The following is a 287267-nucleotide window of genomic DNA, read 5'->3' as shown; positions in this document are numbered from 1 at the left end:
TTTCTTGGCTTTGCAAATTTTCTGAGATTAAAATGAATCCAGAAAGAAATTTTTAAAAATAGAAGTACCTTTACATGTGGCAAAGGACAAATTCCTGGAAACTAACCCCACTTGGGCGACCAAGCTGCCCACAGAAACCGGTGCTCTTCCTAGAGGAGGAGCATGAGAAGTTCCACTCCCTGTAAAGGCGCTTTGCCAAAATCCCTCAGTAGGACCTTCTAGAGCTTCCAAACAATGCTCTCGTGTTCTGCAACACCTAGATATACTCCTCGAGAGATGGACTGGGTATTCATCTTGTATGAAATGAGATTCCTATCAGAGAGCCTAAGAGGACGACAGCAGACACACACCAAGCCGTCTCAGCATACCAGCTGCCCTCTCATCCCTAGGCGCATCTCCATCCTCCTCTGTGGAAGCTCTGGACTGACGGTGCTTCCTGGTGGGGACGTCCTGTGTGCCCCAGGATGTCTGCTGGCACCCCTGGTCTCACCCACCAATGCCAGTAGGGGCAAAGGCTGCCCTAGCTGAGGATCCCTGCCCAAAAGCCATCAACTCAGCCACTGGATAGATGAAAATCCACATTCATTTCACCTTTGAGAATGTTTTTTCCCAAGTGCACAACCCAGTTTGATATTCTGCTTACCTTAGTGAAAACCTGGGGCCGGCATTTGCAAACACAATTTGGGGTTTTTGTTTGTTTGCTTGTTCTAACATTTACCTATAATAGGTTCCAAGTAGCACACATGCATATATTCTCATTCTTTCTCTCTCTCTCTCTCTCTCTCTCTCTCTCTCTCTCTCTCTCTCTCTCTCTCTCTCCCTCCCTCCCTCCCTCCCTCCCTCCCTCCCTCTCTTGTGCTGGGATTAAACCCAGAGGCATTTTCCTTCAAACTACACCCCCAGACCTATTATTTTTACCTCTGAGCCACACCCCTAGCCCTAATTTTTATTTTTTATTTTGAAATGGGGTCTCAATAAATCACAGAGGGCCTCACTAAGTGGCTGGGGACTCAAATCCTCCTGTCAGCCTCCCAAGTACTGGGATTACAAACTAGGTTGATAAGAATCTCACTACTTTCTGAGACTGTCCTTGAACCTGTGATCCTACTGTCTCAGCCTCCCAAGTGCCAGGATTATAAGCATGCATCACCAAGCCCGGCACAGCTTCTCATTTAATCCACAAGCTGAGCCTAGGAGGTAACCGCTATCCACCAGCCCCATGGACATATGAGTAGACCAGGCCACAGGGTGGGAGGCAATGCCAGGTCAACAGACTGTGTGATCCTGAAACCATGCCTTCAGCTTCTAAGTGTCCGGCCTTCCGTGATGGGTACCTGAATCAAGTTGTGTCTGGCTTGCTCTCACTAAGTAGAGTTCTTCTCCAGGGCCCAGAATTCTACTTCATATTCTTTCTAGCTTACTTTTCCAGAGGCTGATCAACATGTCCCAGTTTATGTGGGATCTTACCAGTGTTAGCACGGAGAGTAACTGGACCCAGGAATCCCCTTCATGCTGGGGTAATCGGGAAGGTAGCTCCTTCTACTTACCCAAGATGCTTCTGGTCTTGCATCACCATAACAATCACCCAGACAGCCTCAGAGCCAGAGCCAGAGTGGGGCGGTGCCCATGAGGTAGAGACAAACATGACCACCCTGAGGACATTCCTTAAGACAGAATCATTTGGGATCAAAGACTGATCTCATGGAGCCAAGCCCAGCTCTGGTTCCATGTGAGAAGATGGCATGGTGCTCAGCTGGAGAAGCCTGTCCCGGGGCACATCATGGGCAGCTTCTGGCTGCCAGAAGTTCTATGCAGTGGGCAACAGGGTTCAGGTTCACTTTCCTTCAATCGTGGTACCAGCCATGGTGGCTCTCATGCTGGCTCCTCCCCTGGGGCGTGGCCTGGGTGCTTCCTGCAGCTTCACCCAATCCCTGCTCCCTGCATGCTGTTGACGTATCCACCCCACATACCTGTGCGTTGAGTGGATCTGCCCCTGAAGTTTCCAAATCTCGTAGTCAATGCTCTTATTCCTGCAAGGTAGTCTAGCAACTTGGGTTAGCTCCAGAAGAGAAGAGACTAAGATAACAGCCTTCAAGTGGGCCTGCTCTAGCTTTGCCAGAAAACACCAAGAATTGCACACCTTTCTGACCTTGCACAAGCAGATCCTTACCAAGTTCCTGGAGACGTATCTGGCCCTGAGAGGCACTAATGATCCTGAAATCAGAGTCGCAAAACCCCAAAGCTACCAAAAAGAGCACCAAATGCTGTGTTTGTGTGTAGAAAACAAAGCAATGGCAGATGCATGCACCTCTTCACTGAAGGTAAACATAGCCACTTACCCACCTTGCCCCCAAACCATCTTCTAACCCTTTCATACAGTAGAACAAATGCTAGCTAGCTATTGTCACTTACTTACAAAGACAAATATGTTAGCAAAGAATCGCTCCTCGTTTGTAGCAAAGGTGTAGAAATTCTTACAAGAGCCAAATAGCATTTTTGTTTTTTACTTTGGGGGCCAGCCACAGGATGCTCATCTACATGTAGCTAGCTCAACTTGGCCATTGCAACATGAAATTGGCCATGCATAATCTGTAGATGAATGAGGATCGCCTGTCACAAGTCTCATCCTAGACTTTCTTTTCCCCTGCAATTTAAAGGCCACTCTTGGCTCCTAGGCAGTACAGAAGCAGACACCAAGCTGGGATTGGGCCTTGGGCCATTGTTTGTTGAACCTTGGTTTAAAGAAGAAATATCTTCAGCTGGCAGAGTTAGGAAGGAACTTGGATACCAACACAAGGATCAATAAGCAGAGTTTGGATCCCAGGACGAAAACAACAAATGCACCTGTTCCCATCACCCAACAGGCTTGCATCAAGACGCTTTTGCATGACCAGTGTGAAACTCAGAAAACACACAGGGCCATCATCTCTTGGCCTGTCCCTGAGGGGTGTCCACACAGATGGTTTTCCTCCTAACAAACAAGGTGTTCCCTATGAGTAGGAGCAGATCTGGCATCAGGAGCAAAACACACCTGCAAGCACCTTTCTGCACGAATGCTGGGCCAGATGCTATAAGAATCTCAGATCTGACCCCTCTTATGGGGAACAGTTATAGCTTATGGCAGATAAGGCTTTGGTCTACAATACATAGCAGCAAAAAAAAAAAAACACAAATGCAGAACCACTGCCAGAAAGTCAAATTCTATAGGGACTCTGAACGTCGTAGGACATACAACTGAGCTTGCTGCCCAAGCTCTACTTCCCACTTAGAGGAGTGGTCGGCCACGGTTTGGCTATGGAATAGCCCCCAGGAAAACTCATGTGTTTGTTGTCAATGCAGCAGTGTTCCAAGGTGAAATATTTGAATCCTTGGGCTCTAACCTCATCAGTGTTTGTAAACCCACTTAATGGATTAACAACTCAAAAGGATTTAGTGGATGGTAACTGCAGGCAAGTGGGGCTTGGCTAGAGGAAGTGGGACACTGGGGGCATGCTCTTGGGGACTATATGTGGATGACATCTGTCTCCTCCTCCTCCTCTTCTTCTTCTTCCTCCTCCTCCTCCTCCTCCTCCTCCTCCTCCTCCTCCTCCTTCTTCTTCTTCTTCTTCTTCTTCTTCTTCTTCTTCTTCTTCCTCTTCTTCTTCCTCTTCTTCTTCTTCCTCTTCTTCCTCTTCTTCCTCTTCTTCCTCTTCTTCCTCTCCCCTCCCCCTCCCCCTCCCCTCCCCTTCCCCCTCACCCCCCCTCTCTCCCCCCCTCTTGCTCCAGGCTGACATAAGCAAAACAGCTTTCCTCTGCTGCACCCTTCTTCCATGATGTTTCAGCTTTAGGGCCAGCCAGCTATAGACTGAGCCTCTGAACCATGAACCAAAATTAACTTTTCCTCTGTAAGTTGCTCTTATCAGATATTCTGGTCACAGGAATACAAAGCTGAATGATGCACAGTAAAAATCTTCTAAGATTTCCAAGAAGGAAGGAGGGAAATGTAGTATTCAGAACTACTATAACAGTCAAGACTGCCTTTGAAAGGGGGGCGGGATTCGTACAATAGTGAATCCCTGGATACAATCATGTTGCTTTTTGTCAAGAATCAAAACAATCAGAAAATGGAAGTTCATGTTTTCCTTCTGTGTCTGTGGTGCCGTGTGAGCTGCTTCCAACACTAATTATTATTAGAATACTCTAATAATGCTAATGCACTGTGAGAGTGATGCATGTTAATAAACTCTGACAGGCGTCTGGCCTTGCCAAGACCCATGAGACGCATTTGCCTGGCTCTATCTTGCTCAGTCCTCGTAAGCCCACGAGACGCACACTTTGTTGGCCCTTTTTATAGATAAGAGCTTCTAGCCTAGAAATCAACTAACTTGCTACAAACCCCACAGTGAGAGGCTAAGCCAGAATTCAAACATGGCTCCTCCCCATGGCAGCAGACCCCTAGGACTCGTGCTCACTCATCAGAGACAGGATTAGATTTAGGATGCTGTTGGCGCTCAGTACCTTTCCTTTTCCTTTAACTCTGCGCTAGTACTCTCAGTTAGCCAGGCTGTTCCATCAGCAACTGTCCAGCTGCCAATCTTCTATCCACTCGTGTGGCAACATTAACTCAACCCCACCTTTTGGTGCCTGGAAAATGGAAAGATGATCACCCATCCTCAAGGATGTCCCACCTAGAAGAGAAAAAGACAGGAGAGGCAATCCTCCCACGGCACATTGGGGTGGGTGTTGGTGTATAAAGTGGCCCAGGTATAAAGGAAGGAAAGCTATCCCAGCCAGGAGAAGCATCAAGGAAGGCAACGTAGAAGTGGTCAAAGTACAAGTAATGTTTTTCTAGAAAGAGAAGGTGAGAAGGAATCCCAGCAGAGGGGCCATAATGGCCACCTCCGAGCTGCCCCAAGTGCAGCCAGGACGTGAGATGTCTGGTGGAGTATCACCAGAGATGACATAGTGAAGAAAAATGGGGAACTCTATTTTGCTTTTGTAGGAGTAAATGGGACTTGCACTGAGTTTAGGAGGAGCCACTGGGGGATCTGAAAGAGGGCAGGGGCTTGGGTAGATGCATTGTGGGTAGAAATGCATCTGCTGATAGGATAGAGAGAATAGGCTGTGCTGTGCTATAACTAGAGACATGGAGACCAGAAGAAAGCAGGAATCTTGGTGGGAAGTGACCAAGAACTGAATTTATCTAATCACTCAGGATGAAGAAGAGAAATACACACATTCAGAAACAGATGCTGGAAAATTAACTGCCAGAAAAAATACATATACCCTGGGTGGAAAATGTATTTACCCTGTTTGACAAATAAAAGATTGACCTACAGAGCTAAAGACAATCAGTCCATTGGCTGGACAGGGTCTCTAAATGGCCTGGTGTGGGAGTCTGTCTTTATAGACCCAGAGCCTTTGGAGGATGTCAGAGCTGAACGGTTACAGAGGAGATAATGGGATACATGGGCTGGCCACCATGTTGGATCACTAGCAAGGGAGAGGTGTAGAAAACAAAGGGTGGGGGGGCCACAGGAGGTGAGGCCAGGCGGTCCCCAGAGCCAGGAGGAAAGAGTGACAAGGTGCTGGGTTCCAGGCAGCTCCCCACCGCAGCTCCCAGAAGCCCCCTGACTTCACTGCTCAGCAATCTCAGCTCCCTGTGCTGACTGGAGTGTGCTTGGCTCTCACATCCCCAAAGTCTTAATTAGAACAAGTCCTTTAAATCAGTCAAGAAAGGGAAACACCCCAGTAGAAAAATGGACAAAAGACAGAAACAAGTAATTCACAAAAGGATACACCTTGCCAATTAACACGTGGAAAAAAATGTCCATCCTCACTTGTAATCCAGAAAATGAAATTTTGGCAAAGATTTGGAAACTCGTAATAACTGGGAAATTGTCATTTGTCTGTTGCAGAAATGCAATTTAGTGTCCTTTCTAAAGAGCAATTTGGCAACACATAACAGAGTCTTAAGACTTTTCACATCTTTGACCCATCATATTCACTTCTGAGAATTTATCCTAAGGAAATAAAGCAGTTCTAAATTGATACTATTTATGGGCTAAAACCAAGCTAAAAAGAAAATCAATATTTAAATACTCGAAAAAGAATATTCTTTGCAAGAGTTATGGAAGCTTAAATTCAGAAGCAAAATAAGTAGCCAGCAATAAAAAATGGATTAATTATAAGATAGGTAGACTACTAAAACAATATTTAAGAAAAACATTAAATGACCTAGACACTGATGCTAATTTTGAACAAAAACTATATACATAAGATCTTACATATCCTTATATAATAATATATGTTTTATGTGTTCTTTTTTACATATATAAAAATACACAAACTATTACCCTATTTTTATAAAATAAAATAAATTTTAGCCGGGCATGGTGTCACATGCTTGTAATCCCAGCATTCGGGAGGCTGAGACAGGAGGATCATGGTTTGTGGACAGCCTCAGCTACTTAGTGAGGCCCTTTGCAATTTAGTGAGATCCTATTTCAAAATGAAGAATAAAAATAGGGCTGGGGGTATAGCTCAGAGGTAGAATGTCCCTGGGTTCCATACCCAGTACCACAAGAAAAAAAATAATAGATAAATAAATTTTATATATATTATATTATACGTGCACAAACCCTATTTAGACCATACACATACTCTGTTTGTATATGTATACATATAAAATCACCATAATATATATATATATATTATATATACATAGAATAGACATGTTTTAGCACACCATACATACCATATATACACAAACTATACATATTACTATATATAATTATACATTTTGATAAATATGCCATAGGTACCACATATATATTAAATATATATATTACTATACGTGTGTATCAATATAGCAATAGTGAGCATCAGAGAGTACTGAATGAACATTTCTTTTCTACATTCTCTATTCTAAAATGAACACAGTACTTTCATGAGAGTTGTTTTCAGAGGAGTTCCCATCAAGAGATGCCAGGGCTCAGTCGGACGCAAAGGCAGGTGAGGACCTCGCCCTGCCTGAGGCTGGCTCTACCTCCCCCACGTCGCACTTCCTCTTTCCACCTGCACCCCTGGGCCTCAGCCCCTCCCTCCCCTGCCCAGCCCCTTTTGGCCTCTTTACCTCTCGACAATTCTAGGACAACACCTGATTTCTCCTTCTCTCCAGCCCAGCATCCTTCCTCTGAGCCACCACCAATCCTGCAGCTGGAGCACCCTCCCTCAGTGAGCCCCATAGGATGTGTAGCCCTCATTCTCAACTGAAAATCTGCTCATGAACTCTGTGCTAACGAGCAAAGCACACCGGCCTCAACACGCCTGAGGAGGCCTCCAGCTCCGGCTCTGTGCACCTACCTGTGACCCCAACCCAGATGTGGTTAAAGGTAGACACTCCAAGCTGTTACAGTTCAACCCGGCTGTCTTCTCACCTTCCCTGGGCCTCAGTTTCTCCTTCTGTACCCGCCTCATGCAAAGCCTGTGAACTGTGCCTGCAGCTGGTAAGCATGCAATGAGAATGTGCAACACTGTGGATGTGTAAGCCCCTTGTGCGTTGATTAATGCTGGTAAAGGACAAGGACCAACTGGAATGAGTCCCAGGTCTCTGATTCTGTCATTAGCTGGAGAGCAGAGCTGTTTACCAAAACACAAAACTCCCTGGGAGAACCGGGCTTGATGAGTCCAGTTTCAGATTCGCTGAGGCATCTGGTGGACAGACCCGGAGCTCAGAAAGGATATGCAGCTGCAGGCTGTAGGGTCAGCAGCTAGCCAGTGATTAGAGCGGAGACGGGCAGATGCTCCGAGGGGAACGGGGCAGAGTGGAGAGCATACTGGAGCACAGCACCATTAAGAGAATTCAGTGAAAGAAGAGAAACCCAGGAAGGAATTAAGAGGAAATGGTCTGCGAGACGAAAAGGCAAGAGGGGATTGTTCCAGAAGCAAGACAAAGGAGCTTGTCAAGAAGGGAAGATTGGAGGCTGAAGAGCCAGCTCTTGGGGACGCCAGCCCAGCGTGGACTGACGCGTCTGCTGTAACTGGGTGCTGCCAGGAACTGGAATTCACTCGACTCGGCGGCACAGGCCTCACTGAGCTGGAGACTAGCACACAGCTCTCACGGCTGTGCCTGCCTCCGCGTTGGGGTCTTCTGTCGTTGTTTGGGGGAGGCTTTCTTGCTTAAGTCCCACCTCTCTATAAGACCTATCTGAACTGTCTCAAACAGGTCTCCCCGGTTCCCTCTGTCACTGGCGCCCATGACCCTCATTCCATTCTTTGCCCCTTCTTTGAATAAGCACCAGAACTTTCTAACACGCCCACAAGGTCCTGGCTGTGTCTGAGCGCTGTGCCAGCTAAAGGAGGTGAATCTTCCTTTTCATTTCATCCACTGACAATGCCGAGCACTTAGAACCGGGCCTCTACCTAGTGGATGTACAATAAATATTAGTTGAAAAACTTTACAATCTGACTAAGGACACAATCAGGACACAACTCAGAGTTGAATGGGAAGGCAGCCCATTACCCAAGACTTTTCCCACTTGGAAAACTTTGCCGTCAGCTTCGGAACTGGTCCTGCTTTCCCTTGGCAGACTCCCATCTAGACACATGTCATACTCCATCTCCATCGGAGCGTACCTGCTGCCACCTCGCTCCTACCCAGGATGCCCTGGGCTTTGAGGTGTGGGCCTGTACAAAGCTTTCATGGGGATGAACCGGAGACCCTTCTCAAAGAGCTCCCCAGCCCCATATTATCCCTGGAGTGTAGGGGTGGGACTGAGAGAGGCCACAGAGCTGTCCTCCCTTTCACCTACAGGCCACCCTACTTTCTCTTGAGATAGATAGCAGTTCTCCAATCATTTCTTTTAATGAAACACAAAAAAAGGGAGTGTTTTAATCCAGCAGGGTGGCCATGTGCTTTTTATAAAGCTGAGGGCAGTGGCCAGAGGAAAGAAGGGAAGACATCAGACAGCCTGCGACTGCCCCGCGCACTGGCGGAAACGGTTCTCACTAATGTTCATTAAAAGTTCACCACCACCCGATAAAAGTCTTGAGGAAGGGCATGCACGTTGCTAAGTTGGCTCTAAAGGGAACAACTTAAAGTAAAGTGAATCTGGGTGACTCGTGAGCTCAAGTCTGGAGCCCCAGACCCCAGAAAGAGATGATTGCAAGGGAGCTTGGGAGGGGCGCCGCTCACCAAAGCAGTCGCTGGCGACTGGACCAGCCACAGTCCTGCCATGGCTATAATCAGAACACACTGCCTCTGGGCACCACTTCACGTGTGGAAAAGGCCTTTCTCGGTGTCTTGTAAATTGTAATCCCCTTGGAGATCTTTAAAGCCTAATTCACACCAGGCGTGGTGGCGCATGCTTGTAATCCCTGCGCTTGGGAGGCTGAGACAGGAGGAAGGCACGGGTTTGAAGCCAGCCTCAGCTACTGAGTGAGGCTCTCAGCAACTTAGTGAGACCCTGTTTCCAAATAAAAGTGTAAAATAGGGCTGGGAATGTAGCCCAGAGGTAGAAAAAACCCTGGGTTCCACCCCCAGTACCACCAAAAAAAAATTTTTTTGAAGCCTAATTCATCTTCTTCTACCACTATTGTCTTAGCCACCCATTTATTCACTCAGCGACTCTCAGACAAGGCCAGCCCTGCTCTCCTACTAGCACAAAAAAGCCCAAAAGTGTGTGTGTGTGTGTGTGTGTGTGTGTGTGTGTGTGTGTGTTACTGAGGATTGCACCAAAGGGCATTCTATCTCCACACTTCACCTCCAACACGTTTTATTTGTTTTTGTTTTAAACAGGGTCTAAGTCGCAAAGGGCCCCACTAAGTTGCCCAGGCTGACCTCAAACCTGCAATCCTCCCGTCTCAGCCTTCCAACTACTGGGATTACAAGCATGCAACCCCACGTGACTCAGAAATAACAATTATTAACATCTTGGTAAAGATTCTTGCCATTTTTTATATACAAATGCATAAATCCAATGGTAGGCAGAAAAATTTAATAGCATGCATCCTGTAGTAGAGCCTGTTTATCCATTTTTTATCTCATTAAATATTCATCAGCAAGAGCAGCATTTTTGGTTTCTGTTTTTGTTTGTTTTCCTTGTGATACTGGGGATGAAGCCCAGGGCCTCACGCCTGCTGGGCAAATGCACTACCACTGAGCTACACCCCCTACCTGCAGGAGCATTTTTTATGGCTGCCTGCCTCAAATTATTTCCCAGTGTTTTTGTTCATCAGTCAGTTAGGAATTGTTTCTTTTCAAACTATGACAGTGTGAGAGAGCCTTTGTTGGCCTCTACAGAAGCCCAGGAAGACGCCAGACGTGGTGGCGCACGCTTATAATCCCCGCGCTTGGAAGGCGGAGACAGGAGGTGGAGCAGGTTCGAATACAACCTCGCTCGTTTAAGAGATTCTGTTTCCAAATAAAATATAAAATAGGTCTGGGAGTGTAGCCTAGCGGTAGAAGGGTTCCATCCGCAGTACCACCAAAAAAACAGAAAGAAGTCAGGAAGAGAAGAAGTGAAAAATGAAAACTCACAGACTTATAAGGAAAGGCTGGGATTCCCCATCTTGGCTCAAAATTAAAAAAAAAGAGAGAGAAAGAAAAGATTGATTCTTGTCTACAGCTGTACAGGATGTCATGGGGCTATGACAAAGTGTCTTCTTAAGGGCAGTTGGGGAGGGCTTGGACCTTCCCTGAATTTAGGCTAATGGATGGACATTCAAGACAAAAAACATGAACATTTTTAGAAGGTAGAGTATTTTTATTTCTCTTCTACCTCATCCTCATTCTGACATCCCAGACAATTCTGAGCCACCCAACTTTGCTAATTCTGTCCCCTCAAATGAAAAGGTCCACCACGCCCATACATAAGATGCCTAAGTTCTCCTGATTTTTCATACTGCCTGCAACAAGAAGAGGTATCGCTGACCCTTTTGCAGGGGCATCCAATAACCATTCAAAATAACTTGTATAACTTCCACTCTGAAGAAACAGATCAATCCAAATAGAACCACATGAGAAAAAAGTTTGTAGTGTGCACTAAAAATAAAGTATTGAGAAAACCAACGAACCCGAGAGAGTGAATACGGAATTGTGAAGAATGGGCAAGCTCAGAGGTTTCCAGCCAACATAAATACTCTTCTCAAAGCTTCAAGTGCTAGTGAAAGGAACCAATCGCAGAAATGTCTCCAGGCCTACAGAGATGCTTTCAAAGCTATCTCGCCCAACACGACCAAGATGTATGGTCCACTCCCATTGGTACAGCAGCTTGGAAGAACGTTAAGGTAACCTTTGAAAGGGTTCGCCAGAGGAGCCGATACGGCCTCACCGGGCTTATCAGGCCCCCGGCTCTGAATCACAGGTACGCAGCGGTATGGTGTCGAGATGTGGTTAGTGTGCCGATGAGCCGCTGCCAAGATGTTCTAATAGCCAGGAGGCTGAGCAGCACTTTATGCAGACTGGAAACACCTTGAAATGAGCTAGAAGGGAGCTAGCCCAAACGCCTATCGATGGAGAATGAATACGTGTGGTCAGCGAACTTGCAGCCATAATCTAATTATCGAAACACATAACTTAGAGGAAAGAAGATTTATTTTCTTATATTTTTTAGCTCAGTTCATGTAAGCCTGGATGACGCCAGTGATGTAGTGGGGTGACCCCAAACGAAGTCACCTAGGAACTCTATTTTAACCCTCAAGGCCACACTCCCAGGGACCCACCTCCAACCACACCCTACCCACCTACCAGCTCCTACCCAGGTAAATCCATTACAACGGCCCCACCAGGATTACAACCCTCTTCTGGGGTGACAACCCTCAAGGCTCAATGACATCAGTCCTCAGCACCAATTTATGAGCTATTCAAGGGGCATTGTCTTTCCAACCATAACACGTGTTGACTTCTGACAACACTCTTCACTCATACACCGGAAGGAAATTCTGAAACATAATACAATATGACTGAGCCTTGAAAACACGCGAGGCGAGACAGGCCAGTGTGCAAGGGCAAAGCAGCGTGTGATTCCCTTGACGCTAAGAGGCACCCGAGCATCCAGACTCACGCAGACGGGGAGAGACAGAGGGCTGACGGGCTGTGATACGCACAGGCTCAGTTTGGAAGGTGAAAACGTTCCGGAAGTGGATGGTGACAGACGGACGTGAACATACTCAATGCCACTAAACCCTAGAGGGGAAAATGTTTACAATGGAACCTTTTATGTTATCTGTCTTTTACCGCAATATAAGAGAAATTCACCCAACCAAAAACAAACAAACAAACAAACAAAAAATCTACTGGGGAAGAGGCATTGCTGGCCAAACCTTCAGAGAACAAACAAACTCAGCACTCCAGTAGAAAGCACGGACACACCTACGAGAAGCTTGGGTGCTCAAAAGACCCCTGAGCTCATCCAGGAGGCCTCCAAATCACAAGCATGTGAAGGTAAAAAGGCACAAGAGCCAAGGACAAATCACTCTTCTTGAAAGTATTATATACTTTTAAAATACTTTGTATAGTCTGACTTTATCTCAGAGAAAATTTCCTAAGCCTCGTGTTCCCTCAGGAGTCCTAATGGGTCGAAGCGGCTCCTGGCTGAGACCTGGCAACCGCACACCTGTCACCTGGCCACGCGGGGCTCTGACCACACTATGGCAGCAAGTCAAATTTCTAAGCCAGGCGTGGTGGCGCACACTTGTCATCCCAGCATTTGGGGGGCTAAGACAGGAGGATCGTGGTTCACAGACAGCCTCGGCTACTTAGTGAGGCCCTTTGTAACTCAGTGAGACCCCTTTCAAAATAAATTTAAAAAAAATAGTGCTGGGGTTGTAGCTCTGAGGTACAATGCCCCTGGGTTCCATCCCGAGTACTGCAAAAGAAAAAAAAAAATTTCTTGATACTTTGAGGAGATCCTTTCATATCACATACATTTATTCTGTGGCCTAATAAGCAGAACCTTAAAATAGCATTTTAGTTTTTCTTCAAGACTCAAGGTCACAATTATACTACAGAAACAGAAATAAATGGTCCGGGTCATCTGATCAACTCTGGGCCCTTCCTTCTCCAGCCCCTAACTCTGCGGGTATACCTGTGTTTTTTAATTTAATTGGATGAAAGAAAGAGTCTGGAATTTCCACCCTTGACAATGAATTGCCTTCATACGACTCACCCGCTTTTTCTAAAGCTGAAGTAGCAGTGCTGAAGGGAATGCAGAGCATTAAATCCTTATATTAGAAAATGTTAAAAGCCTCAGACTGGCGATCTAAGCTTTTCCTTTACAAAATCAGAAATAAGAAAAGTAAAATAAATCTAAGATAAGCAGAAGAAAATAATAAATATAAGGAATTAAAACTCGTAAAGTTGAAAAGATGAAAATAAGAAGGAAAAAAAATCAATGAAGCAAAAAGACAGGTTTTAAAAGACCAATAAAATTGATTATCTTTAAGCCAAACTGACTAGAAGAAAGAAAAGACTCAAATATCATGAATGAATGGGAGGGACTCGTCAGAGAGAGCACTGGCAGGCATTAAAAAGATGATGAATGAATGCCAAGAACAATTCTACTCACATAAATTCAGCAACGTGAACTAAAACACTTCTTAAAAATCAACTGTCAAAACTCAGCCAAGATAAAAGAGCCTGAATAGTCCTATAACATAAAATAGCTTGAATTTATTGTTTAAAACTTTTCATAAAAGGACTCCCAAGACCACATGGTTTTATTGGTGACCCACACCAAATATTTTTTTAAATATGACACCATTTCTACATAATTTTTCCAGAAAATATAAGAGAAGGAAATTCATTTCAACACGTTTTATGAGACCAGCATTATCCTGGCAACTAATTCAGCCAAAGTACAAGAAAATTCTAAATTAGTATTTCTCATGAGCAGAAATGTAAAAGTCCTCAACAGAAGAGTATTAGGTCAAATATAGCAACATGTAAGCCGGGCGTGGTGGCGCACGCTTGTAATCCCCACGCTTGGGAGGCTGAGACAGGAGGATCACACAGGTTCAAAGCCAGCCTCAGCTACTTAGTGAGGCTCTCAGCAACTTACTGAGACCCTGTTTCCAAATAAAATATAAAATAGGTCTGGGAGTATAGCCCGTAGGTAGAAAGCCTCTGGGTTCCACTCCCAGTACCACACACACACACACACACACACACAAAAAAAAAAAAAAAATATATATATATATATATATATATATATATATATATATATATAAATGTAAATGCACAAGTGCACCACAACCATGTGAACTTTATGCTGATGGTGAGAAGCTGATGAACACTGAAAGCCAATCAATACGATCACCACAGTAAGAACGTAAAGGAGAAAGACCACAGACAACATGAATTGATGCCCAAAAAGTAAATTTTAGAAAATTCAACCTCCATCCATGATTAAGAAATGAACTCTGGCCAGACATGGTGGTGCATGCCTGGAATCCCAGTACCTGGGAGGCTGAGACAGAAGGGTCGCGGGTTTGAGGCCAGCCTCTCCAGTGTAGTGAGATTTTCAACAATGTAGACAGAATTTGTTTCTAAACAAAAAATAAAAAAGGGCTAGCGGTGTCGCTTGGAATTAGAATGTTTCCCGAGTTCAGTCCCTATTACCACCAAAAAATAAGGAAGAAAGGAAGGAAGGAAGGAAGGAAGGAAGGAAGGAAGGAAGGATAAAAGAAAGAAAACTAAAAATAGAATTTTCTCAGCCTACTACAAGGCGCCTACAATATCTCCATGCGACCTCACTGATGATGAAAGCCTGAGAATCTCCCATTAGATCGTAAAGAAGGTAAGATGTCCGCTCTCATCTCTCCTCTTCAAAGTCATACTAGAAGCACTGGCTAATCAATAAAATAAGACAATGAAATTAAAGTATTGTGGACTGAATGTACGCTCCCCAAATTCAAATGTCAAAGCTTTAACCCCTAATCGTATCTCTATCCATTTCCTTAGATGGGGCCTCTAAGGAAATAAAGTTAAATGAGGTTGTAAGAGGGGGCCTGACCCACTAGGACCAGTGTCCTTAAGGAGACTCGAGAGAGGCGGCCACGGTGAGCCCAGAGCCGCGCCCTCGCCGGCGCAGCCCCGACCGCATCTCGACCCTGAACTTCCCAGTCCCGAGAACAAGAACTTCAATTTCTGTTGTTTCAACCGCCCCGCCTGTGGCACTGTGTAATTGTAGCACACAAATATTAATGCAAAGGGTTTGCAGATTGGAATGAAAAATCAAACTATACCTATTCACAGGCAACATGGTTGCCTATATTAAAAAAAAAGCCCAAGGATTACATTCACACACAAACACAAATCAGTTGTATTTCCATTTACTAGTGACAGACAATCGGAAAACAAAATTTAAAAATAAACATTTAAGCCCGGCGTGGTGGCGCACGCTTGTAATCCCAGCATTCGGGAGGCTGAGACCGGAGGATCACGGTTCGCGGACAGCCTCAGCTACTTAGTGAGGCCCTGTGCAACTCGGTGAGACCCGGTTTCAAAATAAAGAATAAAAAATAGGGCTGGGGGTGTAGCTCGGAGGTCGAATGCCCCTGGGTTCCATCCCCAGACCCGCAAAAATAAATAAATAAATAAATAAATAAATAAATATAAAAATAAACATTTAGAATAGCACTCGCCAAAATGAAATACCTAATGTAGCTAACAAAATTGTATAGAACCCGTAAATGATCTGTGTAGAATATGATAAATACCAAATGCTGATAAAAGCAACCAAAATAAAAAAGATGTTCATGGCCGGGCGTGGTGGTGCACGCTTGTAATCCCGGCGCTTGGGAGGCAGAGACAGGAGGATCGCGCAGGTTCGAAGCCAGCCCCCCGCGCTGGCTTAGGAGACCCTGTTTCCAAAAAATGTAAAAATAGGTCTGGGAGTGTAGCCCCGAGGTAGAAGGGCTTCCAGGAACCCCGGTACCACCAAAAAAAAAAAAAAAAAAAAAAAGACGTTCATGAAATGGAAAAGTCCATTATCCACTTGTCATCCTCCAAAAGACAGTACTGTAGTGAGAGTGCACGTCCTGGCCCCGGGGCTTCGGGGGCGGGCGCGGCTCAGAGGACGGCGCATGGCAGGGGCGTGCTTGTGTAACGGGGTTTGCACTGAGCACCAATTGCAGGAGTTACATGAACCTTCCCATTGTGATTAAACTTCATACAACTAGACACACACACAGAAAGATATGTGCACAATTCTATTGTGTGCTAACATTTTTTTTTTGTACTGGAGATTAAACCTAGGAAACTTCTATCTCTGAGCTACATCCCCCAAACTTATTTTATTTTGAAACTGGGTCTCACTAGGTTGATGAGAGTCTCACTGTTTGCTGAGGCTGTCCTCGAACCTGTGATCCTCCTGTCTCAGCCTCCCATGTACTGGAGTTGCAAGCGTGCGCCACCACACCCAGATCTACTGTGTGCTAATTTTAAAAGTTTTTTTTTAATTGGTGCACTGTATTCATACATCATAGTGATACAAAAGACTTTTGTAGACATACATGCACACATTGCCCAGTCAGCGCCTACCTGATCCCCACCCCATTCCCTCCCCATCCCTCCTTCCCATGCTTGGATTGGTGGTTGACATCTAGTATTATAGCAATTTATCCAAAATTAAAAATGATAATCTCACATAATAGTTTCATTTGTCTGATACCAAGCTTTTGATAACTTAAAGATAACATTTTAATATTTCTTTTTGCTTTCTTTCTTACCAGAGAATATTTTTTCCTTTTTTTTTTAGGTGAAACTATCATATATTTATATATTTATTTTTCAGAAAAAAATCTATCCTAATATGTAATATGGACTCTAGATACCCAAAATGATCTCAAAAAAGAACAAAGCTAGAAGATATATATTTTCTAATTTCAAACCATACAAAGCTATAATAATTGAAATAGTGTAGTACTGTTCTAAAGGCAGATATATAAACCATTGGAGTTAAATAAAAGCCTAGAGATACATTCTTCCATATATTGTCAAGTTATTTTTGACAAGGTTTCCACGAACATTTGGTGAAGGAAATAATAATCTTTTAACTAAATATTGTTGAAAAATAATAACTACATGAAAAAGAATAAAATTGGACCCTTACCTAATCCCATATACAGATATTAACTCAAAATAGGTAAAAGACCTAAATATAAATCTTAAGACTATAAACTTTTAGAAGAAAATCTGGGTCATAAAACCTCACAACATTGAAATTGGCAGTGATTTCTTGGATATGATTTCTATGGCACAGGCAACAGAAGAGTAAACAAACTCCCTAAAAATTAATAAAAAAATATTGTATATCCAAAGACAATGTAAACAGAGTTAACAGTTACTAATAGAATGGGATAAAATATTTCCAAATGCTATATCTGAAGGTATATTAATATTCCAACTAGACATCCTAAAAATTAACAACAATAAAGGCAAACAATACAATTTAGAGATAGGTAAAAGACTAACATAAATAATGAATCTCCACAGATAACCAATCTTAGATGTCTGTTGGATGGAAAATCTTGTTTCTCTGGTTCTGGTGTGTGTTACCTATTTCTTCTTTGTAGTTAATCTCTTTGAGTATTTTCTCTAGTGCTGGTTTTGAAGACATAAATTCCTTCAGTTTCTGTTTGTCATGGAAGCTTCTTATTTCTCCATCAAATTTGATAGAAAGTTTTGCTGGGTAGGAAATTTTTGGCTGGAAGTTGTTTTCTTTCAGAGTTTGGAATATGTTACTCCAAGCCCTTCTGGCTCTCATGACTTGGTTTGGGAAGTCTGGAGTGATTCTAATCGGTTTGCCTCTGAATGTCACTTGGCCCTTTGTTTTTGTTGCCTTTAAGATTCTCTGCTTGGCTTCCACATTGGTCATTTTGACAATTATGTGGCGTGGGGATCCTCTTCTCCGATCCTGTCTGAAGGGAGTTCTATAAGTTTCCTGGACCTGTGTATCGACCTCTTGCTCTATGTTTGGAAAATTTTCTGCTATTACTTCCTTGAAGAGATTGTTGATCCCTTTGGTTTCACTTTCTTTTCCCTCCTCTATTCCAATTATTTTTAGGTTAGCTCTCTTAAAATGGGCCCATATTTCTTCAATGTCAGATTCCTGCTGTCGGATATTTTTTTCTAGATTAGAAACTATGCATTCATTTTTGGAACGATCATCTTCTAAGAGCGAGATTCTGTTCTCCATGTGGTCTAATCGGTTGTTTGTGCTTTGAATTGAGGCCTTTACTTCATTAATTGCATCCTTTATCTCTTTTTGGCTCTCTCTGAGTTCTTTTCGAAGCACCTCTATTATTTCTACAGTTATTTTCCTGATTTGATCTTCTAGAAATCTCTGATTTTCTGTTTTATCAGTTTCTGATGTTGTGGGGTTGTGGGCATTCATTGCTCCAGTGTTATTCCTCTTTCCCATGATTTCGGAAGTTTGTGCCTTCTCTGGGTTCTTCCCTTGGGTCTCTATGACTTCACTTAAGGTGCTCTGGATCTCGAGTCAGTAGTATCTCAGACCCCACTACTCCTTTACTGGGTTGTATCACAGAGTCTCCGACCCAGGGAGTGGATAGAGGCTGCTTTAGACTGTGGGGGGTGCCAGGTTGGGCGTTCTCCTATGGTGTGATATCTCTGCCACCGCCCCTCCCCCACTGGGTCAAGTCCCAGGGAGTACAGTACTGGGATTTCTCCTCTGTGGCCCGCAATTTGACTCACTGTTCTTGAGTACGCAGATGTAGCTGTACTGGACTCGGTGAATTCGCTGCTGCTGCCGCCGGTGGCAATATGGCGCCGCTGCTACGCCCTCGGCCGTGAGGCTGGTGTATTTCTTGTTGGTTTTGAGTTCCACTCTGAATCCCTGCAGCGTGTGCTGAGCTCAGCCACTGGGAGCTTTAGATGCTCCCTGCGCCGAGAAATCCCGCCTGGCTGTTCCACAGCAGCTCACCTCGGCTTGCTGTAGCCGTCCGGTGAACTCGCTGCTGCCGTGTCCTCGGGCGTGAGGCTGGTGTATCTCCTCTGTGGCTCTGAGCTCTGTTCTCAGTCCGCTTTCTCTCTGGAGCCTGGTGATTTTTTTGTTTCTCTGGTGATGGTGTTTTCTGGCTATGAAAGGCGCTGATTTTGTGGTAATGGAGATTGGTTGTTAGCGGGGCTCTTAAGCCCCGCTTTTCTCAGTCGCCATCTTCCCAGAACAAAAAACAGTTTTTAAAGGCATAACAAGGGCTTCTTTCTACAAAATGTATAAGAGCCTCAGCAGCTGAGACTGTCTCAGGCTTGGCTACGCAGCTCCAGTTCTCCCTTCCCTCTCTCATCTTCTGTGCCTTTCAATATTTACTAGAATTTTAAATACTTCCTTATGCTGCCATTCATAACAATCCAGGCCAATGCCACCATGGCCTTGGCTTGGTTCAGTATTCCAGCAGACACACACCAAGACCTCACTGTGTGTAGAGACATTTAATCCCAGGTCTCACTCTCAGAACTTGGAAGATACAGATCACAAATGCACCTTAGGATGAAACCATGCTATTAAATCCGTGCCTATGAAGCCGGGCGTGGCGGCGCACGCTTGTAATCCCAGCATTCTGGAGGCTGAGACAGGAGGACCACGGTTCGCAGACATTCTCAACTACTTAATGAGGCTCTTTGCAACTCAGTGAGAGCCTGCTTCAAAATAAAGAATAAAAAACAGGGCTGGGGACTTAGCATGGAGGTCAAATGCCCCTGGGTTTTAGCCCTAGTACCGCAAAAAAAAAAAAAAAAAAAGTGTCTATGTTAATTATATCTACAACTCAAAGAGTCAGGGAGCTAACAGATACCTGGGTGATACTCAGAGTCCCACTTTATCTGCGTTCTAGTTATGGGATGGCCTTGCGCCCCGGGGAGAGCCTCACAGGTGCCTACAGTGGAGTGACAGATAGCTGTTAAGCTCACGCTAAAACTTCCATTTACGGCCTGATCTTCTTTTCCTCCTTCTTTAAAACTTCGATCGAGGCGTAGCCCAGGAGGCCGTTTTTCCTCATTTCACTGTCTGTTGGCCGTCCTCTTCATGAATACTTCACACAAGTGTGCATTGTATATTCAAGGGCCATTAAGTTGCTAATAGCCAGCTATTTCCAAAGTCGCCTGCTGCAGATGATGATCTATTATGCGGCATCTGATGCCAGGAACGTAGCTGGAAAGAGGAGGCTCTGCTCTTGCTTCACTCTTGTTAATAAAAGAACCCAGCATAGCCAAATTGAAGAGCTCAAGTTTTGTGCAAAGTGTTTTATGTTGAACTTGCTGTACAATTAAGCGTCGCCAGGCGAACTGCCTTATGATGCACCCGGGAAAAGAGACGAGACCAACATATTTTTTTTCCAGTTAGCCGTACCGAATATTCTGCTCCTTCCCCTGCAAATTTCTTGTGAAACACTCACGCGAGATAAGGCACTCTCCTTACCCCAGATAGAAACGTCTTAGCTCATTAAGTCCTTTCTTCCAGAATACTAATTCTGTGCTTGACTGGTGCTTTATTACAGATAAGAGAATAATTCAAAATTAAAAGACGTGAAACGGAGCTCCTTTAAGCTATCACTCAGGCTGTTTGAGGGGAAAAATACTCTTATCAAATGGGCTTTTTTAATGATAAAATGGACACAAACATTTGCTCAAAGTTCTGAGAGCCCGATTTTACCCCATTTTCTGAACAGCGCTGAGCGTGTAATGGAAGAGCTTTTCAGACCCTCGTAGCTGCCTGTTGCAGAGCTGGTTGCTGCTCCCGCCTCTGAATGGCTAAAATCTAGCTCCCCTCCAGGCTCGCCTCGGGACTCGGCGGCGCCCCCTGCTGTCCAGAAAGCACACTGCCAGCCTGAGCTCACCTGATACCAGTTAAGTGCGCTCCAGGCAGGTGAGACCCCAATTTTGCCCGTGTGCTTACAACTAGTACTGTTGCAGGGGACTTATTCTTTTTGCTTTGGTAATTGATTTGAAGGACAAATTTGATATGAATATTGGTCCTTAGAGACTTTCAAGGCGCTCCTATGAGGGGAACCGCACGGACGAAACAAATGTCACCAAGGCTGGAGAAGCCGTCCTGAGGACACTTTCCTCCCATGAACCCCTTGTTTACTCCTCGGGGCCTTCACCCCATCAAGCTTGTCCCTAAAGCGTCTGACATCAAATTCCACTTATACTGCAGGCATAACAGTCGGGAGCAGTCCACTTGCAGAGAACTGGGCATTTTAAAGCAGCAATTGAAATGTGGAACAAAGGCTTCTTCCTACAGGGACAGTTGTAGGATCTTCCCGCAAGTGGAGCAGCCCCTACACCCCTAGCACAGATGAACTTCCCTGATTGGAGCAAGCCCTCTGCGTCCCCCAAGGCCAGCCCCGGTTATGGGGCAGACCTCCGGGGGCCGTCCTTTGGCCTGCAGCAGAAATGCAGGCTGCACAGCAGATTTCTTTTGTCCTCCAATATTATGCAAATAAGCAAATCAAATTAAGTACCTGAGAATTTTTTTTAATTAAGGGTTTTGATTAGACACGAATCTGTTGTAGGCAGAAGAAGAAATTTTATTCCAAAACCCCAGACACCCTGCCTTTTCTTCAGGTCTTCAATCAGGGCACATCTCCCAGAACTGCAGGGGGCTCCTCGTTAGATTTTCAGGTAGGTGGGCACCTGGGACACGAGGGTAGGAATTGAGTCTGAGCATAACAGGAGGGAGAGAAAATTCCTACCACTTCTTAAAAATCAAACGCAGCTGCTCAGCAACCCTGACTTTTTTTGTATGCAACAGAAAAGAAAAATAACAAGCCACGGTCCACATTTATCCCAAAGAGATGACCTCCATCTTGTACACCAGAAACCGAATGTTGTAAAACCTTATAACACCAAAGAAGACCAGAACAGGGAAGAATGTTCTAGTGGGAGGGTGTGGCCCCTTTATCAGGGGATGTTTTTACCATCTAGCCCACTTCAAGGGGTTCAGCTCCTACAAGAGAAGACATGCAGAGGCCGCAGGCTCCAGGGGGAATCGCAGGCTCCTTAAAGACTTCAGCACAGAAGCCAAAACGATGCTTCTCAAATAACAAGCACTAAGCTTCCGTCTCACATGCACCGCGCACAGTGCCAAGCACCCTGCCTGCATCATCCCATTTGGTTTTCTGTAGGGTCAGGAGGCCAATCGTAAGCCCACTCCCACTCCCCAGATAGAGAAACTGAGGCCCAGGGTATAGTATCTTGAACAGGATCAGAAAGTAAGAAAGCTGGGTTCCAGCTGGGCATGTTGGTGCACACCTGTAATGCCAGTACTTGTGAGGCTGAAACAGGAGGATTGCAGTTTTGAGGCCAGTCTCAGCAACTCAGCTAGATTCTCAGCATCTTAGTGAGATCCTGTTTCAAAATAAAACAGGACTACGGGTGTAGTTCAGAGGTAGAATGCCCCTGGGTTCAATCCCAGTACCACGAAAAAAGGAGAAGGAGGAAGAGGAGGAGGAGGAGGAGGAGGAGGAGGAGGAGGAGGTTCAAACCCAGGGCTAGAACACTGCCTGGCTGCCTGGCACATAGTAGGCATGCCAAAAAATAGTTGGTGAGTGACCAAGTTGGTGAACAGATGAATGAGAAGTGGGCAGAAGAGCCAAATTTGACCCCTCGCCTTAGCAAGAACGATCAGGTGATACAAGTGGCTGATCGCAAGGTGAGGCGTGGAACACTTCAGGAGAGGGAAGCCTGGGCCCCGGCCTGAGCTCGCTGAACTGAGCTGCCCACGTGACCCAACACGGCCAGTGCTGCCCAGGCCCCTCGGCTGTAACTGGAGCTTTGCTTTAAGCGCTCGTACATGGAGCACAGGCTACTGGAATTGGGCTCAGCAAGTTCTGTGGAGCCGCGTTTAGAGCTGGGTGGGGCTAAATGGGTGTCCCTCTAAGCATCTCCAGAAAGTGCCACAGCAGAGCCAAGGAGACCAGGGGAGCAGCGTCAGGCAGAGGCTCGGCTGAGGAGGCCCCGTGGATCCCGGGGGCCGGGGGCGGCTCATCATCTCGCCCCCCTCCTCCCAGTCACAGTGGATTGGGGATGCAGAAATACAGTGTTCTTCTCATCCCACTCAGAAGGAACGTTAGTTGACATTTTTTTCCTTGCCTGATTGTAAGATACAGACTTAAATGTAAAAGCAATACAAGCGGATGACAGATAAACCAAAAGGTGTTCAACCTTTATGACAACTAATTTAAAGTAAGTTAAAATACTTAGAAACCATCTGTATCTACCAAAATCTTCAAAGATCCTAAGCTACCACATTCAAGAGTTGATTAGGAAGAAAATCCTTCTATACCACAAGTGAAAACAAAAAATATAGCACAACCTTTTTGTGTGTGTGGTACTGGGAATAGAACCCAGGGGCTTTTCTACCCCCGGGCTATACTCCCAGACCTATTTTATATTTTATTTGGAAACAGGGCCTCACCAAGTAGCTGAAGCTGGCTTGAAACCTGTGCGATCCTCCTGTCTCAGCCTCCTAAGTGCTGGGATGACAAGTGTGCGCCACCACACCCGGCTGGCACAACCTCTTAAGATAGCGATTTGGTAGCATATGACAGAGCCCATTAAAAGATCAATGCCTCTGAACAAACAAAAAAATGCACAACTAGCAAATAGTAGATCTCAGGATGTTCACTGCCGCATGGTCTATGAAAGTAAAAAGCAGAAACAAAATATTCAACAGAGTATGGACAAATAAGTATGATAGAATTGTGTTGTGATTAAGGATGAAAATATATAGCTTAATCAATATATTTATTTATTTATTTACTCTCACGAAGGGACATCTACAATATTTATCAGACAAACAAAACATACACCACGTAGCCTAAGAGAGTAACCTAGGGAGAGAGTCTGTAAATTACCATGAACAGAAGCCAATCGTCCTCTCTGGATGTTGTCCGATAATTTTAGCAATCATGTATCGATTTCATAATCATCAAATCATGAAGTTATTTTATTTTGTTTTTAAAAAGCTGCAGGGAATGAAAGTAGCCATTGGCTGTCTAGAATATGAATGTGGCACCGCTCTTAAATTGTCAAAAGAATTTTTTTTAATTAACAAAGAAAATTTTGTCACTCTGGAAAAAAATAAAAACAGCAAACAGAAAAAAATGAGATAAACTATATATCAAAATAAAATAGCAAAAAAAAAACATAATTCAAGGAGACATAAAAATAAGCCAAGCTGAAATTATGAAATAAGATAGAGGACTAGCATCTCAGATCACCCCAAGCCTACCTGTATATTAAAAGATAGTATTGGGTGACAGTACACAAGGCCAGGTGCACTGCAAGCAACGCAGAGCTATAGATAACAGTTCTGAAAAGGCAGATACAAATCTAAGAACTTAGGGGATTCAGAAAACGAAAACATTAATTTAGATCCCTAGCTATCACTCTACACCCAAATAAATTCCACAGGAGTTAAAGATATAAGAAATAAATCCTTAAGTTATGAAAAGAAAACATGGGTAAATATTTTTTATAATCTTGGAGTGAAGAATGTCTTTTTAATCATAATGCCATGACAGGAACCAGAAAGGAAAAGAAAGATGGCTTTTTCTATAAAACATTAAGAAATTACTTGGGGGGGGGGACTGTATAGAGAAACATCCTTTCAAAAAAGATAAAATACAAAAATAGAAAAAATATATTTGTAAAATGCCTGATAATGGTTTTATCCTCAAAATATGAAAAGCTCATACAAATTAAAAAAAACAGTAAGAATGGGTATGAGTAGAAAATTAACCATAAAAAGTACAAGTAGCCAGTAAACACATGAAAAAACAAAATGGAAAAAATGCAAATGTGAATGAAGGGTGACATACTGACGGGCCTGAGAACGCTGGCAACAAGAAACAACCGAAGTCTGCTTAATATTAGACTTCAGATAAGTGTGCTGGGTCCCATCCCAGCTTCTCCTGTTGTCAGATACACTGCAAATTAAAAGAATCACATTCTTAATTTAGCACCCTTGCTTGACTGCACTAGACAAAGTACAGTTTCCTCTATACAGTAGGGATCCAGACAGAATTTACACCAGAGGGTCATGCATGAATGTATCAGTACTCTATGGCTGCTGTAACGAGTTACCACAAATGTGGTGGCATTTATAACAACACAAATGATTACTTTCCAGTTCTAGGTCAGAGATCCAAAATCAGCCTTCCTGAGCTCAGATCCAGGCATCAGTGGGGCACCTGCCCTGGAGGCTCCAGGGAAGAATCTCACTCTTTTTTCTGCCCAGCTCTTGGAGGAATCTACATCTCTTGGTTTCCCTCTCTCTCCAAAGCCAACAGCACACATCTTTCAGTCTCTCCATCTTCTTCCATCCTCCAAGGACCCTAGCCATTCTATTGGACCAGTCGGATGACCCCGAATAATCTTCCTTTCTCAACATCCTTAACTTGACCACATCTGCAGAGTCCCTTTGGCTAGGTGGGGTAACACAGCCACAGTGTGGGGGCATCAAGGTGTGGGCATCTTTGGGACAACACTATTCTGCCTGCCACAGGGAGGGAGCTGTATATTTGGTACACAAACAGCCCAGAACTCCAAGCATGGCAACACAGCTTGTGGAAGAGAATAAACTAGAGGAGTTTATAAACAGACACAGCCTCTGGGCCAGCCCCATCTAGAGACTCGGCCTGTAGGAGTCGGATGTGGGTCCCCAGCTCTACACACATGTACATTCCTTTCAGCCCTATTTTTATAGCAAAAAATAATGTAAATCCATCCTAGGATGTCCACATTGTGGAAAACAGAACACGCATCTAAAATCATTATGCAGATGTCTTAATTATGTACATAGAGGTTGTGTCATGATATGTTTACTTGTCAAAAGATACCATTGGCATCCCATTGAATCGTATGTGTGAGCGTGTGCCCATGTTACTGAGAATTAAACCCAGTAGCATTACACCTCAGAGCCGTATTCCCAGCCCTATTTTATTTCTTGATTTAAAACAGGGTTTCCCTAGGTTGCTGAAGGACTTGCCAAGCCGCTCCTTCTGACTCAACCTCCCAAGTTCTGAGATTTTAGAGGCATGCGTCACTATACCAGTCACAGACTCTTTTTTTCTTTTTTTTTTCTTTTTTTTTTTTTTTTGGCAGTACTGGGGGTGGAATTCAGGAGGATTCTACCTTCAACCTATACCCTCAGCCCCTATTTTTTATTCTTTATTTTGAAACAGGGTCTCACTGACTTGCAAAGGGCCTCACTAAGTAGTAGCTGAGGCTGTCCGCAAACCCTGATTATGGGACTACAAGCACATGCCACCATGGCCGGCTTTATTCCTTATTTCGAAAAAAGGTCTCACTAAGTTGCAGAGGGCCTCACTAAGTACCTGAGGCTGGCTGTGAATCTGCGATCCTCCTGTCTCAGCCTTCCAGGTACTGGGATTACAAGTGTGCGCTACCACGCCTGGCTCAGATTCCATTTTTGACAGTCACAGGTATGCAGTATTGCATGTGTACACGTGTGCGCATATGCATGTGCAAGGGTGTGTGTGTATGTGTGCCGGCAGGCGAGCCCGCACACAATGTGTCAGCAGTGTGTGTGGCTGGGCAGTAGGATTGCAGACCTTCCTGACTCACGCGAGCGCTCTAAATCCCCTACAGAGTGACATGTTTCCTGGCTCGGGAGAAGACAGGATTTTCTCTTCCCGAGCAGCACCACCATCGTCCCCGCTGGAGGAACCCGAGGAGCTGAGAACCAGGGGGCCCAGGGTCTCTGAACCTTCACATCTGTGCAACTCTCGCTACACATATCCATATTTACCCTCCCAAACCTCACAGGGTAACTGGTTAGGGCAAGAGGAGAAAGAAGATAATATAAATGCTAAAAAAAAGTCTGCACATCCCAGAAATTGCTCCTTTAGGCGTCTAATAGCTTCCTGTGAGCAGAGCCTCGGCCCCCTTACCTGGCCCAGGGCCTGTGTGTCACGGGGGATCAGGCAGCCCAGCTCTTTCTACCTCACACCCCAGGCTCCTACCTGAGATTCCTCAGGTGTGGCCACACCCCTTAGTCTCTCCAGCTCTGGCTAGACCTCCTTCATCTGCCAGCCCTCAGCTTAAACGTGGCTTCCCTGACCCATCTGACTAACCCTAAGCTGTCCCAGGTCCTTGCACATCTGCATTCTAAACCAGCAACTGAGGTCGGTAATAAGAGGTTAACTCTGTAGAGAAAGTTATAAAATAGTATAAAATAGACACCTGGGTATTTTCCCATGCCTGGAGCAAGGGAACTGGGTGTTTATACATCTGCTCGGGTGTGCAGGGTAGCGCGTTCATGCACAGCCTCTTCTGGTCTCCTTACTTGCTACAGCCTGTAGGGCGTCCCCTAGGCAGGGGAGGAGGCAGGAAACGAAGGGCCCTCAGATACTGAGGCACTGAAAATTGGTACTTCAAAGGGTCCAAGGGATCCGGCTGCACCACTGTTAAAAAAGCAGTTACCAAATTCATAACGAGGGGGCACCTGTATGTGTATCTGTTCAGGGTCATTCGGCCCTATCATACTGCACACTTGAGGACAGGACCTTTCCTTGACCTCCTCGCAGCGGGTCTCCAGCGCCTACTCAGTGCTGCGGCTGAAAGGTGAGTTGTTCAACCAATACCTGTGCAACGCATGAGCACGAGTCAGTGAATGGATGGATGGATGGATAGATGGATGCCCCAGGGAAGCATTTATCTATGTTATGCATAATACCAACCAAAAAACACACCAGAATTTCACACCATTATAATTCAAGTTTCCAGAAATTATTACACAACTTGACTTCAACTTGAATTCCTGTCTCAGATTACCTGACATGAATTATCACCTATGACCCACTGAGATCTCCCATTAGGAGACCTTCTCATTAACAGGGTAGTTTGGTCCAAATAATATGGCGAGTTCAGGTTCTAGAATTTTAAACAGATGAAATTGATTGAGTAGGGCATTTATGGGATATTCCCACATGGCAGAGGATGATGAGCCACACACCGAATCCAATCCACAGGCTAAGATTGGGGGGGGGGGTATCTTCTCAGATGGTTGAAAAAATAAAGAGGATTTCATCTCACATAAAAATTGCATTAAATTCAAACTTCAGTGTCCATAAATAGTTTGATTGGAATACAGACATTATCATGTGCACATAAATTGTGCACAGCGCTTTTCAACTATAATGGTAGAACTGAGTAGCTGGGAGAGAAGAATGGGCCCTGAAGAAACCTAAATTATAGGCTCTGGTCCTGCGCCAGGCAGCCAGGAACCCAGCAGAGCTGATGATGGACTTGTAGGCCTCCATCCCCCCAAGCGGGGAAACAGCCTCCTGTCCCTCCCCCGCCCCACCCCAGCCAGCTCCTTGACACAATCTCTTTCTGGTGGCCACACGAGTGTCCCAGCTCAAGACGCTTCCTGCTCATCTGACGTCATCCTTGCAGCCCGACCGTGCTGCCCGGGAAGACATAACCTTCTTTCTGACCAATGCATCTCATTAGATTTTCATGGTTCAATGCACCTTCTTCTGCCAATAAAACACCACCAAACATCCATGCCCACACACAGAGCTCTTATGAGATACATTTCCCATGAATATTGCTTAATCTAATAATTTCCCCTGTTTTAATACCATCAATTTCCCTCCTGATCAGTGCTACCCATCAGGAAGTATCTTCAGGTAATTAACATTTTTACATTTTTAATTATGAAATCTTTCCTGAGCTGGCAGGGTGTCACAGTTTAGAAGCGCCAAGCATCCATGGTGCTGGGACCTAAGGCTCCCAGAGACCTGAAAAATTAGTGCAGGCGGGTGTGAATCTGGGCCAGGGGCTGGGCCACCCTCATCTGCAGCAGACAGGGACATCAGCACACAGGGCCGGGGCTCCGTACAAGTCATGCTTGGTGGCCAACTCTGCTTTAAAACTTTAACTTCAAAAGCAAAATTGACTTTGCGAGGGGTACCAGCAGCGAGTCTTTGGAGGAGGTGGGTGTAGTGAGGATTGAACCCAGGGGCATTCTATATCCGAGCTGCACCCCCAGCCCTTTTTTTTTTTTTAAACAGGGTCTTGCTAGATTGCTAAAAGTCTCACTGTGCTGCTGAAGCTGTCTTAGAACCTGCAATCCTCCTGTCTCAGGCTCCCACGTGGTGGATTACAGGCATGCACCACCACACCTGGCCAGCAGTGAGTCTTTAAGGGGACTGAGCCAGCTGGCTCCAGATGCTCCCAAGCAGGACAGAGGACGGCACAGACGTCCTTCCCATGGCTGCTTTATCAGCCAGACGCCCATCTCACCTCTGTAATCATTAATGTTTTCCTCATCCAGGCCCACTTTTTTCTTCCCGCACATCCTCCTCCCCTCACAGACTGTTGAAAGCATCTACTCAATAATTTGTAATATCAAAAAGACTTTGGGTAATCCCAGCATTTGAGAGGCTGAGACTGGAGGATCGTGGTTTGCGGACAGCCTCAGCTACTTAATGAGGCCCTCTACAACTTGGTTGAGGCCCTGTTTCAAAATAAAGAATAAAAAATAGGGCTGGGGGTGTATCTCGGAGGTAGAATGCCCCTGGGTTCCATCCTCATATCTGCAAAAAAAATAAAAAATTAAAAGACTGGGGCCAGATGTAATGGCACATGCCTGCAATTGCAGTACTTGGGAGGCTGAGATAGGAGGATCACAAGTTCAAGGCCAGCCTCAGCAACTTAGTGAGACCCTGCTTCAAAGTAAAAAAAAAAAAAAAAACACACACACACAGACACACACACATAAAGAGTTGTGGGTAAGCCAGGTATGGTGGCACATGCTTGTAATCCCAGTACCTGGGAGGCTAAGACTGAAGGATCGCAGGTTCTCAACCAGCCTTAGCTATTTAGTGAGGCCCCTTGCAACTCAGTGAGACCCTGTTTCAAAATAAAGAATAAAATAGGGATGAGGGTGTAGCTCAGAGGTAGAATGCCCCTGAGTTCCACCCCCAGTACTGCAAAATAAATAAATAAAATACAAATATAAATAAAGGATAAAAATAGGGCTGGGGGTGTAGTTCGGAGGTAGAATGCTCCTAGATTCAATCCCCAACCACAAAAAAAAAAAAAAAAATGGATAAAAGTAGGCATGCAACATGGACTGGTCCCACGCTGTAGCCGTCTTCCAGTGGTTGGGGATGCTCTTCTTCGGCCTGGCCTCATCCAAGTCCACCTGGCCTTGGACTGCAGAGGCTTGCATCACGCTGTGGGCTGAGTGGTCTCCACACTGCCATGAATCGCAGGTGCAGGGGATGTTAAGCGAGCGCTCCGAGTTTTGCCAAAACCACCTCCTATGGAGGGTGGCCAGGATCACAGGGCGCCTTCTCTCCCACAAGAGCCATGCCACATGCCCCACACATGGACCCCGCTCTCCTTCCCTCTCACTTTTCCCACACTTGTCCAGTTACTACATGATTCAACAGGTGACCCACTGACATCTCCTCTTAGAAGACCTCCTTTCTGTCTCTGCCCAAGCCAGTTCCTTCCTTCTTCTCCACCTTCACTCCTAGTACTATACTGATCCCCCAGCGTCCACATGTGCAGCCATAAAGATCAGTGCATAAAAATCCCCACCCAGAGAGGTGGACAGTGAGCCCAGAAGTTCAAGTCTATTCAGGAGGAAAGCTGTCTCTAACATCGAGCGTCCATGAATAGGGGCCCCTTCCTGCTAATACCACGTGTCTTTAGACTGAGCTGCTAGTTATGCCTGGGCTATATAGGCTGACCGGCCAGTATACCCACTGGATCATCTGATGAGAAGAAAAAAGAAAAAGAAAATTAAGTTGTCTTTGCCTGGTCTAACGCGTCTCACCGGCTCAAGAGTCCAACTGGCTGCCCTGTGTGGGCATGTGAGCCCTGGATGAGAATTACACTACAAGGCCATGTGTGTAACCCACGACACAAAAACGACCTGCTTCATGAAAAGAAAGCAAAGCCAGGTTTGGTGGCGCATGCTTGAAATCTGAAGCTGAAGAAATTGAAGGCTGAGACAGAGGATGGCAAGTTCGAGGCCAGCCTCAGCAACCTAGTGAGACCCTTAGCAACTTAGTGAGACCATGTTCCAAAATTTTAAAAATAAGGGACTAGGAGTATAGCTTGGAGGCAGAATGACCCTGAATTCAATCCCTGGTACAGGAAGGAAGAAAGGAAGAAAAGGAGAAAAGCAAAGTGCTGGGTATCCAATCAGCTGCCCACAAACACACTGCGTGAGGAAAGCTCTGTAAATTGAAGCATCTTAAACACTTTTCAAACATTTGTTCCTAAGCTCATCATTCTTATGTCAATGGTTGAGTTTCTGAGTTTGGGTATCAAGAAAAACAACCAGTGAAGACATTTAAGAAGCTCCAGGAAACTGTCCGGCTGGACTAGGACAGAGAAACCCCCCTGTGCCATTCCTAGGTGGAGAGGTGACCTCCGGGGCAGCACGGCGTTGCTGCTGTGGGCAAAGTTCCCCTGAGAGAAAAGAAAACCATGGAGAACTCTCTCCCCCCGGACAGAAACTGTAAGTTTGTTTTTAACTTAAATTTCTACACTAATGGATGTGTTGAGCTACACAGATCATCTCCACTTTGTTTAATCTTGCAGTTTCCAGAAAACGTAGCAACCCCAGCTGCTCATTAAAGATCTGGGTAGCCAACAGCTCTCCGCCAGTTTGTGTCTCCAGGGTGTAAACCACTGGCCTTCTCCCTTTTCACCAGGGAAACTACCTTTTCTTCTGAGAAGAATCAGGTTAGAAATCACTGCCCTTTCACCAAGATATTAGAATTGAGAATGCACTCGAGCCCAAGGCTTTCCTTTAACTAATAGGTCACGGTGGCTACTTTGCACAATGCCCACCTACACGCTGGAAAACAAACCCAAATCAAGCCCAACAGCCATCAACTTGATTCTGCTGACTATACAGCCCTTTTACACGAGGGCTAAATTTCAGGCCGTGAAAAATATAAACGGTTAAGGTAAACAAAGCTACGTGAACAATACCTCCCGCCCTAAGAAGTAGCATTTAATCTGCTGTTTTAAAAGATGATACTTGCAGATATGGCTAAGCCGAGTATTCAATTCTGCCCAACTACTGGTGTGAAATTTTAATCAAAAAACTAGAGAGCTCATTCAGAAAAGAAATTAGTGAAAAAACTTTGTTCGTCTCTCATCACTGAAAACTGATTTAGTTATGCAAATTACTGCTATGAATATTAAACCACTGATGAAAGGTTCTTAATGAAGGGATCTTTTGTTTTGGAAATGCAAGGGTATATGCTTTAATTTCTTGCTAATTTACTGTTCTTTGATAATGGTCACATTTTCCCCAAAGTGGCTTTGCTGATGGGTTTAATACTGTGAATAGAACTACAGACCAACAATACTGGCTTTGACAGGCCTTCCCCTGTGTAACTACACATCGTGATTTGCAGCCCCTTATGCACAATTCTATTAGGGTGAATTTTGTCTACAGGGCTTTCCCTGAAATGAATTCTCATTTTAATGTTAGCCTCCTGCAGTTTTTAATTTTTAATCTGTAATATGAAATTGCAAATTTTACAAACATCATTTGAAAAAGCCGGTAGGACAGAACCGAATGCCAAAGTTTACATATTGCCTAATTAGACCGTTATGAGAGGCAGCTTATCAATGTCACGCCAAAGATCATCAAAAAATCCAATTACTAATTTGAAAAACACATATATTTATAGGTTCATTTTGTTTCATTTGCATCCGGTTAGCTCAATAATTGTTTTAAAACTGTATTAAGGCTAATAATTTGGGTGTAGTGGTAATGTACCTAAACCACCAAAGTGGTGCCCTGCCCGGCTGACCGTGGCCAGTGTGGTGATTGGCCGGGCGAGGCCACCGGAACAGACCCTGCCGCAGGGAGCGCCTGTCCTCGGCGCTCTGGAGAGAAGTCTTTGGAAAGCAAAGGCCTCCCGGCTCCGTGGCAAGGAGGCCAGATTCCAGTGCGTCGAGTGCAGATAATTAAGAATGAGTGGGAAGAAAAAACCAGGAGAAAGGAGGCGCAGAAGGCCTTGGAGACAGGCGGGCAGGGGCACCTCTGGCCAGGGGAGAGCTGGTCCAGAAGAGCAAAGCCACTTCCTTCAAAGTTTGCCACTATGGAAAATGTTAACACCTACCAGAGCAAAGTGGGCAGTGATGGGAAACCAGGGCCTGCGGGTCCGACCTCAGTGTTTGGCAACTGGGGAACTGGGGCTGGCCCGCCTCCCCCAGCCCAGCCCTGCCTGAGCCTAGAACAGCCCTAGGGAATGTATGCCACCTCTAAGAGGACGGGCCGCCTCCGGGAAAAGTCTTTAGAAGACCTAAACACATAAAAGATTATCACACCTAAGAAACTAGCAACAATTCCTTACTATGTGAGAGTTCATCAAAGTTCAACCTTCTAATGGTCTGTAAGTGTCTGGAATGACTTTGTTTTACAATTTGAGCCAAGATGCAAAAAAATGTTTCACACCATAATTGCCTGATGTAAGTTTCTTGTAATTTCTAAGTCTCTCTCCCTCTCTTTATATATAATATTTTAATTTTTTTTTTTGGTGGTACTGGGGGTGGAACCCAGAGGCTTTCTACTTCCAGGCTATATACTCCCAAACCCATTTTATATTTTTTATTTGGAAACAGGGTCTCACTAAGTTGCTGAGAGCCTCACTCAGTAGCTGAGGCTGGCTTCGAACCTGTGCGATCCTCCTGCCTCAGCCTCCCAAGTGCGGGGATTAAACGTGCGCCACCACGCCCGGCTTATATATAATATTTTAAATATATAAAATTATATATTACATAAATTATATTATATATAAATTATATAGTATATATAAAATTATATTATATAGATTATACTATATAACTATATAATCTGTTTGTATATAAACATAAATTATGTTATATTATATATAAATTATATAGTATATATACATATATAAAATTATTTTTATTTTATTTTATTTTATTTTATTTTATTTTATTTTATTTTTTGTGGTGCTGGGATTCCTGGAAACCCTTCTACCTCCAGGCTACACTCCCAGACTTATTTTTATATTTGTTTATTTGGAAACAGGGTCTCTTAAGCCAGCGCGTCTGGCTTCGAACCTGCAGGATCCTCCTGTCTCCACCTACCAAGTACAGGAATTACAAGCGTGCGCCACCACGCCCGGCTAAAATTATATACTTTAAATATATAAAAATATAATCTACATTTTTCTATTTCTCTCTCTAGTTGCATCTTCAACTTACTTTAATTAAAGAAGCAGGTCATTTACCCTGTAGAATCCCCCCAGTCTGGCCCGCTGGGGTCCTCAGCTCGCCCCTCTGTCCCCACACTTCTGGAGTAGGACACTTCACACATAAAGTATGTGTCCCCATCAGGAGTAATATAAAATAGAACTTCTTTGGTTTCTTGTTTCCAAATGAATACTCAATATACACGCCACAAATAATTCAAAAGAGCCCAAGCCGGATGTATCCTCCCAGATGTGTCACTGTCAGTACATGCTATGTTTTTTTCTTTGTATTTTTTTTTACAAAGCAGAATCCTCTTGCACATTATTATCTTAGAATTGTGAGTTTTGAGGGGTTTTTGTTTTGTTTTGCTTAGTAAAAGGCCATCTGTGCGCTTGTTAAAGGAGTGAACTCTTTTGAAGCTGTCATCAGAGTCTTTCTAATGCTTCCTCGTATTGGGGCAATGTTCCAAAGTAAGCTAGATATGGGTAGAATTTCTCTGCCAGATTCAAGATTTTGTGTACATTTTGAACAGTGATCTCCTAATTTGTTTACCCCACATCCCCGTTTTTTAGTTAATAAAGTGAACTACTCCTTTCGAGTATCAATGATACTCTCATTCAAGTTATAAGAAAATCATGATCTGCCGGGCGTGGTGGCGCACGCCTGTAATCCCCGCGCTTAGGAGGCTGAGGCAGGAGGATCGCACGGGTTCAAAGCCAGCCTCAGCTATTTACTGAGGCTCTCAACTTAGTGAGACCCTGTTTCCAAATAAAATATAAAATAGGTCTGGGAGCATAACCCAGAGGTAGAAAGGCTCAGGGATCCCCACCCAGTACCACACACACACACACACACACACACAAAAATCATGGTCTGAGCCTGGAGCATCGTGGTTCGCAGCCAGCCTCAGCTACTTAGTGAGGCCCTCCACAACTCAGCCTCAAACTAAAGAATAAAAAATAGGGCTGGGGGTATAGCTTGGAGGTAGAATGCCCTTGGGTTCCATGTTCCCAGTACTGCAAAAGGAAAAAATTCCTAACACCACCTTAACTGTGGCCAAGCAAGGCTTTGGAGAAGCCTGAGGGGCTGTGGGTGGTGGCAGAGCCCTGCATGGGAATTCCCACAGTCCAGGTCACACCGTGAGATGCTCTTCAGCTAAGATTTTGTTCTTTTCCACTGAACTCTCTGCCATAATTTCCTCCTAAAGCAGGCCCCCGTGTTCAGTCTGAGAGCCCAGAAACTTGGAAGGTGACAGATTATGATGTGGGCGGGGGTCCAAGCAGACACTGAGGGGGCCCTGGTGTAAGGGGAGGTGAGAGAGAAAGCGTTTCCGGGTGCCTTCAGTTTGCTCTGGCCTCGTTTACCTCTCACAGCTCCCCTGAGTTGAGGCTTTGCCCTTCCCCAGATGAGGAATCGAGGTTGAGAGAGGCTGAGAAATGAGAATGGCCACAGGGCACATCACAGAGCCAGGGCCCCAACCTGATCTGCCTCCTCCAAAGCTGCACTCCCTCCACTGTATGTCCAACTTGAGTTTTAAGAAGTCTGAAAGCCCAGTGTGGCGACCCACGCTTGTAATCCCAGTGCTCGGGAGGCTGAGGCAGGAGATTCCAGGTTTGTGGCCAGCCTCAGCTACTTACTGAGGTCCTCTACAACTTAGTAAGACCCTGTTTCAAAACAAAAAATAAAACATAGGGCTGGGGATGTAGCTCAGAGGTACAATGCCCCTGAGTTCCATCCCCAGTATAGAAAGAAAGAAAGATAGAGAGAAAGAAAGAGAGAAAGAAAGAAAGGAAGGAAGAAGAAAAGAAATCCAAGAGCCAGGTGTGATGATGCATGCTTTGTAATCCCAGTACTTGGGAGGCTGAGGCAGGAGGAGGCCAGCCTCAACTATTTATTGAGGCCTTCTACAATTCAGTGAGACCCTGTTTCAAAATAAAGAATAAAAAATCAAGCTGGGAGTGTAGCTCAGAGGTACAATGCCCCTGGGTTCAGTCCTCAGTACCGAAAGAAAGAAAGAAAGAAAGAAAGAAAGAAAGAAAGAAAGAAAGAAAGAAAGAAAGCTGGATCCTCTCTAAAGGAGCTGGCTACTTCAAAACAGCTGGTCTGAGATGCCCTCAGTTTCCCCTGAGAGAGCAAGACCAGCCTGAGAGGTGGGAGTGAAGGACCACACACCCTCCCTTCTTTGGGGGACTTTGTAGGTAATCAATCAATTAGTTCAGGTGGAAGTTCAAATGCCAGGACACAAATAACAGCTGTCTTTGCTAAGATATCACACAGTTCCCTGAATCTCTAGTAGCCCCCACGGGTCTCGACTGTGTCCACTTTAGAGAGGAGAAGCTGGGTCCCTTGTGAGGAGAGAAGCCGCCAAAGTGAGCGGCAGAGCTTGGCTGAGCCCAACGCACCCTGAGCGCCTGGTTCTGCAAAGCAGCCCCAAGCCAGGTTCGTTGAGAGGCGATGTCATCCTCAGATCAACTGCCCATGCTGGCCCCCCTGGGGGCCCTTCTGGGTCCCCCTCATCCAACCCACTCCACCTGTAAAACCAGGCTCGTTCGCACACCGAGCCCATGTGGTGGGCACTGTCGTGACTCTGGGAGGGAGAGTGGAGTTTGTCTAAGGTCCTGGGATGAGGCCGGAGAGCAGGGCAGCTCCCACCCTGCCCAGTGCTGCTCCCCCAGGGCCCGCACAGTGCTGGGGAAGTTGGCCCCGGTGAACTGTCTGTTTCCTCTGAGAGCAGACAGCCCCATCAATACCAGTACGTGCTGTTTGCTTTATTCGTGATATTTAGGTTTGCTTGTCAAGTAGGTATGTTTATGCACTTTTAAGTCAGCATCCTATTTTATATAGAATAGACAAAAAGCCTGTGATATCTTTTGAGGCCTTTAATAAATTATTATCAAATAAACTGTAAACTCATTCTGTCTTTTTTTTTTTTTTAGCCTTTTTTTCCCCTTTTGTTTTCAATGTAACCTTGGAGGCTGGAGGATTGGTGGGAGCCTGTGCCCCCAGCAGGGAGGCCTGGGGAGTCTTCCTGGAGAGGCAGCAGGTGTGGCTGCCCTTCCATTCCCTTCCCTCCCACATCTCCCTCTCCTCTCCTTTTCTGGCTCATGCTCATTCTTTCTCCCTAATAAACCTTTGGGGTGTGTCTAGCAAGCCAGCCTAGCTGCAGGTAAAGGAGATGGCGGAGAAAGGTTACAGGTTACAGCCAAAACGTGCCAGGCCAAAACACTGCACCAAGAACCAAGAACCAGGCATTAAGGGCTTTCTTTCTTTCTTTCTTTCTTCCTTTCTTTCTTCAGTACTGGGGATGGAACCCAAGGTCATTCTATCTCCTCGCTACATGCTCAGCTGTCCTTTATTTTATTTTTTTATTCTTCATTTTGAAACAGGGTCTCACTGAGTTGCAAAGGGCCTTACTAAGTAGCTGAGGCTGTCCATGAACCGAGATCCTCCTGTCTCAGCCTCCCAAATGCTGGGATTACAAGCGTGCGCCACCACACCTGGCCTCATTTACTTATTTATTTATTTTGAGAGGGAAGTATATTTAAAATTTACAGGGAGCAAAGGTGATGTGCAAACAGTTCTGTCCTAAAAGGCTTAACCTCACAGTTCCATCATAAGTCCTGTCTTGGAAGAAAGACATGGTTTCAAGGGGAGAAAGGAGACACCAGCAGGGACTAGAGAGGCGGCCTCTGGAGTTGTCCTGACCTGCAGCCCAGGGCTGAGGCCTGGTACGCAGGGAGGGACCAGACAGAGGGTGAGCCTGGAAGACTGAGGATGGGGAATTGTCAAGACTTGGCAGCCAGCCGACAGGGTGGCTGGAGCCCCTCCTGGCGGGAGCCCTTCTGCCCTGGGGGGTCTTGCAGAATCACAGAAGGGGCAGCTCCCTGGTGGGGGCTGGTGCTGCAAATGGGCACAAACATGAGGAAGCAACTAACCTGGGCTCTATTGTGGATGGAAACCCAGAGGCCCGCCAAGCGGGAGGCTGCCAGGGACTTGGGGACCACTGGACAACTGGCTCTGCCCTGCACCCTGGGCCCCCAGGAGCCTCGGTGGTGAGACAGGGCTAAGGGAGGAAAGGCGGGGCTGCAGCGGACAGCTGCCTACTCACGAATGAAGAAGGTTGGAAGGCACAGCTAGATGTCAAGATGGAGGCTGAGGTCCCGGAGGACAACAACTGCCCACGGCCCTGTGGCCCCCCGCCCCCCGCATTCCTGAAGCTGGCTGGGAGCAATTCCAGAACACGCCACAGGAGATCCGTGCGGGATCCATGTTCCTGCTCGTTTGACAAGATCAATCGGTGGAGCCACCATGCGCCCATGGCGCTCAGCACTGACAGGGCCAGAGCGACACCACACAGCCAGGTCAGGGCAACCCCTAGAAATCAGCAGCTACAGAAAAGTAAGGATGAGGAGAGAGACGGGGCGTGTGATCTTCAGGAAGGAGCTACGCTGCACGGCTCTGGAAAAGTGGGCCTGGGGGACCAGCTCGGCCTACGGGGCCTGGTCTCCTGCTTTGAAAACCTGCAGAGCCGACAGGCGGCCACCTCTCACAGGGGAGCCTGGGCGCCATCCCGGCAGGCTGCTCCGTGTGGTCCGCCATGCCTCTCCGGGACCCAGAGACTGACCTTCATGAAGCTGGCCAAGTATTCACAGTGATTTACTTTTTGCCACTGAAACTAATGACTTTTATTTTTAATAATGACAGTTTCCTGAGCTCTGGAAAGCCCAAGCCCGTGATTTAGCTGCTATTAAAAAAAAAAAAAAAAAAAAAAAAAAAAAAAAAAGCTTGAGTACACAGCTTTCCATCAGCTGCCTGAGAGCAATCTATAAAATCACTTTCTGTGTTTACAAGAACAATCGCTGTGGTAGATGAGTCAAGACGATGGAGAGACGGCACGGAGACAGCCACTTAACTTGAGTGACCTCCCACCTGGCGAAAAACCTGCCGGCCACTGTTAGAGGTTTCCTGCCCCAGAGTGGACTCCAGCTCCTGTGTTCCACCATACTCCCTGGCTAGCAGAAGGGCCACCACTCACCTAATAGCCAGCTGCCTCACCCCACCTCGTTAGCACACCCAGTACCCCAGCAATTAGGAGCAAGTCGGATGTGGCCACCTTCCCAGACAAGAGGGAGACTGTGCAGCTTCTGAAATGGAAGGCCCCTTCCTAACATGTGCAGACCCTGCAGGGCCTTTGGCTCACGGGAGGATGGCTGGGGACCTCTGCTTCTGAACTTTAAGTTTCAGAGCCTGGGATAAGCCAAAAAGGTGTATGCAACAAGCCGGGGACCGTGGGGCAGGTGGCTTCCAGACTCGCTCCTGTGGTCACTTACTCTTTGTGGCTCTAGGAAAATAGAAAGGAGGTGGGCAGCCAGGCATGGTGGCACACGCTTGTAATCCCCGCACTTGGGAGGCGGAAACAGGAGGATCATGCAGGTTTGAAGCCAGCCTCGCTGGCTTAAAAGACCCTGTTTCCAAATAAAAATATAAAAATGGGTCTGGGAGTGTACCCGGAGGTAGAAGGGTTTCCAGGAACCTCAGTACCACCAAAAAAAGAAAGAAAGAAAGAAAGAAAGAAAGAAAGAAAGAAAGAAAGAAAGAAAGAAAGAAAGAGGAGGTGGGCAATTAGCAAGACGAGAAGCCAAGGGAAAGCAAGAAAGAGGATGACACCGCCTAGACACCCTAGTCTCCGCCGCCCCTTCCTTCTTCAGAAATGGGCCCCTGGGCCCAGCCCACGTGGAAGGATTCGCTTTACCACGCATGAGTCTTGCCTCTCCTCCTTCCTGCCCCTCCCCCTGCCTCCTCTCTCCTCCTCCCTCGCCTTCCCTTTCTCTCTCCCTTTCTTTTCTCCTCCCAAGCTGCGTGCCCCCAACATGGCAGTGCTTTCTCCCTATGTGCCTGAGGCACTGGCAAGGGGCCTCTCTCCTGTGTGGCCTGCACAGCTGAGCAGACCGCTGGCCTTCCTCTCCTGTCCTCTCACACCTGTGGGACAGACTGCGGGAGCAGTGGGGCTACCCACAAGAGGCAGGCCCTGCGGTGAAATCACAACAAACCCAACATCCACGCGCCCAGAGTGGGAGAAGACCACTGTAGTCCATTTGGGGAGAAGAGTCAAAACAAATGGAAATGAATGACGGAGTCATGAAGACTCTGAGGCCCAAGAAAATGGAATGTGGAAAAATGCTGTGAAGCCTGCAAATTTAAGAGCAGATGACAGAATTCTCTTAAGGATGGAGGAGCATTTGTGAACAGGTAAGATGAGTCGAGGACATGCCTACAGGCTCAAATTAGAAGCTGCACAAGAAAAAAAATCGATAACCTGGACTTCATTAACATTAACAGCATCTGCTCTGAGAAAGACACTATCAAAATGAGAAGATGCGCTTCAGACAGAGAAAAAAATATTCGCAAAATACATATCTAAACCAGGCTCTGTGGTACACTCCTATAACCCCAGGATTGGGAGGCTGAGACACGAGGATCGCAAGGTTGAAGCCAGCCTCAGAAACGCTGTGCGACTTTCAGCAGCTTTGCAAGTCCCTGCTTCAAAGAATAAAAAGGGTTGGAGGTGTAGCTTGGAGGTAAAATGCCCCTGGATTCAATCACCAGGAATACACACACACACACACACACACACACACACACACACACACACCTGATAAAAGACCAGCATCCAAATTATATTAAAAAACTCTTAATACTCAAGATCTAAAACAGTAAATAATCAATTAAAATAGACAAAAGGCTTAACCATACACCTCACCCCAAAAAACTTACAGTTTGGGAATAAGCTTATGACCAGATGGTGACGATCGTGTGCCATTATGGAACTGAAAATTAAACTAACAATGAGATGATTTGCACACCTATCAGATAGACAGCTAAGATCCCAAACACTGACCACACCAAACACAGGTGAGGGTGTGAGAGCCACAAGACCTTCTCTCATGGATGAAAAAGATGCAGAATGCACAGCTTCTTTACAGTTTGCAGTTCCTTAAAAACTAAATAAACACTAACCATACAACACAGCAAAGAAATATTTGACATGTCTTCAAATGATATAAAAAGCTACATTCAAGCTGGGCGTGGTGGCGCACGCTTGCAATCCCAGCATTCGGGAGGCTGAGACCGGAGGATCGTGGTTCACGGACAGCCTCAGCTACTTAGTGAGGCTCTCTGCATCTCAGCGAGACTCGGTTTCAAAATAAAAAATAAAAAAATAGGGCAAGGGGTGTAGCTCAGAGGTCTAATGCCCCTGGGTTCTATCCCCAGACCCGAAAATAAATAAATAAATAAATAAATAAATATAAAGAGTAAAGAGTAAAAAATTGGACAGGGAGTGTAGCTCAGAGGTCAAATGCCTCTGGGTTCCATCCCCAGACCCACAATAAATAAAAAATAAATAAATAAATAAATAAATAGCTACATTCACACAAAACCTGCACATGAAAGTTCATGGCTCCTCTATTTGTCATGGCCAAAAAGTGGAAGCAACTGAGATGTCTTTCACTAGGTAAATAGATAAACAAATTGTGTTACATCCATACAGTGGAATATTAGTCAGTGATCAGAAAAAAAAAAGAGTCATCAAGAAGCCATAAAAGGACCTGGAAGCCCCTTAGATGTCTATTGTCAAGTGAAGAACCAGTTTGAAAAAGTTACATGCCGCAAGCTGCATCCATATGACAGCCTGGAACAAGCAAAATCATGAAGTCTGTAAATGACGAGCAGTTGTCAGGGCTGAGTGGGGAGGGGAGGCTGGACAGGCAGAGCCCAGGGGTCCTTAGGGCAAGGAACCTGCCCTGCATCATAGTGACGGTGGGTACGGCTGGCACACACTTGTCAAAGCCCACAGACTCTTCCACACAGAGAATGGAATCTAAGGGCAAATAGTGGACTTCAGTTCATACCAATATGTCAATATTGGCTCATCCATTGTAACCAGTGTACCACACCACGTGCAAGATGTTAATAATAGGAAAAACTGAGGAGAGGGTGTGTGTGCGTGTGTGTGTGTGTGTGCGTGTATGTGTGTGCGCGCGCGCTATGAGGGATTGAACCCAGGGGTGCTCTAACTCTGAACTACACCCCAGTGCTATTTTCTTTTTTTTAAAAACAGGATCTCATTAGGTTGCTCAGGGTCTTGCTAAGTTACTGAGACTAGCCTCAGTTACTGTGCTAAGTTACTGTGATCCTCCTGTCTCAGCCTCCTAAGTGCTAGGATGGCAGGGGTGCATCACCACATCTGGCTGGAAGAGGGCATTTGAGGATATGTGTGAGCCTGCTGCACTTTCTGCTTAATTTTTTTGAAAACCTCATAAATGCTTATTTTATAGTCTATTAATATATTTTAAAGTTAGACATGAGAACAGGAATGGAATCCAAAATATGGCAATGCAGACTTGAGTTTTTACAGCGATTTTTAGAAGATACAAAACCGCAAATGTGTCCTAATGGGAATGTCCGGCTCTGCTCAGGAATGTCAAACCCACTGGGGAGACGCCCTCATGGAGCCCAAAATCAAAAAGACTGAGGCTTAATAGAAAAAATGACTCAACTCTGAGAATGAGACTTCTGTCATTCAAAGACTGATAAGGAAACTGGAAAGGTCATAAAGGATATTAATGAGGGTGAGAGTGGCAGGGAGGTGTGTGTGTCTGCATGTGTGTGTGTGCATATGTGTGTGCACATGTGTGTGTGTCTGTGTGTGTACTCCAAAAGAAATGCACCTTCAAAAATGCTTCTGGCTCAACACTATTGAGAGAACTCATGAGTAAAGGGAGGCTCCGTGTCTGGGGACTGGAGCCTGAATTCTGTAAGATGCCATTTCACCCCCAAATTACCTATAAATTCAGCGTAGTCCAAATCAAACCCCAGCAGAATCAATTTTATGAAAATTGGCATGCTGATTCTAAAATGTATATGGAAATGCAAAAGATCTAGAATAACTAAGACTCTCTTGATCAAAAATGAGCCCAGGTCTGGGGTGTGGCTCAGGGTAGGGCACTCGCCTAGCGCGCTCAAGGCCCTGGCTTCAATCCCCAGCACTTCCCCACAAAATAACAATAATCCTAAAAGACAAGAATTGCCAGAAATCAAAATCTGTTATAGAGACTTCCAGGAAGATGGCGACTGAGGGAACAGCACCTACCAGTCCTGCTCATACCCGATCTCCATTGCCTTAAAAACAGCATTCTACAAAAGCCAGAAAATATCATAACTAGAAAAAAAAAAAAAGATAAGTACAAGGTGATCAGAGAGTAGAAAAGAAACCCGCCCACCTAGCAGCCACGGGCACCGCAGCAGCGCCATCTTGACTCACTGTACCCAACTACAAAAACGAACAGGAAAACAGCCAAGGACCTGAAGTAGGCAGGTGCAGATCATAGCACTGTAATATACCAGTTCTCCCTGCGCAAATGCCGGCTGCAATTCCAGCAGTGGAGGCCGAGCTCACCACGCCCTCCAGGGATCCGGAGCGGAGCAAATCACCAGAAAAGAAACCTGCCCGCCTTGTGGCAGCCGGCACCAAAACAGCACCATCTTAACTCACTGCACCCGACTCCAGAGAATAGCAGGAAAACAGCCCAGGCCCTGAAGAGAGCAGCTGCAGATCATCCGAATTATAAGTCATCGGTTCCTCCTGTGCAACACCACTACAACTTCCAGCAATGGCGGCCAAGCTCACCACGCCCTCCACACATCCAGACCAGCGTTCAACAACACAGGCCAGTAAAATTTGAGATACTTTTTAAAGAACTGTGTACTGAACTGACCTGATATGGTGGCCGGTGCCATCTCGGGCCGCTGGCCTGAACTGCGACTGCCGGCTCTGGTTCCGCAGCCCCAAGAAATTCCGACAAGGATCCAAGAACTTGAAGTGCAGAAAGCAGCGGCACAGCTCCAACATCTTAAGCGACCATCAGCACGCTTCGAGGACGGAGAAAAAGATCCAAACGTCTATGTGCACACCAAAAGCCACACCCGCAGTGGTGCACCGTGCCCTCCAGAGACCTGGCTCGCAGGACAGCAAGGCAATTGCATTGCGTTACTCAGCGTATGACCGCCCAGAACAGCTGCGGGGATACTGGCAGGCTAAGATCTGGTGGCCTATCCCAGAGGTAGTCCAGTTAGAACCTCCAGAGACATAGGAAAGGCCCATAGTGCTCAAGGTGCGGTACCTGCAAAGAGTCACAGGGGGTCGCTCCAAGACTGCACTGGACACGCTGCAATGGTGCGGGTAGGGAGGTGTAAGCCCAGGGCCGGAAGGAGTAGGCCCAGGGCCGGAGGGAGCAGGCCCAGGGCCGGAAGGTGCAAAGCCCAGGGTCAGAAGGTGCAGAACACAGGCCTGGAAAGCACAGAGCTGAGAGCCTAAAAGCTCAGAAACCAGGGTGGAGAGCACAGAGCCAGGGCTGGAGGGCATTGAGACCAGGGCCCGAAGGCATGGACCACAGGGCCAGAGAGAACAGAGCCTAGGGCTGGAGAGTGCAGAGCCCGGGGCCTGAAAGCGCAGAGCCCCAGATGGGAAAATGCAGAACCTTGAGCTACAGGGAACACATTTACAGTGACACCCGAAGCCCTGACTCCTGAGCACAAAGCTGTCAGAGGTGAGAGAGGGGCACAGACACTCATAAGTGGGTCCAAAAGCTGACAATAGGTTACAGAGTGAATGAGAGACATTGGAATATCCGCCAGAATCTACCACAGTGAACAGGCATACAGACATTATACAGGCCGGGCCCTATAGATGTAAATTAGCAGGACTACTGTTTTTTTTATATTTTAGATTATGTTTTTCTTTCACCTTGTCACTAGTTCTTTTTGTTTATCTTTTGGCTGGTTTTTTGTCTGATTTATAATTGTTAGTTTCTGTTACTTGTTCTGTTACTTTATGTATGGTTATGTGCTCCCTCCCCCATTCCTTTTGCAAGCTTCCTCCCTGTAGCCTATCTACTCTCCTCTCTCAAAATGTTTTTTTCTTACTGTATCTCCCTGTTTTATATTCAAGCTATTTCACATCTCCATACCTAAATACTCTATACTATCTTACCTTCTCTCATTCTCAACCAGATGCTATTTTATTATACTTAATTCCTACTCAACTTAATCATATCCTCTACTTTCCTGACTCCTGTATCCATCACTCCAGCTCCTCCCCTTTGCCCAACCCTCACCACTGAAGAAAGCACTGCTTACCCGTGCATGAACCTGCTGACACCTCTAAACCCCTACTGCTAAGACTGGATCAGACAGATTATCCACACTCACACACAAAAAGTAAGAATATGCCATGACAACATAAAAACCCAATAACTCTGAAAATATGAGCACTAGGAACAGTGAGGAAATAAAGGAAATCACGAATACTGACCTACAAGAAAGGCAAGAAGGAGAATTCCGAATCCTGATCTTCAAGATGACAAAAGACCTCACAGTAAGTGTACAGAAAATGAAAGCGGAAATGGAGACATTAAGAAAGAATAAGGAAGAGGTCTGAAATCAAAGAGTCAATAAATGAAATGAAGACCGCAATAGAAAGAAATTCTGGAACATTAGATGAAATGGAAAACAGAATATCACTGTTAGAAGACAGTTCATTCAAAACCAAAGCACAGTCAGCAGCATACAGAGGACATTATAATAACAGAACCTAAACAACAACTGTGGAACCCATGAAACGTCCCAATTTAAACAACTTCCAACCAAAACTGCTATATCCAGTAAGGTTATTGTTCAAAACTGATGGAGAAACAAAAATGTTTCAAGATAAGCAGAATCTAAAAAAAAAAAAAAAAAAAAACCAATTAGAATCTTTGATGTCATGAAAACTTCCCTTCAGGGCTCAGCCAGGCACAGTCTGCTATCAGTGCTGAACCACAGCTCTTGTTGTCCTTACACTCCAGTGGTATCCCATCTAAGTGGCTCATCACAGATGTCAGCAACGGGCAATGAAAAATGCCAGGAGAAACTTTTCCACCCGCCACTGGACATCAAAAGTGTTGGGACCTGTGTTGGAGAACAGCAAACATTTGGAGAAGAGAGGAAACAGATATAACTTCCTGCAGACAGCACCTGCAGAGTCTGCCTGATTCCAGCTCAAACACACTGTGCCTCCCAGATCCCAGTTGTGGCAAATGAAACACCCCAGCTCACTTTCCATCTGGTCCCAGGCATCTTCCACTGTAGAAAACACATGTCAGCAGGTCGGTGGCCTGCCATGCTCTGTAGCCGGCTTCTCTTCCTCAGTACGGTGTGTGGGGCTCACAGGGGCTGTTCCTCGTGGACACAGGTAGCTGGTTCTGTATGGCATTCCATGGGGGAGAGTTTCTGGTATTTCCTATTACAGACTTGCTGTCTGCTACAGCTGAGCTCTGGAATGTTCCCTAGCAGTCGGCCCATGTGTTCACGGCTTAGCACTACTGTGAGGGGGTGGGACCTTCAGGAGCTGGTGGATTCAGGAGACTCCAGGGATAACAAAACCCACAGGTGCCCAAGTCTCTCACATAAAATGAGGTAGTAATTTTCTGTGGTCTGAGCACATCTCTAGATTACGTACAATACCCAATGCTATGTCAAATGGTACATAAATAGCTGTTATGTCTTTTTTTTTCGTACTGAGGCTGGAACCCAGGGCCATTCGACCTCAGAGCTACACCTTCAGCCCTATTTTTTTATGCTTTATTTTGAAACAAGGTTTCACTAAGTTGCGGAGGGCTTCACTAAGTAGCTGAGGCTGCAGGAACCAGCGATCCTCCTGTCTCAGCCTCTCAAGTACTGGGAATACAAGCGTGTACCACCATGCCCGGCTTCTGTGTCCTTTCTAGGATGGAGTCGGGCAGGTGATAGAGGCCCCGGGGGCACAGCTTTAAGGAGGCGGGATCCTAGGGCCAAGTGGAGAGCTGCAGGAGACTGAGTGCCTCCTCGGATACTGCCTCTCAGCTGACTCCCCTCCTTGCCCTGGTCCCCGAAGTGCCTGTGACGGTGGCGGGAATAACTGGAGTGTCTCAGGGTCAGGGTGGCTGGAGGGACTAGGAGGGACTTGCAGGGCGCTCCAAACAGGACAGGCTTCCATAGGAACTGGCTATGCCCACTGCGCCAAGGCCTTAAGCCTTCTCAGGGTGGCGACTGCTAAGCTGTTCCTGAGCTCGGCCTCTAGATGGCGCCAACACCCCGAGTCCGCGGCGGAGGCTCCACGGGCACGCACCCCGCGAGCGCGCTCCCGCCCGGCGCGCACCCCGGAGCCCACCAAGTCTAAGGCACACGGCCCGACAGAGACCCTAAAACCCTCAACCGCAGATACGTCGTAAAATGGGTCTTAGATTTCCAAAGCAATCGCTTTTTAATGTTGTAGGCTGGAGTTGCCCATTACTAGCACTGGTTGTAAAGTCATCGGCCCCAGTCGTTCAGCTTTGCGACCCTGACCCGCAGGTTTCCAGGGACATTGAGACCATTTGTCCCAATGCTCTGGGACAAGCTGCGCCCCCGCTCAGAGCTCAGAGCCGGCCGTGGCTCACACGGCCACGTCCTATTCTGCAGCGCTGCGGCTCGGGTTTAGTGCCCAGGCGGACTCGGGGTCCCCGGTCACGCTGGGGACAGGGATGGGCAGGTGGGCGCTTGGCTCGGTCCTAGGTCAGCACGCCCCGGGAAAGCTCAACCACTCGGGGCGCACAGGCCAGGTGCACCATGGGCCCCGCCTCCGCTGGTAGGGCAGCATGGTCAGCGGGGGCCGGCGCCGGTGTGCGCCTGCGCGGCCCGGCGAGCCGCTGCACCTGGAAGCTGGGTTTCCAAGCAGTGAGCACGATCGGCCGCCAGATGGCGCTGCGGCCCCAGCAGAGGATTCCTCCGTCCCCTGGGCTAAACTTACACTCTGTCCTCCAGACCCGCGGGGGCAGCCAGCCGGGACCCAAGCCCCAACAGATGGTGGAGTCTGGGCCTGGAGAAGGCGGTGGGTCTCCTCCAAGATATTCCAGAAAGATGGATTTTTGTTTGAAATGTTAGCTGTCCACGCACTTGAAGATTTTAAAAAGAAACTCCTTTGCTTAGGGAAAGATGGGTGTTGCAGGGGAAGGTGGGTTTGCCTCACCGAAGTGGAACTGACCTTGGGGGCGCATGGGGACCGAGTCTACAGGTGGAGGATAGCGCCATGGGAGGCCAGGACGCCGGCTGGCCTGGGAGGAAGGAGGCGGCCTCGGCCTGCACCTGGAGGCTGGCTGTGCCTGCACAGCCTTAGCTGCCTCTCGGCCCCGCCGAAGGGTCTGCTCCTATGACCTCACGGCTCGAACGCATATGTAAAACTTTTTCTCTTGGGAAAACCTAAGCATACAGAAGTAGGAAGAGTAAAACATGGACCCCCGAATGCCCCTTCACTCAGCTTCTGATATCTGTGGCTATCTGATATCTGCACCCCCAGGACAGGTCAGCCGGCAGGGCAGCATTCCCCACTCCTAGCCGGTCTTGGTGAAGCAATCCCGAGACAACACGTCTTTTTCTCCATAAAAGCTCCAGTGCGCATGGCAGCAGATAAGGCTCCGTCATCTAACAAGGCATCACTGCCCTCACGCGCTTCACGCCAGTGTCACCTCCTAAGTAGCCTCGGATATCCAACCTGCACCCGAGTTTCTCCAACTGTTTCATAAAAGTGTTAACTCATTTTTTTCAAATAAGGCCCATAAAGTGCATTTGGTTGTTTTTAAATGTTGTTTGGATTAGGATACAAATTTGTACATAGAAAACACATCTGAACTGCATCATTCTAAGACTGTGTGTGTGTGTGTGTGTGTGTGTGTGTGTGGTACTGGGGTTTCTGAAAACCCTTCTGTTATCTCCGGACTACACTCCCAGACCTATTTTATATTTTTATTTGGAAACAGGGTCTCTTAAGCCAACGCGTCTAGCTTTGAACCTGCATGATCCTCCTGATAGATGGAAATACTTGTGATTAAACACACACACACACACACACACACACACACACACACACACACACACACACGCCGGGCGTGGTGGCGCATGCTTGTAATTCCAGCATTCAGGAGGCGGAGGCAGGAGGATCGTGCAGGTTCGAAGCTAGCCTCGCTGGCTTAAGAGACCTTGTTTCAAAATATAAAATAGGTCTGGGAGTGTAGCCTGGAGGTAGAAGGGCTTCCAGGAGCCCCAGTACCACCAAAATAATTAATAATTAATAATAATAATAATAATATGAATATGAATAAAAAATAGGGCAGGAGATGTAGCTTGGAGTTCGAATGCCCCTGGGTTCCATCCTCAGACCCGCAAACACACACACACACACACACACACACACACACATCACCTGTGGCCCTCTCCCCCCGTCTCCCCACAGTCTGCCTAGGCAGAGGTCTTCCATCACAGAGATCTTCAGTGACCTGTTCTAGACATTCACATAAAAGGAATCAAACAAAATGTATTTTTCTCCCTTGCCTTCTTTTATAAGATTCACCCACAGCACTGCATATACCAATATTTTTTTTGTTCCGTTATTTCACCGTGTGATTATAGCACAGTTTATATTGATATATCCCGTTAGTAAATACTTTGTGGCTGGACATCAGGATAGTCCCAGGCTTCGGCTATAATGAGGAAAGCTATTTATAGCAATCTTGTACAGCCATACACCTCCACTTCTCGTTGGCAGATGCTACATCCTAAGAAAGATATATCTTCGGGTTTTATTGGTTTTGGTTTGGGCACTTAGGATTGAATCCAGGGGCATTCTACCTCCAAGCTAAACCTCAGTCCATTCGTGTGTGTGTGTGTGTGTGTGTGTGTGTGAATCTTGGAACAGAATCTTGCTAAGTTGCTGAGGCAAACCTGTCATCCTCCTGTCTCAGCCTCCCCAGTACACAGCAAGAAAGATATCTCTTTATTAGCATCTGCCTAGAGGTTTCCCAGTGGGTTGCACACGGTACAATTCCACCAGTTAAGCAGGAGACTTCCACTCCCTCTGCACCCTCCGGATACTTGCAGTTCTCCCTCTTAATCGAGCCATTCAGGTGAGTGAGCAACGCCACCTCCTGGTGAGTGTAAGTGGCCTCTTCCTGATGTGCTGTGAATGCGTTCTGTCCATTTCTATTTACCTGGAAATGCTTCCATCTCACCCTTAACGAGATCTGTTCCTTGTGAATGAAAATCTAAGGGGGCAGCTTTCCTGTCCTCAGTGGCTGTTCCCTGAGGTCTCCTTGGGAGGCCTTTCGGTGGACTTGGAGAGCCCAGCCCCTGACTAGGGGCCCCAGCCCCCAGCAGCCATCCCGCCTGCCCCATTCTTTGTACAGCTCTCTCCGTCCAGGACCATGCCCCCCAGCTCCATCTTTCTCAGTACCCCCAAACTCTCACGTCCTTCTCTCAGCACAGTGAGATCTCTCCTCTCCTCCTGGTCTCACTTCCCAGTACCCAAGCCAAATTGGGGCACCTGGAGCTCATGGCAGGTGATTCCCTCTGTCAAGGATGCTGGCCTGGGTACCAACCAAGGTAGAATACCCGAAACAGAACCCATCCAGGGGACAGTATAGCAGCTTAGGGTGCAACTTATGGAGGGGTAGCACTGGGTGCAATTGAGGGGCGTGGAATAAAAGTAGGGGGCAGTGGAGCTCAAAAGACACCGAGTTTTGTTTTTGTGGTACTGGGGATTGAACCCAGGGCACTCTACCTTCGAGCTACATACCCAGCACTATTTTTTTTTAATTTTTATATTAATCAGGATCTCACTAGGTTGATGAGAGTCTCGGTATTTGCTGAGGCTATCCTCAAAATTGTAATCCTCCTATCTCAGCCTCCCAAATACTGAAACTACAAGCTTACTTAGCCATGCCGGCTTTGTTATTGTTTATCTGAAAAGGGGAGGTGAGCCAATAAATTTGGGAATCTATGCACTACACAGGGCTTCTTTGCTTTCTTTCTTTTCTTTTTTTTTTTTTTTTTCAGTACTGGGGATGGAACCCAGGGGCATTCTACCTCTGAGCTACACCCCCAGCCCTATTTTTTATTCCTTACATTAAAACAAGGTCTCACTGAGTAGCAAAAGGCCCCACTAAGTAGTAGTTGAGGCTGTTCTAGAGCCTCCATCCTCCTGCCTCAGCCTCTCAAATGCTGGAATTGCAAGCACACTCCAAGCCGGGCTCACCCTGGCTAAAAGGCTCGGCCACCTCCCAGTGCTGAGCTACTCTGGGGACCAAGTTCCCACCAGCGCGTGAACTTTAGGAGAACACAAGCCATATTTAAGCTGTGGCCAGGAAATATTTTCTCTTCCGTTTTAAAAGAATCGTACACCATGAGAAACTACTGGCGCCCCCGGTTAGAAATCTGCTCGGCGCAAGGAGGAGTAGACTCCACTGGTAAACGTTTGATTGGTGGCGGCGCTGAAGTTCCCTTCCCCCTCCCTGCCCTCCGCCCCACATCTGGGCAGCTGATAAGAAACCTCCCCTTTGGCGCCAGCGGGAGATTCAAACCTCGGCGGCCCCGCCCACGGCCCAGGCCCAGGCCCCGCCCTCCGGAGGCCCCGCCCCGCAGCCTCCAGCCCCGCGGGTCTGCCGAGGAGGGCACTCAATTAGGAGCCTAACACACCTGCCTCCCCTCTTGACTGTACGTGGCGTCTTCTCTCTGCATACAAACCAAACCCGGGGAGGGATCCCCTTTCTGCTTTTACATGGGAGCCATACAAGACAACTTTTTATTTTATATTTATATTCTTTTTTTTTTAGGCTGGAAAACTCTTGCTGATGACTTATTTACTTTTTCTTATTATAATAGATAGGGTCAGAATAAAGGTACTGGTGTTGCTATCCATATTGAAACTGCTTTCTATAAATTTTCGGGTCATTTTATACTTAGGGACCGTCTAGCTAAAGATGCACCATTAAATTATGGTATTCTAAATGACTTTATATGGCTTTATGTGGCTATACTGCTGTCTGGTACACAATTTTTTATTTTAATTTCTTCTTTCAGGGTTTTTTAAAAATTTTAATTGCCTTTATATCTTATAAATAATCATGTGGTTTGAAAGAAATCTGCTGAAGAAGATAAGATCAGAGAAATCTAGCTTCTATTCCCGTTCTCTCTCCTCTCCTTTTTTGGTGGTACTGGGGATGGAACCCAGGGTCCTTCTACCTCCAGGCTACACTCCCAGACCTATTTTATATTTTATTCGCAAACAGGATCTTAAACTAGCTGAGGCTGGCTTCGAACCTGCTCCATTCTCCTGTCTCAGCCTCCCAAGTGCTGGGATTCCTTCTTTAGACACAGAGTCTCACAGAGTTGCAAAGGGCCTCACTAAGTAGCTGAGGCTGTCTGCAAACCTCTTCCCTCTCAGCCTCCCACATGCTGGGATTACAAGCATGTGCCACCATGCCTGACATTTTATTCTTTATTTTGAAACAGGGTCTCACTAAGTTGCAGTAGATCCCCTCTCACCATGGCCCGTCTTTCTCTCCTGATCAGTTTAGATTTCACCCCTCCCAAGGGGGTCAGAAAGCTTGGACACACCAGAAGACTGTATTGCAGAGCAAATGACCAGACCTTGCAAGTCATTAGTTTTTCAACACACCACACACACACACACACACACACACACACACACACACACACAATTCTGTTGTAAGAGGACATATGTAAAGGTTACTTTTCAAATCTGTCAAAAGGGAAATTAGTCCCAAAGAAAATTGCCTTTCTCTATGGAAAAGTGGCCAGCGCTTCAAAGGTAAAATATTATTTGGGACAATGATGAGAAATTGTCCACAGAATTTTTTCATAACCACATGAAATTGAACATTGACTGTGTCTAAAGATCTTACTGAAGGAAAAAAGATTAATATAGAAGCATGAACGAACTAATTGTTAAAGTGTTGATCGTGATTGCTGAATCTCTACTCGAGCGATACGAGCACCTAACCTCACGCGCGTGGCTCTCTCTTTACTTTGTAAAAATGAGATGCTTAAGAGGTCCCCGAGATCTTTTATCCAGGAGCGCTTCAGTAGTGAGATGTCCTCACCCTCTTTAGGGGGACCTATAAATCTCCCTCAGGGGCCCTCTAAGAACTCTAGGATACAAACTTGGGATTTTCCAGCTTCTGGCCACTCAGACTTCTGGCAGTGGAAAGAATGAGCTTTTACGTTAGATCCGTTATATATTTAGTTAACTTCTCACCTGCCATTTATGCCCAGAGCTCACCATATTCTCCTTTGGGTTTTGTCTCGGGCTCCGGTGGCCCTTTGAACAGGGATCCCGCGCGTCAGTGTTTGAGCATCTCTGCGTACAGTAGAGCCCAGAGCTGAAACTCACTGCCATGTGCCAGCCACGCCCTGGGCTCCAGCCCTTCCCACACAGGAGCCCATGCACACTGACATCCTTTCCAAACTCGTCTTACTTAGCTACTTGTCTATATTGTACTCAAGCCACTCACTCAAGCCACCCTCCCTGGGAGGTTTGCTATTGGCTTAGGGTCTTCTCTGAAGAGGCCTTTTAGGTCCCATCACTCCCTTCCCTTCTCACCAATTGTGTCAGTTACAGGTGGAATTTGCTTAAAGAGTCAGATTCTTTTACAATCCTTACACACGTCTTTCCAAGGAATCCAATAGAATTGGGGCTCTCCATTATTCTTTGGTCTGAAAACTGACTTTTTTTTTGTTTTGCAAAGACTTTTATATTTATTAAGATAATCAATAAGAGGATCTTTAACTTACTAATGGATAAAAAGACAACAATACAAAAAGACTATTGACCAAAGGTCTATGGTTTGAACATTTAAGGGAAAGTCCTCAAACTTAATAGGAATTTTAGTATGCAAATTGAAACAATATTGCATCCTGGTCTTACCAGAATAGAAGAGAATTTAAAATGCTAATGAGCCGGGCATGGTGGCGCACGCTTGTAATCCCCGCGCTTGGGAGGCGGAGACAGGAGGATCGCACGGGTTCAAAGCCAGCCTCAGCTACTTAGTGAGGCTCTCAGCAACTTAGTGAGACCCTGTTTCCAAATAAAGTATAAAATAGGTCTGGCAGTGTAGCCCGGAGATAGAAAGCCCCTGGGTTCCATCCCCAGCACCACAATAAAATAAAATAAAATAAAATAAAATGCCAATAAAAATGGTATAAAATAGGCATTCTCAATCACTGAGTGGGTGGATAAATTGTTACAACACTTTTAAAAAGAAAGCACTTTGCTGATTGAAGCAAACTGGGAGGGTCTATACTTAGAACATAGGCTATATTTGGAAAATGAGGTTGTTTCTTAAAATGTGTACCACAACATTATATATAATAAAAAGTTAGGAAATAAAACAAAAACTGCTCAAACAGGAGGAAATGGAATTACCAAACTGATATTCACCAAAAGTGAATGAGTGAAGGGGAAATGCTAAATGCTTAAAATCCTAAATGAAGGGATAAGAAATAGAGAGAAAGAGAGAGACAGACAGACAGAGAGAGAGGATAGTACTTTCAATATAAAATGAAGATTACACAGAAAAAAAAGTATGGTTCTATTTTTTGTGAATCTCTGGTGATATTATCTTCTTTCTTCATTCTTATGATTTTCAAATATTCCATAATGAAAATGTATATTGCTTCCTAAGTTTAAAAAAAAATTCTGAAAACTTCTTTTTTTCAATACCATGTTTTGTTCTGTTTCTCTTTCACGCACACAGCTCTCAGCATCGCATGGTGGCTCCTTGTCCTCCAGGGCCAGGCCTGGGTGGGCTGGGGTGGATTCAGAGGCCCCTAGAGCTGGAGCAGGTCTCCACTGGTCAGGGCACACCCAGGACGGTTCCTGTCCTAGAGAGCTTCTCCCCCCCCACGCACCCCTTGTGTTACTGGGGATGGAACCCAGGCGTGTTTTACCTCTGAGTTATACTCCCAGCTCTACTTTATTTTTTTGAAACAGGGTCTCACTAAGTTGCTGAAGTCCTCACTAAATTCCTGAGGTTAGGCTTGAACCTGTAATCCTCCTTTCTCAGCCTCCCAAGTACTGGGATTATAGACATGCACCACCCTGCCTGGCTTTCTCCTTAGAGATTTTGTTACCAGTTGCAGGAGTGGTCTTCCCAGTCTAACATCCTCTCTCCCCAGAGAAAGAGCAGAGTCAACAGCCCTGAGCCCACAGAGGCCTGGCATCTTCCAGGAAAAAGGAAGCCCAGGGCCCCCAGCACGGGGAGGAGCAGCCAGAAGCCAGGAGGCACAGAGCAGCTCAGGCCTCAGAGGGCCTGTCCAGAATTTGGACCCAGTTCTGTCAGCAATGAGAATTGCACAGGGTGCAAGCCCAGGAGCCGGGGGATCTGGTGGGAATCCACAGAGGCTCACACTGTCAGGGGCCCAAGTTGGGGCTCTAGGAGTCAGCAGGGGGTAGATTGCATCATCTTTAGAGTCCAGACTTAGCAAACAGGGAAGGGCGGGCAGTTTGATGGGAGGTTGTGGTACCAGCCATGCTTGGGGACAGCTGTCCTTATAGAGGTCACCTCCCAGACAGCCAGATACACAGAGCAGGAGGCCGAGCGGGGAGGGAGAGAGGGGCTCAGGGCTGGGGACCCTGTACACCCGAGAGGCCCGGACAGAGGGCATCTCCGAGTGCTGGCTCTGCTGTGCCTACGCTCTTCACAGTGGCCTCTGCCACACGCCCACACCTATTTTATCCCAGGTAGCTTGTGTACTGTATACGCTCCCAATCTACGTTCCCCGCAGGGCTTTTCCCTGGGTCTCTAACTTGAGGATCTCTGTTTCAGAGACTGATCACGCTGGAGGAACCGCCAGCATTATTTTTCCAGAAGTCAGCCTTGTGAAAGGACACACGAGACGCTCCTTAGAGGAGTGAGACCCGGGTTTAATGAAATGTGGGACAAATTTAAAATTGCAAAAGTGGACCACAAAACACGTTAAAGACGCCGTCCCCAGGTCTGAGTCCCAAGCTCCTCTTGCCTTGAATTTCCTGCTGTCTCTTGAACGTTTCTGACCTGCACCCTATGATGTCTGTGGGATTGGTGACACTCTCCCCCGTTAGTGCTGACCAGGCGGCTTCTGAGGATGAAAGAAGCCCTTGGAAACAAGCAGTTATTAGTGACCAAAGTAGCATTTTATTGGATTGTTCATAGATGACTTTGTTGAACAGGGGAGGAAATGGAAGGTAACACCCCAAGGAGGTTTACTGTGTCCCTGCATTTTATTCATCGGCACCAGCCCTCCTGCGTCTGATCAGAGGTGGCTGGAGGTACATGCTTGCTTTCTGTGCCATCACAAGCAGGGCTTCTGCGTTGCTGCCTTAGAGGAGAGGGGCTTAAACATTTTGATTTCATGTTCACTTTGCACTCTTAAAAACTGGTGTGGACGCTGGGTATATGGGACATGCCTGTTATCCCAGTACTTGGAAGGCTGAGACGGGAGGACCACAGGTTTGAAGCCAGCCTCAACAACTTACAAGACCCTGTTTCAAAATAAAAAATATAAAGGGCTGGGGCAGAGTGTGTGTGTGTGTGTGTGTGTGTGTGTGTGTGTGTGTGTGTGTAGGTGGTGGTGGTGGGGATAGCCCCTGAGTTCAATCTCCAGTACAAAAAAAAAAAAAAAGTAGATGTGGGTTGTATCTATATTAAAACTGGGGAATTTAAAAAATACTTGATTATTAATTTATTTTAAACCATGAATCTAGTTAACACAGTAACTTATTTTTTGGAAAAAAAAAAGCCAATATTATCCCCAAGGGGAAAAGCCAGCTTTAAGAGCAGTCTCATTTGACAGTTTTGCCAGTTTCTATAATCCCTGCCTTAACAGAAGAAAGAAGCTAGATCCTCCCAACTCTGCCCCACCCCCAGGACCTGAGCAAAAAGCATAAATAACCTGGAGTGCATCGTAGACCTGGCTGTGATCCCACACACCCAGGAAAGACTTCTGGAGCCAGGCGTGGCACACTCTTGTCATCCCAGCCCTTGGGAGGCTGAGACAGGAGGATCACACAGGTTCACAGCCAGCCTCAGCTACTGCGTGAGGCTCTCAGCAAGTTCGTGAGACCTAGTGTTCAAATAAAGTATAAAATAGGTCTTGGGAGTATAGCCCGGAGGTAGAAAAGACCCTGGGTTCCACCCCCAGAACCACATAAATAAATAAATAAATAAATAAATAAATAAATAAATAAATAAAGACTTCTGGAGACCCAAAGGGGTCCTCACCACCTGTGAACACAGCCCGGGATTCAGAAAGCCAAGTTCGAGGGGAGGAACCACTCAAGACATTCTTCTGCTGCTCCCTTCACCCCGCCTGGGCCACAGGAGACCCCTCCCCCAGGCCCGTGGCCCCCAGGCCGGGCACCCGCGCAGAACTGGGTTAGGATTTCCCAAGTTGGCATGCACAAAATATCTTACTTGGCAAGTTTTTTTTTTTTTTCCCTAAGAGCAAAACAGGGTGAATCTGAATGCGTGGCGATAGAAATGATGACATACTTGGGGGTTTCTCCAAGCCCGGTACTCTGTCGCCTTTGAACATAAGATAGGGGGGGGGGGCTGCAGTGCAGAAATGCCCTTTGCGTTTCCTAAGCAGAGAGCAGGAACCGGAGACCACAGTGCATTGCGGCCTCACCATCATGAGATGATGCCCGAATGCCGGGAAAAGACCCTTAGAAACTACTCAAGATACTCGGTTATGTGTAGTGGGATTTAGGAGACGGCAAGGGAGGTTTTTAATTTTTAAAAATCTTGTCTAGCGCCTAGTACTACGCGGCTTTTTGGTCCTGACCGCGGAGGAACCAGGTGGGGCCCTGTCGGTGGGGAGACCTTGGGTCGCCGCGTTGCCCGTCCCCTTAGAGGCCGGTACCCAGCATTTGCCCTTCCGGGGAAGCGACGGCCGGGAGCGCGCACCCCCTGAGCGGAGCCCCGCGGTCCCGCCCCGGCCCCGCCCACGCCCGCCTCGCCCTTCCCATTGGCTCCACGCCGCCCCGTCCCGTCCAATCGCAGCGCAGAGCGCCACAATTTGAACCGGCGTTTTCATTTGAATCGGCGTGGCGGGCGGCGGGCGCAGAGCGGCCCGGGCACCGGACGCGGCGTGGGCAGGGGCAGAGGGCGGCGGGCGGAGCGGCGGCTCCGAGGGCGACGCGGCGCGGGGGGCGCTGCAGGTGAGCCGGGCCGGCCTGGGACCCGGGACGGCGGCGGGGTGGCCGCGGGCTGGGGTCGCTGACCGGCCCGGCCATCAGGGCCACCCGCTCTTTTGCAGCGGAGCAGCTGCGGGTGAGTGACCGCCGGGGCGCTCGAAACCCGACCTCGACCGAGCGGCGCGGGCCGGACTGCGGCGGCGGGGACCATGGGGCCCGCGGGGCGCCTGGTGACCATCAAGAGGAGCGGGGCAGACGGCGCCCACTTCCCGCTCAGCCTGCGCACCTGCCTGTTCGGAAGGTGAGCCCGACCCCACGCCCCCTGCGCTCCCAGGGCACACGAGCCGCCAGCATCGCGAGCGCCCGGAGGAAGGCGGAGATGGCGTTTATACCCCGGCTGTGTGCTTTTCCGATCCAGGATAAGTCTTGACTTGGTAAAAGTCTCCCGGTGCAGAGAGATGCAGATGGCTGTGGGACCTGGTTCGCAGCAGGCCATCTTTAGGACACCTGGTGTCGCCGCTGGCTTTTATGGGTTGTTCTTGTCCTTAGGAGAAGGAAGAAAAGAGGAGCGGGGGGGGGGGGTGGGCACTTGGCTCCTGAACTTTTTTGGAAAAATGAAAACGGGAGGGAGAGACCTATGTTTTGAGACCTTTCCCTCTGCGCTCGCCTTCCCTTTTGGGTATGGTCATTTCTCTTGCCCCAGCACGACAGGGACAGTCACTAATGGCAACCCCTCTTCCTCTGAAGTGTCCCTCTAGACGTGTGATAAGGGCATTCCCCCAAGATCTGGCCCCTGGCCCCCATTCTGGCCGCACCCAACCCCTCCTCTTCTGCTTCCAGAGGCATCCCGAGCCTCATGTTGGTAATTTTATGAAGTAGACTTCATGACTGGAATGTTTACCCTACTCTTGTGCTTGAGTGGGCCCTTCCTGTCTTGCAGGCTTCCCGTGTACAAGTTACTAGAGAGCCACCCTTTAATGAGAGATTGCCTTTCCTAACTCCACAACATGACTCTGACTAGTTTTCTTGCTGTGTTTCTAGCAGGAGTAGGTTTGGGTTTGAAATAGGAGATAGTTGTGGTTTTCATAGGAGGGTGTTACCCACAGGAGAGTTTGGGAAGGCTTGCAGGCATTTTTCCATGTCACCATGGGAGAGGTGTGTGGCTTGAGGACCACGGGCAGAGGATGGGGTTGCGAAGACTCCTTTGACAATGTAGGACAAGACAGGGAAGGAGCCTCTGTTGCAAAGTGTTGGCAGTATTGACATTAAGAAACTCTGATCTCTGGCGATTCTCCTGCCAAACAAAACTCAGTTCTAATGATGTAGTCTCTCCTTGCCGGAGTGTTTTGATCCCAGAAATTCAAATTCTCTTCTTGGGATTAAAGAAGCTGTCACTTTCCATAGTTTCTCTTTGAAAGAAAATAAACTGTCTGGTCTCAAATGACATTCGCTTTGGTAACTATATCATAATGCCTATGCAAACTTTTTTGCAAGATTTTATAGTTTTGAAACCAATTGATAAGTGTTTGGGCAGAAGTATGCTTAGACTGTAGAGGATCGTATGAAGAACAGACAGGGAATGATAAGAGTACGTTCAAGTTTTTACGGGACGGAGCAGCAATTACCTGAGACTCGAGAAGCTGCCAGGACTCTTGTGTGTTAGTTTGTGGATGGATGTAGGAATTGGAAGCATCCTTTCTTTGCTGTGCCTTGGTGTTAGCTTTCTGTAGAGACAAATTGGATCTAGATATTGTTTTCGTTGCCTGCAGATGAGTATTTTTACTGTTGGGAGGCTTGAATCTATCAGTTAATACACTGCAGTTTTACAACAGCAATGAAAAGCTCACACATGCCATTCACTGTGTGCCACATACGACTCACCATGCCATAGACACTAACAGAGTCCGTCTGTATGTGGAGAAATAGGCTCAGATAGGACTAGCGCTCAGATAGAAATAGCTCAGATAGGAGATAGCTAGCGCCTAGAAGGAAATGTGGCCCTACATATGGCACTTTGGGAACAGTTCAATGTGACAGTACTGTAAACAAGCAATTCTCTATTTTTGAAAGCAGGGTGTTAATTGTTCTCCAGAATCAACATAAAGTATTCCTATTTGTTGGGCATGGTGGCACATGCCTGTGATCTTAGTGTTGGGAAGCTGAGACAAGAGGATCACAGGTTCAAGATCAGCCTCAGGACTTAGTGACCTTGTTTCAAAATAAAAATAAGGCTGGGAGTAAGTATAGCTTAGAGGTAGATTACCCTGAGTCCAATCCCTGGCACAAGAAAGGAAGGAAGGAAGGAAGGAAGGAAGGAAGGAAGGAAGGAAGGAAGGACCAGCCTCAGCAAATTAGGGAGACTCTCAACAACCTAGTGAAACCCTGTTTTAAAACAAAAAGTATTTTTAGAAAGAGGACTGGGGGTATAGGTTGGAGGAAAAATGCCCCTGGGTTCAATTCTCATCTTTTCAAAAAGAAAAAGATGGCTGCTTATATAAAAGGTGATTTGATTTGTATTCTGATATTTTGTATGTAATTATTTTTAAGTACTTTAAGTTTTAAAGTTTTTTGTTTTTTCTGGTACTGGGACAGGAATCTAGGAGCATTCTACCTCTGAGCAACACTTCCAGCCCTATTTTTTTATTTTGAAAAAGGATCTCACTGAGTTGCAAAGGGCCTCATTAAATAGTATTAAAGATTTTAAATAGCTTCTTATGCAACACTTGTAAAAATTGTTTGGGAGGAGCTAAGGTGTGGTGTTGCATGCCTGTGATCCCAGTATTTCAGAGGATGGGATAGGATCGGATGCTCACAGGTTCAGGGGCAGCTTCAACAACTTAGGAAGGCCTTTAGCAACTCAGTAAGGCCGTGTTTCAAAATAAAAAACAAAATAGATTTGACAGTGTAGCTCAGCGGTAGAACACCCCTATGTTTAGTCTCCAGTAACACACACACACACACACACACACACACACACACACGCGCGCGCGCGCACTTATAAAATGCAGAGGTCATTTGCACTGCCCGTGTTGCTTTGCTGTGCCTCATGCCATTACGTTTATTGATCAAACATGCTAGTAAGATTTCATTTTATTTTGTAGAGCTGAGGTAATTTTTAGGAGGTCGCAGCCCCCCCCCCCCCACAGAAGTCTTGATTCTTTTGTCTTTAAGGGGCGTCGAATGTGACATTCGAATTCAGCTTCCTGTGGTGTCAAAGCAACACTGCAAAATTGAAATCAGTGAACGAGAGGTAAGCGGGTTTTTAGAAACTGACTTTTCAAACTGATTCACATTTTATCTAGTCGTTTGTGATATATTTTCCCTCTTCTTTACACTTGTAGGCAATGTTGTATAATTTCAGTTCCATGAATCCAACACAAGTAAATGGGTCTGTTATTGATGAACCTGTACCCCTAAAACATGGAGATGTAATAACCATTATTGATCGGTCCTTCAGGTAAGTAAAGCTAATTTGCCTAACGGTAAATGCATGCTCTGGTTAACCATAAACCATTATCACAGCCTTAATGTTGATCTCAAAGTGTTTCAGACTTTCATTTACTGACAATCTAAAATCATGCCACTCTTGGAATGACACGTGCCTTAAATGAGATGGAATTTCAGGGTTCAAGGACACACAGTTGGTAGAAGGAAGGTGATCTGGTCCTGAGGGAGAATTTTTCTTGTGGATGTTGTGAAATTCGCTGACTTTTTAGTTGCTTTTTATTTTAAAGCCAAATGTATTCATAGGTAGTTCCAAAATGAGATGCACAGGTCAAATTATGATCTGAGCGACTCAGGATTGATTGCTACTTGTTAAGGGATGGATTGTGCTCTCCCCAGATCCACATTTTGAATCCCTAACTCTCTGGTACTTTAGAATGTATTTTGGAAAGGACCTTTAAAGAGCTGCTAAGTTAAATCAAAACCATTAGGGTGGGCCCTCAGGTGGTGACTGGTGTCTTTATGAGAGGAGCTGAGGACACAGGGAGAGCCCGGGGCAGCGAGTACACAGAGGGAAGGCAATGTGAAGAGGCCCCGGGAGGGCTGCGGCTGCAAACCAAGGCCTGGTGCAGAGGAGACCTGCCCGCAGACACGTTGGTCCTAGGCTCCCAGCCTCCAGAACTGTGAGCGGGGAATTTCTGTCACTGAAGACGCCCCTTCTGTGGTATTTCCTTGTGACAGCACTAACAGACTAATATGCTGCCCATGTTATCAGGGAAGTTGCCAGGTGTTTTTTCATGCTGCTTAATCACTATTCACTAAGTAAGCTACTGTGGTATATGGGGTGAGTCTTCCGAGCTTTACTGTCTGAGCATGAATCCAGGTACCACAGGTGTCTTGTCTTTCTGCTGCCCCATAGCTGTGAAGTGACAAGGTGTGTGTTTGCATCTGAATGCTGCTGCTTGCCTGTGTGAGATTCATAGCATGTCTGGTATCTTAGTAGTTTGTTCCTTCTCGTTACATAAGTATTTATTGGAAGAATGTGCATTGCATATACAAGATTACACGTAATTTATTCTTTCTTGATGGGCATGAGTAATTTTCAGTTTTTGAAATGTATTAAAGTTTTTTATGGTCGGAGATGGGTAATTTTTTACTAAATCTTATGTATTTGAAAACTGTATTTCAGTAATATGTCATACAGTGTGTATTGTACATATTGCATTTTGTAATGTGTGCGTCTTGTGCTTTATATAATGTGTACATTTTTGTAATGTGCACGTACCTATTAGATTTAAATCTATACTCGTAGTCATTATTTCCATGTTCATTGAGAGATTTGTTGAAATCATTCACTGAAGATTATTTTCCATTTTTAGCTCTCTTGGTTTTTACCTTCTTCTTTTGATTCAATACTCTGGTATACAAATGTCCTCCTGGACATAATTCTAGATCATGCATGGAACTCTGTGTCATTAAAGTTCTCTGCATAGAACTTTTTGTCATTTAGACATGTCCTCGGCCTTTAGTAATACTTTTTGCCTTAATGTTTCCTTTGGATAATAAATACAGCTAAACTAATGATTAGTGCTTACATAGTACAGCTTTTTGCACCCCTTAATTGCAACTTTCCACAATTCTTGTAGTTTAAGTTTTCTTTTGGATGGAAATCGCTGTTGGATGACTTTAGTTTTTAATTGGAAAATCTTAATAGATTTATATCATTATAAAATGTTCATTGTCTCTATGAACTTTTTTTTGTGTGTGTGGTGGTACTGGGGATGGAACCCAGAGGCTTTCTACCTCCGGGCTACACTCCCAGACCTTTTTTTTATATTTTATTTGGAAACAGGGTTTCACTAAGTTGCTGAGAGCCTCACTAAGTAGCTGAGGCTGGCTTTGAACCCGTGCAATCCTCCTGTCTCAGCCTCCCAAGCGCGGGGATTACAAGCGTGCGCCACCGCACCTGGCTCTCTATGAACATTTTAAAGGGCATTGGTATTGAATACAGAATTCTATATTAGAAGTATTTGATGGGGAATGGAGACCAGACTACCTCTCCACAGGAAATATAGTTAAAATAAAGACTAAATAAAGATTAATAGAGAGGATAAGATCCCCAGCAAAGAGTAGGAGACAGGTCATAGGAAAAAGGACTTGGTTCAAGGACTCAGATACCAAGAGAAGCAGTTTCAGGTGCCTGACAGCTTCAGACCCTCCTTAGGCAGCACCTAAATTCAAATCAGGCATTTCACTAAAGTACTGAGATTTTCCTCATGCAAAATAAAGGGTTGCTTTTATGCATGATGGCTGAGATCTGTGAGTTATAAGGCCCTCCTGACATACACTTGTCTCCTTTAGATACAACTTTTGTAAGTTGGAACCTGGAGAGATCATAGAGTTCTAAAAGTAGTTTTGTAGTTGCCCTATTTGGCTTTATGTTTGCTGTGGTGTTTATGACCTCACGGTGTGAGTGCAGAGCCAGTGTCCCAGGCTTGCAGGTCAGTCTTCCAAGACTGTGTGTGTGTTACTGAGGATTGAACCCAGGGACTTCTACCTCTGAGCTATAACCGCAGCCCTATTTTATTCTTGTAAACAGGGTCTCACTGAGTTGCGATGGGCCTTCCAAGTTGCTAAGGCTAGCTGCGAACTTGCGATCCTCCTGTTTTAGCCTCCCAAGTACTCAGGTTATAAGTGTGTGCCCGGTAATCTTCCAAGACTTGATTACTTCTGTGGGTATGGAAGAGGCCAAACTTGACTTTGCTGTCATACACACAGTAGGTTCTCATAGAGAGGTGCTCAGGGGTCTTGCCCAATCATTTCCAGACTAGTCAGTAGTAAAAGTTAATCTGAGTTTCTAACTCAGATTATTCTTAGAAATGGCAGCCAAGGAAATTTATGTAATTTTTTTTAGTATAAAAACACTTTTCTAACTCTTAAGTTTATTTCTGGGTATAAGATAGTATTCTGAATGAAGCCTTTAAAGTTTGATCCTTGGACGTAGCCCAGTTTGGAGACTTTAGACACAGGCTACAAATCCTCAGTCTGAATTTCTATCCATCTTTCCATGCACTATAGGTATGAAAATGACAGCCATCAGAATGGAAGCGAGTCGACTGAATTTCCAGGAAAAATACGTGGACAGGTGATGGGAAATATTATTCAGGCTTGGGCTCCAATTCTTTTTTGATGATAAAAAGTCATTTCCATGTACTTTGACAAGTGATTTCTTTAAATCACGGACAAAGGAGGGTGGCTTTTGTTTACATTAGAAAAATGTAATTAAGGTATAAAAACAAACTGAACTTTGACATAGTAAAATAATCTAAAATTGTGTTTTATCTTTGCTATTCAGTATAACTTGGGCTATTTCTCAAAGTTTATAAACAACATGTAGGAAAAAATAGGCAAAGACCATTTTCAATACGAGTATTCTCATTGTTACGTCATTGAATGCCTTTAGGAAGGCTCTGAATCACTGTTCTTATTTTCCCAACTTACAGGAACCAGCGCGGCGTGCCTCAAGAGCCAGCTTCTCTGCTGACCCTGGTATGTACTGCCCGGGTTCTGTTCTGAGGCCTCAGGATTAGGCCCCCATTGCAGTGGCAAAGGAAGGACACCAGAACAAGTGTGAAATTTCTGGTCTCCCAAAACTCTAGGAGGCTGCCATATCTGACACATAGAACCTGTGGCGTGGCGGTTACCTTTTTCACTAGTGATTGATGACATACTGTGTTTAGAGCAGAGTCCAAGTATACGTAAACTGATGTTAGTTTAACTTTGAGTGGTGTGATAGTATAAGTAATACTGCTTACTAGAAGGTAATGTGATTTATTTATTTGTATCAAAATATTAGCATCAAAAGACATGGATTTTTAGTCATTATGTAATTTGAAGGTTAAGTGAAGATAATTTTGAACAACTAAAATACTGAATTCCAGAAATATTAATCATTTAGAAAATATTGAACTTCTGTTTATTTTATAATTTATTGCCAAGATTGGAAAGATCAAGATTCCAGAGTCCATTCAAAAATCACAGAAGGAAATGCTTCAGGAAGGCCTCTGGTGCATGTCAAGAAGTGCACAGGAGACAGCCCTGCCTCACGTGGCTCCGAAGACAGCATTGCCCAGCAGCCAGCTGGCGCTTGTTCTTCAGCGCATAATGGCAGAAATGCAGAGGATCCCGCTTCTGGGGATTTTAAACGAAAGTCCAGGGTAACAGTGAGCAGTTACGGAGAACTGAAGTCTTTTCCCTCTCCGCAGTGCCTTGACAATAGCAAGAAAAATGAATCTCCTTTTGAGAAGCTTTACCAGTCAATGAAGGAAGAGTTGGATGTAAAACCACAAAGACAAAATGAACTACAGTATCGGAGAAAGTCCAGTTGCGCAATAGAAAAAGAAAGTGCTGATGGTTTGCAGAGAGAGTCCCAATTATTGGTGCCGCATAAATCAAGGCCCAAGTCTGGTAGAAGCACCCTCGTTAGGGCAGACCCTTCACTGGAACTGGCACCTAGCCAGCCGGAGGGAAAGGGCAAGGATGTGCAGCCTGTTCGCACTTCCAAAGAGGCCGTGTGTTCCGGCCTTCTTCCCTGTGAGACGAAAATGGCCCCCACGCAGCAGTCCCAGAAGCATAAGGATGGAGACCTGTCCACTGTCGATGGAAGAGAACCCATGAGTCTGCGTCCAACTGAAGGTGCCACCGCTGTTGATAAAACAGCCACTCCTCAGAGGCTTTTAGCTAGAAACCAAACACCAGCTAAAGATGAAGGCGCCGCCAGCCCTGGCAGTATACCAAAAAGTCTATCTTCCAGAAAGCGGAGGAGTATGCCTACAAATGTAGAGGTGCCGTCTACAGAAATTCAAAGTAAGCCCTTTTTAACTCAGTGTCTTGCTCAAGTTGGGAAGAAGATTCTAAAGGATCCCCTCAACAAGCCTGAGAGACTGGGCACTACAGCTGGACAGATTTGCTCTGTGTTGCCTGGACTTAGTTCAGTCGATATCAGCAACTTTGGGAATCCCACCAGTAAGTTAATTTAACTATTAATCTACTTTCCCTGAAAGATTAGGATCTTATAGATAGATGCGAATTAATGAGACCTTCACTCGGTCAGTGTAATGAGCTTTGTGGTAAGGAATCTACTAACACTTGGAAGCAAGGGGGAGAGGCATGCTCCTGTTTGGCATGTTAGATGAGTACTAAAGACCCGGCTCATTATAGTAAGGAACCGGAGAGGGTACAGCTTGTTAGGAAGCGCATCGCAGGGATTGCCTAAGGAGAAAGAGTAGCCCAAAAACATATATTTTTCATATGTCACCAAATAGAAAGGATGATTATAATTGCTTTTTATTTGTGATTTAATTTGGTGATTTAGTACGGGTGACTTTTATATGAATTTGGTTGCTTGGAATAAATCACTGGGAATCCCTCAGGACTCACTGGGCATAGTGGTAGCTCTGAGGTATTTGTAATCTGTTCTCAGTATCCTATGATTACTTTGTTATAAACACTAAACCAGGCCGGGCGTGGTGGTGCGTGCTCGTAATCCCCGCGCTTGGGAGGCTGAGACGGGAGGATCGCACAGGTTCGAAGCCAGCCTCGGCTACTGAGTGAGGCTCTCAGCAACTTAGTGAGACCCTGTTTTCAAGTAAAGTATAAAATAGGTCTGGGAGTATAGGCCAGAGGTAGAAAAGCCCCTGGGTTCCACCCCCAGTACCACACACACACACACACACACACACACACACACACACACACACAAACACTAAACCAGACCCAAGGGCTGCGATTCCAGGCAAAGTTCTACACGCTCTGTGAACAGTGACACCCGGTCAGCGCAGGAGGGTTGGGTGCCTGTGAGAAGCTTTTCTTCCTTCTCCCCTATTGCAAATGGGGAGTGACCGCCCAGGGCCACAGTAAGTGGCGAGAGCTCCATGGTGTCCTGCGTGCTCGGGCGGCTCCCGGGAGCGGCCTCTGGGCGGTGCGATGCTGCACACAGCCCTGTGCCCACAGAGGACGTGTGTGTGGAGGGTGAGAATCCAAGGTAGCCGGTGCTCCTTGGTCAGCAGTGCTCTGTTGAGCCTCATAGCAGTAAAGCTTCTCTTGGACAGGGACTAGTGTTGACCAACCATTCCGGAAGTTGTGTGTTGGTGGCTGGTCCCATGAATGCACCATCAGCATCACCCAGAGTTCTCAGAGTTCAGATTCTACTTGCTGGCCAGGTCTGGATCAGGCCCAAGTACCTGTCTTAGAAGGTTCTCTCAGGCTGCTGCTCAAGCTCCGTCTCCATCGTCCCGCACTATTCTAGAGTGCCAGCAGCTGCTGCAGACTGATCTCTTTTTTTTTTAAGCTATGTCCATGGGTAATTTTCAGCATTCTAAAATAAGCCTCTGTACTGTCTTAATCGGAACTTGCTGTGTTAGTGGTTTTTCCTAAGATCTTTCAAGAAGTCCTGGGGCAGCTTCAGCTTCACCAGCGTCACAGGAATAAAGCTGTCAGGTTTCAATAGGGCTTTTTTTTTTTCCCCCAGGTGCTGAGTATGGAATCCTGGGGCCTTCTACCTCTGGGCTACACTCCCAGACCTATTTTATATTTTATTTGGAAACAGGCTCTCACTAAGTTGCTGAGGGCCTCACTAAGTACCTGAGGCTGGCTTTGAACCTGCATAATCCTTCTGTCTCAGGCTCCCAAGTACTGGGATTTAAAGTGTATCTTTTTTTTTTTTTTTTTTTGTGGTATTGGGGTTCCTGGAAACCCTTCTTCTACCTCTGGGCTACACTCCAAGATCCATTCTTATACCTTTTTATTTGGAAACAGGGTCTCCCAAGCCAGCGCAGCTAGCTTCGAACCTGTGCGATCCTCCTGTCTCTGCCTCCCAAGCATGGGGATTACAAGCGTGCGCCACCACGCCCGGCTTCAATAGGTTTTTAATGGCTAGTTTTTAGTACTAGTTTGAAATTTAAAAAATTCTGTATGGTGTTTCATTTCTTTTTTTAACTTTAGATAAGAGTGAGGATGTGCCTTTGAAAAGAAGACGTGTGTCCTTTGGTGGTTGTCTAAGACCTGAATTGTTTGATGAAAACTTGCCTCCTAATACCCCTCTCAAAAGAGGAGAGACACCAGCCAAAAGGAAGTCCCATTTAGCTCACACCCCAGCTGCCCTCAAGAAAATCATTAAGGTAAGCTGATGGTTAGTGTTGGGCTCACACAGCTGGGAAGCATTTCTTCCCAAATACAAGTAGAATTACAAGGGATGTCTTTGTTTTTCTAATAAATTTTTTTGTGTGTGGTACTGAAGGTGGAACGCATGGGCATTCTACCTCCGAACTACATCCTCAGCGCTATTTTTTATTCTTTATTTTAAAACAAGGTCTTACTAAGTTGCAGAAGGCCTCACTAAGCAGCTGAGGCTGTCTGTGAACTGCAATCCTCTTGTCTCAGCCTCTTTTAAGTACTGGGATTATAAGCATGTGCCACTACGCCCGACATCTAATAATAAATATATTTTTTTAAAAGGCCAAGAGCCTACCTGCTTAGTTGCTAGAAGGTGAGAATCTGTGCTCCCCAAGACTGGATCTGAGGTGGCTGTGTAGGTGGGGTGCTTAGCCTCTTTGTTTCAGTGCAGAATACCCTGACACCTGCATTCCCAGGGCCAAGACCCACCGCAGACACACCAAAGAGGATCAGGTAAGACTCTGGAGCTGCCTGGTATAGGCCTGTAATCCTAGTGACTCAGGAAGCTGAGGCAGGAGGATTGCAAATTCTCAGCTAACCTGGGCAACTTAGTCTTGTCTCAAAAAAAAAAAAGGGAGCTGGAGGTGTAGCTCAGTTGGTGTTCCATTCCTAGTAAACCCCCCCTCCCTGCCAAAAAAAGATTCTGGATACATTGCCACATATAATCAAAGGATTATTTCATTTCCTTTTGTGATTCTGCAGGCATAGTTAAGGTATTTAACTAGCGAGAAGGTAAATCTTTGATGGTAAAACACCTCAAAATTGTACAATCAGCTTCTGAGGTCTTTCTATCACCTGTGGCTCTTCCTTGCTGCTCTTCCTTATTTTAAGTCCTTGGGAAGAGTATGGTCACACAGCTCACATTTGCAACAGGCCGTGGCAGGCCTTATTTTCTCTAGTACCCTTATAGGGGTGGGAAGGCAAGTTTAGCACCTTCCCGCTTTACCTGGCTCACAGAGTGAGCAGCCCCCTTCCATGGAGACTCTGGACTAGATGCTTATAGCAAAAATAGGCTGAGACTGAGATTGGCCTTTCCTTGTCTCTGAGGAGGATGTTCCCTTCATTCACTAAAGTGCCTCAGTTCTAACCCAATCGCTGCTTTTATTCCCTTTCTCTTTCCTTAAATGAGTGCGTCAAACTTACCTCTGCTTTAACTTTAAAAGACAGTGCTTTACACATTTGGTACATCTGGATTTTAAGAGTTGAAAATGTTCATGGAATACGTTTTTAACAGATATTACAGAGACTTTCCATCCCCGGTGAGCTCTCTTATGAACATCTTTGTCTTGTCAGGAACAGCCTCCATCACCAGGAAGAGAGTCCTCTTCAGAAATCTGTCTGGAAGTAAAAGCACAGGACATGTGTGCAGGCGCTCCAGCTCTTGGTCCTAGAGCAAGTCCAGGAACAGGCGATCAGAGACGCAGGTCAAGCAAGGCCGCGGCTGCCTCTAGTGGTGGCAGATCCCCTCATCAGACAGAAGTCGCTAAGAAAGGGAGGAAGAGTGGCCACTTGTCTTCAAAGAGAGCGTCCCTCAGTCGAAGTCAGCATGGCATTTTACAGATGATTTGCTCCAGAAGGAGAAGTGGTGCTTCCGAGGCCAATCTCATCGGTTAGTGGTTGGGTGAATGTATGTTCATATCAATCCTTTCACTAAAACTAGTTTTCTCAAAGTTTCACCATCCTTTCCCTTTGACAGTTGCAAAATCCTGGGCAGACGTAGTTAAACTTGGCGCAAAACAAACACAAACGAGAGTCATAAAACACGGCCCGCAAAGACAGACAAACAAACGGCAAAGAAGAGCTAATACTCCAAAGGTGTGAGCTTGTAGAGTGACTCTCTTGCTTATACAGACTGCTGTAAGATTACCTTATTACTGGGACGTGTTTTCCATCTTACTTTTTTTTTCTACAGAAGCCTATGGAAAATACTCGCAGTCAGTTTAGCACGGGCCATGCAAACTCTCCTTGTACCATAATCATCGGGAAAGCTCAGATTGAAAAAGTAAACGTGCCTGCTCGGCCTTACAGAATGCTCAACAACTTGGTTTTCAACCGGAAGTTGGACTATAATGAAGATCTTTCAGGTAAAATCATAGATTGAGCTAGCTCCTGTAAATTATAACCCTTTGATCTTCTTGCGTGTGACTTTGTTGATGTTTTAAGCGAACAATTTAGCCATGGGTGTAACTCCCACGGAGGTACATTGCTGACTGCTGGAGAGTAAGCCCTCCGTATTTTCCGCTAGGCCTGGAAGGCTGTGCGGGGGGAGACTTACATAAACCGATGGCTTTGGATGCGGGCCTCATGGTGGGCACAGATGAGTGCCGTGAGACGGAGACACGGAGTATATGAGTTCCTCAGAAAGTTGAATCTTCCACACAAAGCACTTTTTTTCTAAGATTATGTCAGTACTGCTTTCTTAGTATTAAAATGGAATGATGATGAAATGTAGACTTAATATATGTACATGTCTATGCATCTATCTATAAGTGATTACTTGACAATACTAATTCTAGGCTTCGTTTTCTAAAATGTGGGAACATGGTATTTGCACATAAATTGTAGAGCTGCGGAGCTCTCAGATGACTAAGAGACGATGTTTTTGGTGACAGCATGGGGACCCTCTGGCCCCGGATGCTGGAGCTGAGACTGTCTCACAGGGCCAGTGTCTGTCCTGTCACAGAGCTCACGTTTGGGGACTTGTTTGGAAGACCACAGAAGTCAGCTAACTCATTCCATTATTTTAAATAAGAAAGTGATAAAGGAGAAGGCTATTGGATACTTGTTTTATCATTGCCCTCTTTTTTTATTATTATTAATGGAATCATACCCTTTTATGAGACCCTGGGAACCAGGAATTCTAAGGACTTATCTGGGTTTATTTCCCATCATTTAGTTCTATATGAGGAATGGGGTCGCTGTTTGCATATAATAAGCACTCTCTTTAAAACATTTTCATTCACCAGGGCTCACAGAAATGTTCAAGACCCCTATTAAAGAGAAGCATCAAGTGACAAGCGAGTGTCCTGGTACTCTTCCCGGCTCAGAGGGTTTGCTTAGAGAAAAGTATCTTGTGACTAATTCAGGAAAGAAGCCTCGGCCCATCACATCAGAGATTTTAGGTCAGTTTGCTTTTTTTCTCTAGCATTTAAAAAAAAAATAAAATACAGGTAGTATTATTTCTTTACTACCAATATTATATGACTTCTGTACGACAGATGCTCTTGATAAAATACTATTTCTAACTCCTCTGTTCTTGTTTAAGCTGAGATTCTTAGAGCAACATTGGTATTTGTTGACATAGAAATACTCTAGTTAACTGATTTCTGTGCACTTAGCTTATTATATGATGATAACACAGCAGAAGTGTATGTTTTCCTCTTGGCAATTCAGAATTAATGAAAATTATATAAGAGAAAAATAGCAATTGTGTACTGATTATTCTAGGTAGAATAATCTTATAAATGGGAGCAGGCCCCAAGGTAGTGTGAGGTGGGAGACATCAGTCTGTCTGAGTCTCCTTTGGTACTGATTACTGTGTTCCTGTCTCACAGAGGGGACAACTTCCTACCGTGAATGTGTTTTTTGTGGTTAAAAGGTAGATCTTTCCTGCATAATATAGATCCGAAACATACAAAACAGAAGCCAAAGTGTACAGGACTCACAAATAAGATTGATGTAAGTAAGATTTACTGCCATTTAGTAGGCCCATGTTCCTAGTGAGGTAGATAGGAAGCTGAATTATTGGTTCTTATACCATATCTCATGAAAATAAAATACTAAGTTGACATAACATAGTGAGTATAAGAATTCATTGTATGTGTTTTTATTTCTTAAAGGAGAAAGTGTGTTCTCTAGTATGCAGTATGCATCAAAAGAGTCGTTTGATAAATGCTCTGCAAGCCCTACCTTAAGAAGAAAAAGCATTAAAGCAGGTGAAAGTATGCTGAAAACTCCCAGGAGCATCGATGAGACAACGCGGTCTGAGATGAAAACTCCAGACTCTACGACACAGCCTCTGAAGGCAGTCTCCAGTGTGAACAAGTCAAGAAAGTCTGCGGAGCTCAGGAAGGCACAGGTGCCACCTGTAGAAAGGAAGAGCGAAACAGAGGCAAATGTTCCTGAGAGCCTCAGAGGAAGACAGGCCAGAAAGACACCGCTACGAGCAAAGGAAGAAGAGCGAGGGGGGGAGGAATGTGAAAGTTCCTCAGATACATGGAAGGAAAGTATCCAGTCAACAGGGAGTTTTGGAAAGACAGCAGGTGTGAGGAGGTCAGGAAGAACTGGGGGATGGAAATATGAACCCACAGAAGACCTGGCAGGTAGACCAGCACTCCTCCAAACCCCACATCGTGCTACAGACACAGTGAATAATGAGGGCGACGCCACAGAAACGCCCTGCAGATCCTCACAGCCAGAACCAGTGCACCCTGCATCAGGAGGGAGGAGGCAGAGCAGAACAGCACTGGGCAAGGCTGACGCAAAAGAAGAGGTGTCTACACCGAGGCCGCCCGCCCTCGGCTCAGGCCAGGCCTCGCACACCCGCAGCACGCCACGGGGCGGGCGCAGGAGCAGATTGCTTGAGGGAACTCCAGAGCAGAGAGTGGAACCAGCGGTGCACGGAACTGGAGCGGAAAAGCGGCCAAGAACTCCCAAGCAGAGGACTCAGTCCCTAGAAGACCTGACCGGCTTCAAAGAACTATTCCAAACACCAAAAAGCATAGAGGAATCTATCACTGATGGTAAAAGGCAAGTGCCCTGCAAGTCTCCACAGCCAGCAGCAGCAACTACCAAGGCACGACCCAGCACTCCACGGAGGAGGATGGACTCGAGACAGCCCCTGGAGGGCCTGGCCGGCCTCCAACAGCTCTTCCAGACGCCGGGCTGTGCCAACGACCCAAACACAGCTGATCAGACAGCAAAAACACCCTGCACGTCACTGCAGCCAGAAACAGTGAGAGCACCAGCAGCCTTGAAGAGACGGTCCAGGTCCAGTCTGGAGATACTGGACCTGAAAGAGGAGCCCCCGGCACGCAGCACACCAGGTAGAGCCACATCCACGCCCACAGTGCCAGCACAAGAGGAGAAATGCATCAAAGCGTCTACAGAAACTACAGAGCAGACACCCGACCGAATAAAAAATGTAACTGGATTTAAAAGACGATCAAAATCATCCAAGGAAAAGGCCCAGCCACTGGAGGACCTGGCCGGCCTCCAAGAGCTCTTCCAGACACCGGGCCATGCCAGGAACCCAAAGACTGCTGGGGAAACCCAAAAAACTCCATGCAAATCCCCACAACCAGGACCAGTAGACACTCCAGCAGCCTCAAAGAGACGGGCCAGCATGAGCCTGGGGAGAGTGGGCGTGAAAGAGGAGCACTCAACACTCTGGACACCAGCACCACCAGCACGATCACCAGACAGAGCCACGCACGTGCCCACAGTGCCGGCACAGGAGGAGAGAGGCGCCAAAGTATCTACAGAATCTCCAGAGCAGACACTGGACCAAGCAGAAAATGTAGCTGGACTAAAGAGACAATCAAAAACACCCAAGAAAAAGGCTCAACCCCTAGAGGACCTGGCCGGCCTCCAAGAGCTCTTCCAGATGCCAGGCCATGCTAGGAACCCAAAGGCTGCTGGGGAAACTCCAAAAACTCCATGCAGATCCTCACAACCAGGACCAGTGGACACTCCAGCAGCCTCAAAGAGACGGGCCAGCATGAGCCTGGGGAGAGTGGGTGTGAAGGAGGAGCACTCAACACTCTGGACACCAGCACGATCACCGGACAGAGCGACGCACATGCCCACAGTGCCGGCACAGGAGGAGAGAGGCGCCAAAGTGTCTACAGAATCTCCAAAGCAGACATTGGACCAAGTAGAAAATGTAGCCGGACTAAAGAGACGATCAAAAACACCCAAGAAAAAGGCTCAACCCCTGGAGGACCTGGCCGGACTCCAAGAGCTCTTCCAGACGCCAGGCCATGCTAGGAACCCAAACACAGCTGATCAGACAGCAAAAACGCCCGGCACGTCACTGCAGCCAGAAACAGTGAGAGCACCAGCAGCTTCGAAAAGACGGCCCAGGACCAGTCTGGAGATTCTGGACCTGAAAGAGGAGCCCTCGGCACGCAGCACACCCACGGTGCCAGCACAGGAGAGATGCACCAGAGCGTCTACAGAAACTCCAAAGCAGACCCTGGACCAAACCAAAAATGTAACTGGACTTAAGAGACGGTCAGAAACACCCAAGGGGAAGGATCAGCCCCGAGAGGACCTAGCCAGCCTCCAAGAGCTCTTCCAGACACCAGGCCGTGCCAGGAACCCAGAGACTACTAGCAAAACCCCCAAAACTCCTTGTAGATCACCAGAACCAGTGGACACTCCGGCAGCCTCAAAGAGACGGGCCAGCATGAGTCTGGGGAAAGTGAACGTGAAAGAGGAGAGCTTACCACAGTCACCAGGCAAGGCCATGCGTGCAGCCCGGGTGCCAGCACAGGAGGAGAAACATGCTAGCGCTTCTACAGAAACCCCCAAGCAAACACCGGACCCAACAGAAAATGTAAGTGATCGCAAGAAACGGACGCCTAAGGCAAAGGCCCAGCCTCTGGAGGACCTGGCTGGTTTCCAGGAGCTCTTTAGGACGCCAGTGCCTACCAGTGACCCAAAGCCTACTGATGATATTGTAAATGTGCCATACAAATCTCCACGACCAGAACCACTCAGAACCCCAACAAGCACGAAGAGAGGAGCCAGGCTAAGTCTGAGGAGAGTGGATGTGAAAAGGGAGGTGTCTGTGCCAGGCAAGCTCGCACAAATGTCAGGGGAAGCCACACCAAGTGCACCGGGAGGCGGTGATAAACACGTGGAAGTGTTTGAAGACTCTGCAGAGCAGACGCTGGAGCCAGCAGCAAGGGTAACCAGTAGCAAGAGGCTGCGAGGGGCACCCAAGGAAAAGGCCCAGCCCCTAGAGGACCTGGCTGGTATTCAAGAGCTCTTCCAGACACCAGCCTCTGCCAGGAACCCAATAATAGATGAGAAAATTATGAAAATACCTGGCAAATCTCCAGGACCAGTGGGTACTCTGACAGCCTCAAAGAGATGGGCCAGGGTGAGTCTGGGGAAAGTGGACGTGAAAGGCCTCCTAGACCTCCGGATACCAGCACAGTCAGCAGGCAGAGCCATACCCACACCTGTGGTCCCAGTACAAGAGGAGAAGCACACCAGAGCATCTATGGACGCACCAAAGCAGACGCTGGACTTAACAGAAGATGTAACTGGACTTAGGAGACTATCACGAACACCTAAGGAAAAGGCCCAGCCTCTAGAGGACCTGACTGGCCTCCAAGAGCTCTTCCAGACACCAGACTGTGCCAGGAACCCAGTGACTGCTGGCGAAACCCCCAAAATGCCGTGTAAGTCTCCACGACCCCAGCAATTGAGAACCCTAGCAAGCACAAAGAGACTGCCCAGGATGAGTCTGGGGAAAGTGGATGTGGAAGAGGAGGTGTCTCTTCTGAGGAAGTTCACACAAACATCCAGGGAAGCCATGCGCACTTGTGGCACGCCAAGAAGCAATGGCAAAGGCATGGAAGTTTTAGAGGAATCTGCAAAGCAGACACTGGAGCCAGCAGCAAGTATAACTGGCCGCAGGAGGCAGTCACGAGCCCCTAAGGAGAAGGCCCAGCCCCTGGAGGACCTGGCCGGCCTCCAGGAGCTCTTCCAGACTCCAGGTCGTGCCAACCACCCAAACACTGCTGATCAGACAGCAGAAATGCCCTTCGCTTCTCTACAGCCAGAAACAGTGAGAACGCCAGTAGCCTCAAAGAGAAGGTCCAGGAGCAGTCTGGAGAGAGTGGATGTGGAAGACGAGCGCTCAGCACTCGGCACACCAGGACAATCCCCAGGCAGAGCCAGGCACGCACCCACGGTGCCAGCACGGGCGGAGAGATACACCAAAGCATATACGGAAACTTCAAGGCAGACACCAGACCAAATCAGAAATGTAACCAAACTTAAGAGACGATCAAAAACACCCAAGGAGAAGGCCCAGCCCCCAGAGGACCTGGCCGGCCTCCAAGAACTCTTTGAGACACCGGGCCATGCTAAGAACCCGAAGACTGCTGGTGAAACCCCAAAAACTCCATGCAAATCCCCACAACCAGGACCAGTGGACACTCCAGCAGCCTCAAAGAGACGGGCCGGCATGAGTCTGGGGAGAGTGGGCGTGAAGGAGGAGCACTCAGCTGTGAGAGAGCACACGCACACATCAGGGGAAGCTTCACCAAGGCGCCAACAGTCCATGGGTGAGGGTAAAGGTGCTGAAGTGGCTCAGAAGCCTGCTAAGCGAAAACTGGATGCAGCAGAAGATGGAACTGGTAGCAAGAGGCTGCGAGGGACACCAAAGGAAAAGGCCCAACTCCTGGAAGACCTGGCTGGCTTCCAGGAGCTCTTCCAGACACCAGAGCACACCAAGGAGTCCAGGGGTGATGACGGAAACGCAAAGATGCCCTGCAAACCTCTAGTGGACACTCCACCAGCCTCCCAGAGACAACCCAGGACAAGGCTGCGGAAGGCAGACGTGGCAGAGGAGCGCTCAGCCCAGGGAAAGGTGACGGCCACGTCAGCAGAAACTAGGAACACAGAAGAACCCGAAGGTGACAGGAAAGATGCCACAGTGCCTAAGGTGTCTGCGAAGCGCAAACTGGATCCAGCGGTGAGTGTGGCTGGCGGCAAGAGGCTGCGAGGGGCGCTGGAGGAAAAGGCCCTGCCCCTGGGGGACCTGGCTGCCCCCAAAGAACCAACCCACACACCAGGCCACTCTGAGGAAGCCACAAGAGTGCCCCGCCAGTCTCCAAACCCAGGACCAGCGGGCTCTCCAGCAAGCACACAGACAGGGCCCAGGACAAGGCTCCGGAAGGTCACCGTGAATGTGAAAGAAGATCCCTCGGGGGTAAGGAAGCCCACACGGGCCACCAGGCGCACCCCCGGCGTGCCAGAAGGCAGGGACGGAGGCACCGAAGCTCCAGAGCCCTCAGTGGTAAGGAAGGCCACCAGGCGCACCCCCGGAGTGCCTGAAGCTCTAGAGCCGTCAGTGGTGAGGAAGCCCACACAGGCCAGCAGGCGCACCCCCAGAGTGCCAGAAGGCAGGGACGGAGGCACCGAAGCTCCAGAGCCCTCAGGGACGAGGAAGCTCATGAGGGCTGCCAGGCCAGAAGACAGGGGCGGAGGCACCGAAGCTCCTGAGGAATCTGCAAAGCAGGCGCTGGGCCCAGCAGCGGGTGCAGCTGTCAGCAGGAGGCTGCGAGGGGCGCCCAGGGGAAAGGCCCAGCTCCTCGAGGACCTGGCTGGCCCTAAAGAACCAGTGCAAACCCCAGGCCACTCTGAGGAATCCAGGAGTGATGAAAAAAACACAAAAATACCCTTCACGTCTCCCCAGCTAGAGCCAGTGGCCACTCGACCGACCTCCCAGAGACAGCTCAGGATAAGGCTGGGCAGAGCCGGCGTGGCAGGGCGCTCGGCTCAGGGGAAGGTGCAGGGAACACTGGGGGAGAGTACGGACACACAAGACCCTCAGCTGGACGGTGGAAGTCTCCAGGTGTTCAAGGCGCCTGCAAAGCGGAAGCTGGATCCAGCGGCGAATGTGACTGGCAGCAAGAGGCTGCGAGAGGCACCAAAGGAAAAGGCCTCGCCCCTGGGGGACGTGGCTGGCTCGCACGAGCTCTTCCAGGCCCCGGGTCACACTGGGGAATCCAGGCACCATGAGGAAGCTGCAAGAGCAAGAGTGCCCCGCCAGTCTCCACACCCAGGACCAGCGGGCTCTCCAGCAAGCACACAGACAGGGCCCAGCACAAGGCTCCGGAAGGTCCCTGTGAAAGAAGAGCCCGCAGTGGTGAGGAAGCCCACGCGGGCCACCAGGCACACCCCCAGAGTGCCAGAAGGCACGGACAGAGGCATCAAAGCTCCTGAGGAATCTGCAAAGCAGGTGCTGGGCCCAGCAGCGGGTGCAGCTGTCAGCAGGAGGCTGCGAGGGGCGCCCAGGGGAAAGGCCCAGCCCCTTGAGGACCTGGCTGGCCCCAAAGAACCAGTGCGATCCCCAGGCCACCCTGAGGAACTGGGAAAGAATGCTCACAGCCTAAAGAGCAGTCCAGAGCAAGCCCCCAACACAGCAAGGCCACTGACGACGTCCAGAAGAGTCCTCAGAGCCCCTAAAGGAAAGTCTGAGGACGATTTGATAGACAGAGACCCTGCAGCTTCACAAAGCCATGCTTCCCTTCTCTCCAAGGCGAAATCTGGAGAAGACGGACGCATCCCAGGAACCAGGGGACTGCGCCCCATGACTGCGCCGCAGGAGGCCCGTCAGGTGAAGCCAGCCCCTAGGACTCAGAGGGCTGCTCCCAGGCAGAGAGCCAAGTCCCCTGAGCTCTTAAAGAAAGATCTGAGGATTTTCACAAACAGAATTGAACCTGCCGAAGGACAGAAAAGCAACATGAAAACCGAAAAAGGGGAATACAAAGCAGACCTGGTCACTTCAGATAAGGTGAGGGCGATGCTCTAGGTAATTGTCAAGTGTTACCCCAGAGGGGTTTGATCCTTGACCACTATGAACGGTTAAGGGCGATGATAAAGGGTCTTTCTGGGACGCACACAGGGAATAGGTTAATTAATTCTAGAAAATAAGTAGACAAAATTATGCTGGCACCTTAGGAGTCTTTCCGGGAGTGAATGAGTTATATTCATCACCAGTTTGAAATATTGATCAGAGAAAGGGGGGGGGGGTTCATTCCTGCTGATAACTACCACCAAGGCCAGGGAGGGTAGGAGTAGAAGTGCCAGTAATGTAACAAGGAGACCAGGATCAGTATGCCACATGTGCCCCGAGCGCACACCCAAACCCTGCGAGGCCTGGCTCCACCTGCCTTGACAGTGGCTGTTCGAGGACCTGGCAATTCAGTTACCATGTGGATAATGGGGCAATTTTCCGTATAAGTACTGTGGGTGAAGTTTCTTATTTATGAATTATCAGGAGGGATCATTTCCCCATACCAAAAAGTAGCAGGCATTACTCTAGGCATCTTAGATGACTGGTATCTTAAAAAATTAATCTGCAAAATTGGCATTTTTTTTTTCCTTGAATTTACCTTTGATTATCTTACTCGTGTTTGAAATTTTGTGGATGGTTATTTATTTTCTTAGGGGATCTCCCTGCGTTCCAGACAACAAAATAAATCTGACGGAGAAGAGAAAAAACCTGAATTAACTGTATTAGCAGAAAATGTAAAAATAAAGAGAAATGTCAAGAAACCCGCAAAAACCTCGCAAGATACGGAGCTGTTGAACCCAGAAGATGGAGCCAAGAAGCTGCCACCCGGGGGCAAAGTCAATGAGATCTCAGCACGCTTGAGGCCTGGAAGACAGAATAAGGCCTCGCAGCCTCAGACGGCGAGCGAGAAGGTGCTAGGGAAGGGCGTGGGGGTCCCTGTGCAGAATCAGCAAGACAAAGGTGCAACTGAAAACCCAGGCGTGGGTTTGAGGTCCAGGAGGACTGGAATTCAGCCTGGAGGAAGCACTTTGGAGAGAGAATCTGAGAAGAGAGTAACTCGAGGTGCCAAAAGATGTGCTGAAAATCCAAAGAAGGTAAATAATTTGCTATCTTTTTCTTATTTGTAAAAACAGAATGTTTTGGTGTTCTTACACATCTTACAAAGGCAAGTGAAATGCATTACATATCTGACATGCTGCCAGTATAATTCTACTGTGAAAGATGCGTCAGCCTAAGCCATGTGTCTTTCTGGTAGCTCTGGTTTCTTACGTCTGTTTGGGGAATTCTGCTTTAAATAGTGGGTGCATGTTATTGAAGACTGGATTCAGGAAGAGCCAGGGATGTACCTGGTCCCCACTGTCTGGCTGCTTGTGACGTAGCTCATCCTAGCAGTGTAGTAATGTCTTCAGTCTCTGTTTAGCTCAGCAAGAGTCACTAAAGCAAAAGGGGGTCACATCTGGATCTTAGAGGACTCCCTCTGGAAAGGCAGAATAACCAGTTTGGGGGTCCAGAGGGCAAACAGGGCTGTATAAAATTCTGTTCAGCAGGAAGCGCGTGTTCATTTCACTCTCCTACCAAGCACCCTGCAAACTAATGCACTATAAGTGCTGTTAAGATCGTATCAAATTTAGAAGCTCCTGAATTATCTATAATTTGAATAACCCATTATACATGATTAAGCTCAATTAGTATTCTGGGAAATACATGATTTCGTTAATTTAAAAGGACAGGGTATGGCCTGGTACGGTGGCACATGCCTATGACCCCAGCTACACGGGAGGATTGAGAGTTAAGGCCGGCCCAGGCAACTTCACGAGACCCTGTCTCAAAAAAATCTAAAAAGGATAAGGTGGACAGTTACCTTTTAGCAACAGTATAATATTTGCTTTTGGCACATAAAATTTGAGCCTAAAACTTTCCCATTTGAGATCAGTGAAAGAAGGTGTGAATAGATACTTTGGTTGCAGAATTGTGGCCAGTCCAGCTGTCCAGGTTGGCGCTCAGTTCAAGGCAAAAAGCTTGAACTGACACCACCGAGGACAGCTGGCCATGACTTCCCAGATGCCCCGACACACAGCACACAGTCAGCAGTATGCTGGAGGAGGGCCTGCATCACTGGCCATTGGCAGGACATCCTAGTAGGGAGGTACCAATAGGGCATTCCAGAGAAAAAGAGGAGAGGCTCAGGGAAGCAGAGTGATGCCCAGGCAGAAGTCAGAAGCTGTGCCAGGGGCTAGCTGGAAGCAGAAGCCAGCTAAGGTAGGCAAGGCATGATCCTGGATATAAAGGGGATGCCAGGAGCGCAGACAGCCTATGTGGTTAACACGTATACTATTCTTCCAATTTTAAAATACAGTTCAGGCTCTAAGCACAGAAATTTATAGATTGGAAAAACATGCTTTATCAGGTGAAATTGGAAGTAAGAAACACTATTTTGTTGGGCACTGTGGCTTATGCTCGTAACCCCAGTACTTGGGAGGCTGAGACAGGAGCAATGACAGAGGTTCAAGACCAGCTTCTGCAACTTAGTGAGGCTCTCTGCAACCTAGTGTGACCCTGTTTCCAAATAAAAACTAAAATAAAACAGGACTTGAGCTATAGCTTGGAGGTAGAATGGCCTCGTGGGATTGATCCCCAGCACCACACACACAAAAAAGGAACCACTGTTTTCACTCAGATGATCGTACACACACAGCAGCCAGGCCTGGCTGTTTGCAGGGGCACTCTGGTCTCTTCCTAGTTGCCGACCATCAGCCACGAGACCTCAAGCACACACTGATGGTTTCTCCAGGGCCAGCTCTTAGCTGGGCATCCATCTTCGCTTCAGGCCCAGGGTTCGAGGCCCAACACCTGCGTGTGTAAGATGCGGTGTATTTCCCCAGGTAGAAGTTTGCAACTTGTTCCGTTTTCCAGTGGTCCCCTCCCCTTACCTGCAACAGACAAGGACCTATGAGAGCACGCAGCAAGGGCAGAGTCTGGAAAGGCAAGTTGAGGTGGACGCATTCTGGCACTGATGAGGGACATACATACTATCTCATACAAGGTGGTTGAGGCTGAGGCTGAGGAAGGACTAGCAGGAAGGGACACTCCAACTGCAGGGACCAGGCCTATGCTGCGGGCATAGCAGTAGAAAGGAGCACCTTTCTGGAAAAGCGAGGTCATCTTTATATTTTTGTGTGTGTGTGCGCGCGCGCGCGCGCGCGCGCGCGCGCGTGTGTGTGTGTGTGTGTGTGTGTGTGTGTGTGTATGTGTGTTACTGAAGATGGAACCCAGGGGAATTTTGCCTCCAAACTACACCCCCAGCCCTATTTTTTCTTTTATTTTGAAACAGGCTCTCACTAAGTTGCTATGGCTAGCCACAAACCTGCGATCCTCCTATCTCAGCCTCCCGAGTACTGGGATTACAGGTGTGTGTCACCACGCCCGCTATCTTTATGCTTTGAGATTTGATCTGAGTTTTGGGGTGGATGAGCCTCTATCTCCCAGACACTCAGGAGAAGACCCTGTAGAGGTCTCAGACTATACTCTGTTCAGAAGCTGTCTTCTGCATGGGGTAGGTTGGTTTTGATTTAGCAGATTCAGATTTTTAATCTCAGTTGATTTACTTTTTTTAAATGACATTTTTTAAAAAGCAAAAATGTGAGCCAGGCGTGGTGGCGCACGCTTGTAATCCCTGTGCTTGGGAGGCGGAGACAGGAGGATCGCGCTGGTTCGAAGCCAGCCTCACTGGCTTAAGAGACCCTGTTTCCAAATAAAAAAATATATATATAATAGGTTCTGGGAGTGTAGCCCGGAGGTAGAAGGGCTTCCAGGAACCCCAGTACCACCAAAAAAAGTAAAAATGTGTATGTTGCTGAAAAATTGAGGTTTTTGTATTATATAATAATTTAAAACAATTAGAAACTTTTATACTAAAAGATACAGTATTAAAGTTTAAGAAATAATAAAAAGTTTAGGAGAAAACAACTTCATGCTGATGGATCTGAAAACTACTTTCCAATCTCAACATTAATTCTTAAGAACGAAAGCACCTTTCGGTTCCTAGTAAGGACTTAAGAGTGTTACAGAGTAGGGTCAGTCACAAAAATTGTTGTGTCAAATTACTTATGTGTTATGCTTTTTCTTCTCAAACAGGATAAGGACATTGTATATACCACAGGAACAAGAAGCAGAAGTCGTCGGGTCATTGAAGATATTTAGCAAAGGAACTTACGAAAGAAAAATATAAAGTTAGTTTAGTAGTAAGTTCTAGTATAACTTTTGCTATCAGTGTAAAGTGAATTTTGTAAATAATGCTATGGGTATGTTTAAGGGAAGAAACTTGAGGATTTTTTGGCTCTGAATTGTCTTCAAGCACCCACGTGGAGGCCATAAAGGGGATTGTTCTCTGTGACAGTTCAGATGTTTGTGGCGGGTGGGCAAGGTGTGGCCCTCCACGCTGCAAAATAAAGCCTTGAAATGTATTGTGCTATGCAGTTGGTGTATTCAGCCTCTGTGTAGCGCCGCACCGTTTTCTCCTGGCTCGGCAGCTTGTCTGTCGTGCCTCACAACAGGAAAGGCAGGAGCTTCTATCCTTGCACCCCCAGATTTGAGTGGCTATCTACTAATCAGTACTGACAGTGGTTGACCTAGCACAATTTGTTCAGGGTAATCACAGCATAGGGAGCGTTCGCTCCCCACACCGCGTTCTTCTGCATGAGACAGTTCAGTCTTTGGTGTCTTTGGCCTTTAAGGGTATGAAGTTGTTGTTGAAGGTGACTGGTGAGCCTGTCTTCAGAGTTGTAGGGTTACTCCCAGAATGGTCAGTGGCTTTCCTTTTCACTAGGAGTCTGTGTCTACACCAGGACTACTCTCTGAGACAGCCTCAGCCCACACGATCCTGAGGCCTTCAGCTAGCGAGCCGTTCCGTTGCAACTGGGACACCGCCCTAGCTCCCGCTTCATCCATGTCATTTACTTGTGTTTATGACCACACGTTCCTGGCATCACCTGGTACAGGCAGCGGCCCAACCCTCTTAAAAGAATCTGCCGTCTGACAGGGAGCATGAGGTCCCCTACCCATAGTGCCTGTCTCTGGCCAGCTGATGTTGCCTCAGTCTTACGGAAGCCTAGACATCTGTTTCATAATGTGAATGTGCCCATTTCTATTCCTATTTTGTTCCCTGATTATCTGTGTTACCCAAAATGGTTCGCCATCCTCCCAGACCCCTGTCTGGAGTCCTGTCCACTCACTGCCTTGCCAAGTGTGAAGATGGCAGGGTGGACAGGGTAACCACCCCCGGGAAGAGTGCAATTTCTGCTCACTTCTGCATCCTGCGTCTGGCACAGGGCTGGCGTGCACGTCCACAAGTCTGCTGAGTGAAGGCAAACACCTCCCACACCGGCTGGGTCCCTCCAAGTTCCTTTTGCTGTGTGGCTACTGAGAGCTCTGTGACTGACAGGGTCTTCTGGAAGGAGGGCTGCAGAAAGGCAGGAGAGGAGGTCTAGGAGGCTTCCTGGGGCAGGGACAGTGGAGCCGCGGAAGAGGTGAGATTACACACTGGACACAAAGAGGCCATTTCCGAAGAACACTGCTGGGTGGTATGAGGCCGGAATCTGCCTTTGGTGGACCTTCCGGATGAGTGGGGTATACTGACACTGGGAATTTGTAGGAATTAGCAACTTCAGTCCGTCACATGCCTGTGAAATGAAACCTTCTGAAGAATGCAAATGTCCTCCAGAGCTCATCTCAAATCTTGCTGAAATACATTTTCTCACTTTGGTAGGCAGTATTTCACCAGCGTGCCAAGGGTGACTTTGTTTTACAAGGCTTTAATACAAGTATTTAAAGACAGGCACCCGCAGGATACATCCTTCACGTAGTATTTCATGGTACTTAGTACTTGGACATATTTCATCCGCTCATCTAGGCTAATTGTGTATTTGAGAACAGGGCCAGTGAACGTATATGCGCACGCACTGGGGCGCTAACGTCTCTGAGCCCGTCTCCTTGTGCATAGCAACTGAGTTGGGAAGTTCCCAAGAAAGCGAAGCGTCCTTCCACTTGCCTGCCTCCAGCTTTGCTCTGACTGGTGCCTGTCACCCAGCCCATTGCCAGCAGGTTCCCTCAGTCCCGCACTCAGCTCCGGGGAGACTTCCTGGTCCACCATTCCTCCACACCTCTGGTTTGCCCTGGAGCCCTGCCTGCCCTGCAGAGCAGAGCAGTAGCACATACAAAGGAGAACAGCACTTGAGTGTCTACTCTGTGGCTGGCAGCTTTGCCCATCCGTGAAAGTGGAACTTGTGTTTGCTGGCAGTCCAGTGACCAGCCGCGGGCTGTGCCCAACAAAGTGGTAAAATGGTCTTCAAACCATTTTGTTTTGTTATAGGGAGAGCAGAGAAGGGGAAACGAGGCACAATCTACGTGCAAGTGGGGCAGGAGGGCCAGCGTCAGGGTGGCTGGTCCCTCACGTTCGGTCTTGTCTGTAGCTGATGTGGCGGGGCAGTTACTGTCTTGGCTAGAATGACACTGTGGTCACTTTTAGTCCTGCCAGAATAGCCACCAATATTTGGCTGCCACGCTGGGTACATCTGCTTTTTCAGAACGGAGCTGGGGTAAAGGGCAGGTGTTTTGCCAGGGTGACCAGAGGAGACAGATGAAACACATCCAGTATCTTACCCAACAACACTGATTGGGTCCTGGGAGAGAGCTGCTGGCAGGTGCTGGCAGTGGGTAAGGGGTGGGCGTGTGCCAAGGTGCCTTTCTGCCAGAGGCCAAGGAAGGTCCCCGGCATGGCTGTGTCCCAGGTTTATCACTGCCTGGTACAGCTGAGCAAGGAGGGAGAGATGGCCATCGTGGAGTTCTCTCTGGCAAGGGAAAGGAATTCAGGACCTCACAGACCATCACGGAGAGTCAACATGCCAAAGAGTTGGTCCTGAAAGCAAATTTTAACTGCTTGATTAGAAATGTAAATGGAGCCACCATTTGCTGTGCTTTCTGGAAAAGTCCCCTTGATGAGCTGCTGGACTCGACTGATCAGCTTGGAGACTATCTCAGATCTGAAGATCTCTGGTCTTTCACCTCCACTGTGGAGAGACATGCCGGCTGGCACCCAGCTCCCAGCCATTTGTCACTGCGCTTCAGGAAGGAACGAATGTTTCACATAAAATGCCCTCTGCTGTGCACAGATTTCACAGGAATGAAGATTTGATCCAATATGTGGGATGGTGCCCTGCAAGGGCCAAAACCCACCTTGTTCTAATCAGCCCCGCCTCAGGCTGGCAGTCCCAAACCTGTGGCTCCAAGCTCTGAACCCACATAAGGGGGCCTGGGCTTCTGCTCAGTATGGCTGACAAGAGGGACTCCCAGGGCATACCCATTTCCAACATGCCAGATGGGGTTTGGCATCACCTAGAGCACAAACGAGCAGAAATTCCTCGCACTGCCTCACTGGGCGACTGAGACCTCACAAGCAATTCCCTGAGTGTCACTACAGGCAGACAGCATGGTCCTGGCCATCTCCACAGATCCAGAGTGCTCTAAAGCCCATCCTGATGGTGCTGCCTGCCTGTCTGGGGTCAGGAAAGTTAATTTGAGGTTATATTCCATACTCTTGCCAAGCTGGCAGCCTCTTCAAAGAGTTCAGGCCTCGGGTTCAAGTGCTTAAGTTCAGCTCCTGGCTTATCCAGTTCATCAGTGTGACCTCAAACAAGTCTTTTAGCTGTGTGTGTGTGTGTGTGTGTGTGTGTGTGTGTGTGTGTGTGTGTGTTACTGGGGATTGAGCTCAGGGGCATCCTACCTCTGAGCTACACCCCCAGCCCTATTTTATTCATTTTGAAACAGGGCCTCACTAAGCAGCTGAGGCTGGCCACAATCCTGAGATCCTCCTGTCTCAGCCTCCCAAGGGCTGGGATGAGCAGCCTGCCCACCAGGCCCAACTTGTCCGCTTTGGCAGGAGGTTTTTCTATATGTAGGCTGAGGCTTTTCAGGGCTCTAGTTCCTGTGTAGTTGAGAGAATTGAGTGAGGCAATAAAGTTCCCTTTGGAGCTTGGCAAGCATCGTGCCAGAATCTATTCATCCACTATCAGGAGATGGATGTCTACTGCACACCCAGAACGCCAAGACTTTCCTTTGGCTCGTGACTTCTGTATCTTTAGGGATTTCTCTGTGGAGCCGGTAAGGGAGAGTTGGACAGGAGCTCCAAGCCAAGCCTGTCTTTTTAAGTCCTTGTGTCAGACAAACTAAGGGAAACTACCTGAGCCAGGGACAGTGAGAAGTAGGATTTAACTGAGTTGAGGACCATCTTTCAGGGTCATCCAAACGGACCATGGTCACTACAGATAAAGGAAAATTGACCAAGTGGGTATGTGTGAGGGAGTAGCTGGAACCGGAGACCAGCCGTCAACTCTCAGGTCTCTGCTGACCTGGGCTCAGATGTGCGCGTCTGGTTGAACGGGTGCTAAGTCCACAGCAGTGAAGTCACTCCAAACAGGACAAAAGGGCTTGTGGGTTTCAATTCACATCCACAACCAGCGCATTCTTTGTAAAGGACTAGATAGTAACTGTTTCAGGCTGTTGGGGCTAGGACCACGCTGTTCCAACTGTTCGCTCTGCTGATGGAGGTCCTCAACTGTTGTGAACAGAAATGAGGACCCGTGGTTCCTGTTCCGCTCCTAGCATCATCTGGCTGGTCTCTGTGCGTGTTTGACTTCATGAGGTGAAGCAAGTGGCCACCCGGGCCTTGGTGCCTGCGCCGTGGAGCAGGTCCTGAAACTGAGCACCGCCTCCTGGCTCCTAGTCCTCCTTGGCTCCCCTTCAAGGAGCATGGTGGCATTTCCCAAGTGATGCTTTTCTCCCATGCAGGGGCAGTCCCTGGCAGGATTACACCGATTCACTTAGGAGGCTTACAGCTAAACCTGTGAGCTCTCTTCAGTGTGTGGCTGCAGCATGGAGAGGTCATTATTGACCTCCTGAGCGAGTCCTGCAGGAACCACTGACCACAGAGTCGTTTGGGGCTCTGTGGCCCTAGGACAGACCCTGTGCAGCTATGGGTAGTATGCCTCTGGTTCCAACCCCCAACACCAAATATCATTCTCATGCTGAGCAAAATTACATCGCACTAGGAATTCTGTGTCTCTGGAGTTGTATCAAACCAGTCTATTTCAATTATCTTGCGATTTTTCTCAAATATATTTTTTTTTTTTGGTGGTACTGGGGTTCCTGGAAGCCCTTCTACCTCCGGGCTACACTCCCAGACCTATTTTTGCATTTTTATTTGGAAACAGGGTCTCCTAAGCCAGCGCGCGGGGCTAGCTTCGAACCTGCGCAATCCTCCTGTCTCTGCCTCCCAAGCGCGGGGATTACAAGCGTGCGCCACCACGCCCGGCTTTCTCAGATATTTTTGACGGGCTGTGTCGGTGTTCAGTAGCAGATCGAACAACAGCAGTGATGTGCGAGCCGCCAGCCTTGCGAGGGCCAGGGCCATGTGGGGAAGGGGCGAAGGCCTTTGTTCCGGCATTCCCGAGCCACATCCTCTCTTCCGCTTCCTCCAGCCTGACTCCAGGCCTGTCCCTTCCAGGAGCCTCTGCTTCTCAGCCCTTGAGGGGCTGTCATGCGGATTAGGCCCTTGCAAGGGCCCAGCACACAGTAGGTGCTCACAGAGTGAGCGCTGTCTGTATGCATGTGGCTCGCTGCAAATCTTAAATGAATATTTTGGAACTAAAAAGGGTCAAGATGCCAGGCGTGGCAGCGCACGCTTGTAATCCCAGCATTTGGGAGGCTGAGACAGGAGCTACTTAGTGAAGCCCTTTACGACTCAGTGAGACTGTTTCAAAATAGAGTTAAGAAAATAGGGCTGGGGTGTGGCTCAAAGGGAGAATGCCCCTGGGTTCCACCCCCAGTACTGAAAACAAAAAGAGATGTAAAAGTGCCGATTGTCACTACTGTGGTGGTCCGGGCGAATCGCCAACCACATGCTCTTACTGACTTCATAGAGGGGACACCGAGAAGGATGGTTTGTCGGCACCTTCAGATGTCTTAACTATGAGCGTTAGCGTTCTGAGACAGACAACCCGGGGAGCCGCTGTTTCTTGAACTTGTTCCTGAAGTCGGGCCCATTTAGGACCCCCAGGGAATGCCTGTTGGTAGGGCAGGGCCCTGGTGGGTTGTGGATGGGGAGTGGGGCGAAGTCTGCACCTCACCGCAAGCTGGCCTCTTGTGGAGTCTGGCCCACCCGCTCCTGGCCCACTGTCAGCGTCCTGTAGCCGGGACATTCTCAACCTGTCCTGTGGACCTTTTAAGCCTGTTCCCCCATGCAAGGGCAGAGTGGCTGACACTGTTAGATTCTCCACACCCACAGGAGCATTCAACTGAAAGTTCAACGAAGCAGAGCAACCACTGGTCCTAAAGTGGGGCGGGATCTTGGGGGGCTGTGAGGGCGCCCCTGCCAGGCAGACAGCATGGGATCTCTAGGAAGAAGGTCTCACTTTCAGTGCCTGGGGCCTTTCCCTTCATGCCAGAAACGAACGATTGGCTTCTCAGGTTGCCATGGCTGGTGAGGATGGAGGAAGTCTTACTTTCAGGAAGAGAAGGCTGCCAAGTGACCTCGGTTCCCAGAACATAATGGGATGTGAAACTCCTGGGTGCAGCCTCTTCTGGGGCCTTGGCTTTCTGCAGCAGCATGTGAGGACACGAGCGGGAGGGACACGGCCTTGGGTTACAAGGTACAGGCAGCTCTTGGGGCCTAGAACTCTGCACGGGACCCCAGCAGTGTGCAGCGCTCTTTCAAAACTTCATCTGATCCCAGAAAGACATCTAAGTCTCATTTTAGGTGACAGCTGCATATTGCCAAGATGTGCCAAAGTAACAGGAAATCACATGCCCTGCTTCCTGGAGAGGTGCATTAGTCACCCTTCTTTTTTAAAGAAACTGAAAAAACATTTGTAACATGAATAACAAAGTATCCATGTTTTAAAAAGAATGAGGAAGAGTCAAAGAGGAAAACTAAAATTCCATGATTAAGGAAACACAAAGGTAGTTCACTGATGGAAGGCAAATGATACATGTGGAGAAAGGTGGCCAACTCACTAGAAATTTGGGAGATGCAAATTAATTTGAGATTGTAAGATTTAATCTTTGTTTGCCTGTCAGTTTTGCAGAAAATAAATGGTTTGCTAATATCTAGTGTTAGGATCAGGTGATGCATGTTTATAATTCTAGTTACTTGGTAGACTGAGTCAGGAGGATCTCAGGTTTGAAACCAGCCTTCGCAACTTAGTAAGACCCTCCCTGTTTTAAAATAAAAAATAAAGTAGGGCTAGAGGTGTAGCTCAGAGATAGCGCCCTTGAGTTCAATCTCTACTAACACACACACACACACACACACACACACACACACACACACGGATTACATTTTTTTTTTTTTTTTGCAGTACTGGGGATGAAACTCAGGAGCATTCTACCTCCGAGCTACAACCCCAGCCCTATTTTTTAGTCATTTTATTTTATTTTATTTGGTGGTACTGGGGTTCCTGGAAACCCTTCTACCTCCGGGCTACACTCCCAGACCTATTTTTATATTTTTATTTGGAAACAGGGTCTCCTAAGCCAGGGAGGCTGGCTTCTAGCCTGTGAGATCCTCCTGTCTCCGCCTCCCAAGTGCAGGGATTACAAGCGTGTGGCCCGGCTAGTCTTACTTTTGAAACAGGGTTTCACTGACTTACAAAGGGCCTCACTAAGTAATTGAGGCTGTCAGCAAACCGAGATCCTCTGGTCTCCACCTCTCGAATGCTGGGATTACAAGCGTGCATCACCATGCCCAGCTTGGATTACAGTTTTTACAGAAGTTTAACCCAAAATATCCGTTGGTGTGTACTGTATATGCACCTGGCCTGGCCCTAACTCCCCCAAATCTATCCACAACTTTGGGGTATATTTCTAAACATTGGGGCACAACTGTCTGCAGGTTTAAACTTACTCAATTACAAAGACGGTGGTGTGGAGTGTGTGTGCGTGTGTGTACGTGTGTGTGTGATCTCCAGGGTTAGTGACACCAGGGGGAACAGCCCTGCAGGCAAGTACATGATAGGCAGGAAGATAGCTCGGCAGTTTCTACTTAAATTTAAAATTAGCATGCCCTCGTATCAGAAACTCGCTTCTAGGAAAATCACCAATAGGAATAGTCTTCATGTGTAAACAGACATTCACATGTGCTCGTTATAAAACTGAACTATAAAACTGCACAATCAGGTATAAGTTAATGCCTATTATTGAGGAAGTGATGATACAGCTCTTGTTATGTTTAACTCTGTGGAATACCAAGCACCCATCATACAGAAAGAGGAAGCTGTATCTGGGCTGGCTGACATGGCCAGATTTTAAGTCAGAATATCAAAGAAACAGCAGCAGCTGTCCTAGCTGCCCGTTATGTGGCCCGCTCAGTCACCTCTGGGATGCCAGCTTTCACCTGCGGCCCTTTCCCATCAGAGGGTACCCACAGCTGGGGGGTCTCGGAAGGAAGAACCAGCCACGGTTTGCGTTCATAGCACATCAGCGCATTTGGTAATCTAATGGTGAGCTGTTGCTAGACAAGGGGTTTGACTCTAGTTTGCAAAAAGAAACAACGAAGCCCTGTATCTTTGTAACTGCTGCCGTTTGAACCTGTGCACAGTGCACTTGGAGCTGTGCTCCTAAACCAGGATAGATGGAGAGGGCGAGGAGTTAAGGTTAGGACAGGTGCGGAGACATAGCACTCTTATTTCTGTTTGGTTGGAGCTTTTATGACAGACACGTCTTCCTCCATTGCTGGTGCCATCTCGTCCTTTGAGACCAGGGGAGCTGAGGCCTGGCCCAGGGGATGCAAGCAGGCGGGCAGGGTGAGCCATCCCCGGCCCCTCCCAGGCTGGGGCCTGTTGTCCAGTGCCCTCTGTCTGACTCTCCTCCCCCTCGCCCCATTCCTGCAGGCAGCCTGAGGGCTCCCGGGGGCCTGATCTGTGTGCCACTGGCAGCCAACATTGAGCAGATAGAGGCCACGCTCGAGGGCTTGGTGGCCACAGCAGGTGTCTGGGGACTTCTCTGTCACATTCTCAGGGCCCCCTCTCATCTCGGTGACAGTGGCCCCAGAGGCAGCGAGGCAGGTACCGGCCTGGGAGCCGAGCCCTTGAAGTCACCTTCGAGCTGAGGGATCCGCGGCAACTGGAGCTACAGGTGTTCCAGCGCCCACCCTCCGCCCGATGGCGCTGGCCCCTTGGACACCATGGCACTGGAGTGTTCAGCAGTGAGGTCAACCACCTGCCTCCAAGTGGCTCTTGTTCCCAAACTGCTGCCTCCTGGGACCTCCTCCCAATCAAACCACCTGCCGGGGGTCCTTGATCCAGTCTTTATTTCGAGGGAGATAAACCTAAACTAAGATGGAGACGTCCAGCTGAAGGGGGCCCCGGAGGGAGTGTGTTTGCTGAGGCTAGCATGATGAAAAGCCGCCGAATGGTAAGAGCAGACTCCTCCACCGAAGAGTTCCAGAGGCCCGGAGTCCAGACTCGAGGCATGGCTGGGCTGCTGAAGGGGAATCAGTTCTGCCCTCCCCTTCTGGTTCCGGCAGTCTGAAGAGCATCTTGCTTTAAAGAAGCATCCCCTCCCCCACCTTTCTCTTCTTATACCTGTGTCCAAACTTCTCCCTCTTATAAGGGGAGGATCGCATTGGCCTGGGGCCCTCCACACTCAGCAGGACCACCCCGGCTCAGCTTATAACATCTGCAACAACATTGTCTCCAAATGTGGTCATGTGCCCAGGTGTCAGGGTTAGAGCTTCATCACCTAAACTTAGGGGAACACTACTCGCTCCATCACAGAGGCCTCTGGCTGCAGGTGGCAGGGTGTCCCCTTGTCCACCAGGACCTCCTCACGTCTGGAGTTTGGGTCTGGAGCCACAGCCTCAACCCCCTCCTCAGGAGCTCCCCCAATATCTGGAGATGCTGCCGAGGCCCTCTGAGAAGCAACCGGGCTGAGCCAGCCAGAGGCCCCTCAGCAGGCCGCATCCTGCCTGTGTTTCTGTTGAGTGGGGGCTTGTCTCTGGGCTGGCTGGCAGTTGTCCCTCAGCACCTTCCGAAGGTGGGGCTCAGGCCAGTTGGCCCCAGGGATCCCAGTCACTGCCTCCCTCGGCCTCTTCCCAACCTCCCTTCCTTCACCCCCTCCTCTTCTCCTGTCTGCACCTTGAGGACTCCAGTGCCATTCATCCTGAGGAAGGGCCTCCATCACAACCGGCAAAGCCAGGCGCTGCGTGCCCAGGAGGGAGGGGCCATTGGGACCCACGGACTCAGGAGAAACAGCATCCAAAGGGCCCCCCATTAGCAAACATTGTTTCATAAGGGTGAGGCCTATTGGAGAGAGAAATAAAAGATGTTCATATCAGGCCAGGCGTGGTGACGTACACTTGTAATCCCTGTGTTTGGGAGGCGGAGACAGGAGGATTGTGCAGGTTCGAAGCCAGCCTCTCTGGCTTAAGAGATTCTGTTCCCAAATTTTAAAAAGTATAAAATAGGTCTGGGAGTGTAGCCCGGAGGTAGAAGGGTTTCCAGGAACCTCAGTACCACCAAAAAAAAAAAAAAAAAAAAAGATTTTCATATCATCTGCCAACAAATGAATAAATGCATAGAACTCAATTTATCAAACATATGTGACCAATAATAAGAAGAATATGTTTACCTGTTAAGAAAAGGCCAGTTTGTGGGGAGGTGGAAGAAGAGATTCGGGGCCATCAGAGACATTAAGAGGTCCCCCGGAGGATGGCTTAGAAGGAACGCCTAGCTTGGCTTGGGAAGAAAGCCTGGCTGGAAGGACTTTCTGGTTCTACCTGGCTGGGGTAAGAGTATGCTGCCATCTTCCTTGGAGACTCAGCTCAGAGTCTTCCTGCCTGGACTCTGGAGGAACAGAGAGCCTCTGCAGAGTGAGCCGGCACGCTGCGCCTCCTCCTGCACAGTGCCTGCTCTCTGCAGACCCGCCAGGAACTGGCACCTCTGGGCACAGTGCCCACTCACCTTTAGGGGCTGTGTCTGTGCCAGGTTAGAGATAAGTTTTAAAAGTTCTAAAATAAGGCCAGGTGTGGTGGTGCACACTTGCAGTCCCAGCATTTGAGAGGCTGAGACAGAAGGATTGCAGTTTGTAGACAGCCTCAGCTATGTGGTGAGGCCGTTTGCAACTCAATGAGACCGTTTCAAAGTAAAGAATAAAAAAAAAAAAAAAAAAAAAACAGGACTGGAGGTATCGCTTGGAGGTAGAATGCCCCTGAGTTCCATCCCCAGTACTGCAAAAAAAAAAAAAAAAAAAGTTATAAAATAGTTTCATATGTGAATTGGTTCTCATCTCTCCTAGTGAAGGGATTTTTGCTTGTTTTATTTTTGTGTTTATGTTGTTTTTTCAGTGGGAGAGTTGGGAGAGCGCTTTCCCACAGACAGCACTAACAGAGGTGTTTCTAAGAAGATTTAGGGCTAAAGAGTTGAATTAAGGAGAGTGAAGAAAGAGACACAGGCTGGTAGTCAAAGTCAAGGTTTATCCTGGCGTCAGAATGCTTTAGATCTTGCAATTTGCATATAGGAAGAATTCAGCAACATTCACTGGCTTTATAATCAGAGCAAGATCGAGTCACAAATGTAAGAAAGGAAACATGAGAGTCGGAACTGTGATACATACATGGAGTATAAAGATTGCACATAAATTCAACTCGGCCTAGTTAACTGAACAGACGGAATGTGTCAGTAATCACACATTGAAAAAAATATAGAGAATATGGGCATGTCTCCAAATGCTGAAACACAGGTATCAGGCTCATTTTTAAAAGTCTTTAAAAACACATAAAAATACCTTTGAAAACACCAGTACGCAGTCTTCATTCGTCTAGATGTGGAGAGAGAGTAAGTCACACAGTGACCAAGGGAGGGCGACCAGAGAGGTCGGCTTCTGATCGCTATTTGGCATTTGGCTGCGAGGGCATGCGACGGAGAGTGCGAAAGTGGGGGCCTTGTGGCCAGCACGGGCGGCCTGCTCACGGACACTGGACTTTCCCTGACCGAGGGGACAAGAGTTGAACGTGCTGGGCGCATAGAGAAGATGCCGTGGGCCTAGCTATTGTTCCCTCTGCCTGCGTGAACTTGGCCCTCGCAGAGGCCAGGAGGCCCAGTGGCTGGCCCCGCGGGAGGACAAGTGCTGCCCAGGCTGGGGAGGGGAGGATGCCCTGCGTCCACAGGATAGTGGCTTCTGTTTGTTTCTGGAATGGGACATGTCTAGGGTCAGGCTATATCCCTGTAGCAGACACCACGCTGGCCTGGTGAGGGGGTGGGCAGCAAAATATACGCAGTCAGGGCTCTTTCCTGAGGACACCCTGAAAAGGTCTACCCTAAAGACACTTCTTGATACAAGAGACGCCAGGTAGACCGCTAGAGGGCTTCAAAGATTCTGAATACCAGCTCCTTAACTTGGGACAAAAACCTAGGCCCCTCAACTTTGATTTCAGACTCTCAAATGAATTCCCAGCTAAACATCTGTGTCCTAAGAGGCCTGATTGCTCTCTCTTCTCCTTGAGTCAAAGAAAGGCTCTGGGCTTGGGGCTCTAACAACAGAAACAAAGGGTACCAAGTGGTGAGTCACAAAAAGCTCCTTCCAGGCCACCTGCATCCTGAGTCGCCCTACAGAGGCCGGGGTGCGTGTAGCAGCGGGTCTCAGGGTGCAGCGGTGGCCGCGGGCCACGGTGCACAGCGCTCTTCAGCTAGTGCCAGCTCCCGGCCCAAAGCAGCTCACGGCAGTGGGCAGAGACAGAGGCTTGGTCGCCCGTGAACCTGCCAAGGACAGCAACTGAGCCAGGGCACACCGTCAGCAGACAGGGGAGGACGGTGCAGTGGGCAGGTACGGTCAGTTATTAGTGGAAATGCCAATAAGGCTTTTATATTTCTTTTAAAAGTTAAAAAAAAAGGAAGTACCAAAACTGCACAGGTTCAATCTCTTTAGTAAGTTAGATCAGATGTCCTCATATTTATATATTGTGCTCATCTCTTGGGTACCTAATGGCCATAGAAAGTTAAACGTTACTGAATCAAAAGTTCCTACTTTCAGCCTCTCCCCTCCTCTCCTGCCCCTAGGCCAATTCTACATGGCAGAAGGGAACCTTATTATTACCCAGTGTCAAAGGTCTCAGCGGCATATCCATCCAAAAATAAGTTAGACTTTAGGTTAAGGATTTCTCTGTCTGTCTTTTATTAAACACTGAGGGCGGGATGTTTAAAAACTGTACAAATCTAGACTTTAAGGTTTCTTTTCTTACAAACAATCTTAGCTTTTTACAAGAAACTTTTATATACCAAAATGCCTTTCAGAAAATTTAGTGTACTGTTCGTGGTTCTCCTACTGTATTTCCCGCCCAAGTGTGTGTGTGTACTCCTCTGCCGTGTGTGTAAGACACTTCGTTTGAACGCTGGATGGGGCTGGATTTGCACGGAGCCTGCAGGCCTAGCTCGAGGCCAGCACAGGCAGCAGAAGCTGTGGGGGGATGAGAGGTGCGGCTGGCTGATTCTCTGGACAGACAGCCCCAGCGCTGGGGCGATGGGCGCCCGGCGGTGGGTGAGCAGGGGACCTGGCATTCACACCTGTTCCCACTAGCCAGCACGTTCACACGCAACCTTGAGCCAATGGCCTCTGAAACATCACGGTGTCGTCACTGACTACTGTGTTTCAGACCTGAATTCAGGTCGGAAAGTCCTCTGAGAACTTTAGAGCGGAAAGAGGAGCCACATGGCTGAGCCGGAGGCTTCACGACGTCCCTGTTTGCACTGTTCCCAGAAAACGCCGCGGCTCGGGGTGCTGTGGGTTCCCAGCTGATTTCTGACTCTTTTGACAAGGGGCTGTGTGTGTACTTCTCCCATGAGCCCACTTGGCACGTTAAGAATTCCAACATGTAGAGACGCACGGTGTGTGAAGTTACATGATATCTAATGGGGAATTAAGATATCTACTGATATCAGCAGAAACATATACTTTGTGGGATATTATTTGACCTTAACATATTATTCCAATTTTTACAAAGGGTATTTAAGATTTAATAACTTTTAAACATAACAAGATATGTACAAACAAATTAGGAAGGGTATTAATGACAACTATGAAATAAATTAACATGATTTTTACAAAATATATTGACCATTAAATTAAAAAATATTTTAAGGCAGAAATCTTCATTTGAAATTAGCATAATCAGAAAATATATCAATAAAGTCTTGTACCACTTTGTAGCAGAATTCATACTGTTCCTGAAAACAAAAAACAAGAAGACGTTTAAATGATGCTTCAAAATTATATTTGATTAATTTAATCAGGAAAACATTAAAGAACAAAACATAAGTAATTGCTGCCCTTTTATTAAAGGCAGCTCCTGGTTCATAATTCAGTTTGCAGGACCATGCAAATTTCTAAGCAAAGTTATTTTCCTGTGCTAAAATGTCATTATTTCATTTTGGGCTAGTTTATTTTAGAACAGTCTGAGTAAAATGTCTTTAGTTCACATATATATTTTTATTTTATTTTATTTGGAAACAGGGTCTCTTAAGCCAGCAAGGCTGGCTTGGAACCCGCGTGTTCCTCCTGTCTCTGCCTCCCAAGTGTGGGAATTACAAGCATGCACCAATTTTACAATTTTTACAAATTCCAATTTTTACAAAGGGTATTTAAGATTTAATAACTTTATAGCAGGTGCCCTTTAAAACATAACAAGACATGTACAAACAAATTAGGAAATCAGGAATTTGTGGCTGCTGTGCTCTGCTGCAGGGGAGCTGGCGGGGGGCCTCCCTCTCCATCTTTCCTTGCACAGGGAGCAGGTTGCTTGAGTGGACAAAGAGCAGGCAGAGAGGGAGGCCGAGTTCAGAACAGGAAGCTTTGGGGGAAACGATAACTTATAACAGCCTTTAACATCGCAGCTGTCGGGGTAGCATGATCCATTAATGAATTTGGTGAGGGAGACTCTTCCAAAACCTAAAAGTCTGCAATGAAAGAACGTGTAGGGCAATCCTACAAAGGTGGGCTCCTTATGCCTCTGGGCAGGACCTGGAGGTTGAGTGAGACCTCGCCAAGGAAATCAGACCAAATGCCATAGTGTAAAATTGAACATGGCTGCTCTTGAACTTGATAATGGCATATCTTTAAATGCAACTGAAATTCATGGACAAACCCCTCCCTTTGGGTCTTGCCCAGAGGAGAGACCTGCATCAGAGACCTGAGGAAGGAAAGAGGTTTCTACTTTAGCCTGAAAAGTTGCAGTTGGTCCTTTGCCTTGAGAATTGTGGCCTCCTACTCCACCTCTAAAGGAGTTCCTTTAGTGAAAAAGACATCAGACCCATGAAACAATTTTTGACTCTTCCAGAAACATCTTTATCATTCAGCTTCTTACCAAGGTTTGCACCATGTGTGGCCTCTGAAGTCTTAAGCTCTTCACAGCTTGAAACACATCTAAAAGTCCCTCCGCTTTTACTCGTTCCAAAATGTTGCTGAGGGCTATGAAGGTGCCTGTCCGCCCAGCCCCAGCGCTGTGGAGAGAAAGAGACCCGTGGTGATCATCAAATTTGCACCGGGCGGCTGACACTCAGCTCCTCCCTGCCCATCAGCATGGACGCAACATGGAGAGGACTGGGGTTTCATTAAATCTTTAACAGTCAATATATGTGGCTTAGTTTTGGACCAAGATCCAGCAAACATGTAATTCCTAAAGACGCCATCCTAAATATAGTGGGGAGATATTTCATGGAATGCATCAGGGCCAGTTACAAGTTTGTAAGCATGTCCCTTCTTCTCTATGCGGCCCAGTGGTTCCAAAGTGTGTCCAGGGCTCAGCGGCCCAGTATTACCTGGAAACTCACTAGAAATGCAAACCCTCCCATTTGGGTCCAGGGAGGAGGCGGCCCTGATTCCTTACGGTCCCCAGGGCCTGTCTTCTGGAACAGAGGGCATTGAAGAGTGCCACATAGGGGAGGTTGGGACATCAGGCGCTCACGGCCAGGCCAGTCAGGTGAGGGGCCTTCCAGCAACAAGGGCTGGCCTCCTTCCACTTAACACTAGCTTGATAGGCTGGCCAGGTCCCCAGAGCGAAGGGCCGGGCGTTCTTGGGGGAATCCAAATGAGAGGTCTGAAGGAGGCCAGCCAGCCTCTCCCCAGAGCCCAGGCAGAAGCAGACTCAAGTGTGGGCACACTCCAAGGCTCCTGGCTACTGCAATGGCTCCACATGCACCTGCCTTTCCCCAGGTGGGACGCCTGGGCCCCACGCCATGCTAAACTAGTCGTCTGATTTTGGAGACGTCGTTCAAGAACTCATTTGGAGTTTATTCTAAGTCACTTCTGGAAAGGCACCTAGCATCAAATCCTAGACCTGAGCTCCTCCTCCTGGCCAGACTAGCAATGTGCCCAGCGGGTTTCAGACAGGGAGAGAACCCCAAACCCTCCTAGCTACCAGGGCCTCTGTTGGCCACAAGGGCAGAGTAGTGGGTGGAGGCAGAGGGCGGCTAGGAAAAGTGGGAGCCATGCGCGTGGGAAAGAAAACCGAACTGCATCCTTGGAAAAAACTCAGCGTCAACAGAGCGACTACGTACAGAAACTGTAAACACTCCAAACTTCCTAGAGCTCCTAGTAAGGGCTTTGCAAGGGTGATACCGGACATTGCCAGCAGGGGACGCGGAGCAGAGCTAGACCTGCTCTGGACGGGAGGTGGTTTTGGGATTTGGCTGCATTTACCCTTGTGGCCTCGCTTTGCTCCTAGGGCGGTGCTCACAGACTCTGGGGGTATCCTAGAGCGTCCCTCCGTCTCTGGGCCTGACTTCTGGGGGCAGGAGTGTGGCTACAGGCCTCCTTACAGATCCTAGTCCGCACAAGTGGCGCCAAACCCTGCCCTGAGCACCGTCTGCTTTCCCGTGCCCCTCCCGAGAGCACCCAGGACCCCAACAATCTTCAGAAAGGAGGCACCCAAGCTTCGAGTACAGGCGTTTGTTGGCGCTTTGCTGGGGCTCTGGGTAAACGTGCTCCCAGGTCCTTTCCCGCCTCCTCCCGGCAGACGCTCTGAGCATTCGCGATGCTGTGCTGTAAGGGGGGGATGCGCACACAGCCCCGGGCGGCCGGCTCACCTGCAGTGCACCGTGATGGGGTGGTTGCCGGTCTGCTGCTGCTGCTTCTGCACGGCAGCAATGAGGTCGATCATGCCTTTGCCCTCGGCGGGAATCCCGATCTCGGGCCACCCGTGGAAGTGGAACTGGCGCACCATGCGGACCTGCTCCTCCTGGCGGGCCAGGTGCTGCGGGCGGGCGGGCGGGAGAGGGGCTCAGGCTGCCTGCCCTGCGCCCTCCGGGACCACCTGCCTCCCACCGCCCGGCGGGACCCCCTGCAGGGCCGCGTCCACACCTAGGCAGCGGAGGAGGGTCCAGGCTAGCCGTCAGCTGTGCTGCCTTAAGCCAGGGAGACAAGACATCCAGAGTGCATGCCTTGGGGCCCCCAACAGGCCCCCAATCCTCTCTCTACAGGGTTCTGGGCAGCTGGGCTCCAGAGGAGCAGAGCCTCTTTCTTGAGCTAGAGCCAGGTTTGGGCAGTGGCTGGAGGAGGGCCCAGCAGCTCCCTGGGAAATTCTGTTACTGCTTGGAGGAGGAGACGGCTTTGCACAGGTGCCGTTTTCCTGGCCTGGCCCTCGAGCTCGGAACCCAGCCCACACAAGAAAGCCCTACCGCTCCCATTTTTGCCAGCAGGAGCAGAACCCAGAACAAGGTGGGTGTTCAGAGGCTCTGAGGAAGTCTCTGGAAAGGGCCTCAAGACGCCTCTGTGACTTAGCTTATCTCCTGTGCTCCTGCTGGCCAAAGCTAAGGTCACTGTGCCCAGGGAGGAGTGGAGACAGTGGAATTGAGGTGCCAGCCTCCCTGTGCTGCCATCTCGTCCTCCAGCAAGAAGACAGGTGACCGTGGAGGTCCTAATTTTCAGGAGAGCTGCGTCTGGATAACCCACTGGCCGATTGTGGTAAGCTGGGACTAGGGTGGACGGAGCCGGGCAGGTGACAGGCGCAGGGCCTGTCTGGCACCAGGGCAGGCAGGTCCCCGAGGGATGGCATTGTGAGGTCTGCAGGCCCAAGGAGCGCGGCAGCAGTACCTGATTGAAGGTGACCAGGAAGTCTCGTACACTGATGGCATCAGAGAGGGTATCGCTCTTGATTTCAATCGTTATTTCTCCGTGAGTAACTGCGCCCTCTGTTGGCCAGTACTGATAGCATTTATCCTTGGGGATGAAATAAAATCAGTCTTGTAATAATTTGCTGCGAACACTTTTGGCCTTATGACAGAGAATTGCTCTCAGATAATTTAAGGTATTTCGCTGGACCAAAAAGAGCTAGCCAAATATGAGGCAAAAAGTAAAAATATCAGATTCCAAGAAAATCACTTCATCAGTATCACTAAGAGAGGGAAAAGACAGGCTGCGTACTGCAGTGAGATGTTTGCAACTTAGTGAGACTCTTAGCAACCCAGCAAGACCCTGTTTCAAAACAAACAATAAGAATAATAAAAAAAGAATGGGAGTGTAGCTCAGAGGTGGAATTCCTCTGGGTTCAATCCCAAGTCACACACACGCACATATATACACACACACACACACGCACGCGCGCACACGCACACGCACACGCTCGCGCTCGTGTTCGCGCTCCCGTCGGGTGTGGCAGTCCCAGTACTTGAGAGGCTGAGACAGAAGGATCAAAGGTTTGAGGCCAGAAACTTAGACTCTGTTTCAAAATAAAAACAAAAAGGGGTCGGGGGTATAGATCAGGGCAGGGTATCCCTGGGTTCAATCCCCAGTATCACACAAAAAAAACATAAGAAATGATAAAAGTTTGTGATATAGAGAGCGGCTAGGGCCCAGAAGTTCCCCTCCTAGGAATACACTCAGGAGAAATGAATAAAAATACCCTGTATAAGAACCTATGCGTGGATGTTCACAGCAACATTATCCATATAGTCCTAAAGTACAAATGAAATAAATACCCATCGACTGGTGAATGGATAATAAGTCCATCCAGACTGTGGTTGCTGTCTGTAAAAAGGACAAGAGCACTGACTCAGGCTGCAAAATGGATGCGCCTTGGCAGCTTCATGCTGAGTGGAAGAACCCGCTCCGAGACCACGTAGTGAATGATCCCAATAGCATCAACGTCTGGACCGGGCAATCCCTGGGTCAGGAAGGGGCTGGTGGTCTCCAGGAGCGGGGAGGGCAGGACAGGGAGCTACCCTAATGGTGTGGGATTTCCTTTTTGGGGGTGATGAAAATGTGCTAGAATTGGACAGAGGTGATGTCTGCCCACCTCTTCGAGTGTTCTAGAGCTCACTGACTGGCACCCTTCCAAATGATGGCACAGAAAAGAGAAAAAGAAATAGCTATAGACACGAAAAGCAGGAGGGACAGAGAACAATTACTCTGGGCGAGTCAGATCCCAATAAAGAGGTTTTCTTTTCCATAAGAATTCTTGCATTTTGTTTCTGTGATGCCCCAGCTTCTAAAATGCTTAACTATTAACTACTGCACATAAATCAAGAATATACTTTATACAGGAGAGCACAACAATCCAATACCAATGCAGAACCCTTCATGGTATAGAGGAATGTATTTCTCCGTGACATTACATAAAACATGCCGCCCACTATGGATAAGCTCTGCTGGCTGATCCACTTTGTTGATCAGACTCTCTCTCTCCCTCCCTCTCTCCCTCCCTCCCTCCCTCTCTCCCTCTCTCTCTCCCTTTCTCTTCCTCCCTCTCTTCCCCCCCCCCTCTCTCTCTCTCCCCCTCCCTCCCTCTCCCTCTCTCTCTCTCTGTTCCTCACCCCCCCCTCTCTCTTCAAGTAAATCACAACACCAATTCAGGCAGGGACCTCTGGAGGGAGCAGCTACACAGATGTGCCTAACGCAGCAGTTTCTGTGTTGCTGGGAACGGGCTCGGGAGTGTTTATTACATTATTCAGTAAATACTTCATGGAGGGATTTCTGGGAAAACAGAGACCGCTGAGTTATTTGCTTCCATCAAACCCATATCGGCAGGGTGCCCCTATCAGAGTCTGTCTTTACACCTTGACATAAGAAAGTAAATACCACAAAGTATTTACTTTATTTCAATGAAAAGAAAAACACATTTCCTTTCATAGGATGTGATCTTGACAAGAAAAAAAATGCAGAACTTCGAGGCAGGTGGGATAAAGTGTAGGTTAAGTGGGTAATTACAGTGCACCGCTCCCTCATCCTCCAGAAGCCCTCGCCTCCCTCTCCTCAGTCGCCGCACGCGGGGTCGCGGCGGGGGCAGGCACCGTACCTGCTCTCGCTCCTGCACCTCAGTCAACATCACGATGGTGTAGCACTTCCACTCCCAGACCATCCTCCAGAAGTCCTCCACGGTGTGCGCCAGCGGCCCCTGGGTGGCGATGAAATAGTCCTTCTGCCGGTAGCCCTGCAGGTGGGGAGCAGAGGGGAGAGTCGGGCGTCTCTCCTCTGGTGCCTCTGGCTGCCACGTGCGCTTAGGACAGCTCCAGAGGGGAGCTGCAGCCCGCCCCGGCACACGCCCGCACATCCCCAGTGCCCGCCCAAGGGCAGGCCGGGAGCATGGCACACCCACCCCACCCCCAGCACCGCGGTATCTCTGAGTGGCCCTTATGAAGGACCAGTCACGGTGCCCCCAGAGCAGCACCCTGTGGCTCTGATCCTAACGTGCTCAGCTGGCATCACAGGTGGGACAAAGGCCAGGGTGGGAGGCTGCAGGAAGGCCTCACATCCCCAGTGCTTCAACAAGACCCCACTGACACCTGCAGCAACTTCCTCAGCTGCTGGTGAAAATCAACAGGAAGGCGTCTGCACAGCTCTTTCCTGCCCGTTTTTCTGCTGACTCCATTGTGCATGAAGACAGGCGTCATCTGTCCAGCCTGAAGACGCACTGGATTAGCCATATGGTAGAAGCTAGAAATCACATGGGGGAAGCACTGGGCGTCTAGGTGGCATGCAACAGAAATGTAAAAGAAGCTGGGGTGGCAGCACATGCCTATAATTCCAGTACTTGGGGCGCTGAGGCAGGAGGATGGTGGCTTTGAGGCCAGCCTCAACAATTTAGTGAGACCCCCCCCAGCAAGACCCCATTAAAAAATAAAAAACTATGCCGGGCATGGTGAAATCCCCACGCTTGGGAGGCGGAGACAGGAGGATCACGAGGTTCGAAGCCAGCCGCACTAGCTTAAGAGACCCTGTTTCCAAATAAAAGAATATGAAATAGGTCTGGGAGTGTAGCCCATAGGTAGAAGGGCTTCCAGGAACCCCAGTACCACCAAAATAAATAAATAAATAAATAAATAAATAAATAAATAAATAAATAAATAAATAAATGTGTGAATATATCCCAGCGTCAATCTGGGCACTCGTATTGGGAGGGAGGCACATGGGGAGGGGGCGCCAAGAGCGTGTGCATGTATGCCATTGCTGACAGCACTTACATTCTGATGTGAGACTGGAATGCACCAATAAAAGCACAAAAAAATAAAAATAAAACATAAAGAAGGCTGAGAGTGAAGCTCAGAGGTAGAACGCTCCTGGATTCAATCCTCATTAACACACACACACACACACACACACACACACACACACACACACAAAAGAGAAAAAGAAATTGCTATAGATACAAAAAGCAGGAGGAACAGAGAGCCAATTCTCTTGCATGAGTCTACATCTTATTTCCAAGTTCGCTATTCATTCTTTTAAAACAAATAATTCTGCTAACAAAACTGTTGGGTGTCTGGAAAGGCACCAGTTTTTTTTTTTTTTTTTTTTTTGCCTTGAAAAAAAGTTAATCTGTCGCGTGTAGTCGTATAGGAAGGAGGACGAGGCGCGCATCACAGCCAGCCAGCGTACTTACGTCTATGAAGGACGCATTGATGTAGTCTGTGTATTCTTGGCCCCTTTTCATGGAAAGGATCACTCGGTTGAAGTCATCTGCAAAGGGCGTTTGCCTTCAGTTAGCACAGATACGATCCCGCCGCATGGGCTTTAAACCTGCTGTGGGTTTCCTGGACACAGAGCCTGTTGGTGAAATCACTAGGTGCAGCCAGCTCTTTGGAATGGTCTCTTAAGCCAGGGCATTTGGCTGACACCTGCTGGGCTTACAAGCGAGAGACCCTCGCGCTGGCTCCAGGGCCCCTCCAGGGCCACAGTGAGCAGGGAGGGGCAGAGGAGGCCCTTCTCTACACCCTGAAAGCCACACGTGGAGGGCCTTCTCTGCTCATTTGACCTTCTTGCCCTCAGCCAGCGACAATGGTCCCCACTTCCGGGGTGGAGGCTTTCAATTCCCGGGCAGTGTTGGCCCTTGTGGAGTCCATGCCAGGTCCCCACAGGCTCAGTGCAGGTGAGCCAGCCAGACACTCAGAAGATGGGAGGCACTGGCGGGAAGGAGGGAGGGAGGAGGAGCGGCCAGCACAGTCACAGGCCAACACGGGCTGGAAGCGAGAGCGCCTGGAGGGGCCTCCCAGAGCCCCTCGGGTGTGGCTGGAGGGATAGATGGTCTGTAGCTGTCTTAAGTGCCATTTATTTATTTATTTATTTATTTATATTTATTTGTTTGTTTGTTTTTTTGTTTTTGCGGTACTGAGGATGGAACCCAGGGGTATTCTACCTCCAAGCTGGACACAGAGCCCGTTGATGAAATCACTAGGTGCAGCCAGCTCTTTGGAGTGTTTATGTTAGATGGTAGGTTAATGAAGGGGTTCAGGGAAGTTTGATTTGTAGGAAGGTTCTAAAAAAATAGCCCAGTTATCAGTTTCATTTTTCATGAGCCTATGTGATACATACCAAAATATAAGCATTAAAAATACAGGTGTCAAGCCGGGCGTGGTGGCGCACGCTTGTAATCCCTGTGCTTGGGAGGCATGGGTTCACAGCCAGCCAGGCTGGCTTATGAGACCCTGTTTCCAAATTTAAAAAATATAAAGTAGGTCTGGGAGTGTAGCCCGGAGGTAGAAGGGTTTCCAGGAACCCCAGTACCACACACACACACACACACACACACACACACACACACACACTACAGATGTTAAAGAATGCAAGAAGTATATTCCACAGGCCACAGAGCAGCTTGGGTCTGAGTCTGGGAAAGGGTCCCGGCCCCAGGAACCTCTTCTCTGCAGCACAGGTGAGCACTTGAGAGGGAGCCTGTTTCCGAGGTGAGTGTTTGTGAACAGTGAACGTCAAGGCCGTGTCTCTGCAGCCTCGCTCACCCTCCATGCCTCAAGCCGGGCGCCCTCTGCTCCCCTGATGCTTTCAGAGCCCAGGTTTGCCCAGATCTCTCATTTTTCCTCTGACCGACCCAGATGTGTGGTCCTGCCTTCTTGTGGGCTCCTGCCTCCTTCGCCCAGGGCCTTGGTGGTGTCCCCCTCCACTCTGAGTCTGTGTGACCAAGAGGGGCTCAGCAGACTTAGCTGGGCTCGGTCTCAGCCCCTGGCTCCCCTGTCCCTGCTCGGTGGTGAGATGCAGAACAAGGCACCAGGTCATGTCCTAGGTGAGTCCTTGGGCTTGCAGGGAGCCCTCCGCCCCAGAGCCGCCTGCCTGGGCCACACTGGCCAGCCTGGGGCCCCTAGACGAATCTTCCCTTCTGGACATCTGGCAGAGTGCCCGGCAGTCCCAGAAAGCATGGGCTCCGCCCTGGCTGGCAGAGGTGGGTGGCCATGAGCTTTGGGTCCCAGCCCGCCCAGCCCGCATGGAGGAGGGCCCGGTGCTGCCCCTTACACGGGATGATCTGGATAACTCTGGCCTTCTTCATGTTCGCCGGCAAATTGCCCGTCCGCATGTCCTCCTTCATGATCCGGACATTTGTCAGCTTCTGCAGCCGAGAGGGACACGCTGACAAGGTCAAGCTGACAATGCCCCGCCCAGTCCTCCCAGCAGGGCCTCCGCGCAGAGGCTGCGTCCACCTCCATCTCACTGAGCTACCTCAGCGTTGGGGGATACTACGTGAGGCCTGGGGCTCTGCGCAGAAGCTGGAAAGCCCCTGGGCATTCTTCCCTGGACAGCCCCCATGGGTGTCTGCCCTGCTCTCCTGGGTCCGTCTCGAGTGACTGAGAAAGCATCACTAAAGGGTCACGTCCTTCTTCCTTGCCTCCCCCCACCCCAGGACAGAGGTGAGACCTGCTCAGGCTCACCCTGAACTCCTCCTCCAGCCCGATCTTGTCGAAGTGGGTGGCGGTGCCGTGCAGGGTCTGAAGGTGCCGCTCCAGGGAGGACACGTCCAGCTCCGTGTCCCCGTAGAGGTAGTACTCCAGCAGGGCTTGGTAGATGAACGTGTACTGCACCTGCAGGGATGGGGTGCCCGCTTGACTTTCCTGCCACCCAGACTGGCCGCTCTGGCCCTGTACTAGCCCTCCACGGCTTCTGGGGGTGGAGACGATGACGGTGGCTGGCATATATTAGGGACAAAGGTGACGATCTGTGGGAGTCTAAACACTCCATGGCCTGTGAGGACTCCCAGGACAGGGGAGGAGCGGACCTGAAGCTGAGTGCTCAGGGCTGGGGGTGCTGCCATTCCATCAAAACCAGCGCTAGGGAGCCGGGCATGGTGGTGCACACTTGTAATCCCGGTATTTGGGAGGCTGAGACGGGAGGATTATGGTTCACAGACAGCCTCAGTTACTACTTAATAAGGCCCTTTGCAACTCAGTGAGACCCTGTTTCAAAGTCAAGCATAAAAAGCTGGGCGTGGTGGCACACACTTGTAATCCCACCATTTGAGAGGCTGAGACCGGAGGATAGCGGTTCGCTGACAGTCTCAGTTACTTAGTGAGGCCCTCCACAACTTAGTGAGACCCTCTTTCAAAATAAAGAATAAAAATAGGGCAAAGGGCATAGCTTGGAGGTCAAATGCCCCTGTGTCCCATCCTTAGACCCACACACACATGCACAAAAAGAATAAAAAATAGGGCAGGGGGTGTAGCTTGTAGGAGGAATGCCCCTGGGTTTCATCCCCAGTACCGCAAAAAAAAAAAAAAAAAAAAAAAGAAAAACCAAAAACCAAAAGACAACAACAACAAAAACCCCCCAAAACCAAAAACCAAAAAACAAAACCCAAACCCAAACAAAACAAAACAAAAACCCAGGGCGGGGGAGAGGTCGGGTGGCACCTCCATGCCGTGGCCCCGGGTGCGCCTTGTGAGGCTCAGGGTGGAGGCCCACTCACGTCTGTTTGGACCATCTGAGGACGCTGGTTGCGGATCCTTGACACGAACTCAAACACGTCCACCTTCTGCTCAGAGTGGATCATGTCCATCATGGCGTCGATCACGATGAAGGTGCCCGTCCGGCCCACGCCCGCGCTTGTGGGGAGAAAAAGACGCCACCTCTGGGTCACATTGCCCTGGAGTAAATGATAGAGCCCGGGAGATGCCCCGCACCAGGACGGATGAGGGACCCCCCTGCCAAGTCACTTGGTGAGGACCGGGACATCTACAGAGAGGCCACCAGAGGGCGCTGCAACCTCGGTGCCGGTTCTCAGAGCCACAGAGAAACTTGCAGGGTTTAGATGAAGCTCCTGTTTTCCTCCTGTTATCATCACAGGTGTGACCGGGTACTGGAAAGGGCATACTGGGCCTGTCTCTTTGAGACAGGGAAGCTGGGGATCCCTGGGGAGCAGAGGACAAAGCCCAGTGCAAGCCAGGGCCTCTATGCTGGGATCAGATTTACCTTGGGATGTGCTGGGAGGCCCTAGACTTCCCTCCCTGCAGGGCTCTCTAAACTGCTGCTGCTGCTGCTTGGGAACTGCGGTCTGTGTTCCCGCCCCCTGCCTGCAGCTCTGCCTGCCTTGATATACCTCCTTCAAGGCCCTGCCCGTCCGTACCTGCAGTGAACCACGATGGGCCCGGCGTGTGAGGGGTTGAGTGTCTTCACCTTCTTCAGGAACTTCAGCATACCAATGGGGGTGAACGGCACCCCAAAGTCAGGCCAGCTGGTGAAGTGCAGCTGGGAGACGAGCCGCGGGGCTTTGCAGCCATCTGGGAGCTGCTGTGGGGGACAGGAGGAGCTGTGAGGGAGGGGGGCCGCACTCCAGGCTCTCAGCACCTGCATCCGAGGACGAGGACTCCCTTGGTCCATGGTGTGGTGACAGCCATGGCAGGGAAGCTCAATATCCGTCCCAGTGCGGGTGTCTGGAGGGAGGCCTGCTGCCCGCCGCTGCTGGCTCTGGACAGGGCCCAGGGTCTCCTGCCGCAGCACGGAGCAGAGCCCACAGGTGCCCGGCTACGCCTAGGCCAGGCAGGTCCGAAGCAAAGACCACCCGAGGCTGGTCCAGTGCTCGGAGGCCCTTCAGTGATCACCAACCGCACACCTGCACCCTGGAAGTGTCTCATTCAGGAGAGAAGATGAGCGGTAGGCCTACTCCGTGTGACCCCGGACACTCGCTCAGAGCTGATATCAGCTGTTGTGACCCCATAACCCATGAGTTTAGTTCACGGGGCCGGACCACAGGAGGTTTTACACAGCGTATTTGGAAACACGTTAGTGTGTGTGTGTGTGTGTGTGTGTGTGTGTGTGTGTGCGCGCATCATAGGAGTGCGCGTGTGCACGTGGGTGGGTGTGGCTGCCTGTGTGTCCAGCAGACAGACAGCAGGAGTAAGAACAGTAAAATGTATCCTTCCCCCTTTTTGCTCTGGCCTCTAGGGAACTTAGCCTCTTATTTCTGAATTTCATTACATCAATCATTTTATCTTTGACTTGTTTTAAAGTTACCTTCAGCTTTTTTAACCAGGTTTTTAAAATAACTCTTAAATCTGCCTTGTTTACAGACATTTTTTTTAGCATTGCAGCCTGCCCCAAATCTTTCTGTGGTGGAAACTAGCAGGAAGTAAGTGTGCAAAATAATGAGGAGAGCCGGGCGCGGTGGTGCACACTTGTAATCCTAGCTCTTGGGAGGCTGAGACAGGAGGATCACACAGGTCAAAGCCAGCCTCAGCTACTGAGGCTCTCAGCAACTTAGTGGGACCCTGTTTCCAAGTAAAGTATAAAATAGGTCTGGGAGTATAGTCCAGAGGTAGAAAAGCGCCTGGGTTCCACCCCCAGTACCACCAAAAAACAAACAAACAAAACAAAACACATAAAAAACCCGGGAGATTTTAGCCAGGTGGAGCAGTGTATGCATATAATTCCAGTACTTGGGAGGCTGAGACAGGAGGATCCCAGGTTTGTGGCTAGCAACTTAGAGCGAAGCAGGCCCTCAACAACTTAGATCCTGTTTCAAATAGAAAATAAAACAGGGCTGGAAGGTGTAGCTCAGAGGTAGAATGGCCCTGGTTTCAATACCTAGTACGGCAGTACTAATACTGAAACAAACCCTAATACTGAGGAGGTTCCTATATAATTTTGAAATGAAAGACACTGCGGTCACAGTTTCACAATGGAAATGACGCTGTGCTCCTGGGGGACCCCGATCCCCTCCCCTAACAACTGTCTTCCTCCTGGGGAGCCTGGGACAGTCGCTGCGGCCCGGGGCGCCCGGCACTCTCTACAGACCAAGTCCTCGCTGGCTCCTCCACCCCAGCCGGGTCACGGGCTCCTCAGCCCCAGATGCAAGGCCATGCTGGGGTGGGCAGGCTCTCCGCGGTATCAAGTGTGGAGATGCGCTCATACCCCTGGCCTGGGCTCAACAGGTGGAAACACATACCGGCTGTATGCAGAACTTGCGAATGGTGTAGTCCACCAGCACCACGCAGTCTTCCACGCACACCCGGATGTTCCCGTAGGTCCAGCAGCCCTGGTCGGGCCAGTACTGATAACACTTTTCCTGCAGGAAACAATTTATAGAAACAAATAGATCTGCGAGTGGGCTTCATCGTCCTGCCCCCACCCCCACCATCCACATGAAGCCTCCCCAGGGCTGAGTCAACTGCTCCCGGCTGGGAAAGAGTGTGGGCAAGTGTTTCCTCTACAAATGGGGTAAGAGAGGCCGAGGCACCGGTTCAGGGCAGCCCGCATCACGACCAGAGCCGGGCTTCTACTTTGACACAGCCAGGTCTCCTTTGTGGTCAATCTAAGAATCCCACGGGGTGTAGTGAGCTGGCTGAGGCCCGGATGTGCTGAGCCTGCAACCTTCAGCCCTGGGGAGCCTAACTCCAAGTGACCCCAGGCTGTACTGAGGCCCACCACGTGCCCCCAAGGATGGCCCCTCTCCAGCCCGTTTCTTCCTGTTCAGTTCCCCAAGGATGCAGGTTCGCAGCCCTGTTTAAGAGGTCAGTTTCCTCTAGGGAAGAGGAGGCTGCAGGCAGAAAGGCATGGGAGGGGCCTCTTCCCAGGAGGCGGTTTCCTTTATCCCACCCTCAGAGACAGAAATGGCTCCAGAGACAAGCTCTGGGAGCGCTTTCATTTTCTGACACCCCAGAGCATCCTCTTAGGGTTAGGTTAGGGTTGTGTCATCTACCAGCCTGGAAGGCAGGAAGGAATGAATGAATGGAGACCCAGCACCAGGGAGAAAAGATCTGCTCCACGTTCCATGAAGACATCCCTGGGCTTTAGCAAGCCTTCCAGGCACATGGCTGTTGATCTTGGAAATGGCCCAGGAGCGGCATGGCTGACTGCTCAGGTCTCCAGGGTTAACAATCTTACCCAGCACAGAGTGCTGGGTATTCAGACACCAACATTCTGGTGTTACAACATCCCAGGGACAACCCCCTGCCGAACACACACACACACACACACACACACACACACACACACCCCCTGTCCCCAGCTGGCCCACCCTTCAAAGGGCATCTAGGAGCAGCTGGAGGAACACCCCGAGGTGTCCCACTGGGGCCCTGGGGACTGTCCTGCAGTTCCTAACTGGACAGGCTCTGGCAAGAATGAACACTGTCCAAGCCCCAAGGGCCAACAGCAGTGTGGCCGTTCCTGCGCCCTGGCCCCCATCACATTGGGAGATGCCAGCGCATTTCACAACAGGCTGCCCAAGATGTGGGCTCTGGAGATGCCACAACTGAAGACTAAGCAGCAAAGAAAAGGGGAACTCTCTGAGAGTGGCGCCCCAGTCTCAGCACGCAGACGCCCTGCAGGGCAGGAGGCCCGGAAGAAGGGCAGAGAGAAATGCCGGGTGGGGAGGGGTGTCTGAGCCCCATGGCTTTTGCTTTGTTTCTCTCTGGGGCAGCAGTGCCCAGCGAGGCTGGTCTCTGTGGGTGGCAGGTCACAGGGACCCTGAGCCCCTGATGAACCGTTGGCCTCCTGCTCCTTTCTCCAGTGGAGGAAGCACTGCCGTCCTGTGTAGGAGGATGCCCTGATTCCCCCATCATGGTTTCCATCGCTGACTAAGGGCTGACGGGGCAGAAGTCACACTGGGAGAAGGTGTGGCGCTTCTCAGTTCTGCACCTCAAGAAGAAAAACCCCTCACTGCACCCCACCGGAAGACTGCCCTCCCGCTCTTTCCGGCACAAAACCCACTGTACAGCGGCGCCATGGGGCTGCCTGGGCTGTGCCCGCAGGGGCTCCGGGCTGGCCCAACCCCCCTGGGCTTGTGCCTGGCACTTCCTCCTGAGAGCTGCCGTCCCTCCCAGAGACCTTGGCATGCGGGTGCCCTGGGGGCCTGGCCAGAGCCTCCTGCGCCTGTGTAAGGGCCAGGCAGGACAGAATCCTCCTAAACAGGGCCTTCATGCTGGAACGTGTTAGAAGCACTGTCTCCCAAACAGATCTCCCTGCCTGAAGAAGCTCCCGGAGGCTCCAGGTTCTTTCGTTTGGAGAAGAGCTGGCTGCCATCAGCAGGTCATACAGGGGTAGCAGGCCTCCAAGGGCTCCCATGCCCCTCCTTCCTGACCCTGCTGGAGCCCGATCCTGGTGCCTGGACGTGGTGGTCAGGAAAGCAGGTGCCAGCGAGGGCTTGTTGCATTGGACGGGAAGCAGCTCAGCTTCTCCGCTCTGCAGACCAGTCTACTCGCGTTCCTGCAGCATGCCTGGCTTTCCAAGATCATCTGTGAAGTTCTTTGCCCTGCACTAGACATCTCAATAATGACTACCATGGGGGTAAGAGCCACGGGTCAGCCAGGCCACCCTCGCTGAGGAAATGGGGATAACGCAGCTGGTCAGGGCAGTGAGGTACTAGGGACACGAAAAACTTATTATGAAGGCCGGGCATGGTGGCGAACGCTATCCCAGTACTTGGGAGGCTGAGACGGGAGGATACTTAGTGAGGCCCTCTGCAACTTAGTGAGACACTGTTTCAAATAAAGAATGAAAAATAGGGCTGGGGGTGGAGCCCAGAGGTAGAATCTCCTGGGTTCCATCCTCACACACACACACACACAAAGACTTTACTGTGAGGTAAAAGTGCTCTAAGCCACTTAGAGCTCTGTGGGGGGGGGCGCTAGGAGGGAGGGAAGGGGCGAAGGAAGGGTGGGGAGCTCTCCGCTGGCCAGCCTCAGGAAAGACCTAGCAGCCGGCTGTGGAAGGACTCACCTCCTTCCTTTCTTTCAGGTTCGTCAACATGACGATGGTGGCGGACTTCTGCTCCCAGACCATCCTCCAGAAGTCATTCACAGTCTCCTGTTTAGGGCCTGCACAGGGAGGAGAGGCCCAGAGTCAAGGCCACTGAGCTGGAGGCGCTGCGGCCCTGCACCTGCTGGGGCTCTGGATGGCTGTGCTCTCCAGCTGGTGGGCTGGTCCAACAAGGGCAAGCCAGACCCTGACATTCCAGAACCGGTGGGGGGCTCCTCCTCTTTACTGGCTCCAGCCAGGAAACCCGGCTAGTAACCGGGCCAAGCAGGGATTAGTATATTCATGGGCAATAAAGGAGTGTGCGAATGTGGGCTGGGTCTAATGGTACGCATTCAAGTGGCTTGTGTCTGCTCCCAGGGCTTGTTAATGCCCGAAGTCGAAGTCGTTCCCCTTCAGAAGTGCTGAGTCAAAATGGACGTGTGTGTGTGTGTGTGTGTGTGTGTGTGTGTGTGTGAGAGAGAGAGAGAGAGAGAGAGAGAGAGAGAGAGAGAGAGAGACTGATTGCAGGTTGACAACTCATCCCCTTTCTAACCCCCTTTCCTTGATCAAAACCTTAAGCTCTCAGCATAGTGCTGTCTAACAACGTAAACAACAGTTAGAGGGTCACTAGAAGTGACACTGTTCTGTTCCCTTCCAGCCGGTACACGCACAGGCGCACACACACACTGCCTGGGAGTGCAGCAGCCACGTGGAGCCTCCTCCTCCCCCCAGGCTAAGAGCCAGCTGTGAAGAAGGGCCCCTCGCTGGAGCTGTTGTCCAGCCCTGGCTGCCCCCACCCCCAATTCCTGCCCTTAAGGGGAAAAGGTGTGTTTGAGCCACTGTCAGGTTTTCTGAGTTTATGGCTAGACATAGACCTGGGGTTGTTTGGGCATGTATATCCAGGTGTTTCTCTCCATTTCTCGGGAAATATGGGTTTAGTTTTTATATATACTGACTTTGGAACTTATTATAAGTTCTTGGCCCAGGAAGAAGAAGACAGGGAAATCTAGCTTAGCCTCACTGACCCATACATGGCAGGTGGACAGCAGTAGAGGGTCCTGAGGGAGGGAGCCTCTACGGAAATGTAAGGGAGGCTGGGCCTAGAATTGCGTGCAGGTTAAGGACCTGTTTTTATGGCTGCAGGGCCTTGATCTGAAAAGCTACTTCTCCCCTTTCTGTTGGATTTGGGAGCCCGGGAGCCCAGCCACCTGAGAGAAGTCAGCTATCTAACAATATCAGCACAAGCTCCCCAGCATGGCCACAGCGGGCCACTGCGGGCTGTGTGCAAATCCTGCAGGTGTGCAAAGAGATGCGTGCGTGTGTGCGTGTCTGTCTGTGCCTATCGACTAGCACGCAACAGGCCTGTTAAACTCGGCAGTACTCCCAGGCAAAACAAATTATTGATATTGTTGGCGAGAGATATTGACATCAGTTTACCAAGATAATGTTCAAAAATTAATAAAAAGTTTACCTTGAGCTGCTATGAATTTATTCTTCTCTTTGTAACCCTAGGGGGGAAAAAATAAAACCACATTTGTAATTACTCAGAATTATCTTTGACAAAAGGATCTTTCTGTTGTTGGGAAAGGAATTCGTAGTTACCACAGAGAATGTGGGAGACGGAGGCAGGAAAATGTAAGATGGGAGGAAAACTTGAAGGTGATTTCAGAAATAATGAGTGCTATTTTCACATGTCCCTTTTCTAGTGTTTATGTATGCTGAAATTCACACGCGCACACAGGGTCGTTCAAACGAAGACATTTTTTTTTTTTTTTTTTGGTGGTACTGGGGTTCCTGGAAGCCCGTCTATCTCCGGACTACACTCCCAGACCTATTTTATTTTTGGAAACAGGGTCTCCTAAGCCAGCACGGCTGGCTTCGAACCTGCGCGATCCTCCTGTCTCTGCCTCCCAAGTGCGGGGATTACAAGCGTGCGCCACCACGCCCGGCCAAACGAAGACATTTTTCATTGGGCTAATAATGTAAAAATCCTTTTATAGCCTTGATTTTAAACATTGGTTTTATAATTTATATTAAATGAGACTTTATTTTGTTTGGTTTGGTACTGAGACTTGAACCCAGGGCTAGTCTACCTCTGAGGTACACCCCTATGTCTATTTTTCCTTTGAAATAAAAATAGGGTCTCTCTCCGTTGCTGAGAATAGCCTCCATCCTGCGATCCTCCTGTCTCCGCCGTACAAGTCCTGGGATTACAGGCGTGTGCCACCAGACCTGGCTATATTAAATGATATTTTAAAGATCAACTAAATGAATCTGAGCAGTCCATTGCAGATGGTTTTACCGCAATTTAACTAGTCTCCGTTTACTTAACTGGTCTAGTTTGTCAGGACGTGAATACTCTGCAAGGACACCTTCGTGCCTGTCTCTGTTGCCACCTGCATGTTCTCTCTGTGATTTCTCAAAAACATGGTCCTGGTCCTGGGTGCGAGCAGGGAAACAGGGATGGATGGCTTCGTGCGTACTCTGACATGGAGCGGGAAGAGCCAGGTCAGGGCTCAGGCTCGGGCCCCCAAGTGGCCTGGGTGCTCCGTGCAGGGTGGGGGTCAGGGGAGCTGGCAACTTACGTCTATGTAGGAAGCATTGATGTAGTCCGAGCAGGGAAGTCCGTCCACTTGGCTCAAAATCACCCTACAATGATCATCTGTGAAAAACCAGACAAACCGTGATGTCGGGATAAGGACTGAACTGAGCACTTCTCTCATCTACAGCATCGGGCGCTAGGAAGGACAGGACGGGTCTCAGGCAGCCGTCGGGGCAGCAGAGGCGTCTCCCGAGCAGCCCTGGGCTGCGGTGCGTGTGGCTGTGGATGCCCCTGCTCCGCTGTGCCCCGACGGTACTGAGCGGTGGTGGGTGAGGAGAGGAAAGCAGAGATCCTGCCCTGCACTTGGTGCTGCGGTGGCCAAAGTGCCCCGGAGGACAGGGATACTGATTAAAAGATTTAAGACGTCACCGGGTGAGCTGGGAGTGGTGGCACACGCTTGTCATCCCAGCATTTAGGAGGCTGAGACTGGAGGATCGCGGTTCACAGACAGCCTCAGCTACTTAGTGAGGCCCTCTGCAACTCAGTGAGACCGTTTTCAAAATAAAGAATAAAAAAATAGGGCAGGGGGTATAGCTCGGAGGTCAAATGCCCCTGGGTTCCATCCCCAGACCCGCAAAAAAACAAAAACAAAAACAAAAATAAAACGTCACTGGGTCACTGCATGAGTGTATGTGTGTGGTGTGTGTGCCAGTGTCCAGAGCAGACCCGCTGTGAATGACCACACAGGCACGGAGCAGCAGCGTACACGCAGAGGTCATGCTTTCTGAACCCTCGCTGCGCCAGACTGAGCAAGGCAGGAGGACCTGAAGACCGGGTGCGCTCGCCCCGCACCCGGTGCTGGGTGTGGGCAGGACTCGAACCCCAACCCCATGCGCCACTGTCTGTCCCTGGGCTGGAAGTAGGCGGCTTCAGGCTGCACCCAGTACGACAAGCCAGACCTGTCACCAGTGGTGTGGGGAGAGCTGTGTGTGCGTGTGGCCTGTGAGTGTGCTGTGTGGTGTGTGCATGTATGTGCTGTGTACGTGTGATATGTGTATATATGCTTGTGTGTGGCCCGTGTATGCTGTGAGGTGTGTAGTCTATGTTCTCTTTATGTGGGATGGGTTGTACTGTACACATGTTGAATGTGGTGTATGTGTGTGGTGTGTGTTAAGTGTGTGCTGTATGTGGCATGTTCTGTGTTTGTGGTATATATGTGTGTGTTGCATATGTGTGGCATGTTATCTGTGTGTGGATCAATGTGTTGTGAGTGTTGTATTGTGTGTGTTGTGTGTTTGTATGTATGTGTGTCGTGTGTTCTTGGTGTGTTGTATCCTGTTGTGCAGGGTGTTTTTTGTGTTGTATTGTGTGTGGTGTTATGTTGTATTGTGTTGTGTGTGTTTGTGGCGTGGTGCAATGGTGTACTGTGTATGCTCACCAGGGAGTGCTCAGCCGGGCTCCACTATTGCTTTTCTGTTATGTGTGTTTTGTGTGTGCTGTGTATGTGTGGATCAATGTGTTGTGTATGTTGTGTTGTATTTTGTGCTTTGTTGTGCTGTATGTGTGTGGCATGGTGTGATGGTGTGGTGTGTATTCTCATTAAGGAGTGTTCAGCCAGGGTTCTGTCACTGTTCTTCTGTTGTGTGTGTTGTGTTGTGGTGTGTGTGTGGCATGGTGTGGTAAGGAGTGCTCACCGGGGGCTTTTTTGGGCCCTGGTTACTTCTGCCTTCACAGGCTTTTTATTCATAAAAAAATGAAAACCATTATTTCACCTTTAGTAGATCATGAATTACGGATTATGTGTCTCTGATTGTGAAGAAATGGGGCCATTTTTGTGGCCTGAGGGGGAGTGGCTGCAGTGGCCTCCCGGGCCTGGTGGGGAGCCTGCCTCCTGTCCTGGGAGAGGCGGCCTCTTGCGGGGCCAGCTCCGGGAAACACTTTAGAGCTGGGCTGGCAGGTGTTTCAGTCTTGCTCCCTGAGTGATGACTGAGTCCACGACCTGGTCCTGCTGGCCCTGGGCCTCCGCTCAGAGGAGCCATGTGTGGCGTGGTGTGGCGTGGTGTGGCGCAGGCCTCCCCTGTGCCTCGCTCTCCCTGGGCCGCCTGCTGGGCCACACACTGCTCACTGTGGTCCTGAGTCTGGGCTTCCCGACTGGGTCAGATGTCTTCTGTGATGCGAAGGGGGGGCAGCAAAGCTAGGGGCCAGTCACCACGCCAAGTCTCCAAGCCTTCAGCTCCAGGTGACACCCCGAGGTGGGAGGGGCCCTGGCGGGACACCTGCAGCTCTGGTTGCGATCATCTGGCAGGAGAGCTTTAAGGACAGCCACAGAAAGGCAGGGGGCAAAAAATAGCCTTCTGGTTAGATTTAGAATCTTGCAGCTTCTAAGAGCTTCCTGTTTTTTTTTTTTTAATTCTAAAAAGTCACACTTCCCTCTCAAAACATTATTTTCTAAAATTATCAGCTGTTGGCATTTTTTTCCCCCCAGGAAAGAGGGCCCTCTCACTGTTGGCCAGGGAGCCCTGTGGGCCTGAGGGCACTTTGCTGACACACAGGGCCTGTCCTCGGAGCTCCCAGGGCCACAGGCCTAACTGAGCGTCTGTCCAAGGCACGTCTTATAAATCTGCCCCTGACCTGAGGGCGATTAGGAAGGCAGGGCAGTGGCCGGGGCTGGGGGCGTCGGGTCCCCCTCCCATCATCCCTTGCGGACTCTGACCCTGCCCTAGGTAAGGGCAGGCTCCTGCAGCTTGGCCCTGGGTAGCAGCCTGGGTAGCTGCCTGTGCAGCCCTGCTGTCCCGCGACCCAGCCCACCAAACTGGCACCAGCAGGGAACCCTGGGGGCTTCTTTGACCCACTGTGCAGTGTCCTCAGACAGGCCTCTTTCTCAGATAGAAGCCAAACAAATGGTTGTCCCCGGGGCACAATGTCTTCACACCGTGTTTCTGAAACCTGGCATCCTACTACTCATGTGGAAGAGCCATGTCCCAGCATCACCTGCTAGGCCTGGACACAGGACCTGGAGTGCCTGTGGGTGGCCCTCCTGGGTGGGCTGGGCAGGACAGCACCCTCACGCTGGGGCTGCACAGCGGGGCGAGGGGAATGTGGGGGAAGCGGAGCAGGCCTGTCCAGAACTCTCTGTGTTTTCACAAAGATTTCCTCTCTCCGTGCAAGCGAGGGACACTCCATACGGCAGGGAGGAGGTGGGCGCGTGGGAGGCCCTGCCCGTCCAGAATGGGTCTCCTGGGTGAGGCATAAGTCCCCTTGGGCTGGGTGTAGAAGATCCCACACCTGGACAGTGATGCTGGTATCTCTGGGGTCCCACCAGAAATACTCTTGATTAGCAATGCAAATGTCACCTTTGAGGGATAAGAGCTTAGTGATCAAGAGAAATCCAAGAATGTGACCAGCATCGAGCAGGTTCTTGGCTCACACGGGCAAGCCAAGGCGTACACTAAACGGATCAGTTAAGGGATGAGTTAGGAACTGATGCTTTTTATCTGGACTTTCATTTGACGCGAATTCTTCTCCGGAGCCCAGACCTCCTCCCTCTCTGGTCTTTCCTTACAGCTGTCCAAGCCATCTAGGTGGCCGCCCCTCCTTGCAGCCTGTCCAGCAAAAGCTAAGTGGCCATCCCTCCTCTCCTCAGATCCCTGCAGCCCATCCAGCATCAGGTCCTCCGGGCTTGGTCACAATGAGTGTTCAGAGGTTGTTGTTTTTTGCGGTACTGGGAAGGGAACCCAGGCAGGGGCATTCTATTCTACCTCCGAGCTACACTCTTAGCCCTATTTCTTATTCTTTATTTTAGAACAGGATCTCATTGAGTTGTAGAGGGCCTCACTAAGTAGCTGAGGCTGTCTGCAAACCGTGATCCTGCTGTCTCAGCCTCCCAAATGCTGGAATTACAAGCGTGTTCCACCACACCTGGCTGTGTTCAGAATTTAACTGTGGGCCAAGGCGCCCCACAATTCAGCTGTTCACCTTCCCCAGTTCTCTCTGGGCTGTTCCAGCAAGCGAAGACTGACTCTTTTCTCTAGTTGTAGTTGAATCATAGGCTCATAGCGGGCTTTGTAAAACTCATGCATAAATCCCAGGCATGCAAACCAGGAAGGGATTATTTTTAGGAAGTGCTGAAAGATGGACAGACCATAGCTTCCTGTCTACACCGAGCAGATGGACCCGATTCTAATCCTAAGAGTACAGCTAGAATCAACCTGAAGCCGACCCCCGATGAGCTCCTTCGCCCCAGGAGGCACTGCAGAGAGGGCGCTTCCCTGGACCAGAAGGATTTAACCTGAACTTGGAAGAGCTGCCCTGTCAGCCCCGTGGACAGAGCTGTCGAGGGCAGGTACCCAGGCACAGCCCCCACGGCCAGCTCTTATGAACACTGTTGGGAACCTGCAGGGTGTGTGTTGGCACTGAGGCAGGTAACCCCAGGCAATGCCCAGACAGCTGCCGTGGGCCATGATGCACCCCACGTGCAGTGCTTGGCACCCCAGCTCCGACAGCTCCCTGGCACCTACACACACCAGCACATGGGCACCATTTGCGATTGGGGTTAAAGCTGGGCTGATTCTAAGCCTTCCCACAAGGGTGTCAAACCCCTATAGGTTGGTTGTTTTGTCTTTTCTTTTCTTTTCCTCTTCTGTTGTTTTGGGGATGGGACCCAGCAGCATTCTATCTCTGAACTACATCCCCAGTCCTATTTTATTCTTTGATTTTGAAACAGGGTCCCACTGAGTTGCAGAGGCCTCACTAAGCTGCTGAGGCTGGCTGCGAGCCTGTCTGCCTCAGCCTCCCAAGTGCTGGGATGATTAGCATGCGCCGCCATGCCCAGCTCACCCCTGCAGGCTTCTTAGTCACTTCTTTCCTTGGACAAGGACCTTAGGGGATGCTGAGGATTTGCTGACTGTGATCAAGAGCGCCGAGTCTGCGGGAGCCAGCTACTCAGGGCTGCCGGCAGGCCTACACAAGGGCTGGGCCTCAGTCTGGTGGGAGGGCCCTGCCTCCTGATGCCAAAGACCAGGGAGCAGTGCCCTTCCCTGGCTCTTCTGGGGACCCAGGCTGCTCCAGCAGGCACAGGCTTCACAGCTGTCCTCTAGGAAGGGAGGCCCAGAGAGAAGGCTGTGGCTCCCCAGTGCAGAGGCGGGTGCTTAGGCCGATGCAGGAGCCCCTAATTGCTGACCACAGCAGTGCATTCGACAAAGCAGGGTGGTGGGTAGTGGTGGTGTGGGCTGCAAGGCAAAGCTGAGGTTAATCCAAACGTCCCTGATCATGCAAAAAAGTAAAACCTTACTGGGAAGGATGTTGGGATATCTGTTTTTTTCTCGGTTTTCTTCTTTATTTGCCAGTTCAAAAGTTCCTTGTATGTGTCCGGAGGGTAACGACTGGAAGAAAACATAGGGTTAGCACTAAACGTGATGAAGCCAAGCCATGTGCTCCCAACAGGCTCCCTCACCAGGCCCCGGAGTGAGCCAGGCCTGAGCCGGCCACCTCTGTACATCCTCCCTCTGCCCCAGAACCTGTACCAGCAGAGACTGAAGAGACACCGTCGGCTTCCATCAGGGCCTTCTGTCTAGTGGGCCGACCGAGGTGTGGCCAAAATCATGGTCCCATAATCTAGACTCTGAGCCATATGTAGGCGGGGACAGGCTGGCACAGCTCATCCCCCTAGGTCCTGGCCCAGGCAGGTGCTCCCCAAGGAGAAGTGGACTGGCCCAGACTGGACACGGAGGAGCAGGGAGAACGGAGCAAGGGATGCTGTGCCTTGGGGTGGGGCTGAGGACAGGCCTGCTGACCCTGGGCAGTGAGGAGAGGGAGCCGCTTTGCTCTGGGCTCCATGGTGTCTGTGCACCAGCAGCCTCAGGGCCTGGGAGCTTGTTACAAATGAGGATCCTTCAGTCCCGCTCACCCCAGCCCACTTTAGCACTGGCACCGCCCAGTCCCCCAGGGACTCTGCACACTGGGCAGGTGGGGGGGGTGGCACCTCGTGGGGGGTGCAGGTGTGGAATGAGCTCTCCGTCTTGGACAGGATGCTAAGACCCATGAGTGGCACCACTGGGCATAAACCAGGCGTGTGGACTTCTGGTCCCTGCTGCTTCCTGGAAGCCGCTTGCCTCTGGCTCTTGGCAGGCTCCAGCCCTGCCTGAGTTTTCTCCCTGCCGGCGCCTGCTCCGTGCTCAGGTGAGCTCCTCACGGCACGGTATGGACGAGCGTGCTGAACCCCAAATCATGCTCCTCAGGGTCACTCCGACTGCTGCTGGGTCCAGGGCCACTGGGCCCTACGTGAGAAGCATTGGCGCTCATTGAGAGCCTAGCATGTGCGAGGCAGAGGGAGGGGCTGGTCATCTACCCTGCCCGTCACGACTCACTCCCGAGCAGGTAATCCTAAGTGAGCCCCTGTTTTAGGGATGAGGAGTCTGGAACCCAAGGCCAGGCAGTAGCGGGTTTGCCCGGGTCACCAGCAGTCTGGCCTGGAGGGTGGTCCCTTCCTCAGTCCTGGGAAGAAGCGAGGCTCCCTGTGTCCCACCTTCAGTCTCCAGAAGCCTGGGGCCGGCCTCGTAGTGCAACGTCAGGTAAGCCACGCTGGCCTGGGTTTGCACACGCTCTGGGCCGGGGCCTGAGCCTCCTCCTCGCAGACAGGTCCTTCTGGGAAGGACAGGTTCAGTCCCCCAGAAGTGTGCACAGTGGGGTCTCTAGGCCACACGCTCTCCTCTCCTTTGGGCCACCATGCCCCATGGTGGCAGGCAGAGGCTCTATGGCGGGTCGGGGTAGAGGGGGCAGCCTGGCGGACCCTTGGCAAGGCCGGCGGCTGTTTCTGGACCTCATCCCAAGCCACCAGCCCCTGAACCCCCCAAGGAGTTCCCCATTCTCTGTCCAAGCTGCCTTAGTACCACCTCTCTGGCCTTATCTAGATAATGAACTTGTAACATTCTAGAGCCTTCTCTACCTTCAAAAGCTGGACGTACAAACCAGGCATGATACTGGGATGGTGGTTCCTGGCACTCCGCACTTGGCAAAGCTCAGAGTATGAGCAAACACTAACTGTTGGTTGCTTGCCTGAGTTGGTAACAACATATCCCTGTTACCTTAGTGATGATGTATCAGCAGTGGTTCATCAATTCTAACATATGTAGTTCCTGATGTAACGTTAATAATAGCAGAATCAGCAAGCCACAAGAGATGGGGTACATGGGTATTCTGCAATTTGTGTGAAATTTTTATATACTTAAAAATGCTCTCTACAAAGTATACTAAATGTAACAAGTTAGAAGCCAAACAAAACCCCTTAAGACCTGAGTACCTCCTTCAGCCATAGAGGGCAAGATGGCTGTGGTGTGGTGGCCAGAAGGGTTTGGGTGGTGGTGGTGGTGGGATCAGGCTTTGTCTTCTCAGCTGCGTGGCCTCAACTGCCGGCCAAGATCCAGAACTCAGAACAGGTGCTCCCATCTTGGCCTGCCTCTCACTGTCACTGATCAGAGGGACTCGGGTACAGACCTGAGCCTCTGCACCATGGCCAGGCTGGGAAGCCTGGGGATGTGGGGTATTTCTCAGGACACAAGTTTAAAGGGCACCCTTAAAATTAGACACCAGGAGAAATAATGTTCTAATGCCACATTAAAAAATATTTTTTGAAGTGCAAAACCCTTAAGGAGCAATCTATAATGTCTTTATGTAATGGTAGCATCCTTAACTGTGTGGCGCAAGCCTTAGCAGGGCCCGGGGCAGCAGCAAACTCCGGTGCAGACTGATCCTGTCTTCTCTAGCAATGTGTTATTTTGTTCCCCCGCAGGCTGCTCCTATTAATATTGGTGATTTTAAATGCTGCATTAAGGTATGGTTTCTCCGGGCTGCTGAGTCTTCGTGCCCTCTGAGGTGTGTGCCTGGGCTGGTGCCCGGCTCACCTTGCCCATTCCCTGCCCTCCTGCTGGACGTGGCCCTTGGTGAGGGTGCCCTAGCCTGCTGGGGTTCTGAGTCAGAGTCTTCCTGCACGTGGGGAGCCCCAAGTGGAAGGGGAAATGGGACAAGAAGGAGGGAGGGGGAATTTGGCTGCAAGAATGGTTATTTTGAAAGTGGAGAATTAACTTCTCTTGTCAAGCTGAGAGATTACAACACAATTGTGCTTGGAGCTGTGTTTCAGTCTGACCTAATTTCTCAAAAAAGGGGGGGTACTTGGAAACAATAAAAAGGAAGCAAGATAAAGGCAAACGAAGCTTGTGCTAAAAAAAAAAAAATTAGCAGGGCAGAGTTGACATTCACCGCCACCTTCCCGTGCCCTGTAGGTCTGTTTCTGGGGGAAAAGCCACAGCGTTCATGCTGCCTCTGGGTACAGCAGCTGAAGACGCTTGGTTGTTCCTGGAACCTGTCTGAGCCTCACGTGTGAGCTCTGAGGTCATTAAGACAGGCCCTGCTCCCATACACCCTTTACAGATGGCGCAGGCTGGATGGGAGGAGACCAAGGTCTCCTGGAAGTGCCAGGTCCTGGAAGAGCCAGGTCCCGGAAGTGAGAGGTTCTGGAAGAGCCAGGTCGTGGAAGAGGCGGCCGTCCTTTGGACACAACTCCGTGTACTCAGCACTGCGCACACACAGCCACATGCACTGAAGATGAAGATGCTGCTAAGGACTCAAGGCACAGCCAGGACAAGTACCGAGTAGTGATGTCCAGGAGGAGACGTCCCAGCATGCGCGTCTCCATCTACCTGTCTATCTGAATATTTATCTCAGATTCAAAACTCACAGCATTTTGCCAGGCGTGGTGGTGCACGCTTGTAATCCCAGCTCTTGGGAGGCTGAGACAGGAGGAGCGCACAGGTTCAAAGCCAGCCTCAGCTACTTAGTGAGGCTCTCAGCAACTTAGTGAGACCCTGTTTCCAAATAAAATATAAAATAGGCATGGGAGTGTAGCCCGGAGGTAGAAAAGCCCCTGCGTTCCACCGCCAGTACCACACACACACACACACAGAAAACCTCACAGCATTTTAAATTAAAAAAATTAACAACACTAGGGGAAGCATCTTCAATCTTTGTCAGTATTTTTCATTGAGACAGTGATTAGCTTATTATTATCTTATTGTTATAGGGACTGCACCTTGTTGGCTAAATCCGTGGTCTTAGACGTCACCTCTGCTAAGTTTGTGGAGGTGATTTGGCCAGAACAGCAGAAGCTGGTTGAAAAGGGCGAGACCCCGGTCGCGTTCACACGCAGCACCCAAAGCAGTGCCTGTGGTTGCTGGACACACGTGTTTGGTTGCTGGGAGGGGGAGCACTTCCCGCTCCATGAGAAGCCGAGCTCACAGGGGCTGTGAAGGGCTCTCAGCACAAACTTGTGGTCTTCCACATTGTGGGAATAACAGTGATTTTTGTCTCTACTAATTTCAGAGCCTGGTGGCAGAGGGTCTGAGCTGGCAGGGGTGGTGGTGGTGGTGGTGCTGCACGTGATTCAAACGCAACAGCGTCACCTTACAATGAGCTCTGATGCCTGATAGGGCGCTGCCCAGGGACAGCGTCCCAACCGAGGCCAGGGCCCGCCTCCTGGTTGGGACTGGTCCTCGCCTGTACTGGCGGGAAGCGGGGACCACGCGCTCACCGTGAACTCCTCCCGGAACCGCTTGCAGTCGTCGGCCGAGCGCACCCGGATCTCCTCCTCCAAGTGTTCCACGGGGATGGGAAAGTACTTCTTGGGCCCCGAGGGGGACCTGCTTAGCAGCATCACTCTCTGCTGCTCTGTGGAACCAGAAGAAACAGGGGCCACTCAGCCCCATTCCTGGTGGCTGATCCATTAGCCCGACTGACAACATTCCCAAAGAAATACAAGGCTGGAGATGGTTCCCCCAAACCCTGCCGCTGAGGCTCACCGGGGCCTGGGCCGCCGTGTAGCATGACTGTCTGCCTCCTGACATGACTTCTGCAAGTGATGGCCACATCTCTGCCCGCCCCAGACACTGCATCACCACACCCTGCTACCTCCCCTCCTCTCCTCCTGCCAGTCCTTCCACAAAGGGGCTAAGGTGGCTTCATGTCAGGGCTCCGGTCTCCAGGCTTGGAACCAGACAAGAGCAATTCTGGGTGCCAGTGCACAGCAGACTGGAAACTTGCTAGGGTGTGTGAGTCACAGCCTCCTCTCCTTGGCAACAGATAGTACTGGTTCCTCAAACCCCATAAGCTCCAAATAAGAGAAGGGGGAAGGAGGGTCATTGAGTAGAGGAAAAGGGTGCATGGAAATTGCTTCCTCAAGTTCAGAGCAGGCCACAAGGAGAGCCAGGGGCCTACGCTTCACTTCCTCGGGAACGAGCTGCCATCGGCAAGCTCACAGCACAGCCGGGCTGTCACCCATGGAGGGCTTGTCTCGGCAGAGACAGGCAGGTTGGCACTGAGTGCTCCAGCTGCCCCGGGGCTTCTCTTTCCTCCCAACCACAGCTTCCTCCTCCCATGTCTGTGACCAAACGTGCCCTGCAGGGAGAGGGGCAAGAGCAGGGGAGGGTGGCACAGGGCATCGTCATCCTCTAACAAGGGGCGTGGGTCCCCACGACCTTTCCAACTACATCTTGGCTCAGCTCTCCATCGCTGATATTCTTTTGACTATCTTGGGTCTGTTCTCAAATTTTCATTTCAAGTCAGAGAGCCCTGAGTCTTTCCCCAGACCCGGGCACAGCTGGGTAGGAGGCGACACAGGAAGTCAGTTGCCAGCACTACTGAGCTTTGAAAGCCTCGATGTGTCGAAAGAAAACAAAGGCGTCTCCAGCAGGTATCTTTTACGAGTTAGAAACTGAACTTTGCCGGGCGTGGTGGCGCATGTCTGTAATCCCAGTACTTGGGAGGCTGAGATAGGAGGATAGCAGGTTTGTGGCCAGCCTCAGCTAATTAGTGGGGCCCTCTGCAACTCAGTGAGACCCTGTTCCAAAATAAAGAATAAAAAACAGGGCTGGGGATGTAGCTCAGAGGTAGAATGCCCCTGGGCTCAATCCCTGGTACCGCAAAAAACAACAAAAAACTGAACTTTAAATCTAAATGTTGGAACCACCCCAAGTTCCTGCTGATCCTCCATAAATGGGAAGCACCGAAGCAGGTGATTCCCCCTCCTTTATCTTGATTCTAAGGCAGTACCGTTTTCAGTGGGACACTAGATTATGAGCCAGGAGTCTTTTATCACAGATGATTTTAAAGGCCTTACTGAAAAAAATGTTACATGTCGACACTGTGAAAAGGACAGGATATGAACCATCTCTCCAAAAGAAACACACACACACACACACACACACACACACACACACAAAACAAAAAAACAAAAAAAAAAAAACCCCACGAACTGAAATATTTTAGACATCTGCATCATACCCAAGGGGAAAAACCACCTCTGAAGCCAAGTTTTGAAACAGAGAAGATTCTACGGTTGTTAGTAAGTGGCAGGCGAATGCCAGGTGGAGTGATAGAAAGTCACAAAGCCGGAGGAGTGTAAAGGAGTGTAACTGGAGGAGTGTAAAGGAGTGTAACTGGAGGAGTGTAACTCCACGAGTTAAGGAAAGAAGACAGCCCGTGTGTGGCGAGGCGGAGGCCGTACCTTGCTCTTCCAAGATTCCGTTGGGCATCTTCTTGTCGTTGCTGCTGACCACGGCTTTCCTCTGCTTTCTAAACCTTAGAGGCACAAGAGCGGTTAGTTCTCGGCACAGCCCGGCTTCCGGGGAGCCCCGGGCCCTGGGCAGGACGATACCCACCAGGTGAGCCGGGAAAAGCTCTTTCTGCTGCTCATGGCTAAGGCACACTAGGCCTGGCCCCGCGGGCCCACGCCCCACACGCTGCCGCCTCCAAAGCTCATTTCCTCAGCCCTGCCCAGCGCCCCGGGACACTCCTACCTGAAGAAGTAGGCGGCGAGGAGGAGCGACAGCAGGGAGAGGAGCAGGGGCAGCAGCAGCCAGGTGAGCAGCGGAGGAGGGGCGCCAGGGTCCGGGGGTCCTGTGGGCGGCAGGCGGGGAGGGGACAGGCCCGTCAGGACCAGGCGCGGGCCAAGGAGAGACACAGGCGCCTCGCTGTACGTTCCGGTGGGTCCCTCCCCACCCCTGCCCTTCCTCCCAGACACCAGAACCTCCCTCTGTGGTTTGCAAAGGTTCTAGCGTCCTGGCCAACGTGTCCACAAAGGCACAGGAATGGACACAGGAGGGACTTTGGTGTTGCTGAGGGCACTGAGAAAGAACCAGGACTGAGGAGTGGTGGCAGGACATGTCAGGGTCCCCTAGAGAAGGCGAGAAGGGGCGAGTTCTCCAGGCTACCCGCAGGGCTTGCAATGCCCAGGTGCCTGTTTCTCTGAGCCTGGATGGTGCCTGCACTCCTTGCAGAAAGAAGGAGGAAGAAGAAGATGAGGAGGAAGAGGGGGAGGAGGAAGAGGAAGAGGAGGAGGTGAGAGAGGGAGAGGAGGAAGTTGGAGGTGCCGGGCCACTGAGAAGCAGCCGGCCCTGGCTGTGCAGGCCTCACAGCACCAGCCCTTAGAGGGGTGCACGCCTGCTCCCACCAGGCCTGGTAAAGCAGCCTGTGGACACTGGGCCGGCACAGCCCTCGCTCTCTGTCCATCCTTCACACCAGTGGTGGGCCTCTCTCAACCAGAGATGCTCCCCTGAGCCCAGCTCAGTGGCTTGTGGCTGCCCAGGGCTCGCCCTGCCCAGGCGTCCTGGTTCCGACACTCATTGGTGGCCACCCTTGAGCCCCCTCTCCCCAGCCTGCTATGCAGCCCCTCCTCACCACAGGGGGCCCAGTCGATGGCTACCTCAAGGCCCCCTCCTCCAGGAAGCCCACCTGGTTCCTGTCCTGCAGATGCCAAGGGGCTCTGTGTGCTTGGAGGCTCAGATCACACTGCCAGGAGCGAGCAGCCCCCTGCCCCCATGGAACTCTCCAAGGCCCCTATCCCTTCCTACTCTGAGCAGCAAGCTTGGCCCTGAGCCCAGTGGGGGCTCTGTGCAGCTTGTCCCGGGGACCAGTCTGGACGCTCCAGGATGCTCAGGCCCCTGGGATTGCCTGCAGCATGCTGTCTCCCCACCACCTCAAAGCCCTGTGCATATTATGAAGACAGTGACCCGCGAGGGATTGGTTCTGGCCATGCATAAGATGCCCCAAACCTGCCCACTACCCATCACTGGCCTGCAGGAGTGGCCCGGCTTGAGGCTCTCAGAGGGAAGGTCCTGGCCTGGGGCAGTGCCAAGGTACCTCTGCCCTGACTTTACCTCTTTCTTTGCAGGCTGATGGCAGTCAGGTGGTCAGGAATTGTGGGAGCACCCCTTCCTGAAGCACATGCTCTCCTCTCTTGGGGTGTTGCTACGGGGAAGCGCCCCACTTTTGCATAGCCCGGGGGTTGGGCTCCAGCTGGCTTCTGTAGGCCTGCTTATGGGGCTTACTTGGTGGGAGAGAGGGGAGCCCTTGGGCCATGCCAGCCCCGCTGGGCCCTGTCTGGGGCTCGAGGCCCCAGCCTCCGGGTCCATGCCTCTTGAAGCACAGGCTGCAGTGAGCCGTGGGGACTCCATGACCCAAGCCCCTTGTACGTGGACAGAAATGACAGATCGCACGGACGAGGGTCCAGTCTCCTGCGTGTTTTTGCCATTTGTCAGCAGCACCTCCGTTGTGGACAGCCGAGGTCAGGATCACAGGCCCTGCAGCCTCCTGAGGTCAGGCGGGACCACCCAGGTGGGCGGGGAACTCACGAACTCACGGGAGCCCACACCTTGTCCACAGGGTGGTGGCGTCCCAAACCCAGCCCTATGGGGCTGATGGGAAAACGGGCCCAGGCTGCCGTGTCCAACACTCCAAAAGAAGAGGCTGCATCTTTACGCACACATTCTAATTTTTAAATATGGTAAGCAGTTTAATTCAATTAAGATGCAATTTGGGAAATCAGTGTGGGCCAGAAAGAACACTGTGCAGGCCAGACATGACCCTTTGGGCCCTGGCTTGCTCCGGCCAGGAGGCAGGGAGGTACTTAGAGGAGATTCTGGAATCTTCTGTTTTCATCCCATGCTGATGGAGGGACAGGCTGGGGAGGGGCAGGGCAACCTCTCTGGGGTCGAGGGTCATCCTGGGGCAGCCTTCTCCCGAAAGTGCTGGCTGGCTGTCGCTCAAAGCCAGTGTGTATATAAGGTGTATACATATATATACACAGTGTATATATACATGTATATATTGCATTCATGCACCAGCAGGTTGTGTAACTGCGCGTGTGCGTGCTTGCGCTTGGCTTGAGTGTGCAGTACGACCTTAAACCATTCAGCACATGCACCTACCCTCAACTGAGTCTTCTGCTGTGTCTAAAGAGGAGGCAGGCAGGGGGAAGCCCCAGCCCAGAGGGAGCTCTGGGGGAGCTAGTAGCGGACCACATCCCTCCAGTGGTGGATGCTCCGTCTCTGAGGGCCCCTGGGGGAAGCAAGAGTCGGAGGAGAGGAGAGAGGGAAAGACGGCAGAGAACAGAGAGTAGCAGCTCTACTCCGGGGCAGAGCCCAGAGGGCCCTGAAGAACCCAGCTGTTGATGGGAGCTTGGGCCAGCTTCCAGGGCAGAGGGCCTCTGCTTCTGCTCCCTCTCTCTGGCAACTGACTGTTTCTAGTCTATACATGCAACCCTGGGCAGGGACCTGTTGAAAAGCCTTCCAGAAAGCACAGAAATAGAGTCAATGTGTAGGAGCAGCCTTTCCTCTCCCCTGAGTTAAACATAGTTAAAATCTCCAAGCACAGCTCGACACTTTCTCCTGCAGAGCTACATTCATAAATATGCAGGTTTGGTAAACAAGTGGGGTTGCAACTCTCTCATTTCACCCAAGGCTGCCTGGATTGTAAGGAGAACCATTAAGGAAGAGACAGTAAACCGAACTAATTGTGGTTGTGAAGAGCTGCGAATTTGAGACACATCCCAATTCAGCAATGTCACATACGACGAGAACAGATGACACTCTCTCTGGGCAGGTCTGCAGCCTGCCTTCTCATTCGGTCTTGGAGAGTTTCCAGGTCAATACAAATGAGCTAGCTAGCTCATTCTGCGCCAGAGTTGCTTGGACTGCCACATTTTGGATAGATCAAGATTGAAAGGAGCCAGGTACGTGGGCCACATGCCTGCAAACTCAGTACTTGGGAAGCTGAGCCAGGAGGACTGCAGGTTCGAATCCGGCTTCAGCAACCTTAGTGAAACCCTCAGTAACTTAGCAAGATCCTGTTTGAAAATAAAAAAAATAAAAGCCGGGCATGGTGGCGCACACTTGTAATCCCAGCATTTGGGAGGCTGAGACAGGAAGATCGCAGTTTGAAGACAGCCTCAGCTACTTAGTGAGGCCCTTTGCAACTCAGTGAGACCCTGTTTCAAAATAGAAAAAACAAAACAAAACAAAAAATAGGGCTAGAGGTATAGTTTGGAGGTAGAATGCCCCTGGGTCTCATGCCCAGTACCACAAATAAATAGATAAATAAATAATTAAATAAATAGTGTGAGGTGTGGTTTGGTGATAGAATGCCTGCCCTTGGGTTGAATCCTGAGAGATAGAAAGATAGATAGGTAGATAGATAGATAGATAGAGAGAGATGTTTGCAAGAATATTTGGGTTGTTTCCAATTTTTTTGGCTATCACCTATAATTCTGCAATTTGTGTATAAATGATTGTATATCTCACTAGCATTTCTGTAGGGCGGCTCCTAAATCTGGACCTTCTACACCCCCTGAACGCATACTAAATGTTAATAGAAATCGCCAAATTGTCTACCAGGAACTGTCCACCCTCTGTGCTCACGAGGATGCACGTTGGGCCCGTTTCCCCTGGATACTGGCAATCCTTTCCATCGAGTCAACCTGACAGGTTACATCATGAGCCGTTCCACTTGCATTACTCCAGTTGCTAGAGAGTTGAGCACTTTTTCATGATTAGTGAAACAAAATTAACTTACATTCTGCCTGGTCACTTTACACATTTTCCTACTTACTGTTTTGGGAGTCTTCCTATAGCATTTCTTTTATGATTTGCCCATAGTTACTTAAATTCCTTGCGTCAAACCATGTCATAATGAACAGTTCAATGAGCAAACGCAACACTGTCCTGTGGTTTCGGCCCATCGTGGCAATGTGTTAGCCTCTCAGCGGACAGTCCCTGCTTCTTTGGGGGTGGGATGGAGTCTCCAGGAGCGCTGCTCACAGCTGGGGTCCCCTGCAGAGCTCCAGGCAGAGACACCCTCTGTCCCTCGTAAGCTGGGGTCTGTGGTCCTCTTGCCTGTGACCAGCGGCTGCTGTGCAGCACGTGGAGGCCCCGGAAGAGGCTGCGCCCAGGACTGAGTTTCACATTTGGTTCCGTTTTTGACTCCGAGGTCACGTGGGAGCCCTCTCTTCCTGAAAGTAACAGCTCCCCACTGAAGCAAAATTATGAGCCTTTTTTCTTTTTATTTCTTTTTTTTTTTTCAAATGAACTAAAAAGCCCAGGCATAGGAAGTAACATCCTCTCACTGGAGACCTGTGCACCGGCCCTGTGGGAGCGCTGCAGGACGGCAGGGTCTGCCTTGCTGTGGGGAAGCTGATGGCTGCTCTGCCTTTCTGGTTGCCGACGCGTGCAGGTGCACCCTGGTAGTTTCCCAGGGCTCCCTAAATAGCCAGGGGATTCATGCTGGCACGGGAAGATGGAATTGCGGGTTGAAATATTTCACCACATGTTCCTATGGGGTCCAGGCCTCGGACAATGGGGCTCAGTGTCCTCAGGGCAGGCTTGAGTGTCCCAGGCCTTGGGACATTGTTGACAGCCGCATCTGGAGAGCTGGTTTGCAAAGAGGCCAGAGAGAGGCATACAGATGACATTGACGTGTGTGTGTGGTGTGTGTGTGTGTGTGTGTGTGTGTGTGTGTGTGTGTGTGTAGAGGGTTGGGGTTCCTCTGGGGTTTCTGTGTGAGGAAGAAGACAGGTGGGCTTCAGAGGCTGCACACCCTGCAGGGCCTTGAGTCACCACGGAGCTTCACCCCTCCCCCTCAGGGCCAGCCGCACCCTCCCACAGTCACACAGTCGCAGAGCTAAGGTGTCAGATAAAGCCCTTGAGCGGGCGGGGCCTGAGCCCTGGACCCAGCTCCACCGACCAACCGTACCACCTCCTGATTGCTTTTCCTAAGAAGCTTTTTTTTGGAGGGAGGTTAGCAGTTTTGGGTTTCCCTAAGCTTTGCAAGGACCAACCCTGGTGTTAATTGTATTTGTTAGCCTGACTGGGTCATGGTCCCTAGGCATTTAGTCTAATGTTATTCTTGGGGTGAATGTGAGGGTCTTTGGGATGAGATTAACAGCTGAATCTGTGCTGAGTAAAGAAGGTACCCTTGCCACGTGCGGTGGCCTCGTTCAACCAGACGGAGGTCTGATAGAACTCAAGGCTGACCCTCCTCTTGCGAGGACAGTACCCTTCTCCTGACCCCCTTGGCTCTGATACACCATGCTGGGCACTGTGGGGGACATTTGGGACCTGCCAGCCTCCTTACCTGTGTGAGGCACTTCCTTATAACAAACAGGTATGTATTTATATCACCTTACTAATATATATTTCTGTTTGTGTTATAAATACATACAAATTTATATTTACTATATATGTACTATATATAAATTTATATGTACTATTTTAAGCATACATGTATATTATTCATGTATTATATAGTTTTTTTGTGTGATACTGGAGATGGAATCCAGGGGATTTCTACCTCTGGGCTATACTCCAGACCTATTTTATATTTTATTTGGAAACAGAGTCTCACTAAGTTGCTGAGAGCCTCACTAGCTGAGGCTGGCTTCAAACCCGCATGATTCTCCTGTCTTAGCTTCCCAAGTACTGGGATTACAAGCATGCACCACCACGCTCGGCTTCATTATATAGTTTTATGTTATAAATAGAGTATAAAAATTTCTGTTCCTTATAATAAACATATATATAGTTCTAAATTTCTGTCTCTATGTAGTCTATGGTTCTGTTTCTTTGGGGAACCCTAACACAGCAAGTGGTGCCTGGTCAGAGAAGTCAGAGGATTTCATGTCCCTGGGTGTTGGGGACCAAGCAGGGAGGAGAAGGAGCAGGTGTGTGGAAGGGACTGGCCTGGCCAGGTGCAGAGGGAGGGACCTGCCATCACTGGCTCCAGGCTCCTCCTAAGGGTGCCTCTGGGGACTCTTTTGCTTACAGAAAGGCCTGGAAGAGGTCCAGACGTCCAAGAGACCACACAGTGTTTGTCCAGGAAGCCTGTGTCAACTCCCTGGGGAGTGGAAAATCACCCCATAGGGCTCCAGGTGTCAGTCCTTATCCATGAGAACACTAGGGAGGGACTGAAAAGTCAGTGTCCGCTCCAGGTGGCCAGAGACTGGCCAGATGACCGGCCCTCGGGACACGACCACAGTAGAGACCAGTGCAGAGGAGGCTGCACATTCGAGGGGTTCAAGTGCAGTTTCTAACACTCACTGTGTGGCCATGCGTGGTCACTGCTCTTCCCCTGCCTTGGGAACCGGCACACGGAGGCAGAGAGGCTCTGCTGTTGCCCGAGGCCCACAGGCCAGAGACACTCTGAACCTGGGTGGTGTGATTCAAGAGGGTTCACTCCTGTTCCTTCTCTTTCTCCCTCTTCCTTCTCTGCACAGTGTTTGTTTATTCTCTTTTGGTAAGGTTTACATATCACACAATGTACCCTTTGAAGTGTGCAGGTCAGTGGTTTTCAGAGAATTCGGGGCGTGGTATGATTCTTCCCAGCATCCTGAGCACTTCCAGGTTCCCATAGAAACCCTCCTGCCTTCCCTCCGCACAGCCCGCCCTGGACTCTCCATCCTCAAGGGACCCCCAGCTTGAGCTTGGCGCCCAATGTGTTCCCCTGAGCCTGTTTCTCAGGCCCCTCCACGCTGCTGGGTGTGTGTCTGTGGGTTCTTTTTATAACCTTTAAACTATAGAAAGCAAGAGAATAGGATAATGATCTCTCAATATGTCTGCCCTCACAGTCTCACCAGGAGGGCACTAACCCTGCCCATCTGTGGCTCTCTCTCCTGTCCCCATTGGCTCTTCTTCCAAGTCCCTCCTAGGTCTCATGATACATCTGTGAACATCTCCACAAGCATCTTCAAAAGATAAGGGTTCATTTTGCAAATAAAATAAGCCTCACCACTACGAGCCACAATTTCTCAACCAAGGTCAGCGGTCAAGTCGCTGTATTTCCCGCACTCCTCATCAGTGTGGGTGGGGCTCAGCCCAGGGGGATTTCAGCCCTGTGCTTCCCTCTCCTGCTCAGGCTGGTGCGGGCTCTGGCCAGGGGCATGGAGTTGCCACTTGAACCCGTCAAGCTGGGCCCCAGGCAAGCAGGCCTGCCAGCTTTCCTACTCAGCCGGTTCACTAAAAGCACATTAAGAAAGTCAGCTCATCTTTTTTCTCTTCTATTACCAACCTCGACCACCAGGAGGGACCAGGGGCTCAGGAGGTGGCAGCCGGGCACAGGCGCTTACCTGTGGTCGCGGTGGTCCAGTTGCTCTCTGGGGTGGTGGTCTCGTTCCCCTGGAGAGCCCTGGAGAGTTGCAAGCTAAAACCCACCAGCAGGAGAGGACAGAAGGACTCCATGGTGAACCTGGGAGGAGGAGGGACAGGTTCAGAACCCATTGTCCATGCAGGCCCCAGTGACTGATAGCCCTAGACGGTGAGGATGAGGAAACGGGGCTGACCTGGTTTCAGGTAAGCCCGAGTCAAGAACTCCGCCTGCCATGCTCATGGAACATCTCCTTTAATCTTCACCCCAAGTCAGGTGTGGCAGTGCACACTTATAATCCCAGCATTTGGGACGCTGAGACAGGAGGAATGTGGTTCAAGGACAGCCTCAGTTACTTAGTGAGGCCCTCCACAACTCAGTGAGACCCTGTTTCAAAATAAGAATAAAAAATAGGAGCTGGATGTGGTGGCACACACTTGTAATCCCAGCATTTGGGAGGCTGTGATCAGAGGATCGCAGTTTGAGGACAGCCTCAGCTACTTAGTGAAGCCCTTTGCAACTTAGTGACCCGGTTTCAAAATAAAGAATAAAAAATAGAGCTCGGGGTATCACCTAGAGGTAGAATGCTCCTAGGTTCCATCCCCAGTACCGCAAAAAAAAAAAAAAAAAAATAGAGCTGGGGTAGCTCGGAGGTAGCATGCCCCTAGGTACCGGCCTCAGTACTGTAATAATAATCATCATCTCCTCCTCCTCCTCCTCCTCCTCCTCCTCCTCCTCCTCCTCCTCTTCCTCCTCCTCCTCCTCCTCCTCCTCCTCCTCCTCCTCCTCCTCCTCCTCCTCCTTCTTCTTCTTCTTCTTCTTCTTCTTCTTCTTCTCCTTCTTCTTCTTCTCCTTCTTCTTCTTCTCCTTCTTCTTCTTCTTCTTCTTCTTCTTCTTCTTCTTCTTCTTCTTCTTCTTCTTCTTCTTCTTCTTCTTCTTCTTCTTCTTCTTCTTCTTCTTCATCCCACCCACAGTGATGTGGTCACCGGTCCTACTTGGATTTATCCAGTGGTGGCTGCCCAGGCCCAGAGGTCCAGCGGTACTGATGGTTTGGAATGGTGGAGAACCCACTAGAACCCACACCACCTGCCAGGAATCACATCTGGGTGGCCCACCTGGCATGTGCCCCACTTCCCTCTCACACCAGTTCTCTGGTCCAACTGTGCCTTTTCCGCCCAGTGGAGCATGCTGTTCCCATCTGCATCTTGGTCCCCCTCTCACTCTGCAAGCACAGTCTACTCCCTTCCAGGCGGGGCCCCGGAGCCCTCTGGCCCCAAAGGCAGCCCCATGGCTGGCTGTGGGTCTGCTGTTTGCCTCCTCTGCTCTCTGCGCAGCTCCACAGCTCCGGCAGCTTCCACCTGGCCTTGCATCTGGTCGTGCTGCTGCCTTGACCCACAGCCAAGGCCAGGCAGCTCCCTCCTCAAGAGAGCCGCTGGGCGCCTCGGGGAGGCAGCTCAGATTTCCTGGGCGTTTGGGTGGATGCACAAGGCAGGGGGCTCTTTCATGTGGGGAGCTGCAGGTGGTCACCTCAAATCCCACCTGGAGCTCCAGTGCGCTCCAGGGTTGTGGAGGGCGACTGCTTAGCCATGTGGACACAGTCTCTGGAGGGCTCCTGGGTGGGCGGAGGTGGGCCCCAGTGAGACTTGGTGTGTTGAGGTGTGGGGTACCATACACTGGACCCCGAGGCTCATCTGCAGTCATCCTGGCACCTCTGTCCTGTGCTCTGCATAGCACTTTCTGGATAGAGCCTCTTTAGGAGAAAATGGATCCAGCTTCAGAACCAGGGACAAGACATACACTCCTCAGGCTGTTCACATGGGCACTACTAATGTTTTAATTAGAGAACACTTGGTGTGAGCGTGGAAAACCCCTGTTTCTCATAACTGTTTCTCAGTAATCACCACTAGTAAGATGAAACCATTTTCACTCTTTCTTTCTTTCTTTCTTTCTTTTTCTTTCTTTCTTTCTTTCTTTCTTTCTTTCTTTCTTTCTTTCTTTTGTTATTTCATTTATTCGTTCTTTCTTTATTTATTTATTTTTGGTGATACTGGGGATTGAACCCAGGGGCATTCTACCTCCATGACAAACCCTCAGCCCTATTTTATTTTTAGTTTGAAACAGGGTCTTACTAGGTTGATGAGGGTCTCACTACTTGCTGAGGCTGTCATCAAACCTGGATTCCTCCTGTTTCAGCCTCCCCAGTACTAGGATTACAAGGGTGTACCACTACGCCAGGCTGCATGGACACATTCTAACAGTTAACTCAGAGTAACTACAACAGCCAACTGTTGTAGTTAATCTGAAAAAAGTTCATGTCTTTATTCTTTTATTTTCATGGTACCCCTTTTAGATTTATAAAGTGAATCACATACACAGAGCTCTTGTTCCCTAGCGAGCGCCCGCTGAGTGCTGGCCATTTGCATGGGTGTTGCCTGCACAATGACCCCTTGAGGGCTGAGAAATGGAGACTCCCGGAAGGGAGGGGCTGGCCCACAGGCAGGTTGGAAGTTTGCGGGAGCTGAGGTTTGACCGTAGGTCTTCTGGAGACAGAAGCCTCCACCCCTTCTGTGTCCCTCCATGTCAGTGGCTCTGCACACACCACCACACCCCTCCTTTCTCTTTTAAGAGTCCGTAATTGCACACTGCCATGATACTTTAATACAATGGAGTGCATCTCGGAGTAACTGGGAAGTATTAATCGGCTTAATACAATGCCGGAGGTGCAGAATTCCTAGTTGTCACGTTTCCCCTCATCTCATGCATTTACTTGACAACCCTCCCTTCCAAATGCTCAAGGGCTAAAGAGGAGGCTGATGCCCTTGAGAAAGACCAAAATGGTTCCCTGGGTCCGTGTGTCAGACCCTGAAGTCAGCCAGATCTCAAATGAGCAGCAGGAGATTTTCCTGGTGTGACCAGCAGAGGGCGATCGACTTTGCAGATGCCAAAGCCAGTCTCGCCATTTGGAGTTCCTCTCTGGTCCCACTGATCTCCCAAGGCCAACAGCACCTGGCCTGACACCCTGACCATCTGCCCTCAAAGGGTTCCCAGGCCACCTGACAAGCACAGACATGAATCCGCATCAAAATCATGTTTGAAATGGGAATTAAATCCATGCCGAATTTTGAGGATTTGTACTTAAACAGTACGTGCCAATTGCTAAGTACATGGGGCATAAAACATGTGCATGTTCCAGAACTGAGATGATCAAAATAGTTTATTCCCAGCAAAGCAGACTTTATTTTTACTCCCCTCAAAAGTCACCCAGCTATCAATCTGATTAGAAATCCATCTCTTTCTTCTACTTAACGAGGCTTCTCTATACTCTTGCCTGGGCAACGACTGGGGTCAGGCAGCCTTCTGGGGTCTGGGGGTGCAGAGCCCAGCACAGGCCCCCCTCTACCCTACAGAAGCGCACTGAGTTGCAAGAAGAGGTAGAAGGAATCCCATGTCCTGGGGGAGGGCAACAGAGCCAAGGGATGAGGGGAGGGGCCACATTTCCTCAGAGATGAAGCACAGAATAGGCATATCACCCAGAACAGAAGGCAGAGGAAGTTATGGGCTTGAAGAACTGGGGCACGACCTGTGTCCAGGCAGGTCCTGGTGTCCTCTGCGGGGACTCTGAAAGATGAGGGAAGCAGAGACAAGCTTGGGGCTAAACTAAGAAGAAATACAAATGGCCAATTAGTAAATGAAGAAATGTTGAACAACATTAATGATCAGGAAAATGCAAATCAAAACTGCACCAGTTAGATTCCATCTAACTCCAGTTTGAATGGCAGTCAGTAAGAATACAAACGGTAATAAATGTTGGCAAGGGTGTGGGGAAACGGGAACTCTTATGCACTGTCGGTGAGACTTTACATTAGTAAACCATTACAGAGATCATTGTGGAGATCCTCTGAAGACTAGGAATGGAACTGCCACATGGCCCAGCTCTACCACTTTTTGGTATCTTTCCTAAAGAATTCAAGTCAGAACACTACAGTGGTATCCATGTTTCTAGCTGCATAACTCACAATAGTCAAATTATGGAACCAGCCTAGGTATCTGTCAACAGATGTATGGACAATGGAAATGTGGTATATAGACATAATAGAATTTTACTCTCTAGAAAAAAGAACAAAATCATGTCATTTGTAGGAAAATGGATGGAACTAGATAATACTATGCTAAGTGAGATCAGCCAGTCTCAGAAAGTCAAGGATCCTACATTTTCTCCCATATGTGAAAGCCAGAGAGAAAATAGAGAACCAAAAGGACTAAGGGTACCGGGGACAGGATTGGCCCACAGGACACTGTCTAGGTGTAGACAGAGGCAGGTGCAGCAGGGAGGGGCTGGAGGAGGACCTCCAGGGCAAGAGGGGACAGAGCACTTGCAACACCAGTGTGTGGGTGACCAGGCCTGGACTGGGCCCTACGGGTCCCCCTCTTATCTCTGATATCCTGTTTTGTGAACAAAGGTGCAGGAACCTGAGAGCTGAAGGGTCAGTCCACCCTGCCTGTGAGTGAGGCAGGAGCCTGGCTATGCCCTTGAAGAAGACTCTTGGCTAAAAGCCTAGGGAAGGGATAAAGGAATAAAACTTTTTTTTGCAGGTCCCTGTCTGAGGCAAACAAAGCAGGGTCTCTCCAGGCAGCTATGACTGCAAGATAAGGCAGCTAAGTCCAGCAAGATGGCGCCACCCAGTCCCAGCCACGAGGGGCCCAAGATGGCACCACCCAGTCCCAGCCACGAGGGGCCCAAGATGGCATCACCCAGTCCCAGCCATGAGGGGCCCAAGATGGCGCCACCCAGTCCCAGCCACGTGGAGGTGAACACAGGAAATCTAGCTCAGGAAGCAGAAAGGGAGCCTGGCCAAGCTCCTGTACCGGAACTCCTGCCTGTTATTGATCCAATCAAAATGGCCTCTCTGGGGCTATACAATCTGCATGATGACGCCATTCGGGACTGAGATCCGGAGTGTCGTTTGCTAAATTTCCACCAGTCAATAAAGAAACCTGCTTTATCTTACTTCAGTCTCCATCTCTTGTTCTCCATGGACTAAGCCTCCTGCAACAGGAGTGTGGTGTGCCAGGAAGAGAACGGGCCAGTCCACCCACTGGGCTCTGAGGAATTTCTTTTGGTGGACTGCAGGCTCCTGACCTTGTGCACTGCTAGATGGACAGTGTGGCCACCCGACTGTCCTCAGAATGAGGTCATTAGCTCACAGAGGCAGCCGGAGAGAGAAGACGAGGAGCTCACAGCTAGTGGCGGGTTCAAGGACCCTGGGTGTGGCCTTGAGCGATCCTAGAGTCCCTCCTACCTGCTAGAAGAGAGGCCAAATGGTCTGAAAGCCAGTACCTGCCAGGAAGAAGGGGCAGGGCAGCCATGTCTTAGGTAAGGGCAGCTCCTTGTTTCCCCTCAGCTTGAGAAACATAGCTAACCTCCTTTCTGGAAAGTTCTGTGCATGGCGTATTGACACAGGCTGCCAGAGCTCAGCGTCCTCTGGAGTCCAGGGCTTGGGCTGTCAACATCCTGGGGCAGTGGGGCTGCCGCAGGCCGCTGCCAGAGCAGGCTGCTGTGAGCAAGCTCGTGGCACACTGTGCCTCTCAGCCTCCACACTCCTGGGTAGCTGGCTGGATCCCCCACGGCCTCAGGCCTCCTCCAGCCAGCCTCAGCTAGGGCAGCCCCACTGGCAGAAGTCAGACCTGGGGTCTCTCTCCGTTCCTGTTCACCCGGGGCCCTCGAGCCAGTGAAAAGAGAAAGACAACGTCGTCCCTCTCGGTGACCTGAGCCTGCCTTTGGGGCTGAATGCTCATCTCTGCACCAGGAAACGTGAATGCAGATAAATAGGGTGCACGACGCCGTTCCCTACGCCCTTCCCAGTGTCCACCACATGTGCACACGCACCCCTTGGGCAGGAAAGTGAAGACGCCGAGGGTGGGCGAAACCCTCCGAACTACTGTCAAACACCAGAGCAGAAAGTGCTTGGCTTCAACCAGGATGACTGCGGACAGCGGAAAGCGCGGTCCCAGGCCGCGGCAAGCGGTTCCCTTTCCACCTTTGACATGCATCCTGTGGGATGGTGGCCAGCAAAGGCAGAATTCTGGGGTCCTGGGCATTCCTCCACCCCAGGCAGCAGCCCAGCCGGGCAGCTGAGAGCAGGCAGCGCTAGGAACAGAGTCGCTGCCATGAGGGGACTGGCCGCCAGGAGCACAGGCCGGGAAGGGCAGTGCCAATTATTGGAAATAATCGGAAACCACTAATAATACAAGCCAACCGAGGAGTGCGTCAGTCACCAGGCTCACCCTCCCAGCCAGTCTCCGGCCTCCTGGTACATCATCTAGGAAGGATGCACCGTTCTGAGCCTTATCCAGAGACAAGAAAGCACACTTGGGGTCTTCACCCTCCAGGTGTCTGTGTCTAATTTTGCTATACCTACTTTATATGAAATCACGACAACATGACTTATAGAGCAAGATCATATTTTAAGGCATTTGGGAAAAATAATAGCCAAAATGAAATGATGTACTTGGGCATGGTGGCACAACTGCAATTCCACTACTTGAGAGCCGGAGTCAGAAGGATTGCAGGTTTGTGGCCAGCCTCAGCAATTTAGGCCCTCCACAATTTAGTGAGAACCTGTTTCAAATAAAGAGATAGCTCGATCAATTGATTGATTGGGAATATAGCTCAGAGGCAGAATGTCCCTGGGTTCAATCCTTAGCACCAGAGAAAATAAATATAAAGGTAAATTAAAAAAATAAAATAATGTATTTTCATGACAAAAGAGAAACAAAATTCAGACATTTCTCAAGATTTAGATGGGAAGGTACATCCATGGATGAAATACTTAAATAACAATAAAAACACCCTTCATAGAAAGATTTGTAGACTCATTGTGTTTCAGCTATATTAACAGTGATCCAGCCTCTCTACAGAAGGCTTTGCTTGTTAAAAAGAAAAGATGCAAAGGCTGGCCTTTTTTATCTCAGTGCGTGAAGGCTAAACTTAATTGCTTCTGAACAAAGGTAATTGCATTTGTCTAAATGCAAGTCACTGGCACATCATTAAAAAGAGACTGGCAACAAAGTCCATGCACTCAGAAAGAGAAGGAAAAGAAAAAACCAGGCAGGCAGAAAGAAAGAGGGATGAGAGGCGCGGTGGTGTCCGGGCCTGCGGAGCTCACCAGGCATGGCTGCACCGGTTCACCATGTCCTCCAGGGCACAGGAAAGGACAGAAGGAAGGAAGGAAGGAAGGAAGGAAGGAAGGAAGGAAGGAAGGAAGGGGAAGGGGAAGGGGGAAGGGGAAGAGAGGACTCCGTCATGCTGGTGGTGAGTGCACAAGGCTCCCTCCTCTGGTGCCACCTTAGCCTTGGACCAATAGAGATGAGGCGGGTAGTCAGATATAAGGTGGTCCTTGGTCTGACTGGGGAGAGATGAGGACAGGGAGCGCCACACTCCTGGAGCCGGACGCCCACCTAGGGCTGGGCAAGGCCGGGCCCTCAGCTGCCCACTGTGCACGAGCCTTGGGTGTCACAGTGGATTCCCCAAGATACATAGAAGAACTCTCAGGCCAGTGCAGGGTGGTCAGGAACATGGCTCACCTGTCTTCCTCCCTGACGGCCCCAGGGAGCAGACTGAACACCCTGGGAGAGGGGTGACCAGGAGGCTCGGTGGTTACCACCTGAGCCTCTTCCCTGTCATAGACAGAGGAAAAGTTCATCCAGGCAAGCAGAGAGATTCGGGCGTGGTGGCACACGCTTGTAATCCAGCATTCAGGAGTCTGAAACTGGATGATCGCGGTTCGCAGCCAGTCTCAGCTACTTAGTAAGGCCCTTTGCAACTCAGTGAGATCCTGTTTCAAAAAGATTTAGGTCGGAGGTACAATGCCCCTAGGTTCCATCCCTAGTACCTAAAAAAAAAAAAAAGTTCATTTATGCTTCATAATCCTTTTGGGGGCTTTCTTACATGCACACTGGTAGAGATCCATGTCCACTGACCTTGATTTTATCAAAGAATTAAAAGAGAAACATAAAGTTTTGGAGTGCCAGTGTATTCAGCCCAAGTGCACAGGCTGACATTTATTTTTTGCTTGGATCTTCTGGGAAGAGCTGGATGCTTGGGGGCCAGATGGGACACAGGAGCACTTGACCCACGTCACAGGAAGGACCCTCTTGACACTTGGCCCAGCTCACCAGGAAGGACCTTGTTATGGCTGGGCCATCCACCAAAGGGTCATGTCTTGAGAGCATGGTCTCTAAAGCAGCAAAGTCCAGAGGCGGGCCAAGGCTGGAGGAAGTGAGTCACCGGGAGCATGGTCTTGGGGTCTACGTATGTCTCTAGCCCCCTCCTCTCCCTCCCGCTGCGTCTGACTACCATAGATGAGAGTGGCCTTTCTCCACCCCACACCTCGCTGCCGCAGCTTCTGCCTTGGAGCCAGCCAGCCGTGGACTGACCTCTAGAACTGTGAGCCGAAAAAGCCTTTCCTCATCTAAGTTGTGTTTGTTAGGTATTTTAGTCACGGCGACAGAAAAAAAGCTGACTAAGATGGACCTGCAAGCATGCTGGCCTGTCAGTAGGTCTGTTAAGGGGTAATTTTAATTTCCTATGTGGCCCACGCTCATTTGCATAATTCCAATTATGCACCATGCCCTCTTGAAGATGAATAAAGAGTGAAGAGCTTATTCTGTAAAAATTAAGGATGTCTTCCTTTCCATGCAGATGACAGGACCTCAGCTCTCTGAAGACGCGGGACGCCTCGCAGAAGCATTTCACAGACCCTCAAGCCATTCTCGAATTCATTTGATCAATAGCCAACAAGCCCTCTGACCAATTGCCCATTTAGAGAACAAGAAACAGGATGTTTCATAGTTGGGCCAAATAAGACAGGATTGAACTGTATGAAGCCAGAATTTTATTGGATAAACTTTTCCACTTTTCCCCTTAGAATAAAGCCATACTTCTTGTGTTGAAAGAAAAAACTAAGAAGCCGCCCCCAAACCTCCAAGTGCCCCCTGCCCGAGGCGGTCACAGAAGACCGAATGCAGACAGAAGACCAAAGAGGGGGAGGTTTTCTTGTCCAATTTCAACATTGTGATGCCACACCTTTTTTCAGGCATCTTAAAAATGAGCAATAATGAATTTCTCCTACCCCTAATAGGAGCTGATTGTCATTTCGAGGAAGATATATCATTATTGACTTCTTTGTTCATTAAAAATTGCCATGTCGGCAGCGGTGAGATGATTTTGTTGGAGAGATGGTCTTCGGATCTTTAGCCAAATCAAATTACTACTACAGGGTAGGCTACTGATGATTAAGTTTAAAAATGCCCAGAAGACAGCGAGTTTGACCTCCACAGATACAAGCACATGACACTGAGCAGGCGACAAGGACCCTGCCCCCACTGCCCTCGTCTCTGTCAGTCTCTCACTCAGAGACTGCCATGGCCCTCCCTCCTGGAGGACACTGCAACCCACAGGGGGCGAATCTGGAGGGTGACCTTTCCCTTACTCGCTGGGAAAACTCTCAGATCAGCATTCATCCTCATCATTGCTGCCTTTGTACTAATAACCATGTTCAGGTGTCACAGCCCATCAAAGCTCTCTGGGTTTGGAGGGTGTCTTTGGCGTGATGGTGGTCTCTTTTCAGCTCACTGGCTGTCCTCTCCGGCCCTTGTCCAAGCCACTTTCCTGGGCAGGTTTCCTGCTTGTTCTTTTCCACTTCAGATTCTCACTTGCCTCGTGGACTCCTTGCTGGCTACCGAGTCGAGTCCGAGAGCCCCGCCATGACCATGCCGGCCCTCAGCACTACGATGTTCAGCTGTCTGTCTGCTGCTCCCGGGGCTTCCTGTCGGCTCCTCTCTGACCTAGAATGTGACCTCCTGTAAGTCATCCCATGGTCTTGCATTTCCTGGAAGGAGGTTGGCAGTCACAGCGGCACCCAGTAAAATTGTAGGGACGTTGCCAGGAGATGGGGCAAGGTGTGTCTCTGGCTGGGGGAGGCAGCCTGGGGTGAGACAGGACTGAGCTGTGCTCCTCCTGCTGGGCCATTGCCTCTGGGCATTCTTCAAGGAGAGCCCCGGAGCCTGAGAAATGCCCAGAGGGGCCGAGGAGCTCCGCCTACAGGCGCAGAAAGGTGTGTGGGGCACACCCAACCTCCCCTGAGCCAGGAGGCAGCCTCCCCTCCCCTCTCCCCTCACTGGCAGCTGTGGTTCTGTCCATGAAGACCTCAGAGAGCAGGTCTGCTGACTACCTGGGCACGTGGGAGCTGCTGGTTCAGAAGGGCCCTGGCTCTCTGCGTGGCATCTTGAGAGTTCTCCCAGGACAGACACTTCCGTTGGGATAATAAGATAAAGATCGCTTCCTCTACTTTGTGACTTTTATTTGACTTTAGCTGGGCTGTAAATCAATTTGTGTCATCCTTCAAACGGAACCCATAAATAAACCAACACTTCCATCGCCGCTGCAGCAGGATGATGCACTAATGTCCATCGAAATTCTTAAGACCTTGGGTCTTGCTGCGACCTTGGGTAGCTGGCCTCAGCAGGTGTGCCAACCTCCGGGGCACGTAGCCCTATCAAGGGTCAGTAGCTGGTTTCGTAGTTTAGGGTTGCCCCTTAAAACAGAGGCTGATAACACTGGGCACCAAATCCCTGGGTAAGGAATGTAGAATCGTCATTGAAGCCTGGGAAAGAAAGATGCACGAGTCTTCACTTAAGCGGCCTCATGGGAAGCCGGCGGAGACTTTGGCAAGGCTAGAACTCCAGGAGGATTGTGTAGGGGCCTCTGGACTTTCTTTTCTCCTTCATGACAGGCACCCTCAGTCCTGTCACGGATTGTCGTGAGACCCTAGGGCCAGTCCAGCAATTGGACTCGGTGTGACCCTGGCCAATGGGTACAACAGGAGATGGAGCACACAAAACCCACCCTCCAGCTTTGGCGGGCTAAGGACAGTGGTTTGGCCTTACGAGTCCCTGATTATTCTAATGCTGGACGCACACTCCATCTCTGGAGCACTGTTCCAGGGGAGGAGGATAGTTAGCTGGGGAGAGCGAAGTGTCAAGGCCACCCGGAGGCTGCATGTTCCTGCTGAACGAGGCTCAGGCAGACCGCTGTCCTTTAGAGCCCTTAAATCTAGCCTGGCTCAATTCAGCAAACACCTGCCAAGCACACAGTGGTCTGCTCCGTGCTAAAGAAGCTCGCAGGATGCTGGGGCCCCCATCTTTGCCCCAAGGAGGCCAGAGTGTCTTCACAGTGCACAGGGACTGAGTGTCCACTGAAATTTGAGGCTCAGGATCCCAGTGCCTTCAGTAACTGTGTGGCCCGCATACGCTAACTGGGTTACTACAATTCCATCTGGAAAAAAAAAAGATACTATACAGTCTAATGTGTGAGTCTCTGTGTTAATTCTGATGCAGACTGCACTCCCTGAGCACCTACTCTTTTCTTTTTAAAAATATAAGCCAAGCCGGGTGTGGTGGCACACACTTGTAATCCCCACGCTTGGGAGGCGGAGACAGGAGGATTGCACAGGTTCGAAGCCAGCCGTGCGTGCTGGCTTAGGAGACCCTGTTTCCAAATAAAAATGTAAAATAGGTCTGGGAGTGTAGCCTGGAGGTAGAAGGGCTTCCAGGAACCCCAGTACCACATATATATATATATATATATATATATATATATATATATATATATATATATATATGCCAAAGCAAAGGATTGATCCAGGTTTACCCAGTCTCTCAGGCTCTAAAACCCAAACACCAAGCCACAGGAAGACGAGGCAGTAGTGTGTGTTTGTTTTCTGTTGAAATGTCCTTAGGTAGGCTTCTGTTATTGAGAACCAAATAATAGAAATTCAGTGGATAAACTGCTTCCATCTGTGATCTGATCACGCGCTCCAGCTTAGGGTCAATAAGACTGATCAGCAAATCAATGTCAAGTGAGAAATGGGCTTGAGTGAGCGCAGAGGCACCACTTGAGCCCAGAACAAAGATGGATTTTTTTTTTCCCCCCAATGGTGATGGTGCACCCGGTGACAGACAAGTGTACAGTGTGGTGCTGCTTAGATTCTGACACTTTAATACGAAGGTCTGCCATGGAAAGGCATGGTCCTACAATTACTCTCACTTTGAGCACAATTACTCCACCCTCTGCTTCACAATCATGCAGCCCCATGTCCAGAGTTTTTGTGTGGGCACGCACATGCACACACATGTACACACATGCACACACACGCAGTCTCCACCTCCCAGAAAAGCCTGGGGGAGGGAGTCCAAGAAAAAGCCCTGACTGTACTGAGAGGGGCTCTGGCTGTTTCCCTGAGAAGGTGACCAGGGTCTAGTATGGGGGGACACGTCCATCCCGACTTCCACATGCAGACGGGCAGGGTTCCTGAGGGAGGGCTGTAGGGGTGCAGGGTGGCACCCGGCACCTCCTAAAGGACCCAGTGTGATGCCCCTCCCTCCCATTCATCTGTCTGGCCTTGGTCTGGGGCCTCACCCACATAGGCCTGGGGACAACCGCAGTGTCCATGGCGGATGAGCAGGAGATGCTCGGTGACAAACGGTTATGAATGAATGAACCTGGCTGAAACAGGCAAGCCATCAAAGCGCCACAGAAGGATGCTCTGAGTTGACATTTCCTCGTGCCAGCTCTGGTCTTTCAGTGTGCGCCCCACAGAGGTCTCTGGACAAGGAAGCCCGCAGCCAGGTCCTGCTCTGACTGCTGGCTGCCCTTGTTTCAGCCAAGCAAGGGGCCCGAGGTCACACCGCCCAGCAAGTGGCAGAGCTGGGACTGGATGCCAGACAGATCAGATTCTCAATGTCTCCTGGGTGCAGTATGTGTATCAAATCAACCATGGCTCTAGAAACTCACCACCAACACTGTGTATGGGAGGGTGGGGGATGGAGGGGCCAGGGAGGGTGGAGGGATGGGAAGCGGAGGGCTCAGCACTCCCCCCTAAGCCGAGAAGCCCACATTTTCTGGCTGTCCTGGATGTCGGCTTCTGTGGTCCCCAAAGGACTGGCCTGGGATCCCCGGGCAGGGGCAGCTTTAGGCTGAAGCAGAGTGAGGTTTGATAATCTCAGATGAGGTGAGGCTGTGGGAACCAGTCCTCCCCCCGCCAGTTTCCCTGGGGAGCCGCGAGTCTTGGCCACAGAAACCCCCATCTGACTTGACTTCTAGCAATTGCTAGAAATGTCTGCATTGCCAAAGCCCCGGGAATGGCGATTTTGGCTGGGTCAACGAGACCTATTTTGATTGGATTAGAAGATGGGGGATGTAAGAGGCAGGATGACATAGACTTGCAAGATGGTGAGGACTGTGATGTGTTTGACCTACAGTCGGCAATAGCTGTTCACAGGCCCTTGACCCTCCGGCTGGTTGGAAGTCTCCCCAGGAAGCAGGTGTGTGTGCCTCAGAGCTGTCAGGAAGCAGCATCACGGAGCTGAACGAAGCTCCCTCTACGGCGGTGAGGAGCACGCCTGTGGAGTCGGCATCTCTTTGCGCAGAGGCCGTGCTGTAAGAAGCCACTCTCATGTCCCCAGCCCAAGTCCCCCACCAGCCCCAGAACACAAACCCTTCACTCCCTCTCTAGAAATTTCCATACCCAGTTGGGGGCTGTTGGTTGTGGAGGGAAGATGCTGGGTTCCTTGATGTGCGGGACATGAGAAGACCCACAGGTTTGTGCTGGACCCTTGGGTGGTGTCCCCATGCTCGGTCCTGCTGTGCATTTTACCAGCCACCTGCCCAGGTCCCATGAAGCAAGGCCTAAGGGGCATCCTCTGAGGCTCTTGAGGAGGACCCGCACTGGCGATGCCTCATGGGTGTCTGAGTCAGGTATGGGGTGAAGGGGTGGCCCCAGCTCCTCTGCCTCCATCTCCAGTTTGTCCCTGCAGCTTCCAGAGTGAATTTCATAAGCTGTGCACAAGAGATTGTAAGGGCAGCGAATTTACCCTGCAGGATGCTGTGATAGCAGCTACATGCCATCGTGCATTTATCAAAACCCACAGAGTATGCCACCAAGACCGGCCTCTGCGTGAGCTGCGGACACCGGGAGATGATGGGTGTCGGTGCGCGTTTGTCAACTGCAGCGCATGTGCTGCTCTGTGGGGATGTTGGCAGTGGGGGGCTGGCCTGCGGAGGCAGGGGAGACATTCAGGGAATCCTGTACACTGTGCATGCCATCGTGCTGCAAACTTAAAACTATGCTAAAAAGCCAAGGCTATTTAAAAGAAAATTTCTGGCCAAATTCCTGTTCGCTCAGAGTGGATCCCTAATTCCTGGGCGAGGCCAGCATGAGAAGCCAACTTCTCCACCTCTCCAGTGACACCCCCCCCTCTCTCTTGTACATTGTAATATTACATGATTTGGGGGTACAGAGTGTTAGTGTTACATGCATGCATGCACACACATGTTAGGAACACTCAAACCTCCAGTCCCAAATGAGCAGATGTATGCTCTTTCTTATACATGAAAACTAGAGAGCTATTCAGAAATAAGAGCAACAGCAGAGATGAGCTGAGACTGGGGAGTGACTGAGGGGAGGGGGTGGGGACCGAGTCATAAAGAATGCAATAGTAGAGATGATGCTATGACTGTTTACAAAAGTGCCAACTCTCAACCCATGTCTCTTGGCGACCTGAGCCACCAAGCTGCCTGTCCTGCCCTCACTGCACAGTGGACTCCTCTGCACCTCTGTGCTGAGTCTAACCTGCATACAGTCAGCGCTCAATGCATGTGTGTAGAGGGGTTTGCCTTACATTTTCCTGGATGGGCATCACCCCCATCCAGATTTCCTAAGACCCCAGAGTAAAGGAGGGTCAGGCAGGGCCCTGAAAAATCCCTGAATGTTTGGTCCAGGACAGAGGAAAGACCAGCACGGCCAGCACCCAGCTCCCAGCAGCATCCATCCCCCATCAGGAGGACAGTGAGGCCGAGGCACCACTGTCACCGTGGCCTGAGCCAGGGAACCCGCTTCTCTACATCTGCCTGTGAAAAGAAGATCAAGCCTTGGCAACAAATAAGACGGCCTTTCTAGGCCTGGGCTGGGCAGCCACGTGGGGCCGTGCCTGTCCCCTCTGCCCCATCACTCACACAGACAGCTGCCTGCAAGCTGTCTCGTCTAAGGGTCAGAAGCCACCACAGCGCAGGAGTCACATCTGGGAGCCCACACAGGCCAGGTGGGACCTGGATGCTCTGTGTTCAACCCGCACTGTGCTTTGAGAGCTTTTCTTTCTTAAAGGTGTAATTCCACAGAGTCAAACGTGCAGACCTAGAGCCTTACTCTGATAAATTTTGACAAATGCATGTCCTTGGGGTGTGAAGGGCACCTGTCTTCTCTCTAGAAGCTTCCTTCTTCCCTGTCTTCCCCCTCCCATACCCCAGGAAGCATGCACCATTTTGATTTCTGCCTTCAGAGAGGAGTGATTGGGCCTTTTGGTGACTTTCCTGTCCTGGGGCCTGGCAGCTCAGGCTCTGGGGTGCCCAGTATCTTTATCTACACAGGTCTTGGGTTCCACGCACCGCCATGGGCATCAGAGGCCTGCGCTGGCCAGCGCGCCCGCACGGGCCCCAGCTTGCTCACCTACTCCCTGGATGCACCTGGGGTAGTTGTCATGCTTTTTGGTCTTATGAATGAAGCTACTAGAGACACTTGCGGGCATTCTCTCTGTGAGGATGTTATCTTTTTGTATCTGGGGTTAACTTAGGCATGGAGTTCACTGGCTCAAGAAGCAGGTCCACACTTAGCTTTTAAAAGGTGTTAGATAGGTTTGGAATGTTTTAAAGTGCCCGGTATACGCATAAAAGTCTGGAGACGTGGCTTTCTGGGGAAGCCCAGGCGTGGCCTGCATTCCAACATCAGTCAAAGCGGCCCGCTCTGCTCCATTCCTGCGGTGTCCCGCCACTGGCCTCCTTGCTCACACAGCCTGCATGTGCCACACCACAGGTGGGTGCCCGACCACAGAGTCTGGATTTACAGTGCTCCTCCAAATGCAGAGGGCAGTCTGTGTTCCCATCAGTGCCCTCACTCAGGGCTGACTCCAGTGACCCAGTTTGAAATGGGATCTGGACCAAGGAGAAGTCTGATCACTTCTTGACAAGTTGTAGTAATTCCAGGTGAAAGGCCTCCTTTACAGGCACCCTCACTCTGCAAAATTGTGGGAGGGCTTTACTTTGGTTGGGTCTTCCTTAATATGCTGCAGATACACAGATCTTTAATCTTCTTTTATTAAAAATAAATCCGCCCTCCTCGCTTGGGTCTCCTGTGTAAATATCTAATTAGGGCAAACACTTGGCCTAGCCCAACAAGGGCGTGTTGACGTCCCTCAAGAAGGAACTGACTTCAAAGAATTGCCCCATGTTCTGAGGAATGTTAATTGGGCCAAACAAGGTGTATGAATTATTTATAACTACTCCTTTGGTTTTGGGGAGAGAATTTGACTCCAAATTTCAACTAAGAAAAGAAATCTCCCTATTTTATGACTCTGAGAAGAAGTGGTAGATTTTCTTCAGACATTCAAAAAAGCCTATTGGTGCCTGAGGGGACGCGAGGGGCTGGGGATCCTGCCCAAGCCCTGGTCTACTACTTACTTGATTGGGAAGGCATATCTCGTGCTTTGTCACCCAATCTGGGTGTGCAAAGGACTTTCCTCCCAATCTAGCTCCACTGCTCCACGATAAGGATGCAAATGGGCATCCTAGGGCCCGCTGGGTACCAGGAGAATTCTGTGATGGGCATTTCACTGCCCCTCATCTGCTGCTGGACCATCTGGGATGGAGGAATCTGGATTCTCTTCTAGAGATGAGATGACCACACCACAGAGAGCAAAGGCCACTTGGCCCAAGTCATGTTCCTGGAGAGCAGCAGAGGCCCATACTCAGGACTCAGCTGCATAAGTCCTGGGTAGATTCACTCACTCACTCACTCACTCACTCACTCACTCACTCACCCACTCAGCCATCCCAGTGTTTATTGCCATCAACTGTGTCAAAAGATGAAGGACATAAATACAAGGGTGTCCTCGGGAACCCTTCTTTTTACTCCGTCAGTCTAGACTGCTATAGCAAACACCTTAGACAGGGTGGTGGATAAACAATGCAAAGTTCCCACCGGCTGGGAAGCCCAAGACCAAGGGACCAGCAGAAAGCTGCCTCCTGGCTCTGTCCCTTACTGTGACTTCTGTCAAGCTCCTTTCTGCCACTGGCTCCTAGTGGTACTCAAAAATAGGGTTCTTGGGCCAGGGTCATAACTCAGTGGTAGGGTACATGCCTGCTATGTGCAAGACCTGAGGTTTTATCTCCAGCCCTAATAACAACAACAACAACAACAACCCCAAACAAACAACTCTTTCTACTTCTGGATTATCCCATCAGGTTCTCTAATAAAAATCCTGCATGTTATTCATTTTGATTGCACAAACTGAGCCCTGCAGAGCCAGTGTGTGCTTCCTTGGCTCACAGTTTTGGGGGAAGTTATTCTCTGTGACCCTTGGTGCTAACAACTAACGACTTCTCACTTGATAAGATCATACACTTTAAGTAATATAGTTCTAGGGTTATGTTTTTCTTTACTGGTGTTGTCTTGGTAAAATACAATCAGCCAGCACCATATAATTAAAAAAAATTATAATGATAGCATAATAGTAAATCAAAAAGCTACCCTTAGGGAATATTAATAGATACTCTTCTCCTTAATAGGAAATTCATACCAATTTCACAAAATGGTTTGCTCTCACACCAGGAAACAGTATGGCATTCATGAATTTTTAAAGAAATGCTGAGTTTAGTATGACCAGGAGTCAGTAATAGAGATTTTGGGGGGTTGTTATTTAGATTTGTTCATGTGATCATTGACTCAACAAATGTTTACTGAGTGTTCACTGGATACAGAGAAAGGAGGGAGGCAGGTTTAACTGATGGGGTCAGCAACCATGCTACCTGCAGTGAATTTTACTTTAATCAGGAGACCATGCTCCCCTGAAAAAGACTTCAGTGGATCCAGGGTGGGGTAATGGCAGGTGTCAGATCATTTAATAGTGTCTTTGACTCCTTGTAACCACAGGGCTGTCTTGAGTGCTGGAGAAGCCATGGGGACTAGGCTCCATCTCTGCCTTGGGACATTCTGAGCAGGGAAGAGCTACGCTTGCACACCTAATGGATGTAGGTGCACCTGGACCACTCCAGGGTTGAGCAGAGACTCAGGTGGTCCTCGACAGAGCTTTCAGGAGAAAGCTGATGTCTGGGTTTCCTTCCTTTCAGAGGTCAGAGTGTCTTGCTTTTTCTGCCTTGAGGAGAAGTTTTACCTGTTTTTCTTTTTTTCAGCAAAGCAAGGTTGGAAGAACTATTTCAGCTCAGGGGGATGCTGGGTTTGTTCTCACAGATAGAGGACAAAGATGAGTTTGGCTTATTGGTCAGGGAGCTGCAGTAGTCCTGAGTGGGCATGTCTTCAGAGCCCACCCCAAGCATTTTATGGTCCTGGAATCATCTGGCAGTGCACTGGGGGCTCTGGATGCCACCCAGTGAACTGAGGCTCAGGAGACAGGTGGACAGGTGGGACTGCACCTGGGCTTGCTACCTGTCACTTGCCAGTCGTCTGCCTCTCAGAGACTTCTCTGTGACCTGTGGAGCCTTCAGGATGGCGGGACACAGGTGGGTCCTGTTCAGTTCGGCGCCGCCTGGGCACCGGCAGGTCGAGGGGCTCAGGGTCCCTGGGAACCTCCGGGGGCTGAGCTTTCAGTATGGTAGGAGCTGGTGTAGGGGCTCTAGGATTCTCACCTCCCCAATGGAGCAAACACTCAAGAGCATGGTAAATCTTAAAGTAAAAGCACAGAGATGCAGGATGTCCAACATGTGAATTTCAAATGACCAAGGTATTATTATTATTTCACACGGGATGGATTAAACCTAATACTTGGATTTGATAACATGTGGGCCTGTTTCTGCGCATGCGCCCGCTGGAAACCCGCATTCAATGTCGGAGACAACCGGCAGGTGGCGCCATCGGGGAGGCCACAGGCACGTCCAAGCGCTCCTGCCTGATCTAAGCACAGATTCTTCTCCAAGGGCCCACTCTAACTAAGCAGTATCTTTCCAGGACCAGTCCACACATCTGGATCTGGTCCCTGCACCCCCTCGCCACATAGCAGCTGCAACAATGCCAGGATGAATATTTGTTCTTAAATCTTTTTTTCTTTTTTATTAACACACTCTGTTGAAGCAGTTAATTGGGAGCTATAGCATCCTACCATGCATCTGCATGCGTCTGAACAGGCACTCCACTCCAACGCCCCGCCTGCAGCTCCATTCTATAATCCACGGAGGTGGCCCTTAATCGAGAAATCTAACACTTGGGTGGAAGCCCTTCACCCGAGAGGAGAGGGAAGCTATACATCAAGTGGCAGCCGTGCGCAGGAAATTGGCTTTCTCTCCCCAGCATCGATTCTTCCATACATGTTCAAATTAATTATACTGGAGACTATAGAACAAAGTATTCACACACACCAAGGGCAGGGCTAAGAGTGGGGCGGTGGCGCATGGGTTGGGGAGGCTCCTGGACACCTGGCTTCTGCCTGCCTGGGCTTAGTGGCCAAGTTATCAGCAAGTTAGTAAACCTGCTGATGGAAACTCACTGCTGGGTTTTGATGGTTGTGCTTGGAGAAAGAGAGAGAGAGAGAGAGAGAGAGAGAGAGAGAGAGAGAGAGAGAGAAAAGAAGAAGGAGGAGGAGGAGGAGGAGGAGGAGGAGGAGGAGGAGGGAGGGAGGAAGGTTGGTTGGAAGGGAGAGGGGCCCAGGTTGGGGAAGCATAGTCTCTTTTCCTGATGTAGGATGGTGTCTAGGCCCCAGCAAGGGAAGCTGCTTTTTTTTATTCTCAAGGCAGGGACAGCTGTCATCGCTCAGGTGCTTGCAGGCAGAGCTGGGTGTCTGGCAGGAACCTGGCTGCCAGGTGCCTTCGCCCGCTGTCTTCCAGGAGTGAGAGATTGGACAAGTCGTGCCACCTGCAAAATGGGGAGCCACCTCCGGTGTGAAGACAGTAGAGGACGTGAATGACGGGGAGCAGAGGTGCAGAAGCTCCCCAGGCCCAGGTGGTAACACAGGCTGGGAGGCTGGGAAGGCCGCTGTGTCCACAGCCAGCAGAAGGTCTCACACCTAGGGCCGCCCTGGAGGGCTCCGGAGTGGGTGAAGGGGAGTGAGTGAAGGCCGCCCTCACTGTGGCAGGCCCTGTTAGCAGCGACCACGATCCCTGCTTGCCCTGGGCGGTCTTGGTTCTCGTCTGTTGCTCCATATAATTATCTACTATGGCTTCACAGGCTCACAACTGTGAGGCCCTGGGGGGTCAATCACATCTCCACATGAGGAGCCCCGGGGGGTCATTTGCTGAAATGGGGGAGAAATTTTGTTGTCTATATGAAACCTGACTGGCCAATAATAATGTGCTTGATGTTTGCCCCCCCCCTTTTCAATAATGACATTTAGACACTCAAGGAATTGAGAAATTATGAGATTTAAAGTCCCAGTTTGTTGAATGTTTTCAGCATCTCCCCAGCCACAGCCGCTGTGCCTGCAGGAGCCGGGGCCACAAGTTCCAGACGAGCCCAGCTCCATCCCAGTAGCAGCTCCTGGGGAAGGGAGCAAAGCAGTGACATCAGCACCTCTGGGGAAAGCCCATGAGGTAGGAAGGAAGCCTCGGTGCGCTGAAGTGCCCCTCGAGTCTTGAAGCCGGGATCAAAGGAGCAAACAGGCCTGCCCGCCTCCCTCTCTCCTGAACGCGTCCAATAACTCAGGGAAGCTGGCAATTGCTCTGCAAGAAAGTGAACATCCCGCTCCTCCGCTGCTGTTTACCCTTTCCTGAATGCAAATAAACACTTTAAAATATGTTCAGCTCAGAGGGAATCAGGAGAATACAACAGGACTCATTTGATGTCTCTTGCTATACACTGGCCCCCTGAGTGGAAAATTTAAAGAGGACTTCTATGTCCAGTCCCCAAGGCACAATTTCCCAGAACTAGCAGGCTGCTGGGCGGGGGATCCCCCGGGCCCTAGCAGAAGGGGTGCCCCTGTCGGACCACAGTGGTAGGGCTGGACTACAGCAGGGGAGACACTGCAGTTCCTAAGTGGTCCTAGCCTGGGAAGGCGCAGAAGACATGGTATCCTTCCTCCTCCCCAGCCAGACCAGAGTCCTGCCCTTTCTGTTACTCTGTCCCTTTCCTGGGGCAGTAGGAGATGTTTATTGTGCCTGCTTTAGAGCCGAGGACACTGAGGATCAGAGATTAAGCTGCCGGCCCAAGGCAGCTCAGGTGGTGAAATGACAGAGCCCAAGTTCAGACCCAGGCAGTCTGAGAGCAGCAGGGCTGTAGAAGCTCGGGGATAGCTCATTGGACCCAGGCATTCTGCTGAAACATGGTGGGTTTTCACCAAGACAAGCATAGGCAGCGGCGTGGAACTGCTCCAAGCAGACATGTCCTGACAGCACAGACAGGCACACGCTTCGTAGATTCCAAAAACTCACTGAAAATATTTGCTTTGACTCCTCCACCCACCAAAAACTATCCCTCCCTTGTTTTGGCACCGACCGATATTAGCATTTTGTAGGGTTTGGCTTCTAAACATCCGCTCAGAGATTTATTTATTCTGGTCTACCTGGAAAAAGAAAAGCCTTTGCATCCTTAAGATAGGTGCTTAATAAATATTTGCTCAGTGATGGAATTAAATAGCCAAAAGGTTTACCAAAAAAAAAAAAAAAGAGCCCAGATTTAGCATTATTTTTTTCTCTCTGACCAATGTCTCTATAAACACCCAGCTGCTTCTCCTCAAATATTTATCCACAGAGTCTCGGCATGATGTCCTCGGGAGAATTCCTGGTGCTGTTGAAATAAGAAAGAGGAGAAACCTCACAGGAAGCGGATGTCACAGGCTGCTCAAGAGCCAGGTAGTAGAAGAGGAGGATGCGGCTGCGCACACACACTGGTGTGAGTTTTCTCCACTGTGCTTAGAAATGTCCAGTTCAGGTCAGGGTGGACCCCTGGAGAACAGGGAGGCTGGACAGAAGCCCGGAAGACTCAGTTCCCCTCTTTTTTTAGGGGTTTAAGAGAGTTTATTGGAATTTATTTTATATTTTATAAACTTCACCCATTTAAAATACACAAGTCAATGAATTTTAAAATACATGGATAGTTATGCTGCAATTACCAAAAGCCATGATAAAATTATCAAAATTAAGTTATGTAGCCATTACCAAAATTAGAAAATTTCTACCATCCCATAGTTTCCTTGTGTCTGTATGTAGCTAATTCCCATGCCCAGTCTATAGACGTGGAATATCTCTCCATTTATTCAAATTTTATTTAATTTTCCTCCATAGTGCTTATAGGCTTCAGTATACAACCCTTCTTTTATTACATTTGTTTAAGTTATCTTATTACTTTTGAATAACATATATATAATGTACAAAAACCCAGTCCCTTTTTGAGCAGTGTCCTTGTGTCTGGCCCTCCCTGCAGGCGAGGAGCCGGGAGGGGCAGGGTTGCAGAGTCAGGACAGAAATTCCTTGTCCTTGTGGAACTTGACAGAGGCGAGGGCCCAGGCCGGGCCTCTGGGGGCCCCAGCGCCTGTTTTCCCCATCCTTCCACCCATGCAGTGTACACTGGCCCCTCACTGGCTGTACCCCAGTCTCCAAAAGAGGCCACCAAGAAGGACCCTATTCTGAGCCCCGACACCTGCCCCTCCAGCGGCTCAGCTTCCCAGCAAGATGTGACTCCATGTTGACGTGGCCTGGACATTACTTGATCTCTCATCTCCAGTAAGAAACTAGATAAAACAACTTATCAAGTTGGAAATACTAGGACTCTCCCCGATTCTCCTTAGGCTGGACCGGGGGGAACAGACTTATTTAAGCAGTGATTTTTGAGGCCCAAGTTAGTCACACACCTAAAAGGTACCAGAAGTTGATTATGTAGGATTGTGCTTCAATTTACCTTGGCTCTGGCAATTCACTTCCTACTTGGGCTGTAAAATCCCCCATGGACCCTAGCAGTGCCACCTGGGAGGGGGGCTGGAACTCCACAGAGGAGGCCATGCACTAGCTCATCTTGGGGATTGCGATGCCCTCAAGGCCTCCAGGGAGAAGAATGAGTAGCTGCCTGCAAAGGATGCTGCCCTGAACAGAGTCCCCTCACTCCCCCCAAGTTCATGTTCACCTGCAACTTCAGGATGTGGCCGCATTTGGAAATAGGGTCTTTGGAGAAGTAACAAATTAAGGCAGGGTGGCCTTCATCCCAGCACTGGCATCTTTGTAGGGAGAGGAAGAGACATCCGGAGGTGCACAAAGAAGAAGGCAGAGGCCAGGGCCGAAGCCATACAGCAAAGGAACACAGGGGCCGAGGTCAGGAGCACTGAAGGATGGGCCTGCTCTGGGGCCCTGCAAGGCAGCCTGGCCTGGCTCCTGGCCTCCCCCGCTGCAAAGGATCAATCCCTATTGTCCGGTGCTATGAGTTTGCAGTGACTTCTTACAACAGCCATGGGGAACTAAGATGGGTACTGAGCCCTGGCAATTGTGAGGGGCTTCTTCAGTGCCTCTGGCTTTCTGCTGGTCCCTCCTCCTCTTCATCAGCCATGGATCCTTCCAGATCCTCTGTACCTCACCAGCAGTGGGAGGATTAAGTGGAACAGAGATGAGGCACAGTGCCGGTATCACCCAGCAGGATATGCAGGGGAGCTGGTGACAGCACTGGTTGCCCCCCATTACTGTCCTGCCCAGCGCCTTCTAGCCACCCCACACCCATCATCACACCAGTGGTCCTAGGGCACATCTCATCTGTCTCTGCTGCAGGATGCTCAAGGCATCCACCAGTGGCCTGGACTCTGGTGTTCTTTGGCTTCCAGATGCATCACCATATCAGTCACACAATGTTTTCTACTGATCAAATACAATTCTTTAAAAGCAAACCCTGCCCTGGTGTTCCTGGGGATTAGCATCATGGCCACAGCAGAGATGACCTCAGCCATCCCACAGCGGAGGCTGGGCAGATGGGGTGGAGTCTCAGGAAGTGCTGGCCCTGCGGAAGGGTCTGGGCTAACGCTGCCCTCTCTCTCTGCTAAGGAACTGGGTTGCTCAGTGTTCGGCAGGTGTGAAGGGCACATTCCTATCCAGCTGAGACTTTCACTTTGAGCGTGAGGAGGATGAGAAGGGAATGAGAGAGCAAGGACTTGTTCCCTTCATGGACCGACATCCTTCACTCAGGTCCCACCCAAATCATCCCAGATGAAAGCCCTGTGCCTCCAAGGATGCCATGCAGAAGGCAAAAAGACAATGGGCAGAATGGGAAACATGTTTGCAAATCACACAGGTAAGGGTGTGGCATCCAGATCACGTAAAGGGCTCTCACAACTCAACAACAGAAAGACAAACAACCCAGGTAGAAAATGGGCAAAGGATTTGGATGGACGTCTCTCCAAAGAAGGCCGCGCTTAGCCAGTGAGCCCATGGAAAGGCGCGCACCATCCCTCCAAAGAAGGCCACGCTTAGCCAGCGAGCCCATGGAAAGGCGCGCACCATCCCTCCAAAGAAGGCCGCGCTTAGCCAGCGAGCCCATCACTGAACACCGGGGAGATTCAAACCCAACCAGGATGACATGTGACTTCACAACTGGTCCGATGGCTGTAATTTGGGGGAAAAAATAAGGAAAACAAGCATTGTCAAGAATGTAAAATAACTACAACCCTTGTATATCACTGGTGGGAACTAAACTGGTGCAGCTGCTGTGGAGGTTTGTGGTTCCTCAGAATTGAAACGTGGAATTATGTGCAAATTCCACGCCCAGGTATATATCCCGAAGAACTGAAAACAGGTGTTGGAAAGCAAAAATATGCACATGAATATTCATGGAAGCAAGACTCCCAGAGCAAACAGCAGAAACAATGGAACGTCCATCTGCTGATAGGGGCGGGCAGAACGCGGCAGCGCCGTGCCAGGGGATGGTGGTCAGCCCGCAAAGAGAGAAGCACTGAGCGGTACTCTTGCACAGGTCAACTGCAAAAAGTGCTAAGCGAAAGAAGCCAGACACGAAAGGTCACGTTTATAGAAAACGTCCAGAGTGTGCAGATGAGTGGGCAGAAGGCGGCTCGGTGCCGGCCGGGCCTGGGAGGAGGGGGCTCGCTGAATGGGAAGGGGCTTCCTTCTGGCGCGTGGCAGATTTGTTGGACCTAGGTGGAGGTGCTTGCACAACACTGTTAACGTACCAAGTGCCATTGGTTGTTCACGCCAGCGTGGTTCATTTTAGGTCATGTCGATTTTTCCTCAATAAAGATGAATCATGCAAGTGCCAGCACTGCTCAGGTTTGAGGTGACTTGTCACCAGACCTCAATAGGAGCTGGATCCCGAGTCATAAGTGAATGGTACTGCACACATGGAACCTCACAAACTGGTGTCTGGAGGCGGAGCCTTTGGGAAGCGATTAGGTTATCTGGGGGAAGATCCCATGACTGAGTGCTGGGGGCTTTATGAGAAGAGAGAATTTGCACAGACACACACACACATTACACTATGGTATGGTTCAGGGACCCTCGCCAGAACTTGTCATAGTGTGCACCAAAATGAACCTTTTTTCTGCATAAAGTAGCTGGCTCAGGTGTTTGTTACAGCAATGAAAAGCTGACTAGTACACACTCATAACTGTGCTTTGGAATGAAGGGCATCTTCCTCAGCCTGGCATGCATGAATTTCACGGATAGTAATGTTTACAAAAAAAAAATAATGAGTAGGTCTTTTGAGCGCTACGCGCCGTGCCATTTCCTATATGCTCAACATCTCTAACTCCTTTAATCCCCACAACAGTACAAGACTGGGATTATTATTATCCCCATTTTATAGATAAGAAAGGCAAGGCACAGAGATGGCGAGTTCCTTGCCAGAGTCCCACCGCTAAGCAGATGACACAGCCTCTTCTCTGTGGACCAGGTGGACACTCTGGGGTGGGAACAAGTCGGGGGCTGAGGATATGAATGGACCTGACCCACTGAGGGCTTTCAGGACCCCATGGGGGCTTCCAGTGCAGATGTGACCCTCTTCCGTATTAGTTGTTTCTCGATTAAATATGGGTCCTAAGTCTGCAGGGCCCCGTTGTGCTAAATTACATGGTGAGCATGTATTACAAATTGCACTCGTTATTAGAAGCTACACGGCGGCATTTATACTAATTAAGTTAGGCGTGTTTCTTCAGCTCCAATCTTAAGATGCTGGCAGAGGTCCAGAGCCCTCAGTCCGCGCAGGAACTGCCACCGCTGGGCGAGCAGCACGGCCTTCCACTATCTAGCTCCTCGGCATTATCTTACCTATAAAATCTGCTGGCTCTGGCAGCCAAAGTGGCATCACAGGAGCCCCTCCCTCGCAGAAGGGGCTCAGCCAAGCGCTACTTCCCCAAACGATGCCTTAGCTTCTGGTCTAAGGAGGGGCTTGGCGGCCTGTGCCCCAGCACTGCAGGAGCCGGCTGCAGCGTCTTTTCCTCAGAAGTGACCTCTGGCTGCGCCCCTCCCCACCCGCCGGCAGAGCTGCCCAACTCGCACGCGGGGCCTTGGTTGGTGCGGTGCTCAGTTGCACAGCGCCCCTCCTGTCAGGTTCTGCTGCCTCTGCTTAAGGAGAAGTGCCAGCCCAGAGACCACTGCACGGCTCCTCTGCCCGGCAGCCCTCCACATGCTCTCCATGTAGTCCAGACAGGGAGTAAGTTATTGTTTGCATTAAAAGAAAATGTTCCCTGTGTACATTTTTTTAAGAAAAGGAAATGTCTTGGAATTGTATTGGGAATAAAACTTGTTTGAAAATTTGGAATAGTGCTGCTGCCAGCTTATTTTTCTGGTACTTGTATTTTCACATGTTAAATGATCTTTATATATGTTGAATTAACAAATATTTTGAGTTTCCTGAAAAAAACATTAATGGTATTGAAATGTGTTAGTAGTCTGGCTGTGTGCCCAAATTTCTGTTTTGCAGCAAAAGTGGAGAACTATGTAAAGAAAGTATAACTATTTTTTTGTATTTTAGGGGCTTTAACCAGGACCTCCTAGTTGGTGTTAGGAATGTTTGCTTAATTTCCAGACTTTTTCGTTAACACGTCGTGGGTTTTGAGGCTCCAGCCCGATTAGTGCATGGTCAGCTTTCAAGAAGGCTGAGGCATCTCTGACTGAGGTGTTTTGTTTGGTTTTGTTTTCTAAAATCATGTATTTGCTACAAAGTATTGTACTTGTCTCTAATGGGAATGGTGTAAAAAAACTGAAAAGGCCTTATGTGATATGTATCATAGTTAATAAATCAATCTTGTAAAAAAAATAAATAAAATCTGCTTACTGGCCTCCTTACGCGATGTCTTTCCTCTGCGTTTTCCCGTACTATTAGCAGGATGAATGGAACCGAGTGTAGTTTTAAAATAAGAGCTACAAAGCACTCTTTAAAAAACCTACATTGCTCATATGTCTTATTGTATTAGAAAACAGTTTTCAGAAAAATTTTGTCTTGCACAAGGAAATAAAAAAGACTGCAATCCGGCATGATGAGGAGACCACGGAGGAAGAACTACCACGAAGCCCGGTCATAGCCACGCACGGGGGCCTGCTCATGGGCGGCGTTGTGCTGAGCCTGAACCGGGTCACAGAGGAGGGCCCAGTGCTGTGTGCAGAGGTCTCACTCCTCCTCAAGGCCTCAGCAAGGAAGTGGCGAGCCGGGATTTGAGCCTGGTGCATGTGACCCATGGCCCACTCCGCCTTTTAATAATTTCAGCTGGATCGCTGTGTATGCTTGTACAGAGAGCCCACTCCCGTCCTCACTCATGTACCCATCTCCATGCATTCAGAAATTGCTGCCTGAGCACCTGTCCCCTGGCACAGGGAGGTGCGGATACGATGAGCAATTGCAGGCACTGGCTCTCGGGCTCGCGCGCTGACAACCCTGCTTTCCCTGGCAGGCATCTCCTCCATCCGTGCGAGTTCCCAGGCCCTGAGATTACAGACTGATTCTCACCGCCAACTTTCTCCTGCAGAGCACCAACCCAAAGGTCTATTTAGTGTCTCTCCCGCAGGAGGCTACTTCTATCCAAACTCCCTGGAAACAATTGGCCCTCACCCATTTCCTCTGGATAGACCTTCTGTCCCCATCCCCACACAGCCCGAGAGGTCATAGCAAAAATCACCCGTTGGGAAGAGTCTGGGCTAAGCTGTGCATTCCCGCAATAGCAGCCTGGAATCTAAAAGGGATGGTTGAGGCTGTGGCTGTCCTGGACTCTAGCCCTCCCTCAGCACAGCTGGCCTCATCTGCCCTCCAGCCCGCACAGGTCAGACGGGACGCAGAGAAGCCATCACTCCTGCTTTTACAAAACAGACATGGAATTTGTTTATGGGACAGGAAAGAAGAGGGGAGGTGGGGTGCGACCGTGCCTGTAGCCTCAGGCAGTGTTTTCAAACATGGAACCCTTGTGGACAATGAACAACAGTATCCTCGTGCGCGCCAGCTAATGCACAGTTGACTTTCCTAATGCTCACAACTCTCTCCCCAGAACATCCCAACGCCGCCTCCCGGGAGCTCCGCGGAGGTCCAGGACATAGAAGAGTGATCCTTAGCTTGCCTCTGTTAGAACAGTTCCCCAAGTGTGAGGCTCTGGGCGGGTGTGCCAGCCTTCGCCATGGGCGCCAGGTTTGGGGGCCAGCCCAGGGCACAGAAATGGGAAGCACACCAAGCTCACACCACCCACTGAAAAGCCCCCGAGGAAGTGATTCTGGGCATGGAAGGACTTAAATTTCCACCAGAAAAGGAGCAAAAATGCCCAGTTTCACCCAGTGCATAAAGTGGGATAAAACGTCCCGCAAAGAAAGTTTCAGAAACTCCAGCGGCGCCACCTTGTACCATCCAGAAGCCTTTCTCCAGTGCACCGACAACCGAGCCACTCCAGGTGGAAAGCGAATTTAAAACCAAACAATTCACAGGAACTTCACCCTCGTCATGGTTCTCCACCTTTTCCCGCATGCTGGCTGCACACAGCTCCATCAGGCTTCTCTTTAACACAGACAGCCTGGGATAGAAAGTCGGTGGGTCAGAGGTAACAGGATTAGTTGATTCCTCCTAGCCGCAGCCAGCAGGTGATAGATGGGTAGGTATTCTCTTAGAAAGCAAATATTAAAGTGAATTGCAGAGCCCTTTGGGGCGCTCTCTGTGGAGGCTGAGACTCACGGAGCCTGTGCCACTACACGGGGCGGGACAGCAGCTTCTGTCCCTGGCCAGGATCACCTGCGGTGACAAGAGGATCATCTGAGCCTAGCTCAGCTCCCCAGGGCGGCGGCCTCACAGGGCCAGGGGACAGGCCGGCCTTGGAGTGGAGTGCCAATGCTTGCAAAATCTTTCTCTGCCTTGCAGAATTAAAAAAAAAAAGGCTCAGGGGGTAAACTGATGAAACCTGTTATTTATTCTCAGCAGGAAGACTATTCCCATCGTAAGTATCAGAAACAGTTCGCAGGTGGGCCATTGCTGGGCCGCATTTGCAATTTCAAGACAACCTCAGCGATTAGCAAACACACAGTCTCTGAGGAAGGGTATGCTGTTCTTCCTTAAGCGATAAGCAGAAAGAAAGAGGGAGAAAAGCGATGCAGCCAAAAAAGAAAAGCTCCTCTACTAATTTAGGCGTGGCATTTTGAATCACTGGTTAGTCAGCTTCATGTCAAATATTTCCTAAAATGCCATGATTATTTTCATGGCAGTTGAAAGATGCATGTCCAAAATTTTCAGCATGTTTTCACTGATTAAAGAATATATAGTTCTTCTATTTTTTAAGTGCAAGAGTAAGAAGATGTAAAGAGGCTCTTTGTACAAACCTCTCACCCACCGCCTACGTGGAATTTACATCTCACAAACTGGTGGTGTAAGGCTCAGGCACCAACTCAGCGAGGCACAGAATTGCTGCAAATCTCCTACATTATCAGTGACAGGAAGTGTTAGATATTAAATTAAAAACCGTCAGAGAATGCATTTTTCTTACAATCTAAAGCAGCGACGGAAGGAACATTCTGGAAATCCATTTCACCTTCTTAGTTCTCGTCCGTGGGTTCCTACACAGCAGCCCCTAGGAGGCTGCCTCATTCAAACCCATGTCCACAGCCCAGGAGTCTCTCTGCCTGATAATTCGAACATTTCCAGGCAGGCTGCTGCTGCTGCTGCTGCTGCCAGAGGCAATGTATTATTTACGCGGGTATTCCCTTTGTAATTCTGCCGCTGGGGCTGGGGCTGCCCGCTCATACTGTGCCGTCAGAAACCAGAGCAAACCTGCAGCAGGGAAAAACTTACAGGAGAGATCGCTCATCGCTACTTGAAATACATGTTGAAAAATAAATTCGCAATTCCCAGCAGCACAATGATTTTTTTTTTTTTGGGTAAGTTTAAATCAGTAAGAAAGGTGGTATAAAATCCAGTCTAGCCTCAGCCAGCAGTCCTGGTTGGGTAATCAAAAGCCTCCCTGTTCTGAGGTTGGAAGGAGGGGGTGGAGAGAGAGAGAGAGAGAGAGAGAGAGAGAGAGGAGAGGAAGAGTGGGAGAGAGCAAGTCCGGCTCCCAGGACAGGCTGGATTCACAGCAGGCAGGAAGGAGGATGAGCAGCTTCCTTCACGCCATCCCCAGAGGCTCAGACTTAGCTCACAAAGCAAAACAAATGGAACCTCAACATACAGTAAAGAGAATGTAAAGGAGGAGGCCCCTGAGTGCATGGTGTGGTACCTTTTCTCAAACATGGTCCAGAGGAGTTGTTTTAATTTAACGTAGCAAGCACATTTAAGGCGAGGTCTACCCCTTTAGCAGATGTTCAAGGAAGTGATGGCACAGCACCACTGACTGTGGGTACACGCCGACGGCGGAGCTCTGGGACTCCTTCGTCTTGCACAGCTGAAACTTTACACCCGTCCACTGGCAACTCCTCGTTTCCCCTCCCTCGGCTTAAAGAACAATTCTATTTCAGGCATGATGCTGCCTGGGAGAGATAAAATCTCATATCAAAATTATCTTTTTTTTTTTTCCTGCTACAGCACTTCCTAAAATAAAAAAGGGAAGCTGTACTCTTAAGTTTTACTATCTGTTCTGTTATCTGAACGTCTGAAGCTTTGTTGCTGCCTCGTCTAGTGAAGTTCTCCTTTGGAGATGAATGTTTATTTTTAAGTAGTTTCTTTATTTCGGATTCTATGGGTAGAATCACACCCCCAGGGAAGATGGCGGCTTCATGGAGACAGTCCACTTCCCCTTGGCCAGGCTATTCACGCGGGCACTAGAAACACGTGCAGCCTCTCCCAATGCCAGTTCAAGTCATTCAGAGGGATCAGGGGCGTGTGCACCCAAGCCACACATCATTTGCTTTAAAAAAAAAATTAGAGTATTATAATTGCTAGGAACAGCCCAGGCGCTCACTTTTATTTTATGCCGAGAATTTGAAGTATTGCTTCCTGCGTACATCTATGTGCCAAGAACTCTATTAGATATGCATGTTCTCCATTACGTCTCACTCACTATTATTTTGGCCTCCAATCGAGGAAAAAGAGCACCGTGCTCAGAGGACCAGTTGGAGTCACAGCCCACAGGAAGGAACTGAGTGCAGAAAGGAGTGGAGAGGCTCTAAGGACGGCGGCGCCGGTCAGCGACAGTCCTAGGACGTGCTCCTTCGGCAGGGCCAGGGGCCAGGCTGGGACAGCTGGCGGGGGAGCAGCGTGTCTGGACCGCCCTCTGTCCTTCAACAGCAGCTCCCACAACCCTGCTGGGCATCCTCAGATACTAGACGATCACACTAGTCTTCTGTCTCTAAGTCCATTTCTTTTCTGAAAATCCCCCCCATTCCCACTTATTTTCTGTTGATAGGAATTTCTGAAACAATCGTGGAAAGCCATCTCCACAGCCCACAGTCCATGCTCTTGCCTGCAACAGAATTCCAGCTCTCTTTTATTCCCGGAGGGGACCATTATTTCCACCGGTTGCCATGGTGACGCCGCGGCATCGCTGCTGTGCGGTCCGTGGCTTCCCTGCACAGCTGCCCCAGCCGCCAGTTTCACGTGGCTCAGGTTTTTTGGGAAGCAAACACCTGGCTCTATAACACGTTGCTAATCGGATTCTCGGCTTCATTCGCAGTAGTGACAAATAGAGGTACCCGTGCCGATGTAGATGTGACGGATGCACAGGAGTTTGAAAAGGAAGATCTTACAATACATTCATGTATTCCCCTCAGTAAACAACTTAGAGAGAGAGGGAGTGCCTACTATATTTTATAAGTCGACAAATGGTTTCCAAAAAGCAGAAACGGAGATGGGGCGCGCCATGTCTTTTGCTATGGGAAGCTCACATGAATTAAGATTTCGCCTTGTTCACTCTTGAATGGATGTGCAGAGTCCCCCCGTTTGCACATCTTCAATCTTATTTTTTTATTTTGTAGCTTATGTATTTATTTAATTTTATTGTATGCATACACTGTTATTAATTCCTGAGGTCTGAACTCTAAACTCTACCATAAAACACCCGAAGATTGTTCATTTCGTCGCTCAGGCTTCAGTGACTTGGTCTCCTAAGGGACGGACTATGGAGTACTGAGCTGGCCTCGACCCCAAGGGCGCTAAGGCTCAGGTTCCAGCCTGTGAGGCCCATTTGTGGGAGGCATGCTGACTTGCCCAGCACAGCAGCGGGACGGGGAGAGTGCCCTCAGAAGGGCAGGCGAGAGCCTCCCTGTGGCACACAGAACTCCCTGGCCTTCTCAGCAAGGGCGGTGTATCCAGATGCCAGAGCACCATCTGCTGCCCTGAGCTGCTGCTGCATATGTTCCTGAGAGCTGGTTTTGGTCCCAGCAAGGACCATCCATCCAATGGGTGGCAAGCACCGGGACTGGGCTTCAGAGGCTGCTCTTTGGAAAAGGCAGGTAATTACTGCAGCTGAACTTCAAGGAAAACACGGAACTTAAGAGGCACAAATTCATGAAGTTGACCTGAGTCTGAGTCATTTGATTGTACAATCAGCCCCCCATTTTTTTCTGTTTGGGTTTGCTTGGCACCTCCCCTCCCACCCTGCCTCCCTTTCTTCCTTCCCCTTCTCCCTTTCTTTCCCTTCCCTTCCCTTCCCTTTCCATTTCTTCTTCTGCCATGACACTATTAAGATTGCCTGGCTGCAAGCTGAGAACTTCTGTTGTTTTAGAAACACAAAGGAAATGCTCTCTCGCCACAGAGGAAAGAATGTTGCGGGGGGGGGGGGGGGCTGGACGCTGGGGCTGCAACAATAGACAGCTTCTTACAACACCCACTCCGAGAAGTGAGGCTGTGGTATTCACAGGGCCGCCTAGCCTAGCGCCAGCCTGTGTGAGTGCGGGCCGGCAGGCGGGCAAGCCCTAGCCCCTCTCGCTGCCTCTTTTTTACTCCTTGGAAAGAAGCATTTTCCTGAGCTGGGCTGCTGCATTTGCTGCCCTGGGGTGAGGCCTAGCGCTGCCGCTGATGGCTCGGAGGGGTCCTAGGTGGCCCGGAGCTTATTGACATGGGTGCCTGTGGCAGTGCACACGGTTAGAAAATCCTGCGAGTCTCAGGCTTGTGCACGCTGAAGGGGATTTCTCTGGTTGGAGATTGCATTGTTAGAAATGGTCAGTTTGAATTTGCTTTAACCCAGCAGCCACTATGATGCAGGAAAAGTGGGAACCCTGTCTCCTTCACACCGTGAGCTGGACGCCACGGGCAGTAGCCCCAGCCTGAATCTGCTCTTCAGAGTTCCTTTTCTGTTGTAGGAGTGATTTTAATGAAGCAGGTTTTGAGGTCGTCCATGCCAGTTGTCTGAATGGGCGGCTTTAGCCCTTTAAATTGCCTTTGGTGAAACAGGTAGAGTTACATGTTGCCAAGCAACGGAAACTTCCACACCGTGTGTCCTTCAGGAAGCTCTCTCTCTTCCAAATCATCAGACACAGTTCACTCTCCTGGTCTACCCTGGGAAGGATTCTCCAGAGACGTGCAGCCCTCCTAACAGAAAGCGAATCCCACAGATCCTTGCGGCGGGATGTCCGCGCCATGAATTCCCCAAGTAAAGTTGCTCACCCCAAGACTAGCGCCTACCACAGGGACGGAGGGGGGGGGAGCTGGTGTGCTAAACGCTCAAAGAAGCTCCCTCTTCCATGATAAGGCGCATTCTATAAGTACAGGCCAAACCCACGTGGTTCAAGGTGGTTTGGGATGCTTCTGTGTGAGCGCGTGTATAGAGCCGGGGTAAACACAGATTGTGAAATGAGGCTCGGCAGGGTGATTAGGTTCTGACAATTTGCCTTTGACGCTCAACAAATTCACCACAACCGCCACTCTGCTTGCTCTTGCCCTCTCGGCATCCATTCCAGAAGAATCAATCCAATGTTGCAGCATCACTGCAAACAGTTCTTTTTAAACAACCTACAGCGTGGGGTTGCTAATGAAGTCACAGAAAGCCCGGGGTACTTACTGTCCAGTTCTAAATCCTGACATCAGAGTCAGGCCCATCAGCTAAGCACCAGCTGGGTACACCTGTGCTGCTATTCTGGATCCACAAACCCTGAGAGTATTTGGTCTCGGGGAGCTGCCTAAACCTTTAATGGACACCCCATGGAAGGCACGGGATGCCTTTGCTGTCGGGAAGCTTCATCAGGGCAGAGCTGGTCCTTGAACTTGGTCTCCTGCCTGCTCACGTTCTGGCAAGACCGCCACGCTAAACCCTGTGCTCCTGGTGGCTGGGCATCATCGTGGCTGGCCTCCTTGGCTTCAGAAAAAAGAGGAGAGGTTCCATCCAGTTCAGATGTCAACTAGCCGGGATGGAGAAGTCATACGCACCAAGGCTCAGAGGTCGCAGCACAAGCTGGCAGAGTGGTCTCAAGCACAGCACGGAAAAATAAAAAGTGACAGCCAAATACGCCTGCAGGGGCCCCCAGATCGCAGGAGGGAAGCAGAGGAATGCACCTGGATCCGGGAGCTCGGGATGCCGAGGCTCTCATCTCTCCTGCCTCCACCGGTCCCTCCAAGTTCTGGGGGAAAGGAGGAGCTGGGGCCACTGAAGGAGATATTAGAAGTTAGGTGAGAAGGGCCTGAACGGGCAAAATGAGTCGAGCTAGACTAAACCACCCGGCGCCATGGCACAGGCACCGAGTCCACACTCTCACTTGTTCTATACCGCTTCATCGAACCCCTGCATTTCTAGCAGGTAAGCCACGCATTTCTTGGCAGCCTATTGTAGGAAGAGTTACATTCAGAAACCGAGTCCGATCTCGTCACTCCTGCTCCCACCAGCTCCAGAGCATGAGTGTCTCTAGCGGCTCCGGCGCCCACCTGCCCCGCAGCCTGGATTCCCTGCACTGTGCCCTGTATAGAGCTCCTGGCTGGGGAGGCGTCTCCAGTGGGGATATTCCATGCCTCCTTGTGATTTCTGGGAATGTTTAGCAAGAAGCAAAGCACACCTTGTTCTCCAAGGAAAGAGATGGAGAAACCCTAAAATCCCAGGTAGCACGGCCCATTGGATTCTTGGGCATCCTCCCTGCCCTTAGCGTGGGGTGGCGTCTCCTGAGCAGGTTGGTGCCTGTCAGGCCCCTCCCCCTCACATCCCAGAACTCCGAAGCTGGGAGAGGGACTTCGGGTTCTCTCTGAGAAGAAAGATGGGGCAGTTGTGAACACTGCAGCCATCCTGACTCTAGATGGCGCTGAGGAGCTGCCTCTTGTTGCAGCTGGCCCTCCCTCCTGACCCTGGTGGTTCAAGCTTCTTCATGTGCAAACCTATCACGGGTGCCTGGGCTTCACCTTAGAATAGATCTTTAGGTGTCAAATTCAACAACACATCAAGACAGAGGTTCAAGGCTAGAAGGTGGCATGGATCAGCAGGCATATCCATTTCACTAAGGAATCCCATGATGGGGGTGGGGTGGGGAAGAGAAGAGGTCCTAGAAATTCAAATCAAACCAAAGTGTGCTGTGCTGCCTGGGGAGGGGCCTGTGCAGACCCCAAACAAGGCTCTTCCCTGAGGTCAGGCGGAGAGTGACTCAGAAGTGCTCACGTGCCCTGTGACATCTGCCACATGAACACAGAACAAGACAAAAGCAAACCTGGCCACATCTGTGGCAAAACTCACTGGTGCTGGACAGAGAAAATCACTGCAGGCTGAAGGACACACTGGGAGCATTAGTTGGCTTCATTTATTTTTTCTTTATGCCCAGCTTGCTAACACACACACACACACACACACACACACACACACACACACAGAGAGAGAGAGAGAGAGAGAGAGAGAGAAAGAGAGAGAGAGAGAGAGAGAGAGAGAAAGAGAGAGAGAGAGAGAGAGAGAAAGAGAGAGAGAGAGAGAGAGAGAGAGAGAGAGAGAGAGAGAGAGAGTGAGTAAGGAGTATGAATTGTATCAATTCAATCCAATGGAGCTCACTGGCCCTACTCTAGTGCCAGAGACTGTGGGAGGGAAGAGGGACACGATTCTGGTCCTGATGGTCTGTGTTCCCCTGGGGAGAGGATGGACAAACTCTGCAGGTCAAAGAGTGGTCCCTGTTCCCATGACAACACACAGGCAGGAAGACAGGGCTGCAGAGAGGCCTGGGCATTGAGTGGAGTCCAGGAGGTGCTTCTCAGTGGAAGGAATCAGGGAGAATTGGACCTCTGGCTGCAAATGAGTCCTGCTTCTGTGGAAAGAAGGCCATTCTTGCCCTGGGTGAACGCAGTGGCATGCTCACCCCACTGCACACGCTCGGGCTGGTGTCTGGGGCGTGGTGAGCGAGGGGCACTCAGGGCTTGCCCGGGAGAAGCTCCGTGCTGGAGGCTTCGTGCTCTGAGCTGCTGCTTGAAATATATCATGACACTTTCATCTTTGAATTTGCATTTTGCAAATGAAAACGTAACAGTGGTGCCCGTGTCTCAAACTTGGGGCCTCCCCATGGTCCACCTTCTGCTGCCCCTCCACCTAGGACTCGCCTGCGCGTGACTGTCAGCTTCCTGGCCCCACGTCAACCTTCTCTACTCCACTGCAGAGGCCTGGGCCCAGGGTGGGGAAGCCGGGGAGGCTGGGGGCTGCATGTGGGCCCCCACCACGCACACCATCAAAGGCCTAAGGGTGTCCCAGTGCCCAAGGGAGACTGATATTAAATGGAAACAACTCAAAATCAAACAAAACCTCTATGATAGGTCCAGAAAAAGAACACAGAAGACATTAAAAAGCTTTTTCCTGCTTCCTGAATAAGTGACCCTGCATTTCATGCAGCTGGCCCTGTTTACGCTAAGTGCTGCCCCGGGCAGAGTGTGGACAGACCCCCACCATCCCGACCCACTCTTCATTCACTGGCTCATCAACCGTTCCTGGCTTCCTCAGATCTGCTCTGTGCGGGGCAAGCCCGGGGGATGCAGACCAAGTTCACCCACGCTCCGGGAGAGCTGAGACCCCGGGCCCCGCGCCCATGCCAGTCAGGCTGCTCCGAATCAGCTGTCCCTCAGCAACATCCAGCCAAGCACGAGCTTCCAGTCCTGTGTCACACGTTATAGAAATTATGGCTAAAGTAGAAGACAGGAAGTAGAAAACATACGCGTCTCCTACAGCTGAACCAGTGTGAAGCACCCGTGTCATGGGGAGCTCTCCGAGCTGCCTTTAACTCTTCCCAAGGTCAGTATTTCATTTTAGCCATGACCTTCAAGCAAACCACTTTCTGGACTTAAGAGCTCTTTGTTTATTTATCTATTTGTTTATTTTGCCACACCGAGGTGGCTGAGATCTGAAAACCCTGGACGTGAGTGTCTGTCTTTCATAGAATCTGGGTTAGAAACTTCAGGGCATTTCTAGAAATTTCTAGAGGAGGTATTTGGGTTTCTGATTTTTTTTTTTTTTTGGTGTGTGTGTGTGTATGGTACTGGGGATGGAACCCAGGGGCATTCTACCTCCGAGCTATACCTCCAGTCCAATAGTTTATTCTTTATTTTGAAACAAGGTCTCACTGAATTGTAAAGAGCCTCACTAAGTAGCTGAGGCTGTCTGCGAACTGCAGTCCTCCTGTCTCAGCCTCCCAAATGCTGGGATTAAAAGCATACATGACCATGCCTGGCTCGGGTTTCTGATTTAATGTTTGAGTATCTGATAAGGAATTTGGATTGCTTTCTTTCCTTCTCTTTTGATACTGGGGATCACACACAAGTGTGCTCTACATCTGAGCTATACCCACAGCACTTTTAATTTTTTTATTTTGAAACAGGGTCTCGCCAAAATACTGAGGGCTTCACTAAGTTGCTGAGGCTGGCCTTGAACCTGAGATCCTCCTGTCTCAGCCTCCAAGTACTGGGATTATAGGCATTCACCACCACGCCTGTGGCATTTGGATTCCTGACACAGTATTGGGTTTCTGAGGTGTGCACATCAGCACAGGGACAACAAGAGATGGCTGCTCAGGCCTGCCATTGGGCTTTCTGATGCCTGGATGTTTCCTGAACCCCTCCAGGCCTGGCAGAGCTGGCCCGCAGCCGCCCTGTTGCAGGGTGCCTCTGTACAGACTCAGCATCAGCAAGCCCTTAGCCTGGGCCTGGATTGGTGGGCTAAGAGCAGATTTCTCAAGGATGTAGCTCAGAGCACTTGCCTGACACACATTGGCCCTATATTCAGTTTATAGCATCAAAATCCCCAGATTGCCTCAAAAGCAAACCCGTGCCCCTTTCAGTGTCCTTGCCTCTACCCCATAGCACTCTTTCTGCTGTTACTTCAGTTCTAGAACTTTCCTATTTCATCTGGGGCCCCACCTTGATGAAACAGAGTCCTAGAGCCTTGCAGAAAAGCCACACCACAATTAGCCAGACGTTCAGGCTCAGCTCTGGGTCTGCTGTCCTCTGCCCCTTCAGATCTCATAGTTTCTCTGTGGCTGACTCTGTTTCCTACTTAGACTCCAATCCTTGTCGTTCCCCATCTGCTCTGTGCCTTTCCTGTCTGACTCTTCTTGGTGGCTGAGCTTGCCATTCTCTTGGATGCCCAGGTTCTTGGGTACCACTTTGTAACATCGGATGCTGGGGGCTCGAGCTGCTGGGTATCAGAGACAGCTTTGACAGCTTGTCTGGGAGGCTCCTGGTTGGGTGTCGGGCCAGGTGAGAACCTCCTAAGCAGGAACGGTCCACACTTCAGCTCATCCTGAAGGAGTGATACTGAGCCATAACGTAGCAAGGGGGAGGTGTAAGGCAGGACGGAGCAGCTCTAGGGTTCAGAGCCCCTTTGGTGCCATTTTCATTGAAGTTCATGGACCAGAAGGAGCTGTGGACTCCAGCTTTGGAGACAGAGGCCACTAGGAGTAAACAGAGGGGTGGGGAGGAACCCTATAAACACTTGGGGGAAAGGATGGTGTGCTAGGCTCCCTGTTAGGGACACCTGCCACTTAGCTTCCCAAATGCACTAGGTTTGTAGTAAACCCCACAAAAATATTTTTAAATAACACAATGGGTATGCTAACAGTTGCTAAGGCTGGCTTTAAGCTTGTGATTCTTCTGTTTCAGCCTCCCAGGTACTTTAATTTCTGTGTGTGTGTGTTTGTGTGTTTCTTACTGTGCATTGAATCCAGGGACATTTTACTTCCAAGGTATACTGCAACCATTTTTATTTATTTATTACTTATTTATTTATTATTATTTTTTGGTGGTACTGGGGTTCCTGAAAGCCCTTCTACCTCTGGGCTACACTCCCAGACCTATTTTATACTTTTTATTTGGAAACAGGGTCTCTTAAGCTGGCTTCGAACCTGAGCGATCCTCCTGTTTCTGCCTCCTAAGTGCGGGGATTACAAGTTTGTGCCACCACGCCCATCCATTTTTATTTTTTATTTTTGAAACAGGGTCTAGGTAGGTGGCTGAGAGTCTTACAGCACTGTTGAAGCTTTCCTTGAACCTGTAATTCTCCTGTCTCAGTCTCCCAAGTTCTGGGATTATAGGTGTGTCCTATCATGCCTGGCAAAAATAACATAACTTTTGAAAACATTGCTATGGAAAGAAACATCCTAGGATGTTTAATGGAACATCTCCTCTTTGGAGAACACCACGATCACATGACTGCCGTTTCCTATGAGCTGGGGGTAGGTTAAAGGCCGTTTCTTAAGGGATATTACTAGTCTTTTTGTCTCTAGCACTGAGTACCACATTACTCAGTTTATATCAAAAATAATGTTTTAAAGGAAACATGACTTAATTCTCAACTCAACAGGAGGAAAACACACAGCCATGGGCAGTGAATCACTCATTAAAAATTAAATCAATCCGCCCACAACAGGAAACCGTACAACAGAATGTCAGCGCTGGCTCCATACTGGAAGGAAGCCAAATAGCGCTTTGGAAAATCGCGATTCCCCTGAATGTGATCGTGCTGCAGCGACGTGCACCTAGGACCTCTACCCTCATCTCAGCCACACACCCTTTCCAGCCTGACTTCTGGGGAGCACTCCCCTAGGAGGGGCAAGGTGGTGCGGGGGGGGGTGGTGTCCATGGTTTTTAAGCAGATTAGCTGGCCGTCACAGTGAACCCCTGCCAGGAAAGTACACCACCTACAGCTCCCAGAACCACTTGTCAGAATGGACCTCAGATCAGTGGAGAATCTACCTTTTTAGATAAAAATTTCCCATTGTTTCTGCCTGGGCCTTTAAACCAAAGGCCCTGGGTTCCCGTCATTTACTTCCTGTACATCTATGCCATGAAGGAGAAACGATGACTGGCCTTCACATCATGTGTTTCCATTAATAAACCCTCCTTCACATGTCCCCCCTCCATCTGGAAGATGATGAGAAAGCAAACATCAGCATTAAGTGAGGAAGGAAGGCGAGCGCCACAGGACCGTAAGGATTATCAGTGTACATCACCAAGTGCTGGGCTCACCCCGGGGAGGCAGGGCCTGGGCGCAGGGGCCACGACCCCACGGAGACAGGCAGTCCCTGCTTCCCAGGGCTTTCTGTCATTGACTCCAAGTCCAGATAAGTATTTCCTTAAGCTATAGAACTTTGTGTCTCGAACCAACCTTTACAAATTCGCACCTGCCCTTTGGTTTTAGACGAAGGAGGTAGTATTCACTCAGGGTGATAAAGCGACAAGTCGTTCACCTCTCTAGAGCAAAACTACTTCTACTCAGTCCCTTTCAGGGCTTCTGCACAAAACTCTCACACCTACTAGAGGAAGGGCTCAAGTATCAGCCTCCCAAACCATGCTTCCTGAGATCACAACTCGGATCTACCACTTCGATTCTCTTACGACTTTGTGCAACTGTGAGCCTCCAGGAGACACCTGATAAAGTCTGGGCACTCGGGTAGATAAGCCGTGTGCTACGGGAAAGGAAGGAAAGGAAGCCTGGCCGTGTGCGCACGGAGATTAGGAAGCTGAGCTTATCCAGTGAGGACCTGCGGGAGGAGCAGGGACCAGCCGAGGCCAGCTCGCAGGAGCACAAAGCTGCTCCAAATGTCGCTGTCTACCCCGATTCCGCTGGCAGAATCCCTGGGGCACGTTCTTGATAACGCTTTCTATTGCCCGCATAACTGGAGAGTAAAATTTTTCATGATAGAAAAGTTTTTCTTCTGGCAGGTATGAATATTGTGTGTGTGTGTGTGTGTGTGTGTGTGTGTGTGTGTGTGTGTTACTGGGGATTGAACCCATGGGCATTCTACCTCTGAGCTACATCCTCAGTCCTATTTTATTTATTTTAATTTTTGAAAAAATCTCACTACATTGTGAAGGGCCTTACTAAGTGGCTGAGGCTGGTGGCGTCTTGGCCGGCCTCCCAAGTCCTGAGATTATAGGTGTGCACCATCGCACCCAGCTCAAATGTCACCTTTGGTGGTGGTCAAGGGAGCTGTGTTTAAGTTTGAAAGCAACTCCTTGAGGTGGGGGCTAGGTGGGCAGTGCTCTTCCAAGTGTGCGTCTGCGGGGATGATAGATGGGGTCTGTTGATGGTATTTCATAGATTTCAAACACCTTTTATCTTAAAGTTATTGTGTAACTACCTTGCTGTCCTGGCAACTCATGCCTGGGTCCCTGTCTTCTTGTCTTTACGGCAGAGCTGACACCGCACATCTAGGCAGCCTCCTGGTATTTAAGAAGCCCAGCAGGCTTTGCAGATTGTAAAATTTTCTCTATATGCACGCGTTTTATCATAAATGCAATTTCTGTTTTAATCAGAGGGCATTTAGGTTATGTGGGGAAACAGGAAAGAGATCAAATCCTCTTTTTCTGAATATAATTTCCTCTGACATGATTTTTTAAATTTATTTTTTAGCAGCAATATGGAGACAAGGTAGTTTTAAAACACACACACACACAAAGACACATCTCACTTGAACATGAAATTTACAGCATTTCAACTCAATATTGGTAGACTTGTTTGGAGTGAGTTAAATACCATCAACATATTTCTAAAAGGTTAGTAGAATTCAATCATCCCTCATCGTAAAATAACACAAACCTGGTGGTTTTTTTTTTTTTTTTTTTGCTTATTTTCATTCAACAAGGAGAAAAGCTCTTCAGAAAATCCATTATAAGACTTGCACGACACCTTTTTAAAAGTTCAGCAATTCCACAGGTATCCTTTTTTTCTCTTCCCAACATTTTAGTTTGCACCAAACTATGTGCCATCATAAGCTGTTTTAAGAAGTCACATTGGGCTGTGAGTTTTCGAGCAGACATCCTTCCCCCTGTTATCTGACACCCTGATTGACTGAGGCCAGGCCACCCCCAGGGGCTGCGTGACACAGCCCTTGAGGGGCATCCGGGTCTCGAGGGGATCGGTCCCTGCCCTTGCATCTGGCACCTGACCTTGTCCGATGCTGAGGCCCACTAGGTCTGAGAATCCTCTCGTAACTCACACACCAGAAGCGCCCATAAAGTCTTGTCTTCTCTCGCCAACGTGAAGGATGCCACCCTACAGACAAGCCGGTGTGCCTCCACAGCTGCCAATGCCATCTGTTCTTCACGTGAGCTGCCTGCACAAGAAAGCCTCACACAGCCTGCCTGGCCTCCTGCGCCCAAGACAGGCTCCTCGAAGGCCTCCCCGCTGCCGCCCAGGGGCCCATTGTTTCTCCCCGTGCCCACTTAGAATTAAAGCGCGGCTTCACAATCCAGTTGTGAAAGAAAACCAAGAGGGCAGTTTGATTATAAAAGCAGGAAATCGCCAGCTTACAGTGGGTGGGGTTCCCACGAGTCGGCTGCTAGCCAGCTTCGGACTTCTGCCACAGTTAGGGGTTCTTTTCCTTGAAAGGCAAAACTTCACTGACCTCACCAGCTGTCTGTCCGACAACGCAGCTCTCCCTTGAATGAGCAGGGTGGATTAGAAATCGCTTCCTGAGCCGGGCGTTGTGGCTCACGCCTGTAATCCCAGCATTTGGGAGGCTGAGACCAGAGGATTGCGGTTCGCGGACAGCCTCAGCTACTTAGTGAGGCCCTCTGCAACTCAGTGAGACCCGGTTTCAAAATAAAGAACAAAAAATAGGGCAGGGGGTATAGCTCAGAGGTCAAATGCCCCTGGGTTCCATCCCCAGACCCGCAAAAAAAAAAAAAAAAAAAAAAAAAAAAAAAAGAAATAAATCGCTTCCTGAACCATCAACCCCAGATCTCCTGCACAGAGTTGGATAAAGTTAACCAAGTAGGTTCTAATTCTCATTTAATGGGGGCTTCTTGATAATGTTCTTTAGCCTAATTTGGGGGTACTTAAGAAATTACAAGCAAGCATGACATAAATACAAAGTCATAAGAAAGACTCTGTCGCCCCCTCCTTTACCTCTTGCCCTCCTGGGATGATGGTGGGGGGGCATCTGGGCCTTGCAGAATCCATGTTCGCCTGCCCCCTGAGAAGGATTTCTAGAAGAATCCCAGCTCTGAACCGGGTCTGCGGCAAGTGCAGTGACGAGACCGAGTTTGTATGGAAGTCCGTGGTTCTGTTTCCTCTAAGGCGAGCCCCTGGGATGAGTGGGCAGCCTTGGCCCTGACAAATGCTTCCTGCTGGGCTTTTCCAGGAGGTGCTTCTTGGAAGAATGTGGAACCGTTCCCGGGGGAGGGGATGGATGGGAAGGCATGGGGGACTCTCTGTTGGTCGCCCTCATTTCCCAAGGTCCGTGTCAAAAGTGACGGAGGAGGAGGTGTTGATCATTTAAGAGTTGACTAGTGAAGGGCCACCCACAGCCAATTTTAAAATTAAAATCCATGTTACTTAATATTACTGCTTTAATTTAGTTGTCTTTTATTCCTTTGGTGTTACCATGAGCCACAGTGAAAGAGTTAAGTTAGAGTATCATTTAATTTTGCTTAGTACTGGATACCCTTAGGTATAAAAATATAAGACTTTAAAGAGTCTGAAGAAAATATGTAAACCTTAATTAGGTGTCTTCTGTAAGTTCTCAGTTCTTAAATTCCATCGCATTAAAGTAAAGCCACTGAGGCCACAGAGCTGCCAGTACCCTTGGGTCAAGATAACTCGGCTCTTTTTGGTCATTGACAGGAACCACACAATCAGCTTCGCAAGTCTATTGTTAAAGGCAAGAAAGAAAACCTGAAAATGGATAGCTCTGTCAAAAAACTCCTCCTGATCCAACCCAAGAAAAAACTTGAATCATTTCTTTTAAACCAAGTATCAGTACACAGGATTGTAAAATAAAAAAGTCAGGGTTCATTCCTAATAAAGAAAACTCCTTTCCACATCTATTAGGGTGCTGACACACACATTGCAAGCCAGTTAAATACCTTCTTTGAGAAGTCAGAAACAGCCAGGTGAGTCGGCGTATGCCCGTAATCCCAGTACTTGGGAGGCTAAGATAAGAGGATGTCAGGTTCGAGGTCAGCCTTAGCAATTTAGTGAGACCCTGCTTCAAATACAAAATAGAGAGGGCTGGGGGTATAGCTCAGAGGTAGAACACCAGTGGGTTCAGTCTCGTGTGTGTGTGTGTGTGTGTGTGTGTGTGTGTGTGTGTGTGTGTGTGCCTGAAAGTTGGAAACAAGTTGTCTTAATTCTGTGGTGATGTTAAGAACAACTGTGCTAATGGCGGCTGGCGTTACTAAATGCTTACCTCGGGCACCTACTTTAATGCCACAAGGAAGAGACAGGTAGAGGAGAAAAGGAGGCTCACTCGTGGGACATGCCCTTCAGCAGGTCAACATGGCTCCTCTGTCCAGGGTGGTCAGTGGCTCACAGCAGTCTCCAAGCTCAGAGGACCGCCCTGTCCTGCCCAAGGGAGGCCATTTATTTGTTCTAACTGACTCAAAACTTTCTAATCCCACAAGTTGAAAACAAGTTTCCTTCTATCAATTGAAATCCTGAAGCTCTGGGCCAAGGTAAAATGTTTAGTAAAAAAATAAATGGTGCCAACTACAGACTGGTAGATAGCCCACCCGGCAGCCTGGGGGGCAGACTCCAGAGGAAGGCAGGTGGACATAGCGCGCAGGAGGCCACACTTCAAACAGCCATCCCTCGTGTCAAAGAGAAAGACTTCTGAAAGCAGCGCGTCTAGTCCAGAAACTCAGCAGTTGATAAACCGCTATAAACGAAAGCAGAACTGATAGGAAGGGATGGCGGGGAAGACGGAGCGGCTGCCTGGAGCAGCCGGGGCTACGAGGTACACATGGTGGGAACAGGTACAAGCTTGGCTCCTGGCCAGAGGCTCACCTCTGGATCTGAGACAGTGCTAGGGAGGTGAAGGAGCCCAGGGGGGCACTTGTCCCAGGGTCACTGGGTTGGAGAGCTGCTGACTTGCTGGCCAGCAGCTCGTCAACCGGCCAAGAGCCTAGGAAATCCTAGAAGGAGCAGGAGGCAGGCCTGGCTATGGAGGGGCCGGCACTGAGAGGCAAGGTGGGCAAAGGCCTGTGCTTATAAAAAGTCAGTATCTGCCCCTCTGAATTTCAGGAGGTTATGAATCTGTGGGTCCAGTCCTCAAATATTTCATTCCAGCATGGTAGGCACAATATATATATATATATATATATATATATATATATATATATATATATATATATATATTGAATTGAGAAACTTATATACTTGAGGTACTGGGGATGAAATCCAGGGGCATTTTACCTCCAAGCTACACCCCTAGCTCTATTTTTTATTCTTTATTTTTTGAAACAGGGTTTCACTGAGTTGCAAAGGGCCTCACTAAGTAGCTGAGGCTGTTTGCGAATTGCAATCCTCCTGTCTCAGGCTCCTAAATGCTGGGATTACAAGCGTGCACCACCACGCACGGCACATTCATAATATTTCTGAGAAGCACAATATTTAACATGCATTCATTCGAGCCAATGAGAACAAGCCACCACCCATGGCTGAGGACTCCAGGGCAATCCATGAGGGGTTGCCGAATTCCCGCAGTGACATCTCTGCTATTCCAGTAATGATCTTCCTCTTGGATCCCACCATCAGTGATCCCACCGTCAGCATCTACCCAAGTCAGAATCCATGCCACCCAGTAAGGAGAGCATTCGCGTCAAAATCAGCCGGCGGGGCCCAGTGGAGGCCTCCTGCTTCTCTAGCTTGATGTACTCGCGCTTGAGTCTAAAATTCCTTACAGAAATAAGGAGAAACATCCACGCCACCAAAATGCCATCGGTTATACCAGGAGAAGCCAGAAACATTCACACCCAGGTGGAACAGAAAGCCCCGTTGCCTAAAGAGGGGGCCAGCCAGGGCCAAGGCACTGATCATTGACCTTAAGGTAATGTTAGGACACAGCAAAGATGCTTCAAGTCAGGTTAGGTGCTTAGGGAACCCCACTTCCTCGCTGCCTGAGGTCAAAGCACAGGCACAGCAGACCATCCCATGAGCTACGACGTACTGGCTACAGCCACTTCAGAAACTCTGGGATTTCCTTCCCTCGCTTTCTTTAGGAAACTTAACAGCATTAAGCCAATTAAGTAGATCACAAAACAGCTATGGTGTTCAAAGTATTCTTTCTCTAAGGACATCAAAAGTGTAGAATTGCTGTTGCTTGGACCCTAAAAAGGGATACAATGTGTGAGGCGGACATGGTTTTTGACCAAGAGCACAATCCAGAAAACCCCTTTTCAGCAGTTTTCCCCACGGCGGATCACTTTAAGGAGCAATTACCATCAGGGCAATTATGCACCACCGTGCGCCCTACCAGGCGAGGGATGTGTGCCGCCGAGATAAGGCAGGCCCTTTAAAAGGTTGATGAGTCAGAGAAAGGAAAGCGCCTGGAAACTGTGTTCTCAACAATACGTTTCAGGATCCCGAGCCTCAGAGCCAAAAAAAAAAAAAAAAAAAGTAACAACAGCAACAAAAAAGCAACTAGAGTCTGTGCCCACCAGTTAAGGGTTGACATCTGCGCGTCCCCTGGCCACAAGGCCCTTTGTCAGGAAAATAAGCCTCCTCCAGCAGTTATACCCCACACATTCTTTTAGCTTGTTAACCACACATCAGAAATCAATTATTTTAAAAAGAATTTGTACTCACCAAGGGAAAACGAGGGCTATAGTCTGAAAAAGAAAGAAGAAAAAGAAGGAGTTAGTCTCCCGGTTGATGGGGATGCCACGCTGATTCCAACCACTTCTTCTTCGACGACACGGGTCGCCTGCACCCACTTTTGCTTCATTGCTCAGGGCTTCTGCACGTCTTCCTAATTTGATGATAACTTCTTTGGCTGCAGTGATTGGCTTTCAACAGGGGCCCACCCCAAACCCTGGTGTGACTGTGGCCACAACCCTGCTGTGTGTTGCCATTGATGGCGCACCGCGGCCGCTGGCTTCCACCCATTGTGGTTGGTGTCCAGCCCCCAAGACCCTCCATCAGCCTGCCGCTCCTCTAAACCAGTGCCCTCAGCCCATCCCCCATGATGTCGCCTTTTGAACACGGTGGGGGAAGCCCCATTCCTCAGTTTCCAGCTTGACTATTAATTTAGCTCCCATGTTCTTTGGATTGAATAATCCAGGGGAATTCTACCTCCAAGCTACATTCCCAGCCCTTTCTATTTTTTATTTTTTATTTTGAAACAGGGTCTCACTAGGTTGCTAAGAGTCTTGCTACATTGTGAGGCTGACCTTGAACCTGCAGTCCTCCTGTCTCAGCCTCCCATGTACTGGGATCACAAGCATGTGCCACCATGGCCAGTGTTCTTTATCTTTCGTAAGACAAAATCTTTATGAAGATATCATTTATATGGCTTAAAGTTAAACGGTTTAAAGTCTCTAATTCAATGATTTATGCACATTCACAAAGTTTGCAACCATCGCTGTAATCTAGTATTAGAACATCCTGCCCATACAAAAGAAACTCCTTAGCCCTTAGGAGTAAGCTCCCGTACACGCCCTAGCTCCATCCTCTCGCCACCCTGGCAGCCACCAGGCGACTTTCTATCCCTGTGGATTCCCTTGTTCTGGACAGTACATAGATGGGCGAGGCATATGTGGCCTTTCGTAGCTGGCTTCTTTCACTGACCACAGTGTTCATGAGGTCCATCTACATTGTAGAATATATCACTTTATCTAAAAGTAGTTTTCCATTGCTACTTTTATCCGTCCGTCAAGTGATGGACAGAGCTCCTGTGTTCCTGTGTGAGCGGCAGGTCTGGCAGTTCTATGCTGGATCTCCTTGACTTCCATCGACCTGTGGCTGGGGACCAGGCTCAGCTGAGACTGTGTTCCTACACGTGGAGGGTAGCAGTGGGTTTCCACTGCTATGATTTTACAACGCATGGTGTTTTCCACCCAAACAGAATACTTTTCATCTCAGTCCTGCCAGAAATATTTTAAACCAAATGCAATTAAGATTCTATAGTACAAGATTATAACGATTTTTTATAAATTAAAAAATTGACCCATGAAGTAGGTTTGAAGCCAGAGAAACAGAAGAAACACGGCTACTGTGAAATTTATTTGGGCAAATCTACAGCTAGCATTACTCTTAATGGTAAAGACTGAAAGCTTCCCCCTCCAGTACTAAGAACAAAGCAAGAATAGATTCTATTATCATTCATGTTTAACATTGTACTGGAAATCTTAGCCAATACAAAAGGCAAAAAAGAAATAAAAGACAAAGAAATTAGAAAGGAGAATGAGTAAGACTTTACTCTCAGATGACATGGTAGTATACTCAGAGAATCCCAAAGAGCTCATAAAAATGTCTACTAGAAGTAATATGTGCATTTATAATTTATGGCCTACCATACAATCTTGAAAATCAACAGTACATATATATGTACTTAAAAATCAGCAGTACATATGCATAAACATACATATATATATAAACAATGAGCTGTTGTAATAAAATTGAAAAGATGAGAAGCTATATAAAACAACAGGAAGGAGTCTGTTGAATAGCAGACAGGTCACAGAGATCCCTAGATCACTGCAGAGCCCACAGATCACAAAGCCCAAGAATGGGGCCCAGGGGCACTCAGCACTGATCTGGACACTGGTGATCACTGGGATTGTTTTGCAGAACAACTTAGTACAAGACACTGCCCTCTCGCTCCCCAGAAAGAGCCAGAGAAGAAGCTGGAAGAATTGATTTGTGGTGTTCGCCTGGGGCCAAGAAAGGGCAGAATCCAGGAGTGACACCTCAGTTATCTCAGGAGGATTTATAGAAATGTTCAAAACCTTCCAAAACAACGCTGACTTGTTCTGATCAGAGCAAAGCTGCAGGCAGGAACAGCAGCAGAAAGGACTTGTGTGGGCCCAGGGGGGTATTTTGTCAATGGCTGGTTAAATAAATGAGCCATCAACAAAACACAAATCAAACACAAATAATTTGAAATTGAAGCCGGGCGTGGTGGCACACGCTTGTAATCCCAGCATTCAGTAGGCTGAGACCGGAGGATCGTGGTTCGCGGACAGCTTCAGCTACTTTGTGAGGCCCTCTACAACTCAGTGAGACCCGGTTTCAAAATAAAGAATAAAAAATAGGGCAGGGGGTGTAGCTTGGAGGTCGAATGCCTCTGGATTCCATCCCCAGGCCCGCAAAAAGAAAAAAAAATAATTTGAAATTGAACTTTGAAATACTGTTTCTTTAAAAGTAGGTGAGCATACCCGTAAGACGGGGTACTGCACATAGTTTACATTTATCTGGGTTGTCATTCGTGATTCACATATAACCATAGACAACCAGGACTTCCTAGTTTCTCTAATACACAGAATATGAGAATGAACCGTTCTCTAAGGTGAACCTTTACCAACTGAGTGCATCCTTTAACCCCGGTGCAGGTGGTTACTGTGGTAGTGAGCTGAGTCTTTAAAAAGGTAAAGACATGCAGGAGAGACACGGGGAGGGGAAGCGGTCCATGTGGCCCATCCGAGAAGCAGAAATGGGGTCAGGGAGGAGTTTGCACAACATCCTTCCACAATCAGAAGCTTCCTGCTCTTATCTCGAAGGGCAATATCCTCCCCAAAGGGGAAGGAAGGACACGGTAGATTGATGGGGCCGGCCGAGGCTGAGGGGAGGCTTGTATTCTCTTTCCCACACCTTGCGATGGCCCGAGGAGACCCATTTTATAAATGAAGATGTGAGGCCTGGCGGGCCCTTGTGCAGGCTGTGTAGCGAGAAGGCGGAGCAGCAGGTGGCTCCCTGTCCTCTCTGGGGGAAGCCATCCATTGCTTGGTTTCCTGTCTGTATCTCTGTCTGGCCAGTGAGGTGGTAATTCCTTGAGGGCAGTCACTGTCTTCCTTCTTTTTTACGTTCCCAGTGTGTGTGGGACACTGTCTACGGCAGGGAATGCTGAGAAAGGGCATTCTGTTGAGGGTGACAGTGACATTCCTGGATCATTGACTCCTTAAAATCCCTTCCAGTTCTAGGGAGAGCGTTGCTAAGTTCTATGCTCCCGGGATAAACAGAAACAAGATGCAGAGTGGAGAAGTGGGTCTTTGGGAGTGCTTGGCTCACAGAGGCCCGAGCTGATTGGCCACTGAGCTGGCGCTGCGGGTCCCCAGAGCACACAGCTATGGCCATTCAGCTTCTAGGAGTGGAGCAGGCGGAAGCCCAGCCCGTCCTGGAAAGAGGCCGGTGACAACATTGGAACAGGGGAAGTCCACCGGGGGGAAGGCGGGGAGGGCAGGCGAGTTCAGGGGGCAGAGCTTCTGCAGGAAGTAGCCTGTGTCTGGGCTTGGTCTCCACGGTGGCTCGCACTGGCCAGAGGGTAGCCTGTGGCTGGGCTTGTTCCTGAGGCTCACAGGATAGAGCAGGACGGAGCAAGTGAATTCTTTGTGTGCGCAAACCTTGCCAAAAAGAAAGCAGCGTAGAAAACAGTCCCTCTGAACTGTTCCACTTAAGGGAAAAGTTAAAGTTATTTTTGAGATGGACAGAGCTAGCCGACCTTCCCCAACTCAGATAAAAGTGAAATGCCTTTTCTGCACACCTGCGGCCTATGGCGCTGGAAGCATAGAACGGGAAGCTCATGGATCAGCAAGGTTCTCCTGTAGCTTGTGTACACACTCGCATTTCATTTAAAAAACATTTACAGGTACATTTCTACATTTATAATGTATATAAAAGTGGCCTTTTTTTTTTTTAAAAAAAAGGATAGGTTGATTTTATAAAGCAAAGACACACAAAATTTTTCTACTTGGCCTTGAAGAAATCTTATTGTGAGTGATCAGATTTCAGGACCATGTTCCTCAGTCCTGGCTGCATTCTCTTTACTCCCGTTTTTCCCCAAAAGACACCAGGCTGGCCCTGGTAGATGAGTCAGAGCCCAGGGTCAGCAAGAACTGCCATTTGCTGTCCGTCGTGGTAACCCTCCAGCCCAACGACTGTGAGCATACATTTAGATGGACTGGCCAAAGAGCGGCCGACGGGCATGCAGAAGACTGGAGCAGAGACCCCAGCAGGTGAACGGTGTGCGGTCGGTGTGGACGGGACCCAGCCATGGCCGCCGGCTGCCTGAATCCTCCAGACGACTCCACTCTGGGGAAGTCTGAATCATCTAGACTTCCAAGTCTCACTGATCTCATCCGCTGCCAAGTCTCACAGTTTCCTTGTTTACTTCCACGCATCAGCAAAGCTGTTAATTTCTATATTTTCTAATGCATGAAGGAGAGAGGCTTGAAGGAGCTGAAGTTGGGGCGGGACGGGGCTCCATGAAAGGCAGGAGTTGGGTTGAATGTGAGCTGCCTACCTCACTGCCTCCAGCTACCTTGGAAAGGGGTTGAAATCTTCCAATGTTGCTAAGGCAGGAGAGAAAACAGCCATTTTCTCAGCCATCCATCTTGTGAGCTGGAGCCAGACAAGCAAGACTCCTAAATATTTGGCAACTTTAGGAATTATTCATGGGCAGCTGCTCAGCAAAGATCCCTGTGCACCAAGCCTTAGCACAATCCCCAAGTACACATAATACACTTCGCTAATTACTCCACGGCAGGGGTGCTGTCCATGGATTAGGAAACTATGCAAATGAGCGAGCCAGAGGAATCCTTTTTGTGAGTACAAATGTCTGCCTGTGCCCTGCTGCCTCTTCTGTCTGTCTGTCTGCCTTCTGTTTTACGGCATCTGTAACATCACTTCCAAAGGGAACTTTCGGGGCTCAGTGGTCTGAATCATTCCCTCCCAAGGTGCAGGGCGCTCTTCCAGCCCCAGGGGGAGCCTTCCGGAGCCGCTCACCTCTTGGTCCAAAACACATGCACTTCCAAGAGAGTGACAACCGCTGTCATTTTTCTTCTTAGATCTTTGCCCCATGAGCGGCTGTGTGGGGACTCTAGTGCTCCAGGGTGGGATGGCGTGAACAGCGGAGTCATTAAGAGCTCCGTGGAGAAGGAGCATCCCCGAAAGGACAGGTGCACTGTGCCAGATGTTCTGCTAAGCACTCGCAGGGACCACGGAGTGCTCCCCACACCTATAGAGGCTGTTGTTAGACCCAATTTGCAGATGAGGAAACTGAGGCCCAGAAAGATAGTCATTTGCATGAAGACTCCAGGGTCTGCACACAGCTTCTCTGCCTCTCTGAGCTTTTAGGGCACAGATTAATAACACACACACATTCTCTGTGTTGACGGCACTATCCTTGTCACACAGAAGGACTTCTGTCTGGATGCACCATCTGTGAATGTCCCCCAGACCACCTAGAGCTGGGCTGCTCCATGGGCATGTCGGCGAGGCCCCCTGGCCACAGCACACACAGCTAAGGCAGGGTTAGAGGACCCACAACCTAGGTCCTTGGGCCCCCTCCGGCCTCCTCCACCTCCTCACCCACCCATCAGGCTAGGTTGCCCTCATGGGCAGGCAAGTGTCCCCACATCACCTCCCCCAGGCCGTGGCCTCAGTGCCTTTTGTCTCCAGTGTTACAGAGCTGGGCCCAGGGCCTGTGGAGAGATTTTAAGCATCACAGAACAGGTGCTGTGGGGAGGCTGGAGAAGGTTCCTGATGCACCTGTTCCTCCTGAGAGGCTTGGCCCTCGCCCGGCCCACCTTAGAGGAGCCAAAGGGCCACAGAGGGCCTACTCCTGCAGTCACAGCCTCTGCCCTCTGCGGCCCCGACACGCTTCCCACTTTCTTCCCAAGTCCAGACCCAACACCAGCGCCCTCCGCCCTCCGCCCCAGGCCGCGGTACAGCCGATTTCTGCCTAGCTTTCTTTGTCTTAGGCGACTGTCCAGTGTTTGGCACTCTCTTCATGTTGGGAAGGTGTGGGGAAGATGTTACATCTCTCCTGAAAAGATTCTGAGAGGAGAACATTGTTAGGAATGCTTTAGAACTGTCAAAAACACGTAATAATAACTCTGTAAGCAAAGTTCCCATCTCCTCCGCAATTGTGTGCAAATAATGTCTCTCCTGGAGAAGCCCCACGGGCCTTCAGCTCCTGGTAGCGTCCCTTCAGGAATGCTGGCAATGCCATCATGGGGCCCTTCGTGAGCCCCTGCCCCTGTGCCTGAGCCTGTCCGCTTTGCCTGGTCTTCCCATGTGTGGGCCTCCTGCAGGCCTCTGCCTCTGGCCCCTGCCTGCTGCTAAGCTGTCAAGGTCATGCTGGCCTGAGACCCCCCTCCCCTCCCTGGGACCCCAGAGCCCTGGTATGTCAACTGATGTGTGGGAGGGCGATCCCCGGGCCTCACGGGCATCGCACCTGCACAAGGCCCCGCTGCACAGGTGGGGTCGGGCCATCGGCCTGAGTACCAGCATCTCTTTCCAGCTGCATTAGGCAGTGAAGGCGGTGGGGATGGTCTGACCACGAGCCTCCCTGCTCCTGCTGGTGCAGGTCTCCCGGCGTGGCCACGGCAGAGGCCAGCTGGCCACAGCTGCTTCTCAGTTTGCTGTGTGAACATGTGTGCCTGGAGATGCGATGTCAAGGGTCCGCACGTAGCCGCACTTTCCCTGGGAAAGCTGGGGAGGAGCAGCCCCCAGGCTGAGAAGAGCGCTCGTCCAGGAAGCGTCCGTCCCTTCGCTGGGGCCGTGGGGGAGTTCGTGGTGTGTGAAGGAATGCTGGAGTGCCGTGGCTGTGGGCTTCTGCCGCCCTACCAGATCTGAGGACCAATCTCATCTTGGCGGCTGTCTGAAATCCTGTCATCTGCGAGGTTGGTGCTAGAGACGGGTGGGATGTGGCCGCAGGAGAGTATGAGGCAGCAGCGACTTTCCCAGAGCAGAAAGGGAGTGAGGCGGAGCAGAAGGCTGAGGAGAGCCAGCTGCATCAGGGTGGGAGCGGAGACACCGCCCAAGATCCGCCTTCTTGCTTGCCTAGGCCAGAGCCCTGATCACGCAGTACCAGACCCTGTTCTACCCAAACTCAAGTGGGCCGAGCGGAGGGAGGCCACAGAGGAACATTCCTCTCCTGCTCCTTGAAGTGGGCTCGGGCTGTGACGAGTCCCCAGGACAGGTGCACTGGGTTCATGAAGCTAAGAGTAACCCAAACTACCTGAATTTGTTTCAAACCAACACTTTTCTTGAGCGACTTTGTGCCCAACGAACCTCCAGGAAAAATGATTTATGTCTAACAGTCAGAGACATTAAGCCAATGTTTGTTAAGCATTCCTCTTCCGAGTGTCAACGTGAGAGGCGCGTGCCTTTCCCCCAGGAGACTCCAGGCAGCCAACCAAGTGTGCAAAGGGCCCGGCTGGTGGTGACCATGGCAGCCGACAGCAGCCTGAGCAAAGTGGCCCCGCAGGTGGAGCCAGCGCCTTGAGGGTTATCAGAAGGCGTGACATTCCTGCCAGTCCAAGGCCCAGGAGAACGTGCAACGCCCGTCTTCATTTAGGAGTATCAGCCATCACTGTTAAGTAACACGCTGGCTACCACCATCCTCTACCAAAGGCAGAGAGACGTGTAAAGTGTGCCACTGTGCTGGTCCAACTAAATGCAACTTTACTATGACATTCTGGTAGCTCTTGTAGATGGAGAACGGAAGCAGTGACTCCGCTAATCCAGCAGCTATGGATAGAAAGAGCGGGGGTGTTGGTACACAGCCGTTGCTTTGCTCATTAGTGTGTGGGAGTTCCCGGGGAAGGACCCAGGATGGGCAGAGGCCACAGTGCTCTCTCTAGACACCTCTCACCCACAGGAAAGCACCTCGCCACCCTCCAGACACAACATCCTGCTGGGGCTGTGTGTCCGTGACCAAGGCTGCCAGCCGCCACTCGCCCAAACGCCGTCCTGGACACCTAGGCCCAGCCCTCCAGAGATGACGGCCTCTGCTGCCCTCTGCCCCCTCTCCCGTCTGTCTGTCCTTTCTCCACAGCATGGTCATTGCAGTGCGACACAGGATGGCAGGTAAAGTTAAGCCATGTTGCCGCTGCCCCGGCAGCTCTACTTAGGCCAGTGTGAGCTGTACGGGACAGACACACAAGCCACGGCTAGTTTGGTGCCTTCTACACAGACGCTGCTACCTGGAGAATCTCTTCATTAGTTGAACACTTCTGGGCCAGTACGGGGGCTTGGAAAATCCCAGCTGGATGAGCGGATGCACATGTTAGGCAGACATGTAACCCCTGGTGGTGAATCTACAGTGCACTGGCCAGTGCTAAGGGCTAAGGGCTTGGGGATTTAAAGAGGCAGACACTCAAGCCCAGTGCAGTGGAGCCTGCCTGTAATTCCAGTACTTGGGAGGCTGGGCCAGGGGATCCCAGGTTCAAGGCCAGCCTAGCAGTTTAGCAAGACTCCCAGCAACTTAGTGAGACATTGTTTCAAAGTAAAAAAAAAATTGAAAAAAAAAAAAAAGGGGCTAGGCCTGTAGGTCAGAGGGAGAATGCCCCTGGGTTCAATCCCAACACAAAAACAAACAAACAACAACCAAAACAAAAGCCCGTCACAGAACCTTATGGTCTTTCGCCTAAGTGAAGTCCAAAAGACAAGTTCATGAACAGACAGCTGAGATCAGACGCGAGCGCTGGATCCTGGCAGCCAGGGAGCTAGAAAGGGCAGAAGCAGCCGCTCCTGACCTGGGCTTAGTAAAGTTAGAGCATCTTTCTAAGACCAAGATTCCTAGCCAACTGCCTGCAGTCAGAGAGTGCGCAGGACAGCCCGGAAGTGGCCAGCGCAGTGTCCTCCCTCAGCCCCGGGTTCCCTTTCTGAGGTTTCAGTTACCCAGAGACAACCACAGTGCAAAATATCAAATGGAAAGTTCCACAAAGAAATAATTTGTCAGCTTTAAATAACTTTTATTACAGAATATTGCTATAATTGTTCTATTTATTATTAGTTGTTAATATTTCAGTGTGCCTAATTAATAAATTAAATTCTATCCTAGGTGTATAGGTACAGGAAGTAGCAGATTCAGGGCTTGCTACTATCCAAGGGTCCAGGTACTGGGAGTCTTGGGAAGCCTTGTGAGGGCCCAGGGGGCTGACTGCTGCAGTTTGATATTGGCTTTGACCCCAGAACAAATCACCTCACCCTTTTGAGCCCAAGTTTCTGGACACAGGGATAATAATATTGGCCTTTCTGTCATAAAGGAGCTTAGGACCCAGCACTGGATTCGGTACAAGGCTGGTACTCAGTAAACTAGTGCTAAGGTTCTAGCTGCAGGGGTGCTTAGGGGGAGCAATGAGCGGGCTGCAGAAGTCGGCAAGCCCCCAACTGTGATCCTCCTTTTCTCCGCCAGGAGGGAGCCAAGGGGGAGGAAAGACAGGAGGGTTCGGAGCAGCTGGGCGTGAGCTGTGTATCACTGGCCCAGAAGACGATCAGACCTGTGGTCAGGTGAGGCAGGAGAGTGAGCCCGCGGCCACGCAGTGGGAATGGGGTGGGTGGGCTATTTAAAGGCAGAAGAGGCCGGGCCCACGAGCCTTGGAGACTTGTGTGAAGGGGTGGAAGTCAAGGGTGGCCGCGGGCCTGGCTCAGGGATCTGGTAGAAGGCTGTGGGTTCCAGTCTCCTTGGAAAGTGACTCGTATGGCGTGCCTTAAAGATGTGCAGGGGGTGTTATTCAGAGCCCAAGAGAACATATTAGCATCCTAAGAAACAGGGGCAGGGGGATCAACCTGAAATGGCACAATTCTTTTTCAGAAACATGATATCCAGAGCCAAGATGTTGGCTAGATATTTCTTCCTCCTCCTCCTCCTCCTCCTCCTCCTCTTCTTCTTCTTCTTCTTCTTCTTCTTCTTCTTCTTCTTCTTCTTCTTCTTCTTCCTCTCTCTCTCTCTCTCTCTCTCTCTCTCTCTCTCTCTCTCTCCTCTCTCTCTTCCTCTCTCTCCCCTCCCCTTTCTCTCTCTCTTTTCTTTGTGGTACTGGGAAAAGAACTCGGGGCATTCTACCTCTGAGCTACACCCCAGCTCTATTTCATTCTTTTCATTTTGAAACAAGGCCTCACTAAGTTGCTGAGGCTGGCTATGAACCTGAGCCCCTCCTGTCTCAGCCTTCTAAGTACTGGGATTAACAAGCATGCACCACCATGTCCAGCTTTTGCTAGATATTTCTAGGAAAGGTTTTAAAATTAGAAATACACAGATGAATGCCCTCCAATCAACTGGTTGTCTTGTCAAAGTTCCCTCAACTATTTCAGTTCGGCGACCTCATCCCCACTCAATTGGCCAATCGGATTCCTGTAAACAAGTTCATTAATAAGAAGCGTATAAAATGCAGAATTCAGCTTTAAGACAAATGAGAAAAAGAGAGGGAGGGAGGGAGAGGACAATGAGTGCCAAGTGGATCATCCTGAGGAGAAAGGCTAAGTGTCCCCACCTAAAGCACCGTGTGTGTGATAAAAGGTAAGCTTGCGGAGAATTCATAAATCACGGAGCTACTAACAAATCCACCTCCACGCTTGATCTACATTGCCCGGGACAAGCACCTTTTTTTCCTGGCCACTGAAAGTGCTGTGAACTCGCAATGAATCCCTCCTCCACAGAAAAGAACACTACAGCATTCATTTGAAAACAAAACCAGCATTCTAACACAAATATGCGGCAGTTTTCTGGAGCAGCAGAGCGCCACACGAGCGTCACATTGGACCGCGCTCGGTTCCGTCCACCTAGAAAGGTCAGCGCTCCTCTCCCACTGCTGGGCAGCACGTCCAAAAATCTCAAGACAAGGATTTTCCTTCTTCACGACTCTACACGCATCTCGAATGTGTGCCTGAGTTGCCGCAGCATGGCGGGGACGGCCTCAAGCCTCGGGGAGCAGAGCACTGGAGGCAGAGCGGGCTGATGTGAGTCCCACAGGCTGCAGGGTCGCAGGCCCTTGCGGCTCTCCCGTGTGGCCGTGACGGAGGGAGAGAGAAGCAGCCTGTGGTCTGGAACCCGGGCCCTGCCAGCTGCTGCAGGGGAAGGCTAGGAGGCTCTGGGCAGGTCGGTGACCTCTCTGTGCTTCAGAGGCTCCCACCCACGAGGTCACTGGTCACTCCCTCAAGCTCCATCCCGAGGACCCAGTGAGCCAGGGTGTGTGGATGACCTGGGCACTGTGAGGGGCGAGGCCCAGCTGTTGTGCCCTGGGGGTGCCGTGAGTGGGGCCATGTGCTCAGAAGTCAGAGCTGCAGCTCCTGGCTGCCTAGGAATCCTATTTCCTGAGGACAGTGCCCCGTACCCCACAACAAGATCCCGCTGAATCTTCGTGTTGACATGACCTGACTTGCAGGAGGCCACACGGTCACTAAGATGTTGAGCCAGATCTAGCTAGATCTGACTCCAGAGCCCAGGACCCCTGGCAAATCCCCAACATTAGGACCATCCCCTGGCCTGTGGTGCCAGGGCCGGGGGGACATGCTAAGAGAGTCTTCAGGACAGACCCAGCAGAACACAGGAAGGCCCCTGGCCAGGATGCTTGTGTCCCCAGGATGCCCTCATGGTCAAGCATCACCAAGTCCTTAAGAAGCTGGCACCTCATCTGCTGCATCCTGCGGAGCACACTTGAGTACCAGCTTCCCACCCAATCCCAAGCACAGCTAAGATTCACAGGGCAATCCACAGGGAGCTCGCCCTCCAACAGGCTCTCTGAAGAATAAACAGGCTGTGTATCTCTTATGGTTTGGATGGACAATGGCCCCTGGGAAGCTCAGGCATGGGCAGTACAAAAGTGTTCAGAGGTGAGACAGTGAAGGTGGGGGTCTGGATCCCATCAGTGGGTAAATCTGTTGATGGATTAGCAGTGCTGCCCAGCAGGGTGGCCGAAGGAGCAGGTCCCTGGGGGTGTGGCCCTGGGGACTGTATGTCCCTCGATCCCTCCCCATCCCCTCTCTGTGTCTGGCCTTCGGTCTCCACCACGATGGGACAGAAGCATCCCTCCGTGCTCACTGCCATTGCTGCCGCCGTTTGTACTTCCGAGCCGGCTCTATGGACTGAAACCTCCGAAACTGTGGGCCCAATAGGCTTTGCGAGATATTTTGGTCACAGTGACAGGAAGCTGACTAGAACAGTCTCCAGAAAGGAAAACCATGTGACGTGCCATGCCAGGCCTGCTTGAAGTTGACAGGGGTGCTAAGGGACACCTCGCTGGTCCCCCTGACCCACCAGGGTGAGCATCCCACCCTCTGGGCCAGGATCTTCCACCAATGGAGACTTGGGCGGGTCCCATTTGATGAGCCTCGGGCCTTGGAAGGTATCCTCTGGGGATAAGAGGGACTGCTGGACGAGTGCTCAGCAGGGGACTGGGTAGGAGTGAGCCGTACCCAGCAGCTCATTCTGCCAGGGGAACGAAAGACACAGAACCCGTGAGCACAGGGCTGGGGCACCACGCTCGGGGCTCACACCTCCTGAAAGTACCGAGTATCAAGCACCAGGCAGCACCATCTTACCCAGGCTTACTAGAGTGGGGAGTCAAGGAGGACACCTCCCTCTCTGCAGAGGAAGAAACTGAGGCTCCAGCTGTGGGGGTGACACCTCAGTGTGTGCATCGAGCCCTGTCTTATCCCAACAGTCCTCCGACACTTTGCCTTGGGCAGGACTCTACCCACAGTGTCCTTTGGTTGGGTGTGACTGTTTGGAGTGAAACACTTGTTCAAGCATGCCGGCCCTGCCGTGAGCACCATTCTAGCACGCCGTGTTCACCCTGCAAAGTAAGCACTTGTGCCAACTCCTCTACTCAACTACGTGACTCACAAGCAGGGCCTGAGCGTGTGACCTAGGACTTGAAGTCTTTTGCAGCTGTTTATAGACAGAGACACCTCTGTGGTTCTGTGACAGATAGACAGGGACAGAAAAATGACCCACAGATCCTGCTACACTGATTAATTCTAGTGCACAGAAGTTTATCCAACCACTAGCCCCAGATAAATTTCACCTGGAGGGATGCCTTATTTTGAAAACAACTATTCATTTGAAACCTTTATAATTAAAGTCAATTGACCTTTCCCCAATAAACCATTCTGACTGACATCATGAATAGAAATTTCATCTGTCTAAAATCTGCGACAAGGAGAAAATGCCAGGTTATCTTTTTGGGGGGAGTGAAGCTGTACCAAAAGCCTGGGCATCTACTAGTAAAAGAGCTCACTGCAGGAGTAACAAAGGGATGGCCAAAATGTCGAGAGGGAGGTCTGGGAGGAACAGCTCTGTAGGCCGCTCATGAGCATTGTTCCACCCGCGGCTGTCAGAGGACACTGGTGGAGCAGAAGATTTTAACTGAATGCCTACCACATGTGAGGTATCTGGCTAGGTGCTTCCAGCCACAAAACATATGACAGGTGGGTTGTCAATGGTGGGAGGAGGAGCCTGCCCTTGGGGACAGTAATGAGGGTGCAGAGAACAGCTGGGCTTTAAGGACGAGCATCCAGTCCTGAGTGGGTGTGATGGTGACATACAGAATGTCACCTGAAAAGCCAAATATTAGCGTTTAGAGGTGATATAATTAAGGCATGAGGATTGTAATCATGAAAGTTGTAATCCTATCAGTAGATACATACATTATAATGGATTTCCTGGTAGTAACCTAGGCTGGTGGAGGGATAACTGTGCTGGTGCCTGGAGAGGTGTGTCCCCGGGCTGTGGCCTTTGACACTGTGCTTTTGTCTTTGAATCTCCTCGCTGGCTTGCTCTCTGCTTCTGGCCTCCATGGTGTGAGAGCAGAGTCTCTCTCTCTCTCTCTCTCTCTCTCTCTCTCTCTCTCTCTCTCTCTCTCTCATTTCTGGCCCTCATGATGTGAGAACACAGCCCTGCTTTCTCTCCCTCTCTCCCTCTTTCTGCTTCCTTCCCACGGCCATACTCTGAGATCCCCAGACCCTGGCCTCATGTGGACTGAATCTCAAGTCCCCCCAAAGCTGTGAGCAAATAACTCTTCCTTCAAGTTGCATGGTTAGTTGTTTTAGACGGCAGCCCAGGGAATATTGGCCATGAGAGGAGGTGAAGAGTAGGAGGAGGTTTGGCCTGGACCTCTGCTTCCAACTAATTCAGCAAATCCAGACCTGTCACCTGCAAAGCTGTGGCAACAGCGATAAGATCTCTCAGCCCCTTCTGTTGGACTGGCTAGCTTCTGAAGTTTGGGAGGATCTTGGGGGCTCTGTTCCTGAAAGCCTTTGGAAGACAGGGCCCCCAGGTGTTTCCCCAAGTCTCTCTTACCTTTGTCTCTCCAAGGTGGAGTCTGCAAGTGTGTGTGTGTGTGTGTGTGTGTGTGTGTGTGTGTGTGTGTGTAGGGGGTTCTTGGTTACATACCCAAGTGTATGTTTTAAGTTTTTTTATTTAAAAAAATCCTAAGACTTCAGCTTCAATTGAACATTGGGCTGAAGATTGCAAATGAATCCAAGTTCTGGAATTTCTAGGCAGAGAGAGAGAGAGAGAGAGAGAGAGAGAGAGACACAGACAGACAGACAGACAGACAGACAGACAGTGAGCGAGCGAGCGCAGCACTATTTTCTCCCTGAAGCCAGTGTTCCTCAAAGCCTCCTGGCTCTGCATCCCCTGGCCAGGAGCCCCTGGCTCAAAGCCCAGATGCTCATGTGCCAGCATGCCCCTTCACAAAGCACGGTGGCCTGTGTCCACAGCTCACTGGGCTCAGACTCCCCAGAGCCCACCGTCCCTGTGATGCTCAGATGTGCGGCTTCACTGCAGAAGACCCCCCAGTCTGAGCCTCCCCTTCCTAGATGCTAGCAATAAGAACTCGCTCCTCCTTGGTCCTCACCACCCTCCTGCGAAGGTGAGAAGTCAAAGTGCTTTCACGGACCTGTGCTCACCGAGCCCCATAAACAAAGGCGCCATTGAGCAGAGTGGACAGAGGATCCTGCCTGTCACCAGGCCTGTCCTATCAATTGAGGTGATTATTACATGATGTCCACTAGCAAGAGCGCAGATGGCGAAAGAAGAGGAGAAGCAGAGCTGCTTCCCCTCCAAGGAGCTAGCCACCCTCATTGAGAATTAGAGAATTAAAGCTCAGATCAGGAGTTTTTAATTAAAGGATTGGTGCTCACATGTTATGATGTTACAGAAGGAGATTCCTCCATATTATTTTGGGGGGCACAGGGGGATCATTCCTACAAATGCTATCAGCTTATAAAATAAAGTAAAATAGTCTTGGAATATAGCACTTGGAAAGCCTTTGCATTTCCTGAAACACCGGGGGCATTCTTTTAATCAGAATGGAACAATACAAGCCATTGTGTTTCACTTTTACCTTGCCAGCCAGGAAGCTCAGAATGAAAGTAAGACCTGATGGCAGACTTCTTATCTCCAGGGAAAGAGAGCTGACGTTCATGGAATATCTAATTGTGTAAGATGCTGCCACAAAATATTTTTAATTCAACGCTCTCAGCTACCCAGTTGTTTTTATTATGACCTCAAAATCAGAAAGTTAGAGTTCTGTAAAGTGCCTCAAACCCTTCCAGGTGGTGAAAACCACCAACTGCCAAAAACTAACAGCCCGAGAGATAAAGGCAGGGGTTGCGTCTGCCCTGGGCCCTGGCCAATGGCCCTGAGACATAAGAAGCAGGGCCAAAGATGGGGAAGGGTTTTGTTGTGTGGTTTCAGGCCTAGAAGGCAGCTGTCTGCGTTGGTGGCTCATCTTCCCTGGACCTCAGGTCTCAAATAGTGGCTGTCAAGTAAGCTGCCCTTGGAGTGGCGTCTCCTACCCCCTCCAAGTCTGAGAGCCACTTCTGCTGTGTCCTGTCCCAACTCGTCTACTGGAGCCCAGGGTGCCGATAATGCGAAGGTTCGGAGAACATCCTAAGGACTTAGAGCCACATGACCCCGCGGAATTCAGGGGTATGCTAAAGTTCAAGTGGCTGATCTGCGTGGCAAGTACGCCTTCCTGAGCACATGCTGGGCGAGCTGAACATCATGAGAATGATGTCAACTCAGTGACCCATACACAGGTGTGTGCAACACACACACACACACACACACACACACACACACACACACACCAGCAGCCCGGGATGCGGCAAAGCCACGTCATTTAGGTTCCTTGAAAAACTATGCATATTTAGTAAACATAAGAAATTTGCTGACATCATTTATTATTACATTTATATAAAGTTCACACACCAGGAAAATTAATCAGATATTAGAAATAGGAATCCTGGTCCCCTCTGGAAGTGAGGAAAGGCACTGGGGGCCAGCAGCAGCAGAAGGGCTGGGTGTACAACTCAGCACATTACCTTCTTGGTCTGAGTGCTGGATACCTAGTTAGGCTCACTGTGAAAATTCAGATTTTTGTGGGCTGTGACTTAGGTTTCTGTAATTTGTATGTCAGGAAAATTTACAGAAAATTAACTTGAGCTACTATTTTGGGTTATAGCCGGTCTTTGCATGAATAAGCATACAAATGAACTAATTTGCTCAACTTGTCTAAAAATGCAATTTTACAATATGGTCAGCTGAGCGGCTGCTGGTGTCATCTGCTCTTGTCCGCGTCCCTGCTGGGCAACAGATGACCATCACATCAAGATGCTCACGAGACCCAAGGGAACGGTGCCATCGCAGCCGCCGCCTTTGCCCTTGGACCGTGGTTTTGTTTGCCATCAAAAGTCTGATTTCTTACAGGGTGAGCCTTTTCATGAGCAATATCTGAAAATATTTTTCAGGTTTTTTATCATATTCTCTTTTCAAAGTGAATTAGGAATCTCACGTTCTCACGTGTCATAAGGTGTGCCTCCCACGGATGACCTTGAGTCTCTAGTGGAAGGAGGGAGTGCTCTTGCAGCCATGACAGGGATGGTGGAGACAGGGAGCTGGGAGCTGGGCTTCACATGTACTGGTCCAGGCCTCCTCTCTACCTCTTTCAGTAGAAGGAGCTCAGCCAGGTGACCGCACCTGTCATTCACAGAGTAAAGGTGGTTCCAGCTTGACCTTGGGGTGGTGAGAGGACAACGTGCCTTGCTTTGCACACGGGGTCATCCCAGTTTTAGCACTAAAAATTCCCCATCTTGATAAGAGCCCCACCTCTGGCCCCTCAGGGTGCAGTCCGCCCAGGGCTGTGTGGGTGCACAGGGCACGTCTACCATGAGCCTTCTCTGGGGTCTGACACACGCCATAGGCTCAGTCCACACTGACTTATCCTGAGCACTGTGTTCTCCAAAAGGCTTCCCTCTGTATTTCAGCTGTAAAGTTCGCCAGCGTCTGAGCAACTTCCTGCAGCCCCTGCCTCCCTTCAGCTTCGTGACCCACTTTAGAAGAGATGGGTAAGGGCTAGTGATTCCTAACAGAATGTGTGCCCGGAGGGCTCCACATACCCGCGGAGAGCAGGAGACGCCGGCTTGGAGGCAGCGGGTCCTGGAGGCAGAAAACGCGCCAACCCGGGATGTGGTGTCTGACCTCCCCGATCTCCCATGTCCTCGCGAATGAATGAGGGTAAATGCCTGTCTTCATCTGTCCTTGCTTAGGGAAGATCTGGCAGGGCTGCTCCTACCATGTTCCTCCCCTCGTACAGTGAGTGTGGGCCTGAGCAGGTTTGCCAAGGCCACCTGCAGACCACGTGGGGCTGGTGACGTCACAGAGCACCCGGAGTGCCCCGGGGTCTTCAGGCTAAGGCTGAAGGGGCTCATGGGGCAAAAGCTGGGGATACCGATCTGTCCAGATGTCCCAGTGTATCCGGTGCACCAGTACCCGTGTCTGGAGTGCTGCTGCAGAGTGAGGCGAGGGACCACCAGACCCCAAGCCTGTGAAGGTTTGGCCTTGTCCAGTGGCAGCTGGGTAGGCTCATGGTGTAGCCTGGGACCCCCACTGCGCCCAGCGGGAGCCTAGGACTGCCCCTGCACCCAGAGGGGCCCCCACGCTTAGCTCAAATGAAACCAGTTTTATCTTCGAACACTTCACCACCAAAATACATATCTGTGCCTCCATATAAATCGTAAGGAAAAGAAAAAGTACAACCGTTTATATAAACCACAAAAGGCACACAAAGAGAACTCATTACTTCTTCCTAATTGAAGAAGACTTCAACACTTCTCCTTAGGCATTGACTCTTTCCTCCTGCAAACACCTGGGAAGGAATGGAAGGGACATGATTGAGAACAGGTGAACCTCCAAACTCCTGGTGGGTGGACACACGCGCTCCTGGCTTTTCTCACATTTCCGCCGGGATGTAAATTCATTTAAGTACCGAAAATAGCCACGAAAAGAAGAAAGAAAAAAAGGATCGTGCTCTATTAGTTACCATGGGAATTACTAATTGAAGCGTTCTTTTGTCTTTTAAACATCCTTGCCATCCTTGTGACATTTAGAAGGATAAAATTAAGGGGAGCTGGCATCTATTTCCTGCTGTTTGGAAATTATAAAAATATCATTATGGAAGTTCAAATAAAAGATGGTTTCTAAGAAGTAGAACCCACTTACTGTAGCGGTGGCATACTCGTTAGGGAAACCCACCTTGGACAATACTGCAGAGGTCAAGAGCAGGCTCTTCTTCAAAGGGTTCTGAGAAATTGGGAAAGAAAGCATTTGAGGCCCGGCGCTTTCGTGGCGTCTAGCAGGAGGATGTAAGAAAGGCCGGGTGGGTGGGCCCCATGCTTCACAGAGATAGCGGTTCTCCTGTGGGGACTCTGGCTTATAGCACATCAGTGGCATCAAGGAGCTGGGACGCCAGTGTTCTGAGAAATGCCCAGCTGATGGGATGCACTTACCTCATGGTGTCTGCGGGTACAGAGAGCTTTTCTATTGAAACGTTACAGTAACAGAGTTTGTATCCCCAAAGCAACACCCCTGAACGCCACCAACTTGCACCTTAGTGAAAAGGATTTGATGCCTTCTAACACAAGCGCCTTTTGAACGTAAAACGGAATGGCCAGGCAGTGAGGCTGGTTAATAAAGAAGAAAGTCTGGCCCTGAAACCTGAGCATTGTGCAGTTAGGCAAGGGCTGAAAAAAATGGACCATTAATTCTTAGAGACAGCTAGAAATGTCATCTATCAAAGTATGTTCCTAGAAGTTTGAACCTAACAATGGGAAAGAGTCCCCTGCCAGCCAGCGGAAGTCCTTAAAGAGCTGTGATGACCCCCTGACCCCGTCCAACTTCAAAAATGATCAGCTCTGCAGGAGGGGTCTCCACAGAGAGAGGAGAGCGGGGCAATGCCAGGAGGAGGAGTCTTAAACCAGGGACCAGCCCTGAACCTGACGCTGGCTTTAAGAAAGCAACCGGAACCAGAGCTTGAGGTGCACACCTGTAACTCAGCAACTTAGGTTTTGAATGTTTTTAAAAAGATCTGGGGTTGTAGTTCAGAGGTAGAGTACCTTGGGTTCAATTCTAAGTAACATGAAGAAGACAAATAAGGAGGAGGAGGAGGAGGAGGAGGAGGAGGAGGAGGAGGAGGAGGAGGAGGAGGAGGAGGAGGCGGCGGCCAAGCTGAACGCTTTTATAGAAGGATGTAAGCAGCAGAACTCCAGGCAGGACATCGGGTTTCTCCTCCAATGAGGGAGGGAGGAGCCAGCACTGAAGACAATACCAGGCTGCAGCTCACCACACCTTCCTGGAGCCTCACCCAGAGACAGCTCTCTCCTCTGGGTGGAGCTTCTGCCCAGGCCCACGGGCCTTTCAGGCAGCAGTGATGAGCCGGGCTGGCATCTGAGCAGGTGAGGCGCTGCTTCACACGGCTAGAGAGCACCCCAGCCACCTGGCTTCCACACCAGTGTGTGAGCACCCCCATGCCTGGCCACCCCAGCTGACGCCAGAGCCTCAGATGTACCTGCGGTGTTTCTCTACCACCCCAGGGCTGGAGACACTGTCCCTGTCCACTGTGGACTTGTTAACTTGGTCTTACAATCCAAGCAGTGCAGAGTCCTCTCATTTATCAAGGACAAAGCAAGCACATTTTAAAAACATTCTGAGGACCTACTATGTGCCTTGAAGACATCAGACCGGCCCAACCTAGAAGCTGACCAATCTCATGTTTGCATTAACCAATGGCGTATAGTTGTATGCAGGTCTTTTGAGAAGAGGCAGCCTGACCTGGGCCATCAGTCAGGGAAGGCTTCCTGTAGAAAGTGGCCCTGGCTGAAGTCCAAAGAACAAAGGGAGATCTCAGATACGTTTGCCTCCCAGCGTGTGTGGTGTGAAGAAGAGCTGACATGCAGCAGCCTCCAGCTGTGTCTGGATGCCCCAGTCCCTCTCCCCAGTGGGAGAAGGACCCCAGGGGTAGCAGGCTGCTGGCTTGTCCACGTGCCTCCTGTACTCATGCCACCTCACTGGCCGTCCTCCATGGACCTGCCCAGATGCATGTCTTTAGCACAGCTCCAGGACCCCCACACAAGCTTCATCCTCTACATGGGATTCAGAGGGTACCCCGACTGGTATGCCCAGCCCCCAGCCTCACCCGGCTCTCCCCCCAACCCTGGTTCCTGTTGATCGTAAGCTCCTTCCTACACGCCTGTGCACGACCTAAGCCAGGGGCTCCACCACGCCACGGACATCTTGGACCAGACAATCTTTGTAGGGCTCTAGAGGGCCATGCTGGGAACTGCAAGATGTCCAGCTCTATTGCTGGCTTCAACCCACTAAGTGCCGGGAGTTAACACCCTCCCCAAGCAAGGCAACCAATCATGTCTCTAGATACTGCTAGGCAAGGAACAAAACAAAAACAAAACAAAACAAAAAAAACACATGGCCTGTCACGGGGCCTGCCGGGGTATTCCATCTGGGCTTCCTGCAGGTACAGGGCGACACCTGGGGCTGCTTCTACATCAGGGATGGGCCCGTCAGCCCAGACAACCAGGCCTCTGCATCCTCTTCCTCGGACTGCGTTGTCCATTAGCGCCAAAGAGCTGCTCTCCCTCAGCCCTGGGCCTGGTCAAGAGGGAGTGTCCAACATTTACTGTATTTCTCTATTGTTATCTAGAGCTTAAAAATAATAAATGCCCATTATTCAATGAAATAAGAAGAGCCCAGTAATCCATGCAGCAGAGCAGAGAGTCTCTTCCACCTGTAGAACCAGCATCTCTGGAGTGGGGCTTGCATGCCAGGCATCCTGCAGAGGGCATCTTAAGTCTTCCTTCACTCACCCATCCGTTCACTCATTCATTCATGTTTGCCAAGAGCCTGCTGCACGCTCCGCCCACCTGCCAGCCTGCAAGAGAGGCGGCCCGGATGCCTGTCGGTGCTGCTGACATCCCACAGGAGATGGGAACAAATACCCTAAGGTACCCATAAACTCAGGTTGAGAATCGTTGTCTAAAATGCCTGGGGCCAGACATGTTTCAGCTTTTAAAGGTTTCCCCTTATTTTCTAATGTTTGCACACATATAATGAAACATCTGGAGTAGGAGCCCCAAGTCCAAACCCGAGCTTCATTCATATTTCATGTACATCTAGTGCACGTGGCCTGAAGGCAACTTTATACACTCTTCTCAGCACACCTGCATTTTTGCTGTAACCTGGCACACGAGGTTGCTGTATTTTCCACTTGGGGTCTCAGGTTGGGGTTCAGCGTGTTCTGGATTTTGAGGCATGTGAGAATCTGGATTTTCACACGAGGGATGCTCACTAGAGATGAGTCCCAAGTACAGCGACAGCTAGGAAGGGACAGACGGTGGCGGGAGGGAGAGTCATGCAGCTGCAGAGATGGACAGGCCCAAGGGCCCTGGCTGCCCATCCCCTGCTCATGGCCGTGGGCACACATGTTCAGGGCAGCCTAAGGTCCCACCACACCTGCCTTTGTATGGAAGCCAGGACCCTTGTGCATGGCACTGTCTGGTCATGCCAAGTTCCAGGCCACCCTGGCAGCCTCCTGGGAGACCCTCACTCCCTCACTGACCGCCCTTTCGTTGCCCAGTTGCAGAAGAAAAGGCCTCTGCTGGCGACAGACACCAGCTGCATCTCCCAGCCACGCCCCCCACCCAGAAATGCCTCTAAATATGCCTTTTCAATTCTCCACGCCGGGTGCCTTCCAAACAGCTCCCCAACAAGCCCAACACTGTTCGCATCTTACCTCGGCCAGCCCCGCTCCGAAAAGGAGACGTGGTCACCAATAACGACGAAAGAATCGGGCTGCAGCTGGGAGAGTTTGCTGAATGTCGAATCGTTTTCGTTTGTGTGGGCTGAAACAAGCACTTCTCTGCCGCCAGAGAAGGCCACGTACACACCGGACATGGGGGCAGGGACGCGCAAGACCCCTGGTCAGTCCGCAGCACTGCCCCGAGAAGCCAGTTCCTTGGTCTGGCCCGAATGCCCACTGACAGGGGCAAGGCCGGGAGGTGGGGGCCGCCTGTTTCTAGATAAGAGATGCCTCACAGTTTTGGAGGGTTGGAACAACGTATTCATGTATTAAAGGAAGATCCCAGCAATGGCAACTTGACCCATTTACTGAGGAGGCCCACAGATGACTTGAACCCACTCCTAGATGAAAGACGGAGGGTGAAGGGCCAGAAACTCAGGGTCTCAGGGTTCCAGGCTGTTAGAGTTAGATATACAATGTCCCCTAAAGAGCTTACTTATTAATATTATATAATTGATATAATTGAGTCGTGAGGGTTGGAATCCCAGCAGTGCACATCCATTGTAGTGGATTTTCCTGGGAGGTACCCTGTAGGCTGGTCGGGTGTGCTGGAGCTGGTGGTCCCTGGCGTGTGGCCTTGGGGTTTATGTAAATGGTTCTTTCTCCCCGGCTCTCTTTTCTTGCTCCCGGCCCCCATGGTGTGAGCACAGTCCATGTTCTCTCCCCCTCTCTCTGCCTCTAGTCCTATGCCCTGGGCTCCGAGGTCCCAGCCTCACATGGACCGAACCTGAAACCTCAAGAAAATAAATCTCCTTTCCTCTAAATCACAGGGTCAGTCTTCAGATGGTAGCTGCAAGAACACTGGCAGATACACAGGTCAAAGAGGGGATCAGACATCGAGGCGCAAACTCCCAGCGGGGCTGGATGCTGAACAGCAGGACAGAATCCAACAGCCAAGAACAGAGACACCATGGGCAGGACCAAGGCCAGAAGTCCACGAGGCAGCTCTCAAGGAGGAAGGAGGGAGGCTCAGCTGGAGCAGGCAGAGGCGGCTCTGCTGGGACTGCGCATCACCAGCCTTGTCTCCTGGTGCCTGCAGTGTAGACACTACAGGCAGGGGCAGGGAGGCCTGCCTCCCTCCGCCAGCAGTACCCAGTTTGGATGCCACTGTGTGACCTTGCCGGGACTGTCCTGAGCCTTAGCCCTAAGCTGGAGGGACCTCTCCTTTCTGACTCGCTTCCTCCAGTGACTTGTTTCCCAGATTTCTTATCACTTCCTGTCTCACACAGTAATGACCAGCATCGCCATTGCTTCCCAAGAGAATTACAGTTGTCCCAAGGACAGGCAATGCTTTTATATCTTCCCAGCCCTGGCAGCACCAAGGAGAATCTCAATAAATCTCCCTTTCAATGAATTAGTAACTATAAGCGCTGCCACCAGTGGCCGGCCGAGCACCGTGCTGGAAGCGTCGTGGTGTTGTCTCACGTCCTCACAAGCGGCCTGCAGGTGGCCGTTACTATTTGTATTTATCAGCGATGGAACAGAGAGTGAAAGAGACGCTCTGGTGGCAAGCGGCTGAGCGTCACGGGGGGCGGGTCCGAGTCCTCAGCTGTGCCCTGTGCCACTGCGGCATGAGTACCTCTGGCTATGTGAAAAAGGTGTCCCTTTCCACGCGGCATGTTCCCAGCAGCGAACTGAGGCTTTCGACTCACTTAGCAGTCATTTCCCTTGAAAGTTCAGGAAAGCCACCTTCTATCAACAAGTATAATAAAATATAAGTCAAAGGAGTCTAAATGATTTGAGTTTGTGCAGTTACACTCTATAAACAAATAATAAACAAAACAAAAAAATCCCTCCCCCACAAAAAACCCACAGGAAGTCCTAAGAGAGGCACATCCCATCACCGGAGGCAGCGCTTATTCCTGGAGGCTGTCAAATAAACTGAAAATGGATGAGTCCCTGGGCAAAGCTGTGAACTGGGCAGCCTTTTAAGAAACCCTCCACAAATATATCAAAGTCATTCACTAAGCCACACATGAGAAGGAGGGAGGGGTGAAGGGATGAAGTGGGAATTGGGAAAGGGTTAAATGAGTGATGTGCGCATATATGCCTCTACCATCTTGTCAGATCAAGACGTTACAAGAAAACAAAATTATAGACCAGTATCTCTCTCATAATAATGCAAAATTTTAACAGAATATTATCAAATTGAATCCAATTGTACAAGAAAGATTATATACCACAACTCAGTAGGATTTATTTCAGGTACAAAAGACTTGTTGATAAATTTAAAATCAATTAATGTATTTCATCATATCAATAGGCTAAAGAATAAAAATCACATGGTCATATAAATGGTTGCAGAAAAGTCATTTGACAAAATCCAAAACCAATTTATGATGGAAACTCTCAACAAACTAGAAAAAGAGGTAAACATCTTCAAGCTGATAAAGGACATTTACAAAACCCCTATACCTAACATTATACTTCATGGTGAGAAAATAAACGCTTTCCTACCAAGATCAGGAACAAGGGAAGGTTGTCCCCTTTCACCACTCCTTTCAACACAGTACTGGAGGTTCTAACTAATGCACTGACAGAAAAAAGGAAATAAAAGGTGTATAGATGGGGAAGTAAGAAGCAGAACTGCTTTTATTCACAAAAGACCATGACATGGCCATCTATGTAGAAAATCTGAATTGAGATGCAGGGTTCCAAGTTCACATAAAAAAGTGAATCATTTTTCTATATACCAGAAATAAACAGATTAAAAAAAAATTTGTGGCACTGGGGATGGAATCTAGGGGCATTCTATCTCTGAGCTACACTCTGAGCCCCAGTTTTTTTGTTCCTTCTTTTGAAATAGTCTCATTAAGTTGCTGAGGGCCTCACTAAGTAGCCGAAGCTGGCTACAAACCTGCAATTCTCCTGTCTCAGCCTCACAAATACTGATATTACAAGTGTGCACCACCACGCCCAGCCTAACAAGTTAAATTTGAAGTGCACAGTACAATGCTATTTATATTAGCACCCCAAAATTAAATATATACATATAAATCTAACAAAATATGTACAAGAGCAATATGAAAACTATAAAACTCTGACCAAAAATCAGAAACTAAATAACAAAGAGATATTCCATGTTCATGGATAGAAAAATTTAATACTTGTATAATGTCAGGGTTTTTTTTTTCCATTTGATCTACAGTTCAACACAACTCCAATCAAAATATTCAGTTTCTCAAGTGAAAATAAACAAAATGATTCTGAAATTTATATGGAGAGTCGAAACATCCAACACAATACTAAGGAAGAATAATATCAGAGAACTGACACTACCCAGCTTCAAGACTTTCTAGAAAGATACTATAGTCAAGAGCAGTATTGGTGACATAATGGGCATAAAGGTTAATGAAACAGAACGGAGAGCCCAGAATAGTCCCACATAAATATATCCAACTGCCTTTGACAAAGGAGCAAGGGAACTACAATGGTAGAAAGCTTTTTCAACATATGGTGCTGGAACAACTGTATATCGATATTCAAAACAAACAAATGAACAACTTTCCCCCAAACAAAGCAAACAAACAAACAAACGACAACAACAAAATGAACCTATACACAGATTTTATACTTTTATAAAAGTTAGCATAAAATGGATCACATACCTAAATGTAAAACAATATAACTCTGTTAGATAAAATCAAGAAACACCATCTAGGCCGTGGGTGTGATGATTTTTTTAGATACAATTCAAAAGCACAACCCACAAAAGAAATGATTGCTAAGTTAGACTTCATTAAAATCATAAATTTCAGCTTCACAAAAGGCACTGTCAAGACAATGATTAGATAAAAGACTGAAAGAAAAAATATTTACAAAAGATATATCTTAGAGGACTTTACAAAGAACTCCTGAAAATAAACAGTAAGAAAAAAATAATAATAATATCTCTCAATAATAACAATGAATTTCTAAAAGCCAAATTTCCTGATTAAAAGGCATAGATTGACAATGTAGATTAAAGACCATAATCCAACTAATTATATTCCTCTTTCAAGAAACACACCTTACAGGCAAAGATATTCATAGATTCAAAGATATTCATAAACCAGGCAGGCGTGGTGGCTCACCCTTGTAATCCCAGCATTTGGGAGGCTGAGACCCGAGTATCATGGTTTGTGGACAGCCTCAGCTACTTAGTGAGGCCCTCTGCAACTTAGTGACACCCTGTTTCAAAATAAAGAATTAAAAAATAGAGCAGGGGGTGTAGCTAGGAGGTTGAATGCCCTGGGTTCCATCCCCAGACCCACAAAAAAAAAAGATATTCATAAAAGTGAAATGATGGAAAAAGATATTTCATGCATACAGAGACCAACTTACCCCTGCAATTAGAGTTGCAGGGGTAGCAACTCTAATATCTGACAAAGAAGACTTTAAGCTAAATATTATCAGAAGTGACAAAGCGAGTCATCTCTTACTGATAAAAGGAACAACCCAACAATAAGAAAATGAGCAATCTTATTACAAAATGGGCAACACTTGGACACATCAACAAAGAAGATATACAGATGGAAAATAAGCATAGATAAAATGGAAAAGACGCTCATCATCACCTGTCATTGGGAAATTTTAAATTAAAACAATGAGATGTCACTGTGCACCTATTACCATGGCCCAAATACAAAACACAACATCAAATGCTGGCGGATGGGGAGGAACAGGAATGCAAATTCATTTCTGTGAAAGCCAAAGCACACAGCTATACTGAAACTTTGTCAATTTCTTCCAAAACTAAGCCTATTGTTATCCGATGATCCAGACATCATGCTCCTTGGTATTTACCCAAATGAAGATACCGTATATTTCACAAATACCTACAATCATAAATATACAATAGCTTTTTTCATGAGTGGCAAAACTTGGAAGCAACCAAGATGTCCTTAAGCAGTAGAGAGTATAATTAAATTATAGTACATCCAGACAACAGGATATTATTCAGCACAAAAAGGAAATAAACTATCCAGTCATGAAAAGACATTGAGAGAACTTAAATGAGTATTATCAAGTTAAACAAGCCATATAGCATGATTCCAACTATATGACATTATGGAAAAGACAAAACTATGAAGACAGAAAATCAGTGGTTGCCAGGGATTGGCAGGGGTATAAGGACGAGTAGGTAAAGCACAGAGAGTTTTTAGAGCAATGAAACTATGTTTTTTTAAGATACTACAAATGGTGGAGAAATGTAATATATTTGTTCAAGCCTGCAGAAGCTAAAACATCAAGAATAAATTCTAGTCAGGTGCACTGGTGCATGCATGCCTATAATCATAGTACTTGGGAGGCTGACACTGGAGAATCACAGATCTGAAGCCAGTGAGACTCTTTTTGAGAGAGAGAGAGAGAGAGAGAGAGGGAGAGAGAGAGAGAGAGAGAGAGAGAGAGAGAGAGAGAGAGAGAGAGAGAGAGAAGAGTCCTTATAGACTCTGGACAACATTACAGTCAATAAAGCTTAATCAATTGTAACAAATGTACTCCTCCAATGCAGGATATTGTTAGTGGGGAGACTGTGTATAGGGATAGGGCGTAGGAAACCTCTCTATCTCCCATTCGATTTTGCTATGAACTTAAAACTGTTCTAAACATAAAATCTATTTAAATAGAGGAATGGAGCTGTGAAGTTTACATTCCCAACTCTTGCCTTTATGTTGATCTTCTGAGTCTAAGCTCACTCTCCCCTCTCTGTTCTCCCTTGGACCAACAGAATGGCCCAATATGTATCAAATTCATCCCTAGGAATCAAAATATTCAGTGTTTCTCTATCCTTTCCCTGGAGAAAACCCAAACTTTCTGGCATGGTACGTTGTCCTTCATGGCATGGCTCCCATTTACCTGCTGAGCATTCCCATGTCCCTCACCATGTCCCCTCTGCGCAGTCCCCTGTGTTCCAGGGACACCAAGCTCCACTAATCATACATGCTTGGAATTTTACAATTCAGAAACTTTTTTTGAGTATGTGGGCTCCAGTCCAGATCCTTTCCCTGACAAGCAATGCTTTAGAATCCCACAGGTCCCTGAAGTGATTATGGGATGGTCCAGGGAGAAGAGACCTTCTTTAATATAGACAGGATGGTGAGGCACACACACAAAAAAGCTGCACTTAAGCTCTGTGAGAAATTGTCCAAAGGCAAAGTAAAGTAACAGAGGCATCTGAGGATGTAAGCATTGCTGGATAAATAAATAAAGTGTAAGCCCAAAGGACTGACTCGCACTCTTTAAAAGAAACAGACTTCTAACATAAAGCACAGGGGAGAATAGGCCTCGGGATATGGCGATACCTCAGCACTGTTTCTAAACAGTTGAAGAAAGCAGTGTAGGGGGAGGCTTCTGAGGAGGGGAGCTTTGAAGGTAGGCGAGTGTGGCCAATTTTCAAAGTAGAAACCTTTGAGAATTTGCACATATTTTGTTTTAAAAATCTATGCTTAATTAATTTTTTGCCATTAAAGTAAAAATTTTTTTCTGATTCACTAATAAACATGTTCACTGTGTAAAAACAACAAGAAATTCTAAAATAGCATAAAAATAAAGTGAAACTGAAGTGCCTAACATTGTAGTGCTGTCCACTGGCACAAATACTTCTCCATGTATGTGCGATGTCACGTAAGTCACAATATACAGGACAGTTAAAAAACACAGATTTCTATCATCCTTGTTTTCTTTCCTCCTCTTCCTCTCCTTTTGCTCTCTCACCCTATGTAATCTTTGTGACACCTTCAGTATACCTTTGCACACCTTTACCCCTGTGCATACAATCATAGATAAATGGGTGTGCATGTATGTGGGCTTTGAGGATACAATGTGCTCGTGCATCTTGGTGTCATCTCACTTATCAAAGCATCACAAAAATTCTACCCTGTCAGCCCTTCTAGACCTGATGAATAACCTGGCGGGGTCTCATTGTTTCATGAAGTAGAAACACAATCAATCTTTCTGCAACCTTTCTCCACTGAAGGGCCCTGGTATTTCTATTTTATTTTTACCATGGTAAACATTCTTGCACACATGTTCTTACTTTTGGGCCCTGAAAGGGAGAGTTCTCTTCTTCCCAAGAACTTTGGTAGGATTGGCTACATACTAGGTCATCAATATCAGTCCAATGGTATGTGCACAAATGGCCATTCTTCCCCCATGCATGTTGATACATGGTTTATCTTTGCACTTTAGCCCTATGGTAGAGGCTCAAATTAAATAAATTAGTGAAATAATTAGATATATATTTATTTTCAATCGCTTGAGGTCTTCTGTGCACTCCATGCAATTGTCCTTTAGCATAAATATAAAATTATTTAAAGTAAGAATTATAATCTTATTTATGCCACTATATTCATCCCAGGAACAATTTTCACAACGGAAATCACAAACGATGTTCTCATATTTTTGCAGCAGCAGATTAAGAAACCTGAAACTGCTCTGAAGCAGGATAAAAGAAGTATTGAAAATAATGTGGTGCTGTGGGTTTGCTCAGAGGGGCAGCATTTGTGGAGCCTTCTGACAGGATGCCTGACCAAAGCAGCTCACTGAAAGAAGCTCACACATCTCATTATGAAGGTTGTGACTCACATAAGTTGTTTCCATCTCAGAATTGTTAAAGGAAGAAAAGATATTTTTGAAATGACAGTGAGAAATGAGAAGACCCCTCTTTATCCTGTCACAGCACTCCATTGTTTGCTTGAATGTCCTCCATGCACAGGTTGTTGAAACAGCCTCATTCCATTCCTGGCTCTGAAGGATAAACTCCGAAGAAGGAAGCAATGCGACCTGCCTCCTTCATCTGCCTCTGTCCAGACACCACCTTGATCCCCTCCCTCAGTATCTGATGTTGCTTCTCCAGTCACCTTCCCGTACTCTTTTGTGTTACTTACAGTTCCACTCTTGGACCATGTACTCCTCAACATGCCAGGCGCAGCCAAACCCTGATGCCTCTCAGAATATCATGGCGGGTATCCTGCAGAATCATGCAAGTCAAGGGCAGAGCATCCTGAAAAGGTGATTTATAATCTTCTCTTCTTGAACTACAATATGAGTAAGTAGGAGAGACTCAACAAAGACAGTGAATGTCCAGGCTTCCACAGTTATGAAGGATAAAATAAAGCATGCTTTTCTGTGCCCATTTGCATCAGACCAAGTAGGTAAGGAAGGAGTGATGAATTTTATGGAAGTAGTTACATCACTGAGGGAAAACAAAGGGATTGCTAGCCTTCACCTTAGAGCTTTGAGAAAAAAGGCCCTCAGACCAAATATCTCTCCATTGTAGGCTTCTCTGATGGGTACACATGACCTGCTTCCCCGAGGATGTGTTGTAATAGTGATCATTGATTCATTGCCAATGCTGTTCCTGTGGAGGAAGGTCCACATCAGCTTCCTTTGAAGTACTGCATTGACTGTTTGGAATTTTCTCTCAGAGAGAGGCCTCCTCCAATGAGTACCCAGAGCAGAGAGTGAGGTGCAGTTGCCCATGCGTGAGGGACCTGATGTCTGCTCGTATGTCGCCTTGAGGACAGACACAGAGGTCTTCCCTTGTCAACCTGTTCACCCTGATTTTCTCCATGTTGACCTGCCAGTTCCCCAAGTCACCCTGCTCTGCCTCCTCACACAGTTGGGGGAGGCTCTCAGAGCCTTCCTAGTCCCAGCCTCACATTCACTCAATAGACCGATAGCTTTCAACACCAGTCATGTACCTGGCACAACACTAAGTTCTGGATACTAAATTCAGAGGAGCTGTGAGAAGGGAGTGGGGCAAGTTCTGGTCCCAGTGAAGAACACGGGCTTGCAGGCAGACCCTGACATTCCTAGCAGTCCTGCTCTCTCCCCCTTCCTTTCCCATTGCCTCAGTGGAAGGTGCTGCCACCCACCTCTGCCCAGCTGCCTGTTCCCCTGGGGGCCATTCCTGATGTCTTCTTCTCTCACCCCACACTTGTAAGTAACATGCACCAATTTCTGAGAATCATATTTTCTGCAACACTGTAGAATCTGCCCACTTTCTCCATTCCATGGACACTCGACTACTTTTAGGTCATAATGATATCTCACTGCAACAACCTCTTAACTTGTCTCTGGCTTCCAGTCTGTACCCCAATAGCCTGTTATCCACATGAACCAGAGAAACTTTTTGAGTACATAGCTCCATTTGTCATTCTCCACTTAAACTCTTTCAGTGGCTTTCTGTACTATTCTCAAATTCCTTAGAGTGCCTTCATGATCTGGTCTGTACCTTCCTTTTCAGGTTGATTGGCCTTTGAATCCATGGGTGTTCATCCATCCATCCATCCATCCATCCATCCATCCATCCATCCATCTTTCCCTTCCTCCCTCCCTCCACCTCCATCCATTCCCTAACTTACTAATCCACTTTACTGAGTACTTTCCAGAGCTGCTTCTTTGGTTCCAACTACCAGGTTGCATTGGGATACTGCTGTCTTAGTTACAATCCCCAGTCCTACTTTATACCCCAGTTCTTGTCTCTTAGTTCTGGTCCCTGGATTCTCATTGGGCTCTTTATGCAGTAACTTACCCTGGTCTTCACCCCTTTCAGCACCAGGGCCCCAATTTTCTGCTGCCCTTCACCTGACCTGTGGTTCAAGCTTGGCTATGGTTGCCATACTGCACCAACAGGAGCAGCTTCCCCTGCTCTTAGGGCACACTGTGCCCAATCTACAACCTGTCAGGACAACGCTTCTTTTGGGGCTCCCAGCCCCTATGTCAATGAGAAATGCTTCTTCCTTCTTCCACCCAAAGTCTGCAGCCAGGTCAGCATACCTTCCTTGCAAATACACACACCTGCCCAGTGCTGCCCACCCTAGTAGGCTGGTCCAGCTCTTGGCATGGTCACTCCAGCTGCCCATCCACTTTCTGAGGAACAGTCTTCTCTAACTGTGTTCTCAGACTGGCAATAGTGAGGGCTGGAGGGACGGACATTCAGCCAAGGGAGGACAAACAAAATGACAGCAGCAAGCACTGCCCACTGCAGAGTGAAACGCTGCCGAGGCCTGCCATTCTCTTCACCCCAGAGGATGGGATCCCAGGTACTCAGGAGGCTGCTCAGGAGGCCCCAGGTACAGGCAACAGCACTTCCCCAGGGGCCTGGGGCCTTGGCAGGTGGGACCTCACAGTGGCCGTCCCATTGTCTTCCTGTGGGAGGTTCCTTCACTGAGCTTCCTCCACACAGGACTTGGCAGGCCAGGAGGTCTGGGCAGCCAGCTCCTAACCTCCTCCCCCTTGGGAAGAGCCAGGAAAGTTACCACATGCACAGTCACAAAACTCCAGGAATCTATGGAATCACACAGTATCCCCAAAGCCTGGAGGCTGGTGGGGAAAACCCTATAAAAAAGCCCTTCTCAACACAGAGGTTGCAGAAAAAGTAAGAAGAGACTGGCACCGAGAACATTTGGGGGCTGCTTATAGGTAGTTAAGACAAATCATCTCTACATAGCCCAGGATTTTAGAAATCAGCACACACCCCTCCAATACCAAAAAGAAAAGAAAAGAAAAAGAATAAATGACTACAAATTTGTGACAAGATCGCTTTCAACACGCACAGGAATCAGTGTGTTCAGTGCCTTCTCTGGAGTTTAAAAGAGGCTCACTGTTTTCAATAGACAGGGTGTCTGATGCCCGGTAAAGTTAGGAAGAGGAGGAGAAAATGAAGGAAAAACAGTGAAGGTTTCTGTTAGACCACAGAGTCAGGTTCCCCTGCCCGCGTGATGCCAAGTGCTTCTGAGGAAAGTGGAGGGAAATGCTGTCCGATGCTCCAGTGTGAAGACAAGCCCATTCTGCTTTCTGTCTCTGAGTTGGACAACTCCAGGGGCCTCGCAGGGGTGGGGTCACACTACTTTGTTCCTGTGTGATTGTCTTCTTCCCTTTGCGTAATGCCTTCTGGGCTCCCCAGAACAAGATTCCCTGCCCTTAAGTGACTGAGTAGTATTCTATTGTATTACACATCCCATTGTGTTCAGCCATTCATCTGTGGATGGGCACGGTGTATGATTTGGTTTTTAGCACTAAAGACAAAGAATCACCCTAAGTGTCCACAAGGGCATAAGTTTGTTAATTGATTTGCTTTTAAACCAAGTATAGCATACAAAGAAAAGATTTGGAAAAAAATTCAATTTAGGCCAATGCACAGCCTCCAAGGCCCTGACCTCCTCATTTCCTCAGTATTCTTCTATCCTGATGGTTTTTACAGGCTCTGACTGTGAGCAGATGGAGCCCGAGTCTCTGGTTCCTTTGCTTAAAATACCTTCCTGGACTTTGCAGCTCTCTTTCCCTCTCTCCTCCTGCACCTTACTCCTGACATGTGATCTCCAGCTTCGGGGCATGGTCGGGGGCCTGAGCGCTCTTGATTGGGCTGCAGGAGACTTGGCCTGTGTTTCGGGTGATGCTGACCTATTTTTTCCTCTTGAGATGTTATAAAAAGACATTCAGCTTTGCAGATAAACATCGACATTTGCCCCCACGGGTGACAGTCTGGGCTGCGCTAATGAGATCAACATGTGTTCGTGTTCTTGTCCGTGGCTCTGTGATTGGCCCAAAGAAAGGGCTGGATGGCCTGGGCCTCACCTGTTTTCCACTCTGCCATTCACCTGGTGCTGAGTAAGGGCTTCAGGGCCTGTGGCATGAACCAGGGTGGTAGAGCCCTCAGTAGCACCAGGGTGCACCTAATTCCTGTGGTTTTAGTGAGATGGAAGAATAAGAAATTGATTGTAGAAGGGTGAAGGAATGGGTGATAAGTAAGGAAATACCCAAGAATTCATTGGTAGACAGCTTCTGGGATAGACAACTGGCTGTCAACCAGAAAATGAATCCCATTTAGCATACCTGGCATAAAAATATTTTAAATTCAGAACTCTATATTTTAAGTTGTAGAATTTCATTGCAAAAATTCTAGACATGTGGCTTCTCATGAAAATCAGAAGATGTGCCCACAGGGGCTGTATTCTTCTGCATTCTTGGCAGGCTGACCCTGGGCGGAGCCCCCCATGGCCTTGTAGATGCGACACTCTTGGCCCAGGTCCATCAGGCTCTCTTGTCCCGGGACAGAGCAGAAGATGCCTCCTGGGGATATCTGCATTAGGGCCTTCTGCATAATGGGCATTCAGTAAATAGACCTAGTTCTCTCCATTGCTGACTGGCTCCTGTCCAGTATCGCTGGGATGGAGGGCAGAGGCAGGGGCATCTAGACAGAAGGTGGGTTTAGTCCAAAGCTCTAGAGGTTAATGATCAGAGACAGCTCTGTCTTGCAGCAACACTGACTTTGACCTCAGATGCTGCAGGGTCTCTTCCTTCCCCGGAGTGGGCAGGCCAATCCCCACTCGTGTCCAGCTCTCCTGTCCATGTGGCTGGCCAGTGTGCCATTCTCTGGTTCAAGGAGCACCTCTGGACAGAGTTCTGCTTTGCTAGCAGGGTGCCTCCTGCCTAACTCCATGTTCTGCTCTGTAGGGCTCACCGGGACCACTTCCTTTATTCACCCCCCACCAGGTACTCGCTGGAACTTCTGGTCCCCCAGAGTACTGGACAGAAAGTCCAGGTTAGTCTGCCGTGTATCAGTATTGGGGAATGGCTTTAAAATGTATGAATGTACCAGTATTGGGAAACGGTTTCAAAATGTGAAAATAACTTTAGCTTCAGGGAAAGGCCTACAGAGGACCCAGGTGTCCAGGGTGATTAGCAAGAGAATAGAGGAAGCCCAGAAGCCTAGGGTCTTTTACATTTCTAAGAGAAGTGAACTTCCTCAAGGATGTGGGGGAATGCCATGAGCCTCCAAGAGATCTCAGACTCTGATAATCAACTAACACATTTCGGAGTATAACAAAAGGCGTGGGGTCTGTGCCAGAGACAGGACAGGTCTACAGGAAGAAATCCCCACCTCAAAAGACCTGCCCTGGAGAAAGGGCAGATCTAGTTGGGTCAGAACACTGGTTATAAAGATATTCTATATCCAAAAACCTTCGGTGCCTTCTTTTCAAGTAACTCCCTTATACTATCTCTAGTATAGGGATTTAATCTATCTTTTCTTTCTGTATTCTAATGGCACCATAATAGTTCCAACCATAACAGTTTGGTGCCCAATGGCAGGGCTCCAACGGTGCCCTAATGCCACTGCATCTTGAACCCTCTATGGCGTAGTGCTAAGCTATGTTCTATCTTTCCGTCTTTGTAATAATAAAAATTACTTAAGCTTACAGCAAAAGAATTCAGGCTAGTGTTTTTTATACCTAGCTCAGGACAAGAACCCGTGGCTACATCTCTCACTGTTACAGTTCTGGGAGCCCAACAGAGTCCCTGGAACACTTCCACCACCGTAAAAGCTCACCAACCATAACATGCAGGACGCACACAATCTTCTGGGGGATGAAGGTAGTAAACTGGGCGTTACCACATCATGAGTCAAGCATCTAGACAGACAACTGGCCCATGCACTTGTTCATTCGATTTCTTGGCATGAGGACATTCCTTGAGGCTCAGCTCTGTCCCAATGCCCAGCACCAATAAAGCTTGGCCACATCCAGGTGTCAGCAACACCTGACATAGGAAGGAATGTGCTCGTCGTCAGGGAAGCAGGAGGAACCCTGCCCTGGGAGAGAGGGAAGGAGTCCTCAGGTGTGAAGCAATATGGGGGCAGAGACTTGGATGAAAGGTGCATGCAAGGTGGCACTCCAGGCTGTGAAAGGATGGGTGCTCTCCATCTAGTGAAACAGGAGGCGGTGGAGGCTGGCAGAGGCCTGGAAGGGACCTTCTTCTATGGACTCTGTAGACTACATTCTTGTATGAGGCCAGCAAGGAGCTTCTTGATTGTTTAGCCAAGGAAAAGTCGGCCTGAGCAGGGCTTTCAGAAATTCAGATGTATGTGATGGGTGGATAGGATGGATCAGAGCCATGGCTGGGCTGGGCTCTTGGGCACCCTTGGCAGCCTGTCTCCCTCATGTCCCCCTGTCTCCACCTGCCCCTCTCTTCCTCTCCTTCTAGCCCCATCTCCTCCTCTGCTCATCACCCTGCTCCTGCATTGGCTCAGGTGAGGGTTCACTGGCCTTGAAGCCCCTCCCTAGTGGCCTTGGCCTGCCCTGGCTGTGGGGAACATCTCCTTGGGCTGCTCTTTCAGGTTTTGTACATCAAAGCTGCTTTCCCAGGACCAGAATCCTGCTGAAGACCAGGAACATGCTTTCTCTCTCTCCAGACCCGCCCTAAACATAGAGATTTAATAACCTGCATCCTACTGATCCTTCCAAGATGTGTGCTGTAGTTGCTATGACAATGAAGAGCCCTGCCTTTGGGACTCAGGCCTGTTTCTTGGGGAATAATCAGAGCTTGAATGTGAGCTCTCTTTTTGAAAACCACACACTGTGTTCACCTTCCAAAGTTGAAACCCAACCTGCACTAGATGTTCTCCATAGAAAGCATTTAAAATAAAAAACGGTAAAAAAAAAATAAAGAATCCCAAGAGGAATTCTTTAATTGATGGAATGGTTCCCCCTTTTATTAGGAAAGAGTTCTAACACCCTATTTTACTGAAAAATCTATAACATGAACCACAAACAAATGGATTTGCTTGCAGAAACATCTGGAGAAGCATTTCACGGAGCACTGTGCTGTTTAAATATAGTGAATGATGGGGATTTGTTCCTAGCCTTTATTCAGAAAGGCATTCATAAAACTTTGCTCAAAGGGAGGAGTCGCTTTCTCCGCAGCAGCCAGCCCTGTACGCTGGGCTCCTCCAGTCCTTTAGGGAAGAGCTGAGCACACAGCACCCTAATTCACTCCATCAGGAGCACCTTGCAATTTCCAGGTTTCCCATAGTCTCAGAGAAGAGACACGTGGGGCCTCCTGGTCATACCTGCTCTGAAGAAGGGGACTGGCCTGGCCTCTATGTTACCAATTCCAACCAGCTAAAATAGCATTGTTACTAAACCAATTTGCACACTACCCCTATGTAGCCATGTAGAAAAAAAAGTAAGTAGCATTGATGTGTTACACATTCAACCTGTAAAAAGCAAATGAAGTCTGTGAAATATTTGCATTGCAGAAAATATAAACTTAAAAAAATGTCTATTCAACCAATGGAGTTGTGAGCAATTGGTGTGCTGGGATCAGGAACCAGCTGTTTCAGCAGAGGGCTTGCTCCATGCTGGGGAGGGCTGCTTTGCTGGCTGGGTCGCAGCCACTGTCCCACTCAGGGATCCTCTGCAGTTCCTTTCACAGTGGACAAGCAGGTAACCAACTCACAAACATCTGACCCTCCTGACCTTTAAAGCAGCAGCATCCCGGGCAGGCTGTCAAATGGGGGGCAGTAGGGGATGGGAGCTTTTCTTTTCTCCTCTTAAAAAATGCAAAAGATACCATTTGCTCAAATATCATTCTATCATTCTTTTCTTTTCTTTTTGGTATTGGAGATTGGACCCAAGGGCCACCAAAGTACACCCCTAGCCCTTTCTAATGTCTTTATTTCTAAACAAGGTCTTGCTAAGTTGCTGAGGCTGGCCCAAACCTGTGATCCTCCTGTCTCAGCCTTCCAAGTACTAGGATCATAGGTATGCACCACCATGTGCAGCTTGAATATAGTTCTCACGTCTTTATTAGTATGTCTAGATCAGAAACCATGGAGAGAGAGAGAGAGAGAGAGAGAGAGAGAGAGAGAGAGAGAGAGAGAATACACACACCTTATAAGTAGCTTATTTAAAAAAAAGCAAAGCGTAAGCAATGGAGGTACCCTTTTGTTCTTAGAGAAAAAATGGCTTCTACCTGGATCAGAAAAGCCCCTGGAGCGCTGCGCCTCATCGGCGAGATTCCATCACCAGCTTGGGTAACTGCCAGGACCTCTTCTCAGCCTGGAGAATCAAAGGTCCATATTATAGATTCCACTCATGGTTTAGTTTGGGTTAGTGTGTGCAGTTGCAAACCAGCTGCTTTTCAAAAGTTCCAATATAAGTGAGCTATGTAGGGGGCTAGAGAGGAATTTGATCAATGATTCAAGAGGAGGTGTGTTTCTTTTTCTTCTGGGAGATACAGATTTTTCACATGGCATTCGTGTATGGAGAGATACAAGTGAAGTCACCTATTTAAGGCGTTGATTTCATTAATAAAAATGATATGGGCAGGCCTTTTCCAGGAGCATCTTCACTTCTCCAGTTTTCTTATTGTTCAATCATTCTCAGGAGCAGGAACCCTAGCCTGCAGCATGTGGAGCTGCCTATGGAGTGAGAATGGAGTTGCAGGTGTGGCGTCTCACATCTCAGTGCTTACAGCGATTCTTAGACAGGCTACTCCCCGTACCAGCAATCACTGATTAGATCTTTTAAAGGACAGCACCAATAAACACCTGGTCATCATTCAACTAAATTGGAATCAGAAATCCTCAGCTAGATGCCAGCTACAATATCCATGAAGGTAACTGTTGGAAACATCTCGTGAATCAGGACAGGTGTCCTTGGGAGTCGCAACATTGACAGTTCTGGGTTTGATAGTTTGCCGACATTAGAATAATTCTGGACAGTGCTCAGCTCCACAGCCCCTCTGTAACACGGGGCAGCACCTTCCTCATGGGATCACTGCCAGGGTGAAGTCAGGTGGCGGTGGTCGGGTCACAGATATTGCAGCAATTCTCAATCTAGAGCGTCTAGGGTGCTGCCTCCCACACATGTCCAGAGAGCTCTGAGCAGCAGGCTGTCACTGCCAGGCAGCTGGTCCTGAGTCCTGGAGACTCTGGATCATAAAGGAAGCCGAGGATTCCTGATCCAGGCAAGCCCAGACATATATCTATTAAATACTATAAACAGCTTCTAGCTCATATTGTTACATTTCTAACTATGTTTAAAATTTTTTTTGTTTATTTGGTACTAAGGATTTAACCCAGGGTCACTGTACCACCGAGCCACATTTCCACTCCTTTTTATTTTCTTATTTTGAGACAGTGTCTCACTGAGTTGCCAATGCTGGCTTCAAACCTATAATGCTCCTGTCTTGGCCTCCCAAGTATTGGGATTACAGGTGCATGCCACCACTCTCATCTGTGTTTTTATTTGAAAGACAACCTCCAAATCTATACCCAATTAGGAGATAGTCATGGTGCAAATTTGAATACTGGGTTGCTTCTTCCCTACTTGGTGAACAAGATTCATAGTTTTTGTGAGGTTTTTGAAGTATTAGGTGGGAAAAAATACTGTCACCATTCGAAAGATGACATCAGCCTTTGGAATATCTTACAAATAGAAGGTAATAATTTTTAGTGAAAAAAAGTGTATTAAGCAGTATGAAAAGCAAATATTTGAGCCACGGCTTGTGGAGCGCATGCTCAATATTCTGCCATGAAAGGTGAGTGCCAGACACACAGAACCTGCATCCACTTGCCTCCCAGTCTGTCAGTTCTTCTAGAAGCATCTATCTTAGCTAGGACCCTGAGTGTTGGGGCCTGGAGGGAAACTGCAGTCCCCAGGGAGGGTCCTTCAGTGCTGTGCCAGATGCCTCAGACCCTTGAAGGGCGCTGTGAGTGTCTCCAAGCCCCACAGAACAGGCCAGAGAAGGTGATAAGTTGGAGAAGGGGTCCTGAGGGAAGTAGGGTTCACCTAGCAGAACTGGGAACATTTGTAGTGTCCCATGCCAGCTAGGAACGAGGACAGGATGGGCCCCTGCATGGGAACAAGGGATTGTCTATCACCAGTCCCCCAACCCCATGCCAGCCTCTCCATGGGAACTCGAGGAGAGAGGGGCAGACACAGATGGGAGTAGCAGCTGATGATAGGGTTCACACATGCCACAGAGGTATGCAGAGGCAGGGACGGTGTCGGAGATGATGGGGTAGGTAGGAAATTTCCCTTGGGAGCAGGAAGCTCGCAGGAGACCCCAGCACCAGCCAACCTCTTCTCAAGGCTGAAGAAGGAGGCATCTCCGCAGGGATGCCCCTGGGACCAGAGCGCCCAGGGATGCCTGGCTTCTGGGCAGGCGAGCAACCCTGGCTGGAAGGATGGTTCCTCTCTCAGCAAGCTCCCTCAAGCTGTCCAGGTGCAGAGCAGGAAAGCAGAGTCACTGCTCTCCAGTGTCCAAACCCTTCATGGAGCACTGGGGGCTGGCACAGGGACACATTTCTCCTCCTTCCCTGTGCAAGGAAGCTGAGATGGAGGGCCAGAAACCTGGCTTCATACTCAGGTAGGGATTCCAACTGCCTGTCTCAGATCAGCCCTGAGCCCTTGGCCAGGCCTGAGAGAGAGCAGTGACCTAAGGTTTAGCATCCAGGAACCCCATCGTCCCAAAGACATGACTTCTCCTTGGGGAGGAATGAGACATTCCAGAAGACTCGAGCCATCCCCAAGCTCATTGTGGAGAAACGGGTTTCCCAGCTTGGAGAGGTGGCCCTGCTCAATTTGAAGATGGCATCTTTTTATATTCTTTCTGGTATGGGGATGGAACCCAGGGGCATTCTACCTCCAAGCTACCAGCCCTATTTTTTATCCCCCCCTTTTTTTTTAAAAAAAAGGGTCTCACTAAGTTGCGGAGGGCCTAAGTAGCTGAGGCTGGCTGCAAACCCGGATCCTCCTGTCTCAGCTTCTAAAGTACTGGGATCATAAGCATGCACCACCAAGCCCAGTTTAGCACCTTTTTTCTTGAAGGGTACATTTTTGAAAGCATGTCCCCAGGTGCAGGAAGAATGGCTCTTTCTCCAAAGTAAATAAATAAGCTGACACATTAAAGGACAAGAATATCATCTTAACATTACATTGTTCCCACTTGGGTTCTCAACTGGGAAGTGATAAAACGCAGGTCAGTGAGCTGTGAGCTGGTCTGCAGACGTGCTGACACTAGGTCCCCTCAACTGAACTCATTCACAGTGCCGGGAGAAGAGGAACCAGACCTTCATCTCTTCTGCCAGAATTTCCGAGGCTGTCCCTGCAAAGAGCCTTCATCTGCTCTAATAGTCCTGGAGGTCTTCTAAACACTTGTGCAAAAAAAGTTGAGCGAGATACAATCGTGTGTGTGTGTGCGCGCATGCACACGTTTGACTGTTTCACTAGTAGGTAGCTGCCATTTCACAAGTTACAATGCATTTTCTTAGACATTCATTAAATTCTAGAATCTTCAGAAGCAATGAGCCAGGCGTGGTGGCGCACACTTGTAATTCCAGCATTTGGGAGGCTGAGACAGAAGGACTGCGATTCAAGAACAGTATCAGCTACTATGGAGTGAGGCCCTTGGCAACTCAGTGAGACCCTGTTTCAAAATAATAGGGCTGGGGGTGTAGCTTGGAGGATAGAATGGCCCTGGGCTCCATCCCCAGTATGGGAAAAAAAAAAAAAAAGAAAAAAAAGAAAAAAAATTAGACTAGCCCCAAATGGCCTCACTGGATAGTTAGGAGGCTGGAGAGAAGAGACAGAATCCAGACTCTGTGACCCCAAGCTTGACACTCTCCTGTTCTGCCCGTGGAGAGATTCCTTTCTCCAAGCTAAGATCACCCCTGAGCAATGGTGTTATAGTGACATATAAAATGTCTCCCAAAGAGCTCATTTGTTAATGTTTAAGCTGATGTACTGAGTCCTGAGGGTTGGAATCCCAGTAGGGGATAAATCATTGTAATGGATTTGTCTGGGTGGTAACCCAGGCCAACAGGGTGTGGTGGGAGGTGGGTCCCTGGGGTGATGCCTTGGGGATTTTATGTATGGCTCCTCCTTCCCTGCTCTCTCTCTTGTTTCCGACCTCCATGATGTGAGGACCACCACAGTCCCTGTGCTCTCTCTCCGCCTCCTGCCACCATACCCTGAAATCCACAGTCCCCGGCCTCACATGGACTGAACCTGAAGCCATAAAAAAATATGTTTCCTCTAAGTTATGTGGTCCATCTTTTAGTTTATAGCTGCAAGAATGCTGATTGGAATAACAGGCTTGGAGAAGAAAGCTGTGTCCTGCTTACGATTCCTTTCTACACTAAATGCCAGGGAGCCTCAGATACATCCTTGATAGTGTCACTAAATAGTTTTTTAATATTAGCTTGTGATTATGTTTGCAAGGAAAGTCATAGACAACTTAAAATATTCCACACACGGGAGCACACTCTTATCGCACATCAGAACCCTCCGAGTTTCATTTGGCCTGTGGTGTAAACAGTTCCTCCTTTCCGTCCAGAATGTGTGGCATGCTGTAATGTTTTCAGGAAAGAGAAAGGCATCTTAATTTATGTAAAGAGTATTCCTCAAGATATGTATAATGCAGTCCACACGGTTTAAACACCAAATGTGTAAATATCACGGAATTATCACAGCACATATTGTCTCTGAAATGGAAACAAATCCCTTCGGTGCAAACAGACACTCGGGAGAATCTCGAATTGTGTCATTCTGCTACTTATGTGTGTGTGTGGTGGGGGAGGCAGAATTCTAAAGGTGTCCTCTAAGATTCCCACTCCTCGGTTTTTCTCATCAAACATGAATCTAGGTACTCCCACAAAGAGACTGCACATGAAATTAAGCTTGCAAACAAGAGGACTATAAGGTAGGGAGATTATCTGTCTTTGATTGTCCTGAGAGCCCAGTGCAGCCACGGGATGAAGCAGATGAAGAATGGATGAGCCCGAGAGGACAGGAGGGGGAGGAGAGGAATGCTGGCCACCGTGGCCGGCTGCGAAGGTGGAGGGAGGGGCCACCAGCCAAGGAATGGGGGCAGCTCCAGACCTGAGGACAAGCCCAGCCAACTGCAGGCACAGCAATGGAATTTCAGTCCTACAACCACACAGAACTGAATTCTGCACCTGAATTTGGAAGTGGATTACTCTTGGAGAAGAAAGGCAAACAGCGCTGGGACACAGTAACTCCACCCTGTGAGCGCTGGAGCAGAGAATCAGGCCAGCCACCCTGAGCCTGGGTTTCTGACACACTGAAACTGTGGCATAAGACTGAATACTTACTACCAGCCAGATGCGGTGGTACACACCTGTAATCCCAGGTACTCAGGAGGCTGAGGTGGGATGGTGAGTTTGAGGCTAGCCTCTGCAACACAGCAAGACTCTGTCTCAAAACTAGCAAAACCCTGGATACTACCTAAGCCCCTAAGTATGTGTAATTTGTCATGGAAGCCACAGGGATCTGAGGAGGGGTGCAGGGAAGGGTAGCCCAAGCTCATGTATGTGAAGATGAGCAATGTGCCTTTTCCTGTCCCAATTGACTGTGGAAGAAAGAATGACGTGGACCCCAAAGACCCGAGGGCCACTGGTGGCTGCAGATGTGCCAGATGCGGTGCATCTCTGATGAGACGCTTCTCTACAAGTGCTGTCTTCACCTGTGCACACCTTTATTCTTCTACTTTACATTCCCAAAGTGTACAAATGTCCTTAATGTATCTTACACCTCAAGCCATAACACTGAACATACATCTGCATATACTTGGCTACAATATGTGAAGTGTGAACTTTTTCCCATCTATGTATCACAAAAGCAACAGTCAGCCCTGGGCACGTTAACTTTTGACGTGTACATTTCAATTAAGTTCATTTTTCACTTTCCTTTTCTTTTTGATGAGGAGGAAGAGACTCATCCGAAGGGTTTTCATTGAACAAAGATAAAAATAGCATGGCACAGCTTTCTGTGCCTTACATCCCTTAATAGAAGAACTGCAAAATAAAATTAGCATATTGGTTATAAATAAGCTAAAAATGTTAATCACCCAGGACGGTGCTGAAATTTGACTCATAGATTCAGTTATGACTAAGTCAAAATGTGGCTGCCCACATAAAAGGGTCCACAAGGGGCTTTGAAAAAAAGTCTCAGATAGGTCTAAAAAACACACATTTTTGCTAAGAGATGAACTCCCACAGGGAAGGTATAAAAAAAAAAAAAAAAAGAAACAGAGATCAAGGCAGAAAAAGATGACAGGTCCATGGCGTAGTGGAAAGAACCCCATGCAGGGTGATGCTCATGCAGCGGGGCGGCCAGAAGGAGAGGCTTCCACTGGAGGCGGGACAGCGCGGCAGTCCTGGATGTGTGGGCTCCCACTTCACATGAAAGTGGCAGGAGTCCTTCGCTTGGGCAGAGACTCAAAGAGGGCCGCACAAGCGCATGAATCCAAGGAGAAGACAGGTGCTGCACACTGAGACAGAGGCGGGCGAGGGCGGAGTCTTGACAGCCTCTCACAGCGGCAGAACAAAAACAAAGAATGGCAGCCGTACCTTCCCCTACAGGCGAGCTCTGGCCTGGGAGCAGCGTTTGCGCCTGGGAGCAAGGCGGGCCCCGGCAACAAGATGCAAAAATGGTAGCGGAGGTAAACGTGAGTGCGTCTTTCAGGGGTTCTTAATCTTTTACTTGCAAGTCTTCCCTTCACCATCTAGTGAAGCTTATTGTCAGAGAATGCTTTTAATTGCAAAAAGTAAGATATAGAGGGCTAACTACCCAGTTAGTAAAACAGGGATTTGAACAGGTACTCCGCAAGGAGCAAACAGCTGGCACATGCGGAAAACACTCGGACGAAATGCCACTTACTATTCACCTATCAGAACTGCAGGAGCTAAAAAAGGCCAAGAGCCAGTTGAGAACAGCAAATGTTGGCGAAGATACAGAGCAGCCACAGAGCGGCGGGAGCGCTCACGCGTGGCTGACGGGAGAGCAAACGGCACACCGGCCACGAAGAGTAGTTAGGGCCAGGTGCATTGGCGAATGCCTGAAATGCCAGCCACTCTGGAGGCTGTGGCAGGAGTGTCACAAGTTGGAGGCCGGCCTCAGCAACTTAGCGAGAGGCTGTCTTAAAATACACTTAGTAAGACCCTATTTCAAGATAACAATGGAAAGAAAAGGCTAGGGCTGTCGCTCAGTGGCAGCACGCTTTCCTCGCATGTTCAAACTAGGCCGTGGGTTTATAATTTCCAGTACCACAAACACAAACAAACAAACAAACAAACAAAAAAAACAGAAAAAAGAAAAGAAACGAGAGTATTTGGGGAGTTTCTTATAAAGTTAAGTAGACTTTTAACACGTGATCCAATAATCTCATCCGCATTTTATCCAGGTGAGATGGAAATCTATGTCTATACACACAAGACCGTACGAATCTGTTCTAGCCCTTGTTGTTAGTTAGTTGCTCCAAAGTAGAAACAACCTAAGTGTCCCCCAACTGGGGACTGGATAAGTAAATTGTGGTATATCCATACAATGGAATATTACTCTGCGGTAAAATGGAGCAAACAACTGATAAGTTGATCACAAGAATGACCCTTAAATCTTTACGCTGAGTGAAAGAAGTCAGACCCTAAATACTATACACCTCCATGAAGGTAATGCTAGAAAAGGCAAATGACAGGGATGGAGGCCTGAGAAGGGGTCTTCAGGGGTCGGACTGGGGTGCAGAGCACAAGACCTTTTCTTTAAGGTGATAAAACATGCATGTCTTCATTGCGGCAGCGGCTACACAACTTTAGGCAATTTTCAAAACCCATGAAGCTGTACGGTGACTTTCACTGAAAAAAATTTAAAATAAATCTTAAAAAACAAAAAAACTAAGGGATCATGGGATATATGGAGTCACAAAAGAATTCAATTACAAAAGAATTACAATTCTTTGCAGGTTTTCCCCATCTGAACTCACAGGCACTGAATTCTAGCAGGCTCTCAGGAGGCCCGTGGGAAGGACCTTAGAGTCCGAGCCCAGAACATCCCGACCAAGGAGACCTCCACGGTCCACAGAGGTCTGAGGGGCTGATGTCACTCTCATACCCTCAGGGTGCCTGCAACTCCCCACGCGTCTGCCCCCACCCAGCAGAGACTGGGGCAATTCTTCCCAGAACCCTCTGGAAACAACCCACTAGATAAGCAGCCTCCAGAGGCAGAGACTATAGTTTTTATATATTTACACCTTGACATGCACAAGCACCTGGGAAATACCTGTATTTGTTTTTTAAAATAGAGAAATGAGCTGGGCACGTTTGCGCACACTGATAATCCCATATCCCAGGACTTGGGAGACGGAAAGAGGGAGACCGCAGGTTGAGGCCAGCCTCGGCAACTTAGAGGCCCTCAGCAACTCAGTAGTACCTTGTTTCAAAATTTAAAACATTAATAAAAGGTCTGGTGGGGTAAAGTTTGAAGGTAGAATGCCCCCAAGTTCGAGAGAGAGAGAGAGAGAGAGAGAGAGAGAGAGAGAGAGAGAGATCAATCTTCTTTGCTCTCTATAAAAATATTTTTACCTACTTATCATGCAACTCATACTTCTAAGTAATGCTTTGTTGCATTAATATTAAGGATTTATGTAGTAATGTAGATGTATAAAGGGATTTATAAGTTTATTATTTACACTGCATACATCACGGAAGAAATTAACCTAAAAAATTACAGTTGACAGAACCAAATCACATAAGCAGGCATGAGTGTGAAGTTCCTCCTAATTTTATTTTACAATGCATATTAAGTTCCTTCCCCCCAGTGTAACAGCTTAATGTTGTCGCTGGAAATGTACACGAGTCTAAGGTTCAATTTTGTTTTAAAGATTAAGTAGCACACGTGTCATTTAAAAGTGGCTAGAATCAGCAAGTAGCGTCGTTGGGCTCACAATTAACGAGGTTTCGACAACGGCAAACAAATTGAATACATAAATCTGCTCCCAACAAGGTTCGTGCCTAACAGATGCGTCGCTTTTGTTCTGCAGGGGGAAAGCTGACTTATCATGGTCTTAACCTCTGGATATTTTCTCCCCAGGAAAGGACAAAAGGAAATGGAGTTCTATGATCTTTTTACGTGACGTCATCACTGCGGCCCCAATCTACCAGCTACCGTGCTTCCCAAAATGTTATTTTGGGGATTGGTGTACATTTCAAGTGCACACCTGCAAGTTTTTGCCCACAATAAGATGCTTGATCTTTATTGCTATTTTTTATTTTTATCTTTATCTTTTGTGTGTGTTGTACTGGGGATTGAACCCAGGGACATTCTATCTCTGAGCTATACCACCAGCCCTATTTGATTTTTTATTTTGAGACAGGTTTGTGCTAGGTTGCTGAGAGTCTTGATAAATTTCTGAGGCTGGTCTCCAACCTTTAAGCCTCCTGTCTTAGCCTCCCAAGTACTGGGATCACAGGCGTGCACCACCGTGCCTGGGTGCTGTTTATTCAGTCCACATTATAGAGGGTTCAGGATCACAGGTAGGCACCCTCCTGTACCAGCGAAGCTACCTCACAGCCAGAAGAAATGGTTCTCGGTGCACAAAAAGGGACCATTAAAGACACGAGAACAAGGAAATGGGTTTGGGCCTGGGAAGGAACGATCAATACATACTAATGATCCAGTGCACATCTGAAAACACTTGAAGAATTGTATACTATTTATTTTTCTATTCCCTTCCTGCTCAGAAATTCCTATCCCTACAGAAACAAATACAAGCCTGTCAATAGCAAATGAGATTTAGTGAAAGAAGGGACAGGCCCAGAGACAGACAGGGATAAACCAGAAAAGGGGTTATCAGGGGTGGCCTCTTTGTTAAACTAAAGGAATTTTAAGGTTTGTTATCCTATGTTGAATGAGTCAGACTGGAGAAGTGTGTGTGTGTGTGTGTGTGTGTGTGTGTGTGTGTGTGTGTACGCTTACTGAGGGGAGTAAGCACGGGTGTTGGGAGGTTTGTGAATCACCTGAACCAAGTTTCTTTAGGGTTTGGATTTAACTAGAAATCTGAAGGTTACTATAAATGCAATTTACAAATCTTGATGGGAAAAAAGCCAATCAGGATGAATGCATCTAGAAAATCAATATTCTCTCTGGCAGGTGTGGAGAGGGCATCCATTCTCTTAGCCAAAACTGATGGTGCTTTCTGTGTTTTATACCTAAACACACTATAAAGCATGGGAAAAGCCATTTAAAAGGAATAGATTCACAAGGCTTTAAATCATCATATACTAAACAGTAAATAGTTCATGGAAATGCACCAGGTAAAGAGAAATTATTATTCTCTCTTCAAAATAAAATCAATGCAGGAAAGTGATTCACTCTGTACTTTGTCCTGAAACCAGAATTATCTGTGTGTTCTGAGAGATAACAAAAATGATCCACTTGAAATTGTTATTTTCTGCAGCCATATATTTTATTGGAAGCTGTGACCATCTCTGAATCATGGTCTGGATGGACTCACAGAAGTTGGAACAAAACGAGGTGCCTGGGGGCCACTCCACCACACCCCCAGCTCAGGTCTGTCAGCTCCCATGTTGGGAGCGGGCAGAAGCCCCCCGCTCTATAGCTCTGCGACCCTCTGGGTACACAGCTTTGAACAACTTATATTACTTCTTTGACTGTCAGTTTTGCTAACCATAAGATGGGCTGATGTCTCATATCCATCAAACTTAAGAAAACTCAACCCAGCCAAGGGAATCCACTGTTCCTCCAGGGTCCTCTCAGGCGGCACTCTTTGCCATGATGAATATGATTCTAGTGTTTGAAGCAAGGTGCTTTCAGATAATACAGCCCCTAAATGCATGCCAGTTTTCCATCCATTTTCAGCCAGTGATGTCCAGATGCTCCAGTGCTGGAGGAAAGAGTTACCAAATCAGACTTGCTAAGGAATAGCTATGGGTGTCCAACGAGCCACCTCCCTAAAGGACTGTGAGAACTTAGTCACAAGATGAAGGTCACCGCAGCACTCCTGCCACCATGATTACCCAGGGCTGTGGTTTCAGAGTCTGTCTGTCTGTCTGTCTGTTTCCCAAGTTCCTCCTCAACCCCCAAGAATTATGGCAGCATCTTCTGGATCGGTGTTCCCATCTCCTTCCTCACCTGCTGGCCCTCCTCTCTGCTGTGGCCCCAGGATTATTTTCAACACTCAGAGCCTGTGGCTAGACCTTGTGGAGCAGAGTGGAAGCCACTCAGTGTTTCTGCAGCCTCCTCCTCCTACACACTGCTGTCCAGGAAAGATGAAAGCAGGTCCAGGATACAGGCAAGACACTACTGCTATTTATGGTTTTAAAGAGCCAGGAGGAGGAGGAGGAGGAGAAGGAGGGGGGAAGAGGAGGAGGAAGAGGAGGAGGAAGGAAGGAAGGAGATTGTTGAAGGTAAATTTTCCAAATGTGACTTGCCATGTACAACAAGTAAAAACGCCTGCCTCTTCAAATGCTACCCTTCTTAGGTCTTTAAATATGTTCATATTAAAACAGTCTTGGAGGTAACAGAATAAAATAAGCTTTATTTTTTTTAAACACCCTATACTTTCTTTCCAGAAGACAATCAATTACTGTGGAGAAAAAGTGAGGACAGTGCATTGTTTTTCATGTGGCATGAGAACCAGGAGCAGTTATCTAGAAATTCGTAACATTTCCTCGTTGTGAGCCAAGGAGGAAGCTAAACACTGGCTATGTTGCCCTGAGAAAATGCAAGATATAGAATCCTGGTCTTTGAAAAAAAAAAAAAAAGGCTAACTAGGAAGTATTTGTTCTCTAAAGGGATTAGCTCCTTTACAAGAGTATCTACATCTTCTAAAGGTATTGAATTTAGCCAATGCATATAAGACACAAACTTAAATGAACATGCTTTTCAAGTTTATCTTACTACTCTAATACAGTTTATACTTGCAACCAAAATTAACACCTCAGCTCAGTACAGATCAGTGAAGTCCTGTCTTTTATGGGTTGTCCTTAGCAATCCAAGTTCAAATTCTGTTTTAGGCGCAATTTACCTGTACTGCTGGTGGCTTTACCTCCCTTTCCTGCCCACCGGCAGCTCCACACGCCTGCAAGCAGGGCTTGGCAGGTAGGTAACTCTAATCAACCATCAGTCCTACCCGGGACGTGACACACAGGTCTAGGGACTCTTTGGAACTACTTGGAGAGGCCACGTCGGTGAAGGTCTGCAGGGCTCAGGAGCCAGGGACCACAGGCCACATCCTTGCCAGCAGCTCCCTGTGGCCTGACTGAGGCTCAGCTGCTGGCTTCCCGGGCTTCGGCCCATTTTCTAAGGCTCATTCTCCAGCTTCATTCCGAGGACTGCCCAGTGCCCTTGTGAAGGCCCCAATGCCCGAGGCTTCTTGCTTTGTCTGTGAAGATGGTTGCTTCCTAGCCAGCTCAGCCACCTTGCCCAAGACTTCAAGTCATGGTTGGGATAGAGCCACCCCCACACTGAAGGCTTGTTCCCGGATGCTGCAACGTTCTGAAGTGGGGATTGAGGGAAGCAATTGGGTCACAAGGGCTCTGGGTTCTAAGGTTACCGTGGATTCATCTCTGGATGGATTAAAAATTTGCATGGACCTTTAGGAGGTGGTGGAAACGGAAGGAGGCGGGACCCGGCCGAGAGGAGTGGTCCCTGGGGGCATGCCTGGCCCCTGTGCTGGCCCCCATCTCTGCTTCGCGGGCACCACTCCGCCACACCGCCTGCCCTGCTTCACTGCGACCCAGAGACAGGGAAGCCTGCGGCCATGCACGAAAATCTCCCAAACAGCCAAAACAAGTTGATTTTTCAAGTATTTTGTCGTAGCAGTGGAGAGCTGACTGGCACACTCTAACATCTAGGTCTAACATTACACACCACAGTTTCAGGAAGGAAGGAAACTCCCAGTGATGCAGTGAAGACAGGCAGAGGGGACATAGCCACTGAACCCGATGGTAAAAATTGTCTAGAGATCCCATGTCTACCTGATCTTGTATCTTTTTTTTTTTTTTTTTTTTTTTTTAGCACTGGAGATTGAACCCAGGGGGCATTGTACCTCCGAGCTACACCCCCAGCCCCATTTTTTATTCTTTATTTTGAAACAGGGTTTCACTGAGTTGAGGAGGGGCTCACTAAGTAGCTGAGGCTGGCTGCGAACCTGCGATCCTTCTGTCTCAGCCTCCCAAGCTCTGGGATTACAAGTGTGTGCCACCATGCCCAGCTTAATCTTAAGATCATCTTGCCTGACCTCCTGACGAAAATAGTTATGGTGGCCTTATAACCTGTCCCCATTAAGAGCAAACTCTATACAAACGCTTGAGAGTTTGTTCTTACATGTGCTTTTTGGATACTTTTTTTTTTCTTTTTGGTGGTACTGGGGTTCCTGGAAACCCTTCTACCTCCGGGCTACACTCCCAGACCTATTTTTTATATTTTTATTTGGAAACAGGGTCTCTTAAACCAGCGCGGCTGGCTTTGAACCTGCGTGATCCTCCTGTCTCCACCTCCCAAGCGCGGGAATTACAAGCGTGTGCCACCACACCCGGCTGGATACTTACTTTCCCAGGGATATCATATAATACTTCACACCATGGTTAATTTTATTTTTATGCTAATCTTTTTCTTTTTTTTTTTCAGTACTGGGGATGAAACCCAGGGACATTCTACCTCTGAGCTACACTCCCAACCCTATTTTTTATTCTTTATTTTATTTTATTTTATTTTTGTGGGTCTGAGGATGGAACCTGGGGCATTCGGCCTCTGAGCTACATCCCCTGCCCTAGTTTTTATTCTTTATTTTGAAACCAGTTCTCACTGAGTTGCAAAGGGCTTCATTAAGTAGCTGAGGCTGTCTGTAAACAGCATTCTCCAGTCTCAGCCTCCCAAATGCTGGGATTACAAGCATGTGCCACCATGCCCAGCTATTCTTTACTTTAAAACAGGGTCTCACTGAGTTGCAAAGGGCCTCACTTAGTATCTGAGGCTGGCTGCGAACTGGGATCCTCCTGTCTCAGCCTTTCAAATGCTGGGATTACAAGCCTGCGCCACCACGCCCGGCTCTAATTTTATTTTCATAGACTCAGTATTTAAACCTCCATCCAGATGAACCTTGTACTCACCATGGCTATTTCCAGCCTAAGCTTTCTGCAGGGATGTTACCCCCTGGAGCGAGACCCACACTGCATCACAAACACTGATGTCACTGTTCCATTCTGATCTCAGCTTCCATGACTGGACATTGGGCAGTAGGAAGTGCAAGGGACCAGGGCCCCCTTCTGAACGTTACCCCCAAATTCCAGCTCCATCTCAGATCATGATAGATAAGACCAGGCAGAAGACGTGTATGGTTTGGACAATCTGTGATAGAACAGTGGAGACTCCCAGACTGGGGTTTCCTGATGGGGTTTTTCTCAAAATAAAAACTTTCTATGGAGCCCTTGAAATAAGTCAGCATGATTTATTTTCAAGTCAGGAGAAAGTGGGCAAAGCTCCTTCCTGGGTTCCCCATCTCGAGATGGACAGCTCCTGGCCATGGATAGGTTTGGCTCCTGGGGCCCAAGTCAGGAAGTCACTGTGTTGCCGGCCTCGTGCCCACTGGGCGACGCCCAGGCGTCCGCACGTGATAAGGCCATCTCTTTGAGCTGGAACAACAATAGGGAGAGAAGGCCAGGCGCTTTTTGGACTCGCTTTGCTATTAGTCATTTCAAAGGAATGGCATGCCAGCCTCTGTGCCGGCTGGAGTACCCGCTCTCCAGGGCCGCGCCAGGGCTGGGGAGGGGAGGTCGGCTGGAGGTGTAGCAGCCGCAGCTGCCCCGAGTGCGGAGTGGGCTGGCCGGGGCTCGGAGCAGGACTGCCGTGGGTGCGCCCTGCGGCCCGGGGTTCTGGAAAGAGAAGCCCCAGCAGAAGATGAACACCAGAATGCAAGAAGAACTGGGGGCTGAGGAAGGCTGGGGCGGGGAGGGGCCCAGGGCAACACCCTGGGGGCTAGGGTAGAATAGGCCGCTGCCTGGGCCTGGTGTTCGGTCTCCCACGTGCAACAGCTAGTCACAGCATGGCGGGCACACGGATCCACTGTGGGCATGGTGGTGCTCTAACAGAAAGCCCAGAGAAGCCTTCGGTATGGAGGCTGCGGTCCCCAGGAGCAGACCTGGGGCAACCATGGGTCCAAAATGCCAGGGAGAAAACAGGTCCTAATGAGAACTCACTGCTCCTGCTCCGCCTGGAAGAAGAGCAATCAGGACTCCAGGAACGAGTGTCCCTCAGTCCCATGGGTGACCCAGGACCTCAAGACAGCCCGCCATGCACCCAAGGCCCCTCTGTACACAGGGACCCAGAGCAGAACTGAGCTCTGCAGGGACAGCTTTCTAGGGGGCCACCCCCATGGGGCCTGGTAACAGACACTAGAACAGGGTTCCAGGTGCAGGGTCCTGAGGCAGAGGGCGCAAAGGACCCTGGGGCTTTGGGTGCCGCTGGAGTCTCAGCACAGAGAGTGCTTAGTATTTAAGTGAACGTGGGCAGCAAGGGATGGATGGAAGAATGTGGACGACGCGGTGTGCCTGCTCCCGTGGCCCAGGGCCCACTCAGTTCCCACCACCTGGCATGCTGCCCGGCAGCCTGTTCACACAGTGCAGGGTCTTTTAAAAAGCGTCCTTGAAACTGGGCCTCACCCTGGCTAAGGACTCTCTTGGTGGGTCCTTTGCAGGGAGAGACATACAAAGGGACTCAGGCCTCACCCAGGAGACGCGTCCTTTGGTTGAGACACTGCCACTGGCGATGGGCCCTCTCATTTCCATCTCAGAGCCATTGGCCCGGCTGTCCGCCCAGCACAGGGCACGAGGCATGGCATCATCACCTCTCTGAAGCTGCGGTCAGCTGCTGGACCTTTCCCATCCTCCTGGCCCCCTGCTTCCCTCCCTGTGACAAAAAGTCCTGACCTCATCTTGGGCCCCTGGAGAAGTCCCCAGGACCCTCTACTCTGGACCACCATTGGAATTCCCTGGGAGCTTTATTTAAAAAAAAAATGCAGCTTCCGGGCCTTCTTGCTGAGCTTAGAGAGCTAAGCCAAGCCGGGCCGCACCAGAGGCACCCGGGGACCCCATGGTCCAGCCCAAACATCTCTCTTGGCCCCCACCCGGCCCTGTTAGAGTTCCTTCACCAAAACTCACTCTCACCTCCCGTCCACGACCTCCAGGCTCCTCCTGTAGGTCTCAAGCCTTCCTGGGCGGGGCCAGTGCCCACTGGAGGCTCTGAGTGGCCTCTGTCTCTTGGCCCCCACACATGAACATCGCTCACTGTAGAGTCCCATCCAGAAGCCGGGGCTCAAACCCCAGCCTTGGGGGTCACTGCCCTCCGTGAGCCTCAGCCCCCCTCTTAGGGATAAGCCTGTGGTTAGTGTCATCTGGGGTTGTGGCTATAAATATTAAATGAAACAATACTTAGCATATTACGCTAGGTTTAGAATTTGGGAGCCTGCTCTCTGTCCACAGGGAGGAGGAGATGCTGGGCTGCCAGTGGCCACTGTGGAGCTGGGCCTGGGAGCCGGAAGATGGGCGGCGAGAGGAGGGGAGGGCCTGGGCACAGGAGTCTAGCCTCTGGGCCCAGCTGGTCCTGGGCCTTCAGTCCCCTGTCAGCAAGGCCCCTTGCAGATTGTGAACCCAGCCATGCTTCCCTGGTTTACACAGGACTCCAGCCCCAGCCAGTGGGACATAACACCATGCACCGTGGCTGCTGAGGACCACGGATAGAAGCGGGTCCCGCACTCAGACACTCTCCACGGCACACTTCTCCGCACTGTGCCCAGGGCCACAGGAAGTCAAACCTGGGTTCACCTCTCTGCTGGCCTCCAGGGCTCCCTCGCCTACTAGCCCCGTTGGAGCACTGGGTGCAGGGCACTAGCACCAGCAGCCCTCTGGGAGCCTGTGTGCTGGGGGTGGGGGTGGGATGAAAGTGGAGCCTGCGTGGGACTCCAGCAGAGGCAGCAGGAGGCTCCTCTGAGGCAGCCCTACTTCCCAGAGGGGCGATGACTCTTCACAGGGAAGGTCCTGCCTGGCCAGTGTCTCCTGCCAGGGTGACTAGATGCCAATCACATCCCAGCTCAGTGCACTTTCTTACCATCGTTTCTCTGAATTTAAACAGCTGAGCAATCGCCACTAACATCATTCTAGCCTCGAGCTTCGGCTCTTGAGGTGGTCGCCCTGGGTGACCACACTCTCTGCCCTCTGGGCTAAAAATGAACACAGCTGGCTGAGCTTGACAGCTCCAAACTCCAGGATGCCAAGGCACCGAGGGACGCAAACCTCTTCAAGACGTTTACCAATTACTATTGCACTGCAAAGAAAAAACAAATACAGGGCTAAGTAAAGCAACAAGGATGGATTGATGTCTCCCATCCACTCAGGATGTGCATTTGAATATAGCCAGCCATCAATCATTTGTTAAACAAAAGCATGGGGCACATCGACATATACACTTGCTGCTGCTTTCTGAAATGCAACCCGGAAGCAGTCTGCCAGGGCAGAAGCCACACCCAGAAGAATAGGGTGAGCACTGCTTAGGCGAGCAGATGAAGGATGGATGGAACAGCACAGCACAGCCCGGCAATCTCTTCTCACCTCTGGGTCCTGATCAAGGCTGCAGTGCACTTCCCTCGGGGCAGACAAACAGCCTGGGCTTTCAGCGGCTGAATGCTGACGAGGGACCTCCATTTCCTGAGGCCCAGCAGCAGGAGCAGTGATTAGACTCGAGAGGGATGAGCGCTCAGTCCACCAGGAGCAGCCCGCGACAGGAAAAAGACACTTCACCTCCCGGGCTCTGGAGCACACTGAAGAAAGAGCCCTGGCAAGTCTTGCTTTTCTAATCTGCAGCTGTTGCCAGGCGTGGTGGCGGACGCTTGTAATCCCCACGCTTGGGAGGTGGAGACAGGAGAATCGCGCAGGTTCGAAGCCAGGCTCGCTGGTTTAAGAGACCCTGTTTCCAAATAAAAATATAATCTGCAGCTGTCAGCAGGCTTGATCCTTTATTTTATCATATATTTTGGTACGGTGGCATTCTACCTCTGAGCTATACCTCCAGCCTTTTTTTTTTTTTAATTGAAACAAGGTCTTCACAATTTATTGAGGGTCTAACTACGTTGCTGAGGTTGGCCTTGAACCTGAGATCCCAGGCCTCCCAAGTACTGGGATTATGGGCATGCGCTACCACCCCCAGCTAAGGTGCCTATTCTAAACAGAGAGACCAAGCTGTTCTGCCAAACTTTTCTAACGCACAACATGCACACCTTAAAAAATAATAAAAAAAAGAAGGTAGAAAAGGACTCAGGTTGTTGGTAAACTAAACGATTTGCACAAAAAAACACATGCTTCCTTTTTGTGGAAACATATGCAGAAGGTTATGGTGAAAATAGCTCAAAATGAGTAAAAACATTCTCTTTTCTTATTGGATGGCAATGCCTTTCGGGGATGCTGCTTCTTCGTTTCCCAAGCCAAATCCACTGAGTCAAATCTGCACAGGCAGGCACCTGGCCAAGGCTGGAGGATGAGGCCTCGCTCCCACCTCTGACCACCAGGACTTTCCAGGGTGTTTTGTAGTCCAGGGGTTCCCCAATTCAATGGCCTTCTTCCTGAAGGGAGGTGAGTTTTGTAAATCTCCACGGAGCCAGTTCTGTGCCCTTTCAAAAAATGGCTCTTTCTTGAGCTGTGCACGGCTGTGCTCCCCCAGATGCGCCAAGCTCCTCCTCGAGGCTCCTCTTCCTCCCTTGCTGTAATCCAGGTTCTTCCTTCTGTTCTGCCAGAGTGACAACAGCCGGGTGCTAACCGGGCTGGGCTGCCACAAAGCCCTCCGGGGCATGGTTTCATAAGCACCCCTTCTTCAATCTTTCCCAAGGTACATTTTCCACTCCTTCTAGGACTTTCATACTTCCACATAGCATTTCTCCACGTTCAGAGGAAACATAGCTGGGCTTCCAGTTAGACTGAAGTGCTTTGATCAGAGTAAAGAATGGGCGCTAGGGAGAGTGAAGGGTGACTTCCAGTTTGTCACCGCGAGAGCCAGAGGTCACCATGTGCGCACTCCCAGCAGCTCCACAACAGCAAGACGGCATGCCTCCCTTTAAGGTGTGGCCGATACCATACTAACCATATTTGATGGTAATAGCATCACCATCAAATATTCCAGACCATGGTATTTCATTAGGAATATTCTCTAATCCCCAGGAATGCACATGACAACCCACTTTTTTTAGCCAGGCGTGGTGGCGCACGCTTGCAATCCCAGCATTCGGGAGGCTGAGACCGGAGGATCGCGGGTCACGGACAGCCTCAGCTACTACTTAGTGAGGCCCTCTGGAACCTAGGAGACCCTGTTTCAAAATAAAGAATAAAAAATAGGGCAGGGGGTGTAGCTCGGGGGTCGAATGTCCCTGGGTTTCATCCCCACACCTGCAAAAACAAAACAAAACCCCACTTTTTTGTGGGACCGAGGATGAAATCCAAGGGCATTCTACCTGAGCTATACCCCAAGCCCTATTTCTTTTCTTTAACAAGGGTCTCACTAAGTAGCTGAGGCTGTCCGAGAACCACAATCCTCCTGTTTCAGCCTCCCAAGTACTGGGATTACAAGTGTGCGCCACCACACCCGGCTGCACCCCGCTTTTAATAGTAATTGAAAAGGGGTGAAACAGGCTAGCACTGTCTCACCCAGACAGGGTCCCCATTTTGAAATGCTCTGCGATTCAGTCGGAGCCCACTCCTCCCCATCCCCCGGTAGAGGCAGCTGCCAGTATTGGAGGAGCCCCCTTCTTGCTCCCTCACCCCAGCACCACCTCCCACTCTGCACACCACCTGAGCTCAGGGCTATCCTTCAGCCTGCATCGGCCCAGATGCATCCCCAGCCGGAAACTTCACCCCTTGATTCTTGTCTCAGCCTCTCTCCTGCCTGCAGAATGAGCTCCCTACCAACCCATCTTGCCTCTTCAGCCCCCCTCCCCTCCTCTACCGCACACACACCAGCTGAGCACACAGCCCAGGCAGGGCCACACCTGGGGATGCCTCAGCCGGGGGATGGGGAGGAGTGGGCTCCGACTGAATCGCAGAGCATTTCAACCCACGGGATTTATGATGGGGAAGGGGACAGGAAGGATTCTCTTGAATCTGGGGGAAAAACTGCACACGCACATTTTTCTCCGGAAGGAATCAACAGTATTCCTGAGACACTTGATGGGGGCGAGGCTCTCACACAGGTTAGGAACTGCTGTTCCCTCACAGAGGGCAGAGTCCTGGATGGTTCACCGGCATTTGCAGAATCCAGAGTGATTCATCTCTCTGTCACATCCCCACCTCCCTGGGATCCAGCTACACTCAGACACCTGCAGTTCCCCAGACAGGACGTGTTCCTTAACACTGCTAGGCAAGAAGACAAAAGCCCATCTCTCTGGAATGTTCTAGCTCTGCTGGATGTTAAGAAGACATCGTAATAAACCATACCTACTCTATTTTGAAGCCCTTCCGGGGCCCACTCCGCGGGCCGCCCCCTGCTCTGTGCTGTCCCTGCATTCAGCAGGACAGTTATCATTCCCTGGAAGTGGCGGGTTCTGGCTCCCTGTGGATGCTGGACATCCACAGGACAGGTGTATCTTTGTTTGGTAACTCCAATGCTAAGCACGGTGTGTGCATACTGTAGGTACTCAATAAAGATTTAAAATTTCCATTTGTCTCTTCTAAATGACCTTACAGACTTAAACACTACTCACATTTGCTGAAAACCAAGAACGATCCTTTGAAAGAAATTGTTGGCTAGCTAAGAATAGGCCTCGCTTGGTTCAACACAGTACAGGATTATTAAATTTCTGGCTCTTGCAATTTTATATCACACTGGGCCAAAATCAGGACTTTGCTTAAAGGAATTTAAATAGATAGACCGATAACATCGCCAATAGATGCCTGAACTTTAGCTGAGGCTTGCAATGTTGGCAGAAGGTAATTTATTGAATTACTGATGCTCTTAATCAAGTACTGCTCCGAGCTCAGGGGAGAGCGTGCTGAGTCAATGGTAGCTGGAAGTTAGGGCCAGGGTTACTGTTTCAGAGCATTCTCCACTCAGCACTTAAGTGTCTAGCTGTTGCAAAGGCTGCTTTCGGGACTGGAAAAGCCACATGCTCAAAAAAAATGTGTGAATTACAAAGAATAATTTGACTGGTAACAATGCAAGTTTTGAGATGACTTGGAAGGTGGTTGGAAAGGAAAGTTTCCTTTTGATGAGTAAACTTCACAGTGCAAGGAACAGGGTAGCTGTTTTATGTTGGCTTATTAAAAGGAGCAGAAGTATTTTGTTCTCTTTGGAAGAACATTTTTTTATGCTTCCTATTCATTAGAGTAAGTCCCCTAAGGCAACACTTTGTTGGGCCAGATTGAGTTTCTGTAAATCCTTGAATGTAATAAAAGGACACAAATACTCTTTTTATTAATTTAGCCTGATTTCCTCCCCTATAATTATGAGAGAGCTCCTGCATTCAAGACTTGAGGTCTTTGGGGCTGCATTCTGTGCCCAATGCAAACATACATCACCCACGTGCTCAGAAACTGTCCTGTATCTTATCTCTTGCCACCCAGGAAGCAGGACGCAGGACTCAGGATGCAGGGTGCAGGGCTCACTCTTGGAGTCAAAGGAGAATGTGCAGGCAGGCTTCCTCAGCTGCAGAGAATGCACGGCAAAAGTTCAGCACCCCAGCAGCCCATGAGGCAAAGACTGGGAAGGAGGGGGCTGTGGGCAGCAGTCGGGGCTGCCCGGTAGAGTCCCACAGGGCTCTCTGGAATCTGGAAACTGGGCGGAGGGTGCATTCTGCAGCAAAGATTTACTTTGTTCTAGGGAGGAAGCCAGAAGCCTTCCCACCTCCAATGACCCATCCACTTGACCTCCAAACAACCCAGCCTGCCACTGACTGCCTGCAACTGAGTGTACTCTGTTACAAGCAGACTGATACAGAGTGGCTATGAGCAGGGCCAGTCCTGGGAAACACTGGGCACGGTGTCCACCATGCGAGCTCTTATCTCCTTCGTCCTCCTGTGCCCCTCCCAGCCCCAACAGAAGTCGGTGATTGACACCAGAATTCAAACATCAGCCTCTCCTTAGGAGACACAGTCCTCTGCGTAGGCTTTCTAGCTGTGCCATATTCCAACAACGAAGGACAAGAATTTCACACACACACACACACACACACACACACACACACACGCTAACGTGGTGGAGTGGCAGAAGCAGAGGCCGGTCAGGGAGGGTGGCCCCAGGGCTGGACATCACACTGTAGGTGGATGTCCACCCTCGAGGCTGTTCTCTTTGTACTGGAGGAGACGGGAAGGCCAGAGCTCCCAGAGCTTCCCAGGGAGCGTGCCTGCCAGGGTAGGGCTCCACTTGCTGGCTCTGCTCAGAGGGCAAATCCTCAGTGCTCCGGCCCACGTGTGCTCGTTGGCTGAGGGGTCAGGGCCAGGGCCAGGGCCAGGGTGCTGAGAGCACACAGCCCTGCCAGGCAAGACCAGCCCAAGCCCCATTGTAGAGACACAGCCCGAAACACCAAGTCCTTAGGAAGCGAGAGACAAAATAAAAAGAAGGGATGAAGGCCATTTAACACAATCCATTGTAATCAAGCCGCTCTGTGATCGGATGTTCAAAAGTCTCAGTTGAGAGGGGGAAAAAAAAAAGAAACTAATTTTCTCCCTAGAATAAAATCCAGTGACTAATGGCCAGCTGGAAACATCCAAATAGATGTGAAGACATTTATAACCCCAAATTATATCTGCGTTTTTGGAATGGGACGCTTCCTCTGCCTTGGGGACAGATGGTCTCAAGCCTTTGCTTCAGGCCCTGTGGGCCCGCTGCACACCTCTGCACACACCTGTGCCCACCCTTGCCGCGGCCCAGGAGCTGCCCAGGAAGGACACTTGCACATTGTGTGGATCTAGTGATCACAGGCCCCAATCTGACCCTGCTTCTTCTGCCCCAAAGCACTTGTACTTAGCAGCCTCAGGCTCTGCCACCCCCACCCCATGCAAAACAAAGTCCTGCCCACTAGACTGTCCACACGGAGTGAAGCCATGTCTGGGCGAGCCCTCTGTACCAGCCTCCTGCACTGCTATCTGGATCTGCTCCTTGACGCACTATCACTGCCAGACATCCAGCCCCGCTTCCCACTCCAGGGCACTTCAGGGTGTGTGTTGGGGCCCTGGGATGCTGTCACCAGCAGCCAGCCAGGGAGCTGATGGTGGAGTTGAGCACCTACTCCAGGCCCATGATAGGACTCAGGCTTTCCCGGGAATCGGAGCCCATGCTGCTGGTACCCAGACCTGGGATCCGAACAAGTTTTCCTATCAAATTTTTTTTTTTTTTTTTTGCAGTACTGGGGCTGGAATTCAGGGGCATTCTACCTCCAAGCTACAACCCCAGACCTATTTTTTATTCTGTATTTTGAAACAGGGTCTCAATAAGTTGCAGAGGGCCTCACTAAGTAGCTGAGGCTGGCCACAAAACTGTGATTCTGTCTCAGCCTCCCAAATACTGAGATTACAAGAGTGCACCACCACACCCTACTTTCCTATCGATTCTTGATTCTTCACCCAATAAACATGAACATCAAAACATTCGCCTCAAACATCTTAGGTTTTTAGAGCAAAGGATGGGCTTTTTTTTTTTTTTCCAAAGTGTTTCTACTCCCAGTGAAGTTTATATTTGCTTTGGGGAGAAAAAAAGACTTTTTTATTACTTGATAAATTATGCAGTGATAGACTTGATTAAATTTTTAATTGCATTTTTTAGATATTTCAAAACAGATGTCCATCCCTTAAAAATATTTTATTTGGTCCTTATTTTATTGGGAGCCAATATAAAAGGATATGTTTATTTGTTTTTCTGAAATATGTTGTTAAAGAGTTTTTATTTTGTAAGTCTCATCCATCCCTTTGAAGTATTTATATAGTTGAAAGAAAGACACGGGGCCCACATTTCTGGCAGTGAGCCGGCTGCAGGAAGAGTTCAAAGGCTGTGAACCACATCAAAACTCCCGGAGAGGAACACCTGGACAGGGCAGACGGGCAGACGTTGACGAGGGTGGGGGTAGGGGGAGCCTTGGGGAACCACAGCCAGAGCCCAGAGAAGAAAAGAAGGTTGGCTTGGTTAATCCCCAAGCTAGGGAGCTGAGCTCTTGCAGCCCACATCCCGCACCTGGGTCAGCTGGGGCATAGTAACATTTTACAAACTCTATTACCTTGGGAGTGGTGGATCTCAAATCTTAATCATTTAGAATACTAGCCAGCACTCTGTTGCCGTGAAAAAAAAAAATACACATGACAGAAAATAAGAAGGTAGCCCTGCAAAATAAACTCTGGATACATCTGGGGCCAGTCCCCAACATGAACGGCAATGCAGCGTGCGCCGTGAGCCTGTCTACGTCTTGCAGAGCTGGTACACTGAGCCGGGAGAGACGCCAGGGCTAGGCGGAAGAGCAGCAGGGGCGGCTCCAGCCTTGGACCCAGCTGCACACCATCATCCGGTCTTGGGTCTGTGGTCCTGGTACCAGGGCTGGGAGAGGCTCAGAGATGGTCCGAGTGTCCCCTCTCTCGGGAGGTGAGAGGAGAGTTTCAGGGGCAGCCCATAGGTTGAGAGCGGTATGGTCAGGTCTAGACCCTGCCCTCTTCCCTTGGCCCCATACACCTTCTCCAGACTGGGTCACTAGTGCCGGAGTCGATGGTGGATGCTGAAGAATGAATTCATTCACGGAGCCAAGGAAGCGATGACTATGAGGTTAACTACTTCATCTTGCAAAATTTACATAACCATTCTGATTAGTGTTCAAGAAATAAAGATACCCCAGCATGTCACGTACATCCTACAGATTGCCTCACGGATCGAGACGGCATGCACAGGGAGCATCTGTCTACTCGTATGGATACTGGCTTTGATCACTTCTTCACTTAGACCTCATTGGTTTTTAACACATGCATTATGCAGGATAAAGGCTTCAGGGGAGCCAGGCCTTGTACTTGAACATCGCACGCCCCTTCACAGAGCCCTCTAGAGGATGGGATCAGCTCCATCCTGAGAAGACAACACCCAGGCACGACAGGTGAGCACTTAGCCAAGGCCACGTCAGAGCCAGGATCCCAGTCCCTGCAGAGCCCCTGGTGGAGAGGAGCCACTACTGCATGAAACAATTAGGAATCAAAACCCAGATCAGTGAGGGCTAGGACAGGCCTAACTATCCTTCTATGGAGCTGGGAGGAAGCAAGATGGCTCCTGGGGGAGGGCCCAGGGAGGCTGTGCGGAGGCTGAGGCATCCGAGTTGGGCCTTGAGGTTTGGGTAGGAGTCCTATGATGGAGAGAGAGAGGGTGATGCAGGTTCTGCCTCCTGGGATGTGAAAAGCAGGGTTGGGGGCTTCAGAGAAGGAGAAGGACACTTTCACCAACTGACACCCAAGGATGTGTCTCTACCGTCCCTCTCAGGGGTGCATACAGGAGTCCCCGGAGGGAAGAGTCTCCTTATAGGACACCTAGCTTCTGGGCCCCCTCCTGGCTTCTGTGCAGGTGGAGCCGCTAAAGGGAAGCCCAGCTGGCCAGGCGCCCCCCTCCCCACCCACAGAAGGGAGCAGAGGTGCAGGGCCTGGCTGCGCTTACTCTGTACCCTACGGACCTCCAGAAATCACACTGCCACTCCCTCAAGACCCCCACAACCGACTCAGCTGGGGGCCAAGGGGTAATGTGGTTACATCACCCAGAATCCAGCTGGATTCATCCAGTGACCTGGCCTCTCCAAGGGCAAGTTCAGCTCCAGCCAAGGCTGCACATGGAAAGTGGGCTGGGGAGGAGGCAGCGCCGATTCCCCGGGTGTCACTAACGTCAGTAAGCCGAGGGCTGGGCCGAGGTCACGCTCAGGGGCAGGGTCGCCGCTGGCAGGGCTGGGTGCTACCGCAGGCCCCGCTCACTGGCCACCAGCCCCAGTCCTGCTCCACTCAATTCCTGGTCTCATGCTCCCCACAAGCCTAGAACCTGTGCTGAGAGCCCTGCTCGCCCTACCAGCTCTGTCCAGACCCCGAGTGAGCCTGGTGGTCAGAGCCTGCCTGGCCCCGCGCCTCACCCTTTCATGCCAGTCTTGGCTGAGTGCCTCCGTTCTGGAAAGACCCTTAGTGTCTTCACACACACACACACACACACACACACACACACACACACCACACACACACACACACACACACACACCCTAGACAGGCACTGTTCATTCTGCAGAACTTCATGGGCCTCTGCTGTGGTGTCCAGGCGCCCGGGGTCAAGGCCACCTGGGTCAGGGGCCGAGCTGATGCATGACCGGTCCTCCCGTGCACTCCTTCACTCTACAGCACAGGGAGGCCACATTCCTCTTCCCAGAGTTTCCTGGATGGCACAGACTCCAGACGAAGCCATGTGCAATTCTGCAGACATCTCTGCCTCCCTTCCCAGGAGGATTTCCCCGTGCCGGAAGGCATTCCGGCCAGGTTCATCCAGGTCTGGGCTGGGCTCGGCCTCACTTTCCAGTGCGTTGCCCAGCTTTCCCTAGAGGGTCCCGGCTCCAAGAGCTGTCAGTCGCCCCGCCACGCCCGAAGGCGGTGGGTGCTGCCTGGCGCACCTGCGGGCGGGGGCTCGGCTCAGCCCCCCGCGGCGCCCTACTCCGCCCCGCCCGGAGTTGGCTCAACTCCAGTCACTTTCTGGCAAGGCTCGGGTCTCAGCCCCGGTGCGCACCGGCCGGCGCCCTCGCCGACTGCGCCGGCATCGGTGGCCGGGCACGGCTGCCCGGGCACGGTCGCCACCGCGGACGCTCGCTCGCCGCTCTGTTTACCGGGAGGGCGCCGGCGCTGCCGCCCTGGCCGCCAAGTTGGGCTGGGGGCCCTGGGGGAGGGGACGCCGCGGGCAGGGGCCGGGGCGCGCGACCCCCAGCCGCCGGCCGGCCGGGCCCTCCGCGGAGCCGGGCGCCGTCCCGCCCGCCGCCCGCCGCCCGCTCACCTCCGGGGCGCCGGTGCTGTCGCGCGGATCGCGCCGCCGCCGCGGCTCCGCATCTCCCGGGTCGCCCGCCGCCCTCCGGGCGCCCGCTGTCCCCGCCGGGCGATGGCGGGCCGTGGGGACCCGCGCAGGCTCGGGTGCGGGCGCAGCTCGCGACGCCTCCTGTCGCCCGCAGCCCCGCAGGGAATCTGTCCGGCCGGTCCCACCGCCTCCTCGGCCGCCGAGGCTCCGCGGCGGCGGGGGCGGGGGCCGCGGCGCTGCGAGGGGCGGGGGCGACGCCTGGCGCCCGGCTCGGGGAGCGCACCGCGCCGCCGCCCGCCCCGGGCTGCCCCGCCCGCCCCGGGCCCTGGAGCCCCTGGGCGTCGCCCACCTGCTGGGCTGGCGTCTCCGGGGGAGCCCCCGGCCCAGCTGCTCCGGCTCTGACCTAGGTGCAGATGGAGTATTGACAAGCTGCGACGGGCGCTCATGCCGGCTGGGAAGAAAAGTGAAGGCCTTGCCTGGCCAGCCTTGGCCCTGGACACCAGGAAGTAGCCTGCTCAGGACTGATCTTAGGCCTAATGGCTGGTACCCTCAAACACTCCCGGCTTGTTGAAGTAGGCAGGACCCTGAGATCTCCTCCTGCGCGTGGCCCCTCCTCCCCAAAGATGGAAAGAGGGCGTCCCTGGGCAGATGTTGGGGCGGGCTCAAGTGTCAGTAAGACCATTTCTGCCAAACTAGACCCCCTGGAAGAGCAAGAGAGGAAAGGGTCTGCGGCTGCTGTTTCCAGCGACTTCTTTCCTGGGGATTTCATTTGCTCTGCTTAGAGATTTGAGAGAAAAGGAAATTCCATCAGAGGCGCGGAGAGGCTACCAAAGTCTTTGCCCAGCCGCGTTCTGAACCTCTGTGCGGTGCCCTCAGGAAGGATGCTGTGATGGAGCTTGTTCACTAGGCTCTCGGAGGAAAGATGAGTCAAGAGTAAGACAGTGGCACTTAGAGGTGTTAACCACCCGGCGTCCGGGACCCAGGGGGGCCTTTCTGATGAATGGCACTACCAACTGCTGACGGACAGGCGTCATGATCAGCCTGCCAGAATGTAGCTTCTGTTCCACCAGGTGCAAAGCCCGGGAGCTCAGCCTTCCTCCCCTGGCCTGGCTCAGCCCACCCTGGGGTCCTGCCGGGAGCTGTGAACGCCAGCCCTGGGCACAGAACTCTGCACAGGGGACCTCTGCTCTGAGCCCCGCAGCTCCAGCTTCTGCCGTCTCAGGCCAGCTCTCCCTCTTGGTTCCTCCACAGACGCAGCTGTGTCCGCCTCCACCCCCATCTGTGCCTCCCCATCCATGCCCAAGTCTGCGTGCTGTCTAGCTCCTTGGTGCCTCTCCAGGGTCCTTTGTCTCTCCTCTCACTGGCTTTATATTTAATACCACTGCAGTGTGCACCCAACTAAAAGCCTCTCTGACTGCAGGGAGGCCCAAGCCACATTCCTTCCTGTCTGGGGCTCTGTAACTTTGCCACCTTCTTTACCAGTTGTCTTTGGAAGATAGCCACACACCCCTCCCCTCTGCCACCCTCCTGCCATCCTCATCATTATTTGAGATTACTTATAGCTTTAATTGTTTTGGTGTCTGTCACCCTTTCTTCCCTTGACCCAGGGCTGGAAGCTCCAGCAGCCTCTCTCCACCTTGAGCTCCTAACGCACGGGTAGCTGGAGGTACTCAGTGAGCCGGTGTGAGCTGGCAGAGCAGGGCGCTGCAGCGACCCTCCGGGAACAGCCCAGGTTGGGCAGGGCCAGGTGGCCTAGTGTCGTCATCCCGCTCTGGACGGTCCTGCCCATACAGCTGCAGAGCCAGGCTTCAGTCCAAGAAGACGATGCTTCAAAGCTCTGATAAGCACCATTTTGCTTGTTAACACCGCAGGGCTGGGGAGACAGAGACTGTCATCCAGGAAGAGCAACACGTCTGCTCTGTCAGACATCTGCTGCGGGAAAGTGAACAGCCCTGGAGCACGAGGAGGCAGATGGTCCTTCCTTCTCACAGGGCCCTCCTGGTAGGGCCCCAAAGATTCTTCTCGGAATTAAGCAATGTTCCTTAATGTCTTCTCAGGCCTTCAGAATCCATGTCCCAGAGACCTGTGTCTTCACGTACACATAGAACAGGGTCTTGTACACTCCCATACAGAAGCCCCTGCTTCTCACTCCTCGTCTTTGTTGCTTTGGACTCAGGGCCCTGGTTCACATCACTGTCAATTCCTTTCTCCCCATCCTAAGTTCTGGTGCCACCCCGTTTGCCATATTGAACACACTACCACGCATCTTTCAGGATCCTGGGACACAGCACCTCTCTAGTCCATGGCTTCTCTGCCTGTCCAAGCCCATTCTGGCCTGGCCAGCACCATCCCAGCCACTCCCCTGGTTCCTGTTCTAACCTGTGCCTGTGCAGCCCCGCTCCTGTACAACACGATGCTGCAGGCGGTGGACCAGGACCCTTCACATTACTTTCAGTGCTTCTCCGTGATCAGAGGACTGGGCTACCTTAGGTTTATCTGCAGTGACTTGACAGTGCTCACCTTGTTTATTGAACTTAACCAAAATTCAAGTGTGGATGCTAGAAACGCTTTCCAAGGGGATAAGAAAAAAAGGAAGAAGGAAAAAAAAAAATCAATGTGTGCAAAGCCAAGAAGAATTTGCTTCAAAGAGTATTCAGAAACATTAACATAAAGTTGAGCATGATGGCACACATCTGTAATCCTGGTATTTGGGAGGCTGAATCAGGAGGAGCACGGGTTCAGAGCCAGCCTCAGCAACTCCCGAGGCTTCTCAGTAACTTAGTGAGATCCTGCTTCCAAATAAAAGATAAAACATGCCTGGGGTGTAGATTGGTGGTAGAATACCCCTGAGTTCACCAAACATAAATAAGTAAAATAAAAGTAACATAAAATGATTCAACTTTAGAAGAAAAAGTCAAGTCTGGGCAGTTGTCTGGCTCTAAGGCAGGCTAAGCAAGGACCAAAGGAGCCTGCCATGTCTCATGGACCCTGGGACACAGGATGCTTTTGTCCAGGACCTGTCCCCATGGCGGGAACACTGGGGATAGTTGTGCTGCTCCCAAGAATGTACCAGAATGAAGAGAGGAACAGACTCAGAACTCCTCACTTCTACACGACCTCCATAGTCTTCTCTCTCACCCCCTTTTCCCAGGTTATGCACCAGCGCTAACAGTACTACCCACTGGAGCCAAGAGGACCGGCCCTTTGTAAGAGGACGCCTCTGCTTTTGCAGAAAAAGAGATGGTCGTTTCCGACTCCAGCCCTCACAATACCTTAATCTTTGTTTTTCCTTGATGAATAATATATATGTTTGTATAGATCCCAAGGTACAGAATCGAATAAAAACATGTGCATAAACTAGTGGCATACATTCTCCTATCAAGATACTGACGTTCCCACCACCCCAGGAACCTCCCCCACGTCCCCTATCAAAAACTCCCCCATGCCCACCAAACATAACCACCGAACTGATGTCCGTTACCATAAACTGGCTTGGTCCATGTCTTCACAGAAATGTAATATATAGGACACTATTTCTTGTTACTTTCACATTGTGAAATCTTCTTGAGATTCATTCTTTATATTAGTAGTTTTAAGTAATGTCTCTTTTTCTTTTACTTGCTTTTAAAATTCTCTTCTCCATGCTATTTTTTTCCTTTTAAATTTGATTAAATTGTGTCTTGGTTTGGTATTCTTTGTGTTTTATACTATTTGGAATTATTTGAGTAGCCTTCTTCTTCTTCTTCTTCTTCTTCTTCTTCTTCTTCTTCTTCTTCTTCTTTTTCTTCTTCTTCTTCTCCTCCTCCTCCTCCTCCTCCTCCTCCTCCTCCTCTTCCTCCTTCTCCTCCTCCTTCTCCTTCTCCTCCTCCTCCTCCTCCTCCTGCCCCCCTCCTCCCTCCTCCCTCCTCCTCCTCCTTCTCCTCCTCCTTCTCCTCCTCCTTCTCCTTCTCCTCCTCCTCCTCCTCCCCCCTCCCCCCTCCTCCCTCCTCCTCCTCCTCCTCCTCCTCCTCCTCCTCCTCCTCCTCCTCCTCCTTCTTCTTCTTCTTCTTCTTCTTCTTCTTCTTCTTCTTCCTCTCTTCCTCCTCCTCCTTCTTCTTCTGTACTGGGAATTGAACCCAAGGGCATCCTACCTTTGAGCTACCCCCATCCCTATTTTTTATTCTTTATTTTGAAACAAGGCCTCGATAAGTACCTGAGACTGGCCACGAACCTGTGACCCCCCTATCTCAGCCTCCCAAGTACTGAGATTACAAGTGTGCTCCAACTACCCATCTTGAGCTTCTTGATTTAAAGTATTTATCACATTTTTTACTATTATTTTTAAAGTGCCTTCTCTCACCCCACTTCTGGGAGTGCAATTTCTATGTGCATGACACCTCCTAAAACTGCCTTCCAGGTTACTGGGGCTTTTTAAACTTTAAAGACTTTTTCCCTCGATGTATTTCTGTATTGCATAGTGTCTATTGCTGTGTTTAAATTTGCTCATCTTTTCTTCTGTTAAGCATATCCAGCAATTTTTAAAAATAATTCTTATTTTGAGCTAGGAGTGGAAGTGCACACTATTAATCCCAGCACTTGGGAGGCTGAGACAGGAGGATCGTGCAAGTTTGAAGCCAGCCTCAGCTACTTAGTGAGGCTTTCAACAACTTAATGAGACCCTGTTTCCAAATAAAATATAAAATAGGTTTGGGGGTATAATCTAGAGGTAGAAAGCTCCTGGGTTCCACCCCTAGTACCATAAAAATAAATAAAATAAAATCATTCTTATTTTCCTGAAGAGGAGATCACCTACATGCTTCTTCATGATATCTTTTCCCTTAGATCCTTAGATGCATTTAAAAGAGTCACTGTTACCTTTGAATGTGTGTTTATTGATTTAGTTTGGAAGGAGGGTCCTGTTATCTCTCTCTCTCTCTCTCTCTCTCTCTCTCTCTCTCTCGCTCTCTCTCGCTCTCTCTCGCTCTCTCTCGCTCTCTCTCTCTGTCTCTCTCTCTCTTTGTCTCTCCCACCTCTCTCATTGTAATTTCCTGCTGCTGCTGAATGTAGACTTCTCAAGAGCCTACATCAGTTGTACTTTCTGTGAAACCCTAGGGTAGCCCCAGTGCTGAGGCACGGTCCTCCTGTGCTGAACGCCTGGGGCGTCCCTCAAGGCCTTTCCACTCTGCTTGACTGAGACCCTGACGACTCCCAGTGTGATTTCACCTCTGCAAACTCCATGAAGCCGCTGTCCTCAGTAAACGCTTTCTGACAGGCCCCAGACAGCCCTGTTCTTTCTGTTAATGCAGAGCTTGGACTGACGATTTCAGGGGTCTCAGGCGGGCTCCTCGAGCTCCTTCTGTGCACAGCTTCACTCTGGTCTGGTCCTGTCCGCACGGCCCAAGCCCCAGCAGAGGCAAGCCTTGACTTCAGTTCCTCCACTCAGACTGAGTGCTTCTTGCTAGTGATTCATCGTGTGCCGCAGTTTACCAAGCTTCTCTGGGCAGACAGCCGGGCTCAATGTTACGACTTCACAGTTTTACATATCTATATCTGCATCTATATCCAGAGAGATGTATCATGGAAAAATAGATAGGTAAACAGGAGGAGGATATGTTTTATACCCATTACTCTGTCATGGTTTTAACAGGATTTCCCATCTTCCTTTTAAATACTTGTTGCTTTGTAATGAGCCATATGCATCCCCTCCCCAGAAAAATGGCCCCATCTATTTTGCTTTTTGGCCCTGGCAAACACCTTAACTGATGCTGAGTACATGATTTTTGATGACTGGATTCAATTACATCTATATGTAGCGATTCAAAATTTATGTTACCTGTTTTCAGAATTGCAATTAGTATGCAAAGTAAAGTTATATGGCTATGTATTTAAATAGTCGCCATTATGTTTTTTAACAATTGGGGTTACACAGACACATGGCTCAAAACGTAAAAGGTTCCAAAGTGAAATGATGGAAAACTTACACTTCCCTGGCTTCTTGTTCCCAGATAACTGATTCTTCTCTCCGGAGCCACAATTATACGTTCCTCCTCAATCCTTCCAGAAGAACCCTAGCCATTCATAAACATGCCTACATATACGTTTCCACTGCTAAATTGCAGCGCATGGGTGTTCCTTTACTATTGTCACTGGGTAGGGGTCTGAGGAGGTTCCCCAGACAGGAGACCTTGACTCCGCCCCGGCAGGTTCTCCATATACAACACAGAAAAGAAATCTAGGGTGTACCACAAGAGGCATAACGGAGATTTATTCAGGAAAGCAGGTTACACCCATAAGGAGAGAAGATCTGGGGGTACCCTAGAGTGAGCCAAGTTTTGGGTGTCACGGGCTCTTCTGTTTAAGGACAACTTTGTAACTAGTGAGCAGGAGAAGTGGCTGGGGCAGTGAGAAGTGGCTTCTTTACATCCTGGAGCACAGGGCAGGTCATGGGATCTGGTTCTTCCAGGATCTCTAGGTTGATAATTTTGGAATATGCCCATATCATAAGTCTCCAGCAATATTTTCCCTTGGCTTTCTTTTCTTTTTTTCATTTTTCTTTTCTTTCTTTCTTTCTTTCTTTCTTTCTTTCTTTCTTTCTTTCTTTCTTTCTTTCTTTCGCAATACTAGGTATGGAACCCAGGGGCATTCTACCTTCAAGCTATACCACAGGCCCTATTTTTCATTCTTTATTTTGAAACGGGGTCTCACTGAGTTGCAAAGGACCTCACTAAGTAGCTGAGGCTGTCCTCAAACCATAATCCTCCTTTCTCAGCCTCCAAATGCTGGGATCACAAGTGTGTGCCACCACACCCGGCTCTTGGCTTTCTTTATTTTAAAAAAAATAAATACATGTGCTAGCTAGCAATGCATGTGGGCCTTCATCATTTAGACTCACCGTGCTCTAAGATTTGAGGGCTTTCTAAGAATTTGTGCCAGGAAGAAAACATGTGTAGGGAGTACCGCTGACGGTGTGCGGGAGCCTCTTGGATTTGAAGTTATAGCTGGTGTTCCCGTGCCTGTTGGTGTTCTTTCTACCTACCCTTACTTTTTTCTGTCCTACGTTGCTTATACTTACATAGCTACTTTATTTGTTGTAGCCCCTGACGTCACTACGTGGATGTTCCAACATCTACTTCCTTCTGCCACCGTTGCAGACAGACCACGTGGGTTGCTCCCGGTCACTTTCTAATAAGAATGCTGTGAGGACAGCCTTGACCATATGGGAGTACAAGCAGAGGCAGGAGCCCAGGCCCAGCAGCCTGGCTGGCGCCCACACGCTGAGCCTGGCTGCCCCCCACCCAGTCCACTCAGACCCCCGTGCTGAGCCTCTCTGGAGACTCCCTCAGATTTCTTAATCCAGCCTCGTGAATGGCTAGGTTACCAGAAGAACGATTTGAGCCTTGGAATTGAAGTGACTGCCTTCACAAATACTCTGACTACTATGCTACCGGAGAGAAAAATAAGACTGGCCCCACACCAGTCCATTGTGTTCAGTGTAAAGAAGACATAGAGGGGTTGGTACAAGAGGCAGCGGGTCATGTTATCCTTCAAGAATAAAGCCTTTCTGCTGGGCTTGATTGCGCATGTGTGCAATCCCAGTACTTGGGAGACTGAGACAGGAGAATCATAGGCTCGAGGACAGCTCAGTAATTTAGTAAGGTCCTATTTCAAAATAAAAAATAAAATAGTGCTGGGGGCATGGCTCAGAGCTAGAATACCCCTGGGTTCAGTTCCTAGTACTACAAACTTTAAATTAAATTAAAAGTAAAAACAAGCCGGTATGGTGCACACACTTGCAATCCCAGCATTTGGGAGTCTTTGACGGGAGGATCACTGTGGACAGCCTCAGCTACTTAGTGAGGCCCTTTGCAACTCAGTGAGACCCTATTTCTAAATAAAGAATAATTTAAAAAATAGGGCTGAGGGTGTGGCTTGGAGGTAGAATGCCTGAGTTCCATCCCCAGTACTGAAAAAAAAAAAAAGGAAAAAATTGAAAGAAAAAGAAAGGTCTGGCCATGAGGGAATAACAGAGAACGACCATGAAAAATTAATGTCAGAAAATAATACATCAAGGAATGGTTCCCAGACCTCAGCCATCAGCAGCACAGGGCTGCAATTCCTAGGAGAAAGAAAACAAGAAGTGGGGCTGGCAGCTGCCCCTGGATGGCGCCCAGGAGGGACGTTCAGCCCACAGAGCAGGAGAGGAAACCAAGACAAACCTTGAGGTCCCCTGCACGGGAGAGAAGGAGCACTGGCTTAGGGAGACCAAAGTGGCCAGAATGGGCGGTGAGACCTGGCGCGGGCAGAGCGTCTGAGGAAGAAGCTGCAGACGTCTACCGAGGAGTGTCTGGGGTCTTTGGTTGGTGCCAATGCCCCCCTCAAGAGCAAGCCTCAGAGAGACCAGTGGAGAGTCATGGGGGCAGCAGGGCAGGCAGCTCCTGGAGCTCACGCAGGCTGGGAAGGAAGACCCTGCACTCAGAAGCCAGAAACACCCACACCAACACGGTTATTTGATTTTCATCAAAGATGCCAAGGCGATTCATTAGGAAAAGGATAACTTTCCTAAAGAATCAAGCTGGAACAGTTGCTTAGCCACGTGTGTGCAAATGACCCTCAGCCCTTGACACACCAAGGATTGTGTATGTTTATGTCACTGTCAACATGATTTATATTATGACTTGAGACTATCATGCACCAATAAAAGCATATAAAAGTAAGTTGTGGGTTTTCTGCATGATGCACATGTGATTTATTGAGATGAGTGTCATGGTCAATGATTGAGATCTTTAAAGGCAGATTATTAAATAGAATATGGAACAGGACTCTGTTTCAATGTGAATGTGTTCACAGACATAAAGACCGATGCCCAAGCAGGAGCAAAATTACACCTTCTAATGTGAATTATCTGCTATATCTGCTTTCTACTTTATTCTCAGTTCCACTTGAATACCTCTTTGTAAAGAGCATATACAGTGCTCAGATCATGATACAAGTTATTTTCACATGGAAAAAAGAGCCAGAGAGAATTAACTAACTACTGAAATTCTGCCCCTCTACTTAAGGCTGTAGCCAAAATAAGTAGAGTTAAATGGAAAAAGAAAATCCATTTCCCACTACTAGCCAACACTGTGAGGATGTCATGGTCAAGTGTGCGTCCCCGTGTTAAGGGGGGGCGGGTAAATTAGTACTTTTTTCACCGAGCAGCCGAGCAATGCAGAGGGACCGCTACTGTAAAAGTTCATGTACACGAGCTCACTTTCAGAAATCTAAGCAAGGAGATAAACAGAGATGTCAACAAAGCCGTATGCATAAGGATGTCATGCGTTGCTATTCCCGATCATAATATCAAAATGAGAACAACACAAATGTCTGCGACAGTGGATTATCTGAGCTCACACCTCTAATAATGCACTTGACAAATATTGCCGAGCGTCTCCTCTGTGTCGGGCTCCTTGGCAGATCTTGGGACTCGGTGGTGTGCGAATCAGACTCGTCCACGCCTGGAACACAACGTCTGCTCTAACTGGAAACACAGTCAGCTTCCACAAGAAGTTAGGTGCCGCCCAAGAAAAGTATGGGACACTGAGGTACATATTCAATATTACATAATCAAAGAACATTACAGAGAAAAAAGCAAAGTAGGCTACAAACGTCTACTTATCATCTTGAGAAGAGATCTCTTAGCCAAGTGGAGGAGGTTGGCGAAGGCCAGGACTGACCACTTAGAGATGATTCGTCACTCAGTGCAGAACATGTGAAGCATTAAGACTGAACAAAAATGCCCAGAACCACTTCTATTGGAGCAACAAAAAAGATAGAAATAAAATCTGTCAAGTTATCATTTTTTTTTCTTTTTTGGGGGGTACTGAGGATGGAACCCAGAGGCTTTCTACCTCCAGGCTATACTCCCAGCCCTATTTTATATATTTTTTATTTTGAAACAGGGTCTCACTAAGTTGCTGAGAGCCTCACTAAGTAGCTGAGGCTGGCTTCGAACCTGTGCGATCCTCTTGTCTCAGCCTCCCAAGCGTGGGGATTACAAGCGTGCACCACCACGCTCTGCTAAGTTATCATTTAAAAAACATGCAAATTGGATCCAATTCAGGAAAGGAAATTCGAACATCCTACCTCCCTGATGAGGTCTGAAACTGAAGAGGTGTGAACTGGAAGGTGTAGACCTTTCACACCCTACATGCCCTTAAGCAAAGCCCTTTCTCCCCAGGGTCTCCTTGAGGAACTGTATCTGAGGGAGATTCTTGATGGAGCCAGGGCTTATGCTGTAGGCTGCTGGAATCACACTCCGGGAGAAGCTCCCCATGCCCTCATTATTTAGGGCTGGAATTCTGCCCTGACAGGGTAGGCTGACCTGGCTTCCCCGGCATGAGCTGAGGACTGTGAATCAGTCGTGAGATTGAGGAAGCTCTGCGAAGACCATGCCAGCCCCCTGCTCCTGCCGGTTGGCTGCAACCATAGCAACCTCTCCTGCAGACCAAAGTTCAGCCACCGCAAAGCTTTATGACCATGTTCACAGTTCAATGTTCAGTAGCACAACCCTTCCTGTCAGGAGTGAGGTTTTATGTTTTACAACAAAGAGAACCCATTTCCGAACAATGGACTCCAAATGATAAGGTCCAAAATTACTTTCAGAAGATCTTTGGGGGTTTTTGCCTTCTTTTCTTTTCTTTCTTTCTTTCTTTCTTTTTTTTTTTTTTTTTTTGACCCTAGGGAACTTATTTCTCTGAGGAAATGCCGACAACACGGAAAATTTTGATGTTCTTATCAGGCTTTCTCACGAGCCTTGGGTCCGTCGTCGTAATTTGCTACATTCTTGGGACACAGGTGTGGATTACCAGTACAATCAACATCACAGACTCTATTTCCAACGGCAGTGTTACCATGACCTATGGTCTTTTTCGTGGTAAGAGCGTTCAAGAATTGGATCAAGGACTTGCAGAACTAGACAAAGATTTTGAAGGTAAATAATAACCTAATTTGAATGGGTATGAGACTGAATTCATTCATTCTATGTTTGGGCCAAATAACCATTCGGAAATAATTTCTTTGTAAGCTTTGAGTTAGGTCAAAGATGTCAGCTCACCTCATTGTTTTGAAGAGTCACTGTACCATGATTTTAGCATCTTCAGTTCTGTTTGTGTCTGTTATTGAAGCCATCTAAATCATTCTTTGGAGTAGCTAGCTCTGTGTGGATGGTACCTATCAAGTTTGTTGACAAGTAAATAATCAAGTAAAAATATGTAGCAGCCATAGGAACAGCATTTTAACTGTATGGACTACAGTTTTTAGTTGGGCAATAACCTCTGTCTAGAACTCATAAACAGTATATAGGGGAAAATAAAATAGAAACCATTGTCTATCTCTTGCTCCTATTTCTCAACTTTATTTTTGTGTGTGAGATACTGGGGATTGAATCCAGGGGCATTCTACCTCTGAGCTACACCCCTAGACCTAGTTTTTATTTTTATTTTGAAACAGGGTCTCACTAGGTTAATGAGAGTTTCACTACTGGCCGAGGATGTCCTCGAACTTGCCATCCTCCTGTCTCAGCATCTCAAGTACTGGGACTTCAAGTATCACCATCATGCCCAGCTAACTTCATTTCTTTAAGCCAATTTGAATGTGGCTTCTTGTCTCCAAAACATTTCACTGTTGGAAATGATCTTTAGTATTTGTCAATTCTATTAATTGCATATTTTATTGGAATTCTTCATTTTTCCTGATTTTTTGCCTAATAATGCTTTCCTCTCAGTAGATTTGATATCGACCACTGTGCTTCTTGAATCTGAAAGCTCTATTTGTGAAGTACATAATGTGGAAGTGGACTTTGTTTTGAATGGCGATGCATGCAGGTATCGCTCAGATGTTATCAGGCACTTTGCCATCGTTACCTTTCAGCTTAGAAACACGTGTCATTTTCTACCTTATACAAAGGCACTATCTAGTCCCTGTGCAAGGTTCTGGGTTCTGGTTTGTTCATGACCATTAAGGAATTGGTTTTCTTTGATCCAAAACAACATGGTCATGCTTCCTAGTGGTGAATTTGTCTTTTTTTAAAATTATTTATTAACTTATTTATGCTGGGATCGTAGCCTGCCATGAGGCAAGGCTGGGGCTGGGGCATCTGAGGCCAGGATCGGAACCAGCTGAGGGATTAAGCCTGTGCTGTGACCAGCTAGGCCAGGATCAGAGCCTGCCGTGATCAGGATCAGAGCCATGCTGGGGCCTCCGAGGCCGGGATCAGAGCCTGGAGAGGGGTTAGGCCAGAGCCAGAACCAGCAAGGCCAGGATTGGAGCCTGCCATGAGGCAAGGCCAGTACTGGGGCCTCTAAGGCAGGGATCGGACACTACCAAGGGATAAGGCTAATGCCAGGGCCAGTGAGGCCGGGATCGGAGCCTGCTGAGGGGTGAGGCCAGTGCCGGGGCCAGTGAGGCCAGGATCAGAGCCTGCCATGAGGCAAGGTCAATGCTGGGGCCTCTGAGGCTGAGATCGGACTCTGCTGAGGGATGAGGCCGGTGCTGGGGTCAGTGAGGCCAGGATCAGAGCCCGCTGTGAGGCAAGGCTGGTGTGGGAGTCTCCGAGGCCAGGATCAGAGACTGTCGAGGGGGTGAAGCCAGATCCGGGGCCAGCGAAGCTAGGATCGGAGCCTGCCGAGAGGCAAGGCCAGTGCTGGGGCTTCTGAGGCTGGGATTGGAGCCTGCTGAGAGGTTAAGCCAGTGTCGGGGCCAGCGAGGCTGGGATCGGAGCCTGCTGTGAGGTTAGGTCTGTGCCATGTCAGCGAGGCTGGGATTGAAGCCTGCCATGAGGCTAGGCCAGTGCTGGGGCCTCCGAGGCCAGGATCAGAGCCTGCTGAGGGGTGAGGCTGGAGCAGGAACCAGCAAGGCTGGGATCAGAGCCTGCCGCGAGGCAAGGCTGGTGCTGGGGCCTCTGAGGCCGGGATTGGAGTCTGCCGAGGGGTGAGGCCAGTGCCAGGGCCAGCGAGGCTAGGATCGGAGCCTGCCATGAGGCAAGGCCAGTGCTGAGTCCTCTGATGCCGGGATCAGAGCCTGCCAAGGGGGTCAGGCCAGTGCTGGAACCAGAGAGTCCAGGACTGAAGCCTGCCGTGAGGCAAGGCCAGGGCTGAGGCCTCTGAGGCTGGGATTGGAGCCTGCCAAGGGGTTAGGTCTGTGCTGTGACCAGTGAGGCCGGGATTGGAGCCTGCCATGAGGCAAGGCCAGTGTGGGGGCCTCCGAAGCCGGGATTGGAGCCTGCCGAGGGGTGAGGCCAGTGCCAGGGCCAGCGAGGCCAGGATCAGAGCCTGCTCTGAGGCAAGGCCAGTGCTGGGACCTCCGAGGCCAGGATTGGAGCCTGCCAAGGGGTGAGGCTGGTGCCGGGGCCAGTGAAACCGGGATCGGAGTCCACTGTGAGGCAAGGCTGGGGCTGGGGCCTCCAAGGCCAGGATTGGAGCCTGCCGAGGGGTTAGGCTGGTGCCAGGGCCAGTGAGGTCAGAATCGAAGCCTGCCAAGGGGTGAGGCTGGTGCCGGGGCCAGCGAGGCTGGGATGGGCCATGCCATGAGTCATTGCCAGTGCTATAGCCACCGAGGCTGGGATCAGAGTCTGCCGGGTGGCCAGGCCAGTCCCGGGGCCGTCAAGAGTGGGATCGTAACTTGCAATGTGGCATACACAGAGAAATATCACAGAAAATAAAAAACCAGATCCTTTCCCTAATATTCAAAAACTAGGAAGAAATAGGTAATAGGAGATCTAGTTGAAGAAAGGGCCCTATAGAGGAGCAATTAAGGTGACCAATCAGAGGAGATGGGATGGGGGAGGATGGATTCTTTTTAAAACTCATGGTGTATGTAAACAAATGTATCAGAGTTAATCACCAATCAAGCATGGGATCGAGGGAGGGGGAGGGAATGGAATAGGGATTGGATAAGGGCTAGTTGGATGATGTGTACTTTTATATCCTTACAAGTCTTGTATTTCATTGTGATGTATGACTACAATGCAATATATATATGTGTGTGTGTGTGTGTGTGTGTGTGTGTGTGTATGTATATAAATTAAAAAATATTTATTTATTTATTTATTGGTGCACTGTAGTCACACATCTTAATGCAGTACCAGATGGTAGAGGCATGCATGCACACATCACTTTAGCCCTTTCCCAATTTCCTCCCCATTCTCTCCCCCTCCCTCCTTCTCATGTTTGGCTTATGATTGACTTTGATATGTTTGTGAATGGACATCATATACGTTAGGGAATTTCCCTCTTCCGCCTCCCATCCCTCTCAGTTAGGTGGCCTTATTTGCTCATCTGTGGTTTCTCCTTCTTTGTCTAGAGTAGGCGTTAGTAAAAGCTACTTCTCCCTGCCTCACACACCTCCTCTGGTATCAGTCACAGCCTCCCCGGAGGGCAAGGAGCATTTATTTTACAGCATCTGGAAGTTGAGACTCAGTGATATTTCTGGTTATATGACTAGCATTTTCAAAACCATTAAGTGGCCGGGTGTGGTGGTGCATGCTTCTAATCCCTGTGCTTGGGAGGCTGAGACAGGAGGTTTGCGTAGGTTCGAAGCCAGCGGCTTCGAGACCCTGTTTCCAAATAAAAATATAAAATAGATCTGGGAATGTAGCCCAGAGGTAGAAGGCCCCTGGGTTCCATCCCCAGTACCACCAAAAAATAAAAAATAAAAACAAACAAACATTAAGTGTACTGGTTTCTGAATCTCCTGACACATCTGAAAAGTTTTTAATATGAGATAAAGCCTGGTTTTCATATAATAGCTGTTTGGAACCAGTTGATTCTGACTTAAGATCAGTAGATTCACTGGAAGCCCAGATCATCTGCAGCCAGCTCAGCTGCAAGGGAGGCTGGGCCTGGATTAGAAGCCGGTGTGAGTGCTGGGGCATGCACCCACTGAGAGGGCAGGAGTCGTGAAGAGTCCTGGAGGGGTCAGCGCCAAGTGCAGGAGCCAAAGAGGCCTAAGGAAAAGGCCTGCGTGCCTGTGCCTGGCCCTCCACGGCTCCTCTTTTTGCTGGGGAGCCACCGTCCTCCCTCCCTGTCCCTGCCCACCCTCCAGGTCCCGCAGAAGAAGGACCAGCCTGCAGCTGATGGAGGCCTGCGCACCTGCTCTGACTGATGTCTTAGGATACCTTGGGGTCCAGGGTCTTTGCTGCCCATGGCTGCAGTGACCAGGGCTCTTGGAACATTCATTTCTTTTTCAAAAATATACTTTTATGTTTTATGGGTGCGTTATAATCTCACATAATATAGTTCAAGTGGATGGAACACGAAACAGGTCTCTGAGCTAGGACTATGCCTTGTTGCTCCCCGGGGTGTTCCTGCATAAGGAACCCTGGATGCTTCTCTGAGCACAGAGCTGGGGTATTTACAGTGAGACCCATGGCTCCAGCTCTTGTCATGACCCCACTAGACATTCATTTCAAATCAGAAAACAATCAACAGCAGCAAGATAAAATCCATACAAATAGTCTTCCTGATCCACAGTGGTAGACTGACTATCCCATGCCTGTTTTATGCCCCTTGGAGCTGTGGAGCATGAAGTTAATTTCTTGGCTACAACCTGCAAATGAGCCAAGGTAGGCTGGAGAGAGCTGGAGGACCCCTGGGCCTGGGCGACCATGGCCGACTGCTCCTGCAGGAGTGTCACCCCGCTGGCCTCCCTCTGTTCACCAGTTTGGGGCAGTCCCCATTTGTTCCCAGGAAACTCAGCATTGTGCTATTAGAGCAAGATAAAAATAATTACGAAAACAAATACATTGCAAAACTAATTTATTGCAAAGAGAAGAACAAGTACCACCCCGCCCCTGCATAGAGCGACACTTTTCCTGGAGAGAAGCCACTTGTCATTTGCCCCAGAGATGAGACCACAGTGGAAGGAGGGGAGGGGAGGGGAACGAAGCAGCCCTGCAGGGCTCGGCCACACTTCTGAGAGAGCCCTGGACTTTTTCCAAGAGGCGGGGGCACAAGTGATGACCTTGTCCGGCCATGCTCTGTTATCCTGAGCCGCTCCAGTGCGCCCTGTGGCCCACACACTCCGGAGCTGCACCTTGCAATGTTTCCTGGTGACAGGTGTTTGATGAGGAGGTGGGGAAGCTCCCACCACCTGCAAAGCAAACTGGGTTTTCCTCAAAATTTGAGGATGGCTAGCAAACCAGAACTCCAGGGACAGACAGCAAGTGGGGCTGAAGGGGTTAAGCCTCCCTGTGTGGGGAGCCCCATGTCCTCATACGGGTGCAATCTGGCACTTTCTCCACCCGCCAGCAGCACAGCTCTGCCTACCAGCTGCGGGGTCTGCCGGCCTGGCTTGCCTCTCCGCGAGTCCCTGGCCTCTTTCCGGGGGCTGTCCAATTCAGGGCAATTAGTTCCAATTGTGCAGTAGCTTTCCGGATTCAGAGGCTTGCCCCCGAAGAGGAAGAGAAGGCCAGGCGTGCGTGCTGGCTCTGTAGGCAGAGAGCAGCTGTCAGATGCGACGGAAGGCTATTGCTATTTCACTCTTGCTAACTTTTACCAGATTCTGAGCTTTCATTGTCTGAGTTCAGAGGCAGGAACTGGAGGGAGACACAACTGTCATACCTGGGTGGCATTCAAAATGCTGCAAGATAATTTCACAGTGCAGCAGTTAGCAAGAAGGTGAATTTCCCCCTACAGCATGGAATAGTATGAGTTCACAGACCCCAGGCTGGCCCTTGAGAGTCACGCCCACCAGAACTTACCAAAACTCAGACAAACCGAACTCGACTGTCAGTTTCTGAATTATTCTGGAGAGAGGAATGTTAACCATTTACATACGAATGTTCATTTACCTATTACTTTTAGTAAGTGTGCAAAGGAGAAACATACTTCAGGGCCCTTCTGGTGTCTGCAACACAGGACACGATTCTCACGCCGAAGTATGTTTTCTAGTGAACCGTCCAGTTTATTTTCTGGGCTCCCAGACTTTGCCAAGGAGAGAGCCCTTTTAATCCCCAGCCAACTTCTGGTGAGATGCCGGCCTTGCCCCTTGAGAAAGGCTGCTGCGTGCGGAATAGAGGTGACTAAGCACGGAACATCGCAGGGTCCGGCCTGTCCCTCTGGCCAGGAGTGTCCCGTGGTTGCTTCTGCCTGCTCTTCCTCCGATGTCACCGCCCCAAAACAGGTGTGTGCTGAGTTAGAGCCACGTGAGCCCCCACGGGGGCATGGCCAGGGTCAGGGACAGGTGTGGCCCCACCCAGCTGGCCCTGCCCCACCTCAGTAGACCCCGCCCACCTGGCCGTCAGCAGGAGGTGGCCTGCGTTCTAGTTCTTTCTATTTGGCCCCACACCCTTATGAGTCCTCGCCTGGGCCGCAGGGCAGAGGGAACGTGCCCCGATCTAACCCTAGGGATTATTAGCGGAGATGGCGGAGCTGCGCAGTCACCGCTGCTGACTGCGGACCGCGGGCTGGACGGCGTGGGCTGGACTTTGCTCGCTCTCACTTGTTCTCCAGTCCTAGGTGGGGAAGTCATAGTCTCCGGGCCACTCAGCTCATTCTGTTCCTTCTTCAGGGACTCCGTTCTACCTTGGGAGAGCAGGTGTGGCCACGCACGGCCCCCGGGTCCTTCTGCGCCTGAGAAACGGAAGGGGAAGAGCCTTAGCTTGTTCTCGTTATCGCCCGCCCTTTAGGCTGTCACACCTCACCATTCCCGATGATTTTATTCTGCCACTGCCAGCTGTGGAATCTCTCTCCCTAGTTATAGTTCCCTCGAGGCAGTCAGTCCTCGACCACCTCCGCAAACCCTTTATCTAAGGCGAGGCCGACTCCTCAGGCTCTGGTGCTCATAGTCCTGGGGCACGCTTCACTCGTGTGCGACTGGCACAACTGGCGAGGGCACAGTCACTAAGTCGGGCCCTTTGGGGCACAGCAGAGGGGAAAGATGCCAGCTGCTGGTGGTCAGGGGCCGCGATGGGCTGCCCCCAGGGCACCTCGGCTGCACTGTCCATGAACAAAGGTCCATGCCTGGAGCTCCTTTGCACTTAAGATACCTGTGAAGGTTAAAATATGCTGCTAGTTGGGAGAGAAAGTGGAAGGCTTACAGAAGGGACCAATTCCCAGCCACCCCCACCCCTTAGAGCCCCATGCCTCAGGGCCTTTCTGCCTCCAGGAAAACAAGAGTTTGGATCCAGGGCCACCAACCCCATGGGTGAACCTGTGAGAGTCACTTTCCTCCTCCTGCTGCGCCCTGGGCTCCCTCCTCTCCTGGTTTTCTGTCTGACAGCTGCCCTGGTTCACTGGATTCTCTCCAAAGCCACAGGGTTTATGGGACCCTTACTGAGCGCAGGTGAGACCCACCCTTTAAGTATCTCCAAACGCAAGCAGCATCAGTGGTTGGAGCCAGAGGCGTGATCATGATGCCGTTGCCATAGCTCCCCCTGGCAAGAGTCTGAGGCCCCAACTCCCTAGCGGGAGGCTGGGTGTTAAGGGGACACTCTGTTAGGGGCCAGGAAGTTGGGATACGTGTTCTGTCCTTAGCCAGAGGGTCTCTGGTGAGAAATGTGCTCTTGTTCTTCCAAGACCTAGAGGCACCCAGCTTCTCCACCTGGCCCCTGACAATGGCGCACCCAAGTCCCTAAGAGGGGTGGTCGCAGGCCATGCCTGGCTGAGGCTGACTTTTGACTTTTGTGCTCTTACCTCATTAAACATTGTTTAAGTTCTAGGGACACTGAACGATTCTTCCCAAAAAACGATACAGTTGGTGGCCATACTGTTCCTGGTCCTCAGCCTGTGCACTTCGCTGCTGAGTTCTGGCTTTACCTTGTACAACAGCATCAGCAACCCCTACCAGACGTTCCTGGGCCCCATCGGGGTGTACACCTGGAATGGACTCAGTGGTGAGTACTCTCTGGGCTCCGAGGAGGACCACACCCTTCTTGACTCCATCTCCCTGTTCCTCTCTCAGACACAGGAACACACACTCTCCGTGTTGAAATGGTGAGGACCTACTATGTGCTGGGTCTTGTGTCAATCTATTTATTAAGCATCTCTTGAAATAGAATTTTGTTTTAAGAAAGAAAAGCAAAAACCAGGCCCGATGGTACACACTTAGAATCCTAGTAGTTGAGAGGCAGAGACAGGAGGATCATAGGTTTGAGGCCATTACCTGGAAACTTAGCAAGACTCTGTTTAAAAATAAAACAAAATAGGGTTGTAGATATAGCTCAGAGGGAGAACACCCCTGGGTTTAATCCCCAGTACCACAAAAAATAATGAGCAGAGTGAGGAAGGGGTGTTAAAATAGATACTTGTACACTGGTCTTTGCTTTTGAGACTCTCATGTAATGAGTCAAGTAAAACACATGTGAATAAAAGAAATAGTCCTTAAACTCCTACCATGCTGAACTCAAACCACACTCCGTGTGATGCGCGGAGGTGCTCACACACATGTGTACTCATGCACACACATGAACACACTCTCCTTCTTGCCTGCACAGAATGAGTGTCCGTGGGCTCCCGCGATGACGTGTGTGACTGTGCCACAGAGCCCACAGTGTCCTAGCACAGGCTCTGGGCCCCGCCCTTCAAGGCTACCTTGAGCCCAGGGCATTGCCAGGTCACATTGTTTGTTTCCTGGGCGGGTGATGTAGTCCGGATGGGAAGTGGATCCCAGCTGTGACTCACAGTGCCCAGCACTCTCACTGGGTCTTCCAGGGCTCTGTGGCCGGCACAGCTGTCCGGAGGCTGGGCCGGGGCCAGTGCAGTGTCCCATTGCGCTGTCCCAGCCACCTCCAGGGCCTTCCCAGGCAGCCAGGTGTCACATCCTCCCTTCCTCTTTCCACCAACATGCTCATCCTATTAAGGGGCAAGATCTAGTAGGGGCTTCATGTAAATTTCCAATGACACCTTTTGATAACATGACACATTTTGATATAGGCTGGAGACTTTCAAGCCTAGGAAAGATGTTCTGATATTGAGGTGTCAGGAAGGCTCAGCGGAGCAACTGCAAGTCAGCTTCCTGCTGTCCCTCTGCAGAAGGCTGTGCGTACCATCAGCCTGCTTTCCACGCTTTGTCGCACTGGCTGGTCCACATGGTTTAAGAACGTCCATGGTGGCCATTTTTAAGTTCCTGGCGGGATGTCATTGAGAAAGGTGTTGGAGTTATCTGAGCAGCCCCAGCATAGCATAGGTAGCAAGGGGAAAGAGGCTTTTTTAGACTGCTTGGGGGACAATTCTCATCAGCAAGCTGGGGCTGCAGGTGGCCACTGGACTGTCTGGGCAACCTTGGGCACTGGTCACCTTTGGTACTCTGCTCTGAGGCCTTGGGAGTTAGGCTGGCTTTGCCTCATTCATACATGATTGGCTCTTTCCTTTCTTTCTGTGATTTTGTTACCTAGAAGTAAAAAAAAAAAAAAAAAAAAAATTCTCCTACTTCCTGGGTTGGAGAATTCACAACAGCCCTGTGAATAATTATCATGTCATCCTACCTTACAGAGGGGCTGAGCACCAAAGAGTCAAGGGCTTAGTTGCGAACCCAGACAGAGCCGAAAGCCGGGATTTCTTGCCCCAATACTGCTATGCTTCTAGCTCACCTCGGGCAACCAGACCAAAGGCAAACCCACTGACGCTCCTTGCCAGGGGAGAGTGGAGTGGATTATTTTTATTTCTTTTCTTTTTTTTTTTTGTGGTACTGGGGATGGAACCCAGAGGTTTTCTACCTCTGGGCTATACTCCCAGACCTATTTTATATTTTATTTGGAAACAGGGTTTCACTAAGTTGCTGACAGCCTCATTAAGTAGCTAAGGCTGGCTTCGAACCTGTGTGATCCTCCTGTCTCAGCCTCCCAAGCGCGGGGATTACAAGCATGCGCCACCACGCCCGGCCGATTCTTTTTATTTCTGCTGTGCAACCAAGAATCTAATGGAATTGGTGGCCTCAGGCATGGCCGGATCCGGCTCCCAGCCCAGGTCAGCAGAACCCTGCACCAATCACTCTGTCCCCTGATTTTCCAGCATACGTGCAGCCATTGCACAGTCTACTTGACTTTCTTCACTGTCAGAGGACTCTGGCAGCAGCAGTCCCAGAAAGAAAGACCCGTTACTTCCCCACTGTTAAGAAAGAGACTTGGGCCCGGTTCTCATTGGAACTGTCCTCTCCTACCTCTCCACCTGTCCCCATAGCTGCCACGGTTGAATTTACCTATCAGTCCACCAAGTGGACTAGGACACCTGCCAGCCTGGGAGCTGAGGCCTGGACAGACCCTTCTGCAGCCTCAGGGGTGTGCTGCGCGTGGGGAGCTCAGAGGAAGCCTTTGGGCCAGACTTTGCCCTCAGTTGCTTTTGGGCTTTTTTCACCCACTCTTTTTTCACCCACTCTGAGGTTGGCAGAGTTTAGTGGAAACTCTAAGTTTGTCGCAGACTGAGCCTGAGAAAGGGCTTGTGTTCAGAGATGCCCCCGGGCACCCTCACCTACCATCACGATGACCCATCAAGCTGACTTTTGGGGTCCTGGGGCCAGTCGGGCTGGGTTTGAATTGCATTCTGCTGGGCTGGCAGATGGTGGGCAGGGCCCAGCAGCACAGAAAAGGAAGAGGGTTTCCTGGCTTGTTTCTGGAGGTGGAAAGCAACAAGGCCTCCTCCCAGGTCTGCTGCCCCCTGGCCCTCGCCCATCCCTGCACCTGCACCGCACAGACCAGGTGCTCCGAGCTCTGGCCACAGGGGGGGTTGCCACACACCAAGAGCAGCCTGGAGCCAGAGAAAACTCTGCAGACTGTTGCCCCGCATACATCTGTGCCCCAGCCAGGGAAACCAGGAAACAGTGAAGGGGGCGACAGGCCAGGCTGGAAGCCAGTGTCCCTGAGCTTGTGGGAGCTCTCTATGGACCTTGGCACTTCTTCCAGCCCCTTGTGAATCCTTCTGTCCCAGAGTGCTGGAAAAGCTGGCAGCTGGAGGCAGAGTAGAAGCCAAGGTTCAGAGCATCTCCTCCCTAAAAGGGACGTAGGTCTGTTTGCCGGCCCCTCCCAATGCAAATCAAAGCTCTAGGCGACCCACTTTAGACAAAAGCTTCTAACCCTGTATTCCTCCTGCCCCTTTATGATTAAGCTTTTATACGGAACTTCACAAGAGGAAAATGAAGGGTAATTAAGATCTATGTGGCGCCCACAGCCCAGAGGCGCCCAGAGAGCGTCAGAGGAACGGGGCTTTTGTTCCTGCAAATAACGAAGAAATAAAACCATGATTTTGAGCATGAAGCCTGTCATCAAGGACTGTTCAAATGTTCTCCTCACACAAAGTCCCTCTGATCAGGGCCTCCTGGAGGGCCTTTTGGAGGAGTTCCCCACATGTGGGGTCCAGCCAGAACACGTTGGACGCCAGAGTGTCCCCTGAGCCCTGCACACCCGCACATGTCCGCAGGTGGAGGCTCCCAAGGCCGTGCCCTGGGGATTGCCCTGATGGCTGCTTAGGTACCTACAGACCCTGCCTGAGCCTGGCTGCCCTGCCCACCCTAAGGCCCACGCACACCCCACCCCCATCCCTGGACCTTTCAAATAACAGCCTTATTGAGATAGAATCATGGACCACACAGTTTGCTCACTATTCAGTGGGTTTTGGTATGTTCTCAGACATGTGCAAATCTCGCCAGGGTCAACCTGAAAATATTTCCCCAACACAAAACAAAACCCCGTGCCCTAGGCCACTACCTCCAGCTCGAAGCAACCACAACTTTACATTTGTGTAGATCACAGGAGGAAAGGCAGGCTCCTGAACTGGCATTCGTGTCTCTGGAGGGCAGCCAGGTCTCCACACCCAGTGCTGGGGACCCGCAGACCCCCGATCACAGGCCAGGGGCTTGCCATCCACACTGTCTTTGCTGAGCATGCCTTTCTCACCTGCTACACCGCTGCTCCTCCGGAACCTTTCCAAGTCTTGTTTGCAAGTTTCCAAGTCTTCCTTAAGTTTTCCAAGTCCACCTTGAACTCTCTGACTCATCCCCTATCGACTCTCCTGTCCCCTCCTCGCCCCTCTTCATTCAGCACACCTACTGTGCACGCTGGCTTCCCCAGGTAACTGGTCGACCTGGCTGCCCAGTGAGTACTTCTAGAAGTGTCTGATCTGGGTCCCTCATCTTCGCTCACTCTGCAAGAATTTCTCAGCCCTGTGCTATCTTCATTTTGTGCCCAGAGTATAGTTTGCATCTTATCTTTTTTATATTCTCCCCCAAAGTTTGGATGCATGTAAGCTCTGATGTAGATCATCAGTCAACGCTCATAGAGTATGTGTGCCAGGAAGAAAATAAGTGAAATTAACAAGTGTGTCCCCATGGCACTCATGAGCCACACCTTCCTTTTCAGTGTTCTTCATCTTCCTGACCATGGTACTGTTCGTGGGGAACACACAGTCCAATCGTCTCTCTCAGGAGTTGTGCCGGCAGCTGTACCCGGCAGTCGCCATTGGGGGCACGAGCCACAGTTATGGACACTCCTTCTGGCTCATATTGCTCATCATTCTTCTGAATGTGGTCACGGCGGTCATCATCATCTTCTACCAGAAGGCCAGGTACCGGCAGAAGCAGGAGCAGAGAAAGCCCATGGAGTACGCTCCCAGGGACGGGATTTTGTTCTGAACTCTGATCCATGTGCTGGTGGCGGTGTCTCTTCTGTTTATGTCAGCTCCTGAGCAGCCACGGGGCAGCTGCTCTGGACCATCAGTTCTGTAAAGTGACTGTCCTTCCTGATCACTGTTGTATTCCATGGCACGATGCTTTTCAGAAATGTCGCCCCCTTGAAAAGGGGTTTCCCACAAGGGCGGGAGATGAATGGGAAGGCCTGCAGGCTAGGCAGTGTTCAAAGCAGAGGGGCATTAGGAGGCCGCAGGTCCTCCCGACCTGGTCTCCCTGTCTGAAAGAATAAAGGCTCCCGTTCCACACTTCCCTTTGACTATCTCAAAGCACTTGGCACCTATGACCTCGTCTCTAAGAGCTAAGAGAAGTTTTATTCTACTCTATGAATAAAGACTTGTAGTGTAGGTAGAGAGGAGTTCAGAAATTGTCTTTTTAAGACCTGGGGTTGGAGGCAAAAAGAGGAGACGACCTGGTTTTCTGGGCCCTCGGTGGCTGTCATATAATTAAACCCAGCAGTGGGTAGTGAAGCTGACATACTGAGCCAGACACAGTGGTGCACTCTTGTAATCCCAGTACTTTGGAGGTTGAAACGGGAGGATCGGGGTTCACGGACAGCCTCAGCTACTTAGTGAGGTCTTCCACAATTTAGTGAGACCCTGTTTCAACATAAAGAATAAAAAATAGGGCTGGGGTATAGCTTGGAGGTAGAATGCCCCTGGGTTCAATCCCCAGCACCCCCCCCCCACACACACACAAAGAAAATCTGACATATGATCCTCAGACCTGTGTGTGTGTGTGTGTGTGATACTGGGTATTGAGCTCAGGTGCATTCTACCTCTGAGTTACACCCCCCAGCCCTCTTTTTTTCTTTTTTTTGAAACAGCGTCTCACTAAATTACTAAGGTCCTCACTAAGTAGCTGAGGCTGTCTTTGAACCTAAAATCCTCCTGTCCCAGCCTCCCAAGTCCTGGGATTATAGGACTGTGCCTGGGATTATAGGACTGTGCCACCATGCTCAGCCTCAAATCCACTTTTGAGGCTCCAAAGTGTGTGTTGGAGGAAAGAGATTAGAGGTGAGAAGACTGAGGAAAAAATTTTAAAAATCATAACCCTTTGTTCTCTCTTGACAAGGATAAGTATATTTTTGGCTTAACAGGATTGTGGCGAATTCAGTCCAAATGGAAATGAAACATTTTAGCAACCACCCCCTTAACCAAACCTCTGCTTAGTCATTGTGCTGTAGACATAGGTATGGCTGGCCAGTCAAGAATGTCCATCAGCGGACTCCCATCCAGCTGGGGCTAAGGTCAGATCGCCCGGGCTGCAGCTCCCTGAGTGATGGGCAGGACACAGCTGGAACTCAGGTCCCAGAGAGCTCTCCAAGGACGGCGTGAGTGGAACTGCTTCACAGCTTGCTGAGAAGACAGCCCAGCAAACAGGAAAACAGAAAAGCCGCCCAAATGGATTCCACCTACTTGGCCAAAAGGATGCTCTCCTACAGAACCCCTGGAGGATCTGTCAGGCTCGACTATCCTACGAGCCTGCCAGGTTGATAGGATCGAAAGTGGCCACCTTCCAAGTCTTGATGAATCCAGAGGCAACAGAAATAGACTCCCAGGTTGCAACCTATGAAGCAGCAGCCTTCAGACATGGTCATATCGTTTATGAAACGTGGGGATGAACGGCCTTCTTATTATTTTCCAATGATTGCCCTTAGAACCACGTACCGGTACTCGTGATGTGGCCAGCACTGCGCTAGCCTGAGTATGGGCCCTCACGGACTTCCTGCCGAGCAGTCAAGACGGACATCCAAAGGGCAGCTGCTCGATTCCCACTTAGAGTTCGGCCTCAGTCACAAAGTTGTGCTCAGTCTTTCAAAGGTCAGTTCATCTCACCCCCTCTCCTAAAGTCCTACTAGTTAAAAGACACCCAAACCTTTTAACTGGGAATGTGTGTGAATGCACGTGTGTGTGTGCATGCGCGTGCATGTGTGTGTGAATGTGCGTGCACTGGGAATCAAATCCAGGTTCTTGCACGTGCTTAGCTACATCCTCTTTTCTGAGAACATCGATTTTAAAATCTGATCATCAACAGTGAGAACTCTAAATTTTTTGGACTTCAAAGCATTCGTGTTCCTGGAAGGGTTTTTTTTTTTTTTCAGTACTGGGGATGGAACCCAGGGACATTCAACACCCCAGCCCTATATTTTTTTTTATTCTTCTTCTTCTTCTTCTTCTTCTTCTTTTTTGCTTGTACTGGGGTTCCTGGAAACCCTTCTACCTCTGGGCTACACTCCCAGACCTATTTTATACTTTTTTTAAAAAATTTGGAAACAGGGTCTCTTAAGCCAGCGCGGCTGGCTTTGAACCTGCACGATCCTCCTGTCTCCGCCTCCCAAGCGCGGGGATTACAAGCGTGCGCCACCACGCTCGGCTTTTATTCTTTTTTTTTTGGAACAGGTTCTCACTGAGCTGCAAAGGGCCTCACTAAGCAGCTGAGGCTGTCCGCAAACCGCGATCCTCTGGTCTCAGCCTCCTGAATACTGGGTTACAAGCGCGCGCCACCACGCCCGGCTAGTGGAACTCTTATGCAAGGAGCAGTGTTGTAGTGCTGTGTCCTGGGTGGAGCACTCTCTGTCCCAGACACAAGGTGGGACTTTCAGTGACCAGCCATGGCAGAGTGAGGTGAACCAAAGTTCTCTTTTCAAGAAAATAAAAAATGTTGACTAGTGATTCACTATTCAAGAACTACACAATCTCTCACATTTTTTGAATGGATCCACATAAAACACTGTTTTGAAGGGATCTGAAAATGGACTTAGAATATCTCAGGGGTCATGATATGACCCCTCATTCACCCACATGATCTTCTTGTGTTTAACTGGATTACAAGCTTCATCATGTTTGCAAAATAAACAATATAGTATATCATGCCCACCACTTTCATCAAAACATATAGACTGAGAAGCTGGGCGTGTTGGTGCATGCTTGTAATCCCAGCATTTGAGAGGCTGAGACAGGAAGATCGTGGTTCTAGGACAGCCTCGGCTACTACTTAGTGAGGCCCTTTGAAACTCAGTGAGACCCTGTTTCAAAATAAAGAATAAAAAATAGGGCTGCTTGCCATGCGCTGTGGGAAGTGGGAGGTAGCCTCCAGGCACACTTTGCCTACATCATTAGAATGGAATCTGACCGTCTTGATAAGCTGGGGTCAGGTGGGGTGGGAGCAGTGTCCCGTGGATGAGTCATGACTTGGGGTGCACATCATGATCCTGCAGCCAGCTGCACGTAGCTCTCCTCTCTTAGCACCCTTGGATGTCACAGGACTTGCAGGAACACTCATGAGCCGTCTCTCACCTTCAGAGGGTGCTCAGCCCTTCAGTGGCCTGGGTACCTACAGATCTCAAAAGGTGGCAGATGTCAGCCGAGCCCCTGAGAACCTCCCCCACCTGCCCACCACCCTCTGCACCCCTTTTTCTTACACTTGAGCCTGCCATTTAGTATAGACTTGCAGCCAGGCTTGTGAGGTGTAATATGATGTATTTCTATACTGTAGATGGGGACCAGGCACAATGTGTGGGGGACAGACAGGGCTCAGAACCTGGAGCTTCCTTGACCCTGAAATTCCAGCTTGAAGAGAAGCTGGGGTTCTGGGGCCTCAGCCTCTCCAGCTTCTTCTGCAGGCCCCTGAACCCTGGGGGCCTCTGCAGACAAGGAACTGGCCAGCATTGTGAAAGGCTGACCCCAAGACATCTGAGGGCGTGGGGGCCCTCTAGTCTACTCCTCCGGCCCTGCACGCCCCTGGACACCACTGCGCGCCACCTGAGCACCCAGCTGGGGGCCCCACTCCTAGACTACTCCAGCCTCTCAAGCCAGGTGTGAGAGACCAGCAAAGTCCCCGCTCCCCGGCTTACCTGCTCATGACGGTAAAATAGAAGGGACAATAGAAAGGACAGTCGGGGGTTAAGCAGGACCGCCCTGCGGCTAGGCGCCTGGGGTCTACCACTGACGCGATCATCTGTGATGCTGAGAGTGATGGCGGCTCAGCTCGCAGGGCCATGTGAGCCTTTCACGGCAGCAAGGGAGAGGCAGAGACTACAAGGTGGACCCCCCCAGCCAAGGTCCCCCGAGGCACATGGCTGGGGCCAGTGAGCTGACCACGTCATGGTGTATGTCCAGGAGCGCTGTAAGAGTCCGAGGTACACAGCCAAGACTAGACTTTGGTCCCCACCCCTCGCCCCAGGAACGTGTCATTTTGAGAACAGAGTGTGCTGGGTTCTTTCGGGGTTTACACCTTTTCATTAAAGGTGTAACCTGTTGCTCCAGACACTGCAAACTGCAAGGTCTCTTCCCCGGCTTCCTGAAGACTCCGTGGATTTAAAGTGGACCCGCTGCTTTCCGGTGACCCCCTCACAACCATAATTGGGGCCTTTTACGCTGGTGGCTGTGGGTACCGTGAGGAGAGCACAGGCGGTGTGCTTAGAGACTGAAACTCAGAGACTCGGGGTGTACAGGTGTTCACTCAGCCCTCACTGCAGGGCAGACACAGGCAGGGACCCCAGCAATGTGTCCGATCCTTGGATGCCGGAGCCATGCAGCAAGGCAGCATGTGAACAGAAAGACCATTAGCTGTGGAGCATCTCCAAGGGGACCTGAGTTACACGGTGACTTCCTGGAGACGGAGGTGCCTTAGCTAAACCACCAGCTGTGACCTGAGCAAGGGCCAAACTGGCCTCAGAAAGGACGCATCACAGCTGCTCATCTTGGAGTGGAGGAGACTGTGGCTTCTTTGCATTGGTTCTCCTGTTCCAAAGGTAAAATAAATAGAAGGGTAGAAGACTTAGGAACCTCTAAGATTTTTTCTTTTTTATTTTCATTGAGCCTAGTTTAACAGAAAACACATAAGCATTGAGTATGACATCAAGGTATGGGGTATTCAGGGTGTGTGGAATATATTCTAGGAATATGCCTATACAACTCTCATTTTTGTAAGTCAGGCAGGGTGATGCATACTTATAATCTCAGGACTTGGGGGGCTAAAACAGGAGGATTACAGGTTTGAGGCCAGCCTCAGCAACATAGCAACCCTGTCAACTTAGTGAGACTCTGTTTCAAAGTAAAAATAAGAGAAAGTAAAATAGAGTAGGGGTATAGCTCAGAGACGAACTGCCCCTGGATTCAACCCCTAGTACAAAAAAAAAAAAAAAAGGAAAAGGAAAAGGAGAGAAAGATGAGCCTTTAAGGAGGTAGTTAAGGTCGCTTGAGGTTGTAGGGGTGAATCTTAATTCAACATGACTCGTGTTTTTACAAGGAGACGGAGGGACACCAGGGGTGTACGCTCACAGAGAAAGGGCCAAGGGAAGACCCTGGGAGGAGACAGCCCTCTGGTGGCCAAGAACATGGGGCTCAAGAGAAGCCACCTGCCAACACCTTGATCTTACACCTCCAGGGTGTCCTGGAAGCCTAGTAGGTTACCCGCCTACACCGAGAGCGGTGGAGCCCAGGGTGCTGTGGCCACCGCTCCCCTCAGCATCCGCACACAGCCATCAGGCTGTGCTGGAAACGCAGTTCCTCGGGGGAAAGTTTTACAGCTGCGCGCCAACCCAGTCAGCTAAGGCCGGGCGGTCAGTCATCACCTCGATGTCAGGGTTAAGGAGCTGCTCCCCGTGTACAATCGCCCTGCTTTAGGCCACCATTGATAACCCTGCAGTCGTGGACTTGCTCGGGCTAATAAAAATGTGTAAAGAATTTTGTTAGCAGCATAGAGGATGCGTAGCTTTTTAAAAGACTTTATTGTTGTTATATTTTGGAGCAGTTGCAAGTTTACAGAAATATGAGATTAAAGTACAGAGATTTCCCATATACTCCCTGCCCCTACACGCTCGGCTTCCCCACTGTGAACACCCCCACCGAAGTGGTGACAGCTGATGACCTGAATAGTCGTGCTCAGTGAAGTTCCCGGTTTGCCTTAAAGTTGGGACTTCACCTTCCAGGGGGAAATAAAGAGACAGATGTATCTAAGCTAGTCTAGGGTGTAGGTCAAAAGGTTCAAACCCTTGGCCTCAGGATTGCGTGGCCCACTTAAAAATGGTTGAGAAGCCAGGCATGGTGGCGCACACTTGTAATCCCAGCATTCGGGAGGCTGAGACAGGAGGATCCCGGCTCGCAGACAGCCTCAGCTACTTAGTGAGGCCCCTTGCAACTCAGCAAGACCCTTTTTCAAAATAAAGAATAAAAAATATGGCTGGGGATGCATTTTGGAGGTAAAATGCCTGAGTTCCATTCCCAGTTTAAAAATAAAGGTTGAGGACCCCAAGAACTTTCATTCATTTGGGCTATGTCTGTCAATATTTTTCACAGTAGAAATGAAAATCATTATTCACAACTGTCCTTTCTTTCTTCATTTATTTACTTTTTTGTGGATCTGGAGATGGAACCTAGGGGCATTCAATCTTCGAGTTACACCTCTGCCCTATTTTTTATTCTTTATTTTGACACAGGGTCTCACTAAGTTGCAGAGGGCCTCACTAAGTAGCTGAGGCCGTCCGCGAACCGTGATCCTCTGGTCTCAACCTCCCAAATGCTGGGATTACAAGCGTGTATCACCACACCCGGCCTTCTTTATTTATTTAAAAATAGGAAATCCCATTACATATTATTAAAAATAACCCATTTTGAGGCCTTTATAGGCAACTATGAATATTTTCTTTGGGATTTTTCAAAATGTGTCAAGGGACAGGAACTTAAATTTCAGTTACAATGTGGAAGGTGAATTCTTGGCGAGCGTTCTCTGTTACCTTAAGATCTACCTGACCTCTCATCTTGCGAGTACATTTTTCCTATTCATGGTTTTATAACAGTAAGGATCGATCACTTGGAAACCAACTACCCAACGGCACCCAAACTTTCCAAATATGGACACATTCTTTATAAACATCAACAATTCATGTTTGTTAACATCACGACCCATTTCATCAGGAAGGTCTTTAAAGTATCAGGAAACTCTAAGCTCCGATGGTAGATGCAACTTTTCCAAAATTCCAATTTTTGCTCAAAAACTCGAATATTGTCTTTGGCAACCAATAGTGCTGGTGGTTTTCCTCGGGGTGTCAGACTCACTTTATTCATTTGTGGGAAAGTGTTGCCAGACGCTCCAAGTCGGGGCATGAGAGCCCATCGTCGTTTTTTTGCATTAACTGGAGTTCCAAGAGAAAATGAGTTGGCTTAACTCACAACACATCCGACCCCACAAGGACCTTTCCTGACAGTAGGGCTTCAGCATGTTGCAAACATTATTATCTGTATTCTTATATCAATTAAAGGCATCCCTAGTTAACCCGGCTTTTCCCTCCAAGTAGACAGTGGTAGTGGACAACATGGCGGCTTCTACAGTGAACACCAGTGCTTTAGTCTGTGCCAAGGCACGAGTCACCTTACTGAGCACTGTATTATCAACCCAGGGAGAAGAAAGGAACATCTTAGCCTTGTGTATGTGCCAAACAACTTAGTGAGACCCTGTTACAAAATAAAAATCGAAACGGCTGTGTGTGTAGCTTGGAGGTAGAATGCCCCTGGGTTCAGTATTCATTGAACATACTAAAGATTAAGCCTAGGGGCCTTTTACCTCTGAGCTACACCCCCATTTTTCGTTTTTATTTTGTAACAGTAAGTTGTTCAGTTTGGCCTAGAACCTGTGACCCTCCTGACTCAGCCTCCTGAGTACTGGGATTGTAGGCATGCACCACTGTGCCCTGGAACATCTTACTATGGGCATGAAGATAGTTTTGAGTTTGCAGACCTCACAGAGCTGGCTCAGGACTCCCCTTCAGAGCTCCGCTTCAGATGTCTCCCTCTAAGCTCTGCCACTTTGGAACAAGTGGGCAGAGTGGAATTTGTTAGTAAATATCAGATGACTGGATTGGGTCTATCCTTCACTTCGGTCTACGTGGAATTCTCAGGAGTTGTGAGGTTCTAGATCCTCAGGACAGTCTTCTGTTTATTTTGTTATTCTCCAGTTCCCCTTGAGACAGCGGCTACACCCGACAAATAATAGCCTTAACGTGTTTCCAAGAAAAGATCATTGGGTCCGACATCCACAGTCCAACGATCACAGTGTGCATGCCACAGACGGAAACCTAAGAGCATTATCTAGTATTCTCCAGGAACCATTTTTACAGTGCTAATGGAATTTGGTAAATCTTTTCTTTAAGAGATAAAGAATTAAAACTCTGAACAGCTGAACAGACGATCTCGATTTCTTACCCAGAATTCAACTAAATCTCCCCACCTAGACCTGCAAATACAACCAGTCTTCCAGTGTCCCCAAGAGGATGAAAAAAGATCTGAGTGGCTTTGCTTCTTAAACACTTCTCCCTGGGAGGAAAAGGGTCCTCTTTGAGGTTGAAATATTAGCTGCAAAAATGAGGATGAGGATAACAGGTTCTCAGACCCCATCTAGGGGAGGCTCAGACCCCAGCCACCCCAGGAACAGAGCTGCTGAGCTCCCCGCACAAGTCACTGTGCCCGCCAGCTTCCCTTGAGCCCGGCATATGCAGGCGCCTCAGGAGACGCAGAAGAAGGAGGTGTGGCTCTTGTCTTTAGCTGTGGTGGCTTATGGACTGCTCCTGGCTTGCTCCTTCCCAAAAGTCAGCCCGTTCATCACAAGAATTTCCTCTTTAGAGAGGACATTTCTGTCCTGAGCTGGAAGAGACGCACAGTTTGGCTGGCATATACTCAGGTGCTATGTTCAGCAACTGGACAATAGAGAGGCCCCCTGGTGGAGAGCTGAGTCAGAGACAGGAGGCAGAGTCTTGGCCTCCAGGACTTAGCACAGAGTCACAGAGCAGGGCGATGCATACCCCACACCTGCTGTTTCCAGAAGCCCAGGAGACTAATGGAATATGGCAGCTCTCGGCCTCCAAGAGCCTATGGGACCCTGGGCCTCCACAGCCCAGACCCTGCAGCCACTCTCCAGGAATCTGGTCCAGGGTTTATCCAAGACCAGGAAGGAGCCAGCCTCCCAGCCCAGCCCCAGCGAGGGTCATGCTTCTGAAGCCTCTTCTGCTGAGAGGCTTCCCCGGCCCTGGAGCAAGCAGCACAGGGCCCAGGCCTGGCCTCTCCCAGGCCAGCGAGGCAGGAGCCAACAGTCCAGGTGGCCTCTGCAGGATAGAGTAGGATGGCACCAGAATTCATCAAGCTGTGCAGAAGGGCGGGCACTTAAAAACCTATGAATTGTTGACTTCTCGAACTTTCCATTTAATGTTTTAGGCCACCACTGACCACGGGTAGCTGAAACCTAGTTGAGGGAAAACTGCTGTTGTCTCTCTACCTTACAGACACCATTACCCTGTGAGTTCTTGGAGATCCTTTTCATATTAGGGGTTTATTAGCACTACATTTAGCTTTTTGAAATTTGGGGCAGGAGTGGGTGATATCTCTATGAGATTCACCACTGGGCGGCGAAGAACGCCATAACTCAGGGTGTTGATTCTGAAGGAACCCCGGGGCCTGGTCTCCCCGGCAGCAGTCCAGCGGCAGTTTGAGGAGAGCGCCACTAGAGGGCAGTAGAAGCCCGCGTGTGCGCGACGACGGAACCACTGGGCAGGCGGGAGCGCGCAGCGCCCAGGTCCCAGCACCTGGCAGGAGACAAGGGCCTTGGGTCCAACAACCCGAGAGGTCACTTCAGTGTGTGACACGTGGCGAACGCACCCCACTGCGCGCTCACGAATGACCCCGCAGCATGCCGCTGGGGCCCTTCTCCAAGGGGCTCCTTGGGGCGCTCTGCCCGCCCCGCCCCGCCTGCAGCTCAAGGTGCACGGTGCATCCAAGGTGCCCAGAGGTCCGCCCTGCCGGTGGAAGGACCCTTCCCCATGGATCTGACCTCATGGATATGGAGTGCTGGCAGTCCCTCCTTGCCCCCAGCCTCGCCCACAGTCCATTTCACCCCGAGCTCCTCCAGCCTCCTGCAGCCCCGTTCTGGAAGGGGCGAACAGGTGCCTCCGCCGAGGGTCTCGGGGCGCCTCCGCTGCACCCCTCCGGCTCTGGTCTGCTGCTCTTGGCTCCCTGGCCCCCAGCATCCGTGACAGTCCAGGGCTTCTGCTGCAGGTCCCTTTTGCACGGAGCAAGTTGATTAAATCAAGCAAGCTCGATGAAACCGTGTGCCTTCCCAGAAGCCACAGAGCCTCAAAACAGAGTGCGTCCCCCAGGAGGCTCACAGGGCCACAGCGACCACCGCTGCTCTCAGGCTGTAGAGCCTCTCTGCTCCAGCTCCCCTCCCTGCTGCTGACACTCCCGGGGTGAGGCCTCTGTCCTGGGGATCCCAGACCCTCCCTCCTGAGCAAGCACAGGCTCCTGTTGCTGCGTCCCTCCAGAAATCCTGTCCCCCCTTCCCATCTGGCACCCACCATCCTGCCTGCTGAAGGAGGAGGGCAGGAGGCCCAGGCCTCCTGCAGCCTCCCCTGCCACGGCTTCCTCCTGCGGCATCTTGGATATCACCACCTAAGCAGAGGCTCAGTGCCCCTCCCGCCCTCGGAAGGCGGCTCCCAGCTCCAGGTGGGAACTGTAAAAGGCTCTTGGGAAGGTCTGCTGGGGAGAGTCTCTAAGGACGAGCCAGCCGGCTGCCCTGGTCCTTGGTCCAGGTGCACGGCACAGAGTGGCTCGTACCCCCCTCCCATCCTCCTCTGTGGTCAGCCGTCCTCCCCGCTGCCCTGCTCCTCCAAGGCCCAGGAGCACCTCGCCGTTGGCACACTTGGGGCGTGTCTGCTGCCCCTCACTTTGGATCCGCGAGCGAGCGTGCATGTGTGTGTGCGTGTGTGTGTGTGTGTGTGTGTGTGTGTGTGTGTGTGAGAGAGGGGGGGGAGAGAAGGGGGACGCCAATCTGCTCAGGGCCTGTCTTCCCCATGGCTCTACCTGTGGTCACATCTCCCCTGGAAGGCCAACCCAGCCCTCCTTCCCTGCCTCCAGACCTGGAGTATTGCAGGACCCATTGCCCTCCCTCCACCCACAGCCCAGGGAGGCTGGTCCTCCCTGTTGGTCCTCCCTGCCGGTCCTCCCTGCCGGTCTTCCCTGCCTGGTCCTCCCTGCTTGATCCTCCATGCCTGGTCCTCCTTGCCTGATCCTCCCTGCTGTCCTCCCTGCTGGTCCTCCCTGCTTGATCCTCCCTGCTGGTCTTCCCTGCCTGGTCCTCCCTGCTGGTCCTCCCTGCCGGTCCTCCCTGCTTGATTCTTCCTGCCTAGTCCTCCCTGCTGGTCCTCCCTGCCTTACCAAGGTTTCACCTCTGCCATCTGGACAGAAAATGGCTCCCAAGTCAGCAGTAGGGTTTTGTAGACCCTTAACTTGCAAAACACTGCAGGCTCCGCTTCGAGAGCTTGGCCTTGCTCTTGTGCTGAGCTTGGGATGCTTGCATCATCTCAGATGGTGTCATTTACACATGTGCCCCCACCCTTGGGAACCTTGGCTGCAGCGGGAGCCCCCGTCAGGGCTCCCAGGCCTGCTGCCCTTCTGAAATGCATTCCTGGGCCACCGGAGCCGCTCCGATGGTGGCACCGTCCTGCCGCAGGAGACAGTCCACAGGATCGGATGCATTTCCTTCTCCGCACAGAGTCCCCAGCCTAGAGTTCCACCGCCCTGGAGAACAGCCCCGCAGCAGCTGGCTTCCAAATTGAGATGTAAACGTTAATTGTTTTATTGGACTTCAAGAAGAACAAGGGCAGCGAGCGATGGGCAGGCTTAGGAGTCGCTCTTTTCTCACTTACTCTTGTCTCCTGTATCCATTACCCCAGCTTCTGCGGGGGTCCTCTCTCCAGGCCCCTCTTGAGGGCTTTCGGAGGGCAGGCGGGCAGGCAAGACGCGCCTCTGGTTTTAAATGAATAAAAATATTGAAAAAATGTGATCAAGAGGAAGCTCCAGGGTGTGGGAGTCTCCTCTGCGCAGAGCGCTCTGAAAGGCTTGGTGTCATTGTGGTGCTGAAGCGGGCCCTGGTGGATGGGCCAGCGGGGTCTGGCTCAATCCTTCCTGCAGTGACAGCCAGTTTGCTTTCCAAGCAAACAACTTCTTTCCTGGTCTGGGACCTCTGGGGTTACGGGGCCTCTTCCCACCCTCTGTCCCTTTGATGGGATTAGGGCAGCTCCGGATAGATCCATTTCACCTAATGGGCCCTTCCAGAAGCACCATTGCCCAAGGGAGAAACTCCCATTTCTCCTGGCACATTCCTCACGGGTTCCCTTGAGTCCTTTTTCAATATCCATAGCCTTCCCACTCCCAGAGAGATGACCACTTCCCCAAAGCTAGACCTACTCTTTCATTTTTACCTCCCTTCCTTTTAGGTGTTAAAGGGACCCTTTTCTGTGATTGACCCTCCTCGGCTAATTCTATACTGACTCCCCGGTGGGGGCCGGCACGTCCATAACACAGAAGAACCTAGCTGTCGACCTGGCGTCGGGAGTGGGACAACCCGTGTGTTTCCCATGATTGGAGCGGGCTCTTTGGAAAGGTGGCCAGTGGCTTCATGGGGCTCCTTGCGCCTGCCTCCCTCTCCCCCAGGGCCTACTTGTCATCGGCCAGGCCTCTGCACAGGCTCCTGCCATGGCAGAACACTCTGTCTTTTCTGAAACTCTCCTTGAGATTTCATCCTCAGGATGAGATATTCGAGGTGGGACAGGGCTGCAGTTCCAAGAGCTGAGCAGGGCTCCGTCCTCAGGCTTAATCCATTCATGGGGGCGCTGGGTGAGCAGTGATGGATTAGCTGCAGGGTGGGTCTGCTGTGAAAGTCACTGCGGGCCAGGTCTCTCGCCACTGATGCCAGGTGCCCCCTTGGCGCGCTACACACAGGCCTTCACGGGTCTCAGCTCCGTGACCGCGACCCAGAACCACGGGCCCAGGTAAACCTTGCTCTTCAGAACTTGCCCAGTCTGTGCTAGTGCTATTATGATGGTGATACTGGTACTGGGAATCAAACCTACAGGTGCTCTACCACTGAGCCACACTTCCAGCTCTTTAAAAAAATTTTTCGATATAGCCGGGCGTGGTGGCCCATGCTTAAATCCCAGCATTTGGGAGGCTGAGACAGGAGGATTGCAGATTCACGGCCAGCCTCAGTAAATTACTTAGTAAGGTCCTTTGCAATTCAGTGAGACCCTGTTTCAAAATAAAGAACAAAAAATAGGGCTAAGGGTGTAATTTGGAGGTAGAATGTCCTTGGGTTCCATCCCTAGTACCGCCAAAAAAAAAAAAAAAAAAAAAAAAAGAAAGAAAGAAAGAAAGAAAGAAAAATTCAATTTACCCAGGCTGGCCTCAAACTTGTGATCCTCCTGCCTCAGCCTCCTTACTCTGTGGGATTGCAGGCTGTGCCGCTGCAGCCCCTGGTACTATTACTGATGATAGAACATGGGCTCAGGCACCCTCCTCTTGGCCCCTCTGGCCCTCCCCACGGCTCTCCACCCCACTGGCCTCTGTCTATGTTCCTACCACTTTTGACCCTATCTCTCTCTTTTGGGTCTCCCTCTCCATCCTCCTTTTTGTAAATCTGAGTTTTGTGAGAACAGGGACATGGCTAACAGTGCCCAGAATGTCCTAGGGCTCTGGCTCGGCGCCTGGCGTGTGGGCTAGCGGAGGCCTGGAGAAGGCCTGGGGTCTGGTCCAGGTGGCCTCCCCTTCACGGGGTCCTCGGCCTGTCTGAGACCTCATCAGCGCACTGTGGGGATGCTCCAGGGCCACCTCCCGGGACCCTGCTGAGTGCGGGAGGGCAGGAGTCCCTTCTTTCCAGACCCCTCTTCAGACGGAGAGCCAAGGCCACCCTGTGTGTCATTTAGGGGGAAAGCGCCACTTGAGGGGGCAGAGGGAGTGCAGTTGCATGGCAGGGGGCTTCCTGGGGGAGGCCACAGCAGGGCCAGCAGGGCCTGCTGGGCAGCAGGGACAGCAGGGTGTGGGGAACAGCAGTGGCAGGCACCAAGGCACTAGGGTGCGGCGGTGTGGGGCTCTAGGGGCTCCAGGTGGGAGTCAGCTGAGCAGAGTCAAGTAGGGAGGGGCGGCTCCCCAGCTGTGTGTTTTCACAGGGAAAGGCCCTACAGTGCTGGAGTGTCAGGAAGGAGATAAAGGATTAAGGCCAGCAGTCTCCTGGGGATGGAGGACGTCCTGGCTTAGCCAAGCAAGACAAAGAAGATTGAAGGCATGGCCAGGGGTGGATGGGGAGAGAAAACTGCCTGTCATCCAGGTTTCTGGGGGGCCAGCGGGCCCTCCATTTAGAGGGGGCCACTGGAGGGGGAGCGGGCCCAGCCATGGGCAAGAGTTCACTTTGGGACATGTAGGGTGGTGCACACTTGTAATCACAGCATTTGGGAGGCTGAGATAGGAGGATGGCAGTTCGCAGACAGCCTCAGCTACCCTTTGCAACTCAGTGAGACCCTGTTTCAAAATAAATAATAAAAAACATAGGGCTGTGGGTGTAGCTCAGAGGTAGAATACCCCTGGGTCCCATCCCCAGTACTTCAAAAAAAAAAAAAAAAAAAAAAAGAAAGAAAAGAAAGAAAGAAAAAAAGAAAGAAAAGAAAAGAAAAAGAACATCTGGGGAAATCAAGATTATAGAAATCAACTCAATGGACAGGAAAAAAAAATGTCCTAGTGAAAGCTTTGGAAGTCCTGAGCCTGGGACAGTGGCAGAGGGAGACTTGGAGGGGCCAAGCTATACCAGGAACAGCTTGGGGCTTGAGAAGGGGCCAGGGAGGGTTGAGCCCCAAAGTCAGGAGGCCTCTGCCAGGAGAGGCTGGCCTAAAAGAGCTCTGCTTTTAGGGCTGGGATGAGACCCCAGTCACCAGTTTCCGGGGTGACCCCAGCCCTGAGCCAGGCTCAACCTCTTCCCAGCCCCCTGAAGCCCTCCAGCTTCCCCCACCCAAAACCTCCCAGGGTTGAGTCCTCTCCCACCCCCAATACACTGCCCAGAAAAGATAAAGTCTGAAAATCTCCCAGATCAGTTTCAACACCTGGTAAACTGAGAGCACAGTGAGGGAATGACAGGCTGAGATAGAGATCTCCTTGTGTTTAGCCTGTAAACAGGAACACTGCAGGAATTCCAAGGCCAGCTAATCTCTTCCTCTGCTGCTCCCCTCGTTCAGTGGAGGGCATCAGGGATTAAAAGACCCCAAGAGAGGTGAGGAGCCTGGGGCTCTGTCCTCAGCTGAGGTAGCCTGGGGTGCCTGCAAACAGCTTCCTCTTCTGTGAACTAAGAAAACCAGCCAGGGAGCCTGTAATGTTTTTCATTACATCCAATATATTACGGATCCTGTTGAGAATGAGAAATAGTGAAATACATCCGTAGGCAAAGGAATGAACTTGGAGATAAAACCAATGAGGGAAATCAGGGAGGAGAGGCTGGTGGCCTCAGAAGATGGCA

General features: G+C 49.6%; 3 protein-coding genes across 5 annotated transcripts; 2 read left to right on the top strand and 1 right to left on the bottom strand.

Moving 5' to 3' along the window:
• Positions 1-58522: 58522 nt before the first annotated feature.
• MKI67 (marker of proliferation Ki-67) lies at positions 58523-85762 on the top strand (the record flags this gene model as incomplete). Its single annotated transcript, XM_080694883.1, has 13 exons — positions 58523-58614; positions 61485-61563; positions 61655-61770; positions 64836-64902; positions 65261-65306; positions 68760-68935; positions 70284-70599; positions 70687-70805; positions 70903-71074; positions 71957-72019; positions 73352-79527; positions 80544-80624; positions 85616-85762. 13 exons carry the CDS (start codon positions 58523-58525, stop codon positions 85760-85762), a joined length of 7650 nt encoding a protein of 2549 aa, XP_080551009.1.
• Positions 85763-97721: 11959 nt separating this feature from the next.
• Positions 97722-248344, bottom strand: PTPRE (protein tyrosine phosphatase receptor type E; the record flags this gene model as incomplete). Of its 3 annotated transcripts, XM_080694103.1 has the most annotated exons (20): positions 97722-97796; positions 98933-99068; positions 100653-100819; positions 101659-101784; positions 103859-103993; positions 105443-105519; positions 107305-107398; positions 107718-107867; positions 108749-108884; positions 109406-109569; positions 111224-111343; positions 113995-114092; positions 115484-115520; positions 116598-116674; positions 121845-121935; positions 126135-126271; positions 128106-128179; positions 128398-128497; positions 135993-136111; positions 248292-248344. In XM_080694103.1, 20 exons carry the CDS (start codon positions 248342-248344, stop codon positions 97722-97724), a joined length of 2166 nt encoding a protein of 721 aa, XP_080550229.1. The 3 variants fall into 3 exon arrangements, with proteins under 3 accessions (XP_080550229.1, XP_080550231.1, XP_080550230.1); XM_080694105.1 differs by lacking the exon at positions 248292-248344 and having other exon boundaries at positions 128106-128173; positions 135993-136113; XM_080694104.1 differs by lacking the exons at positions 128398-128497; positions 135993-136111; positions 248292-248344 and adding an exon at positions 128260-128294.
• Positions 248345-258859: 10515 nt separating this feature from the next.
• On the top strand, positions 258860-271886 carry CLRN3 (clarin 3; the record flags this gene model as incomplete). Its single annotated transcript, XM_080693920.1, has 3 exons — positions 258860-259260; positions 266980-267159; positions 271615-271886. Exons 1-3 carry the CDS (start codon positions 259032-259034, stop codon positions 271884-271886), a joined length of 681 nt encoding a protein of 226 aa, XP_080550046.1. The 5' UTR covers positions 258860-259031.
• Positions 271887-287267: the final 15381 nt, after the last annotated feature.

Source organism: Muscardinus avellanarius (genome assembly GCF_963383645.1).
Source record: "Muscardinus avellanarius genome assembly, chromosome: 4".
In the NCBI taxonomy this organism is placed as follows: Eukaryota; Metazoa; Chordata; class Mammalia; order Rodentia; family Gliridae; genus Muscardinus; species Muscardinus avellanarius.
The sequence above is the reverse complement of the archived record's forward strand: the minus strand, read 5'-3'. Positions and strand labels throughout refer to the sequence as shown.